The sequence below is a fragment of the Semicossyphus pulcher genome, unplaced genomic scaffold, assembly GCF_022749685.1.
Source record: "Semicossyphus pulcher isolate SPU_LCO1_2020_fin unplaced genomic scaffold, fSemPul1.0.p SCAF_1, whole genome shotgun sequence".
In the NCBI taxonomy this organism is placed as follows: Eukaryota; Metazoa; Chordata; class Actinopteri; order Labriformes; family Labridae; genus Semicossyphus; species Semicossyphus pulcher.
The window spans coordinates 24,222,519-24,508,396 of NW_027211603.1; the positions used below are offsets into that span (position 1 = coordinate 24,222,519).

General features: G+C 40.1%; 17 protein-coding genes across 24 annotated transcripts in view; 4 read left to right on the plus strand and 13 right to left on the minus strand.

The window, feature by feature from the left end:
* Positions 1-16,955, plus strand: part of rufy2 (RUN and FYVE domain containing 2) — an 18,855-nt gene extending 1,900 nt beyond the window's left edge. Inside the window, exons 1-19 of one of the 2 annotated variants that reach the window (XM_069679948.1) lie at positions 1-435; positions 2,309-2,482; positions 2,637-2,754; positions 3,726-3,827; positions 4,472-4,595; positions 5,198-5,262; positions 5,366-5,431; positions 6,000-6,069; positions 6,346-6,447; positions 6,599-6,715; positions 6,807-6,899; positions 7,526-7,600; positions 7,689-7,786; positions 12,608-12,727; positions 12,978-13,107; positions 13,256-13,350; positions 13,642-13,690; positions 14,075-14,155; positions 14,260-16,955. The exon at positions 1-435 is cut by the window's left edge and continues 198 nt beyond it. In XM_069679948.1, the coding sequence (XP_069536049.1) occupies positions 138-435; positions 2,309-2,482; positions 2,637-2,754; positions 3,726-3,827; positions 4,472-4,595; positions 5,198-5,262; positions 5,366-5,431; positions 6,000-6,069; positions 6,346-6,447; positions 6,599-6,715; positions 6,807-6,899; positions 7,526-7,600; positions 7,689-7,786; positions 12,608-12,727; positions 12,978-13,107; positions 13,256-13,350; positions 13,642-13,690; positions 14,075-14,155; positions 14,260-14,403 (2,121 nt within the window). In that variant the 5' untranslated portion in view covers positions 1-137 and the 3' untranslated portion in view covers positions 14,404-16,955. The remainder of the gene's footprint in view (positions 436-2,308; positions 2,483-2,636; positions 2,755-3,725; positions 3,828-4,471; positions 4,596-5,197; positions 5,263-5,365; positions 5,432-5,999; positions 6,070-6,345; positions 6,448-6,598; positions 6,716-6,806; positions 6,900-7,525; positions 7,601-7,688; positions 7,787-12,607; positions 12,728-12,977; positions 13,108-13,255; positions 13,351-13,641; positions 13,691-14,074; positions 14,156-14,259) is intronic. The other variant, XM_069680023.1, reaches the window with a different exon arrangement.
* A 151-nt stretch (positions 16,956-17,106) lies between these two features.
* Positions 17,107-24,647, minus strand: hnrnph3 (heterogeneous nuclear ribonucleoprotein H3 (2H9)). 3 transcript variants are annotated; one of them, XM_069667220.1, is made up of 11 exons: positions 24,580-24,647; positions 23,146-23,242; positions 22,744-22,899; positions 22,353-22,496; positions 21,166-21,304; positions 20,163-20,362; positions 19,901-19,996; positions 19,451-19,566; positions 18,636-18,771; positions 18,242-18,298; positions 17,107-18,001 (listed from the first exon to the last, which is right to left on the minus strand). In XM_069667220.1, the coding sequence occupies exons 2-11, from the start codon at positions 23,231-23,233 to the stop codon at positions 17,919-17,921; spliced, it is 1,215 nt and encodes a 404-aa protein (XP_069523321.1). In that variant the 5' UTR covers positions 23,234-23,242; positions 24,580-24,647; the 3' UTR covers positions 17,107-17,918. The 3 variants fall into 3 exon arrangements, with proteins under 3 accessions (XP_069523321.1, XP_069523237.1, XP_069523408.1); XM_069667136.1 differs by lacking the exon at positions 24,580-24,647 and having other exon boundaries at positions 23,146-23,627; XM_069667307.1 differs by lacking the exons at positions 21,166-21,304; positions 22,744-22,899; positions 23,146-23,242; positions 24,580-24,647 and having other exon boundaries at positions 22,353-22,468.
* A 992-nt stretch (positions 24,648-25,639) lies between these two features.
* LOC138595892 (phenazine biosynthesis-like domain-containing protein 1) lies at positions 25,640-30,345 on the plus strand. The gene is made up of 10 exons (XM_069667435.1): positions 25,640-25,753; positions 26,073-26,172; positions 27,348-27,446; positions 27,637-27,746; positions 28,186-28,215; positions 28,326-28,414; positions 29,406-29,497; positions 29,688-29,771; positions 29,934-29,996; positions 30,114-30,345. The coding sequence occupies exons 1-10, from the start codon at positions 25,670-25,672 to the stop codon at positions 30,224-30,226; spliced, it is 864 nt and encodes a 287-aa protein (XP_069523536.1). The 5' UTR covers positions 25,640-25,669; the 3' UTR covers positions 30,227-30,345.
* Positions 30,346-31,542: 1,197 nt separating this feature from the next.
* Positions 31,543-45,952, minus strand: dna2 (DNA replication helicase/nuclease 2). Its single transcript, XM_069660154.1, has 25 exons — positions 45,923-45,952; positions 41,390-41,446; positions 40,271-41,120; positions 39,308-39,416; positions 38,575-38,724; positions 38,122-38,305; positions 37,683-37,831; positions 37,348-37,470; positions 36,944-37,190; positions 36,674-36,788; positions 36,293-36,449; positions 35,904-36,095; positions 35,551-35,793; positions 35,341-35,454; positions 35,126-35,235; positions 34,740-34,849; positions 34,461-34,589; positions 34,136-34,228; positions 33,781-33,974; positions 33,523-33,612; positions 33,023-33,236; positions 32,688-32,777; positions 32,338-32,523; positions 32,086-32,232; positions 31,543-31,907 (listed from the first exon to the last, which is right to left on the minus strand). The coding sequence occupies exons 1-25, from the start codon at positions 45,950-45,952 to the stop codon at positions 31,854-31,856; spliced, it is 4,137 nt and encodes a 1,378-aa protein (XP_069516255.1). The 3' UTR covers positions 31,543-31,853.
* Positions 45,953-47,611: 1,659 nt separating this feature from the next.
* On the minus strand, positions 47,612-50,347 carry LOC138593284 (oocyte zinc finger protein XlCOF6.1-like). Its single transcript, XM_069664226.1, has 2 exons — positions 50,157-50,347; positions 47,612-48,560 (listed from the first exon to the last, which is right to left on the minus strand). Exons 1-2 carry the CDS (start codon positions 50,317-50,319, stop codon positions 47,620-47,622), a joined length of 1,104 nt encoding a protein of 367 aa, XP_069520327.1. The 5' UTR covers positions 50,320-50,347; the 3' UTR covers positions 47,612-47,619.
* A 25,359-nt stretch (positions 50,348-75,706) lies between these two features.
* On the minus strand, positions 75,707-110,668 carry tspan15 (tetraspanin 15). The gene is made up of 8 exons (XM_069659335.1): positions 110,555-110,668; positions 100,025-100,210; positions 98,873-98,947; positions 93,845-93,940; positions 82,361-82,477; positions 79,859-79,909; positions 79,182-79,298; positions 75,707-77,921 (listed from the first exon to the last, which is right to left on the minus strand). Exons 1-8 carry the CDS (start codon positions 110,642-110,644, stop codon positions 77,754-77,756), a joined length of 900 nt encoding a protein of 299 aa, XP_069515436.1. The 5' UTR covers positions 110,645-110,668; the 3' UTR covers positions 75,707-77,753.
* Positions 110,669-115,953: 5,285 nt separating this feature from the next.
* tacr2 (tachykinin receptor 2) lies at positions 115,954-123,254 on the plus strand. The gene is made up of 7 exons (XM_069676748.1): positions 115,954-116,088; positions 116,593-116,888; positions 120,236-120,430; positions 121,823-121,973; positions 122,097-122,216; positions 122,302-122,378; positions 122,450-123,254. The coding sequence occupies exons 1-7, from the start codon at positions 115,954-115,956 to the stop codon at positions 122,763-122,765; spliced, it is 1,290 nt and encodes a 429-aa protein (XP_069532849.1). The 3' UTR covers positions 122,766-123,254.
* A 1,325-nt stretch (positions 123,255-124,579) lies between these two features.
* On the minus strand, positions 124,580-145,695 carry hk1 (hexokinase 1). Its single transcript, XM_069671619.1, has 21 exons — positions 145,350-145,695; positions 137,766-137,928; positions 135,499-135,647; positions 135,291-135,410; positions 135,039-135,134; positions 134,787-134,886; positions 133,777-133,960; positions 133,166-133,321; positions 132,936-133,023; positions 132,609-132,754; positions 131,677-131,869; positions 131,462-131,573; positions 130,757-130,905; positions 129,937-130,056; positions 129,585-129,680; positions 129,402-129,501; positions 129,131-129,314; positions 128,809-128,964; positions 128,502-128,589; positions 127,889-128,034; positions 124,580-126,526 (listed from the first exon to the last, which is right to left on the minus strand). The coding sequence occupies exons 1-21, from the start codon at positions 145,410-145,412 to the stop codon at positions 126,379-126,381; spliced, it is 2,757 nt and encodes a 918-aa protein (XP_069527720.1). The 5' UTR covers positions 145,413-145,695; the 3' UTR covers positions 124,580-126,378.
* A 5,119-nt stretch (positions 145,696-150,814) lies between these two features.
* LOC138600643 (hexokinase HKDC1-like) lies at positions 150,815-159,552 on the minus strand. 3 transcript variants are annotated; one of them, XM_069673775.1, is made up of 21 exons: positions 159,490-159,552; positions 158,040-158,202; positions 157,747-157,904; positions 157,446-157,568; positions 157,272-157,367; positions 156,894-156,993; positions 155,651-155,834; positions 155,402-155,557; positions 155,097-155,330; positions 154,743-154,884; positions 154,503-154,659; positions 154,080-154,228; positions 153,789-153,908; positions 153,586-153,681; positions 153,188-153,287; positions 152,927-152,997; positions 152,642-152,754; positions 152,244-152,399; positions 152,010-152,097; positions 151,044-151,189; positions 150,815-150,950 (listed from the first exon to the last, which is right to left on the minus strand). In XM_069673775.1, exons 1-21 carry the CDS (start codon positions 159,550-159,552, stop codon positions 150,815-150,817), a joined length of 2,751 nt encoding a protein of 916 aa, XP_069529876.1. The 3 variants fall into 3 exon arrangements, with proteins under 3 accessions (XP_069529876.1, XP_069528607.1, XP_069529045.1); XM_069672506.1 differs by having other exon boundaries at positions 152,642-152,808; positions 152,885-152,997; XM_069672944.1 differs by having other exon boundaries at positions 152,642-152,775; positions 152,876-152,997.
* Positions 159,553-160,998: 1,446 nt separating this feature from the next.
* supv3l1 (SUV3-like helicase) lies at positions 160,999-173,824 on the minus strand. Of its 2 annotated transcripts, XM_069674900.1 has the most exons (16): positions 173,443-173,824; positions 173,142-173,219; positions 172,709-172,816; positions 172,489-172,603; positions 172,224-172,392; positions 171,683-171,794; positions 166,660-166,737; positions 166,083-166,174; positions 165,801-165,981; positions 165,313-165,406; positions 164,901-165,020; positions 164,682-164,781; positions 164,465-164,545; positions 163,442-163,618; positions 162,455-162,603; positions 160,999-162,340 (listed from the first exon to the last, which is right to left on the minus strand). In XM_069674900.1, the coding sequence occupies exons 1-16, from the start codon at positions 173,720-173,722 to the stop codon at positions 161,911-161,913; spliced, it is 2,364 nt and encodes a 787-aa protein (XP_069531001.1). In that variant the 5' UTR covers positions 173,723-173,824; the 3' UTR covers positions 160,999-161,910. The 2 variants fall into 2 exon arrangements, with proteins under 2 accessions (XP_069531001.1, XP_069531782.1); XM_069675681.1 differs by lacking the exons at positions 171,683-171,794; positions 172,224-172,392; positions 172,489-172,603; ... (1 more) ...; positions 173,142-173,219; positions 173,443-173,824 and adding an exon at positions 168,775-168,809.
* Positions 173,825-175,205: 1,381 nt separating this feature from the next.
* vps26a (VPS26, retromer complex component A) lies at positions 175,206-185,995 on the minus strand. The gene is made up of 9 exons (XM_069663078.1): positions 185,912-185,995; positions 183,758-183,907; positions 183,137-183,212; positions 182,510-182,666; positions 180,336-180,500; positions 180,120-180,226; positions 179,816-179,917; positions 179,544-179,653; positions 175,206-178,154 (listed from the first exon to the last, which is right to left on the minus strand). Exons 1-9 carry the CDS (start codon positions 185,912-185,914, stop codon positions 178,038-178,040), a joined length of 987 nt encoding a protein of 328 aa, XP_069519179.1. The 5' UTR covers positions 185,915-185,995; the 3' UTR covers positions 175,206-178,037.
* A 1,632-nt stretch (positions 185,996-187,627) lies between these two features.
* On the minus strand, positions 187,628-195,331 carry srgn (serglycin). The gene is made up of 4 exons (XM_069663591.1): positions 195,120-195,331; positions 193,086-193,227; positions 188,559-188,776; positions 187,628-188,467 (listed from the first exon to the last, which is right to left on the minus strand). Exons 1-4 carry the CDS (start codon positions 195,172-195,174, stop codon positions 188,361-188,363), a joined length of 522 nt encoding a protein of 173 aa, XP_069519692.1. The 5' UTR covers positions 195,175-195,331; the 3' UTR covers positions 187,628-188,360.
* A 7,539-nt stretch (positions 195,332-202,870) lies between these two features.
* kifbp (kinesin family binding protein) lies at positions 202,871-210,701 on the minus strand. Its single transcript, XM_069657942.1, has 13 exons — positions 210,237-210,701; positions 209,794-209,892; positions 209,189-209,268; positions 208,926-208,984; positions 207,878-208,002; positions 207,441-207,534; positions 207,150-207,262; positions 206,248-206,397; positions 205,835-205,909; positions 204,806-204,968; positions 204,482-204,656; positions 204,201-204,386; positions 202,871-203,684 (listed from the first exon to the last, which is right to left on the minus strand). Exons 1-13 carry the CDS (start codon positions 210,690-210,692, stop codon positions 203,525-203,527), a joined length of 1,935 nt encoding a protein of 644 aa, XP_069514043.1. The 5' UTR covers positions 210,693-210,701; the 3' UTR covers positions 202,871-203,524.
* Positions 210,702-212,124: 1,423 nt separating this feature from the next.
* Positions 212,125-215,998, minus strand: mpc1 (mitochondrial pyruvate carrier 1). 2 transcript variants are annotated; one of them, XM_069663991.1, is made up of 4 exons: positions 215,807-215,998; positions 214,057-214,153; positions 213,586-213,718; positions 212,125-213,121 (listed from the first exon to the last, which is right to left on the minus strand). In XM_069663991.1, the coding sequence occupies exons 1-4, from the start codon at positions 215,879-215,881 to the stop codon at positions 213,097-213,099; spliced, it is 330 nt and encodes a 109-aa protein (XP_069520092.1). In that variant the 5' UTR covers positions 215,882-215,998; the 3' UTR covers positions 212,125-213,096. The 2 variants fall into 2 exon arrangements, with proteins under 2 accessions (XP_069520092.1, XP_069520083.1); XM_069663982.1 differs by lacking the exon at positions 215,807-215,998 and adding an exon at positions 214,361-214,467.
* A 1,602-nt stretch (positions 215,999-217,600) lies between these two features.
* On the minus strand, positions 217,601-224,527 carry LOC138589736 (globoside alpha-1,3-N-acetylgalactosaminyltransferase 1-like). Its single transcript, XM_069660167.1, has 11 exons — positions 224,523-224,527; positions 223,191-223,232; positions 222,839-222,961; positions 221,852-221,884; positions 221,497-221,631; positions 221,221-221,329; positions 219,258-219,371; positions 218,990-219,106; positions 218,748-218,881; positions 218,422-218,499; positions 217,601-218,217 (listed from the first exon to the last, which is right to left on the minus strand). The coding sequence occupies exons 1-11, from the start codon at positions 224,525-224,527 to the stop codon at positions 218,070-218,072; spliced, it is 1,038 nt and encodes a 345-aa protein (XP_069516268.1). The 3' UTR covers positions 217,601-218,069.
* Positions 224,528-236,793: 12,266 nt separating this feature from the next.
* On the plus strand, positions 236,794-246,970 carry ddx21 (DEAD (Asp-Glu-Ala-Asp) box helicase 21). The gene is made up of 16 exons (XM_069657937.1): positions 236,794-236,930; positions 238,254-238,487; positions 239,153-239,293; positions 239,864-239,939; positions 240,209-240,387; positions 240,495-240,612; positions 240,861-241,046; positions 241,228-241,373; positions 241,576-241,725; positions 241,993-242,154; positions 242,431-242,550; positions 242,909-242,982; positions 243,253-243,412; positions 243,594-243,728; positions 245,631-245,675; positions 245,838-246,970. Exons 1-16 carry the CDS (start codon positions 236,847-236,849, stop codon positions 246,129-246,131), a joined length of 2,304 nt encoding a protein of 767 aa, XP_069514038.1. The 5' UTR covers positions 236,794-236,846; the 3' UTR covers positions 246,132-246,970.
* A 1,073-nt stretch (positions 246,971-248,043) lies between these two features.
* chs1 (chitin synthase 1) lies at positions 248,044-270,364 on the minus strand. The gene is made up of 34 exons (XM_069660179.1): positions 270,318-270,364; positions 266,243-266,378; positions 263,200-263,385; positions 262,858-263,059; positions 261,683-261,843; positions 261,367-261,442; positions 260,794-260,912; positions 260,291-260,468; positions 259,917-260,013; positions 259,617-259,713; positions 258,735-258,856; positions 258,523-258,618; positions 258,110-258,274; positions 257,407-257,554; positions 256,992-257,057; positions 256,721-256,896; positions 256,450-256,508; positions 255,981-256,181; positions 255,723-255,891; positions 255,363-255,478; positions 254,817-254,996; positions 254,608-254,712; positions 254,323-254,440; positions 253,399-253,480; positions 253,111-253,313; positions 252,798-252,898; positions 252,597-252,678; positions 252,149-252,302; positions 251,826-251,930; positions 251,300-251,410; positions 250,520-250,657; positions 250,333-250,412; positions 249,936-250,002; positions 248,044-248,106 (listed from the first exon to the last, which is right to left on the minus strand). The coding sequence occupies exons 1-34, from the start codon at positions 270,362-270,364 to the stop codon at positions 248,044-248,046; spliced, it is 4,206 nt and encodes a 1,401-aa protein (XP_069516280.1).
* Positions 270,365-285,878: the final 15,514 nt, after the last annotated feature.

The following is a 285,878-nucleotide window of genomic DNA, read 5'->3' on the forward strand; positions in this document are numbered from 1 at the left end:
AGGTATTTTTATGCTACGGTTGGCATAATGGTCGCCGGGTGAATTGTACATCCAGCTAACGCTCGCTAACGGTTAGCATCCTGAATGAATCTGGTTGTTTTCGCACCGAGCTACAATAATTCCAGAGGTACGTGAACATGGCATCGCCCGCAGAGCATGACCTGGCTCTGTCTGAAGCGGACAGCACCAAGGAGAAGAGTCAGGTGTTTGGTATTTTGAGGCTGCAGGAAGAGAAATCCGCTCTTGTGGATAAAGCTAACAGTAGCAGCACAACTGTCAGAGGAGGAGGCGGTGGAGGTGGAGGAGACGGGCGATGGCAGGCTCCTATATTCGCTTTGGCCAGGAAAGCATCTGAGACCATTTCAGGGAGCATTCACGTCCTGCCCAAAGTGTCGGAGCACAGGACGTCTCTACCTGGGGACTGGACCGTCCAAGGTAGGGTGTTAACAGCATCAGGGAGCGTTAGGTTTCTACAGGGAGTGGAGGAGTGCGTGTGTAGAGGGGGTTCTGGTTAATATAAGCAGGTCTGCTGACACCCAGTTACTGATATAGTCAGGGACACTTAAGGAAATCTAACCAAGCCCTGTGCTTATCAGTGTCTTCACACAGACGTGGTCCCCTCCTGAGGTGTTCAGGATCAATCAATCATCCAGTCAGATGCTAACTAGAGCAGAGTTATCAGTTTCAGCTGGTGTGCGTGGATTTGATAGCTGCTGCATCTCCTCTCTCTTTCACATCCTACATGAGCTCACCACTCTCTGTGTGTGGCCAATTGATTTTTCATAGATCTGTGTTGCTCTCATGCTTTGATGGTGGAACATCCTCTTCTGCCAATGTTAGCAGTGGTACTGTAGCCACACAGCTTAACTGCATGAAGCATCACATGCTGCACTGATGTAAATGGAAAAATTTCTTTTTTTTCCTTTGGACTTTGTCTACTGCGTATGAAACAGAAATTTAAAGAGTCCAAATGTTCAGCTGTCTTGTCATATTTTGTATATTTTGCATTTGGCATAGTGAATCATACTATTAAGTAGTGATCATTATAGTCGCTTATACATATTCTGATAATCAACTCAATTTACTCTGTTAGTGTCAGGTAGTGCCTGTTCGAATGAGAGGGCACCATACACTCACCTTGTTAAGTTTTTGAAAATTGTCAGGTGTCCATCAGACATTATTTAAATTAGGTTAAAATCTTGATCATTTTAAATAGTTTTTTAGTCATTCAGTTCAGCAGGCTGTCCTGATTGTTTGTAGTTGTTGTTTTTTTTGACAACTCAAATCTCAGTTGAAACACAGACACATAAATGCTGTATTGTGTGATGTAGTAGAGCACAGACCACATGGTGACACTGGTAATCAAAGGGTTGCTGTTTTATCGTCAGTATCCTCAGGGCTCCCTACCCAGGGGCACCCAACATTCATGCTGCTCCCAAGAAATCATCTGTGGATTTTTCCGTGTCTCTGTCTCTGCTGGGAAAGTTAAAGCTCCTCTACATTGCTGGGCAACATCTTTCACCTGACATTGTTCTGCCCTGTTCTTATGTTTGGCTACACATTAACCCGGAGGTCCTTGAGCAGAGCATTTAAAAGCACACCTCTGTGGGAGGGCACACCCTTAGGCTCTAGAGTTTTTCTCAAGGAAAATATGGCTGAAACCATGTCTTTGTCTGTTCTGAAGCAATTAAAGCTGAAGCACTTACATCACATTGACTGTATTTCCCTATAGTAAGCAGGTTTCTTATAATGACCAGCCGTAAGACATTGACCTGGCTGACTCAGTTGTTTATGTCTCTGATAGAAATCCTCTAAATCTCAGAGTCAGTCTCAGAGTAATTTTTTAAGGTTAAATGACCAGTTTGGATTTGTGTATACAAGTCAAGACATCTCTAGCAGTTCTGAGAGAGGGGACTACCCTTAAATTCATATGTGCATTCTTTATGTAAATAAAGGAATAATGCATCGCAATTAAAATATATTTAAATATTTTGTTTGTATGCAGCCACTGCAGTTTTTGTCACTTAAAAACACTTGAATTGCGATTACTTTAGTCTTTTCAAACAACCTTTGTCAACATGTTATTCCTAGAAAGACAAAACTATTCCACACAACTTAAAAAAATTCATGGGCTCAGTATTTATTCTAATCATAATTTCTGTATGATGAAAAGCTTTTAAACCATATATAGATGCAGAAAATTATCATTTAAATGCATTGTCACGTGTGCATCCATTAAATCCTGATGTGGGTATTCGCAGCGTATTTTAATTGACATGCTTGTGTGCTTTTATATTTTGTCCTGCAGCCATGAGAGACCCTATGGCCATGGAGCGAGCCAACCTGCTGAACATGGCCAAGCTGAGTATCAAAGGGCTGATCGAGTCGGCTCTGAGCTTTGGACGAACGCTGGACTCAGACTATCCTCCTCTCCAGCAGTTCTTTGTTGTCATGGAGCACTGCCTCAAACATGGCCTCCGAGGTAAGAGAGAGTGTGGATGCTGTGCGACCTCCTGACTTATTAAAAGTCTGTGTCTAAGCTGCACGGTCATGTTTATGTGATGGCTCCTTCATAGAAGAAGTCAGTCCTGGATGTTTATTCCCCCAGTGTGAAAAGTCTCTCCTCCTCTCTGCAGTGAAGAAGTCCTTTCTGGGCTTCAACAAGTCTCTGTGGGGTCCTCTGGAGCTGGTGGAGAAACTGTGTCCTGAAGCAGCAGAGATCTCCGCCTCTGTACGAGACCTGCCTGGATTGAAGTGAGGAGCACATTTATTTTCACACACAAGTTAACCTGACATCATGCTGGAGAAACATGAGCCATAACACACCTGCACACTCGCATGCACCAGTGACATGAGTATGGGACATGAGCCAGAGACAAGTGATACCTGAGTGTTATTTACTTTTTTACTTTCACTTCACCTTTCGTCTCGCTGCTGTCTCACTTCTTCATTGTCACTACGTTTCTACTTCTTTATTTTATATTGGGTTTTTTTTCACTGTTAAAGGCATTAAAGATAATTAGGAAGTAAGACTGTGTGTTTAAACTGAGTGTGAACTTAGACATACTGTCAGTTTCGGTTAATTGGCACCTTGATTGTGCTGAGCGTAGGTGGTAATATTTTAACTTTAAAAACCATCTTTAATATTCACGTGATGTCCTCTGGTGGCTACAGTAAGCAGGCTGCTTCTCGCTCTCATTCTTGCACATGATTTTAACGTCATGCTTTACTTTGTGATCAGTCACTGCATAGCTGCAGAGCTTCCACGGGGGAAATCAAGTGAGTAATATTCAGGTCTCGTCTGATCCAGCAAAATAGGGAACAGTTGTGCTGTTTTAGATGGAGAACAGACTGTGTTTCCTTTGGTGGTGCTGAGTCAGACCAACGGACATGAAGCTCAGCAGTGTTTTTGCAACGCCTAGTCCAGACCGTGCAAATGTTTATGCAGTAAAAACCAAGTTCTATTAGCTGAGATTACTCACAGACGAAAACATGTTTCGATTTCTGTAGTTGGATTGAAATCTTGAAAAAAGAACAGTTTGTTTGATGAGCCCATGTAACTGTAAACTACAATAAACACTCAGGACCACAAAGAAGAACACAACCAGATCTAAAAAAGATGAAACCAAACAAAGCAAAAGACCAGTCTAACAATGTCGACACCAGCTTTAGGGCTCACAGGAATGTATTCTTATCACTTGTGTCTGTGTGTTATGTTTGTTCAGGACTCCATTAGGAAGAGCCAGAGCATGGCTACGTCTGGCTCTCATGCAGAAACGGCTCGCTGACTACCTACGACTCCTCATCACTAGAAAAGACCTGCTCAGGTACGCACGCACATGCACACATGCACACACACGCTCACACACACATTGTACAACTATTAATATCATTGCACTTAATGAGCCTTGACCACTGTGACTAATTTAATCTTTATTTATTGCTTATTTATTCATTTTTTTATTTCACTTCACAGTTCTATATTTTTAGAAATTTATTTAAACTATAGTTTAATGTTGTATATAACGTGATCATGTGTGTGAATCCATACCCATATGAATGTATGGGTATTGGTGCATATACACATTTTATGCTACCGCAGATTCATTGGATTGCTCACAAATATAATGTTAAAATATGTTGTGTATTTGATATGCAATGACAATAAAGTACCTGCATGAACACATGGCAACACCTGCAGATGCACAGCAATAATACAATGTAACTTGTTTGGACAAATATGCTTTATTTAATGAATAAAAAAATAAAAAGATACAGCATTTTAATTAAACTGGTGTAAACTTAGGTAGCTGTAAATACACTGAAAACAATTATAACAAATTATAGTCTGTACAAACACCAAAGACATTTGACATCCGCATAACACCACCAAAGGGCTCAAACATGAAATATATTTTGACTTGTCGAGCTCCTGTCGGTGTTTGAGAGCCTGCTGTGTTTCCCTCCACAGTGATTTCTACGAGAACTCCGCTCTGATGCTGGAGGAGGAGGGAGCAGTGATCGTGGGCCTGCTGGTGGGCCTCAACGTCATCGATGCTAACTTGTGTGTCAAAGGCGAGGACCTGGACTCTCAGGTAACCACTGCTCTGTGTCAGTATGTAACAATGAAGTGTTAATTCTAGGTATGCTATATGATGATGTGGTAGCATTACAGCCCAGGTAGAGTTGGTATGCATTGTACTCTTGGTTGTTGTTCTCTCTTTGACTATATCTAATGTTCAACTCCAGTATGTGGAAGCAAAAATGCAGACAAGAGTGTTCTGCGTCATCACTTTATCTGTGCATCGGGCAGATGGAGAGCAGACACTGGGGTGTCATGTTTCTACTCAATGGGTGGAAGACTTTTTCCTGAGTGCAAACACAGTTTCTCACCAGTGTAAACAACCTGCAGAGACTGTGATCACACCTGAGTCAGTGTGTCTGAGATTCGTGAAGCATTGTGGGATTTGTATTTGTTTAGATCTAGTTTTCTGAGCACAAGGTGACCTGTTACACTGCATCACAAACACAGATTTGACCTTGACAGGCAGGCGTTAAACGTCTGCTCCGTCCCTAAAGCCAAGATGATGAAAGAAATAAAGAACTTAAAAACAACATAACTTATCATGATTTGTTGCAAAGGTTTCTTTTCTTCATGAGAGAGATATTAGCTAACTTGTTTATGTTTTGATTTGAGGTTGGGGTGATCGACTTCTCCATGTACTTGAAGAATGACATTGATGATTACAGGAGTGAAGAGAGGTAGGATCCTTCAATGTTTCTTATCTATATTTAATACGCTGGGTCTCTTTGACCTCTAAATCTGATGCAGAGCTCTGTTTTATGTCTGTTTCCATGGCAACAGGAATAGCCAGATCGCATCCATCTTGGATCAGAAGAACTATGTGGAGGAGCTGAACAGACAACTCCAGTAAGACTTGTGTTTTCTGTGGCAAACAGACGTGTCTGCAGGACGAGATGTCGTTATGTCACTTTTCTGCAAGCTGCTACTTTATGACATGTCTAGCTCAGATTTATCTCTACATCTGTTAATTGTCTCATGTTGAGTAGTACTGTGATGCCTTGAATCAAAGGCAGAAGGTTGAATGTCTGGTTACACATTAAAATAGATCCAGTGTCTGTTTTTTAAGAAGTGCATATGTCTGCTATCTGTCCCTACAGACTAATTAAAGCACAGGCAGTCTGCATATTTCCTCTTTCAACTTTCCTTTTCTCACAAACCTTTTCAATGAACCTGCATTGATCTAAAGCCTAGAATGGAATTACAGGTGTAGAGAACACCTGCAGCTGTGGTTGATACTTTCGGCTATTAAAAACTAAATTTCTTACGTTACAGTGTTTACCATCTCAACTGTGAATTTGGACACTAAACTTCTACAACTACAGTCCCATTTCCACACATTGACAAAATGTTGGTAACAATAAATTCAGTGAGCAGAACTTGATTATAATGTCTGTTTGTGTGTTTGTATGTCTAGCTCCACAGTTCATGGTCTTCAGGGCAGAGTGGACTCTTTAGAGAAGTCCAACTCTAAACTCGTAGAGGAGGTGAGACCCACACTCGTATTTTGTGTGTTAGGTAAATGCTAAAGGTAAAAAGTCATCACTTTAGCCTCAGAGCTTAATTGCATGTCTCTACATCATCATTAAAGTCGTTTCGTTAAACTTGTCATCAAAGGAATTAAATTATGATCTAACTGCATTGTCTGTTTCATGGAGAAAGTAATGTTTGTAGTTTGTAAAGTAATCAAAAATCTGCTTTGATCATTAAGCCGAACATGTTTCCAACTGTTCTTAGTGAGTTCTGTGTGTTTGTTTTTGCAGTTAGCCATAGCCAAGAACAACATCATCAAACTGCAAGAGGAAAACCAGCAGCTGAGGAGTGAAAACAGTCTCATTATGCTGAAGGCACAACAACAATTAGAGGTACACAATCACACATGGCTCTTTTGATCACTGCAGCTAAATGTGAAATAAAAACTGTTCATTTGGTACTCATATTTCAACTGTTATTTCAGCTGAACAACTGATGCATGATATTGCTGACAAGTTCCCCCTGTTGATGTTATTCATCCAGGTAACCCAGGGCGACGTATCTGTGGAGAGAGCTACATACAAACAGTCACGTCAGGGTTTGGATGAGATGTACAACGAGGCTCGAAGGCAACTGAAGGAGGAGTGTCAGCTCAGACAGGTTAGACTAGGACTATTTGTGTGATTCACGTGTGTAGAAATAAACATAGAGGCAGTCTAATAACAAATAAATATGTGTCTTTTCTGTGCAGGATGTGGAGAACGAGTTGGTCGTCCAGGTGTCGATGAAACAGGAAATGGAGCTGGCCATGAAACTTCTGGAGAAAGATATTCATGAAAAACAGGTTGGACCACATGAAGATCCAACAATATACAAAATGACATTGGTTGATATGTGGAACCTAAAAGAGGCCCAATCAGTTACTTTTGAGAGAGATATTTAGACCCAAATAGTTAAAACACAGATCTTAAACGTCTTTGCTCTTAAGACATAGAGTCATCAGAGTGAGGGAGCACATGGCAACAAATATATAATGCCCAGTCCTCTGGCAGCCCTGGCAGCCCTGCCAGTGTCAGGCCACTCTGCCAGTGTCAGGCCACTCTGCACCAACATGTGAACTCTGCTGTATAAACACCACCGGCTGACATTTGTAGCCAAGCTGTGAGATACAGATACCGCAGCATCATGGCAGCTCTGTAAGGACGCTGCTGGGATCATTACCAACACCACCAGGTGAATCAGCTGTCCGACCTCAGAGTATCTTACACCTTTGCACAGGACCATGAAGCGTGTGACATCTATGCATCACAATGATACAGTATGTCCTAAATATAATTCAGCTCCCTCACAGGTTATTAGCTTGAAATGCAACTGACTAGACTATTAAACTAGACACTGTCACATGACAGTGTGAAGAGGAGAGTCAATGAGCATCAGAACACAATTGACCTCTTTGTTTTTCCACAACAGGACACGCTGATCGGGCTGAGGCACCAACTGGATGAAGTCAAAGCCATCAATGTGGAGATGTACCAGAAGATGCAGGTACAAACACACACAACCATTACCTGGTTACACCTGAACATATATTGTGATTTTTACTATGATTTATGTGATATTTATCTTTTGCTAGTCGTCTGACGACGAGATGAAGAAGAAGAACAATATGATCACCCGCCTAGAGGAGAAGACCAATCAGATCACTGCCACCATGAAGCAGCTGGAGCAGAGGTGAGATCACTGCCTTTAAAGGAACAGCACACACTCTAAACAAGAAAATTACTTTATCCCATGTGTCTCCTCAGCATTTTCTTTAATATAAACCAGGTGTTCTGTTTTGTTGAACTTCAGTCTGGCTTTAATTTACTCAAACAAACAAAGTCCAGTCTAAGTTTTTGCATTCCAGAGAATCTTTTTAGATCTTTGACTAGATCCAAAACTCAGCCCAAAAGTTTCTGACCTCATGTCATTAAAATGTAGATTTTTTTTTCTAGATTAAATGATCTATACAAACTGATGCTATATATTATTTTTTCTAAATACTTTAAAAGTATGTATTTTTTAGAATTCTTCATGGTTTAGTGTGAAGCTGTGCAGAAGAGAACTGTAGAAAACACTGGGAAAGTGATTTGAAGCCTCTTCCTCATCACTGAGTTTCCCCAGGGAAATAAGTTATGAGGTGGTCATGATGATCTCCTCCCAACCTGCTTATTTCTCATGCAAAAAATGCTCCAAAATGCAAAACCTTAAAAATAGAAGTGCCATCATGTTTGACATATCATCTATTGCATTGCGCAATGGGATTGATCAGTCTGAGACCTTTAGAACTTACAATAGCTGCATTTACATGTTTTTGGTATATGAAGTAGCTCCCTCTTTCCCCCCCTGAAAGCTTCAAAGATAATTTATGAAAGTGTTTTAATTTAATAATTAATACACTTTCACATTAATGTTTGCAGAAGTGATCTGGAAAAAATCTCTTATTATCACAGGGTCATTTTTATTGTTCACACAGAGTAAAAATGAGCATAGTTGGCTTTCCAGCTCATATCACACTTACTGAGTGTTTTAACATGTTGACACTAGTTAACTGAGTTCACTGCAGTAATGAGGGGCCGTATAAACGATTCAAACGGTTCACCATTTCAAAAAGCAAAATCCTTTCCTTTATGTAAATATTGTATTAATAAGAAGATTGTAAGACCCTCAAAAATATGTGCTTGATAATATTTCCAAATCCAAGTCTTATTATTAAAAATAGAAAACACTTCTATAGAATAAAACATCGGGGAAAGAGCCTTTAGCATACTTTACATTAAATACTAATGTATTCAATACATACTAATTGCTATTAACTACATACATGATAAGATTTGTTAGGTCAGGATTTACTTCACAATTTCCTTGGGGAAAAACTTAAATCCTAAACTTGTCATATCTAATAAATGACAGTCCTAATGCTTCCATGCATGATGGTGTTTTATAATGGTGTACACGTGTATAATGCTCCCTTTCTCTATCAGTCATTATGAAATCTGCTCGTCTATTGATGCTTTATGATCCCTCCTCATTGTTTACCAGTCAACACGGTCCATCCCTCCCCTCTCCTCTCCCATTGGTTTAAATCTGCTCCATCCTCTTTGTGATTGGTTGTGAATGTTTTTTTTGCTGCTCTGAAGGTTCACGTAGGCTGATAGGACACAGACCCCGGTTACACTTCTTGTTTTCAATGAAACCTTTGTGTTGTTCTAGCTAAAAACATCGAATATCTCCACCTCAGAGTTTAACATGTGGTCTACCTCAGAGAAATGAAAAATAGTGAAAGAACAGGAGGTGATTAACAGGCTTCAGTGTTGAAAGTATTATACTGTGAACACCTGAAAATTCCACTTTGTATCTGCTCTAGTTTTATTCATCTATCTGTCCTCATTACTTCTCCCTGCTTCCTCTCATCACTCATACTCTTATTGTGGAGGGAAATACAACCAGACTGAAGACATCTGATGACAGTGTGAAGCCTCAGATCAGATCTCTGTGTTTCAATGCTTTTTATTTACGCTTACTGCTGTGCTCGTGATGTTTAAAGTCACTTCAAGTGTTCAGTGTAACCGGGGCGACGTAGAATACTGATGTATTGACATCCTTTCTTCCTTCCTTCCTTTCTTTCCTCCCTTCTGTTTGTCTTTTATACCATCCAATCATCCATCCTTCATTTTGCTCCCTTATAACCTCCATGTTTCATTTTTTTTGCCCTTATTTCCCTGCTCCCCTGTGCAGTGACAAGGATCTGCTCAGTCAGACCAGAACGCTTGCTATGTCATTTGTTAAGTGTGCCAGCACAGACACGGAGCACCAGTACAAGCTAGTCAAGGACATCTCCTTCTGAGGACACACACGCACACACATGCAGACACACGATAGCTTCAGACTGTATAAATAAATGGACTTAACTTTAAGGAACATTCCTGTTGTTTTGCACACAATATTCAGATGGTTTTAGGGCCCGAGAGCAGCATCAGAATCAGGTGAATGCAGGGTTTAGTTACTGAAACATGATCATCATCAGCAGATGGCTGCGGTTCATAGAGACCACTCCAACATGTTTCATGATCTTCCTCCTCGGACCATCTAAGACGCGTTTCCTGTAAATATCTTGGTTTCCTGGTCAGAGGACTGTCTGAATATTACATCAACTTTAATTGATACTGAAGAAACATTGAAACATAATCAGACACTACTTTATTTATTTTTACACATGCTGATGGTGCACACAAACTTACATACATATACTATAACTGTTATTCTTCCTGTCTCCAGTGTGTATGCAGTAACACTGGCAGTGAGATAGTTGACTGTTTGAGCTCTGAGGCGTAATCACAGGGTCGTTTTTATTGTTCACACTGAGTTAGAATGAGTATAGTTGGCTTTCCAGCTCTTGCGTGAGTGCTCTAACATGTGGACATGCTTAGGCACTAGTTAACTGCAGTATTGAGGGACTGTACAAACGATTCACCATTTTCAAAAAGCAAAATCCTTTCCAGTCTACATATAGTCTTTGATCAAGACGATTGCAATGCACCTTAAAATATGTGGTGGTTAATATTTCCAAATCCAAGTCTCATTCATTTTGACGTTAAAAGCTTTAAAGATGATGGACTCTAATGAATGCTTAGAGTATAATTTAGACTTAAATATGTTCATGGAACAATAATTTTGTTCATAGAACAATACAATATGACAAGCATTACAAGATTATGAATCCTGTTTCCTCTTTATTAAAGATGCACAACAGTTAGAAGTAAGAGTAAGAGACACTACTGGATAGTGAAGTTCTCTGGAGAGTGACTCTAGAGTCACCCCACTCTCCGTCCCCTCAGCAAAGACAAACAATAATTACTCTCCTCGCGTATACTTTTCATACAGTCCCTTTGTGGCATCCATGTTGGCTCTGCAGAAGTAGTTGAATAAGTTGTGCTTCTGTGCTTGGCTGTATTTGTACCGTATAGCCTCCTCTCTCATGTTCCTGCGTGTGCTTTTAGACTTGGAGCACGAGCACGAGCAGGAGCATGAAACATCCAAACCAAATCATACAAACAGTTTCTACAGCTGCTTGTGTTTCACCACAGTCAGTCAGCAGTGTTTACTCCACCTGTTAAGTCAGACAGGAGCTTGCTTGGGCAGCCTCCAGCTTGAATGTGTTGCCAGTTTTGCTCTGCATGTGATGCACCTCCTGATCTGCTTCTGACCGGCTGTGAAGCCCTCTGTCCACTCTCTCACCACTTTATAATACACACTCAGAAGTTCACTCTATAGTGAGCAGGAAACAGGAGATTTCAGACATCTCGTCCTTTCATGAATTTAAATTAGTTTGTGAAATTGTTAGCAGGAATGATTGAACATGCCATAGACACTCCTTTTTTAAACACTACAATACAATGGCAGAGGGTAAATAAAACACTCTCTACTCTTAAAGAGGAGAGACTTCAGACACAGCCCTTCTCCTTCTTGCTCTTCATCCTGGAGATTAACCGAAGTTGAAATTGTAATGTTGAGTAAAGTGTTAGCAGATATAAGCAGCTCAGTGGGACCAGCAGCTTTAGTTCACTGTACACACTTTGTTTCTGCAGAAGAGACAGAACAAAGCCCAGTGTGAAGAATTATAATGACACAGTCACAACAGTAAACATCTGGAGCTTCTGTCAAGGGAATCTGAATGTGTTGTTGTCTCGTCTTGGCATATTTATTGACTTTTGTGATAGATGAGGAAGTAATTCTACTTATTCTAACTCCATGTTCATAGTACTGTAACTGCTCTCAGTTTGTAGAATAATAAACACTCGAAACAGCAACTACTGTCTTTTACCACCGTGATCAATAAAGTTAGATGTTTTGAAGTTGTTGTGTGTGAGTTTTTTGCAGAACGCCCTGGATCATTTATTATGCTCTTTTATGGAGTAATAAAGCTCTGTGTCAGCTGCAGGATTAACTTCCTCGTTGTCCAAATGTCTGAGATGGCTCAACCGGATCTAAAACTGGATTAAAACATGTTTCACAAACGTCTGATGAAGGTTTTGTTCCTGCACAACATTGGATGTAAAACAAGGAAATTGCCAAATGTGTCTGGCTCTTAATGATGTGACTATGTAAGGGATCGCTGAACAGTACATCACTCTGTCTGAGAGCACTGAGATGCTGGATTTAGTTCGCTGTCCTCTTTTTTTCTTGTCCGTTAAGTTGCTTCAGGGCGGTTTTCCCTCATTCATCATGCATCTTTATTTTAAATTATCACCTCCTTGTTTTCCTTCCTGTTCTGTTTTTAACCCAACAATTCAACTGTCTTTAGCCACTTTTAAGTTTTACTCTGTGGTGCCATCCATCCTGAGCCATCACCCCTCCATGTCACCACCCAGAAACCTCAGTCCCTAACCTCCCTCCTCACCCGACATCCTCCTCCCCGTCTTCCTCTGTTCTTTTCTCCCTCTCCCTCCCTCCATCAACCCCCCAGTTTTTCTTTCCATGGTCCTGAGTTTGTCCCTGGTTATAATGGTGCAGATTACAGGAGGCAGAGAGGAACCGCAGCTCGGCCGAGGAGGGAACCAGGCGCTTCAAGTTGGACTTCGCCAACAAGGCCGACAGCCTGCAGCGGCAGATCGAGCACAGAGAACGGCAACTGTAAGCGAAACACATCCACAGACTAACTGACTGGTAGACCCCTGCACACACATACATGAACACTTAATAAAGAGTAACAGCAAAGTATTTAGGCTACACTATTAGCTATGTGGCATTATAGGCTAGCTGTTTGTAGCTTTCCTTCCTTTAACAGTTCTTGTTCATTCTAACTTGAAAAGTACATCCCTTTCTGTGTCTCTGTGTGTCATCTTTCTTCTGCTTATTGGTTATTGTATGTTCATCTCTGCAGCCAGCAGCTGGAGACGGATCTGAAGATAGAGCGCGAGTGGCGGCAGACATTACAAAATGATCTGGACAGAGAGAGGGACACTGTGTCTCAGCTCAGCACAGAGGCGCTGCAGATCAACGGGCTGAAAAAGGTAATAAGATGGAAAGAAAACCAATACCATATGTTTATGGCTTTATGTAAGTGTGACCACGTATTTGCAGACTGCGATCTAATTTCATCTGATATGATTCATGCCCTCTGTTGTTGTTTTTTTCCCTCTGTTTTTATCATTTGTCCAGGAGTTTCATCGTCTCCAGGATGAAAACATGCAGCTGAAAAGCATCTGTGAGGACCAGGAACAAGCTCTGGAGGAGCTGGGCTCCAAACTAAGCGAGTATGTTTGCATTAATTCCTCATGCCTGACACACTGCACTTAAATGTAACGCCCATGCAAGATTATATTTTCTTTTCCTTTTTAAAAAGCCTTTAAAAACAGTATTTCAGTAGCAGTGCAGTTGTTTTCATCATCATATGAATGTGTTAAAAAGATCTTTAAAGTGTTTTTGTTCATTTACTACAAATAGGCCTGGGGTATTTATAACAACAGCTGCAGCCAAATAAGCTTGTTGTTGGGTGATGACCTGCGGTGATTGGTTGTATTTAATTTACCTGTTTTTGTCATTAGATCCAAACTGAAGATTGAGGACATCAAAGAAGCCAACAAAGCTCTTCAGGTAAAGTGACAGTGATGCGCATCTGTTTCATAAGACAGGTGCATTGGAGAAGAAAGAATTGCAAGTAAACTCCCGCACACTGTCCAACTTGCAGAAAATACATTTATTTGCTTGCAACGTTTCGGTACTCGACCTTCTGTTTGCCTGATGGATGTCACTTACTTTGGACAGTGTGCGGGAGTTTACTTGCAGTGATTAAAATGGAACGTCTTTTATCTAAACCCTCTCCATCACAAGATGTTCAGTTACATAGCATATAACATATAGACTAGTACTGTATACGCTCGGTATTAGTGCCATTGACAAGGCTGAAAGGTTAAGTAAAGTATGTTGTGTAGTTTGTAAAGTCTATTGTGTAAAGTCGGGGGTGTGGTTCTGTTTCAGGGCGGTCAGGTTTGGTTAAAGGACAAGGATGCGAGCCACTGCAAGCTGTGTGAGAAGGAGTTCTCCATCTCGAGACGAAAGGTCAGACCTCACATGATGAGAAAGAAGAAGACGCTCAGCAATTTGCACCTGAAATCTCAATGCAACACAACAATACTTCTGACTCTCTTTCTGTCTCTCTCCAGCACCACTGTAGGAACTGCGGGGAGATCTTCTGTAACAGCTGCTCGGACAATGAGCTCCCTCTGCCCGCCTCACCCAAACCAGTCAGAGTGTGTGACACCTGCCACGCCCTCCTCCTCCAGCGATGCTCCTCCAATCCGACGTGAGGAAGACCCACGCTGCTGTCATGACCTGCTCCAAACAATCTGAGAGTAGACAAATCCCCCAACCCCCCCCCGGTCCTCTGTAAGATCCATATCACAACTTATCTCCACACGGCATTTGCTGCTAAAATGGACCATGTGCATGAACATTAAGTACATTTGACTCACAGTTTGTCCTGCACAGACAAAACGAGGGACATCTTCATTATTCTGACCCGTCTTTGTTTGATTCTACTTCTTTTCTTTGAATGTGAGGAGGCCATCAGTCCACTATAGCGCGGGCCAAAATGTCTTAACTTCATAACAGACGAATCTTGGGTCTGTTTCAAAATCATAAGCAATCATGAGGGCAACTTAATTACACAGATAAGACCATTGATTTACAGTATACTAAGATATCAGTGGCCTTTACCGAGGGAGGGATGCAAAGTGGAACAGCTTCTTCTTTAAGAGTTTCCTTAAAATCAATCACATGTTGCACTGGCCAGGCTTTGAGAGCTCCAAAAGCCCACACATGATGGCTTAACTATCCACCACTCAATTTCTGCTCAATACAATACAACAAATATAATGAGAGCATATAGTTCTACAGTACATTTCACAGTGCAGGGCACAGCAGGAACAAACAGCTGGTCTGTTTGGGTGTCAGTGAAAGTTGTCAGGAAGCCCTGAAAACATCTAACCTTTCATGTATCTGACTGGTGGTCACATTAAAACCAAAACAAACTCTGAAGGACACAACAGGTGTGAGTCACAGACTGCATATAAAGATGAATACATAAAGATTATGTATAAAGCTAAAATCTTTATATCCAGCCTGTTTAATTTATGTGGCACGCAGCGCACACACACGCTGATCAGCAGGTCTGGTTTTGGTAAAGTTCAGGGGGAGGAGAGAGCTCACTTGTGAAAGGAGACTTTTCGTGGAAACTGCACTGACTGTGACGAGCACTACTGCAGCTCAATGCAGCTGTTTTTCTGACGCAGACCTCCTGTTCTATCTCATACTTCAGTAGTGTAATGTATGTCTCAAGCCTCAAACTGTATACAGGACGCATGTGGCCAAACAGACGAGATTGTGTCATGTATGCATTCAGTATGGTGGCCTTGTTACTGCACCTCCAACAAACACAAACATTAAGGCAGCATTCACACAGGCACAAAAACATTAACAACACTAGAGGTTAAATCTACTTCAATACTTGCTGCACTGAAATATAACAGGATATATTTCTGTTCAGTGGTCTGTGAAAAGGTCAATCTTTTTCCTGTTGCTGTAATAATTGCAATCGTGCATCAGAATCAACATGGTGTACCTGCCGTCGTCGCCTCAGACAGAATGGAGAAGGCCTGCTGATTAGATCTGTCCTCCTCACAACATTCAATGAGGCTTTTATGCAAACTGATTCCAGGAACAGTCGCTGCTCCAGGCGGGGTTTGCTCTGCTGACACGAGGACTAGACTACTTCCCCTTTGAAAGGAACTGAAAATCTGTTCTGTTTCTAACAGTGCCATGCGTGCCTGTGTCAATGCAACAAATATTACCTACATGTGCTTCTCATGTTGCCAAAATGAGCCCTGTATTCCTACAGAGAGAAAACAGACAGTAGCAACACTAGCTTATACTAGCCAAGGGAGTGGCCCAGATTAAAGGCACATTTCACTGTTTGTTGGAGACACTAATGCAGTGGATGCTGCTTTAAGGACCAAGAAGAGCTAACAGATGATGTCACCTCTGTTAGCTCTTCTGTTGATGAACCACTGACAGCTAGCTGACAACACGACCACTTCACTGACTAGCAAGTGGTTACACACTTCTGACAACACAGCCACAAAGTATGTTTAACACTTGCCAATCCTATATGACCTGTAGTAACGATTCATTTGAGAGTATTTATATTTAATTTTGTGTTATATGCACATTGATTTTGACTTTTAGAAGTCCAGGAACGTGTTTGAACTTTCACTTGAAGTTAGTTGTAATCTGTGCAGAAGGAGATGTTATTGAAGAACCACGTTTTACTGCTGCTCTGTTCCTGAGAGGGAAGGGTTGAACTTTTTTTAAATCAAGATAGAGACAGGTTTTGCCTTTGTGTTGTCAAACTAATGCTGGTGACTGATAAGTACACAGTGTTCAGTGACGGGTTATGATACGAGTTCCTCTGCACATTCTAGTTTTGTATTTAAATACAATGTTTACAAACTGAGACTTTTCAAGAACTGGAAGTATTCATTCCCACAAAGAGATGAAACAGGCCTGGGTCTGTTTTTATCAGTGTTTTTCTTCTTTCAAATATTTAAAAAGGCACGAACTTATATCTTCCCTGTTTAGTACTTTAGGAAAATGCTTGAACTGCACCCAGGCCTGGGATGTTTTTGTACAGTGTTGCTCTTATAAACCCCCCAGCCTTCACTGGGACTTGTACAGTGTTGATCCCACTGTATTTTGTATATACACAATGTTGATAATCACTGTGGCCCTTTAGTTTATTAAGATCTGCCAGTTTAATATGAAATCTATTGCCAATCTATGTTGCCTTGACTGTGTAGCAGTTTCTGATTAAATCAAGTTAAAGAATCTTTGATGTCATTTTACTGATGTTGCACTGTTTGGTCTTTTTCCTGTTTTAAACTCAGATTTCTTTACAACCATGACACAAACTCCTGCTCGTAAGTGATGTCAGAGTCTGAGACACAAAAGAGAATTAAATATAAAATTTATTCAGCAAAATGTACAACAGCTGCATAAGCTATCTTACAGCTCAAATATAGAGGATTCATTTTACTTCCACTCTTTGAGAGTAGAAAACTTCGTTTTAAATTCTGTGATGAACTGTGAAAACATTCATAAAAAACACATTGGCTCACATTTATCAAACTTTTCAAAGCAGGAAAGATCATCTGAACTCCAGTTTGAATCTGTGCATCACAGGAGGAAACAAGTTCCTCGAACATCAGCTGAAAACCACTAACAAATTACATTTAAAACAAATCTCAACTCTTACCAACAGAGCTGCGTGTAAAGTTACGTGTACCTTCTAAAGACCATCACTTGCCTAACTTATTAAAGTGCATCCCACAAAGTCACCAAAAACACATTCAGTTACTGCCCTTTCATTACCATTCAAAAGTCTAGAAACATAAAAAAAGTGATTCCTTTCTCTTAACCAAATCACTGGAGAACCATGAAAAACTATATCACAACTTCCAAGTGTTTAAAAACACAAGATGAACAAATCTCCCAGATGATCCATCAACTATGTTCAGCACCTACAGCTCCAACATGTTAACGTTGACGAGCCGTCATGTTCTTCATATGCCTTTAGGAATGGTGTAATCAACGTTGAGATCATGTCTGGTGTCTGAAGTGAAGTTTAAGTACAAACTCACAATAAAAAAAGGCTCGTACACCACAAAGGACTGACTTCAGATCAGCTCTCCTGCTTGGAAACTAATCAAGTGGCCTAAAGACACGCGAGACAAACGTCAGGATGGACTGGAAGAGTGGGATGACATCATCAGTAAGCACCTCGCAGACCGCTGCTCCTTGAGCCTCCGCCCCCTCCTGAGTTTCCGTAGTAACCACCACCACCACCACGACCTGAAAGAGTTCAAAAATACAGGTCAATGTTCAAAGGATTGGATTATTTGTTGACTGTACTGACACAAAAAAACAAGCAACTTTTATTTTGCATATATTCAGAACATCAACAACTAAAACAAAGTCTTTATCACTACTTAATAAGTGTTTTTGTACAAAGTAATAATAATAATAATAATACATTTGTCTAAATACATGAAGTAATTAAACTTAATATTATAGAAGTGAATGAAAACTCACTCATCTCAGCAGCTCCACTGGCTGTTGAGTTAAGGAACAGCTCAATATAGCGATGCTCTGTGGAGAAAACATAAATCCAACATTCATACCGACGAACCTGTTTTCTGTTCAATGTAAATAAATTGCACTTAGGTACTTTCACAAATACTTTAAGTATAAAATAAAAAATACTTTTTATTATTGTCTGATTTGCTTTAAAAAAGGGTCATCCTGATATAACTGCTTCTTAAAAGGCTTATTTTGTTCTGATACTTAGTCATCCAAGAAACACATGGCATGCGGTTACTCAACAAGTAGTTTCCTGTCATGAACTTAGTGTAATATAGCATGAAGAAGTGGTGTCCCAAGAACCAACACGGGGACAGTAGAGTTGAAGAGGGGAGAGCCGACTTACGCATATGGTTCTTGTCTTTGGACATGGCTGCCACAGCGTCTTCATGAGAGCGAAACTCCACATCTGCTTCTCCTGTCGACTTCCCGTTGGGAGCCACGTCGATGTGGACCCTCAGTGGATTCAAAGGAGAGAAGAACTACACAAACAAAACAAATAAATATGTGTTATCACAGGTAACACAAACATGAAAAGGCAGACACGGTGACATCAACGTTCAAACGTCAAAGTTCTCCTATGTCCATCAACTGTTTATATAAAGGCAGTAGCCTATGAAGCTTCCTAACCAACATCATTGTACAGCATGGACAAAGAAACTGGACACACAACTACAGAGCCTTCATGGATCTAAACTAATGGACTAATGAAATATCATCAAGGAACATATGGCTTAAACTGTTTATTATTATGGAACATTTTTCACTGCCTCTCTGCAGTATGGATCAATACTTGCATACAATAAAATCAATTACACATTTTAGGTTGTTGAGCTTCCTATAAACTGCAGCAAGCAGCAGTGGCAGTGTTTTTTACAGGTCTGAATATGCTGCCTGAAACTCACAGCCTCCTGCAGCACAATCAAGTGTCACACCAATCCCACTTTTACTAATCATATTTTGTCTCCAAACAGCCTGCAACCAAACACTAAACATTTTATAAATAGCATCACTGAAAACAGCAGATTTAAGGCTTTTTAAAACCTCCAAAAGCCTGTTGAAGGAGACTGAATTCAGTTCTTGTGAAGACATCTGCAGCTCCAGCTAAAGAGGAATCACTAAGTAACTGATGTCAGTGTGTGTGCGTGTGTGTGTTCTTACTTTAGCGACGTCTCCCTCTGTGGCGCGGAAAGGTAACCCCCTCATGTGGACAAAATGGCCACTGTGGAAGCCTGAGCAACCATCACCTTGACCACTGTAACCATGGCCTCCCATCCCTGAGCACAAACACATCCACAGATTACCAACTCAACCTTTAGTAATGTAGAGGAGAGAAGTACCTGATGCATATCACCTTTTAATTTGCTTAAACAAAACATCATAAGAATAAAAGGTACATGTAAGTTTATTTTAAAATATCTGTGTAGGTGAACATGTTTAGAATTGGCCCAAAGGTCATTCATTTGAAATAGCAACAAATATGTAAGTGTTATAAATGTAAACAATTACTATGATCAGCAGTTTGACCCATTAAACTAAATGAAGCTTTCAAACATTAACTCAGCCTGACTAAATGGCAGATCAAAGAGGGTAAATAATTTTGGACTTTACCTCTTCCTCCTCTCTCTCCTCTCACTCGCTCGTCGAACATGCCATTGCCAAAACAGTAGTTGTTGAAACCATTGTAACTGTCGAAGCCTCCGTAACCTGGAGACAGACACCAACACAGAGCAGGAGAGGAAAACTCAAACTGTAGTTTAACACATAGGGGGAAAAAAACACAATAAGAAAGCAAGGCTCATTACTCCACACACTTAAACACTTTTGAAACCACCAGATATTCCTGTATGCAGAAACAAAGTACTCTTCTAACCTCCACTGTAGCCCCCTCCACTCCTCATGGTTTCCATCAGGGCCCCACCACGGCCAGGCCCGGCCCCAAAAAACCCTCCTCTGGGGCCGCCCATCATGGGTCTATCGTAGGGTCCTGGTCTCTGGCCTCCCATCCCCCGCCGGGGCAGCTCGTAGTAGGCTCTGATCTCATTACGACTGCTCTTAAAAATCTCTATATACCTGCAATATGAGAGGCCCATGGGGTGAAGGGGGGGTAGAGGAGAGGGTTAAGGTGTAGAAATGGCTCAACTCGGGTTACATACACAGATATGACTTACAGAGAGAGGAGATAAACACAAATAGTCTAAATATTGGTCTAAGTAGTTTGAATTTGAAGCTTAGTGTCTAATTGAACTGATTGACTGAACAACCTCAACAGTACCTCATCATAAACTGGGCTTAGGGCTGTAATATAGGATTAAGACACCAACCTTACTTCATGTTACTGACTCTAAAGTAAATCCTTGTAGGTGCTGCATTGATCATTTTAATGATTTAGAACTGCAGAAAGAAGTAGAAGCTGCCTTCACTGTCCTCTGCTATACTTCTAAACTGTGTCCCCTCTTCCACAGTAAACTATCTATAAGACTTATTTAAACAAAGATATTAAGTTAGTGCCAAATGTTCTACCTAAATAGAGCTCCCAGGTCTTAGATTACCAACAATGCAACTGTGTTTGACATAAAATACTCACACCATCTTTAACTTTCATCCCATAATTTAACATTTCACCATAGATTCAACACATGAACCCCTCAAACCCATCCCATCATCATTTAAAGAATATAACATGACCCACATAATTAATTCACCCACTTCATTATTTTTTTATTAGAATTATTCTTGCACACCAACCCATGCTTATCATTCAACCATAACAGAACCCTCCCATTAATACCATAATTACTCTAATATGACCACCCATTAAATACTACAGTAGAAGCCAAACCCAGTCCAGCCCGTCCTCTTCCCGTCTGTCCCACCTGTGCCCTATTCTTTCCTTGTGTTTCCCCAGAGCCTTTTCTGCTATCTCCTTTGAGGCAAACTGCACGAAGGCTTCCCCTGTGCTCCTCCCCTGGTAGTCCACTGGCAGAGTAATCCCATTTGGCACGATTCTCAACCCTTCAACCCAAGCACACATAAATACATAGGTCGGTAGGTAGACTGATAGATGTATAGAATAGATAGAACAACACCCACTGCATCACTGGAGCTTTCATGATTATTGTATGTTATGACAGCAAAAAAATATAAGCTGCATTGTCCGATGAGAATTGTAATATAAAGGGGGTATCTCAGAGGTCTGAATTATCACCTGTAAGGTGCCCTGTGTGGAATGAACATAAAATGGGCATGAGTCAGCAACTAGATAATTTATGTAGATACCGATTACATTTTTTCTGACACACAAAAAAAGTTACCACAACGAAAAAATATTGTATATAATTGTTGAGTGACTGAACAGAATAATTGTTGATTATTCTAGATGCTTTGAGTAGGAAGAATCACAGATAAGTCTACCCTCAGCCAAACCAGCCCAGCCGTCCTATCTTTTAACCCCCTTTAGAAGGCATGTTTATCGAGGTCCTATAACATAAACACTAACAATTTATAACAAAGACAAACTAGTCATCACAGTATGACTACACTACAAGAACATACTGTACATACATTAGGCATTTGGGTCATGACTCACAGACATGTTCACTGACTTTATCTCTCTGTTGTTAATATGTGCTCCAAATGTCAGTGTGTCCTTTTGTTGTTGGGTAGGTCAGTAATGTGCAAAGCACCGTTCAAAGTGCATTTGGCAGTGCTTTTGGTTTTTCATGATACAATCAAAGTAACATAATCCTAGTTTATTGGTAATATGAAAGAGCAAACAAGGACAAGTTAAACATTTGTTCTACTTTTTTTACAGAAAAGAACTTCAGAAAAATGCTAAATAAGCTAGTCTGAAAGGCTCTTTATATACGGTATTGTGGCTTTGACTTCTCCCTGTGCTTTAAGACTTTGAACAAAGTTAGGAACTGATGCTGGACTTAGTCTTAGACGTATTTCAATGGATTTCTGGAACTTTTTTGATGAAGCCCTAGAGACAGTTTAAGTGAAACAGGGCTATACATAAATATCGACCATGAGATGGGAAAAAGTTTAAATGTGCATATACCTGAGAAAAACTGAACAATCTCCTCCTTGCTGCATCCAAAGGGGAGGCCTCTAAGTCTCAGCATGCAGCCACTGCAGCTGTCATAGTCAGCAGGACCGCTACGTTTCAGCACCCAGTCCATCTCACTGCGGTTTGACTTGAACACTGATTCAGAAACAGACAGACGTATACTTTTCAAAATCTGAAAGACTTAAATTGGTTTAAGAAGTATCTCTCACATATGCATGGAGATGTTGTTTAGTACAAGAAATCAACAAACTTTTACTTGCACAGAAAACATACAGGGAACAATGTCTGCATAGAAGACAAATGAGATGGCAAGAACAGAGTAAGTGGCACTTTGCCTAATTCCGGGTGAAACTCATCTGTTATGATTATGTAGATTGCATACCCTCTATGTATCGGTGTCCCATGTATTTACGGTCCTTGGAAAGGGCATTCTTAAAATCCTCTGACGTTTTCAGCTCAATAAATGCCTCTCCACTGGGACGGCCTTCTTTAGAGTAGGTGAAACACACTCCATTTACTTTCCCAACGATGTCACAGTCTGTAAATAAGGAAGATCGATGAGTTAGATCGATGACACACAACAGAAGGTACACTGGATTATATCTCATCTAAGCAGCTAGGAGAAAGTAGAATCCAACAGTATACCATCTAATTTACTAATTAAAGCTACTGAATTCAAAGAAGATGGATGAGCATCAAATTATTCTCATTTTAAAACTAACAAGTGTGTTGCTATGCTTATTAACAATATTCAAGCTGTATAGAAATATATGTGTCATCTCACCAGAGAAGAAACTGGCAACCTCCTCCTGCGTACAGGACCAGGGTAGTCCTCTGATACGAACCACATAACCCTCTTCATTCAAAGACATCCTCACCACCTCATAGAGCACAACACAGCAGCAACACATTAAAACTACTGCTACTGTGTCAATAAAATACAGACACACCCAACAGCCTTTATGAATTAATCCCCTGACCTGCTCCCTGCACCCAAAGTTTAATTAAGGCTAAAACAAATTTTCCAATTATTGTGCTTATACCTCTCATATCAGGAAAATTTGCCATAAACAAATTAATATTGTTATCATTAACAGTTCTTCTCATTTTTCTGTCATTGTTATTTGTGTACATGCACTATTTGGATATTTAGCTACAATTGGCTTTGTGGTACCACTAACTGTCTTTGTGTTACCACTAATTGTACAGTAATAATTATACACAGAGCAGAAGCATTTAACTATGAAATACGTACAGGAATCACAGATATATTCGATGTTATAATAATAACAATACACTGTACAACATTACCTATACACTGTAATTGCACATTTACAGCTCCGAAGACATATTAATACCTTTACCTCCCTGTTATGTTTGTTTACATTTTAGATACATGTAAGTTTCATATTTTAGATTTAATATAGTTGAGGTTATCATTTGTTATTGTTGTTAGAATTCCTGGACGTACTGTGTATATTCCTTTCTTCTAGTGTTAGGGTTGTTTTTACTGTGTACTTATTTCCCCTGTGCTGTATTCACTTTGATGACCTGCTGATCTCTCTGTCTCTCTGTCTCTCTCTCTCTCTCTCTCTTTATTCATGCAGTAAAATTATTTATATAAGTTATAAAATACATTTTTTTGGCTGTTGTTAAATTAAACTATTGTCAGAGACGAAAACATTACAGCCGGAGTTATATCCAGTATGTAATAACAACTCATAGGAGGAAATATATAATAGTTAAGCACTACAATGCAAGTTATTGCAGTTGTAAACACTATTTAATAAGCTAATGCTAACGTGTATTACTTCCTCCTTCCAGCTGTGTATCTAAGAGCAAACATAACCCCAGCTAAACTTTAACTCACGGAAGCACATCCAGACGTATCCTGACAAGACGTTGTTTATTCTTTGGTATTGTTACTTCTTTGAAGTTCCCCACAGGAGAGTACTCGTCCGCCTGGATACTGGGTTAGCTGATGATGCTAACGTTTCTTTACTGTCAGGCAGGCGTGCTAATGTTAGCTTGGTAACATTAGCCGTTAGTAGGCTAATAGCTATGGCTAACTGTAGGACATGACAGCGGTCAAACCTACAAGGCAAACGAGTTCAATTCCCAGAGGCCGTACTCTGTCAAGGGCCATCAAAACACATCGCCTAATACATATATGCAAGACGTCAGTGAGAAATGTTGGAAAACGATTAAATTATCTTACAGTCGCCTCTTGTCCCCGGTCTCCTGCTCCTGTCCCGAGCCTCAGGTGTCACTGCCAGCAAACCAGCCCAGGTATGTTGTCGCGAGACTTGGACATATAAAAAATAAATGACGCCTGGCTCTTTTATCTTTATAACAAACACAAAAACAATAATAACTATAATCACTACAAAAAATCAAATTAATAACAATAACAATGATCATTATTAAAACTGTTATAAGAGGAAGAGTAGTGAGGGGAGGAGAGCTTAACATGTTATTTCTGAATTTTATATCAACAGTAGTTTTAATGGCCTGTAAAGAACATAGCATTGAAGACTAGTTATAGTTTATGTGCTTTTAAATTAACCATGGACTACGTGAATATTTAATGGAATTGAGCCTAATTAATTAATTGACACATCTGGAGATTAAAGGGTTGTATTTGGTTGTATTAGCACTTTGAATGGTACACAGACTATACCATACAGTAAAAAAATCTAATATCAAACATGCTTAGTTTTCATGATAATTACTAAAAAATAATAATTAGAATTTGTGACTGGAAATTGCAATAATGGATTCTCCTGGGATTAGTTAATTAGTCATACATGGTTAACTCTTAGAAAAAGGCTACTGGCTATCTATGCACTTTGAAGATAAGATGAGCTTTATCGATCCCCCACAGGGGAAATTTACTTGTTACAGCAGCTCACAAAAAATGCAAAATAAGTCGAGTAATAAAAATAGAAAAAAAGCACAGGTGGCATAAAAGCATAAAACATATGATGACATAAATAATAACTAACAAAAATAATAGAAGTAAAAAAAACTATTCACACTACACATTTTCCTTTGTCAAGTAACCGCCGTTAATGAATTGACAGTTTTATTGAAGGAGCAGATTACACAATGTAGCCTATAAGAAAAATAGTAATAAAATTGTTCCTAACACTTGACCAAATCCATACACTGAAGTCACACAAAACCTGTAGAGGATCTGGCAACCCTGACGCTGAGGGGCGTCTGCTTAAACCAAACAGGCAGAGTAAAGTCCACCGACAGCAGAGGGGCGACTGAGTCAGTTTCAAGCCACCTTCCTCTGAACCAACATGGAGATCCCTGTGTATACAGTTGATGCCTTCACAAATTTACCGTTCAAGGGAAACCCCGCGGCAATTTGTCCACTTATGCATGTAAGTAAGAGTATGTACAGTAGCCTACTGTCATAATGTAGACGGCTTGCATTACAGGCATTTGCAAAATGTAGACTGGCACTGGAAAATATACGAAGATACTTGAGCTGTCCAAAAAGTGTTTTTGATTGTTTTTTGAAGGATAAAAAGACGTTTTCTGTCTGCAAAGCTAACAAGTCTTAGTTTCTCATGAACGTGATGGCGCACTTTTCTAGCACAATAGGCGTAGTTGAAGCAGTCTGGTGTATAAGACGTGTATAATGATTACATGTCACAATACGATATTTCTACTTGTTTACTGTGGACGTGTTTCTATCAGGAGCTGAGTGATGACTTGTATCAGAAGATAGCAACCGAGATGAACCTGGCAGAAACAGCCTTCATCACCAGGATCAAGCCCTCTGATAATTTTACTACAGGTCAGATCATATCTGTTCACCTTACTACTGAATGATTAATTTTTGATCATAACTACTGATTAAGATTTGTCTGGTGCATTTAATAACAGACATGCTCCTTTCTGGGACAGGGGAGCACTTTATTATAAGACTCAACAATAATGTTTTGGGGTCCTGGTAGCTATATAGACACAACAATAAGATGTAAATGCCTACTAGTGACCAGTGGAAGTTGTGACATTGACTATACACCTTAAAGTGTTGAATGGAACAAAGAACAAATTGATTTTGCTTCACTGTCACAGCATAAAATGTAACATATGTTTTTGAAACCGTCAGAGGAAAGTGTAGGTTGTCTGTCAGTCTGGACAACCCTTACTTGCTGTTAATACATTTGCAGTAGAGTCTGATTTGAAAATGTAGGTGCACAATTGAAAAAAACTGAGATTACATGGTTAAATAAATAAAGTCAATAAAGGGCAAGCATATTAGAAGTTTTTTTTAAAAAGGACGCAGCTGTAATCCTCTGGGCAGTTTTACAGAGGTTGGTATGCGTGTCCTTGTGCAAAACACCTGCCCTCAGCAGTTTAACAGGTAACAATGTTCAAAACACAGCGAAAACTTGCATTGTTGGGAATGGAAGAACAATGCAATGAGCTTTGACAGTATGAAATGCAGGGTGTGCAGGCATTCTGTGTTTTTGTGACACGCGAAAGAATCTCCTAAATTTATGTGAACATGTCAGCCAAAGTCAAACTTAAAAAGGCCTCAAGCATCACATTATTCAATGAACAAAATATTGTAATACTAAATGTAAACCACAAGCTGAGAATGGTCCCTTATGGTCCCAAACTTACTGTAAGGCTAGCTAATAAGCCTTTTTACAAACATTTGTTATGAAAGAAAAGCAACTAGAAAAACTGAAAATATCTTTATATTGATACAAATATACTTACCTCCTGCTGTCAAAGCAGAATTAACATTACATAGCCTTAAGTAAATATACATTCTCCCTGAGTGTATTTTGCATGCAGCTAACTTGGGGTCAAATGTTGCTAAATTTGATGCTAACCCTTTTCCTGCAAACTTTCATATAATTATGTTATTAGATATTAGGACACTGTGGACAGTTATGAGTTACATGTTAAAGTTGTATGTGTGTGTCAAAGTAACTGACAGTGTGATGTTATGAACAGGATCAAGGTTCCACCTTCGATGGTTTACGCCCACCAATGAAGTGAATCTGTGCGGTCATGCCACTCTGGCTTCTGCAGCAGTGCTGTTCCATTATGAGAGTAAGATATAAAACATACTCAAACATACACTTGAACAGTTGATCTAGGATTGCTACAACTTTAGAGTTAGTTAGTGGATTGGTGTCAAAACTGGTTAATATACACATAAAGCTTAACCTTTGGTTAGAAAACACACAGAAAACATGTAAACTTAGCTAATAATTATATTCTCTGTGTCACGTCTGTTAAGAAAATGAGAACCCTGTCCTGGTGTTTGAGACCAGGAGTGGAGATCTGGCTGTCACCCAGCAGGGGGAAAGGTACATCATGGACTTTCCTCTCAACCCACCCAACCAGGAGGTACAGTGTGGACACATGAACACATCAGGATAAACACACAGAACCAGTCAATCCTGGTCCACATTCACTTTTATACGTATTTGTCTTAAGATGTGTATTTATGTCATTAAGTGAAGGATATATTGTATGGTTGTGCATGGCTGAAAAAATAAGGAAACATAATCAACCCAATTCTTCTGAGCAAATAAAAACATACTGAGGAAGAGTCAACACACATATCCTGTCCTTTCCCTGTCAATGTATAGCATCCATTTTTCACGGCCCATATCATGTCCATCAGCATAACTTTTACGCAAACAGCTGTCTGAAATCCCAAAACCTCTGCAACCATCCAACAATAGTATCACTCAAAGCTGTAGCTTGGTTAGGAGTTAAAGATCCTGCATTAGCACTGCAGTTTCATTAACACCCTTTCTTTCTCGAAAACACAATTTCTCAGGACCCCAATGAGTTCAGAGACATCATCAAGGTCAGTAAGACCCCTCATCGTGAGTGTGTTTTAGATGTACCAGTATGATTACATACTTGTGTTTTGTGCGTGTAAACTTGCCAGTTTCTTTTTCTACATGTGTCATACAGGCTGCAGTAGGAAACCACCCAATCCAGGACGTTTATCTGAGCCCCACCACCAAGAAACTGATGATTCGACTGGCTGACAGCTGTGACAGGTTACAATCACAACACACACTGTTAGTGAGGGCTAAAGGACTGTATCAACTCTTGATTTACGGCTGGGCCTGATTTCTCACTTCGCTTCAGGTGTGTCTGTTAAACACGGACGCAGACAACTTCTCTCCTTTAAAGCCTTTAATGAGCTTGAGGCACAGTACAAACATGGGCTGTTACGAAATGTGTGAGTGGTTCTGTAAAGAAATAAATAATATAAATCCAATGATATGCATGCATAGAACATTACATATCCATATACACACCTACATATGCACTTCAACATGTACATAAACACACATCCATCTACTGTATACATCCATAACAATCACGAGTAGTCTGTGAACCGTCCGTCTCCACATGTCGCTCTCTGCACTCTGCTGCTCGTGCACGCTCCCAGTCTCAAACGTGCTGGTGCTATACACATCCAGCGCGCGCAGTACGCTGTCACAGCTGATTGACGGTCTTTTGTGCACACACACTTACAAAAGACCGATAGATAGAAGTTGAAGCCACAAACATAGGGACACTCTGTGATAATTGAGAAGTTAGCCTGTTGACCTGAGACCTTTCAAAGACAGGCCTGTCTGTCTGTGGTTGAAGCTCACTTTAGCCCCTTTCACACATGCACTGCACTCCTGAACATTTCCTGTCATTGTCCGGGTGGGCTGCATGTGTGAACGCAAACGGCCCAATTTTTGACCCCAACTTTCTCCTGCCAGCTTTCTAGTAAAAAGTTCGGGAAGAAGTCGGGGTCAGTCGATGTGTGAAGGCAGCAGGAAATACTCAGGAACATTCACGTCCCCCCCCGCTCCCGCCACGTCCTTGTCCGACGGGGAAAATCTCCCGCTGCAAGGGACATGTCTAAAAGGGCAACTCTAGAAAATGTCGGGGGCAGACGGTCCTGAAGTTTTCAGGAAAATGTCAGGAGTGCATGTGTGAAAGGGGCTTTTATGACTCTACTCATGTGCTGCATGTGTGTGTTTCCTCCAGGTCAGTGCTAACCAGTCTGAACGTTGACCCTGCAGCTCTTCTCAGCAGTGAGAAGAGTGGAAAAGTGAAAGGAGTAATCCTCACCATGAAAGGTAACCAGATAATAGTTAGATCAGGGGGATATCTACGGTCAGATTATTGATGCAGATTTACGATGATACAGAACTTAGAGTCTCTCTTTAGAAACAATTTGAATGTTTGTTGCTTCGTTGAGACGTGTATGAGAAGCCATGGCCAATGTAAAATGCCCTCCTCTTTAAATCCTTGTCCATTTGTCAATAGGATCCCCTGACTGCAAACCAGGATATGACTTTTACTCCAGATACTTTGCTCCATGGAACGGCATCCCTGAGGATCCTGTCACGGGTACACTAGTCCCACTCTTACTGCCCAAAGACAAAGTTGATTGGGTTACATTGTGTTGTCGTATAATCGACACAAATGGCTTAATTGGCACATTTGCATACAAGCAACCGAGCAACAGGCGGTCTGTAACTAGTGTCTGGTCTTGTATCTTTGTCCTTGCAGGTTCTTCCCACACTGTGCTGGCGAGCTACTGGTCTAAGAAACTTGGAAAGAAGAAACTGCTGGGTAATTTATCCAATGATTCCACTGTATAACCTAACCATGAGTAAATTATACCTTTCTTTATACTGAACAGAATCGATCTGTACTCACGCACATATTATCCTGTGTGTGTGCATGTAGCCTACCAGTGCTCCAGGCGAGGCGGCGAGCTGGAACTAGAAGTGAGAGACGACGGAAGAATCAACATAGCCGGACAGGCCGTGTTTGTGCTGAAGGGAACAATCGTGCTGTAGTAAGAGACACATGCAAGAAGAGAGGGCTGGGGATAACGGGACAGCAGTTAGAGAGGTACACACAGGATTTGTATGATTTGATAAAAGATGTGATAGTTTTAATAAAAAGCTTAATAGACCTTTGTCCAGCCATCACTTATCACACTGCGTACACAACATACTTCAGGATGGAAAGAACATCTCACACTTTATTAGTCTTGGTATAATTTATTAACACAACAGTCAAAATCAACAAATACAGAAACATAACATGTAAAATCACACTGACGCTCTCGTCACAGCAGATTAATCAGCAGCTAAATCATCACACTTTAACGTTTGCACAACGGTCTGTGCAGATTATTTCTTTGTGAAGTGTGGTTTCAAACAAATTCCAACTTAAAATTGGACAAACATGAAGCTTCCTTTTGCAGTTATTCTGACCGTACAGATTTAGATCGGGTACGCAAAGGAATTTTATAAGAAGGAACTTGGTTTTACTTTTACAGAAAGTGTTTTTAACTGGCTTTTTTTAATAGGAAGCAGTTTTTATACACCTTTTATTTCTTCACTGTTGTAAGCTAGTGTACTGGTGAGTACTCTTTTTTTTCCTCAAGACGTCCAACAGTGTTCACTGGATCCACTAAAGAAACCACACAGCAGGATTCACCTACTTCTTGTAAACACTAATAAAACATTTATTCAAAGTTAGAGCTGGGAAAAATAAAGAATTTTGTTATTCTTAGTTATTATAATTATAAATTGTGGTTGTTGTCTCATTGTAACACAGCTTAACTGTCCAGCTTTTGCTCTCAGGGATTGTACCATCAGAACTAAAATTCAGTTGAGCTTATCTGGCTGCTGCAGCCAAGTGGCATGAACTATAAATATCGCTATTTTCACATTACAGCAGAGTTTTTGTTCAGTGAACGTACTTGTAATCAGGTGTGAAATGTTGTCACATCGCATTTATAGAGGTATTTGATCAATAACAGAAGCGTACGAGTCCTCATAGTTGAGGTTTGATGCACAGTGCTGAGTCACTTTAACACATTTGAACTGTAAGACCATCTGATATGTGCAGCTTAATATTGTGTATTTCAGCTGTTCATAGCTTCGGTGTCGTATTTCACAGCATGGCCCTCACGTGTGTGGCACTAACTCTAGTTGTTGAGATTCGTGTTGGGATCAAGTCTATGAGGACTTACCGGTTTCACCCACATATCAGAATGAAACCTTAAAGCCCAAACAGATCATCTTTATGCAAAGAGATGCTGAATGTTGTGAAGCGTCCTCTTTTCAAGGTCTTTATATCATAAATAGTGTAATTTCTCTTCATTCCATTATAAAACGTACCATGCTCAAGCTGAGACAGTGCCCCCTTTAAAGTCTACATATTCTTCAGTGTGTTAATTAAAGTAATCTGTATCTCTAGTTACACTTCAGCAGAAGCTTGTTGGGAGGGATGCACAACAATCAAAGGAGGGGCTGTAAGTTTAGGTGACAGACAGGGTTTACAGGACATCAATGACAAGCTGCTTATATGTTTGATCCCAGTCCCCTGACAGATCATTTAGCTTTGGTAGATTGAGGTGACCCACTGGCTGCTCCACCGTTCACTGCACCATCATGGCTTCACAGACTTCAATCACAGGGTCATGTTGGGTAAGGCTTTGTGGGCAGCAGGCGGGAGCTGGATAATGTGAAGTAAACGTTCAGGAAAGAACTTGTAAACACAGAATACATTAACACAGAAAACTAAGAATACTTAAGCATTATTACTTTTCTGTACACAACTAATGAAAGAAGATTGATGCAAATTAATGACTAAAACTGCATCAGATTTGAGTTGCAAATGAATGTATGTATTTAAAGGATATCATGTTCTCTTGCTGGAGATGGTTCAGTAGTTTCTCCACAGGTGCGTAGCGTCGCAGCGTTGCGGCAGAGCCCACCATCAGCAGCTTGTGTTTCGCCCTGGTAATGGCGACATTCAGGCGACGCCAGTCCTTCAACAGCTCTCCTAACTGTGAATGTAGAATCAGGTCAGGTACGCACCCAACTGTTCATCTGATTTCTCAGAGAAGACAGTAAGATGAGTAAAAAAGGGAGATTGGAAGAGAATCACTTACGTTTCCTTCCTCTGCGGTGCTCCTGACAAAAGAAAAAACGATCAGACTTTTGTCCCGGCCCTGATACCTGTCCACTGTGTTCACCTCCACACCGGTGAAGGCAGAGGACTGCAGCAGAGCGGAGATGCTCTTTAACTGCTGCCTGTAGGGAGCGATAACACCAATATCGCTGGGCTTACAGCCTGCCTGAGGACACACAAAATAGGCAGAAGTTAGTATGATAACTGGCATCACCACATATTTAAACATTTTTTCTCTATCATCCACTGCAGTAGTAAGGTCTACATGACCCTACAAATGAAGCCAGAACTTAAAATTTAATGAAATAGTCAGTGGGCCATCTGTTGTACCTTTATCAGCAGTGAAAGCAGCTTGTGTATGAGAGCCGCCTCAGTGTGATTGCTTACGCCTCCCTGCTCCACAGACTCCAGTGCTGGCACCTGGAGGAAGCAGCAGAAAGAGAGAAGATGAAAGATCAGCCCACCTCTAATGTCTTAAACACAGCAGCAGCCCTTTGTCTGAAGAAGCAGACGTATATCCTTAACCCAGAAAACAGAACTAACAACGCCTCTATCAATCATAAAAACAGCTGAAATCATGTTCAGTAAAACCTTTTGACAGCACATCTGAAGTTTTAACATTTCAGTGTAACTCAAACATGAAGTGATCTGTGTAATCTACCAACCATTGAGCAGTCTAGGAAGCAAACGGGGTTGCTAGGCAACAGTGTGGCCTGCACCCACGCCAGGTCGTGCTGGGGATCGGTCTCCGAGTATGTACCGAGCTCCGACTGGACCGAGAGCAGGAAGGGCAGGGTGAGCAAGGCCTCGGCCGTCCGCTCTGATCCGCACTCCAGCCGGCCCTCGTACATCAGGGAGTTACTGAGAGACATAATCTGCCTACAGACACAGAGCACACACTGTTCATTATGGAGAAGGAATCCACTGGACTTTTGCCACGCTGTTTTGTGGCAGTCATGTGGAATTAATTAATTATAATTAAATCAGGGCAGCAGCAACAGCAGGACAGAGCAGATACTGAAGTTTCAGTAAGTTCAGATAGTTTAGAAACAAGATGAAAAGATTCAACTTAGACATGAAACTGTGCTTAATGCAGACTTGTTAACGTACTGTTAGCAGTTAAGAGTTTAAGCACAATAAACAAGTAGTCTGTGTGTAGGTTTACCTGTTCATTCGGTACTGTACATTGAGCTGGACCACTGCTTCACTATGGAGCTCTAGTCGCTTAAACAGACTTTCATCCATCCCAAGTGACCTGCAGGAAAAAGGAAACAGACGTTTCAATTGACACTCTTTGTCTTCACATTAGTTTATGGTTAAAGTTTACACATGGAGGGAATGAGATGCTTAGGTTAGACACACACACACACACACACACACACACACACAGAAACACAGAAACACACACACACACACACTTTACCTAGCTTCATGATTCTGAACGATTGGAGGCAGCTGTTGGTGATCTCCGACCAGGACGAATCTCTTGGAGTAGAACAGAGGACCGACACAGATCGGCTGACTGATCTGTGAAGCCTCGTCTACGATGCAGAAATCAAAGCGGCGACGTGTGAAAAGGGGGTGTTTGATTCCCATACAGGTGGTTCCCACTACCAGCTAGAAAGGGAGAAATTGTCATTACAGTGGTATACATTTAATCATTTTATTTTAATGTTTTAAGTTACAATATTCTAGTTAAAACTTGTAAAGCAGGAAAAACATTGAGATTAAAGGTAATACCAGTGTATAAAAATGCATCCAAGAAGTGAACTCCTCACCTCTTTGTTGTAAAGCTGCTCCAGCTCTGACAGAGTGTGAACTCCCTTCTTCCTTAAACTCTCCTCTGTGTAAGGCAGGATGTCTGGGTGAACCTGGGGAAGGCGGCAGAGAAAGAAAGAAAACAAGACAAGTCAGAGGAGCCAAGGATACTATGAGTGGAGATTTTCACTTCATATTTATTGATTGGTGAATTGTTCCTACAATAATATGAATGTAGCAGAGCAGGCATAGCTACAACTTGACAATTATTATTCACTGTTGTCAAGAAATTTGAGAACTGATTGTTATTTACTCGACACACCAAATAACCACCTATAAACACACCTTCTGCCCCTGGCCGAGACGCAGGAACCCCACCCTGAACCGCTTCAGCTTCAGCAGGATGTTGTCAACAGCAGAGTGGGTGTAGCTGGTCAGCAACACGCTGAAGCCACATGCATGAAGGATGCGGACCTGAATGATTAAGTTAGGAAGAGACAAAGAGAAAGATGAAAGTCAGAACGCTTGGGGAAAGAGCGTCACAGCTCTGTGTTTACTAGGGAGTAGATGACTATGTGGATACATGATTCAGGTAGAGTGTGAAGATGATGGTTAGCAGGTTACCAGGGTGCAGATGGTTGTGGTTTTGCCTGTGCCTGGCATGCCAACAATCAGTGTGTAGTCTTTGGATAACAACACCTTTTTCATGGCCTGCTTCTGGGGTTTGTTGAGACCTACGCAGACAAAAATGCATAAAATTACCCCACAAACATTCTCCTACACAAGCCAGGTTTTCACACAAAAAAATGGACATTTAATTTTTCTATTATTGAAAGAACTACTACAACTCCAGCAACTGGAATCTCCTAATTTGTATCCAGATTAGTTTAGTTTATCATTAACAACAATGTGCTCCACAGTAAGAGCAAGTAGAGCTAACTAGAATGTAAAAAAGAGCATAAAGAAGTTAATGAGACGTGTTGTAAAGCAGAGCACAGTAGTCGTGTCACCTTTGAGGATGTTGGCCACAGTGTCCTTGGCCTCTCTCGGCAGAACAGAACTGAGGTTTGAAATAAACTCTGGAGGACGAAGGTCGACAACCAGCTCCCTCAGACGATCACTGCACAGACAGGAAATACCAAACATAACTGTTTACTGTCACCTAGTTAGTTTCACCATTACATACATTTATGCCATCATAGCTTCATATTGCATTCCACTGTACCTGTCCTGACAGTTTTCCATCAGTCTGGAGAGGTTGGTGAGGTGAGTGCTGAGGCCCACCACACCTTCATCACCGTCCAATCGAAACAGCACACCACTGAACTTTGACAGATCTCTGTTTCACACCAAAAACAGGTGAAAATCAGGTTAGTGACTTCAACTGAGCAGCTGTTGAAACAAGCACTGTCTTCTAGTTGTCCGACATTCTCACCTGTCCAGAGTGCAGCTGACTGATGTCCTGCTGACATCACACAGGTATCCGGTTGCCAAACCAACCAGACGACCCTCCTGGTCACTAACAACGATGCGATCCCCGCCGGACAAACCGCTGTTGGTCAAACCCTTCTGTGGCACTGCACTGCTTCGCTGGAAACGATGGAGGTAAACCCCTTCTGACTGCACGGTCACCGCACCGCTGAGCTGCACGTTCCCCACACAGCTCCCATTCCTCTCACTAGAAACACAGGTTAGAGAATACATATGGTGGATGTTAAGCACATATATCAAGGTGTTGTATAAAATATGAGTATTTAAATGTCTACTTTTGAGTGACAAGCTTCAAACCTCTCCTCTGACGTTTGAAGCCACACACGCTTTCGGCCGTTCTTGGCCTCCATGGTGCCGGCCTCGAGGCAGCAGAGCAGCAGCCAATGGGAAAAGTAGCTCAGATGTGGCGGAGTCAGGTGACCTGTCTCCTGCTGCAGGAAGTCCGCCACAACATCCTCACTGACGTCTGCAGAGCTGCCATCCAGCGCCCTGTAGGAACAGGTATTGAGAGGGAGGAAATAAGAACGATAAAAGAGAGAGACAGACAAGGACTGGTAGCTAAATGAGGTCATTTAACTACTATATAAACTCACTGTCTCATCACTCCGCATTAATAGATTATCGTATAAAATGGGAACTTGAATGCTTGAGATTTCCATGGCTGCAGAACTGGTTTAAACATTTACCTCTCGTACAAAGCACAGTTCCTCTTCTGAGGACAGTACTGGCAGGTTTGTCTGTTCGTCAGGATGTCAGGAAGTCTGGACAAGCGGCTTCGCTTCGAGTCTTTCTCCACACAGTTGTGAATGTGATGAACCAAAGTGTTCCTCAGCTTCAGCAGCTCTGAGATACACAGAGAGTAAAGATGAAAGAGTGAAGGAATACACAGCTCTTCTTCTTTTGTTTCATTGCACCATTGTGTTGTGATTCAGGCAGACAGACTGACAACATTCAACTTGCTGTTTGTGACCACAGCGGATCATCAAGTTCTATCTAAATATATATTTATTTTGAATTGCAAAAGACAAACTAAGTTATTATTTTAAGCACATGTGGGCGTACTGTACCTCTGCGGTCCATGTGGCTGGCCACAACAGGATGCATGTTGCCGGTCTTAAGGTAAAGCAGGAAGCCAGCCTCAGGGTTGTATCGCTCCAAGCTCATCAGAGTGTAAAGAATCACCTACACACAGGAAAACACATGCATGTGGACATCTCGAAACCAAAGTCATTTCACTAAAATAAATGTGTCTTCTTTAAGTGCAAATGTGGCTTTCCACCTGACCCCACCAGTCTACGTGTGTGTCTACCCAGCTGAGCACTCTGTGGTCCACCCACCTGACTGCGATGCTCTATAGAGTTTGACTCCTTCCCAGTTTTCAGCTCCAGGGGCACTGTCTTCTCCTCCGGGGTCCTGGGAATACCATTTCGTGGTCTTTGGATTCGAACACGTGCCGTCACATCGATTTTTCCTTTCAGCCCAAATCTCGGTGACCACACATTCTCCTCTATATCTGCCAGCTCTGTAACCGTGACAACAGTTGCCGAGTCCTGGCCCCTGATGGGAGCTCTGCTGCTGGTAGGGCTGAGGAAATCAAGGAAAGTTAATGTTTTAAAATTTGTTTAAACTTTGCAAAAAAACATCCTCATTATTGCAAGTGTTCCTTTTGACACTATTCAATAAAAAGTTGCAAAACCAAAACGTGACGTGTGTGTTCAAGTGTGTTTTTGTGTGTGTTTACATTTTGAGGTTGATTGCTTTTGGTGTCGGGGAGCTGAGGTAATCCCTGGCCCAATGTTCCAGTGAGGGCAGATAATCATGCAGCTCCTGCTTCATCTCTTCCTGGGTTACACCCAAACTGTACCTAAAGACACATGGACAAAACAAACGCATAACTAAAGAGAAAAATGTGATGCGTCATAATTCAAAACAAGATAATCCTACAGGAAACACTCACAAATAACTGTTCAATACTTATTTATTGATTAAAGCACTCTGTTCTGAAAAACTGTGAAGTGTATCACTACAAACAGGAAAGCTCTGCAGCATCCTGTGAAGTATAATCTGACCACTCACATGTCTCCAAGGTACCGAGGACTGTGCAGAGCCTGGTCAGCCAGCTTAGACAGAGTCTCCATAGAAAAGTCTTTAGCTGTAGCTGCTCTCTGGAAGACTTCATGGACCATGGTGCCGTTCAGCATTTGTTTGGAGCCACCGTCAAAGCTCTGTATCACGGCAAACAAAAAGAACAGGGAAGGTGAAGAGTTAAGCACCATGTACTCAAAACAGTACTTAAACTAGAGTATTGAATCCAACATTAAACAAGAATCCTTTGGTAAACCTCTTTAAAAGCTGACACTTTAAACTGGGTAACTGACAAAATACACACATGCAAAGTATATTGTCTTCTTCAGTGTTAAATATTTGACAAAAATACATAATAATCAACCAAGCTAAAGTGTAGCGATATAAAATTAAAGTAGCGATATTTATTGTATTAGTTAAGCTCTTCTACCTTGAACATGTCTCCCAGTACTGCTCGCCTCATGCAGCGGATGGAGCTGGAGATGCTGGTACCTGAGATGAGGCTATCAGGTAGTAAAACCAGGAAGCCCTGCTCCCTGTCCACTAACCAGGATCCACCATCAGAGCGGCCCTCCAGGTGCACCACATCACCCTGACGTACAGGCGTCATCTCCCTGGAAACACATAATTTTAACACAAAACAGAGAATCCCCTGAATACTACATATGCTCAGACAGAATATAAATTTGGCAAAGCTACATCTCTTTGCATATTACCACAACCAGTAAAGCAGCGGAATAAAGTGAAACTGTTAGCAGGATGGTGTACAAGAAACGCACACCGGACAAGCTCATAAATAAAATTCTTTGTAAAAGAACTAGAAGTAACCTCAAGAGAGAAAAAGAAATAGAATTGAACCGTGTGAACAGTACAGAAGCATTACCATCCATCCTTCAGCAGACAGGTCTCAGTTGGATGTAGAGATTTGGAGCATGACATGGTCAGAGTTTTGTTGCCAGGCCTCTCCTCCACATCTAAAACCCAGTAGCGGTTGTTGAGGCCTCCAGAAAGAATGACATGGTCTGGCACCTTCCTGTGGGGAAAAGACAAGTTTAATCTTTTTGTTTGTGTATTATAAATCATGTGTCATGCATCATTCTTAAACATCTGCATGACATACAAGTGGAAAGAAGAAGCCCTTTTCACAAATGAACTCTGGGCAATTTCCCAACATTCAGGTCCTGACATTTCCCAGACTTGCCCTTTCACACATGTCCCACACGGGGAGATGGTCAGGTGGTTCTTGGTTAATATTTCAACAACATGTATAAAGATGTTTCCAAATAAAACTCCATCAAAGACAAAAAATACTGCTGCGTTCACACATTGCCTCAAGCAGACATTAAACAGACTTTGTACGAGGGGGCTGCCAGGAAAAAGTCGACTTGGGTCAATTGATTCGGACATTACGTTCTCACATGCAGATTAAGCAGGATATTTGCACAGGAGTGCAGCGCATGTGAGAAGGGGACTTTAGATAGAAGCTTTTCACCCAGTCGGGGGCGTGGACAACATTTACTCCTCTATTCTTCTCCTTGTATCAGAGAAATAAGCAAATTTATCTTCACTTCACAAGATCAAACTATTTTGAAGTCATTTTTTTGTGTGTCTCTTACAGTGGTTTTTTGGATTTATTCTCTGTGATGAGACCTTCACTTTGATCCATCTGGTCTGCAAACCAGCTGTCGTCCAGCGCCTCATCCACGGGACACGCTGACGTCGCTCCTGTGGAAGTTAGAGGGGAAAAAAGCGACAACATTAAAAGAAAAGTATATGAATCAGACTTGCGTGTGTGTGGATCATAGACTGTATAAAAAGATGGACGACATGACAGCTCCCTAAAAGTGAAGCCAAACCCTCTCTACCGCCCCCTGCTGACTGGCTGCAGTATAGGTCATAAAGCCTGCCTCCTCCATGTTAACAGATGGGACATGAATCAAACTGTAAAATCAAAATACACAGCAAATACATTTTTCCCAAACATGGTTTCTGTCATTATAGTTAGTTCTTATCATGCTGATTTATGTCCAAGTGTTCATTTTTCTGACAAGTTCAGTTATCATTAGTTACCACCCGCAGATCTCTACTGTGCAACTCTGGCTCCAAATGACGTCACCAGCGTCGTCACAGGTGCTATTTTGGCATTAATGTCTTACAATCAGAGCAGGTGGAGACGTGTCGTCCATCTATATATATACAGTCATTGGTCTGTATTAATAAACAGTAACTTTGATATCATGATGAGACAATCAAAATTCAGTCATGTGGGATTGTTTTGTGACAGCTTTCCTCTTGTCTTTTCTTTGTCTTTAAGGCTGCATCCCAAGTATGTGATACCATGTTTCTCACTAAGGGTCAATCAGTATTTCCCATGCATGGATCTTTATACTTTGAAATCAATGTTTCTTTTTTAAAACTAAAGTTACATTCTGACAGGATGTGGAGGAATCTGAAACACATCAGCTTTTTTGTCATTGCCAAACTGTCTAATACTGGATTACGTCAGCTCTATGCAGCATGTGTAAAAGTAATCAGTTATTTACAAGCATGTAGTAGTCAATCCAAATGCATCAGTGTACCTCCTGCTCGCTCCTGATCAGATGATTTGTCTCCTCCTCCCTTTGACGTCATTGCTGTTCTTGCAGCTTCATTCTTGTTAAGGTCTGTTTCTCCCTCCTCTGCGCTTCTCTGCTTTGCAGGTGTGATAGTCTGAACACTTGGTTGAGCAGTAGCAGTGCGAGTACCCAGAGGAGTGTGAGGATTATCATTGGCTTTCAGTTCGGATACCTTTTGCTCTGTTAGCAAAGTAAAAAATGAGTCTTTCTCATTTTTATTTGTCTCGTCCTGATGTTTTCTCTGTTCCCCTAAAGAGTGGCAAGGCACAGTACTTCTGCTGTGACCCTCTGACCTGTCACAGGATAACAGTGGTATCTTCAGAGGGCCAATTACAGGCCTTGTTACTTTCAGGTTGCGACCGATGGGGCTGAGTGTAGTGTTCTGTGCTGGTGAATTGGAGGTTCTTGGTCTCTTGGCATTGTGGGACTCATGTGGAGGGCTGAAGAGTCTTTTTAAGTAGTCAGAACACCCCTCTTCCCTCTTGGTTTTTCCTCTCTCCTCAGTCTTAATTCTCAGCAGACTCTGACCTTTGGAGCGGGGACTACGACAGATGGGGGACAGTTGGCCGAGCTTCCCCAGGCCTGCCGCCTCTCTGCTGGGCTGGGGGGAAAGTCTGATCTGACTGCTGGGGGTCTCAGGCACAGAGAGGAGCAGATCTGGTGAAGAGGGCAGGAGGTTTTCAACATCCCCAAGGATGCTCCTCTTTAAGGGGGAATAGGGTCTGAATTTAGAGCTCTGGCCATCTTTGATCTTGGGTTCAGTCTTGTTGAGAGCAGAGCCAGGGATGGATAATTTTGTGGAAGATGACAAATCCTAAAAGCAAAACAGACAAATTAGGATTTAAGTACATGATCTTAAAATGTATAAGTGGCAAATTGTTTATGTAAGTTACAGAGAGAAATGCAAAAGTACATTACAGCAGAGTGAAAACAGAAGAAAGAAAAAAGATACAAAACTATAGAGTACATTTAAACAGAGAAGGAGAAAAGGTGAAAAAGAGACAAGCAAGGAAATAAAAGATAATATGTTCATTCACAAATGTGTTGAGAATGAGAAGAGCCATGAGAAAATGTAAAATTCACCTGGATGTGGTTTTGAGAGGAAAAGAAGGATGAGATGTTCTTCTGCCCTCCTGGTGCCTAACAGAAACCATCAAGCAAACATTTAACAACATTTTCCAGCTAACAACTGTTTTATTGTTTAGGCTCATTTAGGGTCCGATCAGACAGAACGCCTTTTAGCAGCTGGGGGGGGCTCCAGTTGAAAAAACTTCAGCTCAAAGCTGAAAAGTGCCCTACGTCATGGCCTTCTTTTTTGGTGGCCAATCAGATGAAAGGAAAGGCGGGCCTTCTGTAAGTTTACAATATATATTTTTTGTTTTTGTATAACTTTATTGAAATAAATTTCAAGTACATATGTAAAGATATGTCGACATGTGATCAACATCACTGTACAACAAATATTAACAAGAAATAAAAAACAAGCAACAACAAAGAGTCAAGAGGATTCTGCTAATTGAAAGAATAAAAATTTAACTTAATGTGGTTGTTTTTAGGTTTTCAATGGAGGTCAAATATGTTTAAAAATATGTAGTAAAAATATAAAAGGAGGGCAATCTTTCAATCCATTGCATTTTGTGTATGTAATATTTGGCTAAAATAATAATCAAATTAATCAAGTATAATTCATCTGCTGAGGGATTGGAATTGTTGAAAATTATTAACATATCTATTATTTGTATGTTTTACATCTTTTCCAAACATTTCTTAAAGGCACTTCTGTAAATCAAACCAAAAGGCAGCAGCATGGAAACATTCTGCAGAAACATGTTCAATAGTTTCTCCCTCACAATCACAAAAAGTGCATCTGTTAATTACAGTTAGTATTTGTGTGTAATATATTTAACAGGATCGGACCTGTGTGCACGTTTGAATAGAAACTCTTTGATTCTTTTTGTAATATGAGGCAAGAGAAATATACGTTCCACCGTTTTCTATTTAACCAGAGCCACCTTTATTTACAAATGGGAGTTTGGTCAAGATGATATCTAATAAATAGCATGAGCCCCATTTATAGTAAGGGCACAATCATTTAAATTCAGATCGTCAAAACATGTACTTTGTGCTAAAGACAGTATATTAAAGGCTATTGACTTAACAACCATATCAAACTCTTGACGAGGGATGTTGATAACATATTTCTCAGAAAAAGACTCATAACTATACAACTCACCGTTTACATTAATGAGCATGTTTACAGTATTGATTTTGTTTACAGACCAGTTATGTGAGTATAGGGATTTGTTTCTATATGAGATGTGAGTATTGTTCCATAAATTACAGTTGTGAGGAGAGTATTTATGTTTGAACAGAAGAGCCCAATATAACAACATGTGTTGATGAAAGTTGGCTAGTTTCACTGGGAGTTTTCCAACAGAGTAGGACAAAGCAATGAGAAATTAAGACCATCAATTTTACTGAAGAAGAAGCTGGGGGAAATATTCCATATACTATCTGGATTTTTCAGATATCTTTTAATCCAATTAATGTTTAGAATTTGGTTAAATGTTGTAAAGATCAGAACATTAAGTCCTCTTTCAGTAAAAGGGTTAGAGAGAACACCTGGTTTATGGGGTTTATTTTTCCACATAAAATTAAAGAGGACAATGTACAACTGAGGACATGTTGATTTGGAGACATCTAGTGACGAAAACATACAAGAAGCTCTTGACAATCCTTCTGCTTTACTCAGTAGAACTCTACCATGTATGGATAAATCCCTGGCCAACCAGCCGTTACATTTCTTTCTAACTGCATCAATAACAGGAGAAATGTGTCATTCAGAATTTGTTTGGGATCTTTGAGATTTTAATACCTAAATAAGTGACAGTGCCTCACAGGAATTCCACAAATTTCAGGAAGTTCTACGTTATTTTAGGAAAGTATTTCACTTTTTTTTCAAATTAAGTTTTAAACCTGATAATCAGAGAATTTAAATATAGCAGAAAGAGCCACAGGAATTTCATCAGTACTTTTTAAAAATATTGTTGTGTCATCGGCTAGTTGTGATATTTTGAGTTCTTTACCAATACTAATACTTTCAATAGTTTAAGACTTGAGTAACAAACAAGGATCTCTACAGGATGTGCCGTGTAAGAGTTTCTCCTAACTATTATTATTTCATAAAGTGTTTTGAGTGCTCTAATAAAGAAGTTTCCAAAGTTAAAGAAAGCCAGGGTGTCAAAAATACATTTATGACTGACTGCATCAAACGCCTTCAGTCCAGAAAAAGAATTACAGGGTGTATAAAACTTCTATTGTTCACCAAATCTCGGACTGATCTGATATTATTAGAAATATGAAGTCCAGGCATGAAACCACTCTGGGAATCATGAATGATGTCACACGACCCATTTTTGAGACGTTTGGCCAGAAAAGAAGCAAGAATTTTATAACCATTGTTCAATAATGTAATACCACGCCAATTATCGATAATTACAGGATCCTTAATTGGCTTTGGAGTAAGTGTTATAAGCCCCTGTTTCATTTATTGAGGTCATTCTTCTTCACTGATAGATTCATTGTATACTGCAAGTACAAATTTGGAAATTTCAGATGAAAACTCAGACGTAAGGCCATCATTACCCAGTGATCTATTGATTTTAAGATTCTTCGTACCCCACTGTATTTCTTTATTAGTTAATGTTTCATCACATTCCTCCTTAAAGCTCATACTAGCTTTTTTTACATCTTTCAAACAACTGAAAATGTCAGAGCTGCTACTACAACATATTTATATAAATTCACATAAAAATTAGATACGAATTTTGATATTACCGTGTTATCCTCTGTTATCGAATTCTCTGTATTTAGTTTAGATAGTCAGTTTCTCTCTATGATTCTTTTGTCAATATTAAAAAAATATTTAGTCCGGATCGTATGAAAGCAGCCTGGGCTCTTCCCTTATTAATCTCGTCTAATTCTTGATGGTAATTGTGGTGGCAGTTCCTCATCACCTAACATGTCCACTGTAATGTCAGAAATTTGATCAAGTTCTCTATTTTTGCTCTTTTCTTTTTAGCAAAATCTTTACTAAATTGAGTTGTAAATTTATTGTTACACACTGCAAGTGTCCAGTACTGCTCAATTAGTTTTTTTTTATAGTTTCAGTAAACTCTACAACTATGAACTGTTACAGTTCCAATGGTTAAATGGTTTTGTTGTCTTCATTTGTAAGATTTAGTTTATACAAATGGTTTTTCAGTCATTAAAGCAGGACAACTTATGTCCCTTGAAATGAACCAAAAGTCAATTCTGGAAAAAAGAGAAAAAGTCTTGTTGCTCCAAGTGTACTGTAGATCAGAAGGGTTGCGATGTCTCCATATGTCCAGTAAGTTTAAGTTAGTGTGCAATATAATGGTTAGGTTAATGACAGCTAATGATTCGGTGGTGGTTGTTGCCTTAACAACTGTAGGCTTCAACAAAAAAGGCAGTGTGGTGCACCTCGCATTTTACAGCCTGCAAAGCGCGCTCTGTCTGATCGGGCCCTGAGACCAGAAGCAAGCTGGTCATGCTGATTAAACATACAGTACATTTGAACACCGTTAGAAACGGTAGATGACAACTTATCATCTTGCTGCAATTGCAGCCCACAAGTCTATTTGTTGTCACCAAACCAAGTGTGGTAAAATTAGGAGGGGATTTTTGTTTTGTAAAATAGAAAATAGACTTTAAAGTTCTAAATAATTGTTAATTGTTTATATGTACATGAAAACACACAGCATTTATCTGGTATTATTTCCTGTATTTTTTATAAGGCAAGAAATATCACAGAACAAAAAGTTATTGCAATGTCAGTTTTTTCAAATATGGTGCATCCCTACTATCAGGGGAGGAATATGTCAGCATCTCCTGTGTGAAGCTCGTCCTCCATCTTCTAAAATCAGACACTTGATGCCATTAGAGGACAAAACTGGGCTGAGTGAGGATATTAAGAACAGAGTCTTAGATCTCTTAGATATCGGCCATCCCTATGTTGAGTTTGTTTCATGTTTAAGAACTTTCTTTTGAGAATTTAAAATGTTAATTAATACCTTTTATTACAATTTTCTCTAGGTTTAAATTGCTTTGGTCCACATGAGGTGTTTAATTTGAGAGTTTTTCACGAATCGAGTCTGTTTCCTTCTTTCAGTGTACCAGACTGATGCATCTCCCCGAGGTTTGGAATCCCCCAATCGCAGATTGACGAAATAGGGGCCCCCAAAAAGCTAGAAACAGCCCTGCCTTAGTTACAGTGTGACACTTAAATATTATGATATAACATTTAAGACATCATGTGCATATAACGTGAAGTTTTTTGTATATAAATGTACAAATGTCGTTTTCTGTTTCTGATCACATCCTACTTCACTGACCAGAAAAAGAAAAGATGGCTGCTCTGCAGGGATCATTCAAACCAGACAAACAGCTGAGTTAACAAGAGACAGCTTCAAAATATATGTGACAGTTGTCACACTTACTGTCAAATCGAATTAGAGGCTAGATCGCTACATTACACCTTCAAGTTTTCGTCACATAAAAAATAACAAATGTTAGAAAATAAACCGCTGAACTCACCTTGGTTTTCTTCAGCTTGGTTCTGTTCATGATGAGTCTGATTTTAATAACACGCAGGTGTGTACATTTATGAGCGTTCGTTACTTATATACGGATAGTCCGACCAGAGGTGTATTAGGTATATCTTTTCAGCTAGCGGACCGATAATGTTGTCAACGGATGGCTAACCTCACAGCTATCCACAGAGAGCGAATACTGCTTGATTTGAACGAATCTGCATCTCCACAGCCAGAAAAGTGTTGACTTCGGTAACAGCGTTAAATAACGTTATTTCTCCGTGAAATCTACCGGACCGGTGCAATGTTTTTCGTCATATTTTTCATGGTATTTCCGCTATATCATCCGGACCGGTTTTATTAAGATGCATTTAAATCTACGGCGCCAATGTTCCAGTTTCGCGCAACGGAAGTGACATCTATCAACTTCCGCTAGAGCACCTTTTTTTCACCCCTGTAAGCTCAGCAGCGACATTAAAATCAACTGAATATGTAAACAATACAGTTTGCTAAAAATTTGAATTGAATTTAAAAAAAATCTTCCAGTAAGCGTTGACACCAACAGTTCCTATACTCAATGTAAAACGATATTAATTTAATTTTGAAGGACACGAAAACAAACAAAAATCTTATCAGTGATACTGAGCAACCTCCACTGTCGATTTAGAAAATAATAAATATGGTTAAATAAAGGAAAAATAAGTAATTTGACGATAGGAATTCATTCATAACAAAATAATTCATTTAATTAAATATGTTTTGATTTTAAGATAACGATTTTCAAGTAAAATACCTGTTCATTAGTCATTTATCATTGAAAACTTCAGTATCTATTTTTTTTAACTGCTTGCTTGCCTTTAGTCAGATTTCGCTTTTGTACTGTCCTTCTGCTGTGCATTGATTAAAAGACTCTTGAGGTTACTCTAGCAATTAATCATAATTAATTAAATGGAGGTGTACCAACTATCTACTTTCCAAATAAAGAGCCCTTGATTGTGTAATTTTATATAATATATATAATAATTAATGTGTAATATATATTATATTTTTACAATAAATAAATAATTTCAATAAAAAAATTATTTCCATCAGTAGAAGTACAAATAAAGATTGAAATACAAGTAGGAAAAATTCTATTCAAGTACAACTTAAGTAAACTAAAAAGTTAGTTTCTTTTCACTGCCAGTTGTTGTTATTGGAGCTGCCATAGCTGCCATCATTAAATATAGAATAAGAAGCTACCCAGTAACCATGTGAGAAATTATTACTCAGATTGCTCAGTCAGGCTTAAAACATCTGTAAAAACAAAGTTACAGATGATAAAGTAGTAGATGCTCATCTTTAACTGCATACCCATATAGGTTCAGCTGGATACCTGTAATTCAGTCAGACCTTTAAACTGGGGAAGGGTAAGTTGGGTAAGTTACTTACTTATGCAGGGGTGGCATGAAATGTGTGTGTTTGCTCAGTCACACATTGTAATAATGTGCATTTATCAACTCTGTCTCCAGTACTCACATCTTCCTAAATCTGTAACGTAATAATATTGTATTGTTCCTTCGTTTAAATTTTTGACTTAAAAACAAACCAGACACAACAGAGTTTCACCATACAAATGTAATAATGCACTTGGAAAAACATACAGTATAACAAATTACTGAGACATTTATTACAAAATTACATGTTAGCATCTCATAGGGTCTATAGATTCTCTGCTGCATGAGTTTTCATATGAATGATTAAATGTGAGCGCCGGATGAAACTTTTCCCACATGCGGTGCAGCCAAAAGGCCTGTCCCCTGAATGAGTCTTCATGTGGCGCGTCAGATTCGACTGAGTGGTGAATTTCATATTACACACAGAGCAGATGTATGATTTCTCACCAGTGTGAATTATTCTGTGCCTGATGAGATCCGCCTTCTCTCTGAAACTTTTACCACAATCAGAGCAGCTGTGAGGCTTCTCTCCCGTGTGGATTCGTATGTGGGCGTTCATGTTCCCCACTTGCGTGAACCCTCTTCCACAGAAGCGACAGGTGTACGGTTTCTGTCCGGTGTGAGAGTTCATGTGAGTCTGCAGATACGAGCGCTGGATGAAGCTCTTGCCACAAACGCTGCAGCTGTACGGTTTCTCTCCTGAGTGCATCTTCATGTGGCGTGTCAGGATGGATTTAATCCTGAAGGTCTTGTTGCAAACGCTGCAGGTGTATGGTCTTTCTGATGTCTCACCAGCTGCTAACTGTGGTTTCCTACTCAAGTGAAATCCTGCACAGTCTCTCCACTCATCATCACTGCCTCCACTCGTCTGGCGGTCGCTGTTAGGCTCTGATGCGTCATAGCTTTCTCTATCAGGTTCAGGTTTTAACTGTCCAGACAAGCTGTTTCCTTCATTTTGGCCATCTTGGTTTTGGTGAGTGAGCGGTCTTCCATCTTCGTCACTTCTTTGCACATAAATTATATTGAACAAAGAGTCTTTGGTATCAGCCTCCTCCTGTGTTTCACCTGTCTGATTAGCCCATGGTTCATCTTCCTGTTCTTCTTTAATCTGCTGTGGCTCCGGGTCAGTTTCACACAGGTCAGTCTTCTCACAGTGATCATGCTCAGAGGCAGCTTCGTCTTCCAGAACAGACTGCTGCAGGGGGGCTGACAGCACCACACATGAGAAGAGAAAATTTGGTATAAGTATAGTCAAAAACACATTTTCATTTGTACGCTTTTAACAGAGAGCTAGACAAGACTGGAAGAACCTTTAAAATGTGACAAAATGTATTGAAAACTCAGTATTTTGCAAGGTTATGTTATGATGTGTAGTTAAAAAAATAACAACAGACACACCCCTGTCTTCTATTAGATGCATTTTTGAGAGATTAAAAGGTCTGTTTGTCACAAATGTCTTAAATAAAAATTAAAAATACAGCTCATCTGAGAAAAGCAATGATATTAAAAATATTTAGCCATTAAGTTATATTCATACAGCACTATACATATTTTGTTTTTACAAACTTTAGTACAATTATATTTATGTTTTTAAGTACAAGTACAAGTTTTTGTGTTGCAGGGCTTCTTTATGTAGAGGGGAAATGGAATATAAAGGTGGTAAGTTTCATGTACATTTTTCCCTCAGTGTGAAAATGCCTGTTTTCATAATAAAATACTGCTAGCCAGCAGAAATACTATGTTATTAATGTGACTTACTGTATAGCTAGCATCCATTGATTAATAAGCAACAGGAGAACAGCACAGGGAAATAATTGTAATAAATATCATATGTTGCACTCATTATAAAGAGAGGTGTGAACGTAATACTACATAATAATGACCGATATCTCTTGATAAAAAATAGTATAACAAATAAATTGTTTAAATTTGCTGTCCTGTCCTCTGTTAACCCACACATAAATTTTAACCCTCAAAGAAAACAGGTTTTTTTAAAAATAGGGATGCACCGATGCAGCGGCTGAACATCGGAATCGTCCGATATCGGCTGTGTTGACAGACATCGGCCCATCGGCAAATAAGGTGGCATACGCTGATGGCAGTAGCCGATGTTTTTATTATCTAACTGCTTGAATTGGGCAGTAAATTTAATTGTAACATAAAACATTTATGCTTTCAGAAAGATTTTTGTTAGGCTATGTAAACACTGAAAAATGTTTGTACTATGACCAGGTGTTTCAGGCTAAGGAGGCTTTTCAGGCATCTTTGAAAAAAGATTATTTTTATGTAAAGGAAGTTAAAATAAAAAGATGTATTGGGAATTTGAAAGATTGAATTCATGCTTTCTCAGAGAGTGTGCTGAAGGCCTGAATACATTTTGTTTTTTAGAATTAAAGTTAATTTTGGCCCCTTATCCAAATGAGGGCATTAAGTATTATAAAAAGTAGTTATTGAAAAAAATCGACCATCGGTATTGGCTCTGATTTTCTCAATCGGTGCATCCCTAAAAACAAATGATTGCATCCACACCCTGCTGCCAACAATCCATGCCTTTCATTCAGCAGTTTCAATAAAGTACCAAGAAAACCGTTTTGTGACACATTTTGTGAGGGACAGCCATTTTGCATCCCCTCCCCCCTGCAGGGATGCAAAATGGCTACTTTTGTATCATTTGTGTAGCGGACTTTGTATTCAGGGAGTGTCTCAGCAGACAGCGTTTTAGTGCACCTTCACATATAAAGTGACGAATAACTCAGGAGTCCAGGTACCCACGTTTCAGGGCTGTGTTGAGGTCAAAGTTACCTGTCAACCCGTCCAGACTTCGCTGTGGGTCGCCCTCCTGCTTTGAACGTAAAATTGCCTCCTCGTAGTCTTTTAAAGTTTTCTCAAAGATGCTGAATATCTCCTCAGCAGCTGCCGTCAGTCGCTCATTGACCAAAGCTCTTAGTTGGTCTGTTTGGAACATTTTCGCGGGTGATAGAGGACCTCCAGTCTGTTTCCTGACGGGCTGAAAGTACAGTGGCTGGGTTCTCACTGGTTTGCCAGGTATCGCGAGAAAAACAAGCAATCCCTACCGATAAATTATTGTCAAATTATAGATTATTACAGCAAGAGAGACAGACACTCACCATCTTCTTGTTAAAAATAGGAGTTTAAACAGGTAAAAATGTGTTTTTCATGTTTTTATTTGTATCTGATAAATATTGATGTAGCCTAATGATGTATGAGCCAGGCCTAAAGTTGTTTGATATCTATTAGCCCTGTGCTTCACTGGCCCAAAGCAATCTTTAAACAACCGGAGTTATTTCTTTCAATTTTATAGACCATACATAAAGTAATGATAATGTTTAGGACATGTCAATAATTTTTTTTAGTGTTATTAAAATTGACCAGAAAATCTACAGCAAAGTACGAAGACCATATTTTATTTTGTTACCTTTGCTGACAATAATTAAAACCTTTTTGTTTGAAATCAATGCAATTATTCAGATAAACAGATAAAATGTCCAAGGCATCTGCCTGTATAGCAAGCAATACGAATGCAAAGACGCTTATAACAAACGGACCTGGCAACCCAGGCTGCTAACAGACACTGAGGCACACAATGGAGCCAGTCCCGCTGAAGACAGAGCTTTGCTGCCACCTACTGGTCATAAAACAAAACACTGACACAAGACCAGAGGAATTACCAATATGATAGTATGGTCTGAATTGAAGGCTATTTCAGCAGTGGTTATAACTCAGGGTACACTCACTTTGCAGTTGGGGCCTAATGTGAAAAGATTAAAATAATAAAATAGGAGCAATTCAGGTCTATTTATTTTGTGAACTTACCTACATTCCTGCCTTCCTACTCAGAATCTTTTTTTTCTTTAACATTAGAGAACATACAAAATAAACACACAGTTTCTCGTAGAGGATTCAATACAAATACAGATCAAAAGAATAATCAACCTATATGGAGACAAGGGAAATATATAAACATAATTAAATATCCAAGGGGGGAATTCATATAAAATAAATGAATATTCTGAAAAGTAATCTAATAGATTAAACATCAGGAAACCTCAGTACCCTCCTGCCTAGCTTGGTTTGAATAAACTAGATCTGCAGTTTACGTCTGCACCTGTAGATGACAGCAGATATCCTGAGAACCCTACAGCCTCTCACAGAACATACAGTTTGGTTACACTTTACAGCCCATGTGATGTTAACCACTGCCGCACTTTAATGTGATACTTGATAAATTTCCAATGTTGTTATTATAATGATTCAGTATGAGCTGTGGCCAGAATGCGATGATCAGATTTATCATGATAGATGATGCAAAACAAGAGAGGAGACGAGCCCTTTCATTAACGTCATTCTTATTTCTTTACATTAATAATAATTTATTTTTACATTATTACATTCATATCTTTTTTTCAGTGTGTACTTTAATGTTACAATTATTTTCATACTCTAAAAAGCTTGTTTCTTTTGTGTCCCTGCCAGGCTTTTAAAAAATACCACAAGTACCATCCATGGTATTGTTCGTTTAGACGTGAGGATTAAAGTCTACTGCGTCCGTATGGTCAGACAATAACATACCAGTGAGGGGCCCACACACACACACACACACACACACACACACACCAGAGCTCAGGTCAGCCATCGTGTAAACTTTACATGCCGCTGTGACAGATGCTTCCACTCCAGCTGGTTCTGCACAGACCTCACACCTCTTTGCTGAAATTAAAATGCAATAATATACAGTTTGGGTGTCTGCTCTGTGTCCTCAGCTGTTAGTCAGATGCAGAACTGGAAAAAAGCAGAGTAAAATGAAGCTTTTATAGTGGCTATGCTCACAGGTGGTATATCTGTGAGCTGCTTTAGCATAAACACTTAACAAAAAGAGGATGGTACTTCAGTGTTGCATCCTTTTAGCTGGCTTTCTAGACGTGTCTCACATGTTATCAGGCTATATAGACTTTTTGTCTGTTCTCTACTAAAGTAATTTTCATTTTGATGAAAAAGTAGCTCTACTGGAGTAATTGCTCTTCATTAAATTAAATAAACCAGATTGCTCTGCCCCTGTAAACAGCTGCTAACAAGATACTGTGACGTAACTTGTAAACTCGAGCCATCTGTTTTTTTTGCACTGCAGTGACATAAGGTTTGTGCTTCTGCACCACTTCAATACATTACTGTTAACATGAGAAAATATCTGAGTGTCATTTATGGCGTTTCAAGTGTTTACTCTTCCTCACTGTTCACTTGAGGGAGTCATGTGTGACCCTCTGGACGTCTGGTTTATTAGATGTGTAATTTATAACCCAGCTCCCCTCAATTATTCTGCCTCTGACAGCAGCTGGCACACTGCTGTGATGTGATGCAGACATGATCATTTCCTGTTGGATGCTTAGTTAGATGTTTGTCGAGGAGCTGTAAGGCAGTTATCACTAATACCACAAATACAGCAAACGTGACCATGTGCCTTTTTCTGTTCTTGCATCATAAGCAGTGGGTCATGTCTCATCCCTGTTTTTAAGTTTTTATTTGTGTGTTCAGTTATCCCTTCCTGTTTTATTTTGGAATTCACCTTCCTTCTCGTGTTTGTAGCTTTACTTCGTGTCTTTGTGCCCTGCCCCTGATTGTTTTCACCTGTTCCTTGGTACCTTCCTGTGTAATTTGTCTCCTTACCAGTACGTCTTCAGCCCTGGCTTTATGTGTGGATGTGTTCCTCGTGGTCTTTTGAGACATTGTAGTTTTTCCTTTGAAAAAGATATTGCTTGTACTACATGAACTCAACAACTGGAGGCCTTTGTTTTGCATTTATATTTATATGTAATAAGTCTGCCTTTGGGTTTCCTTACTCTGTTTTATACTAAAATTGATACAGTGTGCTTTTATTCCACATAACCTGCTAAAAGTTACTCAGCATAGCTTTGTTTTTGACAGGCTTCTAATGAATGCTGTGGCCCACACAGCCCTGCACAGAGAAAACTTCAACATATAGATGTGGTCTATAAATGCAATCTTAAAATATAATAGGAAAATTATCTTTGACAAAAATGTTCCCATATTTATTTACAGTGCCAGTCAATTACATGTGTAACTTACAAACATCAAAAACAAAAAATGCAAAGAAAAATAATAATAATCATAATAGACTCGAACAAAAAGCACATGGCTGCACAGCCTTACCTCTGTCACCCTGTGGGAGCAAAAAGGTAACTGGCTTTATAGGGAGAACAATTAAGACCCTACCTGTCATCAGCCTATACCAAAAACAATATGGAGTCTTCTTAATCAAACCATTAGACCTAGAAATGAAAACTCATCCTCAATTTACCACAAGCTCATTTACCAAACTAAATGTTAATCAATCAGGGAAAGTAATGTCTTTAACATAACTAAGAATACATGAATTGAACACAAAGAAAACATATTTCAAAAAAGAAAACCCCTACACTTGGCGCGGCCCAGTGATGTCCAGGAAATGCTGGGCCTGCCCCCTTTCTACCAGCAGTACCGCATGGTGACCTGAACAATGGAACAAACAAAGGGAAGTATGGACAAGTAAACAATTTAATATGTAAACCTGCAACTTAATAAAAGTGACTGAAACTAACCCATGACGTGTGTTTGCTTTAACTTACTGCTTTGATGTTAATGCTTACACAAACAAAGCCGGGATAGTAAGTACTGCAAAGTTACAAAAGCAAAGGTAAATTATAGCTAAATAAGTCATACATATGTCCATCGTAATGTGAGATATGTAAATGAACAGGGACGAGAGGTGAGGAAGGAAAAAGGTCTCACCCACTTTGTCACATCTTTCAGTTTGGTTTATTTTGCAAATGAGTCCTGTTAATACAAAACTGTAAAAGTAGTTCTATTAAAAAAAATCAATCATGTTCTCATCATGATCCTGTTGAATAAAGCTAAAAACAGCATTATATTGAATCATAAATATCAGCACATTTCAACAGTTTTATCATTAATTTCTTTTCTACTGAGAGTCTGTAGCAGATATGTGTGCTCTGACCTAGCTGGCTACATTAGGACTGACGTAGCAGAAAACAATGCAACAAGATAATGGAGCTAACATGGACGTCATAGAAACACTAATGATGAGATATTTGTCTTTCTCAGATGACCTGGTTTAGCTTCATTAGTGCCCAATGATACATTTGTCACGAAGATAAGAAAGCTTCCTGTGTTTCTCATTTACAGCTCTAATCGCAGCACACACTGCAGATGATCAGATCTATGTACTTCGTCTTTTAATGTAATCAGGGACGAAGAGAATGAAATGTAGAAATAACAAGGTTATTGTTTTCCTCAGTCTTGTATCTTTTACCAGACAATTTCCCAAAGAGATCAAATATAATGTGATTGTAACTCAGAGGCTCTAACACAGTACTTGTATAGTTTTGGGGACACCTGTTGTGCATTGTGTATTTATGAGTTTGCTGCAGAGCTGTCAGTTCGCTGTAGCTGAAACTCTTGTAAGCTTTACAAGAGTACAGTTCTAAAAATGTTTACAATGTTTATGCAGTAAACTATTTAAGGTAGCGCTGTTGACTCACAGCTAGAAGGTTCCTGGTTCGAATCCTGGTTTGGACGAAGTGGGCCTTTCTGTGTGGAGCTTGCATGTTCTCCATTAGTAAAGAGAATATTAAGCTAAAGTGTAGGGAACAGTTAAGTGCTGCATGAGAAAGCAATCATTTCCATCCTGCTGTTTCCTCAAATAGAGTGGTCCATCCACTACATGTCGAACCCTCATGTTAAGCCACCAAATCTCAGTGTCAAAAGTGCTTTGAATGGTCGCAAGACTAGAAGTGCAGTCCATTTACCAGCCTTTTGGAATTTATTTCTGAGATGTATATGGTGGAGAAGTGACTTTGGTGTTGTTGTAGATTATTGTAGTTTTATGCTTAAGAAACAAAAGCCATTTGAAGACAATAACGACCCTAATTATGCCTGTTTTTAATAGTCACTGTGTAATGAGTGAAAATAAGAGCTGTGTATGATGTGTTGATTAGTGTATTTGGATGTCTGTTCTGATCTGCAGGTTGGCAAAGATAGCTGCCTAAAAGTGTTTTGAAGAAGTCGGCTCGGACAAAAAGTCTTTGTCACAGGCTCTGGATGTTTCCTGCCTCACCTTAACTTCTCACAAAGGTCAAAGCTACATTTAGAGAAAAAGACAGAGGGGGAATGGTCTTAGTTAGACTCATTAGCAGCAAACACTTGACAAAGCCCCCTGAATACCTGACTAAACTGACCTTTTAAACGCCATCTGCATATTAATGATTGAGCCTTCTAATACGCACAGTCATGTTCAGCTAATTAAGCACTTGATGCTCATGTCCAATTCCACAGGGCTAAACTTTCATAACTTTCATATTTCAAAGCTAGTGCAGAGAGTTATTAGACGTTTATAGAGGGAAGTATTTGAGCACTCTCTTTGATACGGAGTATCATGATATTTGACACAACGTGTCATTGCCCTTCACAGCTCTGTTTTCTTGACTTTGATTCTGTTTTAAAGAGAATTAAGTTATGCAAATGCAGCACACTTAAGGGCAGGTCTGACTTTTAATTAGGTAGCTTCACATGTTGGTCGCGTTAATATAGAAATTGAAAGAAAGTCAGGGACATAAATAACAGATTCAAAGTGGTGCAAAAAGTGACCCACAGAGTGAGTAAGGCTGATTACATCTATAGTACATTCTTCCCTCTGACATAAATCTCTCGTCTTGTGTTGTCCTGATGTTTCCAAGGAGACTAGAAAGGTCTTGATTGATTAAATATGAAATTCTGAACACTTGATGTGGTCTATAAAAAGACACATTTCACTGTTAAAGATGCCAAGTTTACAGTATCAAATGTTTTGGAGCTGTTGGAAAATGTCACTTCCTGTTTTAAAAGCTCAGATTAAACTTATAAAGTAGAATCAGAACGGGTCAGTGGTGGTGTGCTGCTGTTGTGGAAGATGCTGGTGCAGCCACAAGGAGTAGTTTTTATTCTTCTTTTCATTTTTGCCAAGAAAAACGACAACTGAAAATGATACAACACATTAAACATGCTGTGCTATAAAAGACTGCTGGTGTACTTTAGAGATGGTGGGACTTGACCAAAATCCATTCTACGGAAGCCCTTCAGGGACATTCATCCATACATTTTATTTACTCAGTTTTCTCATGATAACGAGTTATTTCAATCGTTTTCTCGAGATTTCCACTTATTTTTCTTGTTATCTCAGGTTAACAAAGCTGGTTTTCTCATTATAACAAAGCTTGTTTTCTCGTGATAATGGGATCATTTTCTGGCAATCTAGAAAACAAAACATTAGGCTGGTCACTGTGATATTACAGACCTGCATGCCATGCTGCCATTGAACACACTAGTAAGGTAAGTTAAGCCTGTTTCTATGCTTGTTTTGCGCTTTTCAACTGAGTTCTGATCATCTGACGTTACAGAGGTGCAGCGTTAAATAAGTCAAGATCTCGAGAAAACAACTGGAATTGCCTTGTTATCAAGGAGAAACCGAGTAAATAGAATGTATGGATGTACTGTATGTCCACTAAGGACTTCCATACCATTCAACAGACATCATTGAACCAATCAAACGCAGCAGTGATAGAGCTCCTGTGACTCCATATGAAATGGAATAAGCAGGAATAAGCAACAAAAGGAGTAAACACAGATCGTCTTTAATAATAGGTACATTTCAGTCACTTAGAAAACAATGTTTTTAGATGAAATGCACTCGCAAAATATGGTGTTGATCCTGAGATACTGTCTGAGTGACTCAGAGCTGCTCTTTGTTTTCCAGCTGTTGTGACTTTTGGAGGATTAATCATGTTTTTTATGCTTCACATCCAAATCCATTCGTGTCAATCTGCAACTTTAGCTTTGTCACGGGACATGAGGAACCATGTGGCCACTCCTCACTTTGTAGATGTCAGGTAGGACCAGGTGCATGGACTGAATTTCTGAACTATTGGTATTAAGGTGAGTTAACAAGAGAATTGAGTTCCACCTTCAGATAAGACGGGGAGCTTCTAGTGAACTTCAAGGTGCTCATGTGTTTTGGCCTGATGTAAAACATCGACTGTGTGTGTGTGTATGTGTGTGTGTGTGTGTGTGTGTGTGTATGTGTGTGTGTGTGTGTGTGTGATTTCCCATCCTACTCTCTGGAGGATTACATTATACACACTGTCGAAACACATTGCCCATAAAAACTGTCTATCCTTAGTTTTAATATTGAAAGTAAGATTTTAAAGTCCAGATAAAATTAAAAGATGTCCTTTTATCTCCTTTAGATTACACCTGGTCATATTTTGCACCTATTTGACAGTATACCAAGTACCTTGGTATTTTGCGAGATCATGATCTGTCTTTAAGTTCACACATTTCAAATTTAATTGGCAAATTTAAGCCTCATCTTAGTTCTCTTCATAGCAATAAGTCCGGCCTAACTGGTCTTATTGAAAATAGATTCTGCAGGCTTCTATTGCTAGTCATGGACGATGGAGACACGCCTCACACTCATGCCACAGCCTCTGTCTAGAAGCCACCAGACAACATATATGTGACCTGTATCAATCAGTTGGCGGGCCTTGTTAGGTCAAGAGAGGAAGTAATTTAGTCTTTTGTTTATTTCTAAGGCACTATTGGTAATCTTCCTCTGTACTGACTAGTCTCTTGTCTACAAACATCTCAAAATATACGACCAAATCTTAAAAAAATGGGTCACTCTGAGAGAATGGGGAAACAGCCTTCAGTACTGCTGCTCCCATTATGTGAAATACATTTCAAACTAAAGCCAAGCTGTCCCTGCTATCCTACGGTGTTTCTGAAGAGGCTCAACTGGTAGAAAATACTTGCAATTGTAGTCGAGTGTGCGAATACAGGTAAGGGGCATTGGCTCCCAAGAATGTGTATGTGAATATGATTGTTTTAAATACATGGTAAAACGAGCTGTCACTAAGATAGACCAACGCAATAGACAGAAATCGTATGTTTCCAGTTAGTGACAGGCATTTTCTTGGCAATGGGCTTGTTTTTTATTGTATGACATGTAGCCTTGTCTCGTTAGCCAGCTAGCAATAGCATGTCAGATGGGTGCGTTTAGAGGTACTCTATTGGCTATAGTTTAGTGACTTTCTGCAAAGTGGAATCGGTGACAGTTCAGATCATACGCAAGGCAAGATTTCTTTTTTTTTTTGGCTTTCATTGGATGGAACAGCTGAACAGCGACCGGAAATGAGGAAGAGAGAGGGGATGACATGCACCAAAGGGCCACGAGTCGGAGTTGAACAAGGCTGATGTGTCCGGACTTTTCCTCTGTACGGGGCGCCTGCTGTACCAACTGAGCTAAACCAGCGTTCCTGCAAGGCATGATTTATACAGCATTTGTATAGGAATTATTCAAACTCAACCTTTTTGATCCTTAAAGGCTAAACAACTGATACATTTTCATGTGATCACTATAAGCTGTTTTTATAGGATACAGAAACAAATCGAGCTCGATGACGGCCTGATCCTGACCTTCACCCTCAGCACGTTCATGAAAACCTGTTCCAATACCTTTAGTTTAACACCTAGTCCACACAGTCTGTCAAACGTATGGCAGGCCAGTTGTAGTCAGTTGTGTTTGTAAGCCTCTCTTCTTGAACTACATCCTGGTAGCTCGATGTGTTATTTGCCAAATATAAGCTGGGGACTTTGCAACCTTTGCTGCATGTCAGGCTCTGCTCTTTCACTTCATGTTTTTTATCAACTCAAATGTACTAAAAAAAAGAAGAGAGAAGTACAGCAGCTATTTTTTTTATAGGTGTTGGCAAAGGTCATCCCCACAGCCGTAGCCCGCAGCTGCATGAATGACAGTTTGTCCGATATGAGACTTTGTGTTGTCCGGCGGTACTTTATAAATAATCTGATGTTAACAGGAAAACAAACATATCACAATGTATTGAATGCTTTATGAAATGATAAATGTCTTTTCAGTGTTCTTTGAGTGCCTTGGTGTATATTTCTTTAAATCCTAATGTCAGTAAACCACTCTGCACGTTGTTACAGTGATGTATCATGTACTCAGGAGACTATACTATAAGATCTGCATATGTTTGTACAGTAAATAGTAGTAACAGATTCTGTGCTGACCCATAAACCTCTTCATCTAGCTTTGAATGTCAAACCGAGTCCCTCCTGGTGTCAGTCCTGTCTCGACCTTCTGCTTTCTGACACATAAAACACAAAAATCTACAAAAAACGAAGCTCTAAAAGGCATTTGATGTCCGTACGCATGCATGCAGAAGCTGATTTTCCTGTATTTTTCTGTCTTTGTGTTTGTGAAAGCATTTCTGTTGTTAACATGGTAACCTGAGGGAACTGACCAATCACAGCTCTCACCTGTGGAGCTGAAGAAGCAAAAGATACATAAATGTCACACAGGAAGCTGTAATGTTGTTAAAGAAAGACACATTTCATGGTGACACATTATGAAACATTACCCTCATTACGTCTCTTTTGTCATCATCTCATCTAAATTCTCTTTCTTCAATTTTCCGGCCTCTTTTATTCCCCTGCTCTCATTTCCTTGTCTTTTGTCCTTCTCCCTCCCTCACTGACTCAGTAAAGATATACATATAGATTTTACAGACGTGAAGATGATGGTTAAATAATTATATTCCCAAATTGTTCCCAAAGATTTAAAGTTAACTGTACAAGAGATGTTTAATTCAGTTTTTAAAGCACACAGTTCGATTGTGTGACTTCCTGCAGCCACAGCTTAAATTGACACTGTCCTACATAAATAAACATAGGCATACAACAGTATACAGTTTAAAAAATGCACCTTTATAACAACACATACACACAGAGATATACCTCACAATACCCCTCTCGCATCTTGGTGCAGTGCAGCACAGTGCTATCAAAAGAAACATGACAACACAACACCCAGGAGGCACCTCGGTGAGTTCATGCAACCTGCCACAGACTAACAGCTCCCTGAGAGCCTAAAGGAAACTGAAAACAAACTGGAAGAGCAACAAATCAAATCATAGACGAATCTACTTATTCTTTAAATTGAATCATCTTTTATTCATTGGAACCTTTGAGCTGACGCATGCAACAACTTTACATTACATCAACTTTTAAAAAAGAACATTTTTCTCTTCACAGGCAGTTTTTTTACACTTAATATGTTTCAACATACACAGGAGAGCTACTGATACAGAAATAAAACAGTGCTAGTCAACCCTGTTCATCTGGCTTCAAGTTCTCATCACTTCCTGTGATACACCTGGGAGAGAATGTCTGATGCATCCAATCTGCAGATACATCAGGACATCCAGCATTCATTGTGTCTGAGAGGGACTTCTGATCCTGTGGGAGGTGGTCATAAGCTCTCCTCATTTCACCATCACATGGCAGCCTGGCATTTTCGTCAACAACATTACACTCAGGGGGTTAAGCTCAGATGCCTTTACAACGTCGTACTGGTGTTTTCATGGTTACAAATCATGTAAATGTACAGAATTAAACTATTTCACTGCTTCTTGGTCGAGCAGCAACTAAAAGACAATACAAAGCAAACATCTAGAGCAGGGGTGTCAAAGATACGGCCCCGGGCCAGATGCGGCCCGCCAGGAGGTCTCACCAGGCCCGCGAGACATTTTGGGGAAGGGGAAGAAAAAAATAAAAATATATATATATATATATATATATAGGCCTATTTATGTTTTTATAGATGTATATATAGAGAATTTGATGATCGTTTATCTGATCACGATATTAGGCATGAGCTGCCCTCACACTGAGGTCCGCTGGTTGAGCCGAGGAGCGGTGCTCAGACGCTTTCAATTACGCACAGAGATCGCTCAATTCATGGCACAGAGAGGAAAACAAGTGGCAGAGTAAGATAAGCCAGACAGGGTTACAGGTCTTGCTTTTTCAGTGGACATTACAGAACATTTGAATGTGATAAACGTTAACATGCAGGGCCGCTCGTGCTTTCCAAATGAAATGTGCTCTGTGGCAGGCGCAGCTGTCCCAGCACAACCCAGCCCACCTCTCCTGTCTAAAATCTGTACCTGTGGATTACGAAAGTATGGACACGTACAGGAACACACTGTTGGGGCTCATAGCCGAGTTTAAAAGTCGATTAACTGTCTTCACTCAGCTGGAGAGAGATTACGCACGTGAGAGAGGAACTCCGAATGGAGCTGATCAAACTGCAGTGTAGCGCAACGTTAAAGTCCGAATCTACATCTGATCGTTTGACATTACTTTATCAAAGACAGCATTTGCATCAAAGGTAGTCTGTATGTTTGGGACAACATATGTATGCGAGCAGGTACTAACGTTAGGGATGAAGTCCAAACTGCACAGTCGACTGACGCACGGACATCTGAGGGACATAATGAAAATCGCCACCACTCAGAAACTAGTTCCTGATGTCGACAGGCTGGTGGAAGTGAAAAAGTGTCAGGTGCCGACCAGCAAGTGAAAATGTGAGTGTTCCTTTTCCTCATTTTCAGTTTCACATATACTGCCGGCCACAAACTTGATTGGCAAAATCTCTCCCTCTCTCTCTCTCGTCACTACACACTGGATTCGACAGGCCCTGATCCCAGGGCAGCTGGTTTAACCCCGATATCAGGTCGGACTTTCTGGACAACAGGTGGCTGTTTTATAGCCTTAACCAGCAATATTTGAAATGAATAATTAATGAATCACAATGAGATTTAAACACTAAATGTATTGTTGTTTAGAGTAGTGTAAATAGGAAAAAGTTTACTATGCCACTTATTGTTACACTTCCCTGTTGTACAGTATTATTATGTGCTATTATTATTAACCTATTCTTTCAAATGTATCATTGGTGAATGACAAAGACATTCACATTTGAAATTAATCTCTGTTAATGTGTTGCAAGGATCGCATGTTGCTTTATTACATTTTTTGTTGTTTATGCAACAACATGAAATGCTCACTGATTGTTAAAAGTATCTGGTGGTTCTTATTGAATGATTTCAAATAATAAAACTGTAGTAGCCGATATATCTATGTGTTAAGACATCATGATGTTGGCAAAAATTAGTCCGGCCCCTTTGAGGTCTCATCAGAACAAATCCGGCCCACTACCTAATATGAGTTTGACACCCCTGATCTAGAGGGACATGTGGCCATAATTTAAAGAGGGGGTATTATGCTGTTTCACATTTTAAGACATATATATATAATGTTACAATATTTGATGTCAAGACTAAACGTGGGTGGAGTTTCAGATCTGTAGGTAAAAGTATGTTGGAGTAATCCCCAGGCTTCTCAGCTCAGTCTGCAGGCTGCTGTGAACGCCAGGTTTCACACAGTTTTTTTCTACAGCCTCAGCAGGCTTTGGAGAGCTGGCCAATCACAAGAAAGTGGGCGTATAGGGGCGGGGTTTCTGAAAGGGACAGAGCTGACTGAGTGGTTCCAGGCAGGAGTTTTTTTTTACTGTAAATTATGCTAAGCTACTCCACAGTCATCACAGAGTGAAATATGAAGCTGGACACCCCCTAGCATGCCTCTCCTTTAAGGTTATTAGATACTGACAGCTAAGTTAAAACAGATAAGATTACTATTCAACAAATTCCTAGCTAGTATTTCTGTTGACTAACATTATTGTAAACATTAACTTTCCTGTCATGTGACACTATTTAGCAGAAATATTAGCTAGGAAGTGGTTGAATGCTAATGTTAGCTGTTCACTAATGTAAGCTGTTGGTTATGAAATATGTTTCCTTCACCACAAATATGGCCTGATGTCCCAGAGATTTGCCGACCAGTCAGGAAGCAGTTAAATAATAACGGTATGTCAGATTCCCTACATTTAATACAACTTGCAACCATAGACTGTATAAAAAGATGGACGACACGACAGCTCCCTAAAAGTGAAGCCAAGACATCTCTATCGCCCCCTGCTGACTGGCTGTGGTATAGGACATAAAGCCTGCCTCCTCCATGTTAACATAAGGGGAAAAGGCCTATTTGTACTCGAAGGTGTATCTATTTGACTAAATGGGGACCTGGCAGATTACTTCAGCTTATTATAAGAACGCATTTAATCAACCTCACACTTTAACACAGGTGAATACACCTCATCTATACAGATTTAGATCCAGTGAATGAATGGAAACGGACCTAATGCAGAGCAGCGTCAGGGGGCCTCCTGCACCCTGACACCCACCCAGCTCTGTGTGGGGGGGGGCATGTTGACATGTGGGGCAGGGGGTATGAATTAATTATAAATAATGACTTAATTAGAATGTCATCATATAGATTGCAACAAGGTACACACACACAAAACACACAGCATGAGAACAAACAGGGCACACATAGAGCACACCAACACGCCCACAAATAAACATTGAGACACCACTACTCACACACACACACACACACACACACACACACACACGCACTGCCTGTATTATGGCCACATACTGTGTTCAGACAGGACTCTGCAGGCTAGGGGAGGAAACGTGTCAGACTCGTTAGATGTCAGATGTTACTTCAGCCTTTATATTTTGAATTTCTATTATGGACTGGTTTGTCACTTACACATGTTGTATCAATCCAAATCACTCCACAAAATTGCCACTTTGAGCTTGTTTTTTCAAAATACCAACAAAATTAGACAAGAAGGTCTGCCATAATTTTCCCTTGACTGGTCTCCATTTCACTGTCACTGTGGATTTACTCTGTTGAGAGTGTCATAAATAACCTGGTTTTCAGATAAACCACAATCCAGGTTTTATAACCAGCAGGAAACACACATACAGACTGAATACGAGTATTCATCCGACACCAAAGGTCACCGTTTCTGGGCTGTTTCCAGCTCTGGCATGAAAAGATGGGTATCATTACATCATTGCTTTCCATACAAAAACCCTTTATCACCTTTATCTTTTTCTTAACGTTGCATTCGCACTAACACTTGGAGAAGACAAAAGTGTATGTTTCAACCATTTTTAGCTGATTTAGGCCATGTCCACATGAACACTGGTATTTTTCAAAACGCTGATTTTTCTCTGCGTTTGTCCTTTCGTTCACACACAAACGACGTTTTAGGTCACTGAAAAAAGATCTTTTGTAAAACTCCGGCCAGGGTGAAGACTTTTAGAAACTCAGTTTCCACGGAGACGTGTAGACAGGGGCTGAGTTCGAAATGCTGTACTATATACCAGTGGTTTTCAAAGTGGGGGCCGCCAGGGGGCGCTAGGGGGGCCTCAGAAAATTGGAGGGAAAAAAAAAAAAAATGTCATTCTTATTTTTTTATTTTATTTTTTAATAACCATTTGTCCTGAACTGTACAACACGTAAACTACCGTAATCTCGGATTCTCAAATTCAGCTGCAGATTCGGCATGACGACGTCATAACGACATCATAATCTGTGTAGACCTGGCGGTTGTTATCAAGCTGCTCTGCTCCTCAAGCTTGCGTGTAGCTAGCTAGCGCAAAATGGACAGGTTTTTGACAACAAATAGACCGAAGGAGCAGACCAACAGCCCTGCCATGGAGGACTCTGCTGCAAAAAAACCTAAGAAATCAACAGAACTCACTCTCATGAGGCAGCATACATTAAGTATGGCTTTACAGCAATACAGAAAAATGGCCATGATTGCCCGAAAAACATCCTCTGTCTGGAGACCCTCTCAAACGAGTGTTTAAAACCTTCGAAACTTCAGCGTCACTTGATGCAAAAACATCCGGCAGAGGCCGATAAAACAGTAGACTTCTTCAGACGTAAAGAAGAGCATTTGGTCAGGCAATCTGCTGCATTCACACAGAAAGCTACCGTGCCCGAGCGGGCCCTGAAGGCATCATTTTTAGCCTCATACCACATTGCTCGTGCTAAAAAACCTCACACAATTGGAGAAGATTTGATTCTACCAGCTACCAAAGACATTGTCAGAGAATTGCTTGGTGAGGATGCTGCCAAAAAAATCGACGCTGTCCCACTCTCTGTTGTCTGTGGGTTTGGGGGTCCACGGCCAGAAGCTAATGTTGTTTGGGGGGCCTTGGCATGGAAAAGTTTGGGAACCCCTGCTATATACTACATACTACATACTACATACTATATACTACATACTACATACTATATACTCCATAATGCGTTGGGCAGTAGTAGTATGGAGAAGCTTTTCAAATTCATTTTTCAGTATGCTTCGCCAGGCGGAAGTAAACAATATCTGCCACATCTTTAGCTATAGCGCCCCCTTCTACTGGAATGCTGCTGCTGTCCGTCAGTTCAACTGCCGCTGTGACGTTCCAGCGCTTTGCATTGTGGGGTACAGTAGGCGAGGTAGATTGGCCCGATGCATACTGGAGATTTTCTCTGAATCTGAACGACATCCGGGCATTTTTGACATACTGCACATTTTGCTTTTGTTGCCATACTGCATACTGATAGTATAGTACGGCATTTCGAACACAGCAAGGGTAAACAGCGTTTTTGGCTCGTGATGTCAGGCTGTGTGCGGCTATCTCCTTTGTGAGGTGTCACATATGAGGAGACATTCTTTGCATAATGACGGACGTGACAAAAACAGTGATGCTTAACAGGACTTTATACATGTTTATACATCTATGTACAGTTACTCGCTCACTATATTGAGGAACAACGGCGTCAGGATAGATTTTTGACTGGCCGCCTGTTGGTGTGGCATTCTCATGACAGTGTTTGTGTTGTTTTTGTGCGTTTTCGTTTGGACGGGGATTTTTTATAACCATGCTTGTGTAGATGGGATTTTTTTGGAAACGAAGGAGGCAAAAACTCAATAAGCTCAACTTCAATAAAACCTGCATACTAGTTTTATTGTGCTGTGAATTATAGTGCACGGGAGGCTTGTCTTATAGCTTATATAACTGCCTTTTTATTTATTTTTTTAAGACACAAGTCAACGATGAAATTCATGTGACTGATGCAGGTTTTTAAGTATGAAGAGGAAAATATCAATCATGTGTTTCCGTCAGCAAGTATTTTATGTGTTTGACTTTTCTGTGAAGCGTGTTGTATTTATTGCTGCTTCCCTCCAAAATGGCTTTAATGTTATTTTGATAAATGACGGGCTCATCTGTCTGTTTAGCTCAAAGTCTGTGGCTTTTGATGGCTCCATTTTTTTTTTTTTAGTGGCACTTTCTGGCAAAGTCGATGTATTTAATCTAACTTTTGTTGCCTGTCACCCCCGATCACTCCTCTCTGTTTTATGTCACACTAACTTAACTTTCTTCTGCTAAATGGAGAAAACCATGGGTAACTATATATTTAAGGACAGTGGTTATATTGCCTTTCTCCTCTTAGTTTTTAGTTAACGGAGCCTGTTTGCTTTTACAGGGAGCACCATGTCTTATAGAGCTCTTTGCATTAACTCAGCACATCCTCAACCACGGTTTGTCGACCCTTGTGCAGCTCAGAGAAGGTGGAGGTGGCACCATTTTTCAAGGACACTCAGACAGAAGTTATTAAAGCAGGGGAGGATCTGTTTCTCATTTCATTCATCAAATTGTACCCGGCCTTGGCCTTTAACCTGTCAACCCAAGGTCACACGCCTGCCTTTGGTCTTCTCCAGTATTATCTCCGACACTGCAGCTTTTCCGTTTCAGTATTTATGAGCTCCTGTTTTGTAGCATGCCACATATCATCCCCTATAATCACTGTTCTGTTTGCACTCACTGTGCCGACCAACATGACGCTGAGTATGGGATCCAATTTATGAAACACATTTTGTGACAACAACTTTGTGCTAAAACTTTAATGGAATTCTGCACTGTTCTACCCGGACCACCGTCACCCCCTCCTTCACCTCAGCCAAAATAACACCAAGCTATAAAATCTGCTTCGATGTTTTGTGTATTATTTTCATCAAACTAAACTGTTAGCTCTGTTTCAAACTGCAGTGATGCCATAAAGCCACATTCTGCTCTGTAGCTAATTATCACACACTGAACTCATCTTATGAAGCCAATCATTATTTGCTCCAGCAAATTGACACACACTGAAGGTCACCAGCAGTATACAGTCGATTATATTGCAAACCGTGCAAGGGAGTGCGACTTCAGTGTTTTTAAGTTGTCAGAAAAAGCAATGCTTCCAATATCTTCTGTAGCGCAGAGAGAGAGAGGCAACAGGAGCATTTAAAATTCATTAAATGGAAGTGGATGTCAGAGTAATACAGGAGGAGACATGTAATGATAAATGGACTGCTCTCATATTTACCCTTGGAGTGTACCAACCAATCAAAGTGCTTATACGACATGCCATTCATCCCATTAACGCACGCACGCACCCACCCATAGCACAGCCTTCAGAAGCAATTTAGGGTTCACCGTCTCGCTTGATGACTTCCCACATGTGGACTGCAAATGCTGATCTTCCGATAAGTGAACAACCTGCTCTATATTCTGAGCCATAACCGCCCCTCTACGGTGGCCCAGAGGGACAAAACGCACAAAACAAATGAACACAAACACAAACCTATTACTGCTGATGCTGTTAGAACTGAGTGCAGAGTTTGCCTGAGGTTGATCTTTCACGACCGGACCTGTTGTTGGAATCTTTCGCCTTTCTATATGCAGTTTTCAAATGCTTAATCTTTCGTTGGCACTGCTGCCATGACCGTTCGAATCCATTGTTCATCATACCCTGCAAAACTCCCTCGTAAATGGCCTGTTTGTGTTAGGAGTCGTCTAGTTTTAACAAGAACATATGTTGTTGTTGCTCTCTTTGCCTGTCTCTATCCTGCATCTCCTTCTATCCCATTTTCGGCCCATCCAGTCGAGGCAGATGGCTGTTCAACATGAGTCTGGTTCTGCTCGAGGTTTCTGCCTTTTAAAAGGAAGTTTTTCTGCCAATGTGCCGAATATTGCTATAAGTGCTACTCATGGTGATTCATGTTGGGCCTCTCTTTCAATAACTTCGAGTCGGTCTAGACCTGCTCTTTCTGTAAAGTGTCTCGAGATAACTCTGGTTATGATTTGGCGCTATACAAATAAAATTTGATTGATTGATTGATGGTCACATTCATGCCCCCCTCTGGCGCCATCATTAGGTCAAAGTTTTATGGTGCATTCACACCTGACTTTTGGTCCAGACTTTTGGACTTTACTCTGAAAGTTGGGTCGTTTGGATGGGTGAGAAGACGCATTCAAACTCTGGTGTGGACCAAACCACTGAACCATGGTCCTCCAGAAAAGACATGACTCGGTCCGTTTCCAAACAAATCACTGTCCGGTTCGATTCAGTTGAGAAAATAATCGACTTAAAGTAGGACCTATAGGAAGCAAACCAAAAAGCTGTTCATTGTGGGTTGTTAACGGATGTTGACACTTGCAGAGACAGCCAGGCAGCCAGATGAGTAGAGGACAGATGTGGGGGAGCTACGAGGGGAGAGCAACAGAAATATGGGCTGACAAAACAAATGCCTGTGGAGCTGCACAAGAACACGAAGGTATTTAAACTGTTGAGTGAAAGCTAAAGGAGATGGAACTGATCGATCTGTGGAACGATGCCGATTAAAAGTAAAAAACTCTGATAACAAAACATTTAAGTCCGTGATTCTCTCTTCCTGATCTCTCTCTTTGATAACTTCAGGGAGTTTTCCCACGTGGAAATTCTGACCAATCAGAAAGCAGCTATAAAGCTGGTGTGAACACAAACCAAACTCGAGGCAAAATGCAACATTGTAACAGTTTTGTCTTTGATTGGGACCAAACAAACGGACTTCAGGTGTGACAGCACCCTGTCTTTGTCTAAGACTTTGGGTTTGGAACAAGATAAATATCATATATACCAGCTAAACATTTTTTCGTAATTATTGTGTACAATTACATTCTGTCATGCACTATCTTTAAATTCATAATCTTTTGCAATACAAGTTCTTACTACGTTAATAACTGTCAAAACTGCTGTAATTTTAACTGCTACCATTACTTCCTGCCTACTTTACTAATATTGTTTATCTTTTAGGCGCTGTCTCTGTTGTGTAAACCCATACACTCTATACTGTATTTTATATTTTCACTTATATTTGAGTTGTTTTTGTATTTCTCTAATTTTTTTTGCGCTATCTGGCACTATAATTTCCTCTTATCTCATCATCAGCATGTTAGCATTATCAGTCTTATCATGTCACGCTTATGTTAGCATTTAGCATCACTTTGCCTACAGTAAGTACAACTTTTTGGTGAAATGTCTTGCTCACCTCAGAGCATACTTTTATTGACACAGTGGTTCACAGACAGTTCCTGATTTCATATTGAAGTTGTTTTTTTCCGGCTTGTAAATAATCTGTTTAATTTCCCCAGCTAACCCCTAATTTTCAAGCTCACTGGCTCGAGATCTTTTACAAATAAGAACTGAAACAGATAATGAACAAAGTCTGTCACCTGGAGCCCAGTTACATCTGAAATAAAATATTCTTCATTTTGAAATTCACTAGATAATCGCCTGCATCCATGGACCATTAACCACTAATTTTTACTTTCACTTTCAGCATTAACGGAGGCCGGCATTAGACTAGAGTGTTGACAGCATATCTACTCTCATAAGCAAAAGCAGCTGTTTGTGTCTGTGTTTTCAATCATCTGTGTGATTACATCTTTGATTACGTCTTTGTTGGGGCCGTGCGCTCGGAGGATGCTGGGCTTGTTGCTGCATCAGACTCAATCATTACCTGTTGGTGCTTTATTGAGCGTTCGTCAGTGTTAAATGCCAGCATCAAATCCGGCTGATTACCAGACTAATAAATGAGTCTCACATCACACTGGTTGTCATTGTGAGGTCGATTGGTTGATACATTTGAAACAGTGTGAAAATATCTCTTCATTGGACACAGTGACAGGAGCATGTGGAGACATTCAACTGTTGGGAGGCATAAAAAGAACAAGAGGTAAAACCATGTGGGTAAAGACCCACCTCTCCATCTGCGATCCTGCTGGTGTCCAGATAACTAATAAGGTCAGTTTGTTACAGCGGCAGGGCTAAATGTCAGCGTCAGACCAGACACCGGGCCGTCCACCAGACTAATAAATGACCATCATCCTCCCACTCGTTATTGGACACTGTGACACAGGCCGTGGGGTCAATGCATGGTGGGTAACGAGCTTGGAGTTGTGCTGTTGGTGGGCCGGCAGCAGAGTGCGGATATGTTTTTTATAAAAGTTTAACTTCAGTCATGTAATTTTATTTAGGTTTTGAGATCCACATTAAGCTGCGACTGAAAGAGTTGGGGAGTCACTAGTTACATGTAAGAGTTTCTGGGCCTGGGGTTGGCAACTTTTGTTTTTTAAACATGCAAAATGGCAAAGATACTTCCCCAAATATATGAGCATGCACTGCCTCCTCACTACTGGTGCAAGACAAATCCAGTGATGCCACCCCTAACCATATCTAACTTAGCTTTCTCTGCCTTTCTTGCTAGCTCTTGTTACGAGTCTGCTCATATACAATGACTGTTAGTGCAGAGTGCACGCTGGCAGGCATTCAGGTAGGTTTTATTTTTGTCTGAGCATTTAATTTATTATTATTTATATACATATATATATATATATATATACATGTCCTCCTGCCCTCCTGTGTTTCTCGCCAGTGGGATTACCTGCCCCGCCCAAACGTGTGCCACCTCTCACCTAGAGAATATATCAGTCTCTGTTTTCCCCTTCTTCTGTGCCAGTTTGTCTTGTTCCCTCGTGTTCTTGTGAGCTTTTTATTAGACATTTTTGTTTTTTTTGGACTTTGCCTGTGTGACTAACTTCTCGTGTTCTGAACCTTGTTTGAGATTAAACAGACTTTTTTTTTTCCTGTTTCCGAGTCTGCATCTGAGTCCTCGTCTCTGGATCAGGATTGACAACATATGAAATAAATTTCCTACCCTGGCTTTAAATTTCAAAATAAACATAATTGAAACTGCTTAATATGCAATTAAGTTGCAGTTATTGATCAAAATATTGTTATTTTCAAAAGGGTTATGTCAGGATATAGTCTTTTCAGTTAGAAATGTATAGATAGAATATAATATTTTTTACATGCAGCTTTCTGTTGTGCAGGAACGACTTTCAGTATGTTTCCGCACAAAGAGGGTCAGCAAAGCTATTTGGACAAGTTTTAGTGCAACACCATCAAGGGAAGGGTGGTTACAAGTGGCTGTCTCTACGTCAGTCTTAATTCAATGGGCAGTACACTCTCAAGTTCCTTTGTCTCATTTTGCATCACCTGAAAAAAGTCAATGCACTTTACTAAATGAAACCTGAATGTGACAGGCCTGTGACCAGCCCACAGACATCGGAGCAGGTGTCCGTGTTGTCGGACCAGGAAGTCATTCAGAGCTGGAAATTCACAATATATATTTTTTTACTTTAAAGAGCTTCAAGTTTTAAACATGAGCTAGGAAAGTAATCAAATGTAATAAGTGACATTCATGGATGAAGTAATTAAAATTAATAGTTATTTATCTAATAATAAGTCATCTGTAACCTGTTGATTGCCTTCTGTTTGTTTTTCTATTGATGAATATGACTGCATTTACGCAGATTTAGCTTGTTTACAAAATTGTGAATGCAGCAGTTTGTTTTTATATCAGAACCTAAATTGATAAAGATTTTAAGAAAGCACAATCAGTTTTTTTAATTCAAGTATCGAACAGTTCATGAGAAGTCCATTCTGCTGCTTCACATCATTTTTCAGTTGCTGAAATGAGCTGTGTGTTTTTGTCCCATTTCACTGCGTGTATTGATAACTGCTGACCCATTGTGTGATTGTGATTAGTCCAACATGATGTATCGTGCTTCACTCCACCGACTCTGATTAAATTGATTTTGTTGGCTTTGTCAACTGTAGCAGCTTTTTAATACAACAATTTAGTAGTTATTTTAGGACCATTAACTTCATACAAGCGGTTAATTAGTAGAGGTTAAATGGGTGGGAGGAGACAGCAGTGTGTGTGTGTGTGTGTGTGTGTGTGTGTGTGTGTGTGTGTTTGCCAGCTTGGTGGATCCAAATATCCCAAAAAGAGCAGAAAATAAAGCTTGTGTGACAGTTATGCTTTCTGTTTGTTTGACAGTGATGATAAATAACACTGCAGGAGCTGCACCAATCAGACTGAACAAAAGCCTGCAGCCTTCCTACACACATACACACATACACACACACACACACACACACACACACACACACACACACTCTCTCTCTCTCTCTCTCCAAGGTCTCTCTACTTACTTTTCTCTCTAACAGGGTCTGCTATGTCAGTGGTTCTCAACTGGTCTCGCCTCAGGATCCACCACCTCCGTGATGAACGAAACATCACAGTATGTCAGCTTCACAAAACTCAACAGTATAATAGTCAAGCAAAATAACGAAACAAAATATTCCCTCTACAATTCATTCAATTAACAACCTTTTGAACAAGAATGTAACTGTAGCTGGGATTATATGGATAAATGGCGTGTGACTAAACTACACTACTCGCCTACTGCACGCACGTCATCGGAAACCAATGTTCTTCAAAATAAAAGCGCAGCGTACACTTTTTGCCACGACTTTTTTTTGGTCAAGCACACATGCACGACCCACTGACAACAGCTCTGCGATCAACTTTTGGGTCCCAACCCACCAGTTGAGAACCATGGTTGCTTTATTCTTTAAGAGTTTGTATTCTTAGATAAGCGTGTTTAATTTCATAAGATATGTTGTTTTGTTGATGTACTTTTTGCTGTCAGCACTTTTCTATGACAATAAAATCAGTTTCTACTTTCTGGAGTAATAAAAAAAAACCTCTGCAACAATTGGAACATCTAAAACAAAAAAACTACTGCTGGTGCGGGAGGATTAAAGCCAACAGATGAAAATGTAATTTCTAAGCGGGTGGAGTGAAATCTTCAGTGTGCTGTTCGTATCCTGAAATGAGACTTATGTTATTTAACTGTAGTAATTGCTTGAGACTATCAATGATATATTAAAATGAATCACCTGAACAGTAGAGTAGTATAACCAAGAAAAATCTGAATTAAAGCAGTGCTACACTGTTAGCCTGATGGAGCTCGGTGTCCTCTGCTCTCTGCACATCTGTCTGCTCGTGCGGGTCAGTGTGAGCAGCTGAAGTGAGGATGTGAAAGTCAAGGGTGAGACAGACTGAGAGTGAGGCAGGCGAGGCAGAAAGTAAATAAACACTGTCAGCAAGGTCAGCTGATGAAGAGGCAGAACCTAATCTGACCTAACACACATACGAGTGAAACAGGAGTTAATGGGAGCAGGAGACACACATGGAAACAGAACACTGATTTTCTTTTGACAGGAAGCAGAAACTGTGAAATGTAATATCTCCAAAACAAACCTTATAGTCACTTCGTGTGACTAATACCGCACAGTGGGATACACACTTATGTTTTTACCTCCTCATATTAGTTGCTTGTCGTCCTGGACCAAAACAAGGCCTCATCTTCTCATCTTAAAATGTGATCATGACTAACGGGAACAACAGACCCAAACTGCATGTAAAAAAAGATGCATTAAAACCAGTGAAGAATTGTAGGAGTTACATCGATATGAAGTGATGCTGCACCTCCCAGTTTACATCCTCTGCAAACATCAGTGCCCATGCATGAAGCAGTGAGCCTTTTATGTAGCAAGGCAGAAGGAGGCGTTTGACAAGCCAGACTCTCATGCAGGAGATCACAGTTTGCACCGTGTCACAGACCCCACCTGTAACCACTCGGGCTGGGCATGTCGGAGGAAGAATGTGGTAGATTTCATGCACACATTTTTCTCATAGCTCCATTACATGATCACACACTGTACTGGTGAAATCTTGTGACTTCCACGACAGCACTGTCTGCACATGACACACTGTATGTCATATGGAGTTTTTTTTTCTGATCAGTGAAGGCTGACCTTGCGGAGAGTGAGAGCAGGTTATTTTAAGCTGTGTGCTGGTGGAGCAGAGCAACATGACCACTCCTTCCAGACCTTTCACTACAGCGTTTTCCCTTTATGTCAGCCGTATAAGAAAATAGTTTTCTCCTGCATGGTGGTGGTAGAAGTAAAATATTAATCATTTTTGAGCAGCAGGAAGTCTTCAAAGCAGCAGGAGAACAAGAGTGACAGAAGCAAAGACAATACAACAAGCTCCTCTACAGAGATGAAGAAGTTGGTTTAACCAGGACCAACTAATGCTGAGAAGTTACTGTTTCTGAAGAAATCTTAGCTAAGTGTGATATTGGCATAGAAACCCTAAATGTTCAAACTCTCAATAATATAACGGATTGGTTATTACACATGCTGACGTTTGTCTTTAAAGTTGTAATCTCGAAGATCTCACTTTCGTTCTCTTTGGCGCCACCTATGGCGATAAGCGTTAATTGCAGGAGCACACTTCACAGATATCCAGACAGTGTGTGACGTCCACGGTTGGCTCCGGTTCTAACTCTTGATTTTCCTCGCTGACGGTCACTTTCCTTTTGAAGTTGTATCTGTAGTCATCATTCTTTTCTTGTTTGTTCAGCCATAGGAGATTATAGTTTACTCGCAGACTAGAAAAGCAGCCGCTTAGCTCCGCCTACCCTCTCTAGCAGACCAACCACTGATGGGTGATGGAAAACGCGTCACTAACTGGGCGCCGCTTGTGATTTTTTCCACAAAAGTTGCCACAGACACCCAGTCTGTAATAATACTATATACTGCAAATGCAAAGGCTTTCATCAGTGGGCCATAGGCTCAATCACCATTGTGTTACCTCATCCGGCGATAGATAGAGACTAACAGACATTCATTTAAATTAAAATCTTCAAGATTATTACTTTAACATTGCAGTCTGGATTTATGGTGAGAAGACTTTTTTCCTTTCTTTAGCAACTGCAATGTTTGTATGAAACAGGACTGCAGGACTGCATTAAATAGAAAACTTTAAAGGTAAACAAAATTGTAAAACTAGAACGTCATGTGCAGAACATTTTGAAGGGGATATCAGCTTAACTCTTAACTGCACGTGCAACCAAGCATACCAAGTATGCACTGAATATATTAAAACAATGAGAATAATGACTACTTCATATGTAGTACACTTTGTGCCCCACATTGTTTTACTCCTATTGTTTCAGGCTTTATTACACTGGAATTTGAACGGCACTAATTTTAATTCAGCTAGCTTTCTTTGTAAAGTCCTCTGACAGGGTTTGTAGTGTTTCCTCTATTGTATTCAAACTCGGTCCTTTCACAAACATATATGCATATTTAAACATGAAACATTTAGACATAGCGTCAGACTCAGGGTGACGTCTGCCCCAGAAAACACACAGTGTGACACTGTATCAGCCATCATTTATTTAACATCCCCCAAACCCTCAAATATCTCTTTACAGGAGGATCTATTCAGTGCTACTCAAGACAAACAGAACTCATAATACAGCAGAAATCTTTTTATTCTCCACCCTCAACCAGGCAAAACAATCTCGATTCATGTGGTTTTGTGCGGCTCAATGACCTGATGATGATCCTGACCTTTAACGACAGGTGGTGTACACACAGAGCTGAGTGTCCCAGAACTGATACCATAACTGTGGACATGCATTTATGTATCATCTGATTCCTTTAAAGACTCTAGCTGTGGTGTGTAGACACTGTTATAGTCGACTACAGTGATGATAGCTACATTAAGGTCATCATTAAAGTCTTTACGTTGAGCCGTCGTCCATTCTGCTCACTTCAACAAAAGCAAGTATGAATCTTTGGTAAAGTAACAAAACAGACCATGACATGTTAAACACATTTTCCACCAGAGCTGGGTCAGAACATTTTAAATTTCAGAATAAAGTAAAAATAGCTGCAATAGTATTTTTATGACAATTCTCTCAATAACCCGGAGGCTGCTACATGTTTAATGCCTTGATAAGTTGCCAAGGTGGTCCTTTGAACTCATCACCATTAATAAACCAAGAAATAAAGTATTTGCTCCTGTTTCACGACAGGCCTGCTTTGTGCCAGACAATCAGATTCTGAACTGAACTCCTTTAACCCGGACTGTTGTATATTCGGCCCTGATATGTGACCATGCTAATGAGGATAAAGTACGAGCATATTTGACTCTTCAGTCCAAACAAGGCTAACATGTGAAACCTTTGTAAGTTATTCTGTTGAATGGAGGCAATGATTTAAAAAAAGAAAGACATCATGAAATGCTGGCAGACATGTTTGGCAGAGATGTGAGGACAGTATATACCAGTACAAATATCACTGAGGTCGTAGTGTGAAGTCACATAAAGATACAAAGGCGGGGAGATTTCAATAAACGGAAATAAACTTTATCAAAGATGAGGGATTTTAGTCTCAGGTTCAAAGCAAACAAGGGTCACCAGTACATTGAGTTCAGATTATTGACCTCTGCCTAACACAAATGCAGGCTGTTTTTATGTCTGAAGTAAGAAGAGTAAAACTTTGAAGAAAATTGAGTTTGTCATGTGAAAAAACTTCATCACAGATTCACTTTATGTTGCAAATTAGAGGCACATAAACACAACTTTTAAGAGACAGGGCTGCTATAATTAACAATAACCCTGAGATATGGGCTTGTTATGGCAGCAGCACTGCATTTTAATTCATCTTTAAAATCAACATAAAGCTGCTAATCTGTCTGATAAGAAGAGTGAGATGAGTGAAGATGAACACATGAACACTAGATTTGCATTAAAGACAACACGTACTGGACTTGTATTGAAGCTTCAGAGAGCACTCGTGGTCACAGGAGGGTCAAAATAAAGCTTTTGTCTCAGAATATTTACAGTTTTATGTAAAAAAAAAGCCAAACGTCATGCTTTTAATGACAGAAATAATGTCTTTGAAAATATGAGTTGAGTAATGTTTTAATTGGTTGTAAAAACATAAAATATAAAAGATATAAAAGAATAAAGGTCAGTGCTGTAGATTGTATTGTTTATGATTTCACGACTTTTTACAAAAGTAAAGTAAAAGTGGTTGTTTTGGTTGCTGTGTTTATCCCTGAGACAGTCTGAGGCACTATGCAGCTAAAAGCACACGTCTAAATGAGCTCTTATTTCTCACTCGTGCATTAGCACTCTGTATGTTAACACAGTAATTAATTATTAATTACACAGTGGACCTGCAGACATTTCTGTTTTCATACATACAGGAAGTACAACTGGAAAAAGAACACTTCAACATCAATCTCTATTTCATTTGGCTGCTGAGAAATTCCTCATTCCCAAAAACAATTAAAAAACACTAAATTCTGAGTGAATAGTAACTCTGCAGTTCAAAGGCAAGCGCCCACAGTGGCTGCAGCTGCATCTGGATTGACTGCAGTGATTGACCCAAATGTGAGTGTCCGTCTGAGCCCATTTGCTGCGTCCATCAGTCCATCTCTGGCATACACTTAAACCATTTGGCCATGTGGCCCTGCTTCTTGCCTTGTCTCTCATGTTGGTGTGAGCTCAGAAGTCCGTCCGTGTAGTGACTGCACTCATTGATGGCGTCTTCAACTCGAGTGATGTACAGCCAGCTGATGATCACACCGAAGAACTGCAGAGAGAGAGAAGTCAGTTAATTATAGAAAGAGAGGGACGTCTTATCACTGTGTCTTTGTCTGCCTCACATTAGATGCAAGACAGATAGACATGATGAGATGACACATTATACACGTTCATACCTTTATAGCTGTCAGTGTCTGTGAGTGTGTTTTCATTTCAATGTATCAAATGAGTTTAAATGAGATGTAAGAAGGCGGGAACGACAGCTGTCAAGCCCTGTAAAGGATCTGGTTAAAAGAGCTGGATATGAAGGGAAAGTGACAGATGTACAGTATGTGTGATTTAAATACACTACATATATGGGTTTATAAGTGTTAGAAAAATACCAAAGTCAGGCATCTTCAAGTATCACGTTCAACAGAACGGATGTATCAAAGATTCAGCCTGTTTGATCTGAATGTACAGCAGCTCTACATGGAGCAGCATGCAAAGCATTTTGTACAAATTGCTGCTTGTTTTGATGCAGTGGAGTCGTCAGATGTAGCCGAGAGGAAGCAATTTAAATCCCCCGCTCAGCCATCAGAGTTGCTCTCCTAAAAATGTTATTCCCATGTGCTTCTGATGTTCACAGACACACTGAAATTGAAGCTGCACTTCTTAAATCCCTGCCAGCTGTGAGAGTTTTAAAAAATGTTGTTACAAGTGCAAAAGTAACAGGTACAGAGACACAACACTGTTGTACAGTTTTAGGTTGTTGTTGAGATATAGTTACATGTGACAATGACAGTGACATTGTAGGGACTAACCATCCTTTTAGGGACAAATTACAAGTCCCCACAATGTAAAACTAAATATTCAGGGGTTAGAACTTGAAGTTAATGGTTTAGTTAAAAAAAGGGTTTGTTTCCAAAATCACATCTTTAGGACAAACTGCGATTAGGAGGTGGTCAGATCAAAGTTGTGTGTGTATAGACATCACTAACATATCTGCATGGTTTGCTGTGGTAACAACATAATTAGTATGTTGGTGGCGCGAGGGCACAAGAAACGTAGATCCATCATCTCGCCCTCCACACAACCACAGAACCTCTCCATCCTGACAGACAGACTCAGGGACGTAGGAGGCTATGACTCTGATGCTAATCTGTCACTCTTGACTTGAAGTGGTCATTGTGTTGGTGTTGTAATACCAAAGACACTTTGAAATCTCATTTGAGCAGCCAGGTTGGCTGGTCAAAGATGCATCCGTAAGTTGTGTGTGTGTGTGTGTGTGTGTGTGTGTGTGTGTGTGTGTGTGTGTGTGTGTGTGTACCTGAGGCAGTAGGATCCCTAGTAGAATTCCAGCCATAATCTTATAGTTGTCCATGAGCCAGATGAAGAAAGCATCAGTGCAGCCTCTGATGTAAATGGTTTCGATCAAATCCAAACGCTATGAGACAAAAAAAAGGTGTTAATGGAGTTACTGGTTACAGTCGAGGAACTGGTTATTAGGTTGGTAAGCTGTAGAGTCACTTCAGATACAGACACATGGGCCCCCTTTGATTATTAGATACAAAAAGAGATTTTAAAGTTTGTTTTTCTTACATAGATTTTTTAAATTTCACACATTTTTTTATGATAAATTAAAACTAAACAGTCCTACAATTCCAAATGAACATTTCATTTTTACTACATAAAATAAATAGTGAAAAAGTCCCCGGACCAGAGAGACCTGATCTAAGCTCAGTGGTCTTTGCTCTAGCTGAAAAAACAGACAAGTGATTGGTGGCAGTAAAGGTGAGCACCACACTCTGGTGCAGGTAGTTAGTTACCATGGTCACTGTATTCAATACTCACATGAAAATTGCTCAAATTCAAATAAGATGCACTAAATGTTTTAACCTGATAACCTGGGACTAAAGGAGAGAAGCTGCACGTTAATGAATACGTTAAAAAAATACATCAGTGTTTTCTTAATTCACTCACAGAGGTCAGTCTTTAAGGTCTTACCTCTTTATTCAACACCTGGTACCCACACAAAGTGTTGGCCACTTCATTAGGCTGCAGGAGAGAGAGAGAGAGAGAGAGAGAGAGAGAGAGAGAGAGAGAGAGAGAGAGAGAGAGAGAGAGAGAGAGAGAGGGAGAGAGAGAGAGAGAGAGAAGCGATTAGAGGTAGAAATAGTAACAGTAACCAAGCAGCCTGTGTGAACAGCTTCAGCGTCAGGAGGAGTCAACAGAAGTGCACACAATAACGGCCATTATAACTGCCTAAATCATACATACACCAATGACAAATGTCTGTGTCTGAGAAACTGTGTGTGTGTGTGTGTGTGTGTGTGTGTGTGTGTGTGTGTGTGTGTGTGTGTGTGTGTGTGTGTGTGTGTGTGTGTGTGTGTGTGAGTGAGAGAGACGATAAGCTTAACACTAACCACAACTCTGTTGACTGTTGAAAGCTCATCTGAGGTGTTTTTCCATATTGAAATATAAAATCTATTTAGATGATTTTAGATAAACCGTCAGTCTCTGCTGTTGTGGCCCTCTGGCACAAGAAGAAGATTACTGCACTATATTACATGACCTTAGTCGTTATTGTAATTAGTTTAGGACTCACAATACCACACTGACACCATATTTTGTCCATTAGCCTTTAAAGTGACTGCACCACAGTCTACAATGATAAGAAGACCATACAAAGTATTGTAAAGTAACAAAACTGAGAGACTTAAGCACTGTCCTGACCAGGCGTTTGAGCTCATACCGGCTGACTGGTGAATCATTGATACAATTTATTGATATGAACCTAAATTTAGAATTTACATTTGATCAAAACGTGGACAACACATGACACACAGCTGATGGACACATAAGACATTACTTATCTATTTTACATATGTAAAAATTGTAAATATCATCTAACAAGAAAATAACGCCATTATTTCTAATTGATATTATTCTTGTTTTATATATTATAAAGTTATCATATACTTAATACACTATATAAAGTATACTCCAATATACTTAAAGTATGTCAAAGGTATTAATTCATAAAAAAGATCTCAACCATCACATTCTTTTTTTTCCTTCAATATATTTAAGTGGAGAGATGATGAGTCATAGTGACAGCGCCTCCAGCTGCAGCTGAGCATTCTTGATCAAACATAAACAGTTCTTGACAAATAAACGATGTACAGAAAGAGAACCAGGTCATTATCCTAACACAACAGTGTACATTGGCTTCCTTTAGGCTGCTTAACGGTGTGTCCGTCACGTTTAACCGTATTGACTAACTACTGGAGGAAACCCATCAAAAAGTTTGTTTGTTTCCTGGTTCCGTGTAAACTCTGGGGAGTGAGGGTGTATAAATAAAAGTGCTGTTTTGTGTGGGAGAAAATTGCCTGTAAGTGAGTCTGGCATGGCAAAGGCTTAATCACCATCATGAGGACGATGAGATGCATTTTAAACCAAACTCCACACTATTACAGCTATTACTGTAATAACATGCACACGGAGCTGAGTGCTCAGGGCTCCACAGAGCTGCTATAAATATATACAGAGCCAGTTATGTAACGTTTAAATGTTTTATGCTACACCAAACACTGAAACCAAGAGTTTTTTCTCTACTTGCCTAACCTGGTGCCTCAATTACCCACAATGGCCATCAGTTGAGCCAGAGGTCAGAGGTTCAGATGTGTCATGCTAGCAGCGGCTAGCTTCATGTCTTGTTTTTTCTTGGTCAGTGCATTTTAGTTTTGTGAATTATGTGTTTATATTTTAGTCTGTATGTTGGATCTTTACTGCCCTAAGCGGACATGCATCCATACATTGTATTTACTCCATTTTCCAGTGGTAACCAGTCATTTCTGGTTGTTTTCAACGCTGGTTTTGCCAGTGCAACGGATTAATTTATCTCATTATCTCGAGATAACAAAGTTTGTTTTCTCAGGATAACAGGATAATTTTCTGGTGATCTACAAAACAAAACAACAGGCTGGTCTCTGTGATATCACAGACCACAACATATCATGCTGCCACTGCCCACACTAATGAGGTAAGTTAAGCCTGTTTCTATGTTTGTTGCAACTCCCAGGATTGGAGTTATGATGACGTTACAGCGGTGCAGCGTTGTTATCTCAAGATAACGAGATAAATATGTCAAGATCTCCAGAAAGACACCAGAAATTACTCGTTATCACAGGAAAATAGAGCAATGTCCGCTTAGGGCTACCGTACTTTACCAAGATATGTTATATCCAGAAATGACATTCAAATATGCAAGCATGCAAGCATGCAGTGCAATAAAATCATTGCACTTATAGTAGCAGATGATTCTAGAAGTAATTAATTTAGTTTGGTTATATCACTTTGATACAAGCTGTACTGGAAAGAGGAGTAGAAACGGTGATTAAAGCAGAAAACAGAATAGACCAGCAGACTATATGCAGCTGTAAAACAGTGACAGCGGGTAGAGTAACAGTTCATGGTTATAATACTAACAGTAATGATGAAACCTACCTTAGTAGTAATGCAGCAGGTGTAAGGGACACCACAGGCCAGTGGACCAGGTGCAGAACAGTTGTGGTACATGTTGACCCCCCAGTCTTTATACTCTTGACCTCCACAGCACTTAAACTGCCAGGGGGAGAAAGATGGGAGAGGAAATGTGAGGTGAATAAGATCTCTGAATAAGAGAAAAAAGAGAGAAAATAACTTGATCAACAGCATGTTTCTGATGTGCTGGTGTAATGTGAGAAACAGGGGAGGAAATAAACCATAATTAACAACAATTTGCATGTAATTTTGCTGTTATGTGTCTGTCTCTTACTGTGCCAGACTCAGTGTTCAGGTAATGGTAGAACTGGCCCACGTTTGAAATCAATACGATGATATACCAACATTAAACGATATTACACCACAATCTAAAATTGCTACTTTTACATGCTTCTAGTGAAACTCCCCTGCTACTTATCCTACACACTCAGCCAACAAACATCTTTCTGCATCAACAACACTTTCATCCCAAACCACAACAAAGTGATACCTGCCAAGCACAAAACAATGCAACACCTACCAATCATCTTTTATCGGCCTCTATGTCAGCCATTACCGACAAACCCTCGAGAGGAGGAAAAGCCGTTTGTTCACAGGAAAAAATAAACGAGCTCTGATGAGCTCTCTAAAGGAGGGTAATTATTATTGGTTTTGGCTTAGAGGTTTAGAGTCACATTAACTAAACGCAGCTCCAGTCGAGACGATAATTTAATTATTAGTTTAAATTGAGCGCTCCTGTCTCACACGGTGGAAAGGCTGCCAGGCAAACACAGGAGTGTCAAATATAGGCAACATTATTAGTTACACACGTTTGACAATGAAAAAGCAAGTCTATTACTAGAATAGATTGGCCTGTCATTCGAAACTAAATGTCATTTTAATATTTGAATAAAACAAACCCTTCAAAATAAATCAGTCTAACCCCCTGAGGGCCGAGATAAAGTAATTTCTACTTGATTTAAACTTTGACTGGGGAAGAAATTGGCTGTACAGCTGCCTGGAGAGGAAACCCTCAGAGCCACACACCGAGCCTTATTTGTAGTCATTTCATGAAACAAATATTATAAGAAAGAGAATTATAAAAAGAAACAGCACAAAGGGTCACACACCAGGAGACAGAAGGAAAAGACGAGACAAGAAATAAAGACAGAAGATGAATATATGAATAAATACGAAGCTGCTCTTCGCGAAGAAGTGTCATAAGCACGTCGGCATCATGCCAGTGTGCCAGGAAGTTACTCCCTCTCCTCGTTGGCACGACTCAAACAAAGGTCAGTGAAGGGCGAAGCAATTAGGACGTGATAATTGTCTGCAAGTGGAAGGTGTCCAAGAGGAGTCCAAAAACAGTACAGGTACAAAACCAGCTTTAAGAGTTGCAGCTGTACAGTGTAAAGCAATCCAACAGTGTTACTGTAAATCCTGTCTTTGGGAAGATTGATGTTGAGGTCAGTCGAGAGGATTTGCACCCTCATGAGACCAACCTCAAGCACCAATCTCTCAAAACACCTGTCAACACCAGCAAGACTGCACGGGACAAAAGGAACCCCTCCATCCTCTCAGACTGTGAAGACTCACCCTGTCACTTTCAGATTGATGACTGGATTACACAACACTTAATTTATAGATGTCCCCATCCTGTGTCTTCCTTCTCAGTGTCTATTATGATAACTACACTAATGTATTGGCAGATTCAGAGTACCCTTACATACTGGTTTGTATTTGATATGATTGCTCAGGCCTGGCTTAGCACACCGAAGGAATCGTACCCTAAGAACAAGCTTAGCACCTAACTTGGCTAACCAAAGCTTAGCTAACGTTAGCTTGAGCTCATCTCACAGCCTCTCATGGCGTCTTAGGAGAGCAGGAGAAACTTTTTTATTTTTAGTGAGAAAAGTGTTTTTTAAATAAAAGAATTTAGTCTTCACTGTATTTTTGAATGGGAAACCTTGATAGCTGAGATTTTGGTAGCTTAGACTAAAATTGCACTCTCGGCTAGCACAGCAATGTTTGCTAATGTCACTAGATAATTATTATGGCTGTGTACGCTGATGTTTTGGAGAAGGAGAAACAAGTATTATAACTCTATTTATAGTAAAATCCTTGAATGTCAAATTAAGTGTTTTGTTTCAGTCAAATAATGTTTCTGTCTGACACCAGAAGAGGCAGACTTTATTGGGATCTCAGATAAACTTTTCTTTTCCATGTTTCCTGTGGTTTTCTCATGACTTTACGCTGCTGGATAAAAACCACGCTTCAGAGGTCAAGTACCTGGAGCCCGCGTCCTCAGAGGCAGTCATGTCTCAGATTGTAATATTTGCAGAGGAAGAAGTGACTGATTTTTTAGCCGACTGCGGAACTGATTGATGAGCGGGCTGTTCACTGGCAGACTAGCTGACTGAGTGACTAACATGGTGCCTAATTGGCCAGCTGACTGCTCAAAGTGTGGGCTGAAGACAGAAGTCAGTCCATCAGATGCTCCCTGCAGTTATTATTAACACAGCACCCATGCAGCGTTGTGGTTACGGATCTAATATTGACGACAAGAGGTTCAAAAAGAGAAGGAAAGAGCTAAGCACAGTTTCCCCTTTTTATACATGATTTTGATTTGACAGGAAAAGATATTTGAATCGTCCGTCTGAGTATTATATTTCTGCGTTAGATATTTACCATTTTGGTAAATTACTGAAAACTTTAACATAGGCCATTATGTTTGATGTCTCCTGTTGCTACCTTATGCGTCTGTAGGAGATGTTAAATGGATGGGATAATTCTTTGGTTTTTGAAGACCTGGGATATGAACGTGTTGTTCTCAAAAATATTTCCCTGCCACCTGCAGTGTCCTCCCTGTGATGTGAACATTGTTAAGATGCCTGTGTGTATACCTTTAATTTCACCGTCAACAGACCAACTGGGGATGTGTTTCCCGGGAAGTACTTAAGACCCATTATCCATCATGCAGCTAAATGTCATGTGTCTATGGTGCTCTCCCCAAGCAATTAGAAACACAGCAGAAGAGGAAGCCAGGGGATAAACAAAGAGGTTTTACCCTACACGATCCTGATGTCCCTGCAACACAAGTTGATCAAGTCAGGATGGAAACTATGCAGGTAATTGCAGGTTTTGGTTTCAAAGAACGTTAAATAGCAGGATGCTGCATTTATTAGTACAGAGTTTTGAGTGTCACAGACCACTAAAATGTCAACATTAGCTTAAGATAGATTCACTTCAAAAAGGGTTTTTCTAATGGTCTACATGCAAGAGCCAAAACCGGCACTTAGTCAGACAGGCGGTATTTCTCTCAGCAGAAAATACCTGCAGTGCACACAGACTTTCCTCCTCATCCATCTGAACATTTTCCATCTCTTCCTGCAGACATTTCTCCCTCAGTTTCATCTTCTGTCCTTCCCTCTATGTTTCCCCTGAGAGGAGTCGTGTCTCACATTTTCCCTTCGGCATCTGAAAACCCATAAATGAACCTACAAACGCACTAAAGCTATCCAGAGTTAATGCATTTGGTATTTGAGCTAAAAGCATTGTAGGCTTGAATATGCCGACCTATTTGCATATCTACAGTGTATCTGCTGTGTTTGTGTCACGGTGCCTGATGGGCGAATGTTTCAGGAGGGTGCACATCACATTCTCAATAAGAGCATGTTCACACAATCTTTTTGTTGTGTCAAAGTACTGACGGTACCCCGGGCATTTTTGTAACATCTACTATATGTGCTAATGGATGACAAGGACTGGATGCAGTGCAAGCAGTTCAGTTTAGACCAGTTACATTTTCAATGAGGCACCGGCATGGGTCATCTGCTGATGGACTACATCAACATAATGGAACCTGGACAATGATGTTATTTTAAAAGCAAACATGAGAACATTTGTATAAAAGTATACTCCCCCAAAATAGTGTTTTTTAGGGATACTTTGTAGGTATTGCAAATGTATACAACTGGGTATATTAGGTTTACTTAAATCCAGCTTAGGTTAAATACTCTTATGTATGATGAAAAATTAAACAAAACCCACTTATTTAAAGTTACTTAAATTTAATTTACTTAAAGATACAATCTCTAAGATTTAATTTTTTGTGCTCCTCAGCACCCTCCTCTATGAGAGCACTCTTCCCAATTTAACCAGACGTCTACAGCTGGCTCCCTTTGTCATGGTTATAACTCTTGATTTTCCTCACTTAACTGTTTGACTTAATCTGAGCATTGAATTTGTTTCCCTTACTTTGGATTTTCACTTACTTGTTCATCCATAGTAGATTACTGTTTACGCTTAGCTCCACCTACCCTCTCTGGCAGACCAACCACTGCTGGCTGATGGAAAACGTGTCACTAACTGGGCGCCGCTTGTGATTTTTTCTGCGAATGTCGCCACAGACACCCAGTCTGTAATAACACGATATTTAAATGAAAAAGTTTGAGATTATATTTAAGAATAAGGTTTAATTACACCCGTGGAAAACACACTTCAGCACTATTTGTTATGTATTTCAAAATACTTCACTTTTAATAAGTATGCCATGTGGAACTGGCTTTATACTGCTACATTTAAATACTTCTTAGTACTCCACAAAGACTACGTTGTTACTTGGGTCTGCTCTTTCAGAACTGTGTACTCCAGCTCCATAAAAGTATGGAGATATTTCTCTGCGCACGTTTGTGAAGCCGTGTGGTGAACACTCACACTTTACAGGTTTGTTTGGTCCCATTTTAAACACAGACATCTTTAAGAGGTATTTAGACACCTACAATAACAGTCTAGGTGGTTTCAACACTGGAGTGAAGTTTTACACGTTTCTCTTTTAGTGTAAACTCTAATAAAGTATAAATGCCGTAAAAATAACCTCCCCTGAACGCAATGCCTTTAACCCTTGACGGCTTGTGTACAGTTTTTTGCTCACAGCTTCAAGTCTCAGAGAGGCTCTATCACAACCTCAATTTTCTGTTTTGTAAAGGAAAAATCAACCCGGCATGACAGACTGCTTTTGCCACAATATAATATAAACTTTACAATAGTGTGCTGCTGGATCTGCAGTTATGCAGCCTGGACTAACAATCCATAGTACAACGTGAATGATGGACTGTTCCTATCTCTGCTCAGCCCGCTGATGGATGGACACACTCTGAAGACCAAAGTGATCAATAACAGCTGCGCAGCTGTTATAGATGAAGACAAGTGTCAATAACAGACAAGGGGAGTGACTGATTTGCTCTAAAAGGCCGTTTTGAATGTTAAATAACTTTATCAACACACAGGTTCTGCATATGTTGTTGTTTAACTGTACCTCTGGTTACACAAGTATAGTAAAGTATATACAGTATAAGCTGGCACGCGGGGCGCTGTAGACCAAAAATTAGGCAATATCACACGAGAGGGAGTGACGCTGTAGCCTACTGTGATGTACTGAATATTATCACGGCTGTGATTCAGTCAATAATATTCAGTACATCATAGCTGTAATTATCCAGTGTGATATTGCAGTTATACAGGCAACAAATGGAAGTAAACAGTGATAACCAACAGATAATTACTTTTTGCTTCACCATCTCGACTAGTTCCACAACTTGTGTCCACAGGTTACCACAGATCAGCTGTTTGTTATCATGTACATTTATCTGTTTGTTTTAATTGATCATCAACCAGTGAAATAAGAGTCTGCTGTGTGATTCAGAGGTACCAGCTTGATTAATGTAGACATACACAGTCTGCTGTAATGTTGATGAACAGTATTCAGAACACCTGGCTGAGGCGGAGTGATACACAGAGTGAAAAGTCCAAGTGATGTTGTTCTCTATATCAGCCTCTTGTCCAATCAGATTCCGTGGTTGAAACTAACTGTTGTATGTACACATAACATATTTAACTTAATTATGTACTTATATTAATATTGCACAATGGCATCATATTTCTATACAAACAAATTTGTTGTAATGATGTAAATGTAAATGGTTAATGGACTGCATATACATAGTGCTTTTCTAGTCTTCCAACAAGTCAAAGCTGCTTTTACACTACATGTCACATTCACCAATTCACACACACATTCACACATGGCATTAGAAAAGATGGTATTAGATGGTATTAGAAAAGATGGCAATGACCTAAGTGCCAATTTCCAATCAGATCTGTGCCCATTCATACCCGATGTCTAGGCCACCGGAGCAATTTGGGGTTCAGTGTCTTGCCTGAACCCCAAATTGCATTGAAACAGTAGACAGAGAAATCAACGGTGATTCAGAAATAATGTTCATTGAATTTTCTTCTTTCCAGAAAAACTCAATCCACAAATCTTATATAAGACATATTTGAGCTTTATTTAAGTGCTTTGGTGTTTTTCTCTCTGGTGTTATTACATTTTTATATTTTACTCAACATTTCATTTACGCACACTCCTGTGGGTGATGTATTCATTGTAATGTGAATCACATTGCATTGACTTCTCGTAAAATGTGCAGCGTACATAACTACAGCTACGGCTGTTGTGATGAATCCAGAATGAACTTATAAATATGTATGATGACGACTTTGTGTCAGACGACCACACAGCGCTGAGGAAATGAAGTCAGTGTCTGTGCAGAGACTGAATGGTTTTGTTGTTTGTGCTGCTCTTACACATTTTGATATAAACCACAGAATCTTGATGCAGTTTCTGTAACCACACTGAACGCTGCGAGTGCAGAAAGACTGATACAAAACCGTGTGAAATATTGAGCTACGTGGAGTTTAATGTCTAAATTTCCTCTAATGAGGGGAAATGAAAGCAGTATTTTTTGAGTAATAAGACACATCTGTGGTCAACAGAATTGCTTTTTTGATTAACCATGAAATGCAAATGTGAGCAAAAAAAGGCCCTCAGTGTCTTTCCCTGTGTTAAAGACACAGGCGGCCATTTGGGATGGAATAAATGTCACATTTCCATTACAATACCAAGACGCCGCGGATAGAAAGGTCAGCTTGGAATTAACTTAAAGCAGGATGTGATACGACCTGCCACTTGTCCATTCATTTGTGTTGTGCCTCCTGTATGAGATTTTTCTCATTTCCTCTTGTTGCTAATCTAAAACAATTTAGGACGACACAAAAAAAAGCAGAACAAAAAGCTTCACGGCGGGCTGTAATAGGAGAGCTGCAATCACTGCATGAAGTGGAAGTGCACATCAGATTGTCAATTTAGAAACAATGAGGGTCACAGGTTATAATTTGGGTTCTGATTGGCAAGTGATGAGCTAAAATGACACTGTCAAGAGGGAGGGTCTCCTCGTGCAGACAGAGATAGGGAGTGGATGATAGCCCTCATCTGCCCAGTACTTTAGTTTGGTTTCTGTCTGCGTCTTTTTTTGTGCTGCTAAATAAACTTAAACAGATGTGGAGTTCTGTGCATGGGTGGTGATAGGAGAAACAACACGTATATGTCCCTGGTGATCAGGCCTTAGTGCTGTTACCAGTTGTTGAATCGCCTTTTCAAGCAAAGTTTTTTGGTCCTTGCACTATCTTACGTCAAGTTTCGGAGCTCAACTATTTTGTTTCGATGCCTAATAAAAGGAAGGCAACTAAAATCTGCCACGTAAATCTACTGAAACCATAAAATGTCCCTGTCTGTGATACAACTGAGCCAGTAGCAAGTGGTCACCCTATACTTCTTGCTGGTGTTGACTTGAATCCGCGGCTGGGAGAGGCCGCTTTAGAGGAGGAAGAAGTTGTAATGTGTAATGGAGTGTTGCAAACTCACCTTAAAAAACTCAGAGTCTTTGAGTAATATGCATGTGTTGTTGGGTCATTTGGGTGAGTCTCAACGTGAGCAGTTGATTAACATAACTGAAAGCTATCCATCCCTGTTTTTCGATACTCCATCTCGCACGTGCCTGATTGAGCATGATATGGGTATTGGTGAGGCCCCGCCTATTAAACAACGTTTTTATCCACTTCCTAGAATGGAGGATTGTGTAGATCAAGTCGGGGCGGCAAAATATGTGAGTAAGTTTGATCTCTTAAAGGGGTATTGGCAAGTTCCCCTTTCTAAAAAGGCACAAGAGATTTGCTAACTGGTAACTCCATCTGGTTTGTACAGTTACACTGTTGTGCCATTCGGGTTGCGGAATGCACCTGCAACGTTCCAGAGACTCATGAACAAGGTTGTTTCCAGGGTTACAGGGTTGTGCAGTTTATTTAGAATATGTGGTCATCTATTGTGACACATGGGAAGAGCACCTCAGTAGGATAAAAGTGCTGTTTGAGAGGCTTCTTTGGGCATGTTTAACCATCAATCTAGCTAAATGTGAGTTTGCTAGAGCCACCGTTACATATGTGTGAAAAGTTGTGGGACAAGGTGAGGTGCGGCCCGTAGATGCAAAGGTTGAAGCCATTAAAACTTATCCAAACCCCTCTTCCAAAAAAGAATTGATGCGCTTCCTTGGCATGGCTGGTTATTATCACAGTTTTTGTGCTAACTTTTCTTCTGTTGTTGCTCCACTGACAAACCTTCTTAAGGCTGAGGTGAAGTTAATTTGGTCTCCAGAGTGTCAAAACGCATTTGAAAAGGTTAAGACGTTGTGGTGTTCTGCACCAGTCCTCGCTGCTCCTCGTTTAGGGGAACCCTTTCAGCTTCAAGTGGATGCCAGTAATGTCGGTGCTGGTGCAGTTTTGATGCAAGCTGATAAAAAGTGTGAACTTAAAGCTGTTAGCTATTTCTCTAGAAAGTTTAAGTCTTACCAGTCACACTATTCTGTGATCGAGAAAGAGGCACTTGCGTTAATTTGGGCCCTCCAACATTTTGATGTGTATGTTGACTCAGGAACCCCCCTTTTTGTTTATACGGATCACAATCCCTTGACATTTTGCGACCACTACAAAACCCAAATCAGTGGTTGATGCAGTGGGCCTTGTTTTTGCAGCCTTATCATTTGGAAATACATCACATCAAAGGCAACACAAACTTTGTTGCTGATGCCCTATCTCGCTCCTTAAATCTTCTGTTTTATTGTCCTGTTTTGTTTTTGTCAGAATGCTTGAATAGATCAGGTAAACTGTCCAAAAAGGGAATAATGTAACAGAGGGTGGTAAGCCTATTTCGCCATGCGCCATTCGCCTTGTTTGTTTTGTTCATTAAAGTTGTAGCCTATTTAAATGTTCCTATTTAAAAGGTTCTCGACACCCATCCCTACTACAAATGGAAACCAGAACACTTTCCCAGCAGAAATATGGTCCCATGCCTTTTTACGCAGAATCTGTGAATTAAGATCAGTCAACAACTAACAGCGACACAGTATAAGCGTAGGCATAACACATTTAAATCTATAAAAATCTACTTAACACTGTAGTAAGACGTAGGCTACTCACATTCACACAGACACACACAAAATCCACATGCAGTCACCACCCCACACAACAAAAAGGGGATTAGTGTCCCAAAGTTCCTCCAATGTTCCATCATCACCTAATTTATTCAACACGAACACATGACCATGGCTCATTCAGGCTCATTCAAGCGTTAATGTTCACAAACACACATAAATCCACAAAGTCCATTTACGTGTGAAAACAGCCTCAATCCCCACGAGGGTTTTCTGATTGTTGTCAGGGAAAACACTTAAATCTCTCTTATAGCACGAGGCTGAGCCAACAGCAGCATTACACCATGACAGGAGAAATATACTGTAGAGGCTTCACACAGCTGCGCTGTTGTTATCAGGGCACAGGACGTCACAGGAGAAACAATGAAGATGTGCTGACAAAGCTAGCTGGCCCTATATTGTTTGGAGTGATAATGAAGCTGAAATGATGTTGAAGGGAACAGCCCACTGAGATTATATCCACTGCAATAAATGCTAAAATAAATATGGCAAAGAAGATTTTTTTAATCTAATCTTTGAACTGCACATGCAGAATATTTAGAATCTTTCCAGCAGTTATTCCTATGAGAGCATTTTGATAAAGACATTCATGATCATCTTAATCTTGCAATGAATTATCTTTTTGCAAAAACTGCTGTGAACACATGTTGTATTATGACCTCAGCTAACCATCTGTCTATGTCTCATGTTCACTGTGGTTTGGTCTTTACCAGCTCCGAACAGAAATACTGTTTAATGCTCTGGTTCCAGGCAGGGAGTGTACAACCGGTCTTTAGAGCTTTTCGCTAAAATAAGCTGCTTTCTGCGGCTTAAATCAAACCTTTGATGGCACTAAGAGTGAACCCAAACAGCAGAGTTGCAGGCTGTAAAACAAAAACAATGATTTCATGGAAGCTAAAAGGAAAAACGTATCAACATTCATTTTGACAATCAGAAACACGTCCACTACTAACTTTACTTTCATCTCTGTTTTTAGATCTGGTGTTGTAGCTACTACATGCTTACTATGTTCACCAGCTATTTGCTAGGTGTGTCTGCTGTTTGGTCGTGAGCAGGAAGTGTACAGTGTTTTTTAAAGTTAACAGCGGTTAAGTTGTGAGGCAGCTAAACAGGGACAAACTCAATATAGAGCTCTGTAAAGCCGAAGGGAGCTGAGTATATGTCTGCCTCTTTCACATCGTCACATGGTATCACATTATCATTTGAGAAGTGGTTGTCATAAAACTAACAATAAAAGCTTCATGACTAAAAAACTGTTTCAGTGTGGTTTGATTGGATTTTGTTTACAGTGGCCCTCAAACAAGAGCCAAAAACACTGCAACAGTCCTCACATTAAGTTTCTAATTTGTGCTCAGAAGTACGTCACATTATCCTTTAAAGGTCAAAAACAAAAACACGGATATGTTTAATATCAAACAACAAGAACTGATGTCACTTTGGGGAGACTTAAGTGCTTATGTGCAGTAAAAACCGACTGCGAAATAATAAGAAATAATAATTGTAACGGTTAATTTGTTAATTAAAAACTGACTAGTTTCATAGTGAAGGAAAGTAAACTGAGTCATATGCTTAGTCTCCATCTGCTAAACCTCCTAATTACCTCGCACACATCAGTACCATCTACTTTAGCCTTCAAGCATCCAAAATATCATCCAATAAAGCAGCCATCCGGGTCCACTGGCGCTGGTCACTCTGCACCTCCCTGACAGTTAATCAGAGGAGTTTGTTGCAGGCTGCTTCTTAATTTCAATGTGTGATCGGTCTGCTGCCCACAGACACTGTTTCCCCATGTGCTGGATAAAAGTTGGTAATGAGATCTTCGGCTCGCGGCTGTGTGTGGCAGCATGATGGATTCTGGGAGCAGGTGCACGGTGAAGGCGCTGCACAGCGCTCTGATTATTTTGGACACAATTTTGGTTCACTGATGATGCCATTTACCCCAAATAAATCCTGACTCAGCCGTGTAAATTTGACCAGATTGTTGAGGGCACTTCATCGCATTATATCATGTATAACACAGACCTTTCACTTCCTGTTATTTGTTAACAGGAATGTTAATAATGACAGAAAACAAGGATGAATTTACCTTCGTCTGCACAAAGTCCATGATGTTTTTGAAGTCCAAGTCATCATAGTAGTTCACTATGCCTCTTCTGATGTTCTTGTTCAGTAACTCCACCGTCTGAAAGAGCGAGAAAATAAAACAATTTGTGTGTGTTAACGGTATGAAGGGGGTCATGTGACCACATTTGTTTGGTTTCCATGACACAGCTGATATAGAGCCAGAGAGGCAGCTCTGATGAGTCAAGGTGACCGATCCAGTGAACTGGAATATAAAAAAGTTTGACAGCTCACATCTGTCAGTCACAATCTGGCGCAGCAGGGTCACATTAGGTTAATGCATCAGCCTATCATCCGACTGAATATCTGCAACTGGCAACTAAAATACATTCATGGAGATCTTTGATCGAATGTTTTCTGTAAGGAACTCAACGCTCTCTCTCTGTGTGATATACAAGTCTTACTGCCTAGAAGGGTATGTTTTTCAGTGCTGTGATTTTGCCCGTCTGTGAGCAAGATTAGGGGGAAACTAGTGGCTCAAAAAAAGGAAAATTGGTGGAAGTGTGCAGCATGGACCAGAAAGAACACAGCACATTTTGGACCAGATCCAGTCCCAACTCACAAGCTAGCTTTAACAGCAGAGCTCACACACTAACAACAACACTGACTTAACTACAGCGGATCCCACTAACTGTTTTTTATTTGTGAACATGCAGTTTTTTGATAACAAGCTGCCATGTTCCTGTTATTTCAACACATTTACATGATAATAAAATGTATTCCTGTTTGTTCAAAATATTGTGAAATATTTCCATTGCTGAGGCATATTAAAAATTTCATGAGAGATGATAATGCTTCAGCTATGCACATCCACATTTTTATATAATTCCTATTGTCACGGTACCGCCCACACTATGATTTGGCCGTTAAGCTATGCAGGGTGATGGACTGTGGTTGGTTAGTAGTTCAGATGAATACCTGTCGTTACGGAAGTGAGGAGGCGGAAGTGAGGAACGCCATGACAGTGACTGGCGGTGACTAGGAAAGCAGCAAGTCAAAATGAGATGTTTGCCCTTGTTTTCCTTTGCTTTGAGGATTGTTTTCGTTATTTGTCTTCGTCGCACAATTCATTAACTGAAACCGACGGAAAGCCGTGAGAATACAGGTAAGTCCTCTCCCTTGTATTTAGCGAGCGGCCAAACTTGTTGCATCTCTTGGTTATTATATGCATGGAACCGCGTTCTGGACATCTGTAGACGGGCTACCGAACCAGGTTGTATATATTCAATGAAACAGAATTCGCAGAGTTGGCCGGTGACCGCGACACTATATTCTTGGAAATATATCCAGACATAAAAAGTGCTTGTACTTGCAGATTTATAAATCATAGAAGACTGAACTATCGGCCTTGGAGGAGGTCTGCACTCTCAGCGTGCCTGTCCACTTCATACTTTATTAAAAATGGGGCAACAGAGCAGTGATCTTTTCATTCCTTTCAGGTCCACGTATGCTCAGTAATTTCTCCCTTTCAACATAATAATGACGAATTGAGACGGTTCCCCTCATGACAGTCGCAGAGATTGAAGAGGCTGAGCCTTTCCTTTCATTCTGAACATATCAGGTCCTCATATTGAATCTATAGGGGCAAGGCAACCACATTTAACCACATTACAATACAAAGATATATACCCAGACTCAGAGTCAGTCTACTGGGGCGTTTCCCTTTGACTGAATGAACCTTATTAATCCTTATTAAAGAACCCTCTATAGGCTCACATGGTGTTACCAACTTTAACATGGTGTTCATGGAAATAGAACAAAAAGGAAGGAACTCATCTTCTTCTTCAAAATCTACTTATGTGATTAAGGAACTGAAATCAGATTAAAATAACCATATTTCCACATGCATGTATCAGCCTCTCTCTTTTTCATCTCAATGTAAATGAGACGACAGTGTAATGAAGCTGTGACATATAAGAAGCTGAGTCTTTATTGTATCTGAAATAAAACTGCATTTACACTCTGAAATGTCCACTGATGATGTCGATAATTTAACTTTTCTTTTGACAAACAGATAAACATAGAAACACATCACACAGTGTTATTGAAAAAGTTATTCCAAGACAGGCCATTATGATGTTTAGTGTATCAGTCATGTAAGAGAGATGATTAAAAGTATTAAAAAAGTCCCCACAGAGCCACATTCAGATGTTCATCAATGAAAACTGCTGTGATGGATATCTCAGTGGATGGTTGTTATAATTATACAAGTCTGGCTCCATTATCATATCTCATGGCGGCATTAGCAGTAATCCTTTATCAGTGTCTCTTACATGAAACTTTATTATGGTGTTCATTGTTCTGTGTAAAGCGCCAGCAGATTAATTCTCTAACTTTAAAAACCCTGAATTGGAACATCTTTTAGTTCCTAAAATGTTGAAACTATGTCACATAATGCCTGGAGCCTGGGCGTCATAATTGACGACCAGCTAACCTTTAAGGTTCACGTGGCCTTGATTGCTCGGTCATGTCGATTTGCCCTGTACAACATCAGGAAGATCAGACGCTGTCAGAGCATGCAACACAACTGCTGGTACAGCAGACTACTGCAACTCCCTACTGGCAAGCCTCCCTGCATGCACATTCAAACCTCTGCAGATGATCCAGAAAGCAGCAGCTCGACTGGTCTTCAGTCAACCTAAAACTGCACGTCACTCCACCATTCATATCCCTCCACTGGGTCCCAGTCGCTGCTCGCATCAAATTAAAAAAACTGTTGCTCGCTTACAAAACAGCAACAAAAACAGCTCCTGCCTACCTGAACGCCCTCATGCAGGTCTACACTCCCTTCCGCACTACGCTCTGCCAATGAAAGCCGCCTGGTACTCCCATCACAACAGGGCCCTAAGTCGCTAACTAGACTCTTCTCCTCAGTAGTCCCCCTGTGGTGGAACGAGCTACCAAACTCCATTCGGTCCACAGAGTCCCTTTCACCTTTAAGAAGAAGCTAAAGACCCAGCTCTTTATGAACACCTCTGACCTTAATGATATTGATGCTATTGATGATGATGATGATATTGAGGATGTTGATTAGGATATTCATGATGATGATGATATTCAGCTTGTTGATGTTGTTGATGATGATGATTTAAGGGTCTTTCTATACACCCTGTGCATTGCCTCTGTGCACTGTTAGTTGACACTTACTGACTTCGTTCCCTCCTGTCTTGATCGTTGCTTATGTTGTATTAACTCTCAGATGTACGTCGCTTTGGACAAAAGCGTCTGCTAAGTGAAATTGTAACATTGCAGCATAAAATGTCACTTTAATGCCTCATGCATCCTCAGTTAAAATATAACCTTCGTGTAAATAAGATTAAAAAGGAGACTTCTAGTTAGCTGAAATAAAAACGCCCTATCAAATGATTTGTTTCCCACAAAGAATTGCTCATGATTGTAATGTGTTTTGGAAGATGCTTGTCTGGTCAGGATGGCATAAAACACCCGTCACTCTGTTAGTGTGCACAGGAACATTATTGGATTTGATCACAGGGAGGGAAATTAGATTAGAAACTGAAGACGGAGAATTCACAGAAGACAAGAGGAGAAACAGAAATGAGACAGACAAGGATTAAGAGGGAGTCATTAGAGGTGAGAAAAGACAGAGAGAAGAAAGATACAGAAACACACAGACGGGTCGGAGGGAGCAGAGTTTTATCAGCATGCTGATGACACAACTGATGAACCTGTTTACTCTTTGAACCCATCACTTGTGATTATACTGGCTGTGCATTGCCTGCCTGGTTTCAGTGTGGTGTCAGTGAAGTCTGCATTAAATGAAAGACACTATATTAACTAGCGGTGAGCGATATGGCCTAAAAATGATATCACTATATTTCACAAAATCCTGACGATATGAACAAAGAAAACTGAATAATGTTTTGTTTGTGAGGCAGCAGCATTTATTCATGCAAACAAAATAAAGTGCTTCTTTTCCAATTAACTGCGGGGGTCTGGGGGGACATTTTGGCTGTAAAAGCCCAAATTTGGCTGCCTCATTTTCAAAGGAGAATTAGGCCTTAATACGTTTTAGCCCACTCTTTGCCCCCCCCCCAGTCAGTGCTCACATTACGATCTACATGACAACATAGAAACACTGCTGTAGCCTGCTACTACAAGCTGCTTAGACTATCTTACTTATTAATAAGAGGTATTGATCTGCCACTGCATCAACCGTCCCTGTATGTAGTTTATCTTTAAATCAGTAAAGAGCGAAGCTGCCCGCTTTATTACTCTTTATATGGCTATGCTACAAATATCAATTAGATGGTAATCTGAAGAGAAAGCAGCACGTCACGATGATGGCCAATCTCTTTGCATTAAAATGCAACTGTTCTTCGTCTTCAATTCCTTCGCTAATATCCATCAAACACTGAAGTTTGCTCTCCGCCAAATGCGCTCTTTGCTCTCAGCTGAGCGCCCCCGCCTCTCCACACTCACGCACTCCGAGCATGCAGGGGCGGGGCTTACACGGACAGACAGGCATCTCTACAAGCGGAGGCGAGTGCTTCTAAAATGAACAGGGAAAGCAATACACAACTTGTTGTCCGTAACAAGTTACATCTTTGATGATATGACACTTTCTTATCATGTAAAAAATTATACCGGTATAATCTGAACGATATGATATGGCACAGCCCTAATATTAACTTATAAACTTACGTAGTGTTGTCATAATGACATTAATTGTATTCAAATGACTTTACCCCCCTTATAGTGCTATTAAGTGTAATGTCATGTATCATCATCATCATAATATTCACAATATCAACATCATTCATACTAGTTTGTTTATTTAGAAGATACACGCACTGATGAACTGTGAGCCCCTAACGAATGACTGCTGAACAAGGCCTCAGCTATTATCAGTCTATCCTGTTCCCCCACAACTACAGGAGGTACATCTTCTCTGCAAAATAGTCAAACTGTCCATCTGCTGAGGCAGGAGGGTTTGTTACTGTCAGCTTATTGATCAACACCTTTGACAGCTCACCTGGTTACGGAACACCAACGCCAATATCCCTCCCAGCAGCTCCAGGATCAGACACACAGTCAGGGTGTACATGAACTGTGAGCAAACACACAATAGAGAGGAAGAACCATTATGCACATACACATTATACCATTTAAACTTTAATATTTTATCTTCATCATTTGTTCTTTGCAGTGATAGTTATTAATAAAACGTAGACACAATGACACCAGGGTGTTTACCATTGCCTTACAGATGTACAGTAACCTTCACAGTTTGCATGTACACAGTGTCTTCACAAAGAGGCACAGTTATGGTTCGCATAATGTCAAGGACTGATGTTTGCTTTTTGCTGTTTCTCCTGTATATATACGTAAGACTCCTTTTGTCACATGCATATCTCATTTTCCAACACTTCTCATGCTGGCATGTGCTCCGTTTTAAGGTCATTGCTTGTTTTTTTGCACGTAACTAAAACTGCAGTTGTTTAGTCATGTATTTGTAGAAACTGGTGCGTCTTATTTTCTTCATGCATCTTCTCTTTGCATGCCTACATTTGTATTAGCACTAAAGGGAGGTGTAAGCTCACATGGCCTAAGTAAACTAACTAAGTACTAAGTAAACAGCGCATATCTCTACGTGTGTCATTAATACTTAAAGTAACAGAGTAAATACATTTGTGTTTGCAACTTTGAAAATTGTCTGTAGAAATCTGTTTTATAAAACTCCCAAAAGCTTCCATTTTATTACCTTTTCCTATTTAACAATGAAACTACATAGCATAATGGCCTGATCTAGTACACTCTTAAAAGTCAACATTGAATTGAAATGTAAAGATCAGCCCAGCCTCACACCTAATCAGTCTATTTGAGTCCGTTTCAACAGATGCTCAATAACTCAGAGTTTGAGACTGCCTCTATATGTTCATCCTGGAACCTTTATGGTGTTTAATTCTTATTTCTTGGTCCAAATTAAGATAAATGTTAAACACACTGGCGCATCACTAAGGCCGCTTTGTAAATAAGAATATAAACACAGTTAACACTTGCAAAGTGTGTCATTCTAAGAAACAAAGATTAAACAGAACATTATCAAACACATCCTGAGCATCATAGCAGCCACTTAGTTGTTTAAAAAGATGAATTACTCTGCTCTCAGCAGCACACCACTCACCACTTTCAGCAGGGTTAGATTGTCCCTTAGTGAAGCTAAGACCCCGATGAATGACACTATAAACATGACGATCCCCAGCAGGATCAGGATCACAGCCGGGGCCAGAAACACTCCCTCCATAGTCTTGTAGCGTTGTCTCTCCACCTCGGCATAGATGCCGATGGCCAGGATAAATCCCCCGATCAGCTGGAGACACAATGAGAAGCAGCATGGGTTAGTTAACAGCTTGAACAGTGAGGTGTATATAATATACATGATCACAATTTCAGCAGCTTTAAAAATGACATTCGATGGACCATCACCTCATATTTCACCTAACAATATATATTTTATGAAAAACAGATACTGGAACATACATTTTTGTCGTGGCTCTCCAGGCATGCAATTATTCATGTGTCCATGTGAACAACCCTGTCTGGATGACTGCTGTACTCACAGGCAGCTGCAGGAGTAATTCCATTATTGAAACTTTGCCAATGTTTTTAGCCATGTCAGTGTAAGCATGTTAGCAAGCTCATAGCACCACTGTGGCCGCGGTGAGCACTGCTAACGCGGCTGTAACCCCTGTGTCTGTTTGAACACGCATCGGACCAATTTAAACAAATGCCAAACTGACCTCCCTCAGCGCTGTCCTGCCTGTAAGAATCTCTAAAGCCTCCAGAGTGTGAACCTTCAGCTACTGAAACTAAACAGCCTAATTAAAGTCTAATTACTGTCTGCATCTTCACCAGACTGACGTGGGCTGCAGCAACAGATAATTCAGGGTTGTTTATGTCAGTGACAGCTTTCTTTAATTAGGATCAATGAAGCACTTTAGTTTTGAATACAGTAAATCTAGTGGGAACCATCAGTGCTGTCTGGTGTAAACACACACACACACACACACTTTTAAACACAGCGTCCTTGTCATTGCGGCTTTATCTCACTCAGTTACTCCAAAATAATTTGATAATCAATTCAAGCCAGACTTGAGAGATTTAAAGAACCATCAGTTGAGATTTATCCATCCATTTCTCTATGCAGAAAAGTCATCAGGGTTGCAAGAAGCTCTAACTTTTTCCCCAGCATTCTTTGACGCAGGCTTCTTCACCCTTTTGCTGTGAGGCACCAGTATCACATTATAATACAATATAACAGACCAACTATTTTAGCATAGATTTACTCATGCTGACACAGCAGTGCTCATTAAGTAACTTCCTTATTTGTTTGTGCTACAAAAGCAAAAGTAGTTTAAACATGTGCTGTATAGCTGCTACTTGATTCTTATTGCAGGCTTTCTACTAGAACATTTGTCACATTCATATCCTGATCAGTCACAATGTTTGCCAAATGTTTTTTGATGAATAATTTAATTCTGAGCTCAAAGTAAAAATATGTAAGTTGTTGCCAAAAGGACATGATGTGTCTGACTATAGCAGGAGCTGCAAGTCGCATACACCGACGTGTTAGCACAGGTTCACTGACATGACCTGACCTGGGTCACAGTATTCATCAGACAAGATGGCATTGTAGTGTTTCTGGGGGCTGGACCTCTGAAAACTGTACACAAGCACAACCTACTAACTTTGTCTGATTGTAATGAAGCAGTTTTGTCCTGTGATGGCCTCCAGCTGCTCGCCTGAACTCTCTGTGATTTACAGAACTTCCTGAAGGACGGACACAGCCAGACCTCAACCAGGGGAGGCCAGTCTAATGACAGGGAATGAAGTACTGAGATGATTAAGAGCTCTGCTCAGTGAAGGAGGACTCCACTGAGGAAAATAATAAAACAGCTGGTTCAGACGGGGATAAGTGAGGCGTGAAGCAGGAGAGGAGAGAGAGGGCCGGATTAGTGGGTGCCAGGGGCCAAACCTGGCAGGAATCCACCTTGGTAGTTTAAAAGTTCCTCACCTCAATTCATGTTAGAGCGGCTGCTACGACAGCAATCTAATTGCTCTGGTACTGGATGAAAGACTGCTAACAAAAACGTGATTAGTGTCACTGGCTGGAGGCGGACTTTAATGTGTACTTCAGATAAAACACTGTTTTAAAAGCCTCATCATCATGTGGAGCTTATCTGTTCAGCAACTCCAAACCTCCACAGCACTTTTATTAACAGAAGAATTAACCACATTAAAGGCTTGTTTACTTAGAAATTAAAATGGTTAATTCACATCCTTAAAAGGTCAATTTAATTACATCATAATAAACCTTTTCAATTAAGGACCATCATCTGGAAAATTCAATAAGCGCTTCACGCTAAAACAGACCTGAGCTCACTGTGCGACGACAGAGGAAGCGCTAATGGAGACAAGAGCTTGATTCTTCAGTCAACAATCATTTGCAGGCTGTACAGTCCAGTGTTTGAGGCCTTTTTAACCCATCCACACAATTTCACTGTCACATTAATATACATCAAAGTCACATTAACATACATCAAAGCTGTATTCAATTAGCGCCAGGAAGCAGCCAATTATGCAACCACGTACCAGTCCAATTATGGAAGTGAAGAAACGCTGGCGGGGTCAGTTGATAGAAATTACAAGTAAAAATATGCAGATAGTATACATTAATATATCATTTATGTGCCAAACAACAGAAGTTGTGGAGTTTAATTTGCTCACAGCAGTAAACAATGTTAGGGTTAATAAATGGCTAATTTGGATGAGCTTTGCTGACTGACTCCATCTGCAGCACAGTTGTTCACGGTGATATGCAGCCATCCTGCATGCATGGACAAACTGTAGAACTTGTATTCAGTACTATGTAAAATTTATCAAGAGGCCTTGCACACAAACAGTCAAGTCATTTAGTAGTTTTCTCCAGCATGCATGGTCGAGGACGATTGTGTAATTACTCCGTGACACCCTTTTCATGTTCTTGAAAAAGGCATGAAATGTTCATCAGCAGAAAAAAAAAGCTCTGGAGAAGCAGCAGTTTTCTCTGTTTATGTTTACAAAATTAAAGTAGGATACAACAGGACATTAAAGTTAAGGGACCAAGTCTGTCCATATGATGAGCTTCATGCAAATCTAAAAATACAAAGGCCAATTACTCAGATTTATCACAGTCAAACAGCACACGAGCAATTCTTAGCCTGTAATATGATCAGGCAGATGAAGCTCGACCTATTAATAGAAACTTTTGATCCTTTATGCATCCAGGGAGGGTCAAGTGAGTCTGTTTACTTGCAACATCTGTCTTACATGAACAATAACACACCTATACAGTCACCTGGAAGCTGCTTGTACAGCACATTGGACCAGAGATAAACACACTTTCTTAAAATTAAAGCCGTTGTTCATTATCTTGGATTTTATTTTCTATAGTTCAGTCCATCATTGATAAGTATTATAATAGCAATGGACACTCAAAAGTAATTGCAAGCTCACAGTTTTACAGGCTTTCACTATCTAAACTGCCTTATTTCAATTATTCAGTTATTCAATTCAAAAATGAAGTGATACCATACAGACTCCAAACCTGGGACTGTGATCAGCTGATCAGCAGGAATAGGAATTGAATGTGTGAATGCAGTCCACAGCTATGCTAGCTGCTCTGTGAGGACATACTGTGCTTAGCAGCTTTGAAGACACAGCTTTGTTCTAGTTAATCTCTATTAAGAGATTCATAGAAATGTAGAATCTGTAGGCAGGGACATGGATTTCCAGGAAGGCAAGTGTTCTGTTTGTAGTACGCTTGTAGTCCGAGTAATATAGACCAATCATGTATCAGGAGGCTGCGGCGTGTGCAGGAAAAACAGTCTGTGCAGAGAGCAAAAGCAGGCGGAACGTAATCCGCCGTGATAACATCAGCGTCATCTGACGACAATTTAGCTTCTTATTCATCTCTATAAACAGACATCTAAATGAAACTTTAACTAACAATCTGTTTCAGATCCAAAATTCAACTTGAGATAAATTCCCTTTACGCTGTGTCACAAAAGCCGCTCAGCGTTCAGATTCACCGATTTCCTTGAAGGCATCAGATCGATCCGATCTCCGGTCAACAAACGAGCATTTTAAAGTTTTCTTCTCCTCTTGAGGACAGACTTAAGCAGGATTTATTTACTTCTTACAAATCTGCATCATGATGTTGAAATGTCGGCAAAGGTGAGACTCGTTAATAACAAATAAATCGGTTTCTCTTTCTGTAACGATACAGCACGCGGAAAAGAAAGTTGTGACGGGAAGTCGATTATCGCTTACCGTTCAGCACGTTCACCGGAGTCCCTAGAACCTATATCGCCTCAGACTATAGCCAATGGGATCTGAGATTGTGTTCTAGCTAAATGTTACAAAGACAATGCAAACATGAATCATTATACTACAAAGCAGGTGTAAGGTTCACCATGTTCACTGCCTTAGAAGTCTCAGCATGCAAACACAGTGACGTTTTCTAATAAGCGCCACTAGACACAGAAAAAATTGACTGCAGGATTTGAATATTAACTTTGGTGAGTGTAACTATCATAATCCAGAGAATCAACGGCTGGAGCAACAAATCAAGCCCAGGTAGTAATAAAACATCATTTTCCTAATTAACTGGAGCCTGCTAAATATGACATACGCAGCTATTGCAAACCGCATACACACACACACACACACACCACAGCGTGTTGGTAATGCAAACACCTCATCCTTTGACAAGTTTGTAGCTAATTGCTGTTTGCCTCCCCTCGATCTATCTTCAGCTTTTCCTAATGAAGACAGACACCAGGTCAGAGCGGAGGAGGAGGAGGAGGGAAAGAACAGTGTTTTTACATCAGTCGTCACCTGTGAGTTCTGAAGGTCCAAGTACTGTTTATTATCCACCATGATGTCTTTCCCTTACAAGTCCCTGCCTGCTGCTAACTGGTCGCCTGCCCGTGCAGAACTCAAGCGCACTAATGAACGGAAAAATGTCTCTGTGAAATTTCAGACGGTAATGAGTGATCATCTCTACTAAGAGTTCTGTCAGGTTACAAATCACTCTGATTCTTGTTCAAATAAATGCACTGAAATAGCTGTGATGATATTATAACACAGGTATGTTCATCAGCATGCACTTAGCTGCAGATGGCTCAGTGGCAATTGGCCCAAGGATGCGTTGCATTATATAACCTATTACACACTGTTAAAAAAACTTCACAGTGCCATTAGTGCGCTTGAATAACTGCTGTGGGGGCAAACAGTGCAGCACTGAAGCTCAAATGAAGCTTTGAAACCAGGCGAGAAGCTGCACACAAGGGACAAGAATACACTTATACAAGGACTCACTGTAGGACTGTGACTTTGTAAGATGCTTACAGTGGCTTTATAGAAATGCTTTTAAAGGTTATTTTGTCATTGATTACATTTTTGTGGTCATTTTACATCCCTCAATTCAGTCGACAGATGCTTTACAATTACTCACACTATAAAGGTTAACAAGCTCCTGTTACGTCTAAATGGGCTGGCCATTGAATTAAAAGTGGCAAATCATGTATGCCAAATTATATTGAAAAAGTTACAATTGTCAAATAAATATTTAATAGTAAAAGACATAAGAGATGAGAAGCATCAAAAAGCTGTCATTTCTTGTCCACACTGCAGCGTGGCTTGTTTATGAATGTAGACATTTAGTACAAGCGTTCACAGTTCCCACATATTAAAGCCTCCTGCTTTCTGTGAACCCCTGACTATTCCTCCATCCTCCATGAGGCCCATACATTTGTATTGAGGAAAATTTCTCCCAAACTTTTAAATTGATTGCTCTAAAATTGTCATTTCACTCAGGATGAAACTTTGTCACACTGCTGATCGGTTAACTTTCTGTCCGGTGTCACAATCAGGTCAAAAGTTTTATTTGCAAAAATATTTAGCTTTATGACAAAACACCTGCAAATTAATGTATGCCCAATCAACCTATGCTAATATGCTAACATGCTTAACAAAGATGGTGGCCATGGTTGTCATGGTTGTCATGATAAGTGGTAATCTCGAAGATCTCAGTTTCGTTCTCTTTGACAGCACCTATGATGATAAACAGTAGTTGCTCTCCAACTTGGCAAGGCGATGCAGATTGTAACTCTTGATTTACCTCGCTGACGGTCGCTTTCCTTTTTAGACTGTTTGCCTTCATCTGAGCGTCGACTTTGTTTCTTTTTCTTTGGATTTTCACTTATGTTTGAAGTTGTATCTGTAGTCATCTATCTCTTCTTTGTTTGTTCAGCCATAGTAGTAGATTACTGTTTACTCGCAACACTTGCAGAGAGCAGAAAAGCAGCCGCTTAGCTCCGCCTACCCTCTCTGACAGATCAACCACTGTGAGAGAAATTCATGTGATCAACATGACTTTTCATCTATGACCATGTGTTTGTCAAATATGATCATTCCTTTGCTAAGAATTGATTCTTAACTATTGTAGAAACGTGTCTCATGTGTTCACCATTGTATTACTTTGTTCATGTTGTAAGTTAATGATAAATAAGACCGCTCAATGTAAGTTTAGTCTGGATGGGAGTGTGAAACCCCTTCCTATGTGTGTGTGTATGTGTGTGTGTGTGTGTGTGTCTGCTGTATCAAAGAGATGTGAGTAAAAGAAGATTAGGGATGATAGGCATGTGACATTCTCAGGATGATGAAGACAGGAACACAGTGTGTAATATAGTAAGTTAAAGTATTGATTATTTAATGAACTCAAATGACATCCTGAGTGTAATCATGTGTATCCTGTTGTTTCGTCAAAGCCTAAAGTCCACCGTCTCAAATGCTATAAGAAGAGGAGGAAACTGTTATTCTTCAGTCATTACAGAATGGTTCTTGCTTGCAAGCAATAAAAGTCGACTTAGAAACTGGAATACTGTGCTGGGTGATATTTTGTTACCCTCTCTCACCAATCCTGGACAAAGACTGATTTTTCTGTTGCCACGACACCACCCACTGCTGGGTGAAGGAAAACGCGTCACTAACTGGGCGCCACTTGTGTTTTTTTCCGCGAATGTCGCACCAGACACCCCGTCTATAATAATACTATATACTGCAAATGCAAAGGCTTTCATCAGTGGGTCATAGACTCAATCACCATTGTGTGACCTCATTTGGTGATAAATAGTCACTTAACTGACTGGGCATATTTATCTGACAGACACTTTAATGCCAGGAGAGGTTTCATGTAGAGGAGGGAATTTGTAAAACAACATGAGCTTTGTCAATCAGCTACATGCAAAGTCCCAAATTACAGTGCAATTACAACTGCTCTGTGGTCAAAGGTCAAAGACATTTGCAAAACCAGGAAGTCCCAAAGTGGGCGTGTCTTTGAGTGTGTATCAGCGTGAGCCGTTGTTAAACAAACATTGTGCTCAGTCAAACTTCACAGTGTAAATATGGGTTAAGAAAAGCAGATAACCTCATACAGCAGACTGAAGTGAAACCACCCCACAGGAACAATCAGTTAAAGCTGGGATCACAGTTTAAACAGTCATCTTCAAACTGCAATAAACTCCACTCTCTTCTTCAGTGACTCGGTTTCAAAATTTAAAGTGACAAATTACAGATTGTCATCATAGCTGCAGACCAGACGGTTGGACGTGACCTTTGTTCTATTATCTTTCAAATATTTTTATATGCTTTAGTTTCTGTTTCAGTTTTTGTAACACACTTGGTCATAAAGCTAGATTAGATCACGTCATTGTCCTTGTGTGACTGAAGTAGTTTTCCTTTGTGAACAGGAAAAAACTAATATTCTACTGTACATTGTTCCTCCAACATGTGCTGATCCACTTTGCAGCCTCGGCAGCTGATCTCCAGCAGACACATCCTGTTCTGTGGGACACTGAATCGTTCTCTTAAAAGGTGTTTTTAATGCATTTAATATAGGGTGGTTGACATGTGAGAGACCAAAGGTTTGAGGTCAAAAACATGAGACAAACTTCCTAATAAATGACTCCAGGAGAACTTGGCCAATGCTGACAGTAAAGCTATAACAGTATTTACTGTTTGCCATCTATAATTACAAGAAATGTGGGAAAATATTACTGATTATAACATGCAGAGGACTAATTATCGGTTTAAATCAATCCCACATTATGGCAGGAAACTGTTGGTGCTGATTGTAATGAAAAAGGAACCGTCTGATGATGAGTGTGTGACTATTTGCTGCCGTTTCCTGAAGGATGTCACAATATGACCTTCACTTCTCTTTATTCTCGACAGTATCACACTGAGATAAACCATGTTCCTCAGTGACAGCATGTCTTTAGTATGACTGAATGAATTAGCTGTAGGAGCAAAGTAAATATAACTCGTTTATCCGTTTCACCTCCTATAAGCGGCATTCATTCTCTGCAGACTCCTCTGCTGCTCACTTCCTCACCATCCCACTCCCTCCTGCTCTCGCCATGAATAAATGTCTCTCAGAAGAAACAAATAAGGGATTGTAAAGTAAGTGCCGTGTCAATCAGCCATCTGTCTGCACAAATATACAATCCGCCAAGTTGTGTGTGAGAGGGAGCAGCTGCAGAGTTTTGCTATGTTGCAAACACACACACACACACACACACAAAGACAGACATAATGGAAGCCATTAGAGTGTCTTGTTTCCGTTATGTCAAAGTTTTCTCACGATGTTTGTTGAAACAAGTATCATCTGCAGGAGGCAAATTGGATGACTTTAAGTTACTGCCTTTAAAAAATAAACTGGTGCAAGTAAATTATAATAATTAAAGCATTTCTCATCGTTTATGACAAATCACAGCAGCTCACAGTAATAAACCACATGAATTATAAGGGTAAGACTACGCATCCTTGCAGCTAAAGATCAATGACTGATGGGTCTTTATTACTATCAAATGTATACCCTATAAAGGGCATTACATGGTATTTATTATTATATTGTTGCCTCTATTGCCAACATGAAGAAGTTTCTCTAGTTTTACTATCGTTTACTGACTAATGCAAGGAAGGATTACTCGACCTCTTGAAATGTTAAAACCTGCGGTAACTAATAATTGGATTAAGGTCCAGTATTCACCCTCTTTTCACTCTGTTTGTGGTCTCTGCCCTGAAGCAGCCCAATGATTGCTTACATTCACCAGCTAGTCGCTAAATGAGTCAGTCTGCTGTGTGGTGGTTAACAGGTAGGCTAGTGTAGCCTACAGCCAAAACCAACGCTACGAGAGCGTACAATATTCACACGACGGCCTTATTCATTTAACTCAAATTCTGTTTAATTTCATTGATGTGTTTCAGTTTGCAAGTCGTAAAAATATGGGGAACTAACAAATCAATATGATTTCACTACTTCTCAGTTGATCAGTAACTGAAAAGATGGGATATTATTTAAGTCAATAGCTCATTAGCTATCAACAGCTAACATTAGCATTCACTTCCTTGCTAACATTGCCCTTTGAAAGTGTTTCATGATATGATGGGAAAGGTTAAACAATCGTAGCTAACAGTAATTTTAGCTAACCAACAGAAATGTTAACAAACTGAGTCTGTAGTATTACTGGTTCAGAAGGTTTTTGGAGGTATAGCCAAATTAATCACAATAAAGCAGCGACAGGACTACAGGGGGGTCTGAGAGCTGAGCTGCAGTTAGCTTATTTTTCCGGTGCTCTGCTTATTAAAGGGTATGGATTCCTTCAATATTCTGCATTCACATGATTTTACCAGGAGCACAATAGATCACAGAAGTCTCTTCCACTCTAAAACAAATGTACCCGGTAATTATAACCAGGAAAAAATGCAGTAAAACTTTAAATAGCAGTTTGGAAGGCTTGGAGACTGCAAACCAATGTTTGCTGAAATAAGAATTTGTATTTTCGCTGAACTGAAAAAATAAAGGATTTGATAGTCAGGCTTCACAGTGACCAACCATATCCTATTCCAATGATAAAAAATCTGATTCCTGTACACACCTATAAATTCAGAAATATCTTTAAAACGTAAATATACCTAACCCTCACTCAAGGCTGCTGTGCCGATAGAATCACTTTAGTCTGTTGTCTACAATACAATTACTGGAATAACATGTCATTTAAAGCAACTCAATGCCGTCTGAATTCATGTTGCTGTCTGTCATATGGTGACCCACACACGACTCATTTTGTGGTTAAGACTGACCACAGCACGACACAATAACACACGCACAAACAGCGTGTGGGAAAAAGCCTGGCTATGCTGTTCCTCTTCCATTTCTACTCATCTGCTCTGTTGCTATGTTTACCCGAGAGGGATCAGACAGGTATGAGTAGGGCAAAGGTGTACAGAGAGGGTGTGGCCACATCGTAGTAGAAAGACGTTCATCAAAGTTCCAGACTGCAAAATAACATAAAGCCACAGGTAGCCTACAACACCTGTCGCAACAAAGCTGTAGATCACTAAATAAATGACCGGTGTCTCCATCCTTTTTTCGCTATAACTCGATGTGTGAATTTTTTTCCCTGTGGAGCCGAGCAGCAGCCCCAGTGAAACACACACACACATAGTCACGCACACGCACACCCTATCTACCCCCCTCGAAACAGAATATCTGTGCAAACAAAGCGCGCGCTGCTCTTTCACAAACATTAGTGATGACGTTACTCACCCACCAGACGATGGCATAGGCGAACAGCGTGAATTTAAGGACTAAGTAGGAGAACCTGTGACAGTATCTGATTTCGCCGTTGTTGGACATCTTGTCTGACTTGGGACAGTTGCTTTCAGCGGCTCTCTGCGCTGCTGTTGACAACACACTTCCGCGTTGTCATCGTCACCACACCTGGAAGCGCACGTGAGCGGGATGGACGGCTGGATTGATGGATGGGACGTTTATATGCTGAAAGTAGCAGAAAATGGGAGCAAAAGGGAATTTTACACTGTTCACTAAGATTTTTTCTTTACAATGATTGATGTGTGAGGTTAAATTCAATTGTTTTTGGCTGCCGAACCTTAAAATTAATCTTTATGCCTCAAACTCCTTCTGTTAACAGGGGCGTTTCCAGTATTTTTTTGTATAATTGCATTTCCTCTTCTTTACTTCATTAAACCAGATAAAATTCTCACTTGGACAAGGCTTTAAATCCTCTTTCAAGAGACATTTGGCCAAAAAGACAGCACAAACCAGTGCTTCAACACCATGTAATTGTGACTTAACTCCCCCTTTCTACAGCCAGTATCTCTACAACACCTTAATTAATCACCTATCCTGAGCAGTATGTATAAACCAAGATTTACAACAACAAAAAAACTGCAATGCGCGTTGCACATAGACACAAATTGGAGATACAAATGTTTTTGTCTTTATACAAATAAATAACACTTGGTGCCAATAAATATCTACTTCAGACACTGATACATCAGCCTCATATAGAACATAGTGTGTAATCATGTCAAGAAGGTGCATAAAGTTTAATTCATCAAACACATTTGTATATTTGCTTTTTAAAGAATGATGTTTAAAGTTTTCTTTTGGTATAATATACAACTACAAGAACTACAGACATTGATTACACAGGAACTCAAAACATGTAACTTTGCCCCCTAGTGGTGGAGTACAGTGAGAGGCCACACAGAATTGGACACCCTTACTGTTTGCTATCAGGGACATCAAAGGACACGGTGACACCATAACTGACCACAACGACTACAACAAACAACTTGACCAGTAAATCCATCCAGACTTCAAAATCACAAAGAACATGCACGGCATTAAAATGAAAAACATGCATGCAATCAAGTCTACACATAATCAGAGTGTGTTTGTGTGCGTGTCTTGATGAGCTATCAGCTGTTCAGCCGAGTGAGTCGGTAAGAGGGAGCTGTCTGAGTGGCTGTTCCATTAAGTGAATCATTTTTTATCCCAGTTTTATTAGGTATTCTTTATTTTTATCTCCGTCCACAGATAAGAAACAGACCGAACAGACTCATTTAATATTCTGAGATAATAAGACAGCTAACTCAGGTCCACTTTGGCATGAAAATAGTTGTTTTTGTTTGTCTGTGATGGAATTCTGGATCAAGGACGCAGACTATACTGACTGGTTAGTATGTGCAAAGTGTTGCATCCTGAGATGTGTTTAAGTGACAACTTTTAATACAAGTAAAGAGGCAATGTAATTTGTCTTTGTATGTGCTAGTTTATAGTTGACAGGCTGTTCTTCATCCCTTCCTCATCAGTTTTAGCTGGTGGATAATTACCGCTGTTATTCCTCTCTGCTGCGCCTCAGGCTCCCTTTCACTCAATGGACCACATATATTAAACACAGCACAGTTTAAACTTGTCAGCCCCCTGTCTGCACCCTTCAACGCGCCCTTCACCAGGCGCTGCTGGCCATAAGGATTTGTGAGCATGTGAAAGTACAAACATGCATTGCGTACGGTACAAACACACCAGATCCCTACCTCTATCTGTATATTGTTCAAACATGTGCAAGCACATACAGTATATTTCCCCTGAGAAGGAGGAGAGAAAACAAAGAGCACAACTGTGAGGAATAACAGAACACAAGGTGACGATAACAGGGAGAGAAAGCACAGGAAGTGTTATCTCAGTAAGACAGAGGCTTTGTGTAGAGAGGCCACACGTGTAGATTCACTGTACAATGCATTGTAGAACATTTTGTTTCACTGGTTTCAAACATGGAAATATTGTCAAAGTACTGCAAGTGTTCATATGAGTGTCCTTGTAGGAAACATATGGTAAGTGAAAGGGTGAAAAAGGACACATTTTACTGTGTTTCTGCTTTTAAAACACACAGATAGACACAGTAAATGTGTTTGAGCAAATAAAGAAAAATATAAAAACATATATTCAATCAAATTTTCATACTTTAATACGACATGTTTCAGGCACCACAGCTCGAACTCAGAGCGGTACTTTGCAAGTACAATTAACCCTTTTTTTTTTAACTCTTTGACCACCTCAGGTCCATTCTCAACCTGTTAGGACCACTGCAAAACTATGTTTTTCTTTGCTTCTACTAGTTGTAGGTTTGTGTTTGTGCAAAATGAACTTTTGTTTTATTGTAAACCACATTTCCCACTACTTCCAAATAAAGTGTTCTCATGTAGGCCTTTTAGAAAATGACAACAAGTTCATGTTTAAACAACTGACTACTAATGCTTTAACTTTTTACAGATATCAATTTTTGGTGGAATAAACTGGTTTTTAATTACAGCTGTGATGCGTCTTGACATGCTCTCTACCAGACCGTCACGTTGCTGTTGGGTTACATTATGCCACTCTTTCAAGCAGCTCAGCTTTGTTTGATGGCTTGTGACCACTCACCTTACTCTTGATCACATTCAGGAGGTTTTCAGTGGGGTTCAGATCTGGAGATTGGACTGGCCGTATCATTAGGAGAGATGCTAATTGTAGGAAAATGTGGAGTGGTTTTTTTTCCAGAGCTGTATAACTCAAGGGATCGCAAGGGAGAAACAAAGCTTGTAAAGAGAGTGATTTGTGTAAAATGGTAATAACAAAACATGAAACACAACCTCAAAGGGATTCAAACTGACACCATCAACTGTGAGGACTTTGTTCAGAACAGAACATGCAGAAACAGATATTTTAAAGAGAAGCAGCATCAAAGCATGAAAAACTTAATTCCATGATCAAATTCACCTCCCACCATCACTACTGAAAATCGATACCCACTCTGCAATACAGTTTGACCTCTTCAGCCATGTCAAGCCCCACAAAAGGGACACCTTAAGAGGACAATCTCACTCCATCATGAGTGATTGCAGATGATGATGATTGAAGATTAGAGTACCTACTCTGTAGGCTGAGGTTCGACACAACCTCATCAAGAATGGACCCTTTTGAACAGACTTCAAGAGATTGTGTGTGAGGCAGTAATGTGAAGTCGCCAAGTTAGCCTGTAGTGTGTCTACTTCCACACAGTGAAAACGTTTGAATATTAAAGGCTCGAAAGGTTCTCCTGTTCACAGAGAACCAGGAGACATTATGGCTCAACCCTGTGAGTGTTGAATATCACACTTATCTTCATTACTGTAGACTGTATGGAACATCGATAGACCATACATAACTTGATAAAAAAGTTAAATAAGATAATCACGTAGTTCTCAGGCTACCTAAGTTCCCTTTTGTCACCCTTTTGTTTTTATGTCTTGTGTTTCCTGTTTTATTTTGATACTCACCTTGTGTCTCGTTTCAGATCCTCCACTTCCTGCCCTCCTGTGTTTCCCGCCAGTGCGATCACCTGCCCCGCCCTAATATGTTTCACCTGCGTCTAATTGTCTCCTCTCACCCAGAGTATTTAGCCACTGTTGCCCCCTCCCTGTGTGCCAGTTCGCCCTGATCCTCGTGTTCCCAGCAAGCCTCGATCTGATCGCTGTGTGTTTCTGGATTTCGGCTCTGCCATCTCTGCCCTGATTGTTATTAAATGGACTGTTATTTTTACATCCACAGTCTGTATCTGAGTAGTTAGTTAATACAGTAGTCAGTTCGATTAAGTTATTTATAAATGATTAGTCTTTTGGGTTTCAAAGCTTGGTTGGAAACGATTCGTCGACTAACTAAAAAAAGAAAAGAATGTATGCAGTCTCTCTCTCTCTCTCTCTCTCTCTCTCTCTCTCTCTCTCTCTCTCTCTCTCTCTCTCTCTCTCTCTCTCTAACACTCTAACACTCTTTAAGTAGCCTATCTTTTCCCTTCCCTGTCCAACAACAGCCGTTTTCTCTCCGCTTCTCCTTAATCCAGTCTTTATTTGATCCGGTCTCTATTTCACTCAAACTCATCTCAGTCTTGTTTTAGATGGAGTCATGCAGAGTCTACACGCGCCTGTACTTATTGCCACTTTTACCACATTCCCTCTTCATGTGAACACGCCAACAGCTATTTATTGCAACGGTTTGTAACCGTCCCCGTTCTTCACTCATACCAATTCATCTCTCCCACTGTGCATGGAGTTGGCGCAGCTCCGCGTGCTGTGCGTCTCCGTCCCTCTCAGCAGCTTGTAACGTAATCAGGTAGCTACACATTCCAGGAGTGGGAGAAAGTGTGCGTGTGCGTGTGTCAGAGAGAGCGGGGGAGAGAGAGGGAGCAGAGGTGTCTTGAGATGTCTTGATGGATTACTGGATGGACCCTGGTTGCGCGTTACGCAGAAGGAGCCTGATTTTCGGACGTAATTAACGATGGATCGGACAAACTGATATTAAAACTGAAAACTCAGCCGCGTAATTAGAGAGGTAAGTCAGATGAAAGTGTAAACGTGATGGAGAATTTGTCTTATTTGTGTGAAGAAAATATTTTCCTCTGTGCCGTCCAAAGCATCATCTCACCACTTGTGCTGAAGACTGTTGCGCTCTCTGCAGCCAAAGAAACACATTCTTGTGTTTCTGCCAAATGTATGTTGTCTGATGAATGTATATTATATCATTTATAGTCATCAAGTGTATTTTTAATCAAACGTGGGCTGAGATGTAGAGCAGTTGGCTTATTTAAGGCACAAAGAAAGGGCAGCCTATGTTAAAAATGACCTGAGTTATTGTAAGATTAGGCTAAATGCACACTGTGGAACTTGCCATATTAGTGATATGTTTTATGATTATTAACTCAGGCTACTCTGCTGATGCACAGAGAGCCAAATGCCACCACTGTATGGTTTAAAAACCGGATTGAAATCAGGAATGCATCGTTTCTGTCAGGGTTCAAAAGATTGAAAACGAAATAAATCTCTGCAAACCAATCGGAAAAATACACTCCGCACTCAAAAGCTTCTATTGCAGGACTTTTGTTTCCAAATGAAGATATATTTTGCGGGACTTAAATATCTTTGGCAGTAGCTTAAATGAATGGAAATATAGATGATAACAGGTTAACATTCAAAATAACATTGACAAACTAAAAAACACATTCGTAGGAAATGTTTAATATTGAATTATTTTACAGTACTAAGAGATGCCCTCATAATGTCTCATTACGCATGACGCATTACGCACGTGCAGTTATACATAAAGTTTCTGTCACCAGGTGAAAGAAGATGGACGCCGAGAGCCTTGTTCAGCACATTGAACGGGACATGGAGCCCACTTTGTGGCCGCTATCAGAGACCACTTACTGGCCTGACGACGGAAACGAGACGTTTGGGAACCAGTTCCAGCAGCCGGACTGGCAGGTGGGAGAGCAGCGGGGTGAGAGAGGAAACTGTCAGAGTCAGAGTCAGATCTGTCTCAGCCTGCGGAGACTGGGAGCATTTAGAGGAAACTTTGATGAGAGACTTAAAAAATAAATGACACATAATAATGAAAGAGTGCACCACGGTATTATTCCACAAAACCTGCTGTGAGCCAAACACAACTAACCAGTGTTTGAAAAAAAATATCTTTTCCTCTCCCCTTCTCTTATTTCCTTTCCTTTTATGTCCTCTCTTCTTCTCCGTCCTGTTTCTTTCCTCTCTTCTCTCATATCCTTCCCTTTTCTCTCCTCTCCTCTCCTCCTTCCTTCCTCTCCTTCCCTCTCATCTCCATTCCTCCTCTCCACCTTTCTTCTTCTCTCCTCTCCTGTCATCCTTTCTTTCATCGCCTCCTCTTATCTTTTCTCTGTTCCTTTCCTCTCCTCTTCTGTCACCCTTTCCTTCCTCCCCTCCTCTCTCCTCCTCTCCTCTCTCCTCCCGTCTCAGGTGGCTCTGTGGGCTATAGCGTACTCCCTCATCATCCTGGTGTCCATCACTGGGAATGTCACGGTGATCTGGATTATTCTCGCCCACAGACGCATGAGGACTGTAACAAACTACTTCATCGTCAACCTGGCCTTCTCAGATGTTTCCATGGCAACCTTCAACACTCTCTTTAACTTCGTCTACGCTCTTCACAATGATTGGTACTTTGGTCTGGGCTACTGCAGGTTTCAGAACTTCTTCCCCATCACGGCCATGTTTTCATCCATATACTCCATGGCGGCCATCGCAGTGGACAGGTAGGAGAGATTACAGTGAGAGTGACACATCCAAACTGACATTAACATGAACAAGTCGGCACTTAGGAAACTGTTTTCTTCCAGCAATTGCACAGTAATGGAATGAGTGATCATCATCTCTTGCAACACCCCATTTAAGAGCTACATTACACAGTCACAAAGAGATAAACCACTTAGTGAAACAATCAGTTTAGTGCTACTCCAACCAAGATGTGTCTGCGAATAACCAAGTTGTGCAATATTTCTACTGTCTGCAATATATTGATGTTTCTTCCTTGATTGATAGTGTATAATTTATAATATTCATGCTGATATCTTGGTGTGAGTGTGAGTGTGTGGGGTTGTCTGTGTCTGAGTGTCAGCCCTGTGATTGACTTTCCAGGGTGTACCCCGCCTCTTGCTGAATGACAGCTCGGATAGGCTCCAGTCCCGCCGCGACCCTGAATTGGATAAGCGGTATAGATAATGGATGGATGTTCATAAGTGGAGAATTGGAGCTATGTGTAGTGCAGGCAGGAAGGTAGGGCCGCGCGCAGGTGATTACTGGCAGACCTGTGCTGTTAATTGTGTTTTACGTAATGACTTTCAGGTAGGAAAACAGGCAGGTAGGTAGGCAGACAGTTCAAGGATATGAATACAAAAAAATAAAAATCCAAAAATGTAATGCATTCACAAAACAGAGTAAAAAGCTGAAGTAACAAAGGATAAACTGGTAAAAATTAGAAAGTGATAGATGGAGTGAGACAGATTAGTGAAGTGCAGAGAGGTGAGCAGGTGGGAAGGGCGTTACACTGGTGCGCAGGTGTGTAGATGAAGAAATGAGGGAAAGTCTGAGGGCCTCTGGTGGAGAGGTGGAGAATGGCAGGGGATGCTGAGAAGTGGGAATGTGACTTTGAAGTGGAAGAGAGAGACAGACTGTGACAGGAAGTACCCTGAAAAGCACTTTGTTTTGTGTGTTTTGGTCTAAAAGGACTCAATATATATATATATTTGTTTACTATTTCAGAGCTTCTTTGTCAGTCAGTCAGGTGTTTGTCATTTGAGGCTATACAGAAGCCGCTTCTGAAAAAAGACCATCCATTCAGTGACATTAGCGTCTCTTGAAATCAGCAGCAGCAAGTGAGAAAAATTCTTCCTGAAGGAGAAATGGGTCAGCAAGCAGCAGAGATACAGATGTCATGAATGCTTACAGGAGCATGAAGGATCAGTCTGTTCTTAATGTGAAACTGTGTTAAACATATGATATGTTTACTGAGTTACAGCCCTGCAACAGATTATGTGTTGATGAAGCTAATGTTCATTTTCGAGGATGTGATTAGACGTGTAGTTGATGCATCTTGTCGACAGGTTTTGTCTACACCTATTTACATACACAACAGTAATATAATTCAGTCCTTACTGTCTGCATCATACATTATGGACTTGTAGCGCATGATGCAAAAATTACCATAGAGTTGAATCAAAACTTTCCCTTTGTTTGAACACCAAATGCACTTCTGTGATAGGCTGCCTGCACAGGTGTACCTGTTAATCTTAGAAGTGTGCTTACAGTGCAGTGCAGTGGTTCCAGAGGGGACAGAATTATTGGAGCATTTCATTACTCTCACATGTGTGCATGACATGTGATATGTGGTTCGCAGTGTCTCGGGACAGCTGTTGTGATGAATGAACCAAATATGGGAATCAAAGGTGTAAAATCTTCTTGTAACGCAATAGTTCCTCCTCATTAGTTTCCTATTCGTGGAACCATCAGTTCATGTAGTTTTAGTCATGTTATGTTCCGTCAAGAGCCACAGCTGCAAGCAGAAAACGATGAATTAAATACGACAGAGATCATCTGTGAAACACAATCTGCATTATAGCACAATGTGTGTGACTCCCTGCAGCCTCCACATTACCTGTCCTAGGGTGGGTCTGGTGTGACATGTGACTTGTGGCAACCAAGACAGGTTAACTATGGGGGCCTGTAAAATCTGTCTGTCTTTTCACTGATTGGTTAATGTTTCTTTGATTTGTGCAACATGTTCTTCTCATCTATTCTCCACCGAGACCAGAACACAATAAAAAGGAAACTGAATCTTTAATAAAAACCAGTTTATGCTGCACCACACTCAGTTATTATCTATACAAGTAGAGGACACAGACACTGAAATACACTCTGTATGCCTGAATAATTCATCATAGTTTGACTATAATGGCGACAAAACTAAGTAATGTTGTTACACAGATGAATACATTACATAAGATTCATGACGGGTTGCTGTGGCTGCCACTATTATTGGTATTTAATATCATCGTTCCACCTTTGTTGATGCCTAACAAAGCAGCCACCAGTGGACTAAATGGGTCTATACACTCTATTCAATATGGTACATTTTACACATCACTCTTGCACAACAGATATTCAAATGTATTCAGCACCATTTATCTGTGATCATTTATATTCTATTACATAATGTACTGTATACTCACTGCTGTTAATAAATCCCTGTCTCGTTATTCTATTGTTCTTCTGCATTAAGTTAATGCACATGGATTAAAGGATTCCTCTTATTCCACACAATCAGTATGACACATGGTGATATACATAATGTATATGAATGTTTCATAATACAGATAAAGGTCGACAATCTCCCATTCCCTTATCCTGCCAGTGCATTGAAAACGCTCTCTATCACACGGACGTGCAGGGAGGAACACATTACCACAGATAAACGGAGACAAGCAGGCTGATAAATGAAGGAATAGATCCTCCTCTTGAATGAAAAGCAAGGTTTTTTGTTTGAATTCACCTCTGCACCTCTGCTAAATTACTTACACATTGCACCAATATATTTTTTTGCAGCGTGGCGGTGTCTTTCTGTCGAGGAACTAACGATTTTAAGCTGATGAAACTCATAAGTCTGAATCATGGGAAATTAAGATCATAAAGCTCTTTTTTTTAGGTTGACAAGAAGATGTTCAGGCTGTTGGAGGAAAAGGAAACGCTCTACAGGAGGAAACTAAGCACATGTACCCCCTCACACTAACATTATATTACTGTGTCATGCCAGTGACCCTGACAGATGATTTATTAGCCTACATGTTCCCTCTCAGGGGTAAATAAATCTTTCCTTTTGTTTAGATAAAGGCCGTTCAAAGCAGAGCACACAGCGAGACAGTGAAGAGATTTAAAGTCCTGACTTCACATCTAGTGGTTTGATGGATGAGTGGGTAGAAATGAGAGCTTTACTTTAAACCATGCGACAGATTCACTCTGGTTTCTTTCTGTCTGATGCTGTGAGTTGAACATATTCCTGACCTTGTAAAAGATGTATGACTGAGTCAGCCTTTGAATCTCCTTTCAGGTACATGGCCATCATCCACCCTCTGAAGCCCCGCCTGTCCTCCACCTCTACGAAGGTTGTGATCGCTGTGATTTGGATCGTAGCGATCTCTCTGGCTTTCCCTCAATGTTACTACAGCGTGACCATGTTTTACTACCCCAGGACTGTGTGCATGGTCGACTGGCCCGACGATTACGGGGGAACACATCAACTGAGGTGAAGGAACAAGAGTAATAACAACACAGGTAGAAAGAAAGAAAGTGACATTAACAACAAGGCAGATCTATATTATTAAAGAGATTACACATGTGCTTTATACATACAGTGTATATGAGGTCTGTGTGACTGATACACTGACTCCAGAGTGATTTATAAGGCGACTCTAATGCAAATCAGGACACAAGAAGTTGCTATAATGCACACACTTCTTAAGATCTATGTGAAGGGCACACACAGTGTATGTGTTCTGCTTTGACAGTGTGTGTACAAGAAATACCTGCTTTCAAATACAACCTATCAGGGCCGTGCACAGACATTTTTGGGAGGCAGGGGCTCAAGCAAAAAAACGGCACTTGCCCCACCAACATGCACTAATTCCCTTCCTGATGTTGTCACACCGCCACCATCCATAATCACACTTTATGTTGATAACATGGGAACTGTTTATATTCTACTGAACAACATTATTCCATAAAGAAACCACAGATTTGACATGTTTTCATGAAAGTAATGCAGTCAGTGTTCAGTTGTTTAGACTAATTCAGTCCCATTAGTGGTTTCTTTGAGAAAGACAGTTAGGAAGGATGCAATTTAATGGTATTTAAATAAAATCATACCTGTCCAGTATGTACACCTCCTAAATGTGGCATGGTTCCTGCTCTTCAGATTGTATCACCCTGTGTACAACAGAAATTCACACAGACATCACACATACTTTAAACTTCAATCTCTCAAACATTTAAAAAAAACTGGCTATAGAGAGAGGGGGTGACTAAAACTATCAAAACCATTCAGAACTTAACTACCTGCTTCCGAACTTAATTGCATTTTTGTAAGTTGCCCTGCATGACGGAGAACACGAGTAGATTGCTAGCGAGAAGGCTACAGACTACAGAGGCTAATAATGAGGACATAAAAAGTGTTGTTTTGGTTGATTTCATAGTTAAAACAGTGCCTACCTGAGTGATATCATTCACTGTAACCGAACTGGGGTGGGGCTGGAGTGTTGTGTGCTTTTCATGACAAGTCAAGACACATTGAAAAGTTAATTGATTGATTGAGACAAAATCATTTGGGAGGGGGTGGGGTCGGGAATGTGGAGTACTTCCTAAATTGATTAGGCATATTTTTCGTGGATACTACTTTACATCCCGTCTTTATATTTATTTATTTTTTTAAATGAAGGGCACTTTTTGACTCTGGGGGCACAAGGCAGGGGCTCAAGCCCCCCTTGGGTCCTATCTGTACACATGCCTGCAACCTATCATGTCATCACTTTTAGATGTTGCATACGCATTAACCTGAGGGACCCCCCTAAAATATATATGTTCACACCCTCACAATATCATATATTTGCCTCTCTCTCTCTCTCTGTCTCTCCCTCTGTAGTTACCAGTATACAGTGATATTGCTGATCTACCTGCTCCCTCTGCTGGTCATGCTGGTGACCTACAGCTTAGTCGGCCGCTCGCTGTGGGGCGGTCACATCCCTGGAGAGGCGACAGACCACTACCACAGCCAGATAACCGCCAAGAGAAAGGTCACGTGCTTTTATTTTGTCAAACTCGTAGACAACTTGGGCTCGTTTAGTTGGAAGGTGACATCATACTGGAGTTTAATATGGGATGGCTGGCTGACTTTCCCCTTCTGTGGTTTGTCACAGGTGGTGAAGATGATGGTCGTGGTGGTGGTGACCTTTGCCCTCTGCTGGTTGCCCTATCACATCTACTTCATACTGGGGTCATTTAACAGAGACATTTATAAAAAGCATTACATTCAACAGGTTAGCAGCTGAGTGTTTGCCTGTCATTGAATCGTTTTAGTCTGATTTATTCATTTATTAGGTTTTATGTTGTGTCTCCTCTAAGGTGTATCTGGCCATATTCTGGCTGGCGATGAGCTCGACCATGTACAATCCCATCATTTACTGCTGCCTAAACCAAAGGTAGATTTTATTCAATGTTACATTATCCAACAACTTGAAGCAGAATACCAATTCTTCCCCTCTTTCTGCAGGTTTCGTGCTGGTTTCCGTCACGCGTTTTCCTGGTGTCCCTTCATCCAAGTGTCAGAGGAGGACAAGATGGAGCTGCAGCACACACACACCTTCAGAGTCACCATGACACGCAGCCACCGCAATGACAATACATACGCACACACCTCCGTCAAAACGCACAACCCCTTTGCCGCAAACACACCAGTGAGCACCGAGCTGAACACAGAGAGAAATGTTTGCATACAGCTTAAAAAACACACGCACAACTCGCACGCGGTGAAGAGGTCGGACCTGACCAGAACCCCCGCTAACAAACTGATGGAGCAGAACCTCTGACTGCTGACGGGAGGAAACAAGGTCGATATAAAGCTGCTATAAAGAGTTTCCAATGGACCTGACTCGGGAACCTTTAGGAGGGACATGAATGAATGTGACTACGGAGCTGGATGTCTGCTGTTAATGCCAAAGTGGTCATATGTGTAAGTGTAGTCATAAATGCACAACAGTCATTTTATTATATCATTAGTGTTTGCTGTTAGCTGTAAAAAACAAAAAAAAAACGGAGGATAAATATGCCATCATTAATTTTCTTCTTACGTAAGCCCGTTCTCCCTCCTCCTCTCCTCATTCTGTAAATCCTTTCTTCCATCACTGACACTTTGTTCTGCTTGCACTTTGGAGAGAAGCTGTGAACTGTGGTTATTTATGTGTATTAGTAGAGTTTGTATCTGTGGTAACTGGTTGTCACGAGCATAGAATGGATGAACAGTCCACTGGCATCAGCACAGAGCCTTAATGTTGATGTATTTACAGTATGTGTTTCTACTGCTTCATCCATCTGACTTTTTCTTCATAAAAGGTGTTTCCTACATTTATATTTTCCAACAAACCTTATCATAATTCATTGGTATGTTGTTGATTCACAAAAAGTATTTTCACCCTCTCATTCAAATTGGCTTCAAAGCTTTCATTTTTTCCAAGTATGTCTGAGCTTTTATTTTGTCAAACTCTCAGACAACTTGGGCTAGTTTAGTTGAACTAAGTGATATGAGACTTCAGTTTATTATGGGTTTACTGGCTGACTTTTCCTCTAAGCCAGAATGTGAATTTTCCATGTTGTCAATTGTGGAAGACATTCGGATACATGTAACCACATGTAGGAAACGGTTGCCACATGTTGCAACTTACGGAGCACGTACGGTGATGCGATGTTCATATGTGACCACGGGTGTTTTTGCACATGTGAAATTCATGTGGTGAATCTGTAAGTGTAGTTATTATAGCTTTGGTGATCTTCTATCATGAAAGACTGATGACGCAACATCTCTGCAGTTAGCAGGGATGTCTGTGTGGGAGAGGTGCTGTGGTATAAATTCAGCTTACAGATCAAGCATCTCACACAAGATGATTTAGTAGAACGATTATTTACATTTGAACTTGCTGGGACTATTAAAAAAAAGAGTCAGACATAATATAGACTGACTGCAGTGAATATATAGTGAGGTTTAGTAGCAGTTTTAGCAGCTGTGAAGTGAACATTAACATTAAAATTGATATAAGGAACGCCATTCTTGAATTTAACTTATTTAACAGGATTCTCTGGATCTCCCTTGTTCTCATTACTTGGTTAGATTGTATCTGTTACAGTAAAAGCCCTGGAACACACCTGTCACACAGCGTTCATTCATACAGTATATTGTGTCAGTCGGTGTACAGTGGAGTCATGGTTAAAACATTTCAGTGCTACTGCAAAGAATCTAATGTGAACTGTAACTGTGTCAACTACTGAGTATATTCAATGTACCTGAACTGGGTGATGATGTTCTTATAGCCTGTTAGCATCAACATTTCAGAATGTAGAGAAAACATTTTGATTCCTACGATAAAGTTTTAACTTTTGAAACACACACAGTGACGTGGTGAGATACTGTTTAATATTTGTCTACACAGATCAGCAGGTTCTTTGTTTCTGAACTTCAATCAATATGTCCAATAAAGATGACGATGTGTGTTTATGTCTGTGTAATGTGTAACTGTAATTAGGTTGCAGAGGGGTCAGAGGTCAGGTGCTGGAGTGCAGATTTAGTAGTTTGGTTAACCCCACTTTAGAGGACCTGATGCTAATAAGTACAAGAAATAAAAGAAATACATTAGATTGACACAGGTTTGTCTTTATTAAGTGACGATTGACAGTGTTTGACAGATACAGTTTGGGTTCTGTGAGCAGAGGAAGAGATTAAAGTGTCTGTGGGATGTGGGGCTGGCTTTCAGTCTACTTTGGAAGAAATATAGAGGCAGGTTAGTTTGAAACCTGCAGCAGAGGCTGGTCCTGTTTCTCCTGGCAGTTCGGGTAATAAATAGTAAAGGAAGCTCAATTTGTTTGCAGTTTCATTGCTAGGATTTCTTATTGGCTTTAAGAAGTTCAGGTTGGTTTGGTGCTTATTTGTCCCCACAAACCAGAATTGTAACTGGGTGAACAAAGATGGCAGTAAAATGTACAGCAGCGTCTCAGAGATCCATCCTTGCTCCACAACAGCACCCTGTCCTAACCCTGACTTTAAAAAGGCTCGCCTATCTAATGAAAATAGGTCTAAGAAAGCCAGTGCACATATCCACCCATCGTTATCAATTCGCATCAGTCATTGTTATAATACAATTGTTAAATTTTTATAGAGAAAAATAAATATTTATGACTTTGCATGAATGCAGTACTGGAAAAAGCAGTACAGTACTTCACTGAAGCATCCTCCTGAGCGTTTAGGAGCATATGAGGTACAGAGAGAGAACGTAGGGATAAGATTTAGTTTCAAAATGTTTAAATTCCCCTTAAAGTTTCCGCTACTGCTTACACACTGTTGTTTCACTGGTATCCATGTTAGCACCACAGACCTGCTCCTGTTAACAGCTGTGCTTAGTACCAACAACAGTACTTCAACTCAGTAAAATACAGGTGCTCTTTGGATATATTTTACAGCAGAGTACATTAAAGTAGAATAGGATTGCTGTTATAAATTAGACCCAACGTACAGATCAAGCGAGCATGTAGCATGGCGTTCGGTCAAGAATGGAAGAAGTCCCTCTCGTGTCACATCTCCGCCCTGATGTGGTGTATCTGACCCTCCACTGCAGGACAGCTACAGACTGAGGGGACTGATGATAGCGTACTGCAACAGTAACATTATTTTTTCAACATCTCCCAATATAAAAATAAAATAAATAGCAACAATGTATCTATAACATATTGTTTTATATCTGGGTAAGATATTAAAATGTAAAAGCAAAAATATTCCCTTTTATCTCATTACATTACATATATATATATCTCTCTTTATGTCTGCTTGTACAGACAGTGATTAGCATACAGCAGACACACTCTTGTGTCTTTGGTCTTAAACAGTGTTTTTATGTCCCTGCATTTACTGAATTGTTGTGAGAATACATATTTTTCTGCAATGTTTTTGGTTAAAGTTTAGAAACTGTTTTACTTGGTATAATTTAACAGACTGCAGTTATCGGATAGATCCCCTAGATGGCGCTCATAAACAGCTGTTCCGACTATTACAGGAGTATGTGGACTTTTTCTGCCCTGCTACATTTTTCCAGGAGCTGAATGTGCGGGATTTATTTTGATAAGTTTCACTGCAGAAATCACAAAACCGGACAAGCCTTAAGAGTCTGGGTAACAATGGTTAGTCAAACATGGTCTAACTACAACACAGTGCCTGATTGTCTGCTAACACAGCAGAGAAAGCTATCTCCTTCTCTTCGTGTCATGTAGAGGGGCTGAAGCAGCTCCTGAAGCGTGATGCGCTGACTGGACTGGTGTGAGACAGGAGAAGAGGAAACAAGAGGAAAGAACAGAGGGGAGGAGAGAGCAGGTGGACTGACTTAGAGTACTAAGGGGAACGTAGAGAAGTGGGAAGATTACAGGGCATGGAAGAGATATTTTCTATTTATTGTTCATCTCCTGTCTCAGCCGGCAGCCCACGGCTGTGATGAGTGCAGCTCCTTTTCCACTGCCGTCCTCTGACAGCAGGAAGTTGACGTTACATTGAGGAGCCAGTTCATTTACTGTCTGTTGCATGACCCGGGAGAAACTAGGCACAGAGAGAAGATTGAACAGATTGTTAAACAGTGAAACTATGAGCATGATTCCAAACAGACAAAAGAGCCAGTTTGAATGCAACCACAGTGGGTGGTATAAACACGTACATCTTTAACAAGCTAAACAACATTAATGTGTTTGTATGGGCCGGAGGAAGAGCAGTCGGACTAAGGGACAAGCTCACCTGGTTATGCTAGCTTAGCATGTATGATATTCTGGTGATTGATAAAATAAGAACTGTCTACAGCACATGCTAAAACTTACTTTACTAAACAGCGCAAGTTAAATTATTTAAGTTTTTAAGCCAAAAGCTGCATTAAAGGAGCAATTCGCCCCTGGAAAAAGCCACTGTCAGTCAAAGCTGGTGTTCTCTGACCTCTAGTTTCGCCCGTTCTACATCCCTACAACACCCAGCCTGCATTTCGCCCCTCCCTCTGCAAGAAACGGCCCAGCGAGAGACGCTGGAGTGAAATACGACCATTTAGCTGCAGGCAATGGCTCAGAGCGGTACAGAATGCGAAAATTGACAAGAATGTACCGGACGATCATCTAGAAAATCGTCAAGGCCTGCAGTCTACATTTCAAACCTGTAGATTTTGAACGAGACATGACATCGGAGGGGGGCCTCCTAGATTTAGGAAGTGTAGTTCAGCGAGCTCCCTGGCTTCTGCTAGGTGACATGTTTTACGGAGTCTGGCGGAGGTTTTCCAGGGCCCATTGGAGAAACGGATAGCGTCTTACAAAGGCACAGAGCCATACCATCATGACATTATGGCACATGCAAATAAACCTGTCTGATTCAATGCCAATACAATGATAAAGACACCTTTAGTTTTTATGATAATTTAACACTTTAACGGTTAACAATGAAGAAAGACGTTCAGTAAGTATGATTTCAGATCTCATTTTCTCTTTGTACATGAACTATACAAAAAGGACAATAAACTGTGTTGTCTTGTCTCTATCGTAATAAGCTTTAGCCATCTTGTAAATATAAATACACAAACAAAACTTACAAGGACGGCGAAAGAATAGGTCTCAAACTCATATCCACACTGTCTTATCATTAAAACAACTTACTGTATAACTGGTCAAAGAAGAAAACCAGTAGTGACTGACTAAGTCTTAAGAGTGGCTGAGAAAGAAAACTGTCATTACAAATTCTAAAAAGCAGGAAACAAGTAAACTTGTTTGTTGACCTCTAACGGCCTAAAGCTCTTTTCATTGTTAACAACTGCTTTAGCCTGCCTTTGTTTGTTTTGGCTTATCCTCCGCATAACAGTTTCAACCCCAGGGTATGAATTAATGAAGTACAGTTTTCATGTAAATAAGGTGAATGTGTCATTAAACTCACTGTGGATGTAGTTTGTAGAGAGTCCCGTCCACCCCTACAGTGATGTTCAGATGGTCCAGTCCTCGGTTCTCTCTGATCTTATCCACCACGGCGGCCATTCCTGCCCCACACAGCTGAGCTGCACGATGTGACACAGCCCCACATACCTGTAAAACAATGAAAACCGTTATCATTATTGCAACACCTAACGGACTTTTCCTGAGTCCAACAATGTCATATCAAACCACAAATTGTAACATGTCTGTTTTTCTTAACTTTTGTATCAACACATGGTCCTGCCTCTTTCATAAGACAAGCCTGATGATGTATCAAACTCTTTCAGTGCCCACAATCCACTATATACACTTTAACTGGTAAATGTATCATGTACACCTACATGAAGGGAATGCAGTCTAGTCAAAAAGTCCCAGTCTGTGGTGCTGTTAAATTGCACTGACTAATACAGGAAGGTGCTTTTATTTTTCTGTCTTCAATATAATCTTACAGGTGAATCACATTTCTCTAAAACTGTTCAGAAAAAATAACAGGATCTTGGTGAAGGAGGGGTTTAATGGTCTTAGGGTTGGCTGAGACATATTTGAATAGAATAAACATGTGTCCCGCTATACCTTACCTCTTTAACTATGATACTGTCATCACAGGTGCTGTCCAGTCCTAAGTGTTGCAGGATCGATCTCACCTGCAGCAAAGCCAACCTGTCACTGAAGACAGAGACATACAAACAGATTGATTATCAGAACAGAAATAAAGTCAACCTAAAATTCAAGTACATTTTTCAGCAATTCTTAAAGAACATCTGTAGCGTAACAGTGAAATATTAAATAATAAATAATTACTTTTCGTTCTGCAAGAGTTGCTTATGGAGCGCAATCTCCTGGCGCTGATGCCGTCTCTTTCACACATATAACATGTTTTTTTACCTTTCTATCTGTGAGAGGAACTTTGTTTCAAAGATGCCTCTTGTCTTCAGTGTTTCAGAAATCTGTCCTCTGAACAGGAAACCTCTCTTGGTCATATCTATCAGGATGTTCCGCACAATCTCGCCAAGATACATGCCGCTGCACATTTTCTCATATCTATAAAACATGCAAGCACAAAACATTCACATAATCAACATGTATCTGCATGAACTGGAAGTTATTTGTAAGGATATGAGTGCAGGAAATAAAGGGTTAACGTGCTAGCAGGTGTTTCTGCCTTGAATAACGAGGTCATAGCACATATGTGTGAGTTTGTTTTTACCTCTGTTTGCCTGGATTGAGGGAGAAGTCATCCACAGAGCGGTCGTACTCTGTTCTGATGTCGTCAAGACATCCGTTGTCGCCGAAAGCCCCCCACTCCATGTTGACACACATCCGCCCCTCATCTCCCTCGATCATCTCCACGTTCCTCATCTCCTCCATATAACATGCATTACTGCCAGTTCCTGTAAACAGACGGACACATTACATGGCTAGAACACAGAAAAACATACTACTTATCGAAAAGAGTCAATAAAAGGGAAAAAACTAACCGGCGATGAGTCCAATCTCACAGGTGGGTTCTTCATAGGCACAGGTCATCATGGTTCCCACTGTGTCGTTCACTACGGCCACGACATCCAGGTCAAATTCCTACAGAACAGATAACATGATGCAAAATCTGAGTCTCCTTTTTTCACACAATGTTATGAATGATGTTAGTCCTTGTATCCTACCTCTCTCCTCTTAATGGCCTCCCTCAGCAGTCCCACCACATCTTCTCCTTCACAGTCTGTCGCCTTGAAGCCCTTAGTCCACGTCACCAGGATGCCCTGCACACACACATTAAAAATGTTTGGTCCATGCTCCACACAGGGCTCAGAAAATGATACCCTTGATCTCATGAAACATTGCGTTACTGAGCCAAACACAAAACTGTTCCTTGAAAAGTTAAGATGTGTGCTTTATCAGTGGACCCCTTTTGCCAAATCAGCAGGTTACATTTTTGCAACACAGCTGATTTTAGACCCCCAGAGAAGCAAGAGACAGCACAGTGTTTTAGAGAGGAAGGAAGAGTTGTGCACTCACAGCGTCCAGGCTGGTCTGTAGGCAGGGGAACGAGAAGGTGAAGCCCAGAGGATGGCGAGTGTTCTTTATCCCCATGTAGTCCAGGAAGTCACTGATACAGTGCACGATGTGATCAAACAACTGGAAGAAGAACAACAACATGTGATTGAGTTACATTTTTTTTTGTTTTTCTGTTTCACTGAAGTGGTCCTGACTGAATTGAGATCAGAGTGTGTGTAGATGGAGCATATACTACCTCATCTGATTTTGTATGATCTCAGATTAAATTAAGACTTACTCAGCCCACTGCAATGCTTTGCATTGGAAAAAAGCACATGTCTGTTCTTCAGCTAGGGGTGAGATTGTACCTGTAAGCTAGCATACAACTGTTTTAGCCTTAAGGTCAAGAAAGTCTAATGTTTACTGTAGCTTGAAACCACTGCAGTCAGGGCGAAACACTTTTAGTCTTACTTGTCTGTACCTCAGGAGGCAGAGAAACAGAGGGAGGAGTGAGAGTGAGGGTGAAAAGGCTAAAAGGTGAGACACAGGATTAGCTCCAGCCAGACACAAGAGTTCAAATCTTTGTTTTAAAGACAGTCAACTCGATGCTAATCTCAACTAACCTCTATTTCTGACTCCCTCCAACCACAGACGTTCTTCCCCGTTTGTATCTGATCTACTTATCTCTGAGCCAACAAGGATCACAGCCCTGACCTCCTGCAGCACCTTACTACCCTAATCTTTACAGTGCCAACACAGCAACAAGAGGTTAAGTTCAAAGTTTCTTGCCTGCATTGTCTACATCACTTCTGTTCTGGGTCTATCGACTGATGGATCTCACCTCCTCTCCTGTGCCCTGCATCACTTCTAGAGGAATAGCGTAGATCTTGTTGTGCATCTCCACTGTTCTCCTTTTGCCAGAGCGAATCTTGACCAACAGAACTCTGAAGTTGGTTCCTCCCAAATCCAAAGCCAGGAAATCGCCATTCTCTGCATAACAAGGCAAACAGACAGACAGGGGAGGACAGGTAAATAAAACAGAAGCCTTGTCAAACACACACACACACACACACACACCGCAGAGATATACTCTGTAAAATGCTACAAAATGAGAGCGGAAAGTGTCAATGGGAAAGTTGGTGCCCTATTGAACCATTGTTTCCCTGCTTAGTTTACAATTAGGTTCTCCCTCTGAGATATTATTAATGCCATTGCTGCAGACTTTTGTATTATATTAAATATTTTACATGGTGCAATACAGGTAATGTATATGATCCTGCTTAATAAACAATAATATAATAAATATGTACTCGGTTGTACTTTGCAACAACAGTATGGTGAAAGGTTATCATTGGTTAAGGCCTCTGTGAATCACATAGAGGCGTGACCTCGTGTGAGCCAGCTTTAATAAGCTGCTTAACTGCTGAGTCATGATATCAATGGCTCACTGACAGACAGACACACACACACGTGAAGTTACAAGCTTCAACATGTTTGTATGTACTGTATATGCATGTGTGTGCGTGTGCATGTGTGCGTGTGTCACCTGTGCCATCAGGGGTGCTTTGTACAAAGGTTGGCAGCATTTTGACGGTAGCAGTGTCCTGAGTGCTCTTTGAAAGGCCGTTTTGGATCTCTATCCTCATTCTGTTCTTTACCTGCAAAAAAATCCAGTTATTTATCTTTTAGAGTGAAGTCACACCCAGTGAAATATGAAAAAATACACATAAATAACACACAAAAGTAACCCTCTGTCCTCACCTCAAGCAGTTGTTCTCTCGTCAGGCGGAATTCGGTCAAAATTTCGGCAATTTGTTGCGATTGTTCAGCAAGTCGGTAGGCCACCGCCGTCACCATGGCGGCTCCTTTTCCACTGCCGCTCTCTGACAGGAGGAACCGAACATCAGAGTCCGGGACCAAACGACGGACAGTCTTATGAAGACGACGGGCATATCTGAAAGAGATATGAGACTTTGAGACTTGTTTACAATTAAGTAATAATCTCCAAGATTTTCATTTAAATAAATGTCTGTTAAGTCTCTATCTATCGCCCAATGAGATAACACATGGCCCACTGATGAAAGCCTTTGCATTTGCAGTATTACAGACTGGGTGTCTGGTGCCACTTTCGTGGAAAAAAATCACAAGCCCAGTTAGTGACGTATTTCTCATCAGCCAGCAGTGGTTGGTCTGCCAGAGAGGGTAGGCGGAGCTAAGCGGCTGCTTTTCCGGTCTCTGCAAGTGTTGCGAGTAAACAGTAATCTACTATGGCTGAACAAACAAAGAAAAAGATCGATGACTACAGATACAACTTCAAAAATAAGTGAAAATCCAAAGACAAAGAAACAAATTCGACGCTCAGATGAAGCAAACAGTCTCAGCGAGGAAAATCAAGAGTTACAACCGGAGCCAACCGTGGACGTCACACACGCAACACTGTCTGGATATCTGGGAAGTGTGCTCCCACAATTACCGATTATCGCTATAGGTGCCGCCAAAGAGAACAAAACTGACATCTTCGAGATTATAACTTTAAAATTTTTATTATTAAATTTGGCCTAAAGAAAGTTTATGCATAATATAATGTCAGATATACAGTAAAACGTGTTCAAAACACCTGACAGCAGTTCTTATTTTTGATTAAGCATGTAAAATACCGCAATAAGGATCTCATCTTTAACGTAGTCACTCACTGTGGGTGCATCTTGTAAAGAGATCCATCGATGCCTACTGTGGTTCGCAGTCGTGCCACCCCTTTGTTCTCCTTCAGCCTTAACAGGATGCCTGCCAGGGTGGCAGCTATCAGGTTGGCAGAGCGGAAAGACACAATGGTACAAACCTGAAGGAGAACAGGAAGAACGAAATTCATCAAGTAGCACATCAAAACTTTATGATCTCCAGAGAAAGATAAGCAGGTACCTTTTATTTCATGTAAATCCTGAGATCCTGACAAACATAATACTGAAAAAGGACAAAAATGTAATAATACAAATAATAATAATAATAATAATAATACACACATGCTGCACAGCGATGCAGTCATCATTTGAGGGCTCCACACCAAGTTTGATTAAAATCTCTCTGGCCTTGTTCAACCCCTCTTTACTCCTAAACAGGAAAGACACGGAGAGAGAGAGAGAGAGAGAGAGACGCTATGATGCAGTGAAATGTACATGAAACACAGTTTACCAATGTACTATTATAAAACTGATTTATTGAGAAAATGAAATTTAAATGTAATGTGACTCACTTCTCTATGGCTGAGATGTGTTTGGTCTCAATCTTCCCCCTGGTGAGCAGCTCAGGCGTGATCTTTCCCTCGAACAGCATGCCCTCTCTGGCCATCTTCACCAGGATGAGACGAACCAGCTCCCCCATGTACATGCCGCTGACCATCTTCTCGAATCTGCAACACATAACCCACAAACCTGTAGTTGAATATCGCAAGTCTTGTATAAATATCAGCACTTCATGTGTCCCTTCATATGCTGCTGGCCTCATGTTGACGCTACAGGCATCTCACATTTTTAGGAACAGACGTTTTCTCTCACGTGAAAAAACAAGGGCAGAAGGCCAAAAAAGAGCATCAGCTTCTTCTAAGATAAATTCTGTAAAACATGCAAACATGAAGGCTGAAGATAAACAGCAGGATTGTAGGTACGTCACTTGAGTCCTTTATGTGTTTAACTGCAATTATAATTATTTTTTAACTCCCTTCCATGAACTGTAAAAACCAGCTGGGTGAGAAACTGACAGCTAATCTTCAGCTAATTCAGAGGTTCCCTCGCAGGTTAAAAGCAGATTAATTAGATCATCTCAGGGATGAACAAGGCTGCATTCATTAGTTTCAGTCTGACGTACAGCTGTTTGCCGGGGTTCAGTGAGCCTCTGTCTATCTCTCTGTCGAACTCTGTCCTGATGTCCTCCAGTCTGCCATCGTCTCCAAACGCTCCCCACTCAGTGTTCACACACATCCTGCCCTCGTCTCCCTCCACCAGGTCGATGTGACGCAGCTCCTCCATGTAGCAGGCATTGGTACCTGTGCCTGAACACAGAGAAGAACATATCCATACAGTTAAAGCTAATATTTTTCAAAGTGATAATCTCGAAGACTTTCATTTAAACAAGTGTTGGTTAAGTCACTATCTGTCACCCAATGAGCTAACACAATGGTGATTGAGCCTATGGCTCGCTGATGAAAGCCTTTGCATTTGCAGTATATAGTGTTATTACAGACTGGGTGCCTGGTGCGACTTTTGCGAAAAAAAAATCACAAGTGGCGCCCATTTAGTTACGCTTTTTCCATCACCCAGCAGTGGTTGGTCTGCCAGAGAGGGCAGGTGGAGCTAAGTGGCTGCTTTTCCGGTCTCTGCAAGTGTTGCGAGTAAACAGTAATCTACTATGGCTGAACAAACAAAGAAAAGATCGATGACTACAGATACAACTTCAAAAATTAGTGAAAATCCAAAGAAGAAGAAACAAACTCGACGCTCAGATGAAGCAAACAGTCTGAAAAGGAAAGCGACCGTCAGCGAGGAAAATCAAGAGTTACAACTGGAGCCGACCGTGGACGTCACACATGCAACACTGTCTGGATATCTGGCAAGTGTGCTCCAGAAATTACCGATTATCGCTATAGGTGCCGCCAAAGAGAACGAAACTGAGATCTTCGAGATTACAACTTTAATTACATCAACAAAAACTGACAGCAGTTAAGTCCTTGTTAGACAAATGGATGGTGTTCACCGTTTAATAAAAATGAGTTGTACTTTCATTTAACAACACTGTATCCATTGTAGTTGTAGCAATGAAATATAACCTCTTGAATTTGATTGCTTCCTCAACAATTTGAATTAAAACAGCTGTAGTACCGATGATAATGCCGACTTCACAGCGCTGGTCATCAAAACCACAGGTCATCATTGTTCCCACAGTGTCATTCACTACTGCCATGATGTCAGCATCATAGTCCTGAAACAAATGAAAACACACACTGTTAATCTGTGCGTTTGTGCAGTTTGAATGAAACTTTAGGTATTGGGATGAATAATTTGATAACGTCAGACACTGTAACTGAAGTGAGGCATTTAATGAGCCTAAATGAGACAAAAGATAAGACTCACTCCTCGTTTCTTTATAGCTTTGTTGAGCAGCTTGACAACGTCCATCCCCTCCACGCCACCAGCCTTGAAACGCTTTGTCCACGTTATCAGAAAGCCCTGGAGACAAACAGAACCAGAAGGAACTGAGGTAAAGAAAGATGTGGATTTGGCGTGGCAATCTTAAAATCTTTAATAAAAGATTATAAATGCTCATGTGTCACAACAAAGTTGACTAGAAGAGAACTTGTTAATCAAACTTTAATTCGGTTTTACCTCATCTAGTTTGGTCTGCTGGCAGGGGAAGGAAAAGGTAAATCCCACTGGAAGTTTCTTGTCTTTGATTTTTTGTTTTTCCATGAAGTCCCCGAGACACTCTGCCACATGGTCGAACAGCTGGAACGGAGATGGGAAGAGGAAGAGGTTATCTCAGGTTGAGCTGAAGAGACTCTCTTTGTGTGTGTTTTTCTGTATGAACACCTACCCTCGTTCCACTGCCGTGCATTATGTCCTCTGGTGTGTCATACATCTGGCTCTCCATCTGTACGGTCTGTTTCTTCTCATGGCTCACTTTGACTCGGAGGATCCTGAAGTTGCTGCCTCCCAAATCCAACGCAATGAAGTCTCCCTTTTCTGTCGAGACATACACAGTGGGAAGATGGAGAAATGTTAGCTTAAAAAACAAATGCAGTTTTATGTGAATGTGGGGTCTTCACACTGGGGAACAAGTAATGTACAGAGAGATTAAGAGAACCTTTTTTAGAAGTCATGTCTTGTACTTGTATGTGAACATAGAAAGTACAGTTTGCAGATTTCCTGTGTTTTTCTATATGTGGAAACTTTTTCTATAAGTGGAAACTTTTCTGCAAGATGGACTTCCTGTGCAGTTATTGGTGTCACAGTAGCCAGGAGCTTATCAGAAGTGCAGCTTTGTGAGTAAATTTAACCGTCATTATTCAGCTGAGAGAGACACAAGAGAGAGGTGCATAACATTACTTCAAACTGATAGTGGTGTTTAAGCTATACCAATAAGATAGTGTGCTGTGCTGCTTATGATGGTGTGACCTGTGGTTAGGTGTACTCTAGTATCCATTTACTTCATGGTCACCTGGTAGGAAGTCGTAACTGTCTGAATTGGGAACATAATTGGTTTATAGCTTCCTTTTCCAATCAAATATCGCGGGTTACAGGTCTCTGACTCAGAGAGTGTACTGACTTTGATCAACCAGGCAGGCATATAAGTACTTCCTGCTTCTTTTCCTTAATGGTTCAGTAAAAATAAATCAACCAGTAACTCTTCAACTCAAGTGCCCATTTAGTACTAACAAGATCAGAATGTGAGGTCAGGTCAGGTCAGTGGTTCTGATATTGTATCTGAAAGGAATGTAAATGAAGCAGACATATCTGTTAACAACAACACTGTGGTGCAATCATTGTATTCCTATGCATTTCCAGTCTTTTCTAATTATTTGACATTTTTCTGTTGGTCTGTGGGAACAGAGAGAACCAACCCGAGGACAAACACTGTTACTGTAATGTTAAGTCTTATCTGTGCACTTCTAACAATAGATAACTGTAATTGGAGATAATGGACACGGGCTAACTCGATCTATACGTCAAACAAAGCTTCTGTAGCTCCAGCAAACCAAAATAAAAACTCTTAGCTCTTAACCACTGACATGCTGAACTGCTGCTTTGCCTCTTTGTACAATGACTCTCTCAGTTTTAGTTGAGCAAAGTTTAGATGATGTTTTATGTTGAATTACTTGTAACTTTAAGAGTCTGACTTTCACAGTCGTCTTTTACAAAGGAAGCAGGATTAGTGGTAATCTCTAATGTGTGTGTGTTTGTGTCTGGAGGAACAGCTCTCACGCTGTAGACCAAAGCAGAATTTGGCTGACCTGCATTTGCATGTAATGGAGAGAGGGAGAGAGAGAGAGAGAGAGCTTTGTTTCCATTAATATTCAGCTGACTAATGCAATAAAATCTGTCTCTGCGCTGACAGACACTCTCCTCTCGCAGTACAGCACGTACGAGATATGGACATATTCTGACTCACATTCAGAACTAAGACAAGGGCAGAGAGACAGCATTAAATTAGGATTACACAGCATGTGGTTGACAACGAGCTAATGACAAAGAGGAGGAGGTGTTAAAAGCATTCAGTGGGTCACTTTACCGGGAAGAAAGGAATGTACTTTTGCCTGTTTGGTTCAGTTAGATTCATGTAAGACACACAGATGAGGTGAATTTGAGACTCTTCAGAAATGTGTGACTTTTTTCTGCAAGTGTTTCCTGTATTTGTGGAAAAACAGGAAAAGGCCCACTAACTGTCATGACTGCTTGAAATTGCCCTTTAGCTCAATACTATTCAAGGGGTAAGTGAGTGGTGTATGTGACTATTGACTAAAATGTAGTTTCTGTTACAAAATAATCCATCCTGTCTCAGCAGTTTTATTATTCAGATGCAGTTATAGGTCACTTTTGTCTATATTTTTCTCTAGAGGCCTTTCTATATTCGGACCAGGTTCTAAGGCTCCATGCTGACAAACATTGCGCTTGATGAAACATATTTTAGCAAGAATAAGAATTTTGGAGGCTTACCATGAAGCCTGATCTTTCTTGACTCTGGTTTATACAATGATAAAATAGGCAAACTGGTTTTGATACTGATTTCATCATATAAAGTGCTTGACATGATGGGTTTCAGATAATCAGACTATATTTACAATAAGGGTCAGAGTCACTAACCTGAGCCATCAGGGATTGATCGCACAAACGTTGGCAGCATCTTCAGAGCAGCAGTGGGGTTTGTGTCCCGACCCAGTCCTTTGGACAACTCCATCCGAAACCGGTGCGTGATGTCCAGTAACGTCTCATCAGAGAAACGCATGGAGTACAGGTACTTATCGATCTGAGAAAAAAGAACAGAAGAGTAAAACTTCTTCATCTTTAACATTTATAGTCATTTTTTAGCCACAACAATCCTGTTAACACATGTGCATCACACTAACAGCCGCACATACACCAATACACTCTGTCACTGGCTCATTTACTCTCGGTTTATAAGTGAAAAGCAGCTGAGATTTGTTAATGACATAAAATGTACTTTCTGTAAGGATGATGAAACGAATGTGACTTACACCCAACCCACTATGTTTTCAGTCAACCATGAAGATAATCCACTTCCTGGACTGACATAACTGAAATATAACTTTAATGATCCAATAAATCAATGAGACATAACTGACTCAAGTTTCGGGAAGTTCTTTGATAACACCTATCTTACTGTGGTATATTATTTATTGTACAGTCCATAGGTAATAAACGGAATCATCAGTGTGACTCACAGTTAGACCGGGAAGTAGTTTACTGACTCCATGCTGTTATCATGGCAATACTGTACGGAAGGGTGTTCCTTGTGACTTTATTATGGGTATGACAGTGATGAGGAGAGTCTCTGACAGATAATAGCAGGTCACTTTGAAGGAAATAAGAGCGCCAAATCTGCAAATGAGTCACAGCATAACGTAGGTCTGCATGGTATGAGGAATCATGTTTAATATCGCGAGGACGATATGACGTGCAGAGTATTGAAGTGCGCATTTTAGCTAAAACTTACGGCTCCAATGACTTTCTGCTCGGCGTGTTTTACACAGTTTTCCACCTGTGTTTGAAACACGTTGAATCTCCGGAATCCTAAATAATTCAAAGCAGCAGAAATATAATTCTTTTTCACCTCACCGGCCATATTTTCCTTGTTTTCTCCCCTCTCAACCATCGTGCTAGCAAAAAGTCGCCACCAAATTGGCACCAATTAAGGAGAGCCACCGACTGTTAGCTGAAGCTTCTTCTGATTGGCCAATTGGTGGAATTCCTGCCACGTGTATCCACGGCCTCATCTTATTGGTCAAATGTTGACACCAGTGAAATACTTCAAAATAAGCGTACTAATCATGTATGAAGTTTGAATGTATGAAGTGACTGTAAATAAACATTGTTATATCGAATATCTATTGAATGTGAACTAATCACATAAAATGGGTTTCAAGCTGTCTTTTGTGATGTGTGTATCATGATCTTTCACACAATGAAAATCTGATTTCTTGAGCAGCCGAGATAGGTGAGAGCAACAATCAGCACGTCAGGACATGCTGTATATTTTGAGCAGTCAGATTGCTTGTTGAAACTGCACACTGTGTAAAGTGTCACAGATAGGGCACACAGCCAGAGCTGTTGGGCCTTTCAGAACAGGATGTTAAACAATCTTGGTGAAATCCGTTGTTGCATCACACCCTCTAATAAAGCAAAGACCCACTTGTGTGATGCACCAGTAGCAGACACACAGCTCGTGTTAAATGTCATGTTCAAGATGACTCGAGGGGGATTAACTCCGGTGGAACCCGTAACTGGATTACCATCAGTCGGTTTCATAACAAAGCCTACCAGAATATGTGGGACATAAATATAAATACAGGCATGGTCAACCGAGTTCACACAAACATGCTCACATGAATCAATAATAAAAAAAAACATGCTTGTATATACTGAACTGTTCATGTGACAATTTATCAGGGTTGCTCCTTATTGTAATACACGTCACAGAGGAATGTTGTAACTTCCTATTTCAGGAGTCACACATTAACTGTACAGGACAATAACTGTTTGGGTGTGACTATACTTTACAATTTACATCTGTTGGCCACAGAAATGTATTTCATAGTAAAAAAAAATAACAACTTTCTGCCATTGAAAGGATTCATTTGGCTTTCATTATACAATAAATGTGAATCTACAAGTTGGAAATAAACATCCGTGGAGTGCTGTAAAATGTTCTGTAGGTGTTACATTCCCCATATTCTTTTTAATATGTGGCAGGACCCTCTGGGGTGAAAACTCATTAGCACATGCTCTTGTCATACAGAAAACCACAGCTGTGTTAAAGTAACCTCTCACCTTCATAAGCTCAGGAAAATGCAACCTTACCTTTATTTTCACTGAGGTTTAGTCAGTTTTTTTAAAGAAACATTTACAGCTCCTGTGAGGAGTTTTTCACTGGTTATAAAACTGAAGACTGAAATTACTTCTGATACTCTATATGAGCTACAAAAGCAAACCAGACCATCAGCAACAAGACTGATTATTTCTATATAGTTATTTTAATGCCTGAAACTGCTGGTGGGGGGTAGTTGTCAAACAAACTGATTAAGTGCCTTTGTTTACATTTTCCAGGGCAAATATTTAAAGTGAGTGATACATATGACTGAAAGCAGGATGATATTTTTTGTTAAAAACCACCACTCAAGAATGTACAGGACAAAATCAGCAAAGTGATAAGAGGTACGGCTTTTGGTGCTCAAATACGCCTAACCCTAATGACACTCCAGCTTGCCCTCAGCATCTGTTTTTTTTTTCAGTTACACCAGAAACACAGACAGACACAATTACCCCTCACAACAACAACATGTCTACGAAAAACATGCCTGGACTCATGCTTGGAATTTGTGTGAAATGTGTGAGCAAATGTGCAAACTAAATACATTTTAGTAATAGACTGATTTAGCAGAATTGCTAAACAACACCCATCAAGCTCAAATAGTTTGAAGTATCTGAAAGTTTAGCTTTTTGTGACATCTTTCTGATTTGTCATAATTTTAGGAAACATATAATAAATGCATAGAGAGAGCCTGTTGCTCCAACATTGCAAATGTAATTTTCTTCAAACACAATCTGTTTGACTCAGGTCAGCTGTCTGATTGGAGGAATTTAAGTTGAGTTGAGCAGATGTCATGGCTGAATAAAGAATAGAAATCCAGAGTAAATAGTAAACCCCTGGGTTTTCTCCAAACTTTGCATGGTCTGTACTGAAACATTTGCACTTCTCTTCTAATGACACTTCCCATTTATTGATACTTGTCATACTCACATTTGGACAAATGAGTCCCTGTAATGGGAAATGACTGTGACTGGTGATTCCATTGAGAATCAATAGTTCAGTCTGCGACTGTGCAGTTTGTGTCTCACTGTATTAGTTCACTGGTCCAGCTAGGGGAGTCCATCCAACAAAAATGTCTGTGAAGCTGAAGACACTGAGGCCTCATATGAGCTGGAGACTGACATTCAAGGCAACCATGTCCTCAACTGATGCTAATTCAGAAAAAAACATATGGCTATTTTTTTTTAACCTCTGCATAACAAACAATGCCTGCACATATACATGGTTTATCATATCTCAAATCGATAAATAATTTAGGAAATTTGCTAACTTGAGTTGTCAAACGACTGCTTGTAAATCCAATATTTGAAAATGGTCTCTGTAGTGTGCGCTCTATCTTCGCTTGAGGCTAACACATGGATGTATATTTAAGACCTAGACACGGCAGTGCTACTCAGAGACCAGTGGCCACTTACATTGTTGCAAACAAGGTAAATTATGACTCTTTTATGAATGTTTTGGTTTTATATTTGTAAAACATTCCTTAAACGGAAAACAGCAATGGAAATATCTCTGACACTATTTCAATGCACAGTCTATGGGCGCCGAAGAGCAACATATAGTTGTAGCTAGCTAGTAGCATATTAAGACTCGTCATAAAATATATATACCTTTCTAAACTTTTTGATACAGATCTTAATCTGTCAGTAAAGAAATTGAACATGTATTATTTTAGTGATGGCCATGTGCAGTAGGCTACTTTAGCCGTCAGCTGACGTAAACAGAGCCATTCAGGTGTTCATCATGTGGTCCCATTTAAGCTGCCAACCCTTTCTGCTCATGCCAACTGCTACACACTGCTGCTGCCTACCAGTCCTTCTAATCCCTGCTACTTATTGCTTTTCATTGTGATTATCCTCCCATCAATTTGCCACTTCCTGTTCTTATTATAATTAATCAATACCGATGCTGGTAACTGTGCAGCCCAATACAAAATTAATGGAAAACCAGTTGCACATAATGTTTTCTCATGGCATCTTGACTATTGCTATGTTTCGACTGAAAGTACCCGGAACTTTAGTCCCAGGAACCTTTTTTTCAAGGGACTAAAACATTCCTCAAGCCCATTACTTTCCGTGGCCCTTTTTACACTGTGATTCCGCCACAGCGCTGTAACAAAGCTCTGCTGCTACGCTGCCTTTGCTGTTAAAAAGGCAAGGTGTGTACAAACGGCGCGCCACATCTCATAAACACACACACAGCGCCGCTTCCGTTCTGCCAACTTTGAAGTTTACAATGGCGCCCTTCCGCCTCTGTTACGTCTCTGTTACTACCTCCTATGCCAGCTCAGAGGTGGAACGACTTTGCTCCACCATTTCGCCTCCGTGCGTTTTACATAGAAGACGAAACGTAACAGGCGAAATAATCCCACCTCACCTTTCTGAGGTAAAATAAAATCCCTGATTTATTTAGACCTTGATTGCTGCAGTGGAAACACAACCAGTCCAAAAGTCACTTGTCCCTTTAGGACAAGTTACTGCAGTGTAAACACGTCCTTTGTACTAAGTGGACTTACCAGTTTATATATGCACTCAGCTAAATAACTTTAATTCTCATTCAAATGACCAGGTTAAATAAGAATGTGTTCCAGATCAGCTAATTGAATAAGAATGCCTCCTAAGCTAGTCTACTTAAATAACAATGTGTCCGTAGATGACCAGGGAGGTGATTGGTTACAAAGGAGGATTAAGAGCAGCCATTGTCCACATTTCTCCTCTTCATACAAGGAGAAATCTACTAAGCCCAAAGTAAGTCCGTTCCTGCTGCAGGAAAGACATGAGCATCAATGACTCAGCACTCTGCAGCAAGAAAGCATGCCTAAGCACTATATCATAGCAGGCCATCATCACATTGCTCGTAGTTATGCAGTTGTCTGCTGTTGAGAGAATACACAGTAACTATGATTCATCTTTTTTAGGAAACTATTATTATTTTCCATGAAATAACCAAACTGGGAGTCTTAAGTGACACAGTGACATTCCCCAGTGAGGGCACACGAGGCCTCTGTGCTGTGCATGCATGAGACTGTAAAGGACATGTTTTCCCCTCAACACACCTCTGACACACAACTTTCCCTGACACCACCTGGAGCTGGGTTTAAGTTTCAGGAAGAGATTACTCTCTCCACCTCTGCTCTCCTGCCCTTTTCTCCCCCCTTCCTCCTTCTCCCTCTCTTTTCTGTTTGCATTCCTTCCTCCAACAATGCCTCCTTCTCTACGTCACGGCATCACGGTTTGAGGAAGCCCTGAAACCCGACACCATTGTGTATGTATGCGTGCACGATCTTGTGCACGCACAGCCTCACCATGTGGAAAAATACTGTCCTCCACACTGCCCTCTCCTGTACCGTCTGCTCTCCCGCCTCTCTCGTGCTCACTCACGCTCACTATACGCTGCTCTGGATGCCTGCTAACAGCTCACAGTGTGTCAAAGAGTACAGTCAAGGACACTGCAGTGGAGTGAGTGAGGAGGAGACGCACTCAGCTGATTGAGGCTCTTTGACAAACGCACATACACACAGTTTGTCAGTGATGAGATTATCTGTATACTTTTACTTATGGTTGCTTTTATCCAGACGTGTGTGCCTCGAAATTAGAGAACTAGAGACTTTGTTGAAGGCGTAGACAAACCCTGCTCTATGTAAGGCTATATAATAGCTACACACCTGGCTCAGTGTGTGTGTGTGAGTGACTGTAATTGTGTGTAAGCCTTCTTCTCCTGTCACCTACGGTCACATGGCTCAAAGCTGGCCTATTTTAGTCAGGCAGGAGGAAGAGAGCTGGAGTAAAGAGGGAGGGAGATGTGTTGTATTACATCAGATCCTGGCTGCTGATATATCTTTTACCTTTGCAGACTATTGTTTGACTTTGTTGCAGCAGGTACACCTGGGAATGACGGCTTCGTGTAGCAATAAAGATTGCTCTGTTTAACTGAGAAGGCAGACAGGGAGGGAAATGGAGGAAGAAGTGGGTTAGCTGTGAACTTTTTTCCACTTTTACAGGAAAAACATCACCCCGAATCTGCAGTTGGTGATGAAGTGTGACATCATCAGGGAGCGACCTTAAAGGGACCCTGCACCATATGTAAATCATAAAGGAGAAATTGAGACAGGGCTTTTAAATAAATAAAATGTCATATGTAATAATGATGTAACCAAACAAGGACAAGACAACACATGTGAAGTATTGCGACTACCCTACGTTTGTTTACAGGATTGGGCTGTGTTTCTTGCCTGGCAACATTATTTATAGCAGATTAATCAAAAGGTACTGAGCTGTGTTGGGAGACTGAAAAGCTCAGCTCTTTCGTTACACACACAAACACTCAAAGCTCCAAGGGCGACTAAAACTGGTCCAGTCAGTCTTGTGCCACGAGCGCTCCAGTGGGGGCTGCTCAGCTGAGAAGTTATGAAAGACTCACATTCATAGTCCAAACATCATGTCCTCCTCTTTCACCTTGAACTTTTCATGCTTAAAAACCCAGGGACTTTATCCTAATTTACACTCATACCAATACTTGTATTCTTTTAGCTTAAACACACATTAATGCTACAAGATAGAGACCAAAAAAGACACGGGTAATAAAGGCAATAGATGGTAGCTTATGTACAGTATCAAAGTAGATACATCACCTACATACTTGCTACTTTTTTAAGTAGTTTCTTTTCTTTTTTGAGGGGAAATCTACCAGTGTTATTATGGTTTTAGCAACCACAGCAAAGGATGTAACTATGACTGAATATCTGATTTCATGACAGGCCTCTCAACTCTTCCTCTCTGACCTCAGCTGAGAGAAGTGAAAGTATCTTTCTAACGAGAACATAGAAGAAACTCATTGACACTTGAACGCATATGTCTTCTTCCTGTTCACCTCTACCATGTCATCCCTCTGCTCATCTGTCCTTTCATCACCGTCTCTCACTTCCTCTCCCCTCCTCTTTGCCACACCTCTCAAAGCTCACATCATGGGACTAATCACACGGCGGCGTGTCGTGTTTTCTTACACGTCTTACTACACCTGTGCGGTTTGTCACGTCTCAATGAGCCACAGTGATTTAAATTTATAATGAGTGATTTTGAAATGACTGCAACCTCTGTTTTGACTTCTTTCCCATCATGCTCTTTGTTTTATTCACTTCCTTAAAGAGATGTCTCATGTAGCAAAGATTTCCCCACATGTGCTGTACTGGAAAACTCTAGTCTTACAGCAAAGTTAAGATGACCGCAGAATGAGTCAACTCTGTGACCTCTACAGAGACTCTCCTCTCAGCTCAACATCTGCTTTTTCTTCACAACCTATCATTTCAAAGATGGAGGGTAGAAGAACCAGGAAGCACTCACCTTTTTAACCTGGTCATCCTTAAGTTCAGTGAAGTAATAGGCAAGGAGCTGGGCCGCAATCATCCTGGTCCCCTTTTTCTCTTACACACACATGCAGACTCACTCACACACTCTCTCTCTCTCTCTCTCTCTCTCTCTGTGTCACACACACGTTCACCTACAGTCAGGTGGAGGAAAATCCCAAAGTAAAAAGGGGGAAAAAAGAGGCTTAAAATCTGCTCTGGCTCATGCAATCTGTAACACGCCGCTAGAGAAATAGTCCAATCTGTTGTGGTTTAAAATAGACAGAGCCGCTTCATGTGCCGCTAAGACTCAACAGCCTCTTCCCTCCCTGTGTGCATGTGAGTGAAGCCAGGAAGCATGAGTGAGACAGCAAGTTTAGCTGCAGGAGGCAGATAGAGAGAGAGAGAGAGAGAGAGAGAGAGAGAGAGAGAGAGGAGCAGGGAGGGCCGGAGCTGAAGCCCCACCCACTACCTCTGAGCTTATTGGTTAGTGTAGGAGTCTCAATGGGGGGGTTGAGTGCCACATCCTCTTTTCAACCATTGGCCGCTCTCTCCTGACGCCTTGGAGGCAAACTTTAGTGATGGAGGAGGCAGGAAGAGAAAGAAGGGGCCTGCATAATTAAGGAGGAGGAGAGGCACAGAGAGGGGGGAGGGACGCTTACCGTGAAGTACTGTGGGGAGGAAGTTTGGGTTTTACTGTTTCAAGGAAGTTATAAAGTCACGTCCCATTCAGCGTGTTAGTTAGAAAATGACTCACACTGTTGTAACATGAGTCTAAGAAGTCATGGCTCTGAATTAAAGGGAAGTCTGCGTAGTAGGGTGTAGATGGAGGGTGGTGTACAAGGTCTTCTACGTACAAGGCCACAGGAAGAGGTTATTTGAGGATGTGAAAGTGTAGGGTTTTTGGTTTGAACAAGATCTGCACGTCAGGCAGGGTTTGTCACTCCTGAAAGCCCTCTGATGTTAGGTTTTATAAATTACGAGGATTGATTCTTCTCTTTGTCATAGATGTAGATCACAGATAGATAGATGGACAGACTTGTAGACTGATCCTTAAGCAGTCTACCCACTTTCCTATAATGCAGGTGGAAATAAAGCCACTCACTTACTCTCTCACTCCGCCATCCTGAGGGCAAACCAATCACACTGACAGCCACTCTCTCTGTCTCCACTGTCCTCTCAGACAGATGTGACATCATCACAACAACAACAGCTGTGTGTAGTCTGGACTCTCTAGAGAACAACCACAGACACAGAGGGCCTGTAATCCTTCATACACTCAATATGTGGGCTGTGTGTCTTTAATTCCACCTTAATACCTTATCTACAAGGCAGCTGTGCAGATCAGCGAGTAACAGGAACCGGTGCAAACCCTGTTAAAGTGTCATAGCCGTACCCGGAGGGAACATGCAAACTCCACACAGAAAGTTTCACTTTGTCCGAACTGAGGTTTGAACTAGGAACCTTCTAGCTGTGAGGCAACAGCGCTAACCACTGCACCACTGCACCACCGTGCAGCCTCACATCTTACAGAACACAGTAAAAACAGCACATCCTATTAAATAAGAGACATTTTTGTGAGACAATACAAAGAAGAAACAGCTTAATCTGTGCTGTTTATAGGAAACTCCATGCTCAGAGCCTTGACACTGCACTATATATTCTCAATGTGAGGCCTGTGGGCCAATAGCAGCCTCCAAACTTGACACTAAATGCATGCTTTATCATCCACAGTCTATTTCTATACTTTCACTTTCAATGGCCAGCATTTAATACATGACTCATGAGTAATGTGTCAAACTGCTCCCTCTAACAAGCAACTGTCAGGTTAGGAATCACACCTTGTAGAAAGCTACTGGCTGAATGTTAACTAGCACTTTGCAGGTTTTACAGGATTTTTCATCCATTACAAATGCTAGTGCTGTCAGCTAAAGCTGGCAATGTTGTTGCTGTCAGCTAAAGCTGGCAATGTTCTGGCTCTTTCATGTGGGAGTGATGGAAAAGCCACCATGGAGAAAGATGTGGTTGAGAAAAGGGAAAATGGATAAACTGTTTTTTCATAGGATGGATAAAGTGATTTGCCCTCCTGTAAACTGAAATGATTAACGTTGAAATTGTTTTGTTTATGCATTTTTTGTGTAATCACATGCTGGCACAACTTTCCACGATTACCACTCGACATCTCTCCAACCTGCCTGGACTTGTCGTATTCACTGAGAGTTGTGCTGCAGGAAAGTATGTCCACTGAGGCTGATGTTTCACAGCAGTTTGTATGGAACTAGATCTGAACTGAAAAATAGATTAAAGTAACATTATGTCTTCTACATTTGGTCACTTATCCACCAAATAAAGAAAAACATCACTTGTGTGAGGTTCATTAGCTTCGGCCTTTTGTTTCTTACTCTCTTTTGTCTGTCTCTGTAATAAGGCTATAATAATTAGCCACCTGTTAGCATGTCTCTGATTATAAATACAGAGAAGTAAATGCTATATGTGCTGGCTGAACAAGGCAGACAGGCCAGCTAAAACTACACCACAGATCAATATATACAAGCCATTATTAGTTTAACTGCTCCTGCTGCAGGCTGGTGACAGTACATTAATCACTAGCACAACACAGTCATTACTAGCTGCCAACAAGTATCATGGATCTCTGCAGAATAATGCTACATGATAGCAGTATTTTCCCTATTGTTAAAGCTTACATACACACTCATGCTCTGCCCCCTCCTCCTCCTTCTCTGCATCTTCCATTTCCATTATATTTTTGTTTCTCTGCAGACGTTCACGTTTCCTTCACCTGCAGCAGCAGCAGCAACAGCACCACAACTAATCCCACAACTTCCAGCAGTTGCACTAATGCAGATAATCCCACTATTGTTAGCTCCTCCAGATTATTATACTATCTGGATAATCGAATTACCTTCATTGATAAAATATTCCCGTGATCAAGCTGAGCCGGGGTCCAACAGACGTCAAGGCGATGATGTTTCAAAGCATTGTGGCGTCTCAATTGCCCACTCTCCACTTCATTTGGGGGTTCAAATCCCGGCCTAAGCTTTCGGTTCATTGTAACTTTGGAGAGCAGAAATGGGTGTCGAATAAAATTGAAGGCTTGTATTCCCAGAAAAGTACTCTGAGTTTAATAATAGAGCACAAGCCCACCAGAATAAGGCTACAGTTCATCCCTTTGTACGCCCTGAAGATCAGCGTCTCAACTCTCCCATCTGCTGGTGACCATTTCTATGTCTGTGTGTGTGTGTGTGTGTGTGTGTGTGTGTGTGTGTGTGTGTGTGTGTGTGTGTGTGTATTTGTGTCAAAGCTCTTATTGTTGGTTTACATTGTAGACAAAGACTCACACCCACATACCCGAGCCTTGAACACACGCATACACACTCACAAACAAAAGCTCACACACCTTGCTCCCTGAGGAATGCCCATGCAGTAAGATGCTAAAGATGTGAGGGCCCTTTGAGGTTACTTTAATCGGAACAAAACTGAAATAAAATAAGTATAGTAAAGATGTATAAAGTGTAAAATAGAGGGGAGAAGGTAGATATAAAGAGACAATAAGGGAAACAGAGGAGAGGAGAGACAGAAAGTGAGAGGAAAAGAAATGTCAGCCTCTGTGTCGTTCTGCACGAGCTGCAGATTCAGCAGCCTGGCAGTGTGTGTGCGCGTGTGTAGCAGCACTGAAGCTGCAGAGTCAGTGCATGTGTGGTTTAACTGTGACACTACTAGGTCACCACTAGGACAGTGTGGGATTACAGCAGCGTTAGTGTGTGTATGTGCATGTGTGAGAGTGACGTAGCCCTCTTTGGTAGCATTCTAATTTTTTAATCCCTGACAGATTAGCTTCTGTTTCACTCCTGTAAGCACGCAGTCTTTATCGTTACACTTCCTCCTTTGTTTAATCGTGTCCTCTTTGTTTCACTCTTTCTTTCTTGACGCTTTGAGCTGCATTGCATTGATATTTTCTGTCTGCTGCTCATCTTCAACGCATCATCTAATCTATCATGAATGGATTAGCATAAATACGCTAATGGCTGCGCTGCTAATTCCCTATCCAGTATTGTCAAATCAGTAGTTCCAGATTATATCCATTTGTAAACACAGACTTGACCTGTCATTTTGGACATTGAGGATTAATAAAGAGTATAACCATAAAATTCACAGACACACTGTGCAGCTTGCAGATCAGGTACTTCAACAACAATAAAACACTCTCATCTTCAGTTCACTCCGTCAAATGTCTAAAACTGGCCTTGATTGATTCAGGATGTAGCCTGCAGACAAGCAGGGGAAGACACGGACGGATGGGCGAGGATCCAGCAAAACAGATAAAGCGCAGATACTAGAATGACCAAAGAGGCTCAGACAGACAGACAGACAGATGGAGAGCAGACAGACAGACAGACGGGCGATCACAAGGGCACAGAGGAGTCAGTCCAGAATGACAGAACAGAGTGCCGCTTGTTTTAATTGTTGGGAAATGTGGTCAGAGGCATTCCAATCCTCCTGCTGCCCTTCATCAATACACACACAAACACTTTCTTTTTTTCCCCATCGACTTTATCCAACATTAAAAAAAAAAATGACATTAAATATTTAAAAAAAAAACTTTGTTAAATTCTTTTTTGGGAATCATGTTTAAAGAAAAACTTTTAAACCAAATTAATAATATGTATTTCTTTAGTTTAACTATGAACATGAGACTTCTAACACAGTAGAACTGGTAGAATGGGGAGGCACAGTATTATCACATTCAAGTCTTTACACGGTCAACGTTATGATAATGCCATTTATCATTTCTGTTTGGTCTCACATGAAGAGCTAACCTTGAGTAGTTTGCAGGGTGTCATTATTGATATGAGTGTTCCTTCCTTTCCATTCCAACACTCAGTGCCAGTATCAAAGACTAATCAGTGGATGCAAATGCTGTCATGTGACCGTGCAGCTGTGGGCATGACACTTTCCCCACCACTGACTCAGGAACTGTCATGATCTGTATTCTTGTGATAGGCCTTCATACATTTACATTGAAAATCAGGAAGCCTGTAGTCCATCTGAAAAATGACATAAGCAGCAATAAAGGAGGGATGAATAAGAAGCTTTTCTCTGGTAGAGATGCTGACCGGCTTTGTGTTCATTCTGTATAAATCCAATATTTTTAATCCAGTTCTTTAAATATTTTCTGAGAATTAATCCCACACAGCAATGTTTGGATTTTAGCTGGGTGCACAATGCAGCACAAATGGCTGTGGGAAGCCTGTGAGAGATGTGTTATATCCTACAGGTGAAGTTCTTTCAGGTGAGAATGGGCAGCTGCTGCTGAATCCATTTCTATCAGAGGTAAACACATCACTGTCTGCAGGACGATTGCAGCAGCGCAGAGGGAACCGAGTTCTCCAAAATAAAGGGAAGTGTGTGTATAAGACTCTGCGTTGTTTCAGTCATTATAAGTTACATCTCCTGCTTCTGTAGGGCCACAGCTGTGATGAGGGCAGCACCTTTCCCGCTGCCCTCCTCTGAGGGCAGGAAGGTCACGTTACACTGAGGAGCCAAAACTCCGGCAGTCTCTTGGAGGACTTTAGCAAAACTAGAAAGAGCAGAAGAAGACAAGAAAATTATTAAAGTAGTAGTAATTTTAAGTAGTTACACACCACCATTAGCACAAATAATTAAAACTCACTGTGGATGTAGTTTGTAGAGCGCCCCGTCCACCCCTACAGTGATGTTCAGATGGTCCAGTCCTCGGTTCTCTCTCATCTTATCCACCACGGCGGCCATTCCTGCCCCACACAGCTGAGCTGCACGACGCGACACAGCCCCACATACCTGTATAACAATGAAACAATGCAAACATTTATCATTCATTGCGACACTTAACCGGCTGTTTGTGCCACAGTTTGTTGAGTCAAACAATATCATATCACACCTCAACCAGTAGAGACATTTTTTACTCAATCCCAAAGTGAGGCAGCAGAAGAGAGCGTGATTCTCAGGGCCTGTAGTGTGTCAAGATTTAAACTTTTAACCTCTCTGGCATTTAAGACAAGAAAGAGGCCATGGTGTTGAAGAATGGTGCTAATGTACATCTAAATGCTTAATGTCAACTGTATCTGAGAAGTTTTAAATGATAACAGAAAAAAAAGTCACATTACCACCATGCTCCCAATAATTTGCTAATCGACCTTTATACTGACAGCCATTAATGATGGCTGCATTGCATTTATGCACTCTTATTGGCTCACTAGCATGGCTTAATGACTTCAATATAACTTCAATGTAATTGTAGTAACTGTTATTAATTAGGCTTGCGTTTTCCTGCAATTTCTTATGAAGATACTAAATTCCTCTCACATACTGTATGCAGTTTGATTGAATCCACTTTGACTTGTAAATAAATCTAAACTTTAAAGATGCACTCTGATTGAAACAGGCTACGGTAGTACAAGACTATGATCAAAATACTAAAGACAATTGAGTCAGATATCTATGTATGTCACAATGTTAAGGTAAACAAAGTCCATACAATAAACTGACTGTATTAGGTTTTGTCCTTTAAATAGTAAATGTCTAAAAATGTATAGATTAAAAGTCTGAAGATGCATCTGTAAACATGACACCGTGTTGCCCATCATTAGCCGTCCTCTACCTCTTTGACAATGATGCTGTCATCACATGTGCTTTCGAGCCCCAGCTGCTGGAGAATAGATCTGACCTGCAGTAGAGCCAGGCGGTCACTAGGGGGAGACAACACAGTTATACACACATACAGGAACACATTTACTGTCATACACACACTTAGATGTGCTTTCATAGATTTAAAATTAATCTTTAAACATTGCGCAAAACCCCAGCACACACACAGACTTGCAGCTTCTCTTACCTCTCTATCTGTGACAGGTATTTGGTCTCAAATATTCCAGGTGTTTTTAAAGCTTCAGTGACGTGTCCTCTGAACAGCAAACCTCCTCTGGTTAAATCCAACAACACCTGACGGACAACTTCTCCTAAATACATCCCACTGGTCAGCTTCTCAAACCTGCACATTCACAAAGACAGACACCATTGATCACAGCTCTATAGATCTGAAAGCACTGATACATGTGCATACAAGTATGCAAGGATCATGGGGCCTAAACACAGAAGCTCACAACCACATTAACAAAGAGTTTAAAGAAGTGCAGGTATGACAATATTTTAATGCATGCAAGAGGACACAGGTGCGTGTTTGTGTCCAGAAACTTGAGACACACACACAAACGCACATAGTGAGTTTCTAACCTTTGTTTTCCGGGGTTGATTGAGTTTTGGTTCACCTCCAAGTCATACGGTGTGACGATGTCATCCAGAGAGCCATCATCTCCCAGACCTCCCCACTCTGTGTTTATACACATCTTCTGTATCTCAGCCTCGCCCTCCATTTTCTCCCCTTCAGTCCCATCATCCTGCTGGGAGCAGAAAGAAACGAGGGGTTATTAAATAACAAAAGCTAATAGACAAATTAAACCCAATGACTTCTTCAACCTTATGGTCCTGTCCCTCAGGCGTCCCCTCTTCTCTTCCCGCTCTTCCTGTCTTCTGCTCAGTCTTCTCAATGTTCTTCAGTTCCTCCATGTAACACAAATTAGTGCCAGTTCCTATAAAACACAATCACATGCTTCATTTCTGTCTTATAAAGCATTACTAGTACAATAAAGCAAGCATTCAAAATATGTACAAAGCAGCTAAAGAGGCAAAATCCAGCGTGCTTAGAGACAAGCTTGTGATGAACTACATCGTGCATATTTATGACTTCTGACTGGTGTAATCAATCTGAAGGTCACGTACCAGCAATCAGTCCAATTTCACACTGAGGGTCTTCATAAGCACAGCTCATCATGGTCCCAACTGTGTCATTGACGACTGCCATTATGTCCAAGTCAAATTCCTGCAGGCACGAACAGATACACAATAAAAACACAAATACACACATGCTGTTTGTTGGTGCTACAGAGTAGTACAGTCATGGCCCACAGAGTCTGGGCTTTATCAATGGACTGTCCAATCCTTTGTCATAAAAATGTTCATACATTTTGTGTATCTTGCAGGCTCACTGTTCCTACTTAAACATGCAACAAATAGTGAAGATCGTAGATAATATTGCAGCTTTTTTCTTTCAAATCATCTCTCAGATCTCAGGTCAGATCTCAGGTCAGCACTATAAGACCCTCTTCTGTTGTACTCACGTTGCGTCTCTTGACGGCCTCCCTCAGCATTTCAACAACATCATGTCCTTCACAGTCTGTGGCCTTAAAGCCTTTTGTCCAGCTCACCAGTGTGCCCTATAAAATATGCAAAGGTTAAAAATGTGATAGAATGTATGTCTCTCATTATGGTGTCCTCAAACAACACACTTAATGTACATGAATAAACTTAAGCCCACTCTTACTGTGTCAATGGCTGTCTGCTCGCAGGGGAAAGAGAAGGTGAAGCCTGCAGGAAGATGAGCTTTCTTCATCCCCATGTAGTCCAGGAAGTCACTAACACACTGAGCTATGTGATCAAACAACTGGAGACAGCAGCGAGAAAGAGGAGGAAAAGTTTTTCATGAAAAGTATTTGACTTTCACAAATGATTTTCAAAGAGACAGATTTGACCTTCCTCTTCTACCAGTTCCACATGGTTTGTCTGCCTACCACCTCTGTTATATTTAGAACAATATTCCCACTAAATGTCCTACCTCTTCTCCGGTGCCCTGCATTATCTCCAGTGGTATGGTGTAGATCTTATGGTAGAGTCTTGCGTTTTGTTGCAGACCTTTTTTAAAGTCCACCATCAACGCTCTGAAGTTTGTTCCTCCCAGATCCAAAGCAAGATACTTTCCATGCTCTGGAAACACACGAAAACAACCTTACTGATCAACTGTCCTCTCCTGGGAATTAAAAAAAACAACTTTAAAAACTTTGTTTTGTCTACAGAACAAAAAGGTCCAAAGGGGACCAAATATCCTCTGAGGACCTTTGGATTTTCTTTTCTTTACACTGAAGGGAAACTTTCCAAAGACCCTGCCTCTGAGATGTGTGTGACTATCTCCTTTCTTATCTCCTTTCTCATGTCTATGACAATGAATTTGCTCCTTGTGTGTTCCATGTGAGTTCCTGACCTGTGCCATCAGGTGTGCGGTACACAAAAGAAGGCAGCATCTTGATAGTAGACGGCCCTTTGCTCTTCAGCCCGGCCTCCAGCCCCGCCCTCATCCTGGCCTTCACCAACTGCAGCTGCTCCCGGCTCAGTCTGAAGGGACACAGCGTCTCATCCACCTGGAATATCCACCAGTAACAGAGACAATGCTTAGTATAATATGCAATATAATTGTACATTTATGTGAAGACATCTCACTCACCTGTCTCTTCCGTGCTGTCAGTCTCTGTGCGACTGCTGTAACTAAAGCTGCTCCTTTGCTGCTGCCGCTGTCTGAGAGGACAAACCTGACGTGGCACTCAGGGAGTAACCTGCGAACCACTTTATGGAGACGTTTAGGATACCTGGAAAAGAAAGAGTCCAATTTTTAATTACTAATGACTAAACATGGTCAATAATCTTGTAGTTCTATCAAAACTTGGACTTCTTTTGTATGAAAAGTTTACACATGATTTTACTCTCTTGGTTTATTTTCTAACCCTTTCTCAGCAGACATTTTGTGACACTTGTTTGACATATGAATATGATTATAGTGAATATTTCCATATTAACGTACTGTGGGTGCGTCTTGTACACAGCTCCATCCACACCTACAGTGATCCTTAACGTCCTCAAATTACGATTTTGCTTGATCCGAGTCAAGATGGCAGCCAGGCCTGCAGCCACCAGATTAGAGGACCTGAATGACACTATGGTGCTGACGTGTTGAACAGCAATGCAGTCGTCTTTTGACGGGTTCAAATCCAGGCCCATGAGGAGGTTTTTGGTGTTCTTCAGACCAGTTTTGTACCTTGAATAGACAGACGTGTAAGTATCACTTGTTTTTGTACAGAGGGAGTGTGAGACAGACAGATAACTCACTCCTCCATGGCTGCTACATCCGCTGTGGTGATCTTCCCTTTAGTCCTCAGAGCATCAGACACATTGCCATCAAACAGCAGTCCAAGTTTGGTCATCTTTAATACCACCAGCCTCACTATCTCCCCCAGATACATCCCGCTGACCATCTTCTCAAAGCTAAAAAAGGATCAAACACAGAAACAGATGGTTTAATGTTGATACTGTGTCATCCATGCTGTGTCACATCATGGGAAAAGCTTCTTTCCTCACATTTGTTTTCCAGGGTTGTTTGAGGCAGCGTCCATGTCCCGGTCGAACTCAGTGATGAAGTCATCCAGAGCCCCGTCGTCTCCAAACGCCCCCCACTCTGTGTTCACACACATTCTGCCCTCGTCTCCCTCCACCAGGTCAACATGACGCAGAGCCTCCATGTAGCACGCGTTGGTGCCGGTACCTTAACAAAAATCACATTTATACTTTCACACAGTTTTCTACCTTTTCATAAACACAAGAAGATGTCGACTGACTTTAATGTAACCCTTCCCTCATTCTAGACATAAAACTGATCCAAAAATCCTTATTAAACTGGCTGCTATTCCTTTTTTTTTTTTTTATATGTCCCCACACGAAAAGGTCCAGTCAAAAATGTCTCAAACACAAAGTCAAAAACATGCACACAAAACACACACTCCCTCACACACATGCATTGTGAGAGTGAGCCACTAGAGGGAACTGCAGCGTAACTACAGCATCACAACAACTGTTTTCAGCTGTTCTTATTATATTATAATAATAATTATAATAATAATAACCTTTATTTATAGAGCACTTTTCAAAATCCAAGTTACAAAGTGCTTCACAGAGGAAGCAAAGCAAAACAGACATAAAATCAGAATCAATGGCAAACATTACAAAAAAATAAATCATTTAAAAACATATACAATTATTTTAAAAGAACTCCGGAATAATAATAATAATAATAATAATAATAATAATAATAATAATAATTTTCGGAATAAAATCCGGAAAGGCTCGCCAATAAATGTATTGTTAAGAAGGGATTTAAAAGACATAGTACATCCAAATATGTTTACACTATGAGTAATGTTTATGGAGTTCTTAGTTATAGTTAGTGTGTGTGAGTTAGTCTTATTCACTGTCAGGTGTTACATTTTTGTCTACTTTCTACTCACATATTTGTTCTTAAGATTTTCAAAGCAGGATTTTTACTTCTAACTTTGTCTTTTCACTGTATTGTACTGCATTTGTACTTTTAAGGAGACAACATAAACCAGCATCTAGGAGAGGTTACAGTCTAAGCTTACTGCTCAAACAGCTACAGTACTAACTGCATGATATCCAACTGAATGATATCCACTCTGAACATACAGCTCTGGATTTTTGCTACAGGAGTGACATAGCATCACCCAACTATTTAAACAATAGAACAAATGTTCATTTTCTAAAAAAAGAAACCTACAAAAAGTAGAACCAGTGCAGTGTATGTACTCACCAATGATGAGTCCAACGTCACAGTGCTTGTCATCAAACCCGCAGGTCATCATGGTTGCTACAGTGTCGTTAACCATGGCCAACACCTCTACATCCATACCCTGCAGAGTGAAGAGCACCAAGTTAGGGTTTACATCTACTACAGCACAGTTTGTATACTGAATGTGTTTCAGGAGCAGTGATGTGGTGTCTAAAATGTTATAATCATTTGCACCTTTAACCTTAATTCCTCAGTTCTGAGGTAATGCATCACTCCTGGTAAAACATTAAGACAACATTTCTAAAATCTTTGAAAGTCTTTCAGTGATCAGCTGCATGCCTTCTGTTACAGGCCTGTCTGATAAGTGTTTTGTGTTTGTGGGTCATACAGATGACCTACCCCAGTTCTGTCAATAGCATCTCTGAGGGCCTGCACCACATCTTTACCCTGCAGGCCTCGGACCCGGTACCTCTTACTCCAGTTCAACAATAAACCCTGCAAGAAAATATACAACAGTAACACACACTGCAGTCTGTGGTCGTGAAAACCAGACTGATGGATGTGGTGTTTTACCTGATCCAAGCTGGACTGTTCACAGGGGAAAGAGAAGGTGAAGGCCAGGGGGTGTTTCCTCTCCAGACTGATGTTCTTCTCATGCAGGAAGTCCTTCAGAGACTCTGCCACATGGTCAAACAGCTACAGACAGAGCGTCAGAGAAGAAGAACATACAGTCAAAGTTTGAAACTTGTTACATTTATAACCCCCCTTAGTTGTTGCTCCGTCCTCAACCCCCTTCTCCTGCTCCAAACCTTTTCCAAAACTCCAATGTCAATGCCATTTTCTGTGTATCCCCTTTACCTCTCCTCCTCCTCACCTCTGTTCCTTTCCCGATCAGAAGCTCTTTGGATATGGGGTAGGTCTTCTCCTCCATCTCCACGCCTCCCTTCCTGATCCCCATCCCCTCTCTCACTTTCACTTGGAGAACTTTGAACTTTGACCCTCCGAGATCCAATGCCAGGAACTGTCCTTTCTCTGCAGGAGTTGAAGGGAGACACAGAAATGTCTTATCTACATACTGTATATCTGCATATATTTTCTATTCATATTGTCTGTGTTTATTATATAATGGTTTAGCCTTAAATGTCTGAAACATTAAATGTGAGTTACCGGTTCCATCAGGAGTGGAGCGGACATGTGTGGGCAGCATCTTCACGGCTGCAGTAGTGTTACTCTCTGATGAAAGCCCCTTCTTCATTTCAGCCTGGAAACGAGCCGAGATGTCTGTCAGCTGGTCATCATGGAGACGCATGGCGTACAGAAACCTGTCCACCTACAACAACAGAGAGCAAACACAGAGGCAAAGATAAACTAACCAATCTGATTTAATAAATCTCAAATCTGTTTTTTTCTTTTATTCGGTCCTTCACATCCAAAACCAAGTAAAAGCATGTTTGGACAGGGTCACCTGCACTTTCATCATGATTTTCTTTTATATTTCCTGTAAGCTCAGTTTATTATATCCACATATTTTATACCAGCATGTATAATCAGATGTATTGAACTGTACAATATGTAAAGCCATTTTATCCTGAAGCTTATGTGTGCCACACATTGAAAGAAAAGTTGCAGCAGCATGTCCTAAACTCACATTTAGCTCTCGTCAAAAATAGACTTTTATGTGAGTCAAAAATGACTCAAACTAAAAACTACTTTGTGGAATCACTAGTAAAATAATAGGACTCAAACTTTGAGAAATAAAGAGAGAAACAATGAATTTACTAGGTGGTTAGGGAATAATACAAATGAGTATCTTCTGAATAAAATAGCAGGAGGCAGAAACGCGTCTTCCCACATTCAAGCCAACACTGTAAATTGACACATGATCCCTGTGGTGACATGTTTTGGGGACAAGGTCCCTCTCTTAGTGCACCTGGCTCGATTTCACTCACTGTATTTTTGTTTCAGTGTGTGCTGTGTTACTTAAAGGAGTGTCAGGGTGATATGTTAATCATTTCCAAAGGTAAGACTACTGCAGTAACTTATGATCATGGCACCTTGAACATTTAATCACAGCACTAGCTGCTGCCTTATCCCCAGATTTGTAAAGGTAGCTGCAAGGAGGTCTGCAAAGCTTCAGGAGGTCAAATTCTGGATACAAACATCTGGATTCATCATTTCTTTTAAAAAGATTTGATGAATCATGCAAGAAAGTCCGACAGTAAACGGTGCAGCTCTACACTAAAGTAACAAGGGAGAAGTACTTAGTTAACTCATTAGCTGAAAAGTCTTTTGGTTGAGCTTGTGAGGATTTGCATGCACAATGTTGAACAGTAATGATGTCACAGAAAGCAAGGACACTTGTTTCATTGAATGTAATGGCATCAAATAAAAGCTGAGGGCTTTATACAAAAGCAGGACGAGCACCTGTTGGATTATGCTGATTTAACCATTGCAACCTTAAATTAAGATTAAATTAACAAATGATTGTTTTTAGATAAATGGATCCAAAGCAAATATAACTACAGTATATACAACTTCATGACATCATATATTCCCTATATTAGAAAAGTGTCGTCATTTTAGTTTGAAAGTCTTAACACCGTGGAATATCTCTTACCTTCTTTGTGGGGTCCTCCTGGAGTTTGGAGAAGAAAAACGAAACAAGATGAACAGCCAACATCTTGATGTGCGACACACACCACCATCAAAACTCTTCAGTTACTTAGTTAAGACGTTGCTTTCCTGTCAGTGAAAGACTCAGCTGCACACTCCTATGATGTATAATGTAAAAACACATTCACTTTGTACACATATTAGGATGCAGACAGTATACTTCTTCTCTCCTGTCTACTCTAAAAGTTGTTGTGTAGTTGTGTTGAGTCACTGAGCAGAGACCAACCTCCACTTACACTCAATGATTAACAGGCCAAAACCCGCTCTCCCATCACGTCCTCTGATCTCTCTATCTTACTGCCCAACCCTGTCTGCTTTTTATTTTAAATCAGTGTGTCAGGTCCTAAACCAGAGCGTCACTGGAGTTCTGCACAAACCTGGTCACCAAAATATTAACAGTTAGGTGATTACCAATTTACCTCACAAAGCTCCAAGCTGATGGAAATGAGGAAGTCACACTTTTATAATTTGTTTTATATATATGCTATCAAAGATTTAGCATTGCCATGGGACCATATGACAGTTCTACTCTAACAGCGAAAACTGCATATTTAGCATCAAGTAGGTAGGCGAAAAATTAAAGGAAAGACCAAACAGTTTAACATGCACTAAATCAACTGTGGGCCCGTTGTAACAAATGCACAGTGATAAAACATTGTCTAAACCCACAGGATAATATTTCACAATCTTGGTGAGATCTTAAAGTTTCTACTGACACAAATACGTATGAGGCTAAGGAGCTAAGATCTATAAGACATCTGATAAAGAATATTTATGATCCTGTGGCATACGATGACTTTAACAACTTTAAAGATAAGCAAAGGGAAAAACAGATTAAAGTACCTGTAAAGTAATGTGTAGGTGGGTATATATCTGTCATATCCATGTTTTAAATTTAAACTGGCGACTAATGCAACTCTCCTTTCATGTTGTGCATGTGTTTGATAGTCTGTCATGGCTTTGATTCTTCAAAGAAACTCATTCTTCCCGTTTTTTTAACTAATCCATTTGCAGTTTAAATTATTGCATGTCATGTCGCCTCATGTTCCATAGATAAATGAGCATGCATTATGTACAAAGCCGATTGTTCTTCTCTGAGGCATCCTCCCACTTCCACACTTCCATCCATTCCGTTTTGTCAAGCTCCTCCCGTTCTATCTCACACGGCATCAGCCACCACTTTCCTTTTTCTTTGTCTATTTGTTTCTTTACAATAAACTGTGTTTTGCAGATTGATGGTCTCTGACACCTCTATGTTGCTTCACCTGAGTCAGGGTTGTAACACAAGCAACAGTTTTGATGCAGATGTCCGTTCGACCATGCGACCCCCTCTTTCGGCATCAATCGTAAGTTTCCTCACAGAGAGCTTCTTACGTGATTTTGTCATTCCCTGCTGTGAGCTGCATTAAATAATATGAACACAAAGTCACAACATTTAAAACACATTTTTTAATTGACTAATATACAAACAAGAAAAAATATGGCATCTCATCTGTATATACACTAACAGTGCTGATCTCGATTCAGTTTATTCAAACTGTTGAAAGAAACTACTGTATCCAACTCGTGCTGTAGTGGGGCATTTGAATATACTGAGCAAAATGAGAGTGTTCCCAGACCTGCACAACACACGTATTTAAGTGCATTTTAAAACGTTTCCTGGTCAAAATGCTTCTGAAGCAGCGTTAACTGGTTTTCAACTCAAACCTTGTGGTAGACGTTATTTGTTGTCAGTATGCGTTGGCAGTTCACACAGGTCATAAAAATAACCAATCTTGTGTGTCTTCACTTGTAATCCAAATGAGGTCAGTAGAGTTTGTTGTTGAGCCAAATCGACAATTTTACATGAAACAGTTTTTAGTTTCCATGGTGATTCGGAGTCATTTCATGCATTTATCTCGAGTTATGTGTCTGATCCTTCAGCAGTGCTTATAGAGCAGCTAGTAGTCCACAGATACCTTCATTCACGATAATAATTTCCAGCACCAGATACTGTACTTATGTAGGATGGAAGAAAGCCGACACCATGAGCCTTTAGATCAGTGAAAATAAGTCAATTACAAGACGAACCTTTAAATACAGTTTTCTGGTGTAAATCGGCTGAATCTAATTTGACTGTAATCAGACACGTGACTGTTCCCAAGTCCTATTTAGGAGATTTGATAGATAGTATAAAAGCATCATCTGCAACATTTCCAAAATGGCTGCTTGAATTTCGTCTACTCCCAACATAACTTTTTCACATCCTTACTAATTTCAAACAAACCACCAGATTTATCCAAGGTTTGGATAAAATATGTGGTCCCAACAAATCTTTGTTTTTGACAGCATAATTATTGTCACCTTCACATCACTGTTTTCCTCTTCATTTCTTCTTCTTCTTCCTTTTCCCTTTGTTGTTATTAACATGATCTTCTGCACTGAGTGCACTCTGACTGTTGATCTCCTGCTTTTTGTCTTTGGACCACTCCCTCTGCAGCTGCCGGAGCAGACTAGGAGTCAGCAGCCCGTCTCTGACCAGGCGACTAGCTAGAGGGCTCTCCATCGTCTCTCCTGAGTCTTTTTGTCCCTTCTGACCTTTGATGCTAGTCAAATAGTTACTGCTGGCAGCTCCACTGTTACCGCCTGCTTGTTCTCGCCTGCTGCTCTGTGTCTGCAGGGGGCCGGTGATGGCTGGGTCGGTGGCCTTGATGAGACGGGTGATGTTTCGGACGCCCTGTTGGATGATCTCATCAAGCTCCCGCTGGATTTCTCGTACAAAGGCCGTGTCTGGAAACATGTCCATGAAACGGTAGCTACAGAGACAGACAGAGAAAATTATAACAATAAGGATGTCAAATAATAAAACTTCTTGTAAGTTTAACTGCAAGTTGAGTGTGTACATTTAAATGACAGGTAGAGGAAGTTACCTTAACCAGAGGTAAAGATCTAACACATCATGAACAGCTTCCAGGTGAACCAGGTCTTTGATGTTTTTGGGGGCAGCCAGAGGCCAGCTGACAAGCCGACAGACCCAGTCAAACGTCAGGGGCTCATCTCGACTGAACTGACGGGCAAACTGAACAAAAAACAATTCAAATCAGCCCAACAAAGCAGTAAGAACAGCACAGTATGCAGCATTGAATTAATTAAAGGGGCGGTATTATGCTAATTTCAAGCTTGATATTTCACTCTGTGCTACCTGTGGAGTAGCTTAGCATAATTTACAGTTAAAAAAAACTCCTCATGTTTCTCACACTGGTGAGACTGTTGGTCCTCATACAGCCTCTGCCTGAAACCACAGTCAGCTCTGTCCCTTTAAGAAAGCCCGCATTGAAAAAACTGTGTGAAACGTGGCGTTCACAGCAGCCTGCAGACCGAGCTGAGAAGCCTGGGGATTACTCCAACATACTTTTACCTACAGATTTGAAACTTCACCCACATTTAGTGTGGACATCCAACATTTTAACATTGTATATATATGTTTCAAAATGTGAAACAGCAGTGTTATATCACTATCATGAACAAAACATCTTTACTTCCTCACCACTCCGCAATCAAGAAATACTTTTCTGCAACATATGTCATCAACATAATATTAGAGGTTAAAACTTGACTCAGAATCTCAAAGGTTACTTGGTGAGGACAATACTTTATTCTGGAGCCTGTTTTATCAGTGTGATAAAACTATAAAGTGAGGGTGCAAAGGTACAGCACGTATAAAAGGATGTTTTACAACACTGAATACATTTGATAAACAGATACTTTGAATGTCAAAATAAAAACAAACAAAATGATCTTAATAGCTACATGTCAAAACATTTAAAAGCAAATATCAGTGTCTGATTGATAAAAACACATTGAATGTTTTATTTTCTTCACGCCCTCTGCTCATGGTCACCTTTACTCGTCCTCACCTTTAGGAAGGAGGTGCACACAAACGGTTGTTTCTTGTTGATGGGAGCGGTGCAGAAGACGTAGCGTGACCTCAGGTTGAGCGGGATGTGCTGAATCATGTCAGCCAGAAACTTGAAGTCGTCAATGTTGCAGACAAAATACATCCCGTCCACCTGAGAGAGGCTGACAAATATGTCCTGCAGGAAAGAGACGAAGAGAGAGAGGAGTCACAAAGTTTTCCAGAGGAGTAGACGAGGCTACGCGTATATCTCTTCATGGACAGGGCTGTTCAACAGAAGGACAATGTGTCGTTTTTTATCATGTTTAAATAGCTTCAGGAAGTGAAATGGCTTCCCCTGCTGTCTTATATCTTAAGGAAATAGATCAGCTTAAACTGCATTTTGTCTGAAGTTGTTCACACAACATAAAAATACAACCCCTCAAAAAATTAGAGCAGCAACTGTTCAGATGAACACCTCAACGAATTCAGGCATCTTATGGCTTTTATTTGCAGAGAAAGACAATATGGAAATAATATGGAGGTGAGGAGTTAGAAAGAGGTTAACTTTGCAGGCACCTGTAGCATGTTCCTAATCTCTGCTGGAGGCTAGCAACAAGCATAACACATCCGCAATTCTATCTAAACTGTCAGCGGTGGAACTGCATTGTGGGTAATGTATGTTTTAAAAAGAAAAGAAAATGTGTGGAATAAATAAACATGGTATTTGGGGTTTCGCTGTATCCATTTCATCAGCCCAAACTGTCTATCGTGAGTCTGGCAATGTTTTAGAGTGCAATACTAAATCTGTAAACTGAACGGAAATGTACCTAAAAGCTCTGAAAGAAATCTAGCAAAGTAGTTTATGGTTTCCTTCTGAAGGTCAAAAATGAACCTTGAAGCTGTAGATACAGCAACAATGTAAACACTGAGCTTTGGCAGTGATATTGTCCCACTTTATCAGCTCAGAGAGATAATCTTTCTTACACTGTGGCTTTCATTCTTAACAAGAGGTAGAAAGAAGAACAAAGGAGTCTATACTCACCACAAGGTTTGACAGAGTGGCATCAGGTAGATGATAGGCGAACATCTCTATCTGCTCTGCTGTAGGATGGAGACCTGCAGTCTGAGACCAAGGAGGAGAGATAAACATCAGAAACACTATCTTTGCCATGTTATACTTATATAATACACAGTGAAGATGGGCTTCTACGATTTCCCGAGGAGTGTGTGATTGAATGTATAACTGTGCAAATGATCACCTCTATGGGCTCTACAGAGTGGCTGAGTATTTCCTTCAGAACAGGCAGATCGTCTCTGTGCATGGTGGTAACTTCTCCCTCTTTGAATTTGGAGGAGAACCTGTGAGAGGCGACACAGGAGACCAGGTAGAACAATCACCTGACAGAAATTTAAATTACTTTTTATTACCTTTACATTTGCAGAGGGGAGATATTCATATAAGTAAAGATGAGACTGACCTCCCTGCACGGCCGGATATCTGCAGAGCTTGTGATGTGCTGATGGTCTCCATCTGTTTCTCCCCTTTCTCATTAATGTTGGGCTTCACCAGACTGTTGAAGATGATACGTTTTATACTCCTGCAGAGAGAGAGGGGCGATAGGTAGACAAATGATAGAGTAAGACGTGAGCCGAGTTGGCAGAATCTACACAATTTCTTAATAAAAGTGGACCATTCAGGCTACTGTAGATAGAGTCACGTTCAAGCTGCCATGTGGGGGATTAGAGAATGTATGACTTTGGCGACTCCTAGTGGTGAATTGTGAACATGCCATCAAATAACAGAACAGTTTGAAATCCTCCACAGAACGGTGCATGCAGAACGAAGGCACTGAAACAAGACAGCAACAACATTTGTATAATGGTACTGACAGGTTGAGGCCCATTCCAATGGCATCTGTAGCCACCAGTATCTTGCAGGGGTCGTCAGGGTCATTGAACTTCTTGGCCTGTGACAGCTTGGTGCCTGAAAATATGAGAATACTCAGCTTGGTCTCACAGTCTGGAGAATTTACAGACATCTCTTTAACATAAAAAGATCAAATATTGGTTGACAAAATAAGCAAAACTACTTTAATTTACATTTTGTTTGATTTTTATAAGATTTCTGAACAAAAATTTAGTTTGAGCCACAGAACATTTTGATAAATTTAGACCAGTAGGTTCTTGTTGTTTTCAAATATATTATTTATAAACGTCGTTCAGATGCTTCATGAATGGAAACACATCTTCATGTAGTGACAGAAAAAGTCTTTACAGCTAACATTTCATCTTCATGAGGACTGAAACCAAATTGACCTATTAAGACATTACTTACACACAGACATACATCCCTCCACAAGCCGCATTCACAACCTCACCTGGAGGTAAACTCCCATAAATCACAGCACATTCTTGTCCTCTGGCCTCAATCTGCCTGCTGATGGAGTAAATGTCATTTTTACTGAAGCAGACGATACAATCTCCTGGACTCAAGTTGTCTAATGAGTCCACAGCATGATCCAGGATTGAGAATGGAGTTAAACGTTGGTAGGTGTGGACCTGGATACAGAGACAGAGAGAGTGGTTACTTTTACTAAAACATTATCTAAATAATAACAGCTGCTCATCTCTTCCTGCTGTAACATATATATCAGCCTCACCTCCACCTCCTCTCCAGTGGTGTACATCAGCTCTCTGATAAAGTCTATGGCTGCAGCTTCACCGCAAACATGGATCTCCTCTGCACACAGACCTGCACACACACACACACACACACACACACAAGAAAAAAAGAAGAAACACTTACATGCAAAATTGGTATACATCAGGGCTGTAACAGGGACCATGTTCAAATTTTGTGTTTGTGTGTATAGTGAAATTGGATTCATAAAATGTTAACTAATCTGGACTTGGTTGAAGTTCATGAAGATTTCAAGAACTTCAACTTAGTCCAGTTGCCTTTTCGCTTTAGCGTAGACTCGTCATGACCTGGATGTCTTCACAGACATCTTAAGTTACCATTACTTGATCAACATGAATGTTACTGTCGCAGTCACAAATATTATGTATGAGCTTAATTAACTACATAGTAAAAGAAAGTTTTAAAACATGCTAAATAACTCACCTTAGACAATTGACTCTTAGGGTAAGATTAAGAGATATAAGGTCCAGAACAGTACAAGAGGCCTTATGTGTGTCTGTATCTCTGTGTGTGTGTTCTTAGAGTGTGTTACAAACCCAGCAGTGCTCTGGTCCAGGCCCAGCCTCTGGAAGGATCTCTGATCATTTGAATTTCATCTATTACAGCCACTTCATCTAAACACAGACATACAGAAAACAGTGTCATGAATAATTAAGGGGACTCACTTTTGTTTGTGCTCCCATTTTTCATGAGCTGAACTCAAAGATCTAAGACTTTTTCTACATACACAAAAGGCCTATTTCTCTCAAATATTGTTCACAAATTTGTCTAAATCTGTGTCAGTGAGCACTTCTCCTTTGCCGAGATAATCCATCCACCTCACAGGTGTGGCATATCAAGATGCTGATTAGACAGCATGATTATTGCACAGGTGTGCCTTAGGCTGGCCACAATAAAAGGCCACTCTAAAATGTGCAGTTTTACTGTATTGGGGGGGGGGGGGGGGTCAGGTTGTTGACTGTGGCCTGTGGGATGTTGGTCCACTCCTCTTCAATGGCTGTGTGAAGCTGCTGAATATTGGAAGGAACTGGAACACGCTGTCGTATACGCCGATCCAGAGCATCCCAAACATGCTCAATGGGTGACATGTCCGGTGAGTATGCTGGCCATGCAAGAACTGGAATGTTTTCAGCTTCCAGGAATTGTGTACAGATCCTTGCAACATGGGGCTGTGCATTATCATGCTGCAACATGAGGTGATGGTCGTGGATGAATGACACAACAATGGGCCTCAGGATCTCGTCTCGGTATCTCTGTGCATTCAAAATGCCATCAATAAAATGCCCCTGTGTTCGTTGTCCATAACATACGCCTGCCCATACCATAACCCCACCGCCACCATGGGCCACTCGATTCACAACGTTGACATCAGCAAACCGCTCACCCACACGATGGCATACACGCTGTCTGCCATCTGCCCTGTACAGTGAAAACCTCAAAGGACAGAATCCATGATGTCATGATTCAGAGACCATAAAGGCTCAGAGTTTTGGTTCAGAGTTCACTGAGACATTGGAAGAGCCACACCGTCGAAGTAAAGTCAAGCAAAAGACAACAAACACCAAAACACCTAAAATGGAGACCAACTACTTAGAAGTAGAACCTTCATTTAATTTCTACCTCAGCTCCCTCGAAGCTCTAGCAAGGAGCGAGCTAAAGGACAACGAGGCCAGGGTCACTGAGAGCAAAACCCAGGGTAGAGTCCTCTTAGAGATCGAAGAGGACACCCTGGCCAATCTCCTCGATCAGCTCCAAGAGAAGCAGGAGAACAAGCAGTGGATCTGTGAGAGAGAGGAGCTGCAAAGAGAGATATCGAGCCTGAAAGCCCAGCTGCAGATTCAGCCCAAACGCTCTGCTCAGAGGGAAGAGGAACCTCTCCTATCTGAGCTACAGAAGGTCAGGGCCAGGCTGAGGAAAACCAGCATAGATCTGGAGATGGAGTTTTATAAAAACCAAGACCTCCAAGGGCAGCTGAAGAAGGTGCTCTCTGCTCCTAAGGAAGAGGACAGGCTCAAGTCGGAGCTGAAGAAGGTCAGGGCGAGCCTCAGGAAAGCCACCATTGATCTGGAGACGGGGCACTATGAGAAACAAGACCTCCAGGTGCAGCTGAAGAAGGTGCTCTCTGCTCCGAGAGAAGACGACAGGCTCAAATCGGAGCTGAAGAAGGTCAGGGCGAGCCTCAGGAAAGCCACCATTGATCTGGAGATGGACTACTACGAGAAAGAAGACCTCAAAGTGCAGCTGGACAAAATGAAGAAAGAGAGTGAGGCCCTTCAGAAGAAGATGGAGATAATGAAGGAAACAGCAGAGGTGGAGGCTCGCTCAAAGGAAGAAAAACTGAAGAGTGATCTTCACTTTGAGCGGGCTGAAGCTCAGAAGCTGAAGAAGGAACTGAGCGAGATGGAGGAAGCACTCCTACAACTAAGAGGGAATGCTAAAAAGGCTGTGGAGAAATCCCAGCTTTCCCATCGAGTTCAGCAGATGAAATACAGAGCATATGTGAAGAACCTATCTGCACTTAAAGAGGCAAAGGATCTGCTGGAGACTCAGCAGCAGCAGGAGAGAAGCCACCACCAGGAGGAGATGGATAAAACAAAAGCCTCCTGTCTCACTAAAATAACTTATCAGAGACATAAGAACAAAAAGCTCACCTCTGCTCTGAAGGCGGCTGAGAAAGGGCTGAAGAAACAAGTCATCAAGTGGAATAAGGAAAAGTCAGCCCTCCTTAAGACCACAGAAAGCCTCCGGAGATGTCTGCAGAAGAAGGAGAAGCAGTGGGAGGAGAAGGACAGCTCCATGAGGTCCCAGCAGACAGACCGACAGAGACAGAACTCCTCACCTGCCTCAATTTCATAGAGAGCATTGGCTAGTGCTGACGTGCTCAAAATAAATAAGCATAAAATTAAAAAATTAAATAAAAAAAATTAAATAAACAAACACAAAATTATGTTTCGTTGTTCGTCTGTTGTTGTTGAGAATGTAAAGTTGTGTTAAAGTCACATGTAAATTGAATCCCTCACCAGCGTCTCTCAGGTGCATTATAAAGTGATGAACTTACCTGAGCTCCTTGTTTAGAACGTGTTACCTTTTTAACCTGTTTACACTATTAGACCTTCTTAAGTAAATAAACCACTGTCTCTAAATTCATTGTTATGCTCACCGTGTCCTCATGCTTTTTTGTAAGTTCCTTTAAAAAAATAACTTGATTAAACTTTGACCTTTGACCCAGGGTGTCAGTATAACACAGATGCAATACTGGTTTAACCTGACCCAGGAACTGTGGGCTGTTTAGACCCTGATATTCTGTAAGAGTAACTGCACACTTAAACATGTTTTTGAGCTGTAATCTAAATTATATTGCTGTACTGTGATGAAACACATCAATGCTGGTGTTAATATTGACAGTTCTTACCAAATTTATAAAAACGGCATTTAATGGGTTGGAAATGGCTCAAACAAGCCGTCTATGGTTTTAAATCAGCCCTGGTGTCAGGGTTGGGGGAGTGGGACACAATTGCGGACTGGGAAGGGGTTCTAAAAGCTATCCCGAAGGAATAGCCACTGAAAATCGCAAGCGATTGAAAGGGAGTAGGAAAGGACAAATAATATTCAGCAAAAAGCGGGCTCCTTTAACCAAAATCAAAGTCAGGGTATGGCAAACTAAACCACCACTGCCAAGCAGCTGAACCAAAAGTAAACTCTCAGGGAGACCCTGGAAAAAACTTGCACACTGAAAAAGCAGGAAGACACAGAGAGATGCTCTCACTATCTCTGGAGGTGAGACAATGAGTCAGCACTGGGTGCTGGACTCAAAGGGTATATATAAGCTCCCACCACCTGCTCTCAATCAAGAGCAATCAGGCACACACACACACACACACACACACACACACACACACACCTGACTCTGCTCTTTAATGATCCCTCTGCCAAGCTAAATGACTGGCCAAAGTGAGTGCCCCTCACAGGGCCCCTCAGAGGGCCCCCCACATAAGGAACGGCACCTGACATTCAAGCAGAATTGCCGGATTAGCTCTGGGTCCAAAATGTCCCTAGCTGGGACCCGACCCCGCTCCTCTGGGCCATATTCCTCCCAGTCAACAAGATACTGCACCCCACGTCCTACACAACGACTTTTTAAGATGCATCGAACCGTGTAGGCTGGGGGGCCCCCAACTAGCCTGGGAGGAGGCAGAGGCCTCTCTACTGGGGCCAGCGGGCTGGTGCAGACTGGTTTCAGTCGGGACACATGGAACGCGGGGTGGGTCCTCATGGACCGGGGGAGCAGCAGACAAACTGTGACAGGGTTAATTCTCCGAATGATCTTGAAGGGACCAATGAAGCAAGGCGCTAACTTTCGGGACTCCATCTGGAGGGGGAGGTCCGTCTTTGAGAGCCATACCGTCTGACCAATACGATAGGGGGGCACTGGGCGCCGATTCTGATCAGCATATCGTTTTTGCTGAGCTACAGAGCGCTGCAGTGACCCCCTTACCCGCCTCCAAGCAGTGCGACACCGCTGTATGAAGTGGGCAGCTGAAGGCACTGCGACATCTCTTTCCTGTTCTGGGAACAGCGGTGGCTGATACCCATACTGGCATTCAAAAGGAGACAGACCCGTAGATGCATTCAAAAGAGTGTTGTATGCATACTCTGTCCAAGGAAGCTGGTCGCTCCATGTGGTTGGGTTTGAGGAAACTAGACAATAGAGTGTTCTCTCCAATGTCTGATTAGTTCGCTCAGTCTGGCCATTAGTTTCTGGATAGAACCCTGACAACAGACTTACAGAAGCACCCACAAGTGCACAAAATGCCTTCCAGAAACAGGAAGTGAACTGTGGGCCTCGGTCTGACACGATATCTTGAGGAAGGCCGTGGTGCCGAAAAACATGCTGGATCATCAGCTGTGCAGTTTCCCGGGCCGAGGGAAGTTTAGTGAGGGGAACAAAATTGACCGCTTTGGAGAAACGCTCCACAACAACCATGATGACTATTGACCACTTGGATGGGGGTAACCCTGTTATGAAGTCAAGGGCCACATGCGACCAAGGACGATGAGGAATGGGCAGAGGACGGAGAATACCAGCAGGGGGACGTTGCAGGGGGACGAGCAAAAACAAAAGTGTTGCGTTTATATTTTTGTTCAGTGTACACACGGGGCCCCGCTGCAAATCTGTGCCAACTTTGGGAACCGATCTGTAAACTGTGAGCAGTTTTGTAAACACGATTTCTTTCTTCAGAGAACAAGGAATGGACCATTTCCACATGGACCTCATCCGCCAAGCAAGTCCAATTTATCTGGATTTAAGGGTAGATTAAATGCTATATTGTGTTTTGCTTTGGACTTAAATGTACCCTTAAATCCAAATAAATCAATCATTAATCATCAATTCCTAAATAGCAGCAAAGTAATTTTATTTCCATTTAATGCACTCATAACAAAAACACTCCCCTTCATACAAAGGCAAGTTCAATGTGATGTCCAACAGAGCAATAATTGGCTATATTGTCATATTTTTGCTATCAAACACAAATATTTGTATGCGTCATATTTACTTACAAGGCGTGGTGACACTGCACATCTCAATGGTACAGGCCACATGACCCGCTGCTCGACCCTCCAAGTCCATGAAGGTCCTCTCCTCTCCAGTAACCAAGTCACATGGCACATCCTGCAAGTACACATCCACAAACACACACACATAAGAAAACAGTCAACAGAAGGGTATAATGAGAGGGAGATTTAAGAAGACACAGTGATTGGAAGTAGGAAAGACGTGACAGTAAAAAACATTACCAAAAGACAGACATAGAAAGTGAAACACTCCAGCCGTTTAGCACAGCAATCTTTTAACATTGGGAGTCATGATGGGCAGATTTGAAACAAAGGATCATAATAATCTCTTTTTCTTGTCAAAATCTGGCAACTGTTACCGGACACCAACAGTTTTGGTGAGTGATTTGGGTGTGTCAACTAATCAGACATCAGTTCAGCTCAGGTCTCAGTAATACTCACTTTGACCTTTGAACAGGCTGTTGTGTGACATGAGTGTAGCTCCTCCTTTAAAGAAAACAGAAGGCCTAAAAGAACAAATACGTACCGCATTGTTGCTCTTTTCAAAGATCTCGTGGGCCAGCAGCTTCAGGGGCCCACAGTACACTCCAGACTTAGCAGCCAGGTAGCGCTGGATAGCATGATAGGTTTTCCCACTGTTAGTTGGACCAGCATGGAAAACCACTTTCCTCTGGATGGCACGAGCCTCTGGGTACCTGACACACACATACAAACACAGATTATATTACAACAAAGTAATATTCTGCATTGTACAGCACATAGAGATTTCTGAGCCCGTCTATAAGACGTACCAGTTAGCGGGGACTCTGAGGTCTGAGATCTTTCTCAGGTCGTCCATACAGTCCAGCATGGGGAAGATTTGCTTGGCATGACGCATAAAGTATGGGTAGATGTCATCTATATGACCTGAAGTACAAAAGAAATTACAAATGAAAAAGATTTTTCTCTTATTAATATACATAATCTATTTGACATGACCCCATCTTGAAGTGCAACTATAAACTGACAAACCTGCTCCGTAGCAGATGTCACTAAAGATGATGTGCAGATCGGCAGGGAGTGATGTCACTTCCAGGGCAAACTTCCTGAAGCTAATAAAGGCCTGGTGGAACAGACGAGCTGCAATGCACAAAAAAGACACATGAGGCTCATCTTACAAAGCATGCTGGTTAGATTCCTGTCTGCCTTTTCAATTCACCCAAGCTTCCACACAAGGTGCTGTCCTAGCTATAGGGAACATTGTGTGGTTCCGTGTCTTGCTCAAGGAAACTTTAAACAGTGCACAGTAGAAGCCGGGGACCAACCTCCCAAGCTTGTGATCAATGGACAATCTGCTCTTCTTTCTGAGTCACAGTTGCCCTAGCTAACACAAATACATTTACCCTTGTTTATCCTGACATTAATATTAGGTTCTTTTGAAAATGAATGAGAACAGATTTCTCACCATCCAGGCCACCGTCCGCTGCCAGCTTCTGCATCTCCTTCCTCTTATAAAACTTGTTCAGAACTTTAAGCAGTTCACCTGAATCACAGACACAAACAACAGATAACGGCTTTTAATAAAATACACAGTCAGAGTCCAAAATACTGTACATCTGATCAGATAGGCCTGGTACATGAAAAACACCTGACAGCGTTAGCACAAGTTAAGTGAAAACACGCTTTCAGAAGTGCTTGAAGTGTTTCAAAAACTCACAGGTTATGTACATTTTAACTTTAAGGCTAGTCCAGGTGAACTGACTCACTTTTATCGAGCGGTTGTGTCAGCTCTACTCCCACACCCCCATCTCCCGAGGCGTCAGTTTTCAGAGACACGGGGACAAACAGAGAAGTGTCCGGAGGTTTTGAAGATGAACTGTTAGATGAGACATTTCTTTTGCAACCCACCGACCCAGATCTTTGTTCTTCATGTAACAAACCAGACCCAGAAGACACATGACAGCTGCCAGCGGTAATACGGGCAGTCCGCGGGTTAATGTGGCGTTGAAGCCGAGAAAACAAATACATACACCGGTTTACTGACATCGCTGCGAGTCGTTTGTATCCCCGGTGTAAGCACCTTTTGTGGGTGACACACAAAAATGATGCTACAATAGCTCCATGCTGTTCAACAGGTGTAAATATGTGGATTACACACACCACCAACAGCTACAGAGGACGGTCAACACGATCCTCTTCCTGCCGACACAACGTGGGACAGGACCGCTCACTAGATAGCTGCCCACAAATGTGCCTGTCTGGATATTGAGCCTAAAACGATATGTATTCAACACCTAAATAATAAATACTCGCTTGTATGCGCCAAGGTTTGTCAATAAAATAAATGTGACCGGAAATGTATTTTATTTTTGCCAATATGTTGCAAAGAAAACAAAATATAAACAGGCATAGAAATGCACTTCTCTATAGCTGCAAACAAAGATCGTAAATAAAATAGCGAAGATTTCCTCTTCATCTAAAAAATGTCCCAATTCCAGCTTCTCTCTGTGCATTGCCTGTCTTGACGATCTTTGAATGTGTCCTGCGCCATGCATAAACTGTATTTGAGTTTAGTTTTCAGTAGTTTTATTTGTTGTTTCCAAAATGTAACAGGTTTTAGACTTCTCTATTGATGTGAACAAAATAAGGTAAGTTATTTAAAAGCAATGATGAAAATCTATGTTGAGGTCTACTGTCCCATATCATCCTTTCTATCATAATTTAAGACACACGTAATTTTGAAAAGTTCGCCTTTTTTTCAATATAAACAAAATAGAAAAACAGACTTCACAATCCCAAATTTAACACAACCCCATCCCACACAAAAAAGGTTTGACTGGCCAAAATGATAATAAAAATTTCCAATTAGTTTATTATTTTTTTCTATTATATTTTCAGATTTATCTTACTTTGCAGTTATTTTAATCCTACAGAAAAAAATGATTGTCTTAATGGTGTTCTTAAGCATTTTCCATTTTGATGGGAATATGATTTTGGGGGAAAAATGTTCTCCTAAAAAAACTTTTAGGAGAGTGTGCGTGGGCCACAGGACAGACACCATGAAGACTGTCTGAAAAGATTACAAATTAGCTTTTGCCTGTGCAGTCAAAGAAAGGGAAAAATGACTTGGAAATGGAAAGGAAAGCATTAAACCTGGTAAATTAAGTTTATGATTTTATAATGTGAAACTGTATTTAAAGACTTTAAATATTTCAAAATTCTTACAATGAGGGAGTTAATTTAAGTGTCTTAAATATCTTGCATACACTATACACAGATGGCACCCTGAAGAAACTGAAACCAGACAAACATAACTGGCCTTACTGGATGAACTAGACTTAACCTTTGTTTGCCACTGCATTGCAGCACCTAAAGGCAACTGTTGTTTTCTAAAAGGTTTTCAAATTGGATCATAAAGATGCTGTTTTGTACTAAACACACTGAAATATACCAGTAAACTATGAAGAATTGAAATGAACTCTTCTGACTTTATTATCTTTAAAAGAAAGCAAGTGTTGTTCAAAAGAAATTCAGTATAAATTTGCTTTATTCACGATTGATTTTAGCTATATATTTGGGTTTGGTGTATATACACATATTATCATACACACGCACACACACACACACTGTGTCGATGGCATGATTAGACATTGTGAAAAGATTAACATGCAGAAGATGAGATAGGGGCAGAGAGTTTTGGCTTAGGAGTGTTCCTTCATTACCACTGAAAGGTATTTAAAAAAACACTAAACAAACCGTTTATGTACAGTGTTCAAGAAGACAGAAAATGTGTCTGACAGGAAGAACGAAAGAAACCGTTAAAAATAAATTACATAGTCTCAAACAAAACAAAACCAGAGTGCAGCGTGAAGTAACAAATAAATCTGTAACCGTAGATGTGCATTCAGAGGTCTATGAAATGAAACATGTAACAGGACACCGTGACTTGCACACATCAGAGTCAAAAAGCAACAAAATTATGAACTCAGTAAGTCCAATTAAAACTAGTAGTGATATATAAATGACAGTATTGTTTCGCCTACAGACACAGGAGATCTCTGAGGTGACCTTTAGTGATGTTTAGTTTCAGCTTCCAGGCTCCTTTTAACAAAGTGAAGCATCAGAGGGGAAAGTGCAAAACTGGCCGCAGAGCAGAGCTTCAGGGCAAATTCAACCTGCACACAAGTCCTGTGACATCACCAAACTGTGTGTGTATGTGTGTGTGTGTATGTGTGTGTGTGTGTGTGTGTGTGTGTGTGTGTGTGTTTAAAGCAGGACCTAAACTGCCGGTCTGAGCATCACAGTGGAACAAATGTTGAACTTACAGTGTTTGATACTGCACCCCGTCCAGTGCTTACAACAGCAGACATGAGCCATTTAGTATTAGTGTTCTACTCAAACAGAGAGGGGCTGAGCCGCTTAACCGTTTGCTTATCATTGCTGCCCTAGCATCACTTCATTTCCCCATGAATCGTTTTAAATATAAATTGAAACTGCTTCTCATGTGGAGATGACAGCACATTCATTTGAAGGTATAATCTTCCTCATCTTTTCTACCTTTTAATGCTTTAAATATGAGAACATTTAAAGAAAATCTTTTTCTTACATTGAATAAAGTCTGATCCAGCTGTCACATGCTGTGACCCAAGAGCTTAAAGGTTCAGTTCACCCAAATTACAAATAAATATACTTTTTATTTAGCCATAAAGATTTAGCAAATCCAAGTTTTGGGATTTCTTGACTCTCTCTCCCTCCCACAAACAATGAAGGCCAATGGAATGCCATTTGTGGTGTTTAAAGCACTGAAATCTACCTCCCTGTTAATCTAGATATTCCACATATCTGGTTGGAATAGGTTTTAAGTATTTATTTTGTGTCAAATATGGGTGAACCGAACTTTACAATAACTTTGGAAGACAAACAACAAAACATTTCTACGGTTCAGGATAAGTCATAAATAAACGGCACATTTGGATGAGATCCTGAAGTAACCAGACGGAGCTTGTCAGTGGAAACCGCATCAAATATCAAATATTCATCCAGACAAGATCCCTAACGATGAGAATCTTTAGCAGCGAGTTTATATGTAATTTTTTAGAGCTGCAATGCTGAGCTGATTACGAGATTAGGAAACGGACACAAAACTGCAACTATACTGGAGATCAATTCATTGCTTCTGTCTTTTTTTATGGAAAAACTGCAAACATTCTCTATTTGAAGCTTCTCCAATGTGTGGATTTGCTGCGTTTCTCTCCAATATGTTATTGAAAATTGTATATTTCTATTAGTGTAAGACTGCTGGCGAGACCAACAAGACAAAGACAGATGGCATCTCGACCTCTTGGAAATTTGATGGACCCATTTTACATATTTCTGACATGTTACAGACTGAACGATTGTTTAATGGAAAAACTGCAGATTGTTAAATAATGAAAATAACCGTAAGTTGCAGCTCTTAAGGATTTATATATTATAAATAATGCTATAAATAGAATAACACTGAAATAATTACGTCCACCTTGAGTCAAAAATGATTCTTATATGAAATGAGGTGCGGACTGGATCAAAACAGCCACATTAGAAGAAGAGACATGGGATTAAATATGCAGACGGACATTTGTTGCACTGAACCATTAAGCAGGCGTCTGCATGGAAAGCACAGTATGTTGCATCATCATAGCTTAAACTCGGGTTTTGTGAACAAACACAGAGTGCATCTGTTGTCTCACAGCTAAGTATCTTTCGTTAATGCTCATCCACCCATGTCTTGAATTCTTTCAATCACTGTCTGGACTCCAGAGAGTCATTTTGTAACCGTTGTAGGAGGGAGGATGCCAGAGGAAGCTGAATCCAAATACGTAGACAGAAGAAGATCCTGTTGCAGATGATAGGGATACACGGTGTCGTGGTCGTCTGTAGCCGTCTCTTCTTCTTTCCGTGTTTGCTCCTGGGATATTTTGCATTGAGCAAACTGCACGCTGAGACTTGAATTCTTCACTTGTGTGTGTTTTCATCCGGAGACGCCCGGGTCAAATAAACGGCCTCTCTGTTCCCCGACTGGGTTGGTTTGACTTGCCTTGACTTTTAGCTTTCAGCCTTCTTGGATTGCATTCTTGTGCGTCTGTATGCGAGTGTGTTTCAGTCCTGTGGGGCAGAGTGAAGGTGGTCGGACAGCTCACGTCTGAAGCTGTGAAGCGGTGAGGGGGGGGGGGGGGGGGGTTCTGAAGGGATGGTATGTGTGTTCATGTATACAGACATTTCTCAGTCCAGGGAGAGAGTGGGGCAGCCCTCACACCTCTGGCTGTTCAGCAGTGAAGAGTTGGGGTGTGTCTCTGTGTAGTTTCAGTTCATTGCATCGCCCTCACATCTCCGGCTGCTCTGCAGTAACTGGCTGGGGTCGGGGCTCGGGCGACTCGTAGCGCTGATGGAAGTTTCTTTTCCTCATCTTCTCTGGAGCTTTTCTCCACAAAACGATCTCCTACACACAGACACAGAGGAATAGATCAAATAAACAGGCAGAAACCCAGGTTAAAAATCCAGTGGTAATCAAAAAGATGCGTACAGAAGATACAATTTTATATAAAAACAACATTTATAAAAGGACAAAGAAAAGTATGTGAGCACTTTAATAGTATTAAGGTTAACTCCTCTGAAGGATAGACGGACAGGAAGACAGAAAGACCCTCACTGCAAGCTGAAAATCAGGACAGGGCCAGATGTGCAGCGCCACTGATGACCAGAAAATTTGTATAAATGATCTCTAAGCAATGAAAAACGTCTTAGATACTAAGGGAAATACTAAAAACTGCTGTTATAGCTACTTTGGTATAATTAACAGTAGTTTTACTGGTTTTCCCCTCAGAAAGAGCACGTCGCTTTGAGTCCCTGTGTCATTGTCAGGAAGTCTCCTGCTACTGTAAATAACTTTCTCCTTTCAGTAAAAATGTGGTTCTCCTTACAGAATTTGTAGAAGAAAAGTTCCCTTTTACATCTTTAGGTTACTAATACACATGTTGCCTTTATTTTGAAAGCAAAGTTTACTTCCTGTGCGGTATTCCTGGCTTTAAACTTGATGGCAAGTTTGACTTCTGGTAAATTTCTCTGTGTTTCCTGCCAAATTTCTCATAGTTTAACAGTTTTGCCAGGCATTCCGCCACAGCACAACAAACAACCAAAAGCAACATGAGGTTGTTTGCTGGAGCTGCTGGACCAGCATGACAAAGTCTCTTTGTTCTCCGCACAGAGGCACAGCAACCTATTACAGTCAGAATCATAGTTTTGACATGTTTTATTGCTGAGAGACAAGTTGCATGGCACTACAACTGAAGCATTGCCCTGACTTCAGCTTGCAAATCCGACTAAGTGTTCAAGATTTACAGTCAGTGTTTCTCACTGTAACTGACAAATTAATGAAATACATGTCATTGTTTTAATGCTGCATTGTTTACATCTAGGTTTGCTTGGTAGCAGCGTCCTTCTTCACTGCCTATCTTGGCCACTGTTCCTTCCATGATGCAGATCAAAGGGGACCCACTTATAAAAACTCTGCTACATAGCTACTAGTGTTCAAACACTCAACATGATACCTGATGTCTGCAGGTATCATGTTGCCTGATTGTTTATCATTAAAAGACCTGATTATTTACCTGATTATTGGTTACACATGCCTGATTATTTACCATTAAATATTGCCTGATTGTTTACCATGAACAATGAAACACAATTCTATACTGGCATGACATAGACAGGAACTAACAAGGGTGTCAATGTACCCCTGCTTGTATTTGTGTTATCTTGACACACACCAATGGAAACAGGAACATGTATCAGCTTCTGAACACTCCTGCTGTGTGTGCAAGCATGTTACCTGTTGTTTAAAGTATCTTCTGTCCTCTTCGTCCACCAGCACCAGATTAAGGAAGTAACGTACAGAGAACTTCTTGTTGACATCCCTCATGGTGGGTGTCAAGTCATATCCTGTAGAAAAAGATTTGACATGCTGTCACTAAAACTCCCAGTAAAAATACGCCTGTTTAAATGTTTGAAAGAGGAGTTTTGACAACAGTTTGACAACAGTTTATTGTCTAGTCTATTCTTAAATAGAGAAGAGAAGGAGAAAGAAGAAAGAAGAGAAGTTACCTGCCAGAAACAGTCTGATGGGGATTGATTCTCCTTTAACTGGAGCACCATCCATGATCTCATACTTTGCAACCGTCTCTGTTTCTGTGGTCGTACTGGGACCTGAAAATGAGGACAAAACTTGCATGAAGTGAACAGCATAGAAAACATTTAAGTGGAGCAGAGCTGACAGAAGTTTCTACGCTCCGATTTGGACCTAAACACTGTACAGAAGAGAAATCCAACCACACCAATTCCAGAGAGAGAGAAAAAACTTCTCGTCCATTCACACTAACATTCATGTGTCTAACTCCTGGATCATTACCTATGCCTGTTATCTCCTTCTTGATGAGCTGCAGCTCCATGTGTTGGATCTTGATCCTGACCAGCAGGAAGTAGATCTTCCCAACAATCACGTCCTTCAGGTGATATCTGACGAACAAACACATCAAGAGAAGCTGCTCAAACTGACTGAAGGCAGGTCTTATTAAGGTTTGAGGGTTGGACTTCACCAAAGAAGTTAAGGTGAAATTGATCTTACTTTGATTTATTGTATTCAAACTCAATGTGCAGACAGTCTTCTATGCCGACCTCCATCTTGATTGAGTTGTTGACATCTGGGTAGGTGGCTAACTGGTGGACAATCAACTCGTACTCCTTCACTAAGTCAGACAGACGACGAACTATTGTCACCCTGAGGAAGTACCTGCAAGACGAGCACACACAGACAACATGAGCTGTAATTAGAAGATTAAAATGATGCAAGATGCTCTTTTCTAAAGATAATTCACTGATGTATCAAGCTATGGCTACCTATGTAGAATTTACAGGAGAAAAAAAACATGTAAACAGAATCAGAGGATTTTCTTTCTCCTTCACATGTGCACATATCAAGTTCTCAAAACGAGCAATGTGGTTTTATTTCATCATATTTTGGTGCAATTTTCTTACTCTTAGTTTAGTCAGAGTTGAGCTGTTTCTCGGTTATCTTATAGATAACACAGGGCTACAACTAATCATTACTTTAATTATCTATGAACAAAGTTAATTTTGAATTACTGATCACAATAAATATAAAATGAAAAAAAGAAAAAACATTTTGGGAGTCAAAACCAAGTATTCAAATGGCAGTAGGGCTGTCGACGAATATTCTAAATTTGAATATATATAAAACTGAATTGTAATAAAAAACGGGTATTTGGTTATTAAAATTAATATTCAATGTGAAAAAATCACAGTGGCTGTCTCGCATGTTCTCGTAGGTCCTCGCGTGCACTCTCTAGGTTACGGAGCGTCTTTGAATGCATCACACTGCGTCACTTTACACTGCGTCACTTTACACGTTGATAATTAATTAACTTTTGTCGAACAGAAACAAGCCAATACAACAACCATGTGGTAATGATGGCGGAGAATTTAAATGCCAGCCCGACCAGAGAGAGAGATTCTCACTCCCAGCATAACAGACAGGTATAGGTAATTTATCAAAACACGTTTATGTTTAAATGAATAAACCCGTCACAGCACAGCTCGCTCGCAGCGCTGAATGTCCGTTCTACTGTAACCAAATATTTGTTTATTTTGCAAGGTGTAGGGAGCCTTTGTTAATCGTTTAAAGGCATGTTTGTGTTTAAATGAATATCTCTTTGCACATAAGATTGTCTCTCGTTGTATTGTTACGCCCTCATGTGGACATACTGTGTAAAAACAGATATCTGAATAGTTCGAACCCATGTGCTTTTTAGAAAGAATAATCGAACGTCATTTTTGGCCATTTTGAAAGCACTACATCACATAATGTGGTCAGTCAAACATTTAAAAAAGGAAAATCTTAAAACAGCCACATTCGCGAACCTGTCGCCTGTAAGACATGACATTTCTACCTGTTAAATTACGAAACGAATGATTAATTATTCAGTGTATTTCTTTTAAATAGACGAAGCAAACAATACAGAAATCCAGCACAGCTAACATCAGTACCAAAAACAGCGATATAGTGACTGTTCTTAATTTAACCAGTAAGAAAAATCCCCCCTGTAACAGCACAAAATGAGGAAGGTAAAAGTCATGGTGTAAACCCCCCACCACCACCCGTGATTAATATGACAGTAGAACCACTGGGTTTTTTTGTTTAGGGGAAGAGACAGTGAGGATGACAAGCGGTGTAGGAGTTTAGTTAATTAATAATAAGTAATATAGTTAGATTATTCTAGGTGTTTGCTTTATTTAGATTAGATTTTGATAATATTTTCTTAGTTAATAATAGTTTTGTTTGGAATTTGGGGTAACACAAGGCACCTGAGTTTATATAGGTAGGTAGGCAGGTAGAGGACCAGGATGCACCGGGGTGGGCCTATGGTTTTTTACCAGCGCAAGAGAGGCAGCAGGAGCCATGATTTCTTTGTTCTTTTGTTTGCTTGCTTGATTATTGGGAAAATAAACCACAAGAAACGCACAACCTTGAATGGACAATGGACTTCTTTTGCCTGCGTACACCACATCCCCATGGTGCATCAGTGGCACTTTGATTATGTTTGATTTATTGTAAGTTTGATTTTTCGGACAAATGGCCACTAAAAGCGGTGAAGGGCCGAGGGTGAGAGTTGAACTGAGGGCTGTGGCCTCTGTACATTGACCGCCGATTTAACCGCTGAGCTAAACCGACGCCCCAGAACCACACGTTTTTTTAAACCTTAAACTGTGTGCTAAATGTACCTTAGCCTGACGTTGGCTCCAGTGTAGGACTCATAGGGCTTCTCCACCTGCATGAACTCAAAGTCGTAGCTTCTGTTCTGTGCGAGTTCTCCGGGTAGAGCCAACTCCTTCACCAAGTCAACAAACTCATGGGTGTTGCTCTTATCAGAGAACAGCTCTGAAACAGCAGACAGCAGGGTGCATTTAGAGTGTGTGGCGTTGAGTTCATCACAGTTTAAGCACATTACCAGAAGTGTATTACAGTATTATTTCACAGTTTCATACTCTTTCAACACTCTGCCCTCTTACCCTCCTTCTGCAAATACAGTGGGAGCAGGGTTTAGCTCCACTATGGCAGTCTGCACATGACGACCACATGCTTTGTTAAATACCTTTTAGCCACATGAGAAAGCCAGCAGCCCTTTGTTGACAAGTCGTTTACCAGCTAAAGAGCACAAAGCACTTTTTGCAATTCAAATATTTCTTGGAGTTAGTTTCATTAGGCAATTTAAACCTTAAACAGAACTTATCCACGTGTAACATTCTAATAACATCAGAGAAACAAAAGAGTTCAGCAAAAATACAACTAAATCTCTTCATAGCTCTGGCAAAAGAAAAACAGGTTACTACAGAGTGATAAATGCTCACCTATCTGTCCAACAAACTCGATGCGGATGCCCTGATGCTCCAGACGCTTTCCTCCCTGCTTCACATTCAGATTCACCTGGAGAGCAGAAATGTGATCAGATGAAGCATCAAATGAACCCACACCCAAATTATAAATATCTGCTAGTGCTAAAAAGACCGATATCCCTTATTATTACATATCTCCTGTCTCTGTATCCATACACGTGTTCCTGTGCTGGATAGAAAATGTAAGGCTCTGCAGAAACAACCATTTAATGACTAAAGAAGATGAGAAGCCGGTCAGATCAGAACCACAAGAGGAATTAAAATTGACTACTTTTATTAAATAAGGCTGACATATCAGCTGATACATTCCTGGAGGCTAAACATAGATGCTTTACTTCCTCCAGAAATCGGAGCAAATCTCGAACACACATCAAAAGAACCTTTAATTTCCCACTGGACTTAAGAAGAGGATCCCAAAATAGCTTTCAGAGAAGTCCATTATCTGCTGACTGAGCAGTGGTAACTTCCAAATGACATGACAGCAAATGTAAGTCTTAACTTGTGTGTGTGTAAGACCCCCTTAATGAACCCAGTGGAGCTCTGCTATATCTATAATTGATGTGAAATCAGTTTTACCTTTCCAGAAACAGACTCTCCGTCGTAGAACAGGTAGTGTTTCTCCACTTTGCCATCTTCTGTCTTCAGCTCGGCGGTCTTTCTGTTCTCTGCATCGTTCAGAAGAACGTCTATCTCACATACCGGCCCAAACAAACCCCCTAGGAAACTCTGAAAACACAAAGCGCATCATAGAAAACAGTGTCACTTTTTTAAAGTTGACTACTTGAAGGGTTGTCTGATGAATATTTTACTCTTTGTTCACAGTCAATAAGGATGTAATGTTTAAAGTCCTTGCTAAATGACCCTGTATTCATGTAGTGTAAAAATATACGCTTTGTAACATGCTATCAGGATGTAGCCTTTAGTTGCTTTTCATGTAGAGTGCCTTAGATTAGTAGAAAATGCTATGTAGGAGTACTACCGATGAAAAGTCAGCAATATTTAGGTGGTTTGGTGATTTTACTGGTGGAGCAACAAATCTGGGATAAAACCAGATTATCAATAAAAACTGAAATATTGGAAACAACTTTGGAAAATCGACTGTATACATATGTAGTGCTTTTCTAGTCTTCCGACCAATCAAAGCACTTTTACACTACATGTCACATCCACCCATTCACCCACTGATGGCAAAGGCCTAAGTGCCAATCTCCAATCAGATCTATGCCCATTCATACCCGATGGCTATGCCTTCGGGAGCAATATGGGGTTCACTTGCCCAAGGACACTTCGACATGTGGCAGTAGCAGTCAGGGATTGAACCCCTAACCTTCCGATTGAGAGACGACCGACTCTACCACTGAGCCACCGCTATCAATATTTTGTTTAAATGCTCTGAATAAAAAAATGCAACACAACATCCTTTCCACATGACAACACAAAACTCATGAATGCACTGGCCCAAAATATTACTTCCTAACGGGAGATGAGGAGCTGCAAGTCAAAAGACATCTAAAATAACTTAATGAAACAAACTTTAAGAAGGTAACAGGCATATGTTGAGACAGGGCCAGCAAATGTATGACCCTCATGCTATGTTGATCTCTCAAACCAAGAGACACAAAGTCAGTCCCACTTTTCAGGACTAAGGCTGCTTTCTCTTTCTTCTAGTTTACTGGCACTTTAAAATGTGTTAACTCACATCTCCATGGATTGTGATGACAGATAATGGGGTTAAGCTGTCTGCACTGATCACTAACACCACCACAGCTGTTAAGTTATAAGTGTTTATTAGTGTGTGCACATGAATGGAACTAATGGGCGTGCACGGGACACAACAGTCTTAAGATTTAGCCATGTTAAGGCCCACAGCTACTCCCTGTCCTTACTAAGGTAGAAGCAGGACATCATCTGTTATTTCCACACGGACTGCTTTGCTCAATCACTTATCAGAAGTTGCACAAACAAATATTTTTCCTCTGCGCTGGCACAAGCACAAGCTTCAGCATGCACCAAACCTGAATCAGCCCAATCATTCAGATGTCAGGAGGGACCAATGACTACATGGGCACGAGTGGGATGCTTTCATTCATTGTAGCTCATATAAAGACAAAATTAAACTAAGGGAGACGTCTGGTAGAAAACCCAAATTAAACCGATTGAGCTTTATAGCAGCCAATAATATCGTAAAGCTACCACACTGCATTAAAAATCAGTGAGTATCAACTTTTAATACATGCATTGTTTTCTTGATCTAGTTCGATCAATGAGAGATGGACGCATTTTATCACGCATAAACTTTACACATAAAAATATGTAGGTAATTTACTAATTTGTTGCTGTAATCCCACATGCATGATGTGACATACGGTAAAACTTCTCAGTGCCTCGCGCTAACAGGTAACGCTAGCTAACATTAACATTTCTCTTTTCAGCCTCCCTGCAGCTCCGGTTACCAAAATATAAACAAACTAAAATAACTTCAATAAGTAATCAGCACTTTAAGTTGCTATCATCATTAGCAAGAGCTGCTAGCTGTTAGCCAAAACATCACTGAACAAGCAGAGGCGGCCTCGTACTGATGCTAACACAGCTAGCTTTCCTGTTACTTTAATGTTTATTAGGTGCTGTCAAGTGAAACATGGAGTCCGCGTTAATACTGGATTTCATTTAATTAATACACCACTTAATCTCTGTTTAGTCTGAACAGCTGATGCCTGTTTTTACACTTACCATGTCGGCCGTGTAGACAGTTGAAGCTAACAGCTAGCCTCGCTCCGTGTAGCCTGTCAGTGTGAACCAGGAGGTAGTATCAAGACTCAGCGTCATGTGACCCGGGTCACGTGTGTGTGTGTGTGTGTGTGTGTGTGTGTGTGTGTGTGCGTGTGCGTGTGTGTGTGTGTGCGTGTGTGTGCGTGTGTGTGTGCGTGTGTGTGTGTTGGGGCGGGGGCAGGGGTCTTAAATGGGACACATTCTTATCCTCAAGACACACTTGACAGAAACACTCACTTTTTCTGCATCTACTCTTTCAATATCAGTTACATTATTTCTTGCTATGATAATCCACACCATGGCACTCTTGAGGAACTAATTAATTTAAAGCTCCTGTTAGGAGTTTTTTGATGGTTATGAAACAGACTGAAATTAATTCTGATTACTCTATATGACCTGCAAAAGCAAACCAGACCATCACCGACAAGACTGATTATTTATAGTTATTTTTAATGCCTGAAATCGCTGACGGGGGGAGGTGTCAGCTAACTGCACGCTGCCTTTGTTTACATTTTCCAGGGCCAAAATTTAAAGTTAGTGATACATATGACTGTTAAAGAAAGCAGGATGAGATTTTTTGTTAAAACACCCCTTAAGCATGTATAGGACAAAATCAGCAAAGAGATAAGAGGTACCGCTTTGTCCACAGGAGGCGCCGAATCAGCTCAAACAGAAATTTCCTCACAGCAGCTTTAATAAATCTGTGCAAGAATAAGGTTTTTAATTTACTGATATCTCTGCAAAAGATCTCACCGTTTCTCTTTAGAACTTAATTCTCCTACTTAAATTACTCATGTAATAAAACAATAAAAATTAGACTGAAAAGTTTTTGAATTTTTATAAATATTTGAAAAATAATTGGAAACAATGTTATTCCAATCCTCATTTACATAATGATAAGAGTTTCCGTGTTTCTGATCATTAAAGTGAGGTTGGGTTTTGATTTCTCACCATCTCAGTGACTTTGTTCTATATCAAGTATGAGATGCTCACAAACCACAGAACCCTTTGATCCTTTTTTACTTTGATGCTTTGGCTTCAAGTATTTATAGTTTCTTTTTTAACACAGTCTCACAATATAAAACACTTTTTTTTCTTAGAGGGAGTCCCTTGATGTTTTTTTTTAACTGTGACAAAAACTGTATTGGGGGAAATATACTGCATACTGCATGACTGGGACATTTTACAGTGAAATAATCAGCTTATCAGTGCCCTCTGGTGGACAAACTAAACATGACACTGCTTATCTCTGGCATATTATTGCCATTTCTCTACTGCAATTTCTTGCTACTTATTGTTCAACACATAAGCTGTTACAATACAGGGATAAATGTGAGCTTTTATTGGAATAACATCGGCCTGAGTGCTTCTCTGTCTTTATTGGAGTTTTAGGAGTTGCTCACCATTTGTTCCTGTTATTATAAAAACACATTTCAGCTGTCCATTGAGCATATTGATTGTTTTGTCTATTGTGAAAAATGTTTTGTACCAGATGCTCAGGCAATACATAGGCCTACTGTATTCAAGCTGTATTGGCTTTGTGCTGCTACTTCCTTCAATTTTCTATGTTGTAGTCATCCACACTACAACTACGCAAGTGATTGAGGAGACACCGTAAACATTAGAACACATACAATAACAAGTTTATATAAAATATACTGAAAACAATCCAAAAAGTTGTTATAAATCCTTTATTCATGGAAGTATTCAAAATGCAACTTTGACAACGCAGCTCATGTTGGAGTACATAAAAGTGCAGAATACATATTTAGAATATGTTCCAGCTCACAGTGGTTAAGATTGCATGAGTCCAGTCCTGAGGGATTTGGGTTTGCAAGACTCTTTAGTTCAACATTGAAGAGCTGAAGATCCCTAAAAAGGTTGCACAACCTTCCTGGGTATAATTACATTTGAGACAAAGGGATCAAATCACATAAATACAGTTTTGTTTTTTGTGTGTCTTGAAGCAGCACATGCCTCATAGCTAAAGAAAAGCTTTGAAGCTGCTCTGATTGAACAATGGCTGGAGAAAGTGTCTGATCTTATTGCACTGGTATGACAATTATTTTAAAGCTTGTTTTAAATTTCATATTAAAAAGCATAGTCCTACTTACACTTATTTTCCAAATAACAACAAACACATACAGCTGGACTAAATTAAAGTGACTGTATGCCTCATAAATGCATACATCTCTTTGACGTTGGTGGGCACGTTTTCCTTGTTTAAAGATCTTTTGATGCGAAAGACAATATTTTCCATCAATGATAATACAAAATATATATTCCTATACATTTGGCCCTTGTCAAGATTTTCCATGACCACATGGTGATAAAATACTTTTTGAATAAACAGGGTGGAAATAGATGCAAGCCTTGTGTACGTGTGTGTGTGAGGGGCTGTGTGTTCAGCCTACAGCTGCAGCAGGTGGTCTTCTCTCAGCTCATGCTCTTCTGGTTTGGATTCACCAACCAGAGACCTGCGCGGGAACAGTCGCCTCAGGACCCTTGATTCCTCACCTACAACCACAGAAAAATAACAGTTCAGAGATCATGGAGCATGAAAAATTGGGACTTAGAAACCCATGTCAACATCTCTTTAAAAAGTTACCTTTCTGAAGCTCCAAGTATTTCTCTGTGGCAGACGCGCCTGATCCAGACTCGATGGACTTGTCTGCCATGTATGTGTAATCAAATGCAGAGCCTTCATAACCAGAACCTTCCTCATGCAGGTAAACCGGCGCTGACTCCCCCTCCTCACCCAGCATCGGTGTTTCCTCCTCTTCCTCCTCCTTCACTGATCTCTCATCCTCCACAGGCTCTGCCTCTCTGGAAACAGAACGAGAGTCAGACATTGAAAAATGGTGATGGAGTTTGGTGGGCTGAGATCCAGCTTCATCACTTTGATAAACAAGACTTTTGTCTGTGTTACCTCACGTCTGACATTTAAGCCAACAAAAGTAACACTTCACAAACATCAGACATTCCTTTAGCATGGCTGTACTTTCACTTTAAGCTTTAAAAGTTGTCCTTGTCGTGTTTTCAGACAAATAACAGTTTGTCTGTGATGTGGTTTTTCCCAAAACAAACTAAACTAAACCAGATATTCTTTGAAGCACTTTTTTCCTTTAACCTCCCTTTGACTCAGAATCTGTCACTCGTAATTATGCTCAAGTTTGTAAGTTCCTCATTCAAACACTTTCTGCCTTTCTCCCTCCAAAACTTCCATTCAGCAGATTCGTCATAAAACTGTCTACTGGTGTCACACTCTGCACATTACAGCAGCAGCGATAATTCTATCAATCAATCAGGCGATGAAGAGAACATTTACTTTGACCTACTGGATAATCAAGTCATATTTCATCATGTGTCTCTTTGAATAAGAGCTTTGATTACATCTCTTTGAATTCATCTCCTACATCTGCTTGGCAAAATATAAAAGGCTTTTTTTACTATTTTCTGACATTTTACAAACAATTAATCCTAAAAACATGTCTGTCCGCAAAGTAACAACAACCAAAACACACAGTTTAATGTGTTTTTACTAAAAATGCTGTTTAAGTTGAAGCTGTGTGAAGAAAAATGGCTGATTTCCATTTAAATAATTATCAGGAGCAGGCAGAAGTGTTAGGAAACAGCAGCTTGTAAATACCCACACTAGGTAGGCCGATGATGTCACAGAAGTTTCCACTAAACCAGGACTTTGTGGGTTTGTGCAGACTGTGCTCGTCTGTCCTACCCTTCTATAAGCTCTGCAATACAACTTTATCAAGGTAAAGTTTGATAACCACACATAATTCAGGCTCCAACATGTATAATCTAATCATAAAACACTTAGAATTAACCTGATACCTCTCAAACATGAGTATCACACTAGTGTGGCACATACGCAGACACAAACAATAGACCAGAAGCACCGGGCGTCACAGCCCACTTCCTCTCAGCACTTCCCTCCGGCTTCCTGTTGGAGGCGAGCTGCTAAGTCGAGGTGCTGAGGCCGCTGTGTTTTTAAGACAGCTAAAGTGATGCAGGAGGCCAGATAGGACTCATAATAATGATCTACATTTACAAATAGTTTCACTTTCTCCAAACAACTTTTCCAACTCCTGCTGTCTGTCGTCTTGCCTCTCGTGCACACAGTGTACCTTGTTTTCAGACTTTCACTCGATGCTGATGAAAACTACCTATGTCATCCACCTTTTTTAGGCCATTTGTGTCTTTGAAATATATGATAGAGAAAATATGCTTTTCAAAATGTGATATGAAGCAGCATTTTTTACATATTTCATCGTCTTTTATGTGGAACTCTTAAATCGTCCGTGTTTCTCTGAAAGATATCTGATTGTTCTTTATGTGCAGAGTGATAATATAAAGCTGTACAGCATTAAAACACTGTCTGGTTTCAACATGGATGCACTGCAGCTGGTTTCAAAATGATTTGTGGTTTTCATTTTTGCAAGATTCCTTTTTTTTAATGAGGTTATTAACTGATAGGATCGATGTCAGTTAAGAAGAACTCTAAAAGAGGAAACTGAGGTTGAAGACTGAGATACATTCTCAACATTCCCACACATTTAAACAGAAATACTTTCACAAATACCAAATGTGCGAAACACACACACACACACACACACTGTCTTTACAAGCTCATTAATTCCAGACGGTCACTGTTTTGTAGTTCGAGTTAGACTAAATGAAACAGCGTGGACAGAGAGTTTTAATAAAAACGATGGCTCAAACTCCATTCAGGATGAAACTATTTAAAATATTATTCATTACTTTTGCCAAAAGAGGTGGACAGGGTTTGACGGTAAACTGTGAAGAAGTTGGACTGGGACAGAAAAAAAACTGGTGAACTCTTCACAGCAGAGGCCACAGAGGACACGAGGTGTGAAAAGGAGCAGTTAGAACACAAAGTTCAACGTCTGTCTGGACGAGAAAAACACATTTTTGGTCAAATTAATGACATGAAAGCCGATTTTTGGCATAACTGCTTAACCATTTTTTACAGATATTGATGCAAAATTACAAATGGACTGTTGATTATAAGTGGAAAGTTTTAAAAGCGGTAGGAAACAGACGTGAAAATGTGCATATCTTGACACACAACGGTAACAGTGAACTTCTGTGAAAATCCAATGACAGTTTATTTAAATTTATTGAACAACTGACCATGACAATTTTAAATGAAGTCATCATGACCGTAAATATGTCTCACTGACATGCCCTGATGCTGAAAAAAGATGCTAAAGAACCTTTGCAATCAATTAGTTTCAATAATGGTTCAATGGTTCTCAACTGGTGGGTTGGGAGCCAAAAGTGGGTCACAAAGCAGTTTTGAGTGGGTTGCGGATGTGTGCTTGGGAAAAAAAAAGTCGATGCTGCGTTTTATTTTGGGTTTCCTATGACGTGCGTGCAGTCATAGTGTAGTTTAGTCACACTCCATGTATTCACTGATTGCCTAATCCCAGCTACAGTTACATTCTTCAAACTTGATGAGCCCGACAGTAGTTGCATTTATGTTGCAGTTTTTAACATATATTTCTGTGGAGGGAATATTTTCCTCTTATGTATTGGCACCATTTTGGTTGACTATTATACGGTTGTCTTTTGTGATGTTGACATACGGTGATGTTTCGATTGGTCTCAGGTTTAAACTGTACCATTTTTCATTAAAGGTATAATAATTAGGATTTTGCTTGAAATATAATATATAGACTTTTACAAATATAATATAATATAAATCATCACTTATGGGCTAGAGCAAAGCTAACCGGCGGTTAGCATGCTAGCACAAAGGTAACCGTGATTTTGTTGGCTCGGGGTGGGAGAGAGTGAGAGAGAGCTTCTGGTGACAAAGCAGGAGGGGTCCAGTTTGAATGTGTTGTTGACAAAATGCAAGGAAAAATCCTACTTATTATCCCTTTAAATAAATGTGAGTGGTTGAAAATATCTGAAATTTGGCTCACAACTTGTCATTAAGGAGGTGGTGCTAGGAGACCAGTTGAGAACCACTGGTTTAAACTATCCTAGCGCGCATTGAGTGGAGATTAACTGGACTGGTCGCTCATTCGACAAGTAGATTAGAAACAGACAAACTTAATTTAAAGGGGTTTGATTTTCTATTTTATAAGTAACTCCACAGTAAATAGTGATAGAGAACATGATGACAGACAGTGTGCCCCTGGTTAACCCTTGCCAACAGGAAAACTGTGAGGCAAACTTTTTAAAGTTTTTCAAAATAAAAAGTGCACGCATGCTGTAAGTGCTGTATGCAGAGGGGGACAGAGCAGCATTCTGGTGTTTATATGGTATCTATAGTCTGGACTGACTATACTTTGTATTGTAGTCTGCAGAACACAGGGCTCAAATATGCCTATAAAAGCACTTGGAGCCAAACAGTCAGTTTACCACTAACATATAATGATAACATGTTTACAGTGACATAAGTAATACTATGTTTTTAAACAGGAAGTAAGTTTCTATAGTTCTACTGCTCTTTACAGCTTATTGGATACAATAAGTTAGTATTAGTAGTCAGTATTTTTTCGTTTTTGGAATATACAACATGATTTTTCACAACATGTACACTTAGAATAATACTGAGTTCAGACAAATTTGGGTAAAAGTATATATAAATAATCATACAGTCACACGTTGGCCGTGGCTCAACAGCTACTGCTCTTGTGCTGTGTGACAACATGAAAAAGAGGATAAAGTGTTTCAATCTTTCTTATTCCAGCTCTCCTAACCTCTCTGCCCTTTCTCTGACAGGCTCTCACTGCGTCTTTCTTTATCTCTCCACGTTGTCTTCTATTTTGGCTTTTCTTGGCCTCCTACCTCACACTTATACGCTCCTAAACACTCACACACACACACACCCTAACACGTAAATCCACACACACGCACACACACACACAGGCAGTGTTTCTGGAGTTGTGTTAACCAAGGTAACAGATCCAATGCAGCATCAGCATTTCTATATTTACAGTCTGCATTTATCTGACAGCAGCGTGCTGTATTATCACAGAGACGGTTGTTTTGTTTTTGTCAACTCTCTGCTGCTCTCACTTTACTCTGAGCAACACACAGCCATGACACTCTTAAAGAGACACACGCACAGGTTACAAACACTTACAGGTACTGTGCAGCTGAAGCGGGCAGTTTGGTCGGCAGCTCTGGAGTCCATTTCATTTCTGGGCTTTGTAGAGTCACACAGTTGGCCTGGTCGCCCTCAGGGTTACATCTCACAAAGTTATACACAGCTGTTCTCGGCGCTCCTGTTAGGACAAGATAATTTTTTATGGTTCATTTGTGTCTCTTATTTTTCATGCAACATTTACTGCAACTGTTCACTTCAGTCAGAGCGTTCTGGGGCAACATCTGGCAGCTCATCTGGATCTGTTCAGTGTGACAATTTTCAGGAGATTACAACAGAATTCTGCAACAGGGCGCAGTGACAGTTGGCCTGATGGGCTTCAGAGCTGTTTATCCTCTTGAGTAATGTTAAAGAAAATAAGTAACGGCTTCACAGCTTCTTCTCAACACATGGCAGGAACTTTATCACACTGTTTATCTTAACACTTATTTTACACCAATATCCTTTGTTAAAACTCTGTTTTTTAAATTGCATTAAGTGAAAGATAACACTAACTGTCTGTCTGCGTAATACAAAGTTCATGTTAATCATCTGATCGGGGGATTTTGACTGGATTCATGAAACAACCAAATTTGCACAAGTGCTCTTTCAAAACACACATTTCCTGTTTTGTCTACACACTAGATCTTTTGGCATTGGCTAAAACTTTTACATAATATTCAATTTCTCTTAGGAAATCTTAAAAACAAACTCATAATTCAAGTAAAAGGAAACAACGTTTCCTCCTGAAATGTTGTCGTGAGACTTTTGCCACAAAGTAAACGGTATCTACCAAAGAGACTCGTCTATCTGGTGGTTGTATCAGCCAATTAAGTGGATCAGATTAAATTTATTTCGAACATGTAAAAAAGCAGAAGCAAGAAGGTCATACAGAAAATAATAATTACAGAAATAGAAAGCATAACGCAGTATCAGACTGTCAAACACTTGATGACTCTTGATAACAACTACAATGCAGGCGAAAATGTTTTCCCCTTTTAAATATAACTGGGACATCTCATAGCAGGAACTGAAGCTGCTTTGGGGATTTTTAATAAACTTCCATGAAAGCTGTCGAGAATCTGTGGGAGTTTTTTTCTGTATATAGTATTTTTAAAATCTGAATACAACTTGCACTTCTTGTTTTTATGGTTTCTGATCTAATCTGTCAGCGTAATGAAAATCCCCTCTGCCAAAGTTCAGCTGCTGATGCCTTGCCGGGTCTCTCTTGGGAGTCAAACCCCCCTGTCTTAATGAGATTACCTTTCAAAATAAATGTTAACAAAAAATATAGTACTATAAAATGTATTAATATATATTGCTTGTCAAATTAATATGACCAAACCGTATTTGTGGTCTGCAAGGTATAAATAACAGATGTTCGCAGTTAAATACTCGGGATGTTGATAATAATAAATACTTAAAAAGCACCGTTTAAAGCCAAATACTATTATTGGAGGCAAAAACAAAGCAGATATAATTTAGCGTAAAATGATCGTATGTGTTTAGTTTCTTCCTCTTTGTAAAAGAAATGTCACTTGTGTGATGGTGAAATGTACACAGTGTTCATGGAGACGCATCGAAACTTAACTCGGAAACAGACACGCTATTTCTCTTTCCGATTCAACGCCAGGTAGAGCCCCTACATATTTCCCCTCATGAACCTGAAAGTGTTGACCCTTTTTTCTTATGATAGTAAGGGACAGGTTTTTCAGAGTTTCAATTTCAGTTTAAAGTTGTGTTTTTTCTCCGGTACAGCCCAGCAGTGAGGAGAGAGAAACCTGACCGTAACAAATGAGTCATAGTTAAGATATCACATTATTCCGACACAGGGAGGGAAATGTACATTCTGCTTGTCAATCAATGACCCCTGTTGGCCCTCAAACCTGATTTATTGTGAAGATATCCCATCAAGGCATTAAGCTGTCACCATGTGAAATGACAAATTGTTTCCACTACAACCTGTCTAATAAAATGTCCGTATAAACTCTAAAGTGTGACCAAGTATTTTCCACTCTCAAATAGTCCACTTACCCTTTCCGTTATGTAAGGCGAGGCAGGACACAACGACGAACAACAGCAGTTTCATCCTCAGCTTCTTCTTCTTTTAACAAAACCTCCAAAAAGATACAAAGTCTCTCCTTTAGCGTGCAGCTTCCTGGCGTGCTGAAGATTACGCGTGAACTGCCTCCGACAGCCAAACTCCTCTTGAAGGAGCTCAGCCCTCCGCATGCGTCATGGTTTCCTGAAGTCTTCTCTGTAGAAAGTGGCTGAACATCCTCAGTGGAAACTTTTGCATTAGCAGCCTCAAATATCAGATATCAGCTCGTCGGAGTTTGCGTAACTGCGCAGTACTCTGTCTGAGGAAATACCACAAGATATCAGCTAAGATTCAATCTGACTTTCTGATAATAACACGAGCGAGAGGAAGCTGAAGTTTGTCTTAATTGGCTGCGGGTTTATTTTGTAGTGAGATAAGAAGACTGTTTGAGAGATTCGCAGTTGAAATTTGTTTCATTTTAGCTTCATTCACTTCATGCAAAAAATAATTTTACGCTCTATTCGTACTTGCGTGGGATGGATGTGTATTCCCCACTTTACTTTCTTAAGTTGTGGGTTAACTTTGCTTTCTTTTAGCTTAACAAGGCTACCCACAAAAACAAAGGTAGCACACCAACACGATCAACTTCTGCGCAATGTATTGTGGGAGTGTAGGAGACTTTGGTACCTGGAGTCACTGCAGGTCCCAAACCTAGTCAGGCTTAAAATACTTTCACCCCAAACCTAAACAGCTTCATCCCCTTAGATACCTAGTGTAAAGAACCAACAAAGTGTGCAAATGTTTGGCTGTGTGTAGTGTGTATATGTGTGATATTGTACTCTGTTGCATGCTTTTGTTTTCCATATAACTGTGTCTATATGTGTCTGCACATGTCCTGCAGGTTTGTGTAGGCCTGTGCACGCTTGTAGTTACGACTACATTTAATAAAGTTCTGTACATAAGTACAGTTTTTAAGTACTAGTACTTGAATTGTTTTGGTCCGCTATACTTAGATTTTGCTCCATTGTATTCAGAAATAAACAGTATTTTTTGCTCTACCACATTTATTAGCCTGCAATATTTATTAATAATGTTTCCACAAAAACAACAACACACTGACCTTTATGATCAGAGAGAAACATACAAAACAGTTTCTTGCTTGAAATGTAGTATTTTATACTTTGGCATGAATGATTTTACTTTGGTAGAATATTGAAATACGTCTTCTTCCACCTCTTGTATCGTGTTTGTGTGTCTCTCTTTCTGTGATGTAAGACTCTGCCAGTAAACACAAGTCGGGACATTTCCAGTGTTGACACCTGGTATGTCCCGGAGCCTCGGGCAGATGAAGTGTATTTATCAGAGTAACCCTCATGATGATGACTCGCAAGTTACTCACGATGCTCCTGTTTGGCTCTAGAAGAGGAAACCTGGGAAAATCCACACAGAGATGTAGCTACTGCTGTAAGCATGTGAAGCAGCAGTGCATGTGATTTTAAAAAAGTAAATATATTAGAAGAAGAAGAACAGTGTCAAAGTTTATAGTCACCGTTTCATGTCTGTCGAGAAGAAACAAGGAGATCAATGTTTGGGATGTTGCTAATGAGTCTAATGCAGTGAAGAATACAGATTTTAACTGAATCACAACATTGTAGGATTTTCCTTTTTTCCTTTTCTTCTCTTCTATAAAAAAGACTCCAAAATGAGCACCAGTGGTTATTTCAATTTAACTGGGTTGTGCAAGACAGTAAACTTTATTGTCAATAAGCTTGTGGCCTGTTTAGTTCACGCATAACTCATGGGCTGCAGTGTGCAGTGTTATGGAGCGTCACACGGAGAGTCAGGATGTGTGACCACAATGAAAATGGACAAAAACAAAACAAAAAAGAGGGACTGTATATTTTCAGAGCATATACATTATACAGCATGTAATATGTACTATTCTAGCACCAACCAAGTAATCCGATTGGATAAGAGGCATTCCATGAGTGCTGATGTAGAGAACAACATCACTGGGACTTTTCACTCCGTGTATCACTCCGCCTCAGCCAGGTGTTTGAATACTCTTAATTAACATTATAGCAGACATTAATCAAGCTGGTACCTCTGAATCACACAGCAGCCCCTTATTTCCCTGGTTGCTTTATAACAGATAACCTACAGGTACATGTACATCAAAGTCGAATGTTTGTGTTACTTGGCAATAAAAGTCCAGTTTCAGTTAAGTTGTGGAATTATCAAAAATGAATCTGTTGTTGATACGTGCTGTTTACTTTTTGCCGCTTGTTTAACTGTTGTAAAATATCATACTCTAGGTCAGGGGTGCCCAATCCTGCTCCTGGAGAGCTACCTTCCTGCATGTTTTAGGTTTCTCTGTACTTGAACACAGCTGATTTGAATGATCTGCTCATTATCAACTGAAGCTTCTCAGGGGATTGATAATGAGCAAAACATTCGAATCAGGTGTGGAGCACAGAGAAACCTAAAACATGCAGGAAGGTAGCTCTCCAGGAGTAGGATTGGGCACCCCTGCTCTAGGTTATGATGTTGTACTGAATATCATCACGACTGTGATTATCTGCGACCGAATCACAGCCGGGATTAAACTTTAAACTTTATTATCCCAGAGGGGAAATTCTTTTTCACAGACTGTACAAACATACATAGACTCCAAATAAACATTGACAAAGTAGACAACCACTGTGCAAAACAAGGCAAAACAAAAACAAGACATGACACTCTCAGCGGGGCCTGTTGTTCAGGGCCGCTATCACTGCAGGAATCAGCAGGGTGAGGTGGTCATGCAGTGGATGTGTGAAGTCCTGTTCTATTGTGTTTGCAATGCGTGTAATGGCCCTGTTACTGCAGTCTGTGAGGTTGGGTGTGGGTAAACCAATGATTTTTGCAGCAGTGTTGGTGATGCGTGTTAATTTAGTCCGGTTTCTAACAGAGAGGATGTTGTAAAAGCAGGTGGAGCAGTACAGTAAAATGGGTTGAATGATGGTTTTGTACTGCAACAGAAGGAGATGTGGAGCAACATAGAGTCCTCTGAGTTTACGGATAACTGAAAGTCTCTGGTGACTACGTTTGTAAATGTCTGTGATGTGGTGGTCAAAGGTAAGTTTATGGTCACTCCAAGGTATTTAAAACTGTCTACTGTTTCCACTGTTTGGTTGTTGATGGTGATGGGGTGCTGGGGGGTGGGAGGGCTGATTATTAAATCTTTTGTTTTAGTGATGTTGAGGTAGAGGTGGTTGCTGTCACACCATTGAGTGAAGTGTATGATGGTGTTGTGGTAGTCCAGGATGGAGTTGTCGTCTGTGAGGAAAGCGAGGATGGCTGTATCGTCTCAGTATTTGATGTAGGTGGTCCTGGCAGATGGGCTGATGCAGTCGTTGGTGTAGAGTGCGTACAGGAAAGGACTCAGCACACAGCCTTGTAGGGCTCCAGTGTTGGTGGTGAGTGCTGGTGATGTAGTTGAGCCTACCCGTACAGTTTGTAGCCTGTTGCTCAGAAAGTTATGCATGAGGTGGATCAACTGAGTACGGTCCGTGCTGTTGCAGCAGAGCATGCGGCAGAGTTGTACATTCAGTACAACACTCCCTCTCATGTCATATTGCTTAATTTGCTTCTTCCAACCCTTTGTTGAAAATCTGATATTTATAGTAAAAGATAGTACAGTGAAATATTCAATTTGTTAAAGCTGAACATTAAGTTAGAATGATCTAGATTATGAACAAATTATGTCTTAATTATATTAAACACTCCACTTACACCTAGTATTAAAGCACAGTCAGGACTAATGCATTTAACCCATCCATCAACATGTGTTTTCTTCATCCCCATCATGTATCCAGATACAGATCACATTTAAAAGCAGGTGTGAACGCAGAGTTCTTTTGTGCTGATGCTGATAAGTTCTGTGGTTTTGTGATCGTCACATTTTGTGAAAACAGGCAGTTTAATCTCACATGTCTTCATCTTCCTGCACCACTCAATCTTCATCAAACTGTGTTAAGCTGCTGCACAGATCAGATTGTTTTCTTGGCACGCGAGCCAAACCAACGCTCAATTAGCAAAACATGTTTTGGAGAAAAGCAATGATTTAAAGCAAGATCTGCATCAGCATGCAGTAAATAATCTTAAATGTTTTGGTATTTCGCTCCGACTTTTTTTAAAGGCTCTTTTAGATTTTTAAGAGTTGCTCAACACACACGCACGAACACACGCACACACACACAACAAACTGTGGTTTATGATGTTTGAAGGGCTATTTTTTGTTCCCTCTGACCCAGTGACCTTTGTGTGTGTGTGTGTGTGTGTGTGTGTGTGTGTGTGTGTGTGTGTGTGTGTGTGTGTGTGTGTGCGTGTGTGCGTGTTACTGTCAGCCCTCTGTCAAATATTTGTCGAGTTCTTGTACCACAGAGACAGAGGTGGCTCTGTGGGCTGAATGCTTCACCCCTCACATTGACCATGGTTCTCTTCTTCCTCCTCCTCTTCTAATTCTTCTGTGTCTCTGTACACTCATATTTCTCTTCAGTGTTAGACAAGAGGAGAAGACGCAGAGAGAGAGAGAGAGAGAGAGAGAGGAGTGCTGACACTTCAGTATGATGCTGCAGGAAGTGGTAACATCAGTTGCTATCATTTTCCTTCAGGAAATGACACACTAGCCTGCCCAGCCTTGTCTTCACACACACATACACACACACACACAGTTAGTTACATATTCATATGACACTTATACCCACTAAAACACATCACAACATGCCTCCCGTAAACTCTCCTCTCCTCTACATTCAGTACTCAAGAAATTCAAAATGCAACAATGCCTATACAGCCACCAAAATCTGACATATTATGTTTAAAGTATATATGTGTGTTTCCCTACAGCAGCCTGTTTGTTACAAAAACAATACAAAGTCAAGTTTTATAGACAGCTTGGTTTCCATCCCCGCCCCTGTCACATTATGTGGAATTCACGTCCATTGTCTGGCAGCAGAGACATCACTAATTTCACAATCTCTCATGCAGAAACACCGTGAACACACACATCGTTATCATATACGCAAACACAACGGGACGATTTCACCAAAATGCAGAATTGTGCTGAAGATACAAGACTTGGCCAAAGAAAAGGGGAAGTTTAGCAGTGACTGATATTCCCGCCAAGCAAAAATCATCAGTGTTTCTTGAAGGACACACATGACATGTGAGATCAGATGTATTTAGGACACTCTGCGTGACTATTTGACAATCCGCTGTGAGTGCACTATTTAGATGAATCATGAAGTAGAAGCATACTCCTCTGCATCTTTGTTTCAAGTGTTGGGAAACTGTGAAGAGAATATACAGAAAGTCTGCATTTACCTCATGTGCCTCATCATTATCAGAACCTTCATTTGATAACATCAGTTAGATCAAAGTCTATTTTTTCAACAGACACTAGAGTAGTTCAGAAGAAAAAGGAACAGAGATAAGATGCACGGTAAACACGGCCGATCACACACAAGCACTGACGAAGACAAGCATCAGAAGCAACAACAAAGAGGCCCAAAAGCTTTTCTGACATTTTCAAAGACATTTTGAAGTCATTGATGTTAATGCAACTTTATGTCTTTGCTTCATAAACTCCTTGCATGATGTGAATTTGATTTAACAAAAGAGCGCAGGACACCAGATGTTCCAGGAAGCACATCTACTGATATTCTTGGCACATGACAAAAGAAAGTCATCAACATCAACAGAATGATTTAAAATCTACATTTAAATTCTCCTCAGACATTCAGATATGAATGTGAATATAATCCTAAACGTGCTGTTAATCTCTGTGTGTTTTCTTAAGGGAGGGTTTTCCAATAAATATCCTTGGCGAGGTCTCATTCACAGTAATTGAGATTTAAGTGCCCTGAGCTCAGCAGGTACGTCAATGCATGTTTTGACAAGCAAAAGAAAGGCTGACGGGAGCATAAATATAAACTGGAATTACAGGTTCTGATGTATTGAAATTGTTTGTATTAAAGAGGCCTCAATTACTGTTTCATAACATATGCAATCACAGTCAGTACTTGACTTGCCTGGCTTTGAGTGTATGTGATTGGGGGATGGCTAGTTGATTTATTTGATATAAGTTATGGGTAAAAGTGATTAATTCACATATTTCTAATTTCTTGAATCAGAAACTAATGTAATAAAAGCTTAAGAGGCTGACGCAATGTGACCTGCTTCACATATTTCACTTACAGCACAGATGTGTGACAAGTTAAAGGACAAACTAGCAAAGCATACGCATTAGTTTCTTTTTCTCCACTTGTTTATTATGTTTTCTCTGTATATCCTTAAAGAGCTAACATCAGTGTTAAATATTTGCAAAAGTAGGACACATGGACTCAGGTGGCTGTGATGGTGCTGTCCTCATGGTGTCACCAGACTTGACCATGTATAAACCCATCACATCAGAGACTCAGAAGGGAAGCAGCGTAGAGTTACGGCAACGCTACATTCACCCAAACATCTGGCATATGTCGCAAAAGCTTCCTCTTACTGGAGCTGAATAAACAGGAATTTTAAAAATAAACTTCTTGTCCAACAATTTTCAAAAAGTGACATCATTGGGTGTGTGGAGGCCACAGCTCTTGACGCACTGATCGCAGGTTTGACTACCGGTCTGCCGATCATTTGGTGCATGTCATCCTCCACTCTCACCTCCCCACATTTCCTGTCTCTCTTCAGCTCTCCTGTCAAACAAAGGCAAAAGCAAAAAAAAGTGACATCACCTGGGAGTGTCTTTTCTTACTTATTACAATAATAGTCCCTTTATCTGTGCTAGCTGTCACATGTGAATGCAGTTTAATCTCAGCTACACAATGTAAAATGTAACAAAGAAACATTAGCTAAGATATCCACCACATTGTCACAGTAAGTGTCAGTGACTCGTGTCAGACATCAAGTCAGCTTTTGAGCTCATTGTTCCTAATTTTATACAGAAAATCCTTCTGGACACTACTAATCTAGAAGGGAGACGTGGTTTGGAAGGAGATGGATGAAACGCATTTACATCCGTATTTGGGGCTCCTCATACTGACTGGGGTCGATAAGTCGAATGATGAATCGACAGCCAGTCTGTGGGATGCAGAAACAGGCAGGCCCATATTTCGAGCCATGATCTCTCTGGAGGCTTTCCATATATTCATCATCTTCTCATTTGGCTTGATTTAAGTGACCGGGTCAATTTGACCCAGAAGTGAAGAGGTGTCTCATCACCCCATGAGGAGACAACTCTTGGGTGATAAAACATGCACCCAGTCACATTGACCCAGGAACATTCTGATTGGTTGATTACGCCATTCAGAGTTCTGCTATTTCTCGATAACAGACTGTTGCTATGAATAACAGACCGTTGCTAGGGATGCTTTAATCACACAATCCGGAGGACCAACTTTCATCATACCAATCTGCCAGAAGAAGTCCAGTAAATTTACGTCGGCCTGTTTACAGAGGGAAGAAAGAAAGGAGACAAAAACAGCGGAGAGAAAGAAAGAGAGGTTAAAAGATGCAAAGACATAAGAGACAGAGATCTACAAAACTGAAGACGGCACATGAAGTAAACATTAAACGGAACACAGAGGGGATACGGATACATTATCCCTTACTTGGTAATTTGTAGTGAAAAGGTGGAGGACATATTTTATGCCCAGCTTGTCATTGCAAGCCAAAAAAAGCACTTCTACTTTTGCTTAGTGTGCATTATTTCATTAGTTTAATATCATAACATACAGTATCTACAACACATGAACAGGATCATATAGTGATTCCTCAGAGACAGGAATTATACAGATAGATTCAACAGGATGTAGCGGTCATCATGCAGATTATCATGTCTAATAAACCAGAATCAATGTGGTAAAGTACACTTTACTGATGTTTCAAACATTGGCAGAACAAGCAACTGGATCAAATCAACTATGCGTACATCTGACAGTCTATTGTTATTGCCATGGTTACACTAACCCTGGAAACAGAAGGCCATTAGCGTGCTGAAGTGCTTTAAACAAAATAAAGCCACATGACATAAAAACCAATGTGATTAACAAAAAAAAAGTATGAAACACACTGAACTTGTTCGTTAATGTTGCAGAGAGTACACTTTATGTGTCAGCTGAATTCGCAGTCAATTACTCAAACACTTTACTACACAGAGGAGAGCACATTTATGTGTACAGTGTGTTATGTATGCAACTGCACAAAAAAAGAGGCCTTCACAGATGCAAATAAGCACGAGAGGCGGTGAATCTGCCATCCAATTTCTCCAATTATTAGGTGTGTTCATTGACTGTAAGGTGGTAAATTCACTGACTGGTTCATGTGGTTGGATTAACACTGTTAGTCAACCATCATTCAGTCAGTGTACAGTGGTGTCACTCAAGTTGTTCAGAGTCATCCTCGCTTTGAGGCGGTTGATTTTGAGAGGCAGCAGGCCGACCATCTCCGTGCTCAGCTCCAGCTCTGTCTCCACAGCAGCGGTAGCCTCAGGGTGGGCCTGACAGTACTGCACCACGTATCTAGACGGCAGGTGGAGGATGAAAGTGACAGTCAGTGTGTTATATGTTATAAACATCAAGGCAGATAGGGGCATGTATGCTGTAAAGCAAAACAATTTTGCCATTTATTTTGCTTTTAAAAAATTATGTCCCAATACTACACCTGTGTTTCATTCTGTCTTACACTTCTATAGTAACATTAACTGTTTACTGTCAAACTATAGAGCAGTCATTCCCAAACACAGGGATACCGGGGGCCACTTTAAAATCTGAAGATATTCAGGGACCATATAAAACCTCTAATCACAAACCTTTGATCAACATTTGAGACTAAAAAAAAAGAATTTCCTAATATATTTTTATTTTATATTTAATCTATCAGTATGCACTGGTAATAAATTATCTATCTACATACATGTAACAATTTGTAAAGCAGGAAAATAAGCAAGGAAATTGTAAAATGTATTTTACTGCTGTACCTTTACAGCCCACTAGGAGGCCGTGTTCCATACTTAAGAATAACTGTTAACATCTTACTTATAGTGTTCCAGAGACTTGTCGAGGTTTTCCAGCTGAACAGAGGGCACAGAGCTGATCAGACGGCTGTGGAGTCGGGCGACTCTGAAACGGGCCACCAGAGCCGGTCGGAGCACCTCCTCCTCCAGGTGCTCGGGAACCTTCCCCTCCGGAGAACACAGAGAGTCCAGGAACATCTGGAAGAATCTGGAGAGGAGAACAGATGAGTAAGTTTAACTGAGATTAAATAAATGTAGATGCACAGACACACACGAGGCACACACAGACATGCATACACTCACTTGGCAGAGGCGGAGCAGAGATGGTTGAATTTCTTAATAGTGTGGTTATCTAGGGATTGTGTGTCTGCTTGTCTGTTTGCCAGAGTTAGCTTGAGGTCCATCATTTCATTGTAGGTCTCAGCCAACTCAAACATGAGCTGTCTGCGGATCATTAGGTAATACTGGGCGTTTAAGTCTGTGGAGAAACAGAGTCAGACAAAGTTAAATCAACTGTGTTTCCTCTAGGTCCAAAACTTTCAACTTAATTTGTTTTCACCTTTTCCACTGTACTCTATCGTATGAAAACAAAGAAGGAGAGAAAGGATTCTTTAAAGCTCACATTACCATTGCATATTGGCTCAAGCATGTCAACTCGTCGTTTGTGCATTTTGCAGCGGCGTTCAAGATCCTCTTCAAAGAAAGCCAGGCCCCGGAACAGAGCACTGTGATCCTGCAAGATCTCTATGTGGTCGGTCACATAGCCGTCCATCTCAAAGTAGTCCTTGGCCTGCAGGAGTGAGTGAAAGGATGGAGAGACAGTTCACTTTGTTTAGTGGTTAAAACTTTACATTGTCAGTTCATCGCTTTGGGCATTTTATAAAATGTAAAATGTGGGGCGTTGGTTTAGCTCAGTGCATAGAGCAGGCGCCCCATATACAGAAGCTACAGTTCTTGGAGCAGCGGCTGGAGGCTCGACTCCTGCATGTCATCCCCCACTCTCTTCTCCTAACATTTCACGTCGCTCTTCAGCTGTCCTATAAATAAAGGCAAACTGGCCCAAAAAATAATAATTAAAAAAAAAAAAGGAACATGTATGGATGATGAAAAATAATCAGATGACAATGTCCAGATAAAAAAAACCCAGCAAGGACCCCGCACGCCAGCTTATTTAACAGCAGAACAGCTTCTTGTGTTGGTCTGAAGCAGACATTTACAGATATGGGAAGATACGTTTCCTCTCGCTGTTCCTCCTCTACTCTGCTAATCAGGAGCAGATCAGCTGCAGGAGCCGTATTTGTCAACAGAGCTGTCAATCATCCTTTTTACAGCATCAAATAACTAATTAAAACTAAACTTGTCAGATAAATTAAATCAGCATGATAAGAAGTACTTATAATGACAGAAACCATGTTTGAGAAAAATGTATTTGATGTGTATTTTGATTTTATAGTTTGACTCATGTCCCATCTGTTAACACGGAGGAGGCGGGCTTTATGACCTATATGAAGTCCTGAAGCTTCAAATCTTTTTGGGCATAGTTAGAAAGAAAGCAGCATACTATTTGTGTGTGTGTGTGTGTGTGTGTGTGTGTGTAGGTGTGTGTGTGTGTGTGTGTGTGTTTGTGTGTGATTGTGTGTGTGTGTGTGCGCATACCTGTGTGACATAAGTCTGTCCCACTAAAAATACAGATCTGGCCTCAGTGAAGTCCAGTGGGAACAAAGAGCTCACCTGGTAAACACAAGACGGAGAGGTTGATCACATGCACTGACCTGGCCCTCTCTAATGGTACAGCAGACTTAAAGCTGTATTTATTATTAGATTTGTCCTAAATTTGGTTATGCTTTTGATATATGGCGGGATACTATCAATTCAAAATATTAGATGTAAGTCTTAAACATGAAATATAAAAAATAGCTTCTATTCAAAACTATGATTAACAAAGAGAATCATTTCTGCTGCTACTGACATAATGGTGAAATAATGGTATAGCTGTAATAAAACATGATGTAATAATTTAATAAAACCGTTCCTAGAAGCACAAGCTGTTTCAAACACAGTATAGAGACCTTTTCTTCCAGGCTAGCGATGGAGTCGAAGGTGTCTTCAGAGCCAAACAGCAGAGCACTCTTCCTTTCCTTCTCCTCCTCTTCCTCCTCACGTCTCCTCGCCCTCTTCAGCTCTTCTTGACGATCTGTATCCAGCTCCCCAATGTTGTCCTGGTAACAAAAACACATAAAACACAAACATTTAAAGACACAGTAGACACAATTATGTAGATCTAAGCTCAGATACACACAAGTATGTGGACATGTAAACAGAAACTAAAGTAAACACACAGATAAACAGCCATTTCCATTCTGAAGAATGCAGCGGCCCAATATGAAATCTAAATATATGCTGGAGCCCACAAGTTTTTTAATTATTGTAAATTTATATTTTGGATTAATATAGTTGAGATTATTATTTATTATTGCTGTTAGAATGCCTGGATGTATATATTCCTTCTTCTAGTGTTAGGGTTAATTTTACTGTGTGTTTTTTTTTCCTGTGTTGTATTCGCTTTGATAACCTGCTGCTGTGAAGCCACAATTCCCCAGTTTGGGATCAATAAACTCAGTCCGTCAGTCTGTCTGTCATGACTTCCTGCGGTCCACCTGCAATACCTTCAAGGCTCACAAGGGGGCTGCAGTTTACACTTACGGAATCAAGGTTTGGTTGTAATAAAACACAGTCAAGTAAAAGTAATCATCATATGTATATTTAAATATTATCGTTGGTCCTAAATTTTATCCCCGGGGTTTTCTTCAGATAAAGTTGTGTCATTTTTGGGTGGTGTTCCTTCCTTCGGCCAAGTTGGAAAGCACTATTTATATGTAAAGTGTGCACTTGAGTAAAAAGATTTTATAAACACCCACAGTCGCACATAAGTGCCTACACACACACATACACACACACACACACACAGTACCTCAAGTAGCTTCTTAGCATCCTGCAGCAAGTTCAGACAGTATTTAATCCAACATCTGGCAATCTCTGCCCTCTTCTGTCTGAGCTGTTCCCTGCGGTCCCTCTCTGTCTCACCTGCAGCAGGCAGAGGGAGGAGAAGAGGAGAAAGGCAGTTTATGAAGGGAGGTAGGCAATGATGGGTCCTCTACAGTCTGACCCACTGTAGTTGATGTGGGCTACAGAGGACAAAGGGAAATAAGCAAACTAGGTAATTTTGATATGTATACTATTCAATATTAAAACAGATACCTACTCTCCTGTGCAGCAGCCTCAGAAGGAACCTCTCCTGCCAATCCTGATATGACAGTAGCTGCTGAGAGGCAATGCCTGCCCTCCATGTATCGGCCCTAAAAATCACACATGCGCATATACACACCCACCTTATTACTTTAAACATACTGACAACAAACTACACTGATGATACTATTGGACAACTAGAGATTATTTTTTAATATAGATGATTATTTCAACCAAACTTCATGGCGAATAGTCAAAAATATTTGACATCATGTCAACTTTAACAACAAAGAAACATTTAGGGATCAGAGAAAACTGTGCCGAATGCACAACAAAACAATAATTTCTCCTTAAACAGATTAACTTATTTTGGACAATAAAAGGCTAAATTGTTTGAGATTGAAGGTTTTAAATCAATTGTTTACAATCAGTCCTAATCAATCCATTCCTAACCTTGGTGATGTAATACTGTGACAGTGTTGCAGCATTCAGAGCCCACTCCATTGGACTGAACTGATTTAGCTGTAACTGTCTCTGCAGGGTGCTGTGGCAGTAGGTGGCAGCACGCTCAGTTTGACCTGGGAGACAAAACACTTCAGTTATTATAACCATTGTAAAATAAAGCTATGTACGACCATAACAAGACACAGTCTATTGTATGAATGAGTCTAATGCCTTAGAACTGATGGATTTAAAGCCCCCCTCCAGTGAAAATCAAGTGTTTGATTAACCTTGTAAACATCTCCATGTGGTGTTTTTCATGTGCTACAAGACATATCAGGGACAACATGAGCAGTCATCTCCATGGCTGGGCCTGTCTGCTTTTAAACTGCAGTGTACCAAGGACAGGCTGAACAACACGTTTTCAGATTGGCAGCTTTGAGTTGTCGCAAACCTAAGGAGCCAATCCCGTTAATGTACAGGGTGATGCTATGCATATCATAATGTACCTATGGCAACCACTTCGGCGATGTGCGAGCCAGCCGCAACTGCCATTGTAATTTTTGCAAACTCACGACTGACTGCTACCGTTAACGTTACTACTACTAATTACTACATTTCAAGCTAGCTAAGTTTCAACAAGTTGCCACGAAACATTGGTAGAGATGTTTTGTTTTTGAATTTGCATAGTGGGCGGGGACTATGCAGATTTGGGAATTTTTAATGAGGGAGAAGGAGGAGATGCCTTGAGAGGAATTTTACAGGAAAATTAAACGTATTTTGCAGAAAAAAACATATCGGACACAATTTATTATTTTAAGCAGAGTATTTTTATATGTTTTAAAACATGACTGGGGCGGGACTTTAAATAATCCTCAAAGGGCTTTTGCAAGATAATAGTGGATGTTAATGGATCACAGAGATATGTCATTTCAATACCATCATTAGTACACATTAATATATATGTTTAACATAGAGCATTAAAGTATTATGTATTATGTATTATGTAAGTACTAAATTTACAAGAGATGACTTCTAAAGGAAACAAGATCTGACTCACCTAGGTTTTTATAGACTTGAGCAAGGTAGTACATGGTATGAGTGTATGCCAACTCAAACCTGAGGATGAAAAGAATTTTCAAAGAGCGAACAGGTGAATGTTGAAAGGGAAATGGAAACGGCAGAGAACAGAAGATAAACATTCAAAATTAACCTAGAGTTTGCTTATAAATTGCTACTATCATGCAAACTTTCTAAATAGCATGGATAGTAAAGGAAAGTCAGAAAACTTACATTTGTATATTTAAATATGTGTTGAGTTACCTCTTGGTCCTTTCCTGATGTGTCAGCAGCTTCTCCTCAGTAGTGAAGTACTCTGTCATATCAGTGGGAGGACTCCCCTCCTGACAAAAAAATGAAAACAGAACAGCCATGGCTGCTTATGAAGAGGATTTAACCATTGTCATTGTTATAGTTCTTAGTTCAATTTGTCCTTGTAAATGATGGTGTAAACAAATTTACAGTTAACAACTAAGCTGCGTGCTTAATGCATGCTGAATTTACAAGTAAGAATTATTTTTAAAAATAATGAAGCTCCTTCAAAAAATCTGAGACTCTGAAATGTTAACAATATGTAGTCAACTTTTTACTTAAAATACAGGCTGATGGTTAAATCCAGAAGTTTGACTTGTTGTTGCTGACACATACTGCCTATGATTAATAAGTGAGCAAAATCTCAATTGGCAACCAACGATTCAGTCACGCGAGGACAGCTATAAGTGGTAAGAAACTACAATAATGACACTGGATAATCTGTTAGATTGTACTTGGATGCAAACAGGTTGTCTGTATCCTCACACTGCAGTGATTTTCTTCTGCTATAGTCCTTCTTGCTTTGTTATTACAACCACACGTGAAATCAACCTTACCTCCGTCATATAATGTTTGTAGATGGATTCTGCTGTTTCAAGGAATCCCTGAGCCATCTCCGTCTCATCTCGGCCCGCCCAAAGGATGCCCAACTGATTCTGATGACACACGTAGAAAATACATAAGAAAGTGATCAACACCATCTAATCTCCTACTAGTGCTTCAAATGGATAATATGGATAGGCAAGATAAATGTAGTGCATTTACAAAGCATTATAATTAAACTAATGATGATGTCATTACCAATTTATATGGATTAGCAAATTAAAAATAAATAAAAACAGTGATAACAAACAAGTTTTCAGGTTCACAACCCTCTTTTCCCTTTTAAAAAAAATATATAACTCAACACTCTTGTATGGCGTTGTTTACTTGTGCCTGGACAGCTAACAGACTGGCTATTTAGCTCTGTAGCATTATTATATGTACATCAGCTGTTTACCCTGACATGGATAAACAGCGACACATTCTCTGACGACACTTTGAATCTCTCCAGCAGTTTCATGCAGTTCATCAGATGCTCCTGCCCGGCTGACAGCTCCTCTGTATCGACATGGTTGACGCCCAGATAATACTCCACAGCCCCGAGTTTAGCGGCCCGCAGCCCCTCTGGTGAGTCTCCGCTTAAGCCCTGACCGAACCCATCCTCCCTCTGCCCGATCTCTGTCGGTTCTACCGGCCGCTGCTCTCCGCTCTCTCCGCCGATGTCCTCCTCACCCTCACCGGCCTCCAAACTCTTCAAGGAGCAGTAAATCTCTCTGAGGAGCTCCCTGGCTTTGTACTTTGAGCGGAATGGGTCATTTTCTGGGTCATTTCGTGATTCCACATCAGTGAGGTTTTGGGCGTTGGTGAATTTGTCGCAGATAGCTCTCCACTCGTTACTGTTGAGCGACGCCATGTTGGTCTGCTTCTTCTTCGTTGCAGTGAAGCTGGATCATTTTCATTGCGTTACTGCCATCTACTGGTATTAATCCACTCGTGTCTTTCTATTCTTGTATTTCTATTTTCTACTTTTTTATACAGATAATAATAATAAAATTTATACTTCTATTCTTCTATCTATTCGTGTCTTTCTTTTCATTTTCTCTCATTTTTAGTACCTTTCTCGCAAAATATAATTCGTACATTAATCAACTACGCTGTAGTTTGGAGTTACTTTTTGGTCTTCTGAATTTTCCTTTTAGAATCAGAAATCATAGAACAAAAAACAGATGGTTATTTGATTTTCATTAAAAAAAGAAAAGAAAAGAAAGAAAAACAAGCCATTTAGTTTTTCTTGTCGGGGATACACAATTTAAATACCAGTTGATTTTCTTTTTGGTGAGTATTTCCATTTCTTGTCACTTTATACCTCTCTTCTACTTCATTCTTGAGGAAAATACTGTCCTTTTTTACTCATCTACATTTTTCTGGCAGAAAAATCTCCAGTTGTACAAAATAAAATTCTGCTCATCAATGTAAATGCATCAATTTTATACTGTATATTTTCTGCATTTATGTATATTTATTTGTTTTATTTATTTTTATCTTATATCTGAAATATCTTTGATCTTATCATCTGATCTTAGATCTGTTTTTAGTTTATTCTTTCACTACCCGACCATGCACGGACTATCCAGCTCTCTCTGAAGCTCTTTTTATAGAAAAGCTTGTATGCATAAATCAGGAAAGATAACATGAAATAATCTTCTTTCATTTCCAGTTAATTCGATTTGTACTTTCAGAATTGGTTTATAAGATGTGTCAAAGCTTCTGTGAGGAGTTTTTCACTGGTTATGAAACAGACTAAAATTAATTCTGATGACTCTCTATGACCTACAAAAGCAACCAGACCATCAGCAACAAGATTAATTATTTCTATATAGTTATTTTTAATGCCTGAAATGGCTGGTGGGGGGTAGGTGTCAGACGAAGCAATTAACTGCACGCTGCCTTTGTTTACATTTTCCATTGCAAACATTTTAAGTGAGTGATACATACGACTGATAAAGAAAGCAGGATGAGTTTGTTTGTTAAAAACACCACTTACGCACATACAGGACAAAATCAGCAAAGAGATAAGAGGTACGGCTTCGTCCACAGGGGTGACAAAATCAACACAAACTGAAAGTTCCTCACAGGAGCTTTAAGTATTAATTTGTCACAGTTTTAGTTTGCAGAGCAATGTGTTGAGAGTAAATACACAACATTGACATTACCATAGTGAATAATCTGACATAGCAAGGATTAACTGAACCCTAACAGTTACCATGGAGCAGGACTTTGACATGAAAGATAATCAAATGAAAAGCAAAGCTGAATTTAATGAAAAACAGTCTTTGCAAATAAATTACTCAGTCACTGAAATTGTGTTCATGTTGGTTATCGCCGGTTTATTTGAACAAACCCATAAAATCAAATCATTAATCAGGGAAAAATAAAGCGAATTACACAGTGGAAATAAATTAACGTGAGTGACACATGACAACAACACAGTACATGTTTGGTCAGCACTGACAGAGGCAGTCTTGCTCAGTCATGGAGGATCACAATATCAACAGTCTTAGTCTAATTACAGTTTTACAGTGTTTGCAGCTTCTCAGCATTAAAAGACAACTGTTGTTTGAAATTTGTTTGATAATCATGATTCATTGTACTGTAATAAAACCATGTGGAACTGGATCCTCATACACGTTGTTTATGTTGTACAGCACTGCATACCTTGCTTCACAGCAAAACAAACAAAAGCTTAGCTCTCTACGTGCCCTCTGTGGTTAAGCAAAGGTTAATGAATGAAAGTCCACAGCCAGTGAGAATCTGCCATAATGTGAAAATATTTTCACAAACTGAACCCATGTAATTATTATTTCAATTACAAGCCGGTAAGAAGGTGATCCATAACAATCTGAAATGTGATGATTTATGGATAATGCCTAGTAGCCTAGTCTCAATATGTGCAATAGCCAGTGGATCCAGTGTTCAGTGGGCATCTAACTGTCCGGCTGGTTTGCTGAATGAACATTCACAACCAACATTACATTTTGTTTGTCATGTTGAATATTACAAAAACCTAAAAAGACACCACAGTAGTTGACCTTTATTCTTGAGGAAAGCATCTCTGCTCATTTTTGTGTTTGTGGTAAAAAGTGACTGAATGACTTCATGAGGGTGGTAACATCAGGTTAAAATGTTGTAAGTGCCAAAGTTTTAATTATTAGATAAGATGTTTGGATGCATGAGTTTTGATGTCCGGGTTCGGGTGGCTGTGGAAGCAGCAAGGTGCCAAACTGCAGTGAATGTTCTGCATCTGCTTTAGGCTGCCACTAAGATTTTATCTTCTTCTCCATGCTGAAAAGAAAAAGAATGTCAGAGTAAATACCACACGACATTATTACATAAACTTCTTTTAAAAGATTATATCAGCTAGTCTTAACCCAGATCTTAAAATCATATTATATCATTATCATATAAAGCACTGACGGAACATGACTTTGATAACATCACTCTTCAGTTATGTCATTGAAAAAATGTTGGTGCAGGTTTAAATAGCTGGAAACACACTAAACATTTACTTCAACAAAGCAAACGGTATAATATCAAAGCCACCTACAAAACCTCACGAATAGTATTTTAGCTTTTGTAGAGAACACAAGGTTCAGTTATGGCCCACAGGATTTCTATTTACAGGCGACTGAAAACTGTAAACCATGACGTGAATCAACGGTCTGGGGAACTTGGAAGAGAAATTTGATCCAACTGTGTATTTATGATAAATATGGCAACAGAAAAACACAGAATAAAGTATTGCTTACTTGTATTTGATGAGGCGACTTGCCTGAACCAGCTGTGCTGACTCATTGGTCAAGTGGCAAGCAAACAGAAGCCAGTTGCGTGGCTGCACCTTGTAGGCGAACCTCATGAAGAGCAGTGAATAGCAGGACAGAGCTGAGAGGAAGGAGAGCACATAGAGGTCAAGTTTATTCTTACTTGTGCTAAAAACCAATAACATAAATGTCACCTGGCCTAGTTGCTCACAAAAATTAAAGTCCAGATTAATTACCCCCCCAGACTAAATGCTAAGTTAAAACTCATCTGCCAGGTTTTCTGTACCTTTAAGACCGTTCTACTTTAGTTTACTTAAAATAATCATTTATTTCTAAATAACCTTGAGTTAGAAGACAAAACTACCACCCTTCCCTAACAATGAAAAAAAATATATAAATAAAAAAAGGAGCATTGTGCGTACATCTGTTTTTATCAGTACATGTGTCAGTGTGTCTTACCAAAGGTCATCCTGCCGCTGATAATCTCAGGGCTCTTCTTCATATCTGAGATGGCAGCTATAGGAAGACCCCAGTTTGCAACAGGACCCCAGAAATGCTGAACAGATACAAACAATAACAAAATAAAGTTTGGACCATAGGCTTGGATAAAACAGTAAATAATTAAAACACAAAATAGGAGATTATTTAATGAGTTTACTGTAAGGCAGACAGATAAACCAGCAGGCACTTACAAACGTGGAGAGACAAAGATAGAAACACATATAAAAGATAATTGTACAAACAGAAAAGGATTAGGCCTTACCGTGCTGTTCAATGTTTTCAGGGCCACATAGGAGAGAAAAAAAACATAAATACAGATAAATAACACTGATATAAGCTAGGTCACGCAAAGGCTACTGTCACCTTAAATAGGCCAACACTCTGTTCCGGGACAACTTGAGGACCCAATTCGTGAAGAGAATAAAATCAGAAAACCAGAGAAACATTAGAGATGCTGCCAAAGGACATACAAGAAAATATTTTGTGCCCCTCATTCACATATTAAACACATTTGTTTGACTTTCTGGTGGACTGCAGACATAGATTTGGGGGAAATGAACCCAGAGATAACGATGTCACTGCACAGGCTACCAGTATCTTTTAGAAATGATTTTAAGGTCCTTTTACTCATTTACAAGGCCTTATTTAATTTAGCACCTTCTTGTGTCACTGACTGCATTTCATTTCATATTATATCTCAAACTCTCAGATCTACCACTGCCTCTCTTTTAGAAGTCACTACATTGCCCTACAAAAATTCTGGTTAGGCAGCTTTCACTTTTTATGGCATAAAACTGTGCAACACCTTTCCCTTGGATGTCAAACCTATCTTTTTTATTTTAACAAGGGTTAACCTTCCTGTATAATCGATAATATCTTATTGTTTGCTTATCAAACTGTTTTGGTTGTAAGTTTGCTTTTATGTTTGTTTTCTACTTCTATTTCTGTATTCATTAATAATTATTATTATTGTGTTTTTAGTCTGTATTGTGCTGATCTTTGTGCTGCATATGTGCATGAATGATGCTCGAAATTATTTTACATCATTGTTAAATGTATGTGTGAAATATGTACAAAGATATGGCCTACTGCATCAGTGTCATAATATAGCTTTTACTCTAAATGACAAGCACGCTGTTCGTTTGTGGCAGGTAAATACAAGCCCAGGCTATCTGTAACATATTAACAAACAATCTGTCAAAATGTCAAACAGTAGTACACGCAGTACTGCCTGCCTTTATCTCTCAAGAGTGATTTTACATTGGTCACAACTTCTAAGCACAGATCGGAGCCTCACTGAAGTTACAAACCCCTTCCAGGACTAGAAGACTTAGGGTGTTTGAACTGACAATATTTAACTGCCTCATATTTTCGTTAGGAAATGTGTTAAAATAAGTGTATCCAAAGTCTTCTCTCCCTTTACAGACGACCTGTATCATAAACTGGAAAAACAAGTTAACTTCTACAGAAAGCACAGCCGTCCTTGAAAACTAGCAACCAAAGAAAAACTACACAAATAAAAATACAGTAAAATGCACATCCTTGAAAAAGTTCGTATCAGTTTATTAGATGCATGCTATACAGAGTTAGGCGGGTAAATTCAGCAGGCTGTCAAACATTAGCTTATGTTACCTAGCTGTAACCTTATCACTCGAAAGTTAGCTACATTAGCATACATGCTAACAGAAAATATAGCAGCTTCCGATACGTACCTCGTCAAATAATCCCTGAACTCTTTGCTCTTCAGGTGGTCGATAGCTTTCCGTGCGATTGTACCTGCCATGGTTAAACGATAGTCCGCTGTCTGTTTTACGAAGAAGAGCACTCTGCCTGTGCTGTGCTGAAGGGCGACTGAAAGCTTAGCTCAGAGGACGACTGGTCAAATTTCCAACCATAACACTGACGCTTTACGACACTGTCGTAAATACAGAACGCAAAGTCTGACTGTCTAGGATCACTGATAAAGAAGCAATAGTCTGTTATTGATAAACCGGTTATGGTTTGGACTTTTAATTAAAAGAGATAAGATTAGGTTGGAAATATTAATTCAAGGGGAAGTATTTAATAGATAAGATTAAGGTCCAAACATGTTGTCAATAAAAGCCTGCTAATGTCACTTCACATTTCACGAATGTTAAGACGAATGCGTTACATTACCGCACACTGAACTTTTTATATTGTCTGTTCACTGCACTATTTTAAATTTTATACTGTTAGCTTTTGCACTCACCAATATCCTGCACATCTTTACAGTTTTTAATTACACCTGTTGTACATATTTTGTATTATAGGCTACGTATTGTTTTTTTAATATATATTATATATATGTTAATATATATATATGTCTTTTTTTTTTATCTTGTTCTATTGAAGTATTTTTACTATTTTACTTATTTTCATAAACGTTCTTTGTTAACTGTAATTTTAACTGCACCAAAACACCAAAACAAATTCCTTGTATGTGTAAACCTAATAAACCCCGATTCTGATTCTGATCACCAGAGTCACTGAAGAATGGTATGGACAAGGACCCCGGAGGGAAAACAGCACTTATTAGCATTTATTTTTATTTTTTGAAGTGTAGCCTTTTCCTATTGAAAAACAAACAATTGGCATTCAAAAACAGATTACACAGCAAAAAGTAAGTGTGCACTCTATGCAGGTCGGCAATTTAGTTTAGCAATTAGTTTTAAATGCTTTTCAACTCTTCTTTAAATCTGTGAATAAGGTGGCACACTGTTCAGAGCCTTTTCATAATGAATTGCAGATGTAGAGAATGTAGAAATGTACCTCGAATATCTGGTTATTAGTGTCTGTTCATTGATTTTATATAATCTTTATGGAGTTGTAAGCCACAATTAAACCTGAATAATAATGCAATTCAATACAGAATCTCTGCAATAAATCTAGTGCAGAGTTTTTCAGGATTAAAATTTTCCTGAGACACTTTTGCCTTTTTTGTCGGACATAAAACTCTCAATGCACGTCTCAACCTTTACTCGAAGATAACAAAGAAGAACTAAAGAACTAAATGAAATTAATAATAATAATAATAATACATTTTATTTTAATAGCGCTTTTCATGGTACTCAAAGTCACTTTACATAATTAAAACAACTAAAGAAACAAAAGCAGGAAATTAGGAAGTCTAATTCATAAAACCTATTTATGTTCATCACAAGATAAGACTGCTTTGTCTGAAACAAATCTGTATTGTTCAGGGAAATACAGGAAACCTATAGCCTAAATGTTTTTCTGATTATGGAGGAACATAAACCATACATTTAAATATAGGACATAGGAGTCACATACATGGAAATACTTGCACATGCACATACTCACAGACAGTACTTTCCCCTGGTTGAGGTTTAAGTAAACTTTATTATTATTTTTGAACAAAAATCAGAAACAGCACACAACCTATTGTCTTAAAGTTATTTTAAGAAAATGAATAAAATAAAAAATATACTGTACTGTATATCTACATTTACAGAAAGCAGAGGATGCAGAAGCACTTAAACAATAGAGGGCAGTATGAGAACTTATTGCTTCCTCTCTAAGAAAAGGAAAGCTAGTGAGTTTGCATTAAAGTCCAGATTCTGCAGTATTTGGCATCTTATTAAGGAAAACAAATGATAGATGATAGAAAATGTAAGAAAGCTTTGATAGATGCATGTTGGCCCTTTCTGATGAACCCACTGGTTGAATCCACTTTAATCCCATGTTGCTATAGAGGCCTGCAGTTCAATTGACCTTTTAAAGCTGCTGTGAGGAACTTTTGGTTTGTGTTGATTTTGGCGCCCCCTGTGGACAAAGCTGTACCTCTATGCTGATTTTGTCCTGTACATGCTTAAGGGGTGATTTTTAACAAAAAATCTCATCCTGCTTTCTGTAACAGTCATATGTATCACTCACTTTAAATTTTTGCCCTGGAAAATGTAAAGAAAGACAATGTGCAGTTAACTTTTTCTTTAATGTCCACCATTTGGTCGCACTTCTTTATAGTTCTTGACCACCTGGGAGATCCTGATGACTTGAATGTCTGCTGGTATGGCATCGTAGTCTGACCACAGGTACTCTGGAGACAGCACCTTGGTTGGTTTGTTGTACAGCAGGTACCTGCATGACAGAGAGACAGGTAGATAAGCTACACTTATTCTGTAGGAAGATATGTTAATATGTTAAGAAATTAAAAACTAGCAGATTGAAAATGAATGGACACAAAGTTAAGACATGAGTGTTTCATTTAACAGGCTGGGTTCTCTTTAAACTCATGCATCGACTGCAGGAACACTTTAAAGGGAATGAATTGTGACACTGTACTTGTTCAGGTGACTCTCCTCCTGCCACACAGCTTCAATCCTGTTCTTTGCGTCCTCCTCCGACTGCACGTAACAGTATCTAATGGGAAAAAAGGGTGAGCTCTAAGACCAGACTCTGTTATTTTAGTACAATTAGGCTTTACATTTTGGATTTTCAAAAAGAGAAACAAAAACTTGTTTTTGAAACTTTAAACTTGGTCAATTAAAATTGGCATCATCTCAAAAAACAATTACAGGTTTGCATAAAAGTGGATGTTTATTTCCTTCATTTGAAAAAAGCATGAAAATAACTTTAGAAATAATACAAGAGAGTTTGGTCTTGGTTACTTGACTAGCTTGTACATGTCCTCCAGGTATCCTCCCCACACAGCAGCAGTGTAATAGTAGTCTCCTTCACCAGCAGGTATGTAAGCCCTGGACGTGGACCGGCGCTCATATGGAAACGCATCCCTGTGGGTATTCTGAGGGAGAACAAATATAACATCAAATACAGACAGGCTTTAGCATATTCTTGAGAGAACAGTTGATGATGTGATTGATCAGAAAATGAGGCAGTCTAAATAAAAAACCTTGTAGTAGCCCCGGTGCAGCACAGCAGACAGCCGACTGAGGGACTCTCCTCCGACAGGATTGTGGAAGAGGCTGTCCACGTCCATCATGAAGAGATAATCTGCTTCATTTCGGATCTGAAAAGGTTACAGAAGAGATGAGGAACTAAATGAACCATGGAGAGACTCAATAATGTATGAGAAGATATGATTAAAGACATGACAAATGAAAAAATAAGTCTGTGTATTTCCATGTTTATGTCCTGTTTTGCACGTTTCCCTTTTTTACCTGTTTGTCGATGGTGATGGTGGCCCACTTCATCCTTCCAAGAACCACTTCCTGCCAGCGTTTGGCACTTGGGATAGTGACGACTGAGATCTTGCGGCCCTTACCCATTTCAATCTGAACAGAAGAATTCAAGGTTAAAAATCTTCTCCCAGATATACTCCTTTCACAGATTTACCGCCACATTTTTTTTGTTTTGTTGTAGCAGAAACAAAATGTTGAGGCACATTTGATTGAAGTGGCCATAAACTGTGTGAAGGCATTTTGGTTGCTAAGAGGGAGTTAGTGTTGCCTCACATGTTATTCACACTTTTGTGTTTTCTGTCTTGAATTTTTTTGTTACAGATTGTGTCAGCTGTTAACAATCAACTTAATCCATCCATCCAGTATCTATACTGCTTATCCTGTTGCGGGCGGGCTGGAGCCTATCCCAGCTGTCATCGGGCTTACACCCTGAACTGCCAGTCAATCACAGAGAGACACATAAAGACAAACACCCTCACACCTATGGACAACTTATACCCCTTTCCACCTAAATTTTTCAGACCCGGGAAGACCTACTTATACTTTTCTGCTGCGTCACCGTCTGACGTCACAATCGCGACCCGAAACAGGGTTATTCAGTCTGTTTATCAAACTTGGCGGCGACAAATTTGGAACGATGTTCGAGCGCTGCTTGGATGGAGACAGGCGGAATTTGTAGCTGAGATGACAAGGAGTTGCAGAAGCTACAGACGGAGCATAGCATCACGCCGGAGAGGGGGCGGAGATTAGCGTGTCGACACAGGTTTTGTGTTCCCATCAATGCCGATCGGAGCCGAGGTAATAATTACCTGGGTCTACAGCAGAGTCATTTGACCCGGGTCTGAATGCCGATTGTAGCCTTTCCCATTAAGCAAAAAAGCCGGGTGTAGGCAGGTTTTTTGACCAGTGGGAAAACCATTAACCTAACGAGCATGTCTTTGGACTGTGGGAGGAAGCCTGCATGCAGGGGGAGAACACGGGTTATATGATTCTTTAAGGTATATATTATGACATTGTGAAATAGGGGCATGACCAAATAAGCATTTGCTTCCTCCTGCTCCCTCTCAGACGCATCTTTAATATTGATATTAGATTTATTCTGATTGATTCCTCGAGCTATGTTGTGTTTGTTTACCTTCTTTCTTGTTTGATTTTCTTTGTCTTCTTGTTGCGTTTGGCATAATGTTTGTTCGAGACCAAAAAATAAGTCACACTCCACACAGAAAGGCCCACATCGTCTGAACTTCAAACTAGGAGCCTTCTATCTGTGAGGCAACAGCGCTAACCACTGCACCACCCAGCCCTCTTCAAAGAAACCATTTAGTCTACGAGTTGTATCCTTTCTTCCCTTACTCCCTTGGTCCTTTCTCCCTTCCTCTCTTACCTCCTTTGTCAGTGTCTTCATTCATTCTCTCATCCTCCCTGTGTTTCTCACTTCCTTCCTTTCTTTCTTGTCATCCTTACTTCCTTGATGCCTTCCCTTCCTTCTCTGATGCTTCCTTCCTTTCTTTCCTCCGGCCTTCCTGACCTTACTTATCGTTTTCCTCTAGTCCAATATTCTGTTATCTCTGCCCCCCAAAGAAACGTATTCTAACACCCCCCACGAGCCCCCAGAAACAGCCCTGCCTATGTGTGGTATCTTCTATTTTCAATAGACCAATATTCTTTTTGAAAAAGAGTGAAAAATCATGAAGAGCAATTTGCAGTGAAAAATATTCCCTTTACTCTTTACTATTTCTTTCGAAAAATAATCAATAATGTGTTCCGTCTTCCTCCCTGCCTTTGTTGCTTCCTTCCACCCTTTTGGTCCTTCCTTTTTTCCTTCCTTCCTATCTCCTTTGTACGTAGACCCACCATGATCCTTCTGTCCTCACTTTATCCCTTTTTCCACAAGCATTAGTGCACAACAGTAAAAAAATATTAAAGAATATTAACAGCTCACTCTGGGAACTTGTTGTTCATCGTCAGTGAAGATGTAGTAAGTGACCCTGAAGTCAACAAGAAAGTACTTTTCACCCGACTCCAGGAAGCCTTTCAGGAAACGAGTGTATCTGTTCAGGAGGAAAGAAGGACGCCAGAAGGATTATTAGACATGTAACAAAATATGTAACAAAATATAGAATATGCGTAGCTACTATGAAACGCAGCTTCACATTTTCAGGTTTGACGATTTGAGTGGTCAGCTTGAAGCAGCGGACCAGGTCGATCATGAACTTACTTGCCAACAGCAAACACAACCACAGCCACTCTCGGGTCCATTTTCTTATAGATTGCATCGATGACCACAGGATCAAAGGTTCCCGCCCAAACCAGAGGAACGTTCCAGTTTGTCACCGAGTTCACATCAGTGCGCCTGAGGGGGGAGGACAAGAAAAATGTGGATTCAAACCTTAAAATTAAATGCAGATAAATCATCCTCCAATATTCAGCTCATAGTCCAGCTACGATCTGTAGGCCCACATCTTTTCTCTCTTGATTTGCTCTCACAGCATTTTATCCAGCTGCGTTAGACTTTTTTTTCATCATTTAAACTATAAACTGTATTTGAAATGGAAACTATATTTGTAGCTTACCCTTTCTGTGTGCTTGGCTGGGCATACTGCAGCCTGAAAAGAAGATCCAATTTAGAATGAGAACTACAGTATTTTACAGAGGACATGCAGTTCATAAACACAGAAAAACCTGGGCTCTATTTTTTTCAGATTTTCGTGTCGAAATGACTCATAGGAACAAAAACCTTTGGAATCGGTCCAGTAGATGAACTCCGTCGTAGCCGCTGCAATGGCTGCAACATAATCCCCTAGGGCAACTGCGCCCGATGCAAGTAAATTGTTTTTACCACTGACTCAGATTGTTACTCCAGGTGTCCGACAACATCATGGAAATGATCCCTACAAAGATCGTAGTGTAAAATCATTTTTGTGTGACCAGAAACAGAAGTCCGTTTCTTTTTTTTCCACCCACAAGATTTCAGAGCGAGACTTCTCTTTGAGCGAGACTTCTGTTTCTGGTTACACAAAAAAGGATCTCGTTCAATGCATTTAACTAGTGCTTGTACGGGACCCTGGTCCCCTGGTGACAACTTGTCAATTTCATATCGCTACACCCTAAAACACCTTTTTTATTTTAAATGAGACCACAACTTTAAAGTTGTATTAAAGAAGTCATGAAACTTGCGACTGAGACCATAAACATATTAGAAAAATGTTTACTGAGGGAATAATTCAACTGAGAGGTAGGCTCATTTTTCTCATCTGGTTTCTTTTTAAAAGCAGTGGAGTCGCCCCCTGCTGGACATGAGTAAGAATGCAGGTTTAAAGTAGTTCTGCATTGGTTTCACTTTTGAAAGCAGAGGTTACATCCACTTCAAATACACGGTCTGAAACCCTGAAAAGTAATTTACTTAAATAAATCCATCAGTCAGTATGATGCCCATATGTTGTTTTAGCTCAGTCAGGGTTTGGGCTAACCGTATTACAACAGGGAAAGACTGTGAATAAAGGAGTATGTGCATATGGAAAGCTGTTCCTCTCTGTGAGTCAATTAAAGTGGATTCTTACCCAGACTGCATTTTTAGGTCTCCGATCTTCCAGCTGCCTTTTTCCAGACCATCTTTTATCTCCAAATCCTTCACTGCATCCGCCGCAGATGGCACAGGGTAATACTCACTTGGCTGACAAGAGCTTTTAAGAGAAACACACAATATGTATAACTATCATGATGAAAAATGAATAAAACTAGAGTAAGATTTGTCTTATTCTGCATAAATCCTCCTGGAGGGTCAGATGCAGAGAGTTTGACATGCACTCCAGCTGTTGGGTGTTTTCTTAAAATCTGTTCAAAGCCTTCCTTGGTTTGCCAGTTCAGTGGGTTGAAAGGTTATCATCATGCTCAGTCTTACAGAAAACATACCTGAAAGAGGAGATGGTAAGTCCTGAGTAGATATATGTGGCTCTGTGGAGACACGCATGCACAGAACAGTCAATAGAAATGTATGTAATTATATAAGCTCTCCACTTGGGAACGTAAAGATCAATGTGTTTATTGCACATTGTAAATGTATTTTAGTAAACTTGTCAACAATAACAACAATACAGCTCTTGTCATACAATGAATGTATATATGGTTCATATTTTCAACACTATGTTTTCAACATTTATGTAAGCAACACGGGTGTGTGACAGGGAATAAAACAGTCCAATACTCAGGGTTTCCTCATAACTTCAGTGCAATCAAAACAAAGCTCAGTCAGGCCATTACTCTAACGATCTCTTGCCCGACCACTCTTCAACAAGACAGCTGGCTAAACAGCGCACACTAGCTGGAATACCTGATACCAGGATATACAATTAACATTAAAGTAATAATCTAGAACATTTTAGTTGCGGTCTCCTTGGCCGCACCTTTGGCGATAAACAGTCATTGCAGGAGAACACTTCCCAATTTAACCAGACGTTCACGGTTGGCTCCGGCTGTAACTCTTGATCTTCCTCGCTGACGGTCGCTTTCCTTTTTAGACTGTTTGCCTTCATCTGAGCGTCGACCAACCACTGCTGGCTGATGGAAAATGCGTCACTAACTGGGCAACTAACTTTGCATAACTTTGCATTTGCAGTATTACAGACTGAGTCTGTAATACTGCAAATGCAAAGGCTTTCATCAGTGGGCCATAGGCTCAATCACCATTGTGTTAGCTCATTCGGCGATAGATAGTGACTTAACAGACATTTATTTACATTAAAATCTTTGAGATGACATCTTCAAGTAAGAATATACCAAATGTATGTTTCCTTAATTGAGTTTAAACCTGTCATTCTAAACAATTATATTTACAAAACACAATTTCACTCTTACATTTATATGATTTGAGTGGTGCCGTTTACTTTGTTTCCTATTTTTTTCTATTTGTATGTTTTGCACCAAAAACACCAGGACAAATTCCTTGTATGTTTAAACTTACTTGGAAACAAACCTGATTCTGAAGTTTGGAGTTTAATTGATGTTGAGTGTTTTTTCTCCCTGAAGCTTCTTGTTTATTATAAACATGATTAGAGTCAGAGGTGTTGTATTTAACCATTAATGGTGGTTAAATCTCTGATTATAATGTGTTAAAAAGGCCCAAACTGATAAAAACACTTCGGTCAGAACTAAGAGGCCCAAACTAATTTTAATTTGGATGCAGAGGAGTATTTCAAACCTTCTTATAAACAATGAAAGAAAAGTTGTTCCATGTAAACAAATTACCCCATTACTTCCTGGATGTGGTTTAGGGTCATACTCTCTTGACATTTAGGCACAGAAAAAATACTTATAATAATAATAATTATTATTAACTACTGTTTGTTAAGAGCAAACACAGTAAAGATAACTCCAGGCTGAACAAATGATAGATGTCCTTTTTCAGGTCGCTGATCAAACATGTGAATTGCGTTTCCATTACAGACATACCATATTTTGTTGCATTTATGGAATTAGAACTGCTATAAAGAAAACTTTTTACATGTTTGTTATTTTTACTGGGGAATGCTATTATCAGCACAACACAAAACAACATTTGTGGGGGGAAAGTCCACTGGGAGGCCTACTTTAGATGGAGTGGCAATGAAGAGCTGCAGGCCTTCTTTGACTTCTCTTGTCAAAAAGATAAATGAATAAAAAGTTCCATCGCTGCAGATCAAGCATACCTGCAAGCCAGCAGCGTTGGTGATAAAAGGAAAGACATCTGTCCTTGCACTTTTAAATTCTCAGTTTTCATATGAGACTTTCCTTTTCTTTTATTTGACATTCATGACGAGCCAAGCCAATGAGACTCATAAGTAGCCTCCGGTAAGACTAGAAAGGTGCCATAGATGCAAGGTATGATGCACATTTAAGTTGATGAATTACAAATAATAATTTGGTGTATAGGCTGCAGATTTTTTTTACAGTTAGTGAATGTGAAAACATTTTGCTACAACAATGATGAATTAAAATTAATATGTAAAAAAAAAGTTTTTCTTTTCTGGCAAAGCCACAGGGAGCCACTGGAGAGGGGCAAAAGAGCTGCATGCGGTTCTCATGTGTCTTAAATTGCATCCATGCTTCCTTCACTTGCGTCTCAGTCCCTTCCACCAGAGATGCATGGAGAGACTCGAGGAAACCAAGAGAGGAGAGAGGAAACGAGGGAATGTTTTTTAGGAGACATGAGACGTCCTATCTGATGAAGCGTCACGTGCTGCGACGTCTGTTTGAGATGATCGCGTCAGCTGATCTCAGCTGGATCAGCGGTCAGTCTGCTTTTTGTCAGCACACATGTGTTCTGTATCAATTACAATAAAACACACAGCAACAGTGTTTTCTCTCTGTAACCCGTTACCTGTTTAACAAACACCTGCACATGAAGAACAGGCTGCAGTCTGTGTTCCTGCTTAGAGTCATACGGACATTTCTTACCAGCATGTCTTTATATTATTTGTTCATTATTTACATTTTTGATCACTGATAATATGATCTGAATGAATTATTTAATAAGCCCAAATACTGTCTGTTCATGAACTATGAAAATGATTTATTAGGCTTACAGTTTCAGGATAAATAGAAATCACGTCACGCTGATCAAACCGACCTCACTGATGATCACTCTCACACGTTACCTGCTGAAAGAGAGACTCTCCTGCTCCCTCTGAATTCATTCATTCATCCGCAATAAAAGTTAGCAGGGAAATAACTGATCATGACAAGAGGTATTTTTTTAGATTAAATTTAATAGAAATGAATCTGTTTTTTTGCTACTTTTGATTTTTAGACAATTAACTTATTTTCACTCAGATGTTGACTCAGAAAACAAATCAAATCTGCAGTCATTCACTGCATTTTATATATTTTATGACAAGATATGATCAATATTTCGTTCTAAACGATTACAGCTTGTCAAATACCGACTCATTATACCAACGTTTTTTATAGTCGGTTTCAAGGCGCCCTGTAAAGTCTGTTTTAAGGTCCGCTTCTTCCTCTCTGCGGTATGAAACTCCGGTGATGTTGTGAAGTTTCACATGAGTCCGATCTGCTACAGCGTCCAATCACTAACTGATATCTAATAAGGGGGCGTGTCGGCCAGTAAAAGACCTACGTGGAGGCTGCTCTCGTGTATCCTCGCTTATCGCTCCTCGGAACTCCCTCCTCTCTCCTCGATCCTCCGAGCAGCGATAAGAGCTTTGAGACGGTCCTTAATATGGCAGCTCCGGAACTACTTCCGGTTCGAGCGAGGAGCGAGGAGATGTCAAATAAGATACTTGGGAAGCAGCCCATGCATCTCTGGTGGGAGGGACTAAGACGCAAGCGAAAGACGCAAGTGAAGGAAGCATGGATGCAATTTAAGAGACTTGGGAAGCGGCCTAAATATAGATGGACGACATGTCTCCGTCTGCTCCCATTGTACAAAATTGATGCCAAAATAGTCCCCGTGATAGGCGCTGCCATCTTGCGATGGCGACGTCATACGGAGCCAGAGACTGCGCAGTAGAGATCGGCGAGTGAAGCAGCCGTAGCCACTTCCGCTAACCCAAACACAAACTTAACTTACCCAAAAAACAGCAAGGACCCGCACACCGGCTAATTAACAGCAGAACAGCTTCTCTGTGTTGGTCTGAGGTTAACGTTCACAGGTATGGAAACTTCAATGACTGGAGTGATTGTTTTTGTTACGTTTCCACTCGCGGATCGTCCTCCACTTACCGGAACTGATTGGCTGCAGGAGCCGAATTTGTCAACAGAGCTGTCAATCATCATTTTGACAACATCAAATAACTAATTAAAAATAAACTTGTCAGAAAAATGAACACTTGGACGTGAATCAGCATGATAATAACTAGCTAAATGACAGAAACCATGTTTGAGAAAAATTTATCTGGCGTGTATTTTGATTTTATAGTTTGACTCATGTCCCATCTGTTAACATGGAGGAGGCAGGCTTTATGACCTATACTGCAGCCAGTCAGCAGGGGGCGATAGAGAGGGTTTGGCTTCACTTTTAGGGAGCTGTCATGTCGTCCATCTTTTAATACAGTCTAAGGGATATATCAAATAAGAGACATGAGAAGCAGCCATACTGTTCTATGGAAGGCCAAAAGGGTAACAATTCATCCATGCCTCACAGGGACACCTGGGGCTGTATTCATGAAGCTTCTTTGTATGAAGAGTTGCTCCTAGTGACGAAACTCTACGAAAATTCTTAGAATCGTGACGTTTTCTATGAATTTTCCCTTAAAGTTAAGACTAGGTCCTGGTAAAGATAAGTTATTCACAAAGCAGAGAGAGCGCTTAAGGTGAGAAACAGTTAGGAGAAGTGAGGAGGACTTTTAAGAGGTTTAAGAGTTTCTCAAGCAGGGGAGAAAATGGCAGAAAGAAGGAGAGATAGGAGAAATATTCTCCAAACACTGAATGACAGGGAGCTAATTAAACGCTACAGATTGGATCGTGCAGGGATCAAGTTTGTGGTAAATCTCGTTAGAGATGCGATCTTCCACCCAATGCAACAACACGATATCATCCAAGTGATCACAACATTAAGATAATTGGCAACTGGAAAAATGCAGCAGTGATGACTTGGGTCTGTTGCAACCGTCAATCCGCAGGCTAATCACAATTACAGCGCTGTCACAGCCTCATGTTGTGACGCAATTAGTTTTGTTTGTTTACTCCCAACACTTGCAGAGACCGGAAAAGCAGCCGCTTAGCTCCGCCTACCCTCTCTGGCAGACCAACCACTGCTGGAAAACGCGTCACTAACTGGGCGACGCTTGTGATTTTTTCAGCAAATGTTGCCACAGACACCCAGTCTGTAATAATACTATATATTGCAAATGCAAAGGCTTTCATCAGTGGGCCATAGGCTCAATCACCATTGTGTTAGCTCATTCGGCGATAGATAGAGACTTAACAGACATTTATTTACATTAAAATCTTTGAGATTATATCTTCAAGTAAGAATATACCAAATGTATGTTTCCTTAATTGAGTTTAAACCTGTCATTCTAAACAATTATATTTACAAAACACAATTTCACTCTTACATTTATATGATTTGAGTGGTGCCCTTTACTTTGTTTCCTATTTTTTTCTATTTGTATGTTTTGCACCAAAAACACCAGGACAAATTCCTTGTATGTTTAAACTTACTTTGAAACAAACCTGATTCTGAAGTTTGGAGTTTAATTGATGTTGAGTGTTTTTTGGTCACACTGAAGTTGTACTGTAATGTGGATTTGCACTGATAGTAGTGTATTTAGTTCTGTGACAAAAGTTATCCTCGTGACCTCGGACATCTTCAGCTCTTAAACACACAGCGGGCTGGCCGCAGTGGTTATTTGCTGCGGACATAAAGTAGCCAGAGGAGCTTGTAAATGTCCTATAAAAATAAAAGCCTTTCTGGTTAAACATCAACATGTCCCCTGTGTGATCTGGTTTGTAAAGTGTGAGAAACACTCTGCAGTCAACGTCAACCAACACACAAATGTAGCCTAAAAAACTAAAAATAGGCGTTATCACTGATCATCCAAAATCATCCTGCCATTTCAGATGTATTGAAAATACTCGGTACCGTGTTGTGTAACTATTGTTCGGACATGAATCATTATGAGCCTTACTTGACCTCATTTAGAAATAGGAATGTAGCACATGGACTGCACTGCCTTTCATGATAGGCTATCAATCGTAACATCACATGGTGGTTCATGAAGCTACATTTTTACTACATAATAACTACATGTGATTTTGCATCTCTGCTTTCTCTCCCTGAAGCTTCTTGTTTATTATAAACATGATTAGAGTCAGAGGTGTTGTATTTAACCATTAATGGTGGTTAAATCTCTGATTATAATGTGTTAAAAAGGCCCAAACTGATAAAAACACTTCGGTCAGAACTAAGAGGCCCAAACTAATTTTAATTTGGATGCAGAGGAGTATTTCAAACCTTCTTATAAACAATGAAAGAAAAGTTGTTCCATGTAAACAAATTACCCCATTACTTCCTGGATGTGGTTTAGGGTCATACTCTCTTGACATTTAGGCACAGAAAAAATACTTATAATAATAATAATTATTATTAACTACTGTTTGTTAAGAGCAAACACAGTAAAGATAACTCCAGGCTGAACAAATGATAGATGTCCTTTTTCAGGTCGCTGATCAAACATGTGAATTGCGTTTCCATTACAGACATACCATATTTTGTTGCATTTATGGAATTAGAACTGCTATAAAGAAAACTTTTTACATGTTTGTTATTTTTACTGGGGAATGCTATTATCAGCACAACACAAAACAACATTTGTGGGGGGAAAGTCCACTGGGAGGCCTACTTTAGATGGAGTGGCAATGAAGAGCTGCAGGCCTTCTTTGACTTCTCTTGTCAAAAAGATAAATGAATAAAAAGTTCCATCGCTGCAGATCAAGCATACCTGCAAGCCAGCAGCGTTGGTGATAAAAGGAAAGACATCTGTCCTTGCACTTTTAAATTCTCAGTTTTCATATGAGACTTTCCTTTTCTTTTATTTGACATTCATGACGAGCCAAGCCAATGAGACTCATAAGTAGAGTCTCATAAGAGATATTTCTGAGTGGGTGGCTGCAGAAAGGTAGCCGATGAGGTAGCTCAATACCTGATGTATTTAACACTTTTGACAGCTGTTCCAAATAAATAGGCCTCGAGGACATGATTAGATGACATGAAAACCGCTGATAGTCATGATCCACTGCTAATAAAATGATCTCATCCAGGTCTAAAGAGCTAATTTAAGGCCTGGCCCTTGTTTGTCCATTCTATTCTGGTTGTATTGATATGTGTACCATATTATACTGGCTCTTAAATGAAGTGTACCCACATGTCATGTGATTCTCCGCTCCTCTAGAATAAGAAAGGCAGTCATGTTAAGGAGTTTATGTGGTTAAACATTTCCTTCTGTGCCAGAAAAATACATCTTTTTATGACACTCATTAGCTTACAGAGCAGCTGCAGAACGGAGCGAGGTACCCACTGTACAAACTGTTACTTGGATCGAACTCAAATAAATTGAGGCAACATTTTCCAACCAATTTTTTGTAGTTTTGTTAACTGTTTTGGGAAAACCTAGTAATATGCACTTTACTGTATGCAACAAATTTAAGCAGAGTCAACAAGAAACAGCCGAGAAATTGAGTTTAGCCAGGGTCAAAGACGACGGCATCTTAACAACATCAGACTTAATTTAAATAAGTAACATTTAATCTGAAATTTAGAAAAATGACTTGACATACTCAATTTCAGTTATGTTAAAAAAGTCTAACCTGCTGCAAATAATTAGTTAGCAAGAACATAAATGAACAAATACATTTTACAAACCATGAAGATGCAGTCAGAGCAGGGCTGTATAAGCGAGTGTCTTTTTGCTTGAGTGTGTCTTTAACTTCTGTTGAGATTTGATGTTTTTGGTATTCAGTGGGTAATCTTAATGGTTCACTTTATTGAATTGCTTTTTGCTCATTTTGTTTGTTTTTTCCTAATAAATGTATATTAAAGTATTACCTTGTTTTTTCGAGTATGTGTTTTCAGTCACTCTTTAAACACAACAATTTATTGTTAAGCATTTAATCGGTGGGTTGGATTACATTAGATCAGGGGTCAGGAACCTTTTCTTTTAAAGGAGCCATTTTTACCCGTCCTTCCCCCCCAAAATAATACTCAAGTAAAGTACAGATACTCAAAAAATGTACTTAAGTACATTTACTTTGTTATTGTCCACCCCTGAACAGAGCCAACTTTGATTCCTGGAAATGGAGCACAATATTTCACCTGTTTAGATCAACTATTTAAACTTTCATGAGTCATATGTAGAAATTTAGAAATTACATACTATTATAATTTCATGTGAGAAAAATATGTTGTATCCATTGCCTTCTTAGGCCTTGTTATGGTCATATTTTACTGAAAGCCTTCACCATGCAGAATGTAGCTTGAAGATATTCTTTAAATTGCACAACAAATATTGAACAGTTATATTAAGACGTAGTATGGTAAAGAAGTCTTACCCCACAATGACGAAAAGAAAAGGAAAACTGACCAAAAAATGGGTCCTGGAAATGTGGCGCAACATTTCAACTCTTTGGAGAATTTAGTATGAGATCAAACTGCATCTGTCACTGCAACAGTAAGTAACTCAACTCTCATGGAGCAAAATGGCAGTACATCAGGTATTTACTTAAAGCACAGGTGTAGGTTCCACTGAATGAGCAAGAAGTGAACTCAGAGCAGCAGAGTGAGTAGGGGTGGGGGGACAGGAGAGGGAGTGCAACGTTCACATTGGGAATCTCCATTAAATTGCAAATTCATGGAGGGCAAAGCCATAACGTGTGCAATAAAAACAATAAAAACACATTGTGAGACCAAGAGATGATCTAAATAAATATTTCACTACCTTTTACATTTTATTCTTAGTTTTCTTTTTCTAATGGGTATAGCGGGCTTCCCTGCCGTTGTGGGTGTAACTAATGGGACGCACATCCGCATTATTGCACTGGTATATTTTATTTCTGTATCCAAGTTAACTTTGATAGCAGTTATAAGTAAGTGGTATCTCACTCCTCCGTGCAGACCGCAGACTCTCACTTTAGACTTTCACAGTTAGCCTACCACTGCGTTTCATACTCCTCATTGTTGTGCACAACCAGAGGGGGAGATGCATTTATCTGCTGTGCTATATATTTTCCTATGCCTGCCTCTTGGCTTGCGCTGTAAAACCAGGGCCGAGTTAATCTCTTACCAACCAACACAGAGATGAGCCATTTTCCCTGGTTTATATCAATTAGATAAAGTACTAAAATTACCAGCATGGTAAATAAACGTGATCAAACAAATTGAACAGGCTACTGCGCAAGTGATTATGTGTTTTTAGCATTTTGTAGGCAGTAACACTTTATATTAAGGGTACAATTTATGTAAGTAATGCTTAACTAATGCATGACTCATGATGATTTAATGCATGAATTAATGCAGGATGTATCATGAATTCCTGTTGCTCACCATTAAGAAATGATGAAGTCAATGTGACTTTACGTCATTAGTTTACACTTAATAGATCATCAACTAAGGGATGTTAACTCAGTTACTCCATACATTGATTGATATGCGGCCATTTACAAATGAGTATTACGACATCACTAGGTTAGGTTTTGAACAAACGGTTGAGGACCCAGATGCAGACTGAAATAAGTATTTATTTAAACAAAAAGGCAGAAGACGAAACAAAAGGCTTACTCATATGAGGAATCCAAGGGGGGCACGCAAACAAAATGCAATGGCAAAAAGGTCCAACAAAACAGGCAATAAGTAATCCAAATAAAACCGGAAGGTGAAAAATCCACACAGGGAACAATGAGAATAATACGATGCATGGACATGGACAGACGACAACGAACTAGCACCGGGACAAGGGAAGACAAAGACTAAATACACTGGGGAGGTGAAACTAATCAGGCACAGGTGAGACAATCAAGGGAGCAGGTGGAAACAATAAGCTTTGTGCCAGCATTAGCATAAACATGAGTCACACTATCAGTAACACTCTGTCACAATATCTACAGTTATACCCAAACTAGAATGGATTCTTTACAATTGAAATGTGTCAGTAAAACCTAAGCTCTAGATGGCCAGATTATAGGGAAGAATTCGTTTATAAATGGTCCTCTGCTGTAACTCTCAGGAATGTTACAGTAACAGCCATCAATACATTTTGTTCAAGGCATTATTTGCATTTTTCTAGGTCAACATTTTTGAATTAAGTTGGGAACAAGCTCAGAAAATAGCATCGACTTGTGTTTTTGGATGCACCCTGTGCTTTGGACACTCACATATACTCAATATACTGAGGAGTTTAAGCAAACATTGGTCCTGGGAGAGAAGGGCCTCATTGTAATGCATGATGGATAAGGATTTATAGGGCACACACTCATTCTGACCTCCTTAAACGTTCTGCATGAAGTGTTTTCTGGTCAACCTTGTTAAAGATTACAGGTCTAACAGCATGTGTACTTAAAAGTTGTTCTCAATACTACAAAGGGTTCAACTGAGCTTTGATGCCCGCCTAAATTGATGAAGTTTTGCTGTAACATTCCTTCATAGTAAGATAAGAGCCCTCCAGGAATGGCTATGTACACTGCTGCTCACGTTGATACCCACTTACAGCTAGAAGAGCAGTGTACAGTTTGCTTCACCTAAAAGTAACTCAGTCTGAGAGTCCATGTTTTTCTTGTGAGGCACCAGATTAACCCATTGTGATTTTGACAGTTTCATTTTTTTCCTGCAGGCAGATGGAAGCAATTGAATGGGACATATGAAAGGACTTAAAATGCCTCTGTGGCTTGAAACGATTATATGCCAGGTTCAAGCATTGTTAGCAAATTGCTGATAACCTTTGTATGACAACAGGACCTGACTTTCTGTGTAGGGAGTGTTTTTAGGAACTGAGAACATCTAAATATTTTTCCTACTAGTCCTATCATATAATTTAACAATTGTGTTTAGTATCAGGGCTGCCAAGTTTCAGAAAATCACAAGAGTGAGATGAAAAATTTTTGGCCTGTTTTAACGTCGATTTGCCCTGTTTTAACGTCGATTTATACCTTAAGACTGATGTCCTCACCTCCATGCCAGCTGCTCTCCCTGCACTGTGGCCTCCTAATGCTAGTCTTAATTAACCAGAAATTAGAAATGAAAATTGTAACAAGAATTTTGACAAAATACATTTATTTGCAATATTTCATTTCAACCAACTGTCCATCATTTAGCTGGGGACATGTCTCATGTTGTAGGCGTTTGTGGCAGATTTTGATGCCTTGATGACAGAGGCAGGGGGCTCCCACTTGAAACACTGTGGCTCAAGGCTCGCCATCTTCAAAGTCATGATGGACGATAGAGTTCCCTCAAGAGCCAAACTGTTTCGGGTTTTGGTTTTGTTTGAGTAGGGGGTGATTTCGGACACAGCCAAAGTGGATTCCAGGGACTCTGTGGGTTCCTTTAGGGGGGTCTAATAATAATACAGATAAAAACTAAGAGCAACATTTGTCCTACGTCGACATCAAACTAGTAAAAAATATTTAAAAAGTGAACCCATTTTCAATAATTTTGTGTGATCAAAATTGGGTAGTTACCTACCGTCCGTCTTCTAGCAAGCAGGAGAACGTCGAGTGGGTTTTAAACGTCGGCGCTGTTGTGTGTGAAAGATCGTTAGAGACGCCAAGACCCGCCTTACGTTGCTTCTGATTGGTTTATATTGCGTGGTGCCTTCCGTGGTTGGTTAGATTTAGGCACAAAGGACTGATGGATTGGTCTGGGATTGGTTATCTCGGTCAGTCAATCAGAGTTACTCGAACTACGGCATGCCGCGAGGACCAAAGTTTATTATCATGAAAAAAATAAATATAGAGTATTGAATGGGGAAATATAAGCGTGAGAAATGTCAAGTGTGGCGTGTGGTGTGAGAATGGGTCAAATTGCGTGACTGTCACACTCAAAGCGTGCCGCTTGGCAGCTCTGAGTATGAACAGGTTGGTGTCGTTCCTGCTAGGCTCTAGGCCTGCCGCACCTCCACCGGGGCCAACTTGTTAGCTGCAGGGTCATCAGCTGGGGACCACCGCTCATAAATGTTTCGCCCCTTAACCCAGAACATGTCCTGGTGGCGGGGCTGTGAACATGGACGTCTCCCTGACACTCCCTTCAGCTAACTTTCTTCAACAAATTACATGTTTGTGCTGACAAGGTGGGGAAATCATGTTTTTTTTTTTTGTTCTTCGAGATGTATTTTTATCAGTCAAGTAAGAAAATCATCATTGTTAACACGGCAGCCAGCCATACAGTGGTTGTTACTGCATAATGAATAAGGTGTTTGATCAACAGAATGTGTCACTTTGTACACAGTACAAAGTACACATTAAAGGGCCTTTTGGAATGACAAGGCATGGTTATTAAAATCATGCTGATGGTTTCTTAAATCCATCTCAAATCACACAAATTTCATACTGATGTTGTCTGAGAGCATGCAAAGGGTTGTCGTCTCAACAGATAAAAAACCCTCCACGTATTAATTCTTTGACCACTTGGGGGCATTATAAGTCAGGTGGTAAAATAAAACTGAAATATTCACGTGATATAGTTCAGATGTTGTAATTACATATAACAGTAGCTGTAAAATCTTCAGAAGCAATTAAAATAAGATCAAATGTGTTTCTATTTTAATCACACAAACTATTCCTGCTTTGAAATCCTTAAATTTCAATGATTATTAACAATGTGATTTCAATTACCAGCCACGAACGTGCCATCATCTTTGTCCTTTGTCCTTGTCCTTTTCCCATCCTTGTAACTATACGATGCCTCGTTCTGGAGTCTGTCTTTTATTTAAAAAAACAAAGTGTACATGATATTAGAAATAGAATAAATAGATACCTTTTTTAATGATCATTTTACTAAAATACTGGGTAGATGTAAATGTCAAATCTGAACCAATCCAAACGTACACGGCCCTTTACTGTATATACAGTGTTGTGTTCTCTTGCCAGGAGAATTGACTGTAAGAATGGAGATCCTGCAACACTTTTCTGAGAAAATACAGCTCGATCCTTTAAAAACTTAAAGCTAAAAAGTAAACCTTATTTTTTCCTAAAACTAGCCTACTGAACCCTTCTTTCTCAGCGGCGACAGAGCAGAGGAAAAGCTCTGTAGAAGCCTATCCTACCAGCGGGGGACTAAGTCCTCTGGTGTGAGTCCAGCACCCCTTCAGCGAAGAACGGTGCTCCGCTGGCTCCGCAGCTAGATCCGTTAAAAACATGCTGTAAGATACAAAACTAAACCTCCTGAACTCTACTCTTTCTCATAAAACCATCTGCTGTTTCTATCAGGTTCTGCTGTGATTAGAAGCACTAAGGCTTCACTCATCTCTACCTGCTGTTCTCAGCAATATTTCATCATTATTAATCAGATCACAAAGGATTTGATAGGATATCATCATTTGATATTTGATATATGTTTTTCCACCCTCTCCCTCGAAACCCATCAAACAAAGCATTACAAATATGTTCCATTTTAAATTAAGTATTGGTCAACCCTGAAAGCGTTTTTAAAAAAAAAAAATTAGGTATGAAATGAGATTTAATAAGATGTTATGGATGCACTGCAGATAGGCCACTTGTTGTTTTAATTGAAAACTCATATTAATTCAGCTTTAATCGTGTCCCTTAAGTACACAGGCAGAGAAACATCAAAGCACGGTTATGCTTTTGTTCTTTTTCATAAAAACATATTTGTAATTTAAAATAAACAGAGAAACCCTTACGTTTTGTTAGATATTTCTTCGATATTGTGGAAATTTCTGTAGTCTATATTTAACCTGAAGTAATTAATGTTATTGTCAATTTACATGTAGTGCCTATCTATCCCTTCTATTTCTGTGTTGGGCTTGTGAACACCATTCCTCGCGCCGCCTTGCGCGTTCCTTTTCATCCGCGTGCCCGTGGGTTAGCCTGTGTGTCTACGCCGAGGGGATCCAACAGGGAAGAGAAATGCCGTCAAAAATCATCTTTGAAACTGAAGATCAAGCCATGGAGGAAGAGTTGGACACCGTCGCTGAGGCTAAACCCCTAAAGGTGAGCAGAGTGGCTCGTGTCGCCCTGGAAAAACTAAATAATCCGTAGCTCGTGCGACGTCTTGCCCCGGCTGCTTCGTGTTTGACAACATGTGGCTGATCGTGCTAACCTGAAACCTAAGTGTTACCGCTAACTTTTAGCAACGTCGTTAAACATTATATATATTGTAATCAACATTGGTTTGTGTCAAGTAAGTAAAAGGATCCACTGTCAAGATAATATAAGCATACATTGTTCATTTAGCCACTTAGCCTAGCGCAAAGATCACATGTGCAGCCCATGTGTTAGTTAGCTGATCTGTAGAGTATACGGATTTACGAGTTCACGACGTGGAGGCCTTTTAAATTGAGGCTTACATATGTCTATCTGGGCTGTGGGCGCGATCTGATGACGTGTTATACAGCTGGGCTCGTCAGCTGGTAGTCAGGTATATTACATAAAACCCGATCACAACAATAAAAATGGATAAGTAATGATGATTTGTATAGTAGATTATCGATTGTTTTTAATACAACTTTGGTGAGACTCAAACATGACTTTCAGTAAGAGGAACGACCACTTTCAAGGTGGAAAATTACCCTTGACACTTATACTACTTTTACCATTTTCTACTTGCTATATAAAGCGTCAACATTAATTTTAAATAGCCATCATACATTTCCAAAACTAAATTTAATTGGAACAACAGTCATACAGGCTAAAAGTTTTTATTAATGAATTATCAAAACCGTTGTCGATACATTATTTCCTGTAGATTTTCAATTAGTTAATCAAGGAATGCTCTTCATTTGATCACAAATAAAAAAATATTTGAAGAGGATTAATATTTCATTGGTTTTGCAGACAAAATTTTGTTTTCATTTTTGCAATAAATCTTCATATATAAAATCTGGGTTGAAAAATACTGTTTCATCTAACATAAAAAATACAACACCTCCTGGGTGGATTCTTGTTAAATTACAATGAAAATGTAAAGTGTGATTTGTTCTTTCAAAATATTTTATATACTTACAGCTCATTTTCTATCCAAGGAATATCTCAGTTGTTATGATTATCACTAGAACAAAACAAAGTTATCTGGTGTTGAAAATCTGAATAATAAAGAATTTTGATTTATTAAAAACAATGTTTACAAAGTATAATTAAACATTAAGAGTCTTGTGTAAAAATGTGTTTCTCAGTTAAATTGCAATATGATAAGATGATAACAAACTAGATTCAACTGAAGCTGTCAAGGTACAAACAATTTTCTTTCCTAAATCTTTGTTGCCGCTCAGTAATTGTGTTTAAATTAAACCTATTGTTTCCTTTTTAAAAATAAAGATTAAGACCAAGGAGGGCAAGAAGCTTAAGAAGAAACAACTGGAGGACCAGGAAGTGCAGGAGGACCCAGACTGTGAACCTCCAGCACCAAAGAAGAAAAAGAAAAAAGACAAGCTGGCTGCGGACCAAACGAACGGCCACACAGAAGAGGCCACAGACATGAATGGTAACATTAATGGTGTAGAAACACCAAAGAAGAAGAAGAATAAGAAGAACGCTGAAGAAGACACAGAGGTCAGTGATGTGTTAGTTTCAATATGTTGTTACCTGTTGGATCAAAAGGGTTGATCTAGGAACTTAGAAAGGAAAAAATATATATATTTATCACCGTAAAATTTGGTGTATTAAGGCACATTTTTTATTAAAAAAAATGTAATCGAAAAGGTGAGCTGCTTCCTATACCAGTGTGACCAATATACCAGTATAAAATGCACAGAGAGATATTTTATTGTCTTATGGTATTTTACCCAGACGATGGCGCTATAATCTAGCTAAAGCTTCATCACTGACATGTGCCATCATGATCGCCTCACGACTATCAATGTTACTGTAGGCTGAGCTCAACTACTGCACCGGTAGCTAGCAGGATTGTAAACTTGACACGGCAAAAACGTGTTTTGAATGTGTTTCAAATGAAAATAGACTGAAATAGTGTTGAAATAACTTGTGTTCACGTTTTTTTATTGCTAAATAGCTATAGAAAACCGTTTTTTTCCCCTCTGGGATACCCCCAAAACAGACTGTGTCTTATATTCTGGTGTGACTTATATTCCTGATTTTACGGTATTTAACAAGTTGTTTTCTGGGTAAAAATAAGTAGCAGATTAGATTATATTCTGGCCATGCTCTTGTAGATCAATATCAAATAACACTGTCTCCACTTTTCTGTTTGGGTTTAGAAGAAAAAGAAGAAGCAAAAGAAAACAATCACAGAGGAAGCTACTAACGGACATTCCACCCCCAACACCCCCGTTCAGACACCCATCCAAACTCCGGCCCAGTCCAGCGAAGACTCGGCTAGTGACAGCGAAAAAGAAATGGTATGACCTGCAGCCTGAATGTGTACATTTTCGACCAGAATTTTTATATGTTACATCTTTTTAGTGTGATGTCATTTGAGCACTGTTCAGGCTGTTACCAAATCGTTCTTTCGAGGACTTACTTTTTGGTTGTATGATAATATTTTATTTTGTTAAAGATGAACGTGGCCATTTTGTTAGCTTGTTATGGGCTTTTTTGACCTTCAGTCTCACTGGTCTTATATCCTGTCTTGAAAAGAAGAATACAAGTACAGTTCCAACAGCGTGCTTCTAATATATTTACTGTGATTGACTGAACAGCTGTATGGGAAGTTTACAGAAGATTTTGGATTTTTTTAAATTAAGTAACTAAACAACTAAAAAATAACTGCAAAACAAAACATTTTATATGTCGTGATCATTCCAGGCCTCTAAAAGAATCACATTTATTTAGCTTGCTTTGTTCATATTATAAACCTTTACTTTCAATCTTTGGCTTGACATTTTTTGGGTCGTTGTCTTTAACAGACACTCTTCAAAGTCAGCTGTAGGGTAAGAGAGTATATAGACTTATTCTGTGTATTTCTTTAGGAGCAGACACCAGAGCAGAAGGAAGGGGCCTTCTCCAACTTCAGGATTTCACAAGTCACCATCGATAAACTCAAAGGTAAACCATATTGCATTTGCATCACCTTTTTTTTCATGTCCCTAAAAATAGTTCAGGCTAAACATTTGAAGTTGAAATCTGGTGATCACCATACATTTATTTGTGTTTGATGTGACTCCTTTGTACTGAAAGTGTGCTTTGGAGTGTTAACAGGGCGTTGGAGCTGCTGCGGGGTGTGCAAAATAACAAATGAATATTGATCCTCTGCCTTTCTCCCGGTCCTGTCCGTCTGCTTTTTTCCTCCTTCTCCCTCTCTGTCAATTTCTCAGCTCGGGGAGTCTCCTACCTGTTTGACATTCAGGTGAAGACATTCAATCCTGTGTATGATGGAGAAGATGTAATTGCCCAAGCCCGAACAGGGACAGGAAAGACTTTCTCCTTTGCCATTCCTTTGGTGGAGAAGCTCCAGAAGGAATCAGTGGCGCCCAGCAGAGGCCGGCCTCCCAAGGTGCACAGACACAAGACACTTCTACACCGTCACTAAAAAACAAGCATCAGTCAGAGTCTTTAAGAGTTATGATTGCATATAACTGAGGCTCTTCTGCCTGTGTGTAGGTCCTGGTGTTAACTCCTACCAGAGAGTTAGCTATCCAGGTTGCTAAAGACTTCAAAGATATCAACAAGAGACTGTCTCTGACCTGCTTCTATGGAGGCAGCTCATACAACCCGCAGAGTAAGTAATGCAAAGACACAAATATCTCCTCATAAAAGTAACTCAGTCGGTTCTATTCAAGTTCAACTCAATGTAAAAGTTGATCTATTTACATTGGTATACATTTAATTCTCTATTTTTAAGTACTAATGAAAGCGATAAAAAATGTACCTTGTTAAACCAGCCTTCATATATTCTGTCTGCTGTTTGAACAACACACTTCATACATTATTATTCAATGAATAACTTCTGTCTCCGCTCGTGTCCAGTGGATGCTATTCGTAACGGTATCGACATCTTGGTTGGAACCCCTGGTCGCATCAAAGACCACCTCCAGAACAATAAGCTGGACCTCTCTAAACTGAAACATGTGGTTCTGGATGAAGTGGATCAAATGTTGGACATGGGATTTGCAGAACAGGTGGAAGAGATTTTGGCTTCATCCTATGCCAAAGGTAAAGAAAACCAGTGTGTGTTAATGAAAGTGTCTTATATACATAGTTGTTTTATTGTGTTTGTTTAAAGGGTGGAATGTGAGGATTTTGTGATTGTATATTATATGTGTGGAAGTAGATTAAATGATCCGTAAAGTGTGGTCATGCATGTTAAATTAGAATCACGTGTGCTTCCCTCCAGACTCCGACTCCAACCCTCAGACTCTTCTGTTTTCGGCCACCTGCCCCCCATGGGTCTACGATGTGGCCAAGAAATACATGAGACCAGGCTGCAAACATGTCGACCTGATTGGCAAGAAAACACAGAAAGCTGCAACAACTGTGGAGGTAAGTGTGTGAATAACTGAGAATAAACCTCCCGAGTGAAAGAGCTCATGGGTGTGCGATGGACTTCATTTAACAAGCATTACAGCAACCTTTGTTCTTTGGCTTAAGGGACAGTTAAAGTGGACTTCTGAAAATGCCTCTCCTCTCTCTCCCTGCCTTCCCTCTCCTCCTGTTTCTGTCTCTGTGTCCGTCTCGTCTGTAGCACCTGGCCATAACGTGCCACTGGTCACAGCGTGCAGCTGTAATAGGTGATGTGATCCAGGTTTACAGCGGCAGCCACGGCAGAACCATTCTGTTCTGTGAGACAAAGAAAGAGGCCAACGAACTGTCCATGAATACATCCATAAAACAGGTAAACGCAAACTTTCACATGCAAACTTTATTTTTTATTTTTTGGAGGAATGAGGCTTTCCTTAAATCACATAACTTCATAACATAACTGAATACATAGTCGACCACCAAAAGCACCCACTAAGGGATGTTGGCTGTGATCAAAAATCTAACCATCACATACGAATAGAAACAGAGACGCTCTATAAACATAACATGGACCATCTCTTTTAAAACAGCTTCGAAGAAGTGAGCTAATTTTCTATTGTTTTTGTTTGTGTGTTTTCAGAGTTCCCAGTCCCTGCATGGGGACATTCCTCAGAAACAGAGAGAGATTACGCTGAAGGGTTTCAGGAGTGGGGCTTTTGAGGTTCTGGTGGCCACCAATGTTGCAGCCCGTGGATTAGACATCCCTGAAGTCGACCTGGTGGTGCAGTGCTCTCCTCCCAAGGTGTGATATGTGGCCAGTCATCAATCAGAGTTTAATATCTTGAGCATTTTTTCCATCAGAAGCTATGTAGGTTTTATTTTTATCAATGAGGTCAGATCTTCAGGTGCAGATTATTTTCACATAGAACAACATCTGGAAATGACCATGGGCACGTTTTAAATTGATTTGAAAATGGAAAAGGCTGCAGTACATGTGTGCTGGTTAATAAAAGATGATCATAAATGCCTGTCACCATGACTTTGTATGAAAAAGTACTTTCTCTTTGCTCGGTGTCAGGATGTGGAGTCGTACATCCATCGTTCAGGACGTACGGGCCGAGCAGGCAGGACCGGAGTCTGCATCTGTTTCTACCAGAGGAAAGAGGAGGACCAGCTGCGCTACGTAGAAAACAAAGCAGTAAGTGTCCTGTTCAATTCAGTCCAAATAAGAAGAAGACGAAGAGGGGTGGTTATTTTGACCAGCTATGCGCAAATAAAAAAAGGGCTTTTAGTCTGTACTTTATATGCAATGACAAGGGCAAGAGGATCCAGCAGGAAGGGGAGAAATCTGAGGAGTGACTGTTTTATTTGAGAGATGACAGTAGAGGAGATTTCTGCTGCAGCACATAGAAAAGCACACCGAAAGTCACCTTTTCACTACATTTTATTGTGTGAAAGTGACAACTTTGAGACATTTAATGCAATCTGTAAGACTCTACTTTACATCTTTCTATCTTGAGTATCAAACTAAATACATTTATTTGACTTTATTTCAGGGAATCACATTCAGAAGAGTTGGCGTTCCCACTGCCAACGATATCATCAAGTCATCGAGCAAGGATGCTGTCAGGTAGGTCATTCTGGAGGCTGCAAGCCAGGTGGAACAATGAACTACTGTAGTTTATTACTATTTTAAATGTCGGAAGCTGCTGCCTACAGCACTTGGTTAACACACTTATGCAACTTAGTGTCCCTGTGGTGATACAGACCTGAACTGTGGCTTTGCAAAGCCTTTGCCCTACTGAAATCCACTTTATCATAATACCACTGTGAAAAAGAATTCCTAGCAGGAAGAAAATAAGTTGATATTTTAAGATTTCTATTTCTTTATTGTGTTCAGGTTCCTCGACTCTGTTCCAGTCACAGCCATCAGTTACTTCAGAGCGTCAGCTGAGAAGCTGATCGAGGAAAGAGGAGCAGTCGAGGCACTGGCTGCTGCCCTGGCACATATATCTGGAGCCACAAGCCTAGAGCAAAGGTCACTGCTCAACTCTGATGCTGTAAGTTTGCTTTGATGTGGATTTACTGTATTCCTAAACCTAACAATGCTGCAGCCTAATTACAACTCTAAAAACACACAAAACAATTGAATATTTCTATTTCACAAACAAATTTCTGGAGCTTTCAGGTGTTGTGCATAAATAATCCCACCTAACTTTTTGTTTCTGTCTGTTATTGCAGGGTTACACTACTATGCAAATGGTGTGTTCTCAGGAGATGCATAATCTGGGTTATGCTTGGAGAACCATCAAAGAACAGCTTGGAGAACAGTTTGAGAACCACATTCAAAGAATGACCTTCCTCAAAGGCAAAACAGTACGTAAACACACAAACACGTACATATGAGTTAAATTACATTAGTTAGATTTCCTGTTTTTTCAATTTAATATTACATATTTCTGTAAGAACCAATGGGGAACTTAGAGGTTTAAGTGTAAATTTTTTAACTTAAAGGGGCGATATGTAAGATTTTTAAGAGAAAGCTTTATCTCGTGAAGCCTGTCAACATGCAGTGTAGTTATGTTAGAGCTAGTCGGCTAACTTTAGCATGCTCGCTTACATTATGACCAAAATACTACGAGTGTGTATGTCGGTGTTGTCAGTCTTGCTTGACAAATAACTTTGCCAGCTAACATGATACTGACTTGGGTATTAAGACGAACAGTATTGATTTGGACAACGTGATACCTGTCAAAATGTCTCGATATGTCTCGTCAGTGAAAAGTAAACAGAGCGGTGAGTTCTGACACTGAGCATGCCCAGTTTCATGCGTCTTAGGCAAAAGCCCCGGATGCTAGTTCATGCGTGCGAGTGTATGAGTGAGCATGTACAAGAAGGTTGACTGCAGTTCCCTCAACGGCCAACCATGTCGCTATGAATGAGGATTTTCTGAAAGTTACATATAGCACCTTTTAAGGTTAAGAAGGAGTTTTTGAGAAACATCTCTACTATTAAGTGTATTTCTGATTTGGACATGGTATGGGATACAAATTGCGTCTGAATTACAGCGAATGAATGCTCCTCTTAATCAGGCTGGAATCTTTATCTTTTTGTTTGGGGGAAAAAAACCCACTGTTCCCCTGCAGGCATAAAAGAAAGTGATAGACTTGGTGCTTAATCAAAATGCAAATTGACTGAAGAACCCGAATTTTTATGAAACACTTTACAGGGGTTGACAGTGAGCACAATTTTGCACTGGCACTACGGACCCGTAACTTTCCAAATTCACTGGCGCTTCCATCAAAACTACTGGCCCTGAGATAATTTGTTATTTCGGAATTTTTCAACTTAAAATTCAGTTTCTCCTTTTGTAAGGGTTCTTATTGCTGAATATGTGTTCAGTCAATTGTGGAACTATTATAAACTTATAAAAATAAACATATGGGTGTAAAGAGGCTTCCTTTAACACACTTGGTTCAGCAACTCTGACACCCGCATGAAAAAGTAGTAATAGCTGCAGTTGCGTTACTTACAAGCTGTACCTACCATTTCTGACGCTGTTCAAATGTATTTTTAATTAGCGTGATCAGCCCGTGAGGGTAACTTTTTGAAACGATATCTTACCGTCTCCTACTTCTTGTGGCCGTTAAAGGTAAACAGTCTGCGGCACGTCCGCTCTGTGACGGTCTGTTTATGTAGCCACAGCGCTAACGTGCACCGGGACGAGGTGCTGCTGATAACGGGAATACACACACTTATTGCCATCTCACGTAACGGCCCGTGAAAAACAAAAACGTGTGTATTTATACTAGTCCGCGGTAGCTTGCTAACGTCAATTAGCGTGTTCTAGAATGACAGCTGCTCTGTCACGAGTGCAGCAAGTAGCGTGTAACGTGTTGTTGACAGCAGTAGCCATTTTGCGTAAAAAGTAATTAGTCTGATCCATCGTGAACCTCAGGAGGGCTACTATATTGTTTACACTGTGGGCTTGTGGATCTTACTGGCACGCCAGGCCAGTTAAATGCTTGATCTACTGGCCCGGTGGGTGAAAAACATATTGTCGGGCCACCGGGCCAGTGCTTATGTTGAGCCCTGCTTTATTTATTTTTGTTATTATTGTTATTGTGAATTAAGCTATTCAGCTATTAATCCATTAGCAAAAAGTTAATGTATGAAACCTTTTCTGTAAGTGTGACTCTGCCTGTTGCTGCTCTTATTCTGAAAGCACAGCATCAGGTACGTAGACTTACACTCTCTCCTATTTTGTGTTTGTAACAGGGAGTGTGTTTTGATGTCCCAGTTGACAAAGTCAAGGAGATTCAGGTAAGAAACAGTGAAAACCCCGTCTCTTCAACATGTGTGGGGAAATGTTTTCAAAATTAAATTACTAGGAAAATTCAGTCATTAGAAATGAGTTTCGTGTTGAGGTTGACAGAGGTTTTAGTCGTGCTAACATCCTTTCCTCCAAACTTGACCCATCAACAGGACAACTGGAAGGACGGACGCCGTTGGCAGCTGACTGTCTCTACAGAGCTCCCAGAGCTGGAGGAGAAGCAGTCCAGTAATCGTGGCGACAGAGGCTTCGGCGGCGGAAACAGAGGAGGAGGATTCAGAGGGGGGAGGGGCCGGAGTTTCGGGGGAAATGGCGGACGCAGTGGTGGCTTCAGGAACGGCGGAGGTAGTGGTGGCGGCTTCAGGAACGGCGGAGGTGGTGGTGGTGGCTACAGCAACAACAGAGGAGGACACAAACGCAGCTTCAGCCAGGCGTTTGATTATTAAACCTGTGGACTGCTGAGACTGACTGATTTTTATCGGCTGTCAGCGAGAGGGATCGATGCGTGGCTCGAGGAAATCTCCATCATGATACAATCTGAATTGGAAATTCTCAAACTATTAGTCCAATTCATGAACATTCGATAACCAATTTCAGCTATCTGAAAATAAAGTCAACATCCCAAATTAAATTTATTTCCAAGCCATTTCCTAAGGTTTGAAGATCAGATTTTCTGTGTGCAGTATAGAACACTGTACCACTGGCAGCCATTTTTCAGTGCCTGATGTATTGATCTTTTGTGTGGGACATTAGTTGAAACTCATTAAATGACGTGTTCTTAGCTGCAAAGTTACATTATTCAGTTGCCATTTCTTGAATAGCATAGAATTAAAAACTTGCACTTTGCGTCATGCACTGAGTTTCAGCTGAAGTGTAACTTTTTATACTGGGTGTTTGGGGAACGGTAGCAGCAATCACACTTGAGCCTGTGTCTTAAATACAGGCACACTCTTTAGACCGAACAACTTGTAAACTTGCTACTTGATACACAGCCACACTAAAAGACTGAGTGAGGGTTTTGTGCCATGCATTTGCTCAGTACTGCAGACACTGCAGCGTGTCGTGTGTGAGGTGCTGCGTTTCTGCTCTGCACCCACAGAGATAAAACAGGTGTTAATCTTTACAGTTGTGCTCAAAGTCTGATTGCTGCCTTACTCTCAGCTGAAACCTCTCTCCCCAAAAATATATTGGATGATTGCTTTGCAATTGCCTATTTAATAACTGTGTACTTGCTTCCATTCATTTGAATGAAATGAGTTCTTCATTAAAAAAAAGGTCAACTCAGGTTGTGTTGTTTTCTTTTCATGCAGTGTGAATAAGTGTAAGTGCAAGCGTAAGCAACTTTCAAAGATTTCAGGACGGCTGACAGTTTGCGCTTAATTTCAGCCAACCTTCAAGAAGACAGTCACTGCTGGGTTGAAGGTTTGTGGCACTGGGGCAAAGCATACAAACTTGCTCTCCACCTTAACCCCCTTGTATAAACCAGAAAAACTACAGGAGACTTTTCCTCTCAAACTCCTACATTACATAGACACAAGACTAATATAGGCCTTGTTCAAAAAGATTTGGTTTATAGTAAAAAAAAAATTCCATGAAAATTCTGTAAAGTGCATTGTTACAATTTGTTATACATAATTACACTGACAATCATGGCACTATCAACATTCATGTAAATTATGACAGAAACTTTTCAGGTAATGTGCAAATAATGCTTTTAAAAATCTTTGAAGGACAGTTCAAGTATTTCATTACTTATATACACCTACTTATTTTTTAACCTTAATCAACAAAAGGCTACATTTTGAATATACAATTTCTAGGAATATAAAATGTACTTTTATCTACATCAATTATTGCTCTTCTTAAAAAATGACAATCTAATGCCTGATCACACATATTCTTTGCAGACTTTCTGACAATTCTGTTATCAGCACTTTATACGAGTAATTATAAAATTTAGTTAAAAATTAGTTTATTTTAACTGTCCTAAATTGTAGTACAATTCAACATAACCCCCTATCTTTAGACAAATGATTCAATTAAGGACATTGCATTCGTCTTGGACTCGAAGCTTTCAACCATACATTAAATAAAATAAACAAAAATCTTACAGCAAATACATTCAAGTTCTACGAGATCCTATTATGTAAAACTGTGTCCTCACATCTTAACAATTCCTGATTTTACATCTTTGAGGCAAAACTGCCAAAAGTAAAAGTAGCACTTAGTCCTGTCTATAAAGAGATGCTACACTATATGCTCTGTGATCATTAAAAGTTACTGTAGGCCTAAGTTCCACTGGTGTTGCCTGTTTGTGCTAGTTGTTGCTTTCCACTGGTTGCAGTTTGTTGTCACTGACTACAAGTCATCCACAGTTATGGCAAGTCCATTGGCAATGATGGTCTCCATGCCTATGTCGTCCTACGTAACAGAAAGGAACACGCACACACACACACAGAAAAAAATGTGTTATGGGTGTCATTGCCAAGTAGCCTTAACGATGATCATACTTAACTGAAACAAGACTTAAAATATATATATAATACAATTTCTCAGTGGGATTTAATATAAATGTTAATATTTTCAGCATCATCTAGTGTCGTAAGTATTCAATAAAAAAAATTCATCCCTAAGCCTCAATTTTCTTAAAATCAATGAAACAGCGCCCTCTGGCGTACAATGCGTAGTAAATGTCAGCCTGTGTGGAGACTGATGGTACTGCATGTTCACACTGGGAATAACTTCAACCGAAAGACTCGCAGGTGAAATTGGCGTCCGTTGATTCATACATTGGAAAACCGAGTTAGCGGTCAGTAATAACTGGTAAAATTGTTAAGTGGAGCCAGTGTGGCCAGTTTTACCCTTAATAAACTCTGTGCAAACGTCGTTTAAATAAAACAAACTGCGTAGTTAGCAAGTTTCCCCAACAGCGCTAATGTCAGCCTCGCGCGTTTTTTTGCGAGGCTAGCAGTTAATTTAAGCGAATGTTAGCTGGTGAAAATCAAACGGCTCGACCTTTATGAGAGAAGAAACTAACGGGAGACCGAGCTATTCCGAAACTGGACATGTGCGTGGGTTTACTATGAGGACCAAGCCTGAACAGATGACAAAAATATGTGGCGAGGACAGCTTCTTCATATACCCGACAGGTGAGCCAAACACACCCCCTCTTGCTCTCTCTGTGGGTCTCCAGCAGTGTTACCAGATCGACAGCTTCCAGCCCAATTTCAACTCTAAACCAGCCCAATTCAATAAAAACCAGCCCAAATCATAACCTTGCCAGAAACCTGTGTAAAACCATTACATAAAACAGATCATAAGTTCAAAACCCTGCCAAATGATGACAGAAGCAGCCCAAAATTCATCTACCAGCCCAATGCTACTTTCCCCAGCCCAAGGTAATCAAAAGAAGCCCAATTGGGTGTAAACCCGCCCAATCTGGCAACACTGATTGTATAATGAGTAGTTCACTTAGAGAAATAACTTTGCAATAGGCTACTGCATGTATGTAAAACCAGCTGTTATTTATAAGCAGTTTTGCATCTTATGCCATTATATAGGTTGCAAAATGAAACGCTGTACAAGACTGGCCTGTACTTTAAGTGCAATTTAGAAGCTTTGCAGTTTAGCCTCGTCTATGTGAGACTGATGGATTGGGTAGGTCATGTATCTCTGTCATTCATGCATAATGTTATTTTCAACAACAATTGTATTGTTTCTAAAAAACAATTAGATGCATGTATTTTACAGGAGGACATAGAACTTGGTTTTCTTCTATTTCGTTCCACACCAACACTTATCTGTTACCTGTTACTGCTCCACTAGCTTATATATACCTACTCTTTATACATTCATGTTTTCCTTTTGAAACAAGTTTTTGTAATGATTTATGATGTAATTTTTTTTTTACCTCTTTTGCACGATTGTCTTTCTAGACTCATGTTTAAATGCATTTTGTTTGGCAGCTGTGTTTAACTAAAGCTAGTTTAGTGTTGAATGTCACTATGAACTAGCTGTCATGTTTCAGTATTGGTTAGTAAGTGTAGATTCTTGTTTTCCTTCACTCTTTCTGTTTTCATGATGACATGGACATTTGCAATTTGGGTATAATTCTTCTTTAGAGATGTTAGGTTGAGTGGCCCAAGTGGCATTATGTCTTTCTTTAATCAGGATTGAAGTATTGTACCTGACATGAATTTTAATTAGGAGACATATATATTTATCTGTATACAACTAGTTTTGTTACTTACAGTGTCTTTTTCTTTGTAGTCTTTCTCTGTGCTGCGATACGACACCACATGGATCAGAGTGTAGACCCTGCAAACAGAGACACAAATAGTTGACACAAAAGTAGACAAATAATTGATAAACTTTAGTTCCAAAAACAACAAGAGATGTCATTATTGTTCTCCATTAAGGCAGGGATTTAGGAATCTTCCCTGCTTATAATAGATCAATATTCAGTAACAGTTAATAAAAAAAGAAGCGGTTTCCCTGCAGTCTTCAAGGTCAGTTTGTAAGTTAGCTGTGAAGCTGTCGATACAATTCTGATTGTGACACAGTTACATAATAGCACAAGCTAAAACTGATGTGAGAAGAATTCAGTACGTGTGTGGCACATGTTTATTTGTGTGTGTGTGTGTGTACCTGTGATATAACATGGCCACAAACTGGATAAAGAGAAGAATAGCAAAAGAAACAAGGAACATCAAACTGAGGGGCTCCACCTGGTAACACACAATGACAGTCAGGATGAGTAGATTTATTACAGCACTTCTGTAAGACATAGCAAAAGATCACAAGATCCTTAATTTTTCTCTGTGTGTGACCCAACCTTGAGGGTCTCTGGTGATAAAGTTCCATTTGGATAGTATTTAGGGATCTTGATGCTGATGACATCACTTCCTATGGCCTGCAGGAAGAAGGTAGCTACCACCCACAGCACGTTGATGATGAAGTACAGGAAGACTGCCTGTGGGGGGAAGGAAAAATGTAATGCTTTGTCTGAAATCTTTATACTAAATAATAAATACATGTAATTTTTGTGAGGACAAAAGATGTGAAAAGTGTGTTTAAATGGGAATTTTGGATTAATGTCCCTCAAAGATCTTAAATGACCCGAGATTCTTTGCTTAGTGTAATTCCCAAAAACCCAGTCCAAGGATGTTTTCTGAATAATGACTAACCACCAGCTTCATGCGCCCCTCCTCTGTTTGCAATCCCATGCAGATAAAAAGCAGCGCTATGCAACAGATATTGAGGGATGAGGCTATTAGCTCTTGTTTGTTTGGATGACCTTTTCACCCTCACTCACTGTTATCATTGCACGTGTACTTGAGGAACACCCTGTTTGATATCAGCTCCACAGTGGTCAAAGTCAACCACGCACCTGTCAGAAGAGCAATAAACCTGACAGAGCTATTTTCCGTTTTCATAGTAGATCCCCAGTAGGCTCAGTCCTCATGATGTACAGTGTTTTAAAGAAGACATAGGATATAAACTGTCCTGATGCATAGTGAGTATTTCGAGGTCAAAGCAACAAGAATGCATACCTAAAGTGAGACAGAATTCATGCCACAAATACAAAAAAAAGCAGATGCTGCAGATAGCTGACCTTGTTGCGCAGGGACTTCAGTTCTCTGGTGACTTCCTCTAGATGTGCTTTAGTGTCAACGATAGGCTTCAAATAGCGCTCGATCAACTTTTCCCAGAAGTCATGCTCACCCTAAACACACAAACACACACGTTTTTTTCTTAGCATTTTTTCACATTGCTGAAAAAGTGGAGTGAAATGTTGCTTAACTCAGTGGCTCCTTTTTAGAAATAGTATTTGACTAAGGCTATCGCAGAGATGATCATGCAATAATAATAATAATTCATGATTGTTTCTTATCTCTTTTTTTGATATACCCGCATTAAATTATAAAGTAAAGCTGTGGATACCAAAACATTTACACCCACCCTGTGTGAGAGCTCACCCTTTTAGACCTATCAGGTGTAAAGTATTGTTAGTTTGGTCACCTATTTGTTCATCCAAACAAAAATCTATTTTCACTTCTCCAGCTGACACTAACGTGTTCCTGTATGCTGTTGTACGGTACTCGCTTCTCTTAGAATCAGGAGCTGAATCTGCATCTTACCTCATCCAGTTGTTCCACTTGCGGGGCCGTGAGTGTTTTCTCGATGGCTCTCTTTACTCTCTTTTCTAAAGTCATCGCTTGACTGGTCTTAAGGAAGTGCCGTGCCTGTGACATGGAGAAAATATAAGACTCAGTGATTCAATCATTTCTCTTTCGCATCTAAGTTTGGTTTTCGTAAAATCAAAAGTCTCTGAAAGGGAAACAGTGAAATGTGAGAAAAGCAGTGTTAAGAGATTGCTTCCAAACTTATCACATACTACTTTAAGATGTGTTATTATTATTATTATTATTATTATTATAATTATTATTGTTGTTGTTGTTACCTGCTTTGTCAGTGCATATCGTAACTGTTCCAGCTCAATTTCTGACAGAACATCTTCAGGCCCCACTCCACTGAGCTCTCCATTAAGAGTGTCTGTTAACATTAAGACCAAATCCTCACACACATCATCCTGATTTTTTTTGCGGAGTGTGTATCTGAGGACGAGAAAGCACAAACGCATATTTGTAATTATGTTGTACAGTATAAATTTAAATACAAACGTAATGAATAACCCAAACAACATAACGTTTCTGATTAATTTTATCACATGAGCTTTAGAGAGCTTATAAATAACATCAACATTTGTAACACAAGCAGACCTATAATACATGCAAAATACTTTTTCATTTATTTTCTGTGTAGTCACGCTCTGTACAGAAGTTTCTGTAGACGAAGCCTAGTATATAAGATCATACAAAAATGTACATGTTTCTGTATAATGTTTTTACCGTATTTGTTCTTGTAGATTTCTCTTCATGTTGGCATAAGTCAGCTTCTTCAGAAACACTTCTTTCACTGGCATCACCCAGTCTATGTACACAAATACACAGACACAAGTAACACTGTTATAGTATGCTTCGTGTTTTATATAGCCTAATGGAATGTTTGTTTGTAGTATTTAGGACTAACAAAGTTAAAGTGCTCCTCACCCCTGACAGGAAGCTCCTCTGGTTCCTCCATGTTACCAGTCATAAAGTTGTCGTCGTCAAATGAACTCTGTGATAGGCTCCGTTTTTCAACACTGTTGTCACTGCACACAGGCGCACACTCACTTGTACTTTGTTTTACATTATGAAGCATGGATGTTGTGTGTATGGATGCGTTTATGATGTCAATATGAAGGATAACGTGATTGTCATGTGGCTGACTAAACAGCTTATTGACATGTTTTTTGACAGATTGACAAAAAAAAAGTAGTTTCCAAATACATTAATGATGATTAATGAAAAGAAAAATAACTACCTGCTACTGGAGTCAGAATCACTGCTTATTTCCTGCTGTTTTTCAGCCTCTTCCTCTTTGGTTATGCCCACTTTGGCAGGACGCTCCATACTTGCTTCTATCTGTTTAATTAGTTCCTGGTTGGCGATTGGAAGGGGAGGGGCTTGCTGTGCCTTCTGGCCTGTGATCTGTTGAAATATCAGACGCTCCGATTCCTGCGTTATCTGTAAAGCCACAGGATAAGAGTCAATAAACCATTAATTCTCCCGTCCTCTTGAAGGCTGGTCAGTAGCAGTGTGGTAACAGTACCTGTAGCTTCATGTCCCAGCAGCAAAGTCGACAGTTTTTGTCACACAGAACATTGTGGTTCTTCTTCACCTCTTCTCCTCCCCTGACAGACAGACAGACAGAAGGATGGACAGTCAGAAAAAAACACAACATATTAAAATACAAACGGATACTTTGAAGGATTATTTGGATTGGCATAAATATAAACCAAAACCTGCTGCATCTGCTTATCTGTCTATATATATCTATATCAGCCTATTTACAGATATAACTTAGCCATTTTTAAGTTTTCCTGATATGTGCTATAATATAAACTTCATTTACAGAACATATGCAAAAAAACCTTAGATGTCAAATAAGAAATAGAGTCATCACACAGTTTGTCCAGCAGAGCGTGCTCCGAATCAATAATCTCTCAGCACTGTCTGCAGCACATGTAGCAGAGACTCACAGATGAGCTGACAGTGGTCCGCATGAGAATTAGTTAAAAACGTAGTTATTTGTTTAAGAAGCAGCTTTTATGATTACCTTTGTCAGTCACAGTGATCGACAATCTGCAAAGAAATCTACAATCTACAAATTTCATCCCAGCTCAATAATTCCCAGTCGGCATATTTCGAATGGTTGACTTTTCTGCTTTAAAATGGGTAGGCTGTCTTTATCAGGCTACCAAACATCCCATAACTGGGGCTGTAGTTTAAATTTGATTGGCTAAAACTGATTTCCCTTATTAAACTCTTACATGAGTTATCTTTAACGTTACAGCTAACATCACTACTGCTAAAAACAGAACTCATTGTATCATATCACCATTGTAGTTAATCAAGTCTCGCTATAGATTGATGGATATTTATATACGTAGATTTCGAGGTTTGTGGCTTCTCTCTGATCAGTATCATTGTGAATTTAAAAGACAAGTCGCTGTAATTATGACCGGTGCATTACTTGTTGGATTCCCTTGTGCCCCAGGACACAATGTGCATGTTAACCAGTGAGTAGATGGTCAGGAGCAGGTATCCACTGGGGATACAGATGAAGTACATCAGACCATAGATTATCATCCCTGGAGGAGAAAACAAAACAACAAAACAGGAAGTTTTATACATAACAAAGCATAAAATATTATAAATAACCGTACTACAGTATGTAACATGACATAAAACTGGTAGCATAATATAACATGACATAAATCTAATAACAAAACATTGAACATAATGTCTATAGCCATACCAAACTCCTCTGGGTGTAGTATAGCTGTCACCATGTACATAATGGCCATAGAGACCAAAAACAAGCCGGTGGGGGTCAGGAAGGTGCCCTGAATCACCATGTCACCTGAGAGGGGAATGTGGTGTGTTAATATATAAAATATATTCTCTCTATCATAAATAAAAAACAAATCACATACACAGTTATATGAAGTCACAAAGAGTACCCACCGATGATGGAGAAGAGGGAGGCCGTCATGAGAAATGCGTACAGAACACTCATAATGCCGGCGATGGTTATTTGGCTATTAGCCTTGGCTACAAAACACACGATGATGTAGAAGACAGGGGGAATGCTTGCGATGATGATGGAAAGAGTACCAGTGAGTTTGAAGACAAATTGGAAAGCACCTGGCAGGACAAGACAGAGAGGAGATTCAGTCATTTATTTAACCTTTATTGAAATCTCCAGGCATCATGTAGGGCATCATTTTCAATTTAAAATACTTAATAATCATGATACACACACAAGAAATAGAATAACAATAACTAACAAGAAAACAGTGTGTAATTTGTGTTGTAAAATTTGCAAAAGTGTTGTAAAAGTTTGCACGCAGGACTTTCATAAATTACCAGATTATTTAGCCCTCACTAATTCATAAAAAGTATGTTTAAGGAAAAACAGATAAGTGGGGATGAGACAATCAGGGACACAATGGTAGAGAAGAAAATGTTCTCATGATTCAACCCCAAGACGGAGTTGAAAACTGTACCTACCTGCTATCATGAGAGTCACAGATGCCGGACCAAGGATAGAGGAACCCACAGTGAACATCTGGTAGAAGATATAAAGCCCGGAGATGGACGAGTTTCTTTTGACTGTCTCCGCACCACTGCAAATGTAGTCACAACCACAGAAGAGTTAATATAAGTAAAACACAGAATTTAAGTTTAACATTGTCATAGTTAAAGCTGATTAAAGTTGTGTAGCCTGCAGAGCAGTCAAATGTTGATTCAGATTAAAATGAGTGAATTGAGAAAGTTTGTGGACAAGAAAGAAGGGATGCAGAAATTGTTTACCCGAGTACGTGTTTGCACCCCTACGAGAAACTATTCCTAATGATCAATGACGGTTACCTGTGCAGGAGGTCCAGTGTGTTAGCCAGTGTAGAAGGTCCCCATCGTCTCCTCTGGTTATAAAACTCTTTGAACTCCTGTGGAGAGTTGGTGTATGCATCTGATGCTGCATTGTACTCCACACGCCATCCTTGCTGCAGTAACAAAGTACACAGCCAACGATCCTCCCCTAGAAGTGAACACACAATACACACAAGAAATGTGAGAAAATGACGTTATCAGTCAAAGAAGGGAGGTAAACTGTTTGCGTTAGCTAACCTTGGTCATATTGCACATATTCTGAAGCTCTGGTTGCAGTCGTTGTGTATCTCTTCAGTACATTGTCATCCATCAAGGAAGACCCTCGAAACAGACTGAAACATCCTGGACTGCACAGTACCGAGCCAAACACATGCTCTGCTGTCTTCTGTAGCCAGTGGCCTACTGCATACTCAAACTTCTGGTACCACACCATGGGACCTGGACGCCAGGCAGGCAGAGAGGGAGGGAGACAAGGTGAAAACAGGTCCTGTTAGTAGATAGTTTGCTTTCACTTTCTACCGTATTACCCCGGCTTTTTCGAGCTGCACAGGGCTAGCTTCCTAAATTAACTACAACGTCTTGGTCTTGGCCCAACATCAATTTAAATAAATCACAAAACCTTCTACAGTAGAGTCAAAAACCAGACAATCTGCAATCAACACACAAAGTAGAGAACAGTTTAACATTTAAAAAAAGGTCTACTTACCCATACCAGTAGGATGGATTCTACCACACGCTGCACCTACATTGTAATACATCCTCAATCTGCCAAACAAAATAAAATTACTGTGTTTGAAAACATTTCATTAACAATATTTACAGATAAAAACAGCTTTTTTTCTCTGACTGGCTAAATGACAAACTGACTGAAAGCTATCTGGCTGAAGCATGTTCTGTGCAGTGATTAATGAAGAGATGAGATCTCAATCTTGAGAGATGATAGTATAAATCAGCTGGTTAATTTGTCTTTGACTCACCTGTCTACAAGCAGAATCACAGCTTTAGGTTGGAAATCAGTGTCTCCGTCCAGAGCCAGGATGTAAGTGTTGTCATCTGAGATGAATTTTCTTTTGTTGTCACTCTCTTGTTGAGGCAATAGGTAACTCTCACCATCCATAGAGATCAAACTGGCTCTGCATGGATTATTCTGACGCTGGACGAAACAGGATAGATATTTCACATGTATAAGTATTACAAATATACTGTAAAAATATTAATGTGAACACGTCTTCCACAGGAAAATCTTACTTTGATAATCTGAGGGTTCTTGGTGATGTAGCCCTTCCAGCCCAGTAAGTAATACAGATACATAATCTGAAAGTGATATGGAATAATGTTATTTGTCAAAATCAAAAACCAGCTGGTAAAGACATCTGCAATTTAAATTAGGTGTGTCCCACAGAAGCTTGTCAATTATAAAGTTGATTAATCTGAGCGACATATTGAAATTGTGTTTAAAGAAATTAAAAAAAAACAACCAAGAAAACAAATCTAAAACTTTTTTACTTTTCATAGATTAGGCTTGGGATTCATTTCGAAAAATTAGGATATGACAACCATACATTGCATGCATGAAGTTAAATTGACAAGCCGATAAGTTTACACATTGAGGTTTAACATGTGCCGGTTACAGACACAGAAAGCAACACTTTTTACTCCATACCTGGGACCATCTTTTCTTGTTCCTGATGAGGCTTTTGTCTTTTAGGTGAATGTAGAGCATGTTGCCTTCTGGCATTACAAACATCAGCCTGCCACCATAGGGAGCATCAATGATCGATACATCATCTGGTTCTTTGTTGGTAAACACCCTGAATGGACGAATGGATGGATAAGAGGTAAGATGGTGAGATAGGTAGATAGAAGGGGTGCAACGATTAGTCGACAAAAGTCAATAACAAAATTAGATGCCAACGAATTTAATTGTCGATAATAGTTGGTTAGGTCATCACACGTATTTTTCATGCTCTGCCCGGACATAACATTGTTTTCCGGAGCTCAGTTTGCTGAGGGGTGAGCCATCTCACATCCTTACTATCTCTGCTGAGAGTAGCGCATGCAGAACAGTGACTAGGAAGCCACAGGTAAACAAAACATAGCGGCGGCCGATGCAACACCATCGCGTCCTAAAAATTCTAAAGTCTGGACCTTTACACCCTCAACACTGCAAAGAAAAGCCTGCTACAGATGTAAAGCGTACCTTGCTTATCACAGGAGCACGTCGGTAATGCGCGAGCATTTGCAATGAAGGCTGTGCAGAAAGTTTGCACATGCTTAAAATAACCTCCAACTGAATTTTAAAGCTGTCGTTAGTTGCAGCCCTAGTAGATAGACAGATGAATGGATGGATAGAGGGATAATCTCACCTGTAAACCTCTATGACAACTTGGACCAAGTCATCAACGTAAGAATTAACCAGCCTCTTCCCTGTCTCCTTCTCAGTCATGAAGGCGTCGTCAACATAAATGTGACACTCAAAGTCGAAACAGTCCTTATGCTCCTCCTTCGAATCTCCTCGATATCGGTCGAACCTTTAAACAACAAGAAGTCAATCTGAAAAATCCACATCTCTTTCATCTCTGTCTATTAAGAAGCTCTGTTGCACTCATGTTCACACGCAGACTGATATACGTTTACAACACTGCAGCAAGGTAATAAGTTAAACCAGTGGAGATTTTCAGTACATGTGAAGTTTCTTTAAAGGGATGTGAGAAACGATTGAAACTCAAGTTGTGTATTATACTGAAGCCTGGGGGTCCACAGTGACAGTGCCTCTAACCTGAACATGGAAGTGAGAATCTTCAGCATTTCATCATAGGTCTCATGCCACATTGTGGCACAAAGATAGATCACACAGCTCTGTATGTCATCATGGCTGTAGAGGAGAGGAGAGAAGAACATTATATTTCATGTTGCAAAAATGCAAATCTAACAACTAGTTAAAATAACACAGCAAATACAAAATAAGATAATCAGGGAAACTCCTCTCACCTCTCTTGGTTTTTGGCACGTGGCACCTTCATCTTGGTGTTGAGTAGCAGGGACAGGTCAATGAAAGCAGATTCATACAGTCGACGAACAAAGAGCTGGGAAGTTCTCTCTATGCGCTGGACCTAAGACACAGACCACAGAGGCATTTAGATGTTTGTCTAAAGATACGTGACCTTGTGGTTGGCGAAAATACCAGTAGATCTAAATTCAACAAAATGTGACATGTAATATGTTTAAGTTCAACTCTCTGTTCTTCGACATTATATGGGTGCTGGAAACAAAACAAAATCTGCCTTTTTATGTGGTCAGTTCTAAAACACAAAAATAGAAATTCTCCTCAATATTTAGTTGCAAGTGTCCATCTCGTATACTAATAACACCGTGTAACCTGGCACGCAGTTGGTATATCAATGCCACATACACTACAACAAAAAGATGGAGGATGCTGTGGTCGGAGGTGTGCGTTAGTTTTGTGTTTTGGGGTCCATGATATAAAGTTGGAAAGGAGACATGCAAATTTTGACTTCATTTTCGACCAAAATGTCGATGTGGCAGTTACCGCCCCTGCATTGACTCGTGTTCAACCAAACAAAGTACACGTAATACGGGCCAATCACTGTACGTTACGTCACTCAAGTCCATTTACTATTTTTTATCAGTAAAAAAAATGGACAAAAATGACAACTATGAATCCTAAACATTAAAAGAGATTCTACTGCAGAGGGATGTTGCTGCTGACCTTTTAATATTTTAATGCCGCCACCATCACAATGGAAATAACATTCAGTATTATTCTATTGGGGTGGCAGCAATTCTCCGAGTATCTCTTTTCATAGCTCGGGTGTGTGTGTGTGTGTGTGTGTGTGTGTTTTCTAGTCTTACCTTGATCTTCCATACATAGTAGGTACATGTGACAAAGCCCGACCACATACACACTCCCTCCAGTGCCAGCATTGAAAAAGGCCATTGCAAGTAGTAGCTGTCCATAAAAAGAGATGGGCACAATATGAATAGATTGAATATTTCTTTTGGATGCTCATATTTTTTAAATATACTTAAAATATTGTTACAGGACATCGAATGCTGTGTAGTTGTGCGACATTTTGCTCACATACATACATTCACATACACATTATTCAGTAGTGAACTCACACAAACACACATTCACACCCAAACATGTACCTGTTGAGTGAAGTCCGACAAATGCTCCTTGTGATTTCCAGTAAAACCAAAGGGGTTGTGTTCTTTTGGCTCAAATATACCAAGCTTTCACAAAACTCTGCAATGAAGATGTGTTTTATGATGATACAACATGTTTTATGATGTTTGTACCAAGTAAAATGTTTCATACCCCCAGTACAAATGTGCTGACTAAGCATAGAGACAGAGGTATCTTACAGCCAAATTTTTACAATTCACCACATGACTGAACAGCTACAAATTTTTTCTGCCTGTTTATGTATTTTGAATGAACAGCTTTGTTAAACGTTATTAAATCAAACAAAAGCATATTGAAACACACACATTATAAGGTACAAACAAAAAAATCACCTCACCTGGTATGCTCCCGTGTTTAGCTCCTTCTAATTGTTGTGCCTGGGTTAGGAAAAGTACCAGGCCCAACAGAAGCACTGCAGGTCCAGTGCAACATAATGGCAGTGCAAAGCTCATCCTGACCGCATGAATCTTACAGGCCACCACACCAAACCAGTGACAGGCTGCAGAGCAGAAGGCCTAAGACAGGGGGCAGCGATATTTATTTATTTAATTATTTATTAGGCCTACTGCAAATTACTTTTAGACTCAAGGAATTCAATTTGAATATTTTTTAAGAGACCAAAAAGATTAGATTAGATAAGAACAGCAAATAAACAAGGCTGCTATCAAACTGTTTTATTACCTGCTTTTATCTACACTGTACCTATGGTGAGCTGTTACGACTAGTTAAGGAAAAATACAATCAGGAAGCCATTAAGAGGAAAAATTGTGATGTGGAAAAAAATATAGTCCATACATTTAAATCTTAAACTGTTAGTTTTTTAGTCTCTTCTCCACCCACCTGTAAGAAAAACACCACCAGTCCTATTTGCAGTAGTTCCCGGTCTTTATCCTTCAGGTTAAAGTCATCCCAGACTATAGTGTCCTCAATGAGTACGTGGTAGATCAGATATACCCCTCCTGCAAGAGAAAAGGGTGAATCACTTATCTAATACACAAAATAAAACAGAAAATATAAAGTATATACTGTATATTACATCATTAATGCAATATATAAAAAAAGCGCAATGAAATGGAGTGTGCTGGTTATAAAAGTAAGAACGAGGTTGAGGTAATTAAATGGACATTTGGCTGTTGTATAGACTGGAAGAAATGTATATTGCATGTTGTGTAGTATAGAAAGCTTTCCAAAGTAAAAACAACTGAACACTCCATCACAGCTGTATCCTCTGACATCACAGAGAGCTGCTTGTTCACCCGTGTGAGTGTTGGACATGAGATTTTTTATTATCTAAGCACGGCAAAACACAGCTGTGTTAGGTGCTGGGAATACATTTCAAGAGCATGTGTAATTTTGTCAGTACATTTTTTTAAGTGTTGTCTGTTGATACAGACGTTGATGCCCGATAATTACCTATCACTATTATCCTCAGAATACTGCTGATGATAAACACAAAGTCCTTGAAACCGTCCAATTCTGACAATGTACCCTGCAGGGAGAAAGAAAGAGAGGAGAGTCCTACTGATCATGTCAAGTCAATTTATTTACACTGTGAAATGAAACACATCCAGCTGAAGCTCTATCAGAAGACATGGAAAAAACATCTGGCACAGCTGGGCGATATAATTAGGCTACTCAAGATGACAAAATGCAACAATAACAAAAACTAGTTTGTAGGTTTGTGCATAGAAGACACAACAATATCAGTGCATGATGAAACATGTTTTACCTGCATGCTGTTCGTAGCTTGTAGTGGGTTTTCCCACCAGCAGAAGGAGACGAGGATTGAAGCGAGAATTCCAATCCCAATGTAGATGAAGCAGTCTGCGCTCTGTCTGTCCACATACGATGTTACACGAACGTAGTAGTCAATCCCCAGGAGGCAGTAACCTGTTAGTTAATACTTGAGCAGTTAGTAAGCTACTCAGTGACTTATGCAAGATAAACATTTTCAGTAAAACATAATACTGACTTGTTAATTTTTTTCAATTCAACTGAATTTATTTGGACTTATTTTTGTCATAATCTCAAGAAAAAATACTCCTTGTTTGCTAGTCTCTTGGTGCCATGTGAAATCAGAGTGCATTACTGACATAGTTAGTTTAAAGTTAAAAAGTTAAAAGTCAAATTTATGTGTGTTATTTAAAAACAACATAAAAAGGTATGTATGTAATTGACATATCAAATAATTCTCAAGAAATGTTGACACTGAATGCATCTCTTGTTTTCTTCCAAAATAACAAATCTAACTGTATAATATCCTTAATTACTGACAAGTATTATTAACCTGTTTCATGGTTAGGTTTAAGCACTAGCAGGACTGGTTTAAGGTTAGGGGAAGGTCGTGCTCTGGTTGAAGCAGAAAAGTCTGCAGTGAATTAAAACACGAATCAACAATCTTTCCCAAACCTCTTCCAAAATGTTTTTGTTTCATAAACCACAAATGTGACTGAGGATGTGAACCCGTAACTAAGTAATTCGATAGGTAAACTAGGCACCTGGCCCTTAAATAAATGAAATAGTTTTCCAGGTTAAGGCTACATTTGCTGTGTAACTAAAACTTTCAGTATTCAAACAATGTGAGCCTCAGAATCTCTAGCTTTCAAACTTTTTGCAACTTGTATTTGAATCCTCAAATCAACACTTGTCAGTGTTGTCCTGCCAATTAGTAACTCTTCCATCATTCATCTGAGACAGTTGTCATACTAAGGATGGCAGATACTGAACCAAACCTGGAAAACACAACTCAACAATGGAGCAAAGAAAAGGAGATATTTAGACACAGGTTCAGTCAAAACCTGAAGAATCACACTGCCACTTGAAGGTGTTCAAAAAACCAAGCAGGACAAACACCAAAGCCACCAGCCAGGCTGGCTGATAGACTGTCAATATATAGAGATTTACCTGCTACTGTAAGACAAAGGGAGCAGATTGGGAATAGGATTTTCCACTTTTCCCTCTGAAGTCTAAATATTATCTGCATAATGGCAGACACAATACAGACTCCTCCGCTGATGAAGAGATTGGTCAGCACGTCGAACCGAGGCATAACCACGAGCACGAGGACTGAAGTGCCAAGAGACACCGCACACTCAATGGCACAAATCTGGAAAAGACACAAAGACTCGCATCATAACGTCATTTAAGCAGTTAAGATTTAGATTTTAATTCAGAAACATTTTATCCACCACTAACTACACACAAAGCAGATAACATAATAAATGAGTAAGCTTTAGAAAAACGTACCAATGACATGGTCCTCATGTTGGGTTTCACGAAGCTCTTGAAGGCACACCTCCACAGTGATTTAAGGAATACCAGGAAGTTAGGGCAGACCAGGCAGAAAACCAACATCAGCATGTACAACTGTCTTTCCTTCGGGCTGCGCATTGAGTTTGGACTGGACAATGTTGACAACACCAAAAGGGAGCCCTGATTGGACAGAGACCAAACTTCTGTTAAAGAAAACCACCAAGTTTGGAGAAATGAAACTTACAATGTGCTGTGTCTTATACCAGATACACAACTGATTTATCCAATTTTGCATCAAACTAAGACTTGAAATTGGTCATTTCCGTCCGTCTTTGGGAGTTGGGTGGCTAGGGCGTTGCGCTGTACAGCGTTGCTATGGATTTCTGAGGGCGAGTAGGGACGTTATTCCTCTTGACCTTCATACACTCATCATACTGCACTTTGTGGTGTTTTTTCAGGTGGTTAAACAAGTTAGTTGTGTTGTTTTGCGGTGCAGACACAGGTCTCATGCACTCTTTGCATAACATCACTTGCCCTAAACCTGAAATACCTCCAAACAACCGATGACGAGCTGTTTCGGAGGGACCCAGCTCTTCGTCCTCTGTTCCAGACATTTGACTTGTCTATGTTGTTTACACTTCCACTCTAAACTGCGGCTGCAAGGTGCCAGCTCCCCCAAAAGTGAAGACAAAACCTCTTGATCGCCACCTGGGGGAGCGGTTGTTAGTTTAAGGAGCGCTTCATTTGATATGCAGCAGAGTTTTCTACGGCCGTAGCACGCATTTTATTTATCATTTTCTAGCTACACATCAATCCACCCTGCAGACTTCACCTCCAGAGAACTAGAAGAATACGAGAGCCGATTAGAGAGGGCATTTGACTTTGTCACTGTTGTTTTCTTTCCCAATGGTCACAATGCATTCCTGTGTATAGCAGCACTTTATTACACTGTAAATATGAAGAACATTTACTGGTAAATCCCTCCCTGCAACCGATCCTTAGTTTAGATGACCTCGTCCTTTGAGACTTCATTGCTTTATTATTCTCATTTACTGTCACACCAATAAGGAAGTTAATCATGCTGAACCGTGATCAATGTTCTTTGATTACATAGGACAACAGAGACAGCGATATATACAGAATGCATTGTTTTATGGCAGAGCATAGTCCTGTGATTCATCATCAAGAAATAGAGGCAAAGACGAGGCCAAAGGAGGAAGATTAGAAATCAATGAGAAATGGAGGCGGAAGCAGAGGGGCAGACAATGTAAATGCTTTCACATACTGCAGAGTTAAAGATTGATGGAGAGAAAATGGAGATAACATCTGTTAGGAAAGAGACAGAGATACACTAAGAGAGAAATCAACTGAGATATGGAGCTGGGAACAAAGGGTACAAGTGTTGTAAACACCGGGCCTACTGTTAACGGCACAGTGTTCATGCTTCTGTGTGGGCAGGAAGGCAGAGTGAGGACACGTGTTTTTGCTGGGGTTTTTTTTACTGATTGATCAAACATTAAATATACAGTCTTCCGTTTTATAATCACAGAGGGTTGGTAAAATGTTTCCTTCAGATGAAGTGTTGAGGAAGTGATACAACATTTTATGTCAACAGCAGTTAAAGTTTGGATGGACTTTGTGTTGATCTTGGTGACCCTGTGGACAAAGCAGTTTGTCTCTTTTCTTTGCTGATCCTGTCCTGTGCATGCACAGTAGAATTACCTTCTGAAAAATGTTGTCCAGCCTTTTTTAACTGTTTAACAAACAAACAACTTTGTAATTTTGCATAGGAAATCGTGACTTTGTATTCTTCTATTAAAAACACCTCACAGTACGTTTAAAGCATTCTCTTTTTCTCCAATTACTTAAGGCTAACTCTTGCCTCAGGGACTCTTTATTTTCAGTGTTAACTTCCTCACAAAGACTCCCATTATATCTGTACTCAAAGTACAGAGCTGACACTTGTAACTGAGTGTGTTTGCTTTTTGGCACTTTTATCACTTGAGATGGTACTGGCTTCACCCAAGTTTGATAAAGGTGCAAGATGCACCACTCTTACCTTAGTCTTAGTCTGAAGACAAAAATACTTGATAGTTTTAGTCACATTTTAGTCATTTTTACCCTCTATAGTTACAGTCTAATTTTAAGTTAGTCTAGTTTAACAAAAACTCAAAACATTGTGGTCAAGTTTTGGTCAGTAAAAAGTCATTACATTTTAGTCATTACTTTTGGTCAAAACCTTTTCTGCCTTTAAACTAATTCAATTAGCCTAACACTGGTTCGTCCTTTCATCCGTCCTTACATTAATTGTTTCTTGACGATGTTCTGCTAAGCAATGCAGATCGTCAGCTGAGGTTATATGTATATTGAAACTTCTGAAACGTTCCGCATGTAAAGTCACAGAACGAAGCCATGCAGCTACAGTAGCACATGCTGCACATTCCTCTCTTGCCTTATTTGCAGCAGTGTTGGTATTTGCCGTTAAAACTTTTTATACATTCATCGTTGCTTCTCATTTAAACAGTCTGACTGAAGCAGACGGTCAATGATTGCTCCTTTTTGTGCAGAAGAAGCGTGAAATGATGCGTAAATCACCCCTCTATCCGTAAGAACTTTTTTGTCCCATCTTGTCTCGTTAACGAAAACAAAACATACGTGTGGTCAGACGTGAGTTTTTATTATCAACAATCTATTTTTAGCTCGTCAACGTCTCGTCTTCGTCATGGGTAAAAGGCCTTTAATGAACACTGCCTTAAACTAGTCAGTGTATTACTTTTACCATTAATACCCTTCTGACTCTGCTTATTAGTTCTTATTTTATCTGGGATTTTTAAAAGCAATCGCTCTCGTGTAAGCATCAGAGATCAAATTTATCTTGGAACTTTGAACCCTTTGGTGATGCTTCTTTCTCTTTCCTTTAGTCAACACCAACAATAAATGATGACGTCTTCATAAATAGGCGATAGTTTAGATAGAGAGATAAGTCAATCTTCTCGCTGATAGACAGACAAATAAACAGACAGATAGATAGTCCTACCTTTGAAATGATAGCACTGGTCAGGACAGCCAACCCCACAATAACAGCCACCAGGTACTGGGCCAGTCGGAAACATGTTCTCTTCTGTTCCTTTTCAGATCCTATCGGGTTGAGCTGGAACGGGTCCCACGTGTCCCTGACACACACACATATGAACACACATGCAGTGAATGACTCCAGATATATCGCTGTCACCATATGTATTGAGGTTAAGCACCAGTGAGAACAGTATACAGGGATGCTGAACATCTGTACGTCCGTACATGTGGACACATTTTTAGATTACAGGATTTAGTTCGCATGTATGTGAAACTTAGAGAAAGCATGCGCTGTGTAGTTTGCTGATTTGTTGGTTTGCTGCTAAAAAACTTAAGTGGAAAAGGGATTGTAAATACATAAGGAAGGGTTTGATATACCTGCAAAATCATGAACCAGAGGGCCATTCGCTTGCCACAAGGAAGCCAATGAGACCAAGATGTTTATTGTCTGGAGAGGATCGTGTCATGGGTTCTGTGTGTGTGTCTCTCTGTCTGCAGTTAAACTTTATTGGCCAATCATCCTAAATTTTTATGTTCACATTTATGCCTGAATGCTGAATGACCTCTTGTGCTTGGCCTAATTCAAAGATGCTCTCGTTCAAGGTCATAGTCTCTGTTTATAGTTCACTAAAGTAAGGGCCGATCCAAGATGAAAAAATCCACCCGTTTTTAAGTCTTTGCCGCCAACCTAACTGTAAGGGCGCTTTTTTGGTTATAGTATAATAGTGACACTTCCAACATTGTGGAGTTGGATGCTGGTTACATCTCCTAAAGGTTCAATAGATTATTATGATTCATTTATTCATCTTTTGATAAAAAAACAGACAGGAGCCAGTATCATGGTAACAATCGTTCTTAATCTCCCTGCAGCTGTTAATGTAATCGATCAAAAATAAATCCTGTCTGTATTTAATTTGTTGTTAGTTTTCACACTTTAGTTTGTCTGTCTAATTTACTGTGAGATTAAATCGCTGTTAGATAAAAAGGTACTAGCATGAAGGGTCAGGTGACTGATAACCTGTAGATGTCTTAGGCTGGATTCTACCCAAAGAAACTCCAGCTGCGCAGCAGATATCAAAGCTGTTTGAACCCCCAGAATACCCAGATTATACTTGTTCTTCCGAGAACTAATGACATGACATTTATTATCTATGCCTCTCTTCCTTCCTCCACTGCAGGCTGATTAATGTCACGTACAGAGTAATTATCAGGGTGTGACTCGTCTTCTTGCATTGATAACACATTGCTATCTTTGACCTAGCGAGAATCAGAAATAACAAGTGAGTCCAGGTGAACGCACTTTACAGTGATGCCCTCAGCCACGCTGGCAGGAGGTGTGTTTGGAAGATGAGGTGACGCACTCTTTTCTTTAATGACACTTCTAAAGAAGTAGCTATTACATTAAAAGCTGCTGATAATGGAAGAGCAAGACAGTCTTTGATTATAATGATTGCTCCTGCTCAATATTTTAGAACCCCTTATGAATATAAGAATAATATACCAGTATTCACTATATGGTCAAAAAGAACTGCTGAGAATAATAACCCAGAATGCTTTGTTACTGAACCCATTTAATGGGCAGCAGTGCCAGTAAAGAACCAGATTTTCGGTATCTATTACTCTCCATCACTAACGCTGCTCACTAGACCCCCCGGCAACTTACTATTAATGGTAATTGCCTTCCAAGTGCTGTTATTATTTTGCGCAGCTCTAGAAGAAGACTTGTTGTACTGCTCCCAAACCTAAAGACCAGCTGTAAGAGGAAGCATTAATCTTCTGACTGAGTTAATACACTTAACACACTGAATAATCCCACAAATCCTGAGAGAACGCCAATTGTCGCATGTTCTTATTTCCTTTTATAAGTCAAACTATGATCGCAACCAGCTTCCACCAGAGTGACGTCAGCACTCGCCAGTGTCTCAAATAGAAACCATTTGAAAAGCATCTTTAGGAGAGCAATGGGCTACATCTGGCGCTTTTGTTTAGAAACTTATCACATACAATATGATCTTTAAACCATCAACCTAAACAGTCTAACTGTAGTCTAACTTTATCTGCTTAGCTGTCACAAACAGATGATACTCGTACTCGTCTCAACAGTTGTCCGCCTAATAGGCTTATTGTGTAAATGGCACATTCCTTAACCATTACAGCAAAACTGAATAAACATTTGTTTTTCCATTTTAGTGATCCTTTTTTGTATAATAAAGCATTTAATTGTACTCTGTACTCAAAACTCGATTGTCAACATTTAGTTTCCTCAGACTTTACTTGCACTTTCTGAAATCTGAAGTGCATTTAATCAAAATCTCAACACAAAAACAACCCAATTCTTCTGACCTCAGAGATACTAAACATCTGAATGTGATTAAAACTGTCGTAAGTATTTAACATTTTTAATGGCGCCTTCTTCCCTAACAGCAGTCAGTGTCTGCAGGGATGAAATCAGCCTCAGCAGTAAAGAGCAGCACAGCAGTGCGCTGGGGAAATAAACTGTTTACTCTAATAGCAAATTATACACAATAGAAATCTGGTTGCATAATACTGTGTGTGGACTACTGAATAATAATGTTCATTACCACTATTCACCTTGCTAACAATCAATCAGCTAACAATGATTATGAGGTCAATAAATCTGATTGTGTGTGCCGGATGAAGTGGAATATCTGCATGGTGCGATGACTGTATTTCTTTGTTAATATAAGATCAAGAACCTGTTGGCATGATGCATTTTGACCCTAAATACAGAAAAAATATTCACTTTGTAAGTTTCACTTCCAGTACGTTTAAGCAGAGAGGATGAAGACAATTCTCTACAATTACTGTACGAGTAAAACGAGCGAAAGATGGCCGGAGAAAAAGCTTTTTATGTTTGTGTTCAAACTACAGGTGTAATGTGAAATCATTTTTGTGTACATTATGAACAGATAATATAATCTAAACAGGAACCAACAGCCTCTAAATGTTCCTAATAGTATCGTCCTTATTGAGATATTCAGACCTTCAGGGAGACACATTGTACATGGTTCATGTTTGTCGGGCAGTGTAGAATATGGCATGACTGATTTGGTGTTATTTCTACTTCATGAAATAACAATTTATGCTGCAAGGTTTGATTGATTAGTTGATTGACAGAACATAAGTTAGCTACTATTAATTCATTCAATCCATTAATTGTCAAAGTCATTATTCATACAAATTTGAGGACCTGCAGTGTTTGATGTTCGTGACAGGAAGTCTGAATGTATTTGGGTAAAAACAAGAAATATATAGGCGTCACTTCAAAGTTTAGGAAACTTTTCATAATGAGTTTCCTTTTTTCTCATTTGTTTTTAACCCAAATATAAATGGAGAAATGTTGTGCCTATTATTGATGATGAAAAATTGTTAATTGCAACCCTGCTTATTAGGATTGTTCATAATACATCGGAAATGTCCAGGAGAGCTTTTCAATGTTCTCCATCATTTTTCAGACACTTTTAACTTGATCCTTAAATTTCATTTATACTTTCATTCACTTCATTATCTTTACTCGAATCATTATTTATTATACAGTGAGATAATGAGGCACATCGTTTGTCCTCGCTTCACCTCATTGACACGTGAAACCAACCAAGAGCTTCCTCCTCCACCCGTTCCTCCCGCTATATAAACTACCATTAATTTTTATTGTTGTTATTGCAACTCTAAGAAGTATTTATAATCCGTTACCAAACTCCCATTCTGTTTCTATGTATAATTATTGTCTGGCGGTTAATGTTAATGTCTTAGAATTTCTTGATGTATGCGCTGCTTATATCCAGTATTAATCTGAACACAAACACAGACTTTAGCTTTTACACCCTGAATACAAATTTTATATTTATTTCTACAGGTTATTCCTTCACAGCACAGGCCCAAACTTGTTTAAACAATTCCACCGACGGACAAAGACGGCAGGTGTTACAAGAATAAAAGTCATCAGTAACATCCATAACCATCTTAAATAAAAGTAGATGTGAAATGTGATGACATAAAGATTTTTTTGTCTTTACCTGTGTCTTCCTTCCCTTTTCTTTCCTCTGTATTTCAGTTCCTCCATCTCCCGCGTCTACTCCACCCCTGATGGTGGCCTGTGAAGAACCTGTGTTACAAAAGGGAAAGAAAAATGTTCAGACAGTCTGAAATTTGTCATTTTCTCTGAAGGGTTTGGTTAACAGTCATATTTATTTAAAAGTGACATATAAAGAAGAAAAAAGAACAGCATTACTTCACATTATGGGCATCTTTGACCTTATCAAATCGTGTTAAAATACAAGAAAACTTTACCTTGATGTCTTGAATTCTCCTGTTGATTAGATCTTTGTTTTCAAGTGTTCAGCGCTTCACCCGAGGCTGCTTAGTTTCTCCTCACAGAAGAACTCTCTTCAGGCCACTTCCAAGTTACAAAGTTTCCAAACTCAAATATCAGCAAACTTTTATCCACAAGAATGAGATTTCAGTCTTGTGATGTGGAATCCCAAATCATCCATCCATCGAGTGCAAACGTATCTTTACGTTACTTTTATTTTGAAAAGTTTTCAGTTGAAGTTGAAGTTGAAGTGAAAACGAGGAGCGGTGAAGTGTTGTCTATCTGTCAGTCAGTTTGTCCTTTGTTCATCTTTTAGTCTGTTATCACTAGCTTATGAAAGAGACAGCCATATAAACAGTTAGGCTCAGCCCCTTCAGGTGTGTGTGTGTGTGTGTGTGTACGTGGGATCTGATGACCAAAGTTTATAAAAGCTATGCGGAACACAAAGTGTGTGTGTGAGTGCGTGAGTGCGTGCTATTTCACAGATATTGAAAGCTAACCATGAGCACAAGATACCGTAACCAACAAACATGAGTAAGTACGTATTTCTGTGTGTGTGTGTGTGTGTGTGTGTGTGTGTGTGTGTGTGTGTGTGTGTGTGTGTGTGTGTGCGTGCGTGTGCATGGGTGTGTGACTAATCAAAGTTTTGCAGTGATCACTTTTTATTGGGGGCAATATAAAGGTACAAAGATCATTCACGCTGTGACACACACGCACACCCATATTTCCAGTAATTCACACAGCTACATAAAGCTCACGTTGTGTGCACACACACACACACACACACACACACACACACACACGCCCTCTCTCTCCCTGCCTCTCTCTCTCTTTAATTAACTAAGGCCACACCATTGTTGCACTGCACTAGAGATAACCTCGGGTAATGAAAATGCTAAAGGCAGGCTGCACTGGAGTTGCTTTTTGTGGTCTGACATTTTATTTTGTGACATAATGCCATCCCTACATAAATTAGTCCAACATGTCCACTATAGTGTTGTGGATAGAGCTTTGTATAGCCTACTTGTGTGCGTATATAAAACAGCTTTGGTAATGAGCAAACAGCAGCAGCATGAAAAGTCTGTGGGTGCTATAACCTTACACACGTCTATGGTTTCATTCTAACAATCGTTCTTCCTGTTTGCTGTTGAGCTTTCAAAAATCATGCCACTTTTTGTAAACATGGTCAGGTTTAAATGTGTTTGTTTTGGGGCTGTTTATAATTCTTATATGTAATATACATTATAATAAATGATACAGAGTAATAATACATCATTTTGGCTGGAAATCCTCAATTTTAACACTTTTTCCAACACAAAAACAGCACAAAGCTTGAATCAGTTTGCTTCACGTGCTCACCTTATAGGTGGGCACAGATTTAGTGTGTTACTGCGACCACTGGGGGTCAGTGCAGGGCCTTGATTTGGGTCTGTGCTTGATGATTTCTCTATTCAGTAGTGTGTGAGCATGTGCGCATTAGACATCCCAAGGACTATGCACAAAAGTTTTTGTATATATGCACACTTCATGTGCGACGTAAGTGGTGTGCACTCGTCTGTCGTGTTTGCATCTGAAGCCATGTGCCTGCATGTTACTCTGTGAGTTCATCCGTGTAGGTGTGTATGTGTGGAGTGTGCGCAAAAGAATTTCTCAGTCAGGTTGTGGACTCTCATTAAGGTGCTCTGCTCTGTGCATAATAAGCTGGCCATATGGTCAACATGGCGGTGGTATCTCCCTCCACCTTCAGGTGCTTGAGTCTGAGAACGGTCCCACAGTCATAACACCGAGCAGCCAGAGGATACGGCAGGAGAGAGAGAGAGCAGATTTTATGGGTTTCATTAAGAGCAGCGAGATAATTTGTAAGCAAAGACGTTCCAAAAAGAAGAGGCTTTATTGTTCATTAAAGGAGTCGGGCACGGCTAACAGACCACGAGACGTGGTAGTCTGACAGGACTTTGGCGTGTGTCCAGTTCAGCAGCAGTGATCCCAGCTCGACAGTCCTGCTCCATGATCTGTGAAATGTTGCTCACATCACAATGGTGATGTCACAAAGGGCATTGTTAGTGCTGTTCACAGCTGATGCCTCTCAGATCCACAGAAAGGTCAGTAGCAAGGTGGCTGTCCCTGGCTCTGATGTGGACGCTCTGAAATGTTCAGTGCCAAACTATAATTAGCAGCCATATGGACCTTGTGTTGAGAATAACTACCTGCTGCAGACACACGTGGATGGACTTGGTCGGCTCTCACTATTTATCGGCTGTTCAGAGCCTGTGAAATGCCAAGGGAGGTGTCGGTGTGTAACCGGTGGACTTCTGTTGGTTAGAGAGGAAAGATACTGTGACACCTGGATCTCTTTATAGTTTATTACTTTATTATGAAACACAACCTCCATGTTAATTCTACCGCCCACGTCAGCTCCTACGAAATAAAATAGATGTTCCAATGTAAGTTAGCTTAGTTTGCTTTAACTTTAAGCTAGCAGCAATAACACTTAAAACACAGTTTTTTAAGTTCATTGAAATCAATATATTTACAGGAGGGGATAAATATTATTATATTATTATAACATTGTGGGAAATAAGATATAGATAAGAGATAATGAGAAGTAAGGGGATGGATTGAGACAATAAATGAGCTGAACAAAATGACAGTCATGTCTCCTACAGGGGTTAAAGCAGATAGGAGATGGGGCAAAAGGAAATTATGTAAAGTACCACAGAAGAGGACATTGAGGAGGGGCTCTGAACAACAACCCTTGTATATTGTAGTTTGTAGGTGCTCAAAGTCAAATATCAACTAATACCAGGAGGGTTTTGTGTAAATTTAACAACAAGACAGTGAGAGATAAAGGCATGTATGACTGTTACAGGGGAATGTGAAAAATAAGTTACATTTCTGGGGGACTTAGATATTATTCTCAGCTGACAATAGACCCAACCTGCCTACTTTAGCCCAGCTGGATGTCCATGTTGCACTGTATCTGTTTGATGTGTAAATAAGTACAGGCAATAATTCAGTTTATTATACATAAGAAGTTGATAAAATGGAAACACCTTGGCTCGTAGCTGTGAGTTTTTGGGCTCTGCTTTCTTCCCTCTAGCAGTCAAAAATTACAGCTTTCAAACTGCCATTGATGTGCACTCGAGAAAAACAGTTAGCTTCCAACTGTTTCAGCTGATACGTTCAGATTATAACGCCGCTGAGCAGGATGAATGTGCAGGGGGATATTGCTGATCATTAGATCAAGAAAAATAAAGACAAAGAAAAGAGAGTTTTGGAAATTATGCACAGCGAGAGCTCGATACAGGCCTGAGGACCGAGATCTGCTGAAAGAATATGTTTAGGTCAGAATCAATTTCTGTAAGGCCACCTATAGTCCAATGCACACACAGACACACACACACTGTTGATTTATCCATTGGCCACCCCTGTGACTTACTTAAAGGGAATCCACAATTAACGTTTCTTTTTACAAAATGGTCATTTTTCCCCCTCTCTGTCCGATTTTACATAAAATAGTAAAACTATTTAAATTCAGTCTCCTCTGACCCTGCAGGTGTCACATTGTCAACTATTATCTCACACTGGAAATGGAACAATATGCTTCCTGAAGCCTGTATGCTTCTGAAGCCTGCTGAAACAATTATTATACATAGACGTGCTGCTATAGGACACAAAGACAGTTTTCTCATCACAAAAAGAAGAGTGTTATCAGGGTAAACGTTCAGAAACATCAAATTCATCAAAGCACGTTAGAACTCTTGTCTGCACGGCTGTACGTCGTCTGAAACAAAACGAGGATCGGGGCAGTCTGCTTAATAAAAAGAAGTCCTTTGATCACGCAGGGCTCTACCTTTCTTAAAATGACACTTGTTACTCAAGATGAAGAAAAATCTCAAATATGGGAGAGAAACTGGTTGATGAGTTTAAAAGAAACATTGGCATGTTTCTAATAATAGAAAAGCACACGCATACATAGACAACACCTGGGCAGGTTGCCCGCACACGCACCCGTTTCGAGGAGTGTACATGCAATTGATGAGCAATTCATGGTGCAATTAACGGCCGTAGTAATCATTCTCAGTGATTTTATATTAACAGCAGCTCATACCGAACACTTAACACTTCAACACACAAAAAATTTCACACCGCAAGTTCCCACAGACGTGGCCTATGACCAGGATCTCAGAAGTATTACACCATACATTTTCTTTGTTGATTTTATGTATCTCTCAACTGATAAAGAAGTCACCCAAAGCAAAATCTAGCTCTCTGTTGGTAAATCCTTTCAGTGTTTGGGGAGTTGAATATTTCTGATTGCAACAGAACATAATTACAGGATATTTTGTTTATATAGCCAAGTCACAATTATTCAACCCCTGTATAATATGGCTGTTTTTAAAAACTTCTTCGCCTTAACCGCGGTAAAAACATCTGAGGGGGTTGAACACTTCTGAGTGCAACTGTATAAATTGAATATCCTGAAAAGAAATGTGCGTATGCTGCCTATAACTGCAGTACTTTCTGTCCGCCTGAAAAAGGCAGCGCTGTGACTCTGTAATTCACCTTGACAAAAGCCCAAAATACACATGATTGAATTCCTCCACTCAGTGGCACACTGGACGGTGTTTTCCCCTTCCTGTGATATGATTTCACAGTCAGGGGAGAAAAGGGGAGTCTAATTCTCTGAGAGACCATAAATCAGCCGCTAATCACAAAATAGGCTCTTAACCAGAGCAGGAAACTGACCCTGTTACTCCCCGGACTCAGCGGCTGATGGCTCACAAATACAAATGGAGCTGTTATTAATACACCAGTCAGGCTGAACTTTAGGAAAGTTTAGCATATGACTGTTAAGCAGAGATAGAGATAGTTTTGCTAACTGTACACATTTGTCTTGTATGTGAATTTAAAGAGTTACACAATGATTTTTGATAATAATGGTAACATTTGATTATATCTCTAGAATTATTTCCACCCAGGCTTCCAGTGCTTTTGTGGTTTCAGTTTCACCCTTCATTAAATTGTAAAGGCAACATGGTCAGGTGGTAAAGTGGGTCGTTCAATAATTGCAGGTTTGGGGTTTTAAATCTCCGACCCCTGACAACATGTCGTAGTGTCCTTGAGCAAGACACAGGAATGCACTGTTGAGGGGATGACTTGCACTAAGTCACACACAGGCTTCAGATTTTATGACCAACTTGTTATTGACCTCACACTTACCTTGGCTATCACCTGAAAGGCAATTAGCAGAGATTCAAAAGATTTCTAGGTCACCTTCGGCCGCACGGGCATGTGTCTCTCATTAGAAGCTGAGGCCAACGCTGCATAAACGTGGGTGAATGACAGGCGCCTACCTCACCATAAACAGTCTGACCTGCATACCTTGCTTATACTGCTGCCTAGTGGAGATGCAGGTAATAATATTTTGACCACATTTGACCTACAACAAGTACCGAACGTTAAGAAATTCAGGTCCCGAACCGTTTTGAATAAAAAATATCGAATAAGTATCGTAACTTTCGGTGTTGTTTACCGTGCAACACTAGTAACAGATGGTGTTGTGTTTACGTTAATGCAGGACTAACAGCATTGCAGGTTTTAAACTTGACGAATCAAGTTTCAAAATGACACTTAAATGTTCATTGTTTTTTCCAGAAGCGGTATAATCCACACAGGTCGTATCCTCCTCATCACAAACAGACCTGGTATTAAAATAGGTAGAACACAGTACTCAGTATAATAGAACCAGTAAAACACTGCAGGGATTCGATGGCTGAGTCGAGCTGCTGCTGTCTTTGCTCAGCTTGTTTTTTGACAACATCAGATCCAGGTATCTGACAACTACAACCCTTCACCTGTTTTGAAAGATAACTTAATAGTTTAAAATGTTGTGAGGTGACTTGATACTTAAACATTTCTGGCCTTCCGTCCAACAGCTGGAGATTATTGAAAACTGTTACACGTAAAGCATGGCACTTTAATGGGCTTAAAATGACACTGGGTCTGGTAGAGCCTTAGTCATTGGTAATAAAAGGAAAACTTTGCACCTGCAAAACACTTAATGTTGCTGCCGCCTACGGACCAACCACTACTGATGATAGTGGTGGTTAAAGCAGCAGTGATATCAGTGACCTTAATATTGTAACAAGGAGAGGACCTGGTTGGTTTCAGTTTAAATCAGCATAGGCATAGATTAAGTGCAAACTTGTTGTGGGTAAATGGGGCAAATAACTTAACGTAATGGATCTAGTTCTGGACAGTGTGTCAGCAAACAAAGAGGCACTGAGTTGAGCTGGAGAGAAAGACGGTGACAAAGACAGAGAATTGAATCTGAGAGTGGCAGGACATTTAATTTCAGAGGGAAACATAAGCAAATATTTCACATTAAATGAAACGCTTATTCAGGAGGACATAGTATTAGATACAACGATACATTACATAAACTTACGCTTTATAAATGGCGACAATCAATACGTTTACAGTAGGGACATGCAGAGATACACACTAGGATTGTTTACGTCACTGACAGGACTGCATATGATTGTGTGTGGACAGAGAGCAACAACTTCACCAGTGATTGAGGTCCTGTGACTCCTGTAACTGTGTCAGTGCTCTTCCTCAATGAGGAGAGCAGGCGAACGACAGTTCATTTAGAGCGGACATCTCCGCAGAGTCGTTTAATTGCAGCCTCGGGACACGTTATAGAAATCTGAAGCAGTGGCGATAATAATTTTGCCGTGGCAGGCTGCCGCTGCAGAATGTATGTAGCGGAATTACTGGTGTCTGTGTGTGTGTGTGTGTGTGTGTGTGTGTGTGTGTGTGCGTGTGTGTGTGTTAGTAATGTTGTGACCAAATTCCTGAAAAGAGAAGAAAAAGAGTTTAAAGAAGTACATACAAATAATTCTTCTGTACCTCATATCTCAGGAAATCCTTCAGGGAATATCTTCAGATTTGGCACAAGCATCCTCTTGCTATCAAAGATGAACTAATTTGTAGTCAGGGGTTAAAGGTCAAGAGCACTCTGACCCTAACTGAAGAACTCACAGGCGAATTTGGCAAAGCTACACTTAACTGTCTAGTAAGATAAAATGTTAAATTCACAATGTTTTCTACCCAAAAGGTCAAAGGTCAACTTCACGGGTGATATCATAATGTCCTGAAAAAACCCTTTAGGCCAATATGTAAGTTCTAACTTGCGAAGGTGATATCTCTGCAATGCGTAGAAGAAAATTTTATTACAGCTGGTTTCATTTTATTTTTTGTATTTGTCCAAGGGAGCGACCTGATCCGAGATCACCTGGCAGACAGTCTCTCCTTACTCTACCCCTTTGTGTTTCTGGTTGTTCTGCACTTTTGTAAGAAGAAGATTAATTTTTAAATGATCCAAATGATGAAAAATAATTGTTTATTGTATTTCTGTACATGAGTAACAAATAACACATGTATCTGGTGTAATTTCTTGCGATTTTCATACTGCAATAAGAAAAGATGTTACACTGTCTGTTTTCCGATATCATGCCGCCTGATGTCATACCATTAGAAACAATGCAAATGTTTAATTAACTGTTTTAGTAAAAAGTTTAAATTATGCAATACTGTTCTTCCCTAAAACAGTAGAGGTGTGTAAACTGACAATCTCGAAGATTTCAGTTTCGTTCTCTTGGGCGCCCCCTAATGGCCATATACGGTAATTACGGAAGGACACTTCTGGCTCCCTTTGTCACAGCTGTAACTCTTGATTTTCCTCTCTGACGGTCGCTTTCCTTTGTAGACTGTTTGCCTTCATCTGAGCGTCAAATTTGTTTCTTTTTCTTTGGATTTTCACTTATTTGATAAGATAGAAGTTGTATCTGTAGTCATCGATCTTTTCTTTGTTTGTTCAGCCATAGTAGATTACTGTTTACTCACAACACTTGTAGAGAGCAGAAAAGCAGCCGCTTAGCTCCACCTACCCTCTCTGGCAGGCCAACCTGCTGGCTGATTATTACGTACTTTTTAAATAAGGCTGCACCAGAACCCATTCAAAATGTGCTGTTTTAAATCATTTGTGTGGTTGGAGTCACTAAAGGCAGAAAGAACCTATATCACTTGTTTATACAACACAGATGTGTGTTTGTCAGCTACCTCACAACAACTTAGAGTGTGACTGGCCCAATGGGGACCAGAACCTCCATGTTGACAACAAAGACCCTGCATGTGTTTTAGCGCCGTGTGCACAGTCTGTGAACTCATTGATCAAGTCATGCACGAGCTCTGAGTGCAGCCCCGGACTCTTTCCGTCTACTCTCAGCATCATTTGCAATTCTATCAAATCCCAAAGTGACATATTCCACTTTGTGTTCACCTCAGGACAGAATCACATTAAAACATTGTTGGTGTCCTGCAGAGAGAGAAGCTGACGGTGTGTGTGTGTGTGTGTGTGTAACAGCTGTAATAAATGACAACATGCCAGATGGCTTCAGATCCTTTGTTCTGCTTTGTCTCTCTCTCTCTCTCTCTCTCTCTCTCTCTCTCTCTCTCTCTCTCTCTCTTTCTGTCAGGATTTTGTTTCCGGCATACCTTAGAATTAAGTTGTGTGTTGTTGAAGAATTTTGATGAATGAAAACGAAACAAAATAGGATATTGATGTTGTAGTCAATCGTGCGCTCGCTGTATGCCTGAATTGCTGTTTTTCTTCATCTCTTTCTCTCCTTCCTGTTGCGTTTTGTTGTAACACAAAGAACCAACAAGGAGAAATTAATTTTCATTCCAACAAGCTGGGAACATTTTGTTCACACAATAAGAAAAAACCCCACATGTTGGTTAAACTCAAATAAAGTCAGACAGAACGGTATTGTGCCATTGAATAATCAAATTGAATCAAATTCTATAAAAATGAACAGGTTATTGTCAGATTGAAAATGTTATGTAATATAAAAGTATAAAAAGTGTCTCTCCTTGGTGGGTCATTGTCACATAACTCCCACAAAGACCCACTCCTGTGTTCATAAGTAATTATCCGTCACCATTACAAACACATAAAGAGACGCAGAGGTTCAGCACTTCATTATGTAGAATGATGACTGGAGAAAGGAAATGCCACTTGTCACTTTTCACTGAGCACTCAGAAGTGCATTGATTCAGCCCTGACACATTGTTCACACACTCTCAGCCAAACTTTGACCGTTGCCCACTGGCTCGCACTTTCTGCTTTTTATCGTCACTCTAAAAGCTTTTCATACGTTCTTTAAAGTGGTAGAAAATACACTTAAAACACTGTTTTACATGTTCGTGTTCCTCTCTTCCTTTCACCCTTCCTATGATGACTGTGTCATTTTAATCTTTATCGGCAAACACTCAAACTCTGACTGATGCAGATATAACAAACCTTGTGCCGAGTAATAAAGTCGTTCTAAGTTTCTCGAGGCCTTTCAGTTCCATTTGCATCCCAGTTTGATTTGAAATGTTACTTTTGAAACAAGAAACACATTAGCATTTTCCCAACTCTTTTCAGCGTTACTCATGATTTTATATGCGCTGACTAACACTGCTTTAAAGCTGCAGTAGGTAAGATGGAGAAGAGAGCAGACTTTGCTTCAAAATGTGAAAGATCACAACCTCCAGGTCCCTACGCCTCTCTGTCCGCGGCGCTCAGTCCTGCCTCCGAAGCCCTCCCCGCAGAGGAGGCTTTCATGTGCGCGCAGGCTAGTAACCACAGCAACTGAAGAAGCCAGGTATACAATATGACGGTAAAAACGTGAAATGACAACAACCGCAGCCGTTGTATTGCACCACCAACACTATCAAAGCAGATACACATCAAACCAGTGGAAATCAGTGTTTTTGCTGTGAACGGTAATCTACAGGTAATTCTATGTAGCAAAACCACCAGCACTTAGTTTGCTAACAGAGATTGGAAAAATCAGTGCCAACTAAGCAGGAACTCAATGATGTTGTGAACATTTAGCCGTGAGAGCACAGGCACACACAACTATCAGGAGAAAGCCAGAAACAGTAACTTCACAGAGATATTTTCAGCCACTCTGCCACGAGACAAAGCTGAACAGCAGCCACATTGAGAACAAGCTCATGTTAGCCCGACTGCAACACCAATGTAATACAACGTCATAGTAACCATGGACATCTTAGCAATGTGAAGCAAATACAGCAGAAATGAAGCTGGGGTAATTACCTGTCGAGCAGAACTGTCTAACTCAGCATCGCTTCATAATCCTCTCAGGTCCCGTAGCTCTCTCCACCTCAGAGATGCCGCTCTGATGTTTACTCTGGTTTTGTTTCTGTCTCGGTCCAACTCTTTCTTTTCAGCTTGCTTTTCCTCATTTGTCTTCTTCGGTTTAACAGTCTTTGTAGTGTAAGCCTCGTTGGCAATAGAGGGATGGGCAGTTTTGTCATTCCTGGTGGTTGTTTTTAAGCTATTGTGGACACAAACCAGCTGACGCTGCGCACACTGAAGAAAGTGAGCTTGACCGTGTGAGCATGCGCTGAGGAGTGGTGCAGCCTGAGAGACAGCTCGCCTCTGATTGGTTGTTGTGGTTTGGGAGCGGTGGATTCTTGCAAATGCTATTAAGAGCAGTAGGAGGAGCCAGAGGAACATGATGAGGAACAGATTATCTCTCTCATGTACTTCTGCATGTTTAAAGTGACAGTTTGAGCAAATGTGACAAAAAGTTAGTTTTAATTAGTCAGTTACCCACTGAACCTTTAAAGCAAAGATCATGTCATCAGATCAAAGCAGAAAGTCCATCCTATAAAGCCAGCTACGTGGTTTTACACCAGAGGGGCTCCTTTTATAATTTATTTATTTTCAATTGAATGTTTGAAGTTCAAGAAAAGACACTGTGAAAGCCCCTTTTTTAAAAGACAAAAATTAAATAAATGGTTGCTGTTCAAAAGTCAATGAGTAATCGTTTTCAATCATCGTGACCTCAATTATCGACCAAAATAATCGTGCAATAATCGAGCATCTCTACAATGTGAAGTAGGAAGGATGGTTTTTTTATTTAATACATTTTTTTTGACAGAGAGAGGACAGTGGGAAAACCCATGCAGACAGAAGCTCCAAAAAGAAAGGTCCCAGGACCCTCTTTCTGTGAGGTGTCAGTGATGACCTGTGAGCCACTGGGCTGCCCAGCAGCAATATTATATTAAAAAAAGTTCCCTTTTGTTTTTTAAGTTCCACTTGGGTTTTGCTTTGTTTTAGAAAACCAAACTTACTCAGCGGAGAATTAACAAAAGAAAGGAATGAAGAAATGGATGTTTGGAAGAGAGAAGAATGATGTGTGCTGGGTAAATCAAGACCGCAGAGAGGAATGAAAACAGAGTGAGAGAGAGAGAGAGGGAGATAGACTGACAGATGAGAAGGAGAGAGGGATAATGAGGCAAAGGCAGAGCGATGAGAGAGAGGAGTCGTGCCAGCAAACAGGGAAAATCAAAAGGGGGAAAATTAAAAAAGGCAGCAAGAACTGAAAGGATGAAGGAATTAAGGGCAGGTGATAAGAAATGGACAACGGGACTAATTGAAATCAAGTGATGGAGAAAAGTCTGGACTTGGGATGGTGGAGGAGGTGTTCGAGAGACAAAGAGAGACGGTGCGGAGGAGAGGGGGAGATAGGGAGGCAAAACAAATTAAGAGTGGAGGGAAAAAAGGAACGGCAGGCTGAAAGAGTGACAGAATGAAAGAGTGAAATCAGATGGAAAGGCCTCTCTTGTTCATCCAGGCTGAAAGTTGAATCACAGTTTACAAGCTTCTGGCTTCACACACCCATGTTTTGTGTGTGCGTGTGTGTTTTTCATTAGGCACTGATACAGGAACAGAGGCATTGGACCATATGTTTGTATCCTTCAATCTTGTGCTTCACCTGAGTGCTCCCAAATCCACACATTTCTTGGTGGAAATGTATTGTGTTGTATACATATTTATAACAAGGTAGCATGTAGTATGTGTGGTATGTTTAAGGACACTATGGAGCATTATAATACACCCTGGGCTACATTTTTCAGACATCAGGACAATCTGCAGACATTTCAGATTATCATATAAAGGACAACAGAACGAACAGTGCATTTCATTTTCGACCTCTCCCAGATCACAGAGGGAACACTTCCTGTTCTCCTCAGTGTAAGCGACTTGTTTCCAGAGCCAGAGGCAGGATACCCGGCCTCAGCTGTGCACAGACAGACCTCTGTGCTGTGGTTAGGTTCAGGGTGACAGGGAGCTCTGGATGGTGAATCCCTTTTATCAGACAGTATGTTCTTAATTTTGGTTCACGCTAAACTTTTTCAGACCATCTCTGTTTATAATTTAAGAAATAGAAATGTAGAATCTCTTGGCATTTACTAATAACTATGCTATGTAGAAATCGTCGGTAAGGACGTAGATTTTTAGTACGGGAAGTGTTCTGGTTTCCTTCTATGGTACGTTTGTAGTCTGAGTAATATTGACCAATCACGTATCAGCAGGCTGCAGCGTATGCAGGAAAAAATGTCCATGAGGAGAGCAAAAGCAGGCGTAACATAATCCACCGTAATGACATCCCGGATCCCATCAGCATCATCTGACACGATTTAGCTTCTTATTGACTCTTTAAACAGACAACATGCAAATCCAGCTAACAATCCATTCCAGCTTCAAAAATTTCTATGTAAGACAAACTTTAAAAAACGATCGATCCGACCGCCGTACAACAAACAAGCAGTTTTCTTCTCCTTGAGGACGGACCTGACAAAGCTTCATTTTTACTTTTTACTAATCTGCATCGTGATGTTATTTTGGCAAATGTAAGATCTGTTAATTTAAGAAGAAAAACTTCTTTTTCAGCTTCATACCGCTGTAGTTAGCCAGAGCGCAGCCTCTGTGTAACTTACTATTTACAGTGAAACTGAGACTCACCAGAAACGATGAACAGGCGCTCCTCCAGGGGATTTAATGAACAAAGAAATGGCGGCGTTTATTTTGCTGACATATCTGGGGGTGCAAATTCCGCTTCACTTTCTGAACACACTGTTGCTTCTCAAAGTTGCTAACTGGACAGTAAACAATGCAATGCATGGAAAAGCAAGTCTTGGCTAGAAGTCCTTATCGCTTAACGCTGGCTAAACCGAAATGCCCGCAATTCACCGTTGCCCTCAGAGGCTGTATCGTCGTCAGACGATAGCCGATGGGTTCCGAGATTGAGTCTTATTAGAATGTAAACTGTAATAAACAAAAAAACATATTTCAAAGCATTAACGCGTTCAGTAACGCACTCAATTTCAGGACCACAGGTACCATTACAAGTGTATCTTTTTACCTAAACTATTACACAACACATGAATTAAGAATTGTATTTTTAACCTACTGATTTATTACTGCTGCCATATGAACTGTCCAAGGGCAAAATTTATCTGCCAGTACAAGAACACATATATAACAGTGACTGGCTTAAGTGCAAGGACTAATTGGTAAACAGCTGAATATGGCTGTGCAGCTCCGGGGTGTTTTGGTGCTAGCTTGCACATCGTCTGAATTATCCAGAAACTCTTTCCGCAGTAAACCAGCACAGAACGTATCTTTCTTTCATACGACATCATAGTAACACAAGGAGAACGATCGCTGACGTGTGTACGCAAGTTCACAGTCATTTATGTCCGGTATTTACCTTAAATAGGCAAAATAGTAGTGCGATCCCCCCTACTGGAATCCCAAGGCATTACCAACAGATCACCGAACAATCAACCTACTCCTGCAAGGACCTAAATAACTGTCTGTGTCCTTCCTTTCTATCACTGACTGCGTAACCTTAATAACAAATACTAGTGCACATTAACTGAGAATGAAACCACATCTACTGAAAGGCAAAACTATCACAACTGGAAAAATGGAAAATGAAATAAAATGAATTAGTCTTGTCTGACACACAGAGCTCACGTCACCATACTCTGCTGGGTTTGGGGCGTTTTTATGCACACCAGAAAACAGTGCATAGATTGTTCTGAACTGTGTTGCATTAAATGTGCTTACAATAACTCCAGACCCCTGCACCATAATTTAATAGAAAGTAAGTTGCATGAGTGTACTGAATGTTATCAGAGTGTATTTTGAGACTTTAAGTGTAAGCTTAAAAATGATTTTGTGAATCAGGCCTACAGTGTGAAACGTGTAGTGGCCGCATGGAGGGAAGGTTTGTGCTCTGTTGCGGCTTTAATTATTCCCCGACCTCTTTGTATCACATAATTCATTTGTGAGCGCTTGCAGTCACCTGATGTGGCGCATGCATTTGCAAATGATCTAATCTGTCATAATGATTCTCACAGAAAAGCACAATGAGGTGTCAGGGAATGATGTATAGGAGAGGGCACCCGGCCGCTATATAAAGGCCAGCGTTCCTGCCAGACACAGCAACCACACAATAGGGGTTTGTAAATGATGCTGGGACAAGAGAGCATGCACTGTGCAGAGGCCCAGATGTCCACTCCTCCTCTAAGTACTGTTCCTTCTGTAAGGTGAGATGTATGACGGTGCTCTCAGAGTTATGATGCAATTTATTTAAGCGATGAGAGCTCATTAAGAAACCAGATTGAAGCGATGCTAACCAGATTTGCAGTAAAATATTGTTCAAGTTTGTTAATTCAGTTGACCTGTTTCGCCTTAACATAACTCAGACTCATTGGATTTTATTATTTAGGCCCGAAATTACACCTGCTACTTTATCAAATTCATAATGATGGCGTCTCACCAGCCTCTCTCTCCTGCACAGTTTGCCTCTGAACTTTCTTTTCTGCACACATTAGGTAGCAGGCAACAACAAAATCTGAGACCTGCAATTCTACATCAGAATACACCCTAAAAAATGGAAAAAATGTGCATTCATTTTCTACTGAAGTGAAAAATCTGTCCCTTTCATTCAATTAGAGTTGCCCTCATACTGATACCAGAATCTTTATTAGCCTCAGATACTGCTTAAAATGCAACCTATGGTATCGACAAGTATGCGAGTCAATGCAGCAATCCGATACCTAAACTAATAAGCCCTCCAAAAATCGAATGGTTTCAAGTAATAAGTGAACGAGATTTTTTTGAGCGCACTAGCATCGGAGGCATACTCTGTATCAGTCAATACTCAAGTCAGGTATCTTAATTGGCATCTGGAAGGAAAAAATTGGAACATGGAAATCTTTAGTAACATCTTTAGTTTCAATCATCTTTTCATTCATCTTCTTATTTGACAGTGTTCATGCAAGACAAAGAACTGTGTGCTTCTGACCAGCTACCAAGACCCCCGAG

What these genes read in the sequence shown, in the direction of transcription:
- tspan15 (XM_069659335.1), bottom strand. Translation starts at nt 110,644, where the DNA reads ATGTCCAACAACGGCGAAATCAGATACTGTCACAGGTTCTCCTACTTA. An exon ending in CGTTGGTGTTCCGTAACCAG is followed by an intron (nt 93,941 to 98,872) that starts GTGAGCTGTCAA and finishes TCGCTCTTTCAG; the next exon opens with ACGGTGGAGTTACTGAACAA. An exon ending in ACCAGGTGTTGAATAAAGAG is followed by an intron (nt 79,299 to 79,858) that starts GTAAGACCTTAA and finishes TTTGTCTCATAG; the next exon opens with CGTTTGGATTTGATCGAAAC.
- LOC138595892 (XM_069667435.1), top strand. Translation starts at nt 25,670, where the DNA reads ATGGAGATCCCTGTGTATACAGTTGATGCCTTCACAAATTTACCGTTC. An exon ending in TCAACCCACCCAACCAGGAG is followed by an intron (nt 27,747 to 28,185) that starts GTACAGTGTGGA and finishes ACAATTTCTCAG; the next exon opens with GACCCCAATGAGTTCAGAGA. An exon ending in TGGAAAGAAGAAACTGCTGG is followed by an intron (nt 29,997 to 30,113) that starts GTAATTTATCCA and finishes GTGTGCATGTAG; the next exon opens with CCTACCAGTGCTCCAGGCGA.
- tacr2 (XM_069676748.1), top strand. Translation starts at nt 115,954, where the DNA reads ATGGACGCCGAGAGCCTTGTTCAGCACATTGAACGGGACATGGAGCCC. An exon ending in AGATAACCGCCAAGAGAAAG is followed by an intron (nt 121,974 to 122,096) that starts GTCACGTGCTTT and finishes GGTTTGTCACAG; the next exon opens with GTGGTGAAGATGATGGTCGT. An exon ending in AAAAGCATTACATTCAACAG is followed by an intron (nt 122,217 to 122,301) that starts GTTAGCAGCTGA and finishes GTCTCCTCTAAG; the next exon opens with GTGTATCTGGCCATATTCTG.
- vps26a (XM_069663078.1), bottom strand. An exon ending in TTTGAATACAATAAATCAAA is followed by an intron (nt 180,227 to 180,335) that starts GTAAGATCAATT and finishes TTTGTTCGTCAG; the next exon opens with ATATCACCTGAAGGACGTGA. An exon ending in CATCAGACTGTTTCTGGCAG is followed by an intron (nt 179,654 to 179,815) that starts GTAACTTCTCTT and finishes CTTTTTCTACAG; the next exon opens with GATATGACTTGACACCCACC.
- LOC138589736 (XM_069660167.1), bottom strand. An exon ending in GACCTAAAAATGCAGTCTGG is followed by an intron (nt 221,885 to 222,838) that starts GTAAGAATCCAC and finishes TCTTCTTTTCAG; the next exon opens with GCTGCAGTATGCCCAGCCAA. An exon ending in CAGCCAAGCACACAGAAAGG is followed by an intron (nt 221,632 to 221,851) that starts GTAAGCTACAAA and finishes CTCCCCCCTCAG; the next exon opens with GCGCACTGATGTGAACTCGG.
- dna2 (XM_069660154.1), bottom strand. Translation starts at nt 45,952, where the DNA reads ATGAACAGAACCAAGCTGAAGAAAACCAAG. An exon ending in ATGGAAAACTGTCAGGACAG is followed by an intron (nt 35,236 to 35,340) that starts GTACAGTGGAAT and finishes CTGTCTGTGCAG; the next exon opens with TGATCGTCTGAGGGAGCTGG. An exon ending in GTACAGTACCGAATGAACAG is followed by an intron (nt 33,237 to 33,522) that starts GTAAACCTACAC and finishes CTGTGTCTGTAG; the next exon opens with GCAGATTATGTCTCTCAGTA.
- srgn (XM_069663591.1), bottom strand. Translation starts at nt 195,174, where the DNA reads ATGAAACTGCTGTTGTTCGTCGTTGTGTCCTGCCTCGCCTTACATAAC. An exon ending in CGCCTTACATAACGGAAAGG is followed by an intron (nt 193,228 to 195,119) that starts GTAAGTGGACTA and finishes TTGTCCTAACAG; the next exon opens with GAGCGCCGAGAACAGCTGTG. An exon ending in GCTTCAGCTGCACAGTACCT is followed by an intron (nt 188,777 to 193,085) that starts GTAAGTGTTTGT and finishes TTCTGTTTCCAG; the next exon opens with AGAGGCAGAGCCTGTGGAGG.
- kifbp (XM_069657942.1), bottom strand. Translation starts at nt 210,692, where the DNA reads ATGGCGTCGCTCAACAGTAACGAGTGGAGAGCTATCTGCGACAAATTC. An exon ending in CATCAGGAAAGGACCAAGAG is followed by an intron (nt 208,985 to 209,188) that starts GTAACTCAACAC and finishes TTTCATCCTCAG; the next exon opens with GTTTGAGTTGGCATACACTC. An exon ending in AAGTCTCTGGAACACTATAA is followed by an intron (nt 203,685 to 204,200) that starts GTAAGATGTTAA and finishes CCTGCCGTCTAG; the next exon opens with ATACGTGGTGCAGTACTGTC.
- ddx21 (XM_069657937.1), top strand. Translation starts at nt 236,847, where the DNA reads ATGCCGTCAAAAATCATCTTTGAAACTGAAGATCAAGCCATGGAGGAA. An exon ending in AAGCTGCAACAACTGTGGAG is followed by an intron (nt 241,374 to 241,575) that starts GTAAGTGTGTGA and finishes TCTCGTCTGTAG; the next exon opens with CACCTGGCCATAACGTGCCA. An exon ending in GCTACGTAGAAAACAAAGCA is followed by an intron (nt 242,551 to 242,908) that starts GTAAGTGTCCTG and finishes ACTTTATTTCAG; the next exon opens with GGAATCACATTCAGAAGAGT.
- LOC138593284 (XM_069664226.1), bottom strand. Translation starts at nt 50,319, where the DNA reads ATGTTCCAAACAGACCAACTAAGAGCTTTGGTCAATGAGCGACTGACG. An exon ending in AAGTCTGGACGGGTTGACAG is followed by an intron (nt 48,561 to 50,156) that starts GTAACTTTGACC and finishes TGGTGCTGTCAG; the next exon opens with CCCCCCTGCAGCAGTCTGTT.
- LOC138600643 (XM_069672506.1), bottom strand. Translation starts at nt 159,552, where the DNA reads ATGTTGGCTGTTCATCTTGTTTCGTTTTTCTTCTCCAAACTCCAGGAG. An exon ending in CCGCACACCTGATGGCACAG is followed by an intron (nt 154,229 to 154,502) that starts GTCAGGAACTCA and finishes GTGTGTTTCCAG; the next exon opens with AGCATGGAAAGTATCTTGCT. An exon ending in TACCTGTCACAGATAGAGAG is followed by an intron (nt 152,098 to 152,243) that starts GTAAGAGAAGCT and finishes GTCTCCCCCTAG; the next exon opens with TGACCGCCTGGCTCTACTGC.
- mpc1 (XM_069663991.1), bottom strand. Translation starts at nt 215,881, where the DNA reads ATGGCAGGTACAATCGCACGGAAAGCTATCGACCACCTGAAGAGCAAA. An exon ending in CAGCGGCAGGATGACCTTTG is followed by an intron (nt 213,719 to 214,056) that starts GTAAGACACACT and finishes CCTTCCTCTCAG; the next exon opens with CTCTGTCCTGCTATTCACTG. An exon ending in AGTCGCCTCATCAAATACAA is followed by an intron (nt 213,122 to 213,585) that starts GTAAGCAATACT and finishes TTTTCTTTTCAG; the next exon opens with CATGGAGAAGAAGATAAAAT.
- hk1 (XM_069671619.1), bottom strand. Translation starts at nt 145,412, where the DNA reads ATGATTGCGGCCCAGCTCCTTGCCTATTACTTCACTGAACTTAAGGAT. An exon ending in TGCACGGCAGTGGAACGAGG is followed by an intron (nt 135,411 to 135,498) that starts GTAGGTGTTCAT and finishes TCTCCGTTCCAG; the next exon opens with CTGTTCGACCATGTGGCAGA. An exon ending in AAGCACCCCTGATGGCACAG is followed by an intron (nt 130,906 to 131,461) that starts GTGACACACGCA and finishes CTTGTTATGCAG; the next exon opens with AGAATGGCGATTTCCTGGCT.
- supv3l1 (XM_069674900.1), bottom strand. Translation starts at nt 173,722, where the DNA reads ATGTCAGTAAACCGGTGTATGTATTTGTTTTCTCGGCTTCAACGCCAC. An exon ending in TGACATCTGCTACGGAGCAG is followed by an intron (nt 172,604 to 172,708) that starts GTTTGTCAGTTT and finishes TTTGTACTTCAG; the next exon opens with GTCATATAGATGACATCTAC. An exon ending in GATCTTTACCTCTGGTTAAG is followed by an intron (nt 162,341 to 162,454) that starts GTAACTTCCTCT and finishes CTGTCTCTGTAG; the next exon opens with CTACCGTTTCATGGACATGT.
- chs1 (XM_069660179.1), bottom strand. Translation starts at nt 270,364, where the DNA reads ATGGAGGAACTGAAATACAGAGGAAAGAAAAGGGAAGGAAGACACAG. An exon ending in CCTTTGTCTTACAGTAGCAG is followed by an intron (nt 261,844 to 262,857) that starts GTAAATCTCTAT and finishes ATTAACTAACAG; the next exon opens with GTTACTGCCTCCTGGGGATT. An exon ending in AATCTACAAGAACAAATACG is followed by an intron (nt 252,303 to 252,596) that starts GTAAAAACATTA and finishes TCTCGTCCTCAG; the next exon opens with ATACACACTCCGCAAAAAAA.
- hnrnph3 (XM_069667136.1), bottom strand. Translation starts at nt 23,272, where the DNA reads ATGTGTTGCTGCTGTGTTGTGCTCTATGAGGTGGTGAGGATGTCTTTG. An exon ending in GGGACACCGATACATAGAGG is followed by an intron (nt 22,497 to 22,743) that starts GTATGCAATCTA and finishes TTTCTGAATCAG; the next exon opens with TGTTCAAGTCAAACCGCAGT. An exon ending in CAGTGGAGCTGCTGAGATGA is followed by an intron (nt 18,002 to 18,241) that starts GTGAGTTTTCAT and finishes GAACTCTTTCAG; the next exon opens with GTCGTGGTGGTGGTGGTGGT.